The following is a 268683-nucleotide window of genomic DNA, read 5'->3' as shown; positions in this document are numbered from 1 at the left end:
TATGTGGCCACAGGAATGGATGCACAGATAAAAACATGGAAAGCTGCTGAGTCAAATCACTGAAGTGGGAGAGGGTTTCTTCTAGCCTATTACAGTATTGTCAATTGTGACGGGTAGCAGCTCTCCAAACATTAAAGGTAAGATCCTTTCTTAATCCCACCTGGGGTTGTGGAATCCTATCCATGTTCTCATCTAATCAGTTGAGACCCTGCTTATTAGCTTTCAAAATTAGGAGAGACTGGGTGCAATCAGGGTGGTGCAGCACATGGGTGTTCTAGCTAGCCATCCTCCATGCTAGTCAGTTATGGGCTCACAAGAGTCATCCCCATGGATAGGAAGACAAAGAGAACACAATCAAGTAGTACAACCAAAGCATTAAATGATTAAAAGCAGCACAAGCACAATGACTGACAACGTTTTGAACAATGTTTTGGAAATAAAAGTGATAGCCTCATCCCCCCCCAACTTTTACAAGGTGCAGAAATATACTGATCCAGTCATCTGACAACCTGAAATGCAGCAGGGAGCGAGAAGATAGGAGCTGGAAACTGACCAGGCAACTCAACAGTAGAAGTAAACAAAAGCAGAGTTTTAATTTCTGTAGAAACCTGGAAACTGCTTCCAGATATTCAAGCTTTAAATTTTGCACCCTAGCCAGGAGACAGAGGCAGGGGACTGAATTGTCTCAGCTAGAGTAGACCCTCTGAATCCACGAGACTTACTTGACTCAGTGAGTCTACTGAGGCTGGGACTAACAGTGACATTCAGGCCACAGGAAGGAAAACCCATCTAGGAGGCCCACTTGATTCCTGGAGGTTATTGTCTGGCATAGATTATGCCAAGTGTCCACAGTTGCAGCAACATACCCTGTTCCCCCCAAAATAAGACCTAACCTGAAAATAAGCCCTAGTATGATTTTTCAGGATGTTCGTAATATAAGCCCTACCCCGAAAATAAGCCCATGTTCAGTGAAACCCCGGCCTCCACCATTGGGCAGCAACCAGAATAAGATGAGATGACTATTTGAATAACATAGATTGTTGTATATGAAAAAAACAAAACCTCCCCTGAAAATAAGCCCTAATATGTTTTTTGGAGGAAAAATTAATATAAGACCCTTTTTCAGGGAAACAGGGTATTCTACCAGTGCAGTGCAAACATTTTACATGTCAGTTGGAGGCCTTCTGCAACTCAGGAGTATTCCGGCGTCCATGAGAACAGCATGGATTGGGAAGGGCGTCACAAAATGACAATGCAACAGCCTCTCCTCTTGTTTCAGTGACTTTTGTTTCAGTGGTGGTGTATTACACCAGATATTCTGAAGATACTTTTACGAGGATGGCTCATAATGCTGCAGCAGCAGCCCAGTGAGACAGGCAAAACCAAGGGCCTCTTTTGGTGTTACGAAGAAGAGCCAGAAGTACCGAGGAGAGAGAATGCACGGCTGAGCGATGGGTTGCAGAAATGAACCCGGGCCAGGTGGTGGAGGGCCATGTCAGAGCTCTATTGTAACCACATTCCTTTAACCTTTGCAATCTCGAGAGAGCAAACACACCAGACAAAAAAAAAGGAGACGTCCTGGCCTCTCATTCAGGTTTAAAGCAGAGAAGTTGTTGGAACAGGCAAGAAAATGAACACAGTGGAGGAGTTCGTTTGAACAAAATTCATTAGCGCCTTCAGTTCATAACTTCCTCAACTCCAGAGCAATCCCTGTTGCTTCTATTTGGTCCTTCTATACATTTTTGGCATGACACAGGTATTTAACACAAGAACGCATAAGGAGGTGAAAAAGATCAGTCTTTCCTGAGCAAATAATTTCCAGAGTTTGGGGAACTAGAGGACAAAGAAAAGGAAGGCAAAGGTCTCTGGTGCTTACATTATGCTTTTCTCTACAGCTAGCAGGCTAGTGGTGTCTTTGGCTCTGGATTCACACCATGGTGTTGGTTCACTCAGTTTCTATGGTTTCAGGCCAAAGGTTTAAAAGGCATTCAACTTGAGGAAGTGGAGCGGCTGCAGCAGTGTTTCCCAGATGGGTTTAAAACAACGGAAGACTTTCCTTCACTTAAACAGTCAAACTTATGAAAGAAAGAAACTCTGTTGTTTTTAAACTAAATACTCAAGCTAAAGAAAAGTAGCAGGGCACTTGGCTGATGATTAAGTGGGTGGGAAGAAAAGGAAAATCTCGTTAAAGAAAAAATGTCATCGGCCCATAATCCCAGAGATGTGTCATTTTTTAAAGGGTGTGTGTGTGTGTTTAAATTTGGCATGGTAAGTGTATGGATACAGGAAGATGAAATCACCATTCCTCATTGTAATGCTAAAACGGAAGGGGATATTAAGCATGGTCATGATAAAAAGTCTGTTGACTCTGGAAAAGGATACAGTAGAGGTCATACATGGCTTAGAACTCAAATGCTGAATCCCAGGTCAGATTATTTGTAAGCACTTGCTCTAAACCTGAGTAAGGGCCTTGTGGCACAGAGGTTAAACTGTAGTATGGTAGCCAAAACTCTGCTCAAGCTCCCTGTTTGATCCCAGCGGATTCTGGCAGCTGGCTCAAGGTTGACTCAACCTTCCATCCTTCCAAGGTCAGAAAAATGAGTACCCAGCTCACGGGTTGGTGATGAGGTGTAGCCTGTATAATTAAAAAACTGTAAACTGCCCAGAGAGTGCTTGAAGCACTATGGGGTGGCATTTAAGCAGCACACTTTTGCTTTGCTGTTAAAAAGTAGTTATTTGCTTAAACATTTGAGCAAGGGTGTTGTTCACTGGGGGGTGTGGGTCTATTCTTTCGGCTTGCATTCCATCACTGTGCGTAGGCTGGAAGGAAATGGTTGTGGCATTCCATCAGTAGGAAAGACTTCAGATTTCATTTCCAGCTCCCAATGGATCCCAATTTAAATTGTGATCTCAAAAACTGCCATCTAATATGTTCTAATATAGCTAGCTAGACAGTTCAGTGGTTCAGGTATCTGGCTGCAGAGCCAGAGGGTGGGAGTTTGATTCCCCACTGTGCCTCCAAGAAGAAGAGCCAGCTTGTGTTGCCTTGGGTAAACTGCACAGTCCCCAGGGCAACCCTGGAAGCAGGGAATGGCATGCTACTTCTGAGTATTCTCTAACTTAGGAGACCCTGGAAAAGGATTGCTGCAAGTCAGAATTGACTTGATAGCATATGATGATGATGATGATTGCTGTTGTTGTTGTTGTTATGTTCTGATATGTTTAGACCCAATTAGTACGATCTGATTAAAACAATACTCTTAGAAAGCTTGTCCAGGACAGAAAGTAAATTTAGCTGGAAACTCCCCTGAACATGTCATGAAAATCTCAGTTAAAGATACTGGTATTATAAATGTAAATCGGGCAGAGATAAAATGTCTATAAAACAGTGTAAATTTGCAGTAATTTTTTTGCCAGATTAAAAAAATATAAAGTTAGAATAAAAATCTTACATACGTCAACTTCAAATGTAATGGAGGAATTTTATAGGTAAGCAATTAGAAAGGTTTCAAGAATTAAGGAAACCTGGTTGTATCTTTCCAAGTTATTAGTCAACAGGCACAGAGAGAGAGAATGAGTGAGAGAGAGAAAGAGAGAGAGAGAGAGAGACTATTTCCAACTATTTTGGTTTATCTGATAATTTGCTATTCCTAGATATTAGATTACCAGCAAAATGCTGAGCAAGCAGCCTGTTTCAAGTTTGAATGAAATATGAAGAGAAGTACAGCACATGGCCACACTTACTCTATTTTAAACATCTGAGGGATGGGAAAATAAGTTCAGCTGTTGTATTCAACAGTTCCAGACTCTGCAGAAACTTTAAAACAAAACTGGAGGAAAAGACTACCCTATTTCTTCGATGCACGCCAAGAGATGTCCATGGAAAAGCTGGCCATGTGGACCAGTGGACACAGCAAAAATTGAGGGAGGCTCGTATCAAATGTTGCTCTATGTCCTAATCCCTGTCTTCTGCAGGTCTTGTGCTGGGGAGGAAAAAGACTACCAATTTCCAGCCTCCCCCCTTTTCCACACAAACAAAAACGCTTCTTAAAAAGAGGCAATCTCTCCTCCTTATGCCCCCCCCCCACCTCATCTCCATGATCAAGGAGCCCTTTTCTACAATCAGTCCACACTCTCCTCAGCTCATTCTGCAACTGCATACATATACTTATGGGAGCAAGCAGCAAGAGACAAGGCCTGACGTCTTCAAAATGCACAGTTGAACACAGAAGAAAGAAAGAAGCGAGGTGGTAAATTTGGTGTGGCAAGTGTATAGACACAGGAAGCAGAGATCACAATTGGCCACCATTCAAAAGAGGTAGCACAGAGTGGGGGAAGAATGAAAGCATCGCTCCTCAGAAAGGGCGAGTTAGGTAGAAGCCCTTTCTCTGTAAATTATACTCTTTAAGAAGCAGAATATTTCTGCCACTTCCAGATTAATGATGAATCCTTGAACCGCATTAAAGGTAATCTACATTTAAAAAAAATTAATTAATTCTGTGTTATCAGGATTGACAACTTCCAGTTACAGACACTGCTCTGCCTCCAGAAGCTGTGGCCCCATGGATAGCAGGTATGAACTTTCAGCCCCAAAGTAGGGGATACTACCGACTTGGCAATCTCAAGCCACTGTCTGGGTTCTAGACTACAGACAGTATAAACCTTGGTTTTCTGTGATGTGACTACACAGATGACTGAAAGAAAGAAAAACTTAGCAAAGTGATGACAGACTGTTAAAAATATATAGGCCAGAGAGTCCACAGGCAGGTTGGGATGCTGCAGCCACTGTGCATAGACAACAGCTGATCTAAGGAACAGCGGCAGGTAAAAGCAGAACGCCACGCTGACTCGTGGGTCTATTGAATGAGTATGAACTCAGAGCAGCCATTATACACCAACATGTATGTTAATCCCTTCCCATGCACTCTTCAGAGCTTTCTAAACAGAATCTCCCCCATCCTCTTTCCTGGTAAAGTGCAGATGGTAGAATTATCCGAGGTCCATTGCCTGTGTTTTTCGAACTAAATAAAGAGAAAGAAAATGGAGGGGGAAAATACCTGAAACCCCCCTCCCCCCCCAAAAGCAACGGTATGCATGAAGTCAGAACTTACTCTCTTTTCACTCCGGCACAAATCAATCTAGACTGATGTTTCAGACTGTAAGCGAAAGGCAAACTTGTGTAATTTCGGATCCAAGAACTCCTCCGAGAGTTTGATGAAAGGGATTTTCTTCACATTAATGACCAGGCTGAAGTCCAAGCACTTGAGAACAAAAACAACACCGTCCCTTAATCCTTTTGTAACAGCCTCCTCACTAATGAGCGTCCAATGTTTGGAGAACCAACGATCCCTGTCGTACTGCAGAGTTGGGCCAGGAGTGAGGTAACGTTCCAGGAAAGCCTAGAGAAAAGCGGGCAGAGAAAGAAGAGTGAGGTCTCGTGCTGGCTTGGAAACGTCTCAGCTAAAGAGGAAGGCTTGATACGGCCAATTTTAATTGGATGACTACAATATCCCTAGTAATTGGCAGTTTCATCCAGCTATCTCTCTCCAGGCCTTTGTGCGATTGACCATAAATCATTTTGCAAGAATGACAAAAAGCATGCCTCGGGCCCAATGAAAGGAACTGTGCGAGCGCAGAACAAAAGGTCATTTTCTGCACCCCATGCCCAGCACAGTTTGTCCTCTCATTCCTCAATTCGAGCATGTTCTTTGCCCAAAGACCCCATCCTGAAGAGGTGGATCTCTGCTAAGTGATAGTAGCCAAAAAGCTGGATGTGAAGCAAAGATCTTTATTTTAAACACCTGGAAGAACAAGTTTCACTTTCAGATGTTTACTCGATACCATTTATATTTTATTCAATGGAAACTCTAGGGTGGGGCAGGGAAATTCTGCCAGAATGCTTACGCCATGCTTGCTTAGCACTCTCACACAGCTAAAAAGAGCAGGAGCGCTAATGATCTGTTCAGAGGCACGCTCAAGCCCCTAGAGAAAACCATGGCATAGCAGTCAGTTTGCTGGACTGCAACAAACAACTGACAAGGAGAGGAAGGGTGCCGATTCCACTGTGTGAACAAAAACAAGCAACACGTATAACACACACAGAGAGATTAATTGCCTGCCCATACCAGATAACTCTGGGAATGAGGAGGTGTTTCCTCACACCCATTTCCAGTAGTACAAGGCAGGGCAGGGGGTCAGCACATGGGATCAGGAGGTTTGTAAAGAAGACAAATGAAATGCATAGTTAAATTGCACAGCTGCACCTTCAATTTCTATACCTTTATGATTTGTTTGCTCATCATTGCATCCCTGACTTGTAGCAAATGGGAAATGTCTCCAGACAGATTGCTATACTTCTTCTTACAAAGTGAGAAAGGAACAACCTTTGGGGTTGTGATCTATATTCCACCTTTTGGACTGTGGTCTGGATTCTGGCTGTGAGACATCTCTCCCTTTGGCTCTCAAAAAGAATATGGCCCAGCCATGACTGTCTCCTGGGACATAACTCCCACAATGTCTGTGTGAAGGAGACCTGAGAGCCAAGCATTTCGTCTTGCCCGGCTCTCTGAAGAGCCACAATGGCTGCTTTCTCCAGCTGACATGGTTCTTCACAGAGCCTCCCCTCCCACCAGGTCAGTCTTTAGAGGATCCAGAGGGTTGACAGCTCCTTGTAAGCAGCTGCCTATCCTCTGGGTTTATTCTAAGGACTACCTCACTGCAAGACAGGCTGGGTAGCAACTACTCTGGAGGATCCCTCCTCAGCCGTTGTATTTTATTTACTCTCTGATGCATTGCCTTGGCTGAAGTGGTGGGTTCTCCAAGATGGGGCGGGGTCAAGATGTGAAATTCTGAATGTACAGAGTGCTAAAATAATTAAGGAGAATAATGTAGAAAATGCAAACCTGAAAAATATACATTGCACTTTAAAAATGAGGCTTGAACAGCAGTTTACTAAAAGTCACCATGAAATAATCAGCCAGCTCTTCAGCTGAGCCTGGAAGCAAGGCCAATAATGTCCAATAACATCACAAAAGAATCTGTTTTATGGCCAATTAAGAAATACAAAACAACTGAGGAGAAAAAACTCCTGGAGTTCCAAGTGTGGATAGCGCAAATCAATACCTGACCAAATTAGTCCACTAACACAACACCCATAGTATTTTGCCTACCCAGTAAATTTTCCCAAGCAACTTAACATTCCTGCAAGTGCAGGGATCCAGTTAGTAAAAGCAATGGTTCTGTCACCCTTGTAAAAGCAATAGTGCTTTCCTCTGAAAACATTCCGATTGCTTATAGGTATCAGTAACTTACTGCACCAGCAAAATTCAGTTGTTTATTGTTGAAAGAATGTAAACAACTGAGGGAAAAATAAACAGAGAGAGGCAAGACACCATGCCACATACAATGGATACCAACAACACTGATACTGGACACAAGGTATCAAAGGGAAGCAACACGTAACAAGCACAGCTTGCAGCAGCACCTTGGAACAGATGAGAACAACATTAATTTTCCTCCATAGATTCAAACTGGCTTGGCTGAATGAGCCCTTAGAATATTTTCCATGTGTGCATAGTAATATATTTAAAGACTAAAATTGCTCAAAACTGTTATGCTTTTTACTTATGCTTTTAGACCTGCATTCTCTGCTTCTTCAATGTGCCATTTTTGGCTCCAATATCTTGCATTTTTAGAATGCATATTCCTGCAATTTTGAAACATGATTATAACATAGTTTCAGTTCTGTCTACAACTCACATTTTGTTTTGAATCTACTTTTGTTTCCAACTTCTCATAGTTGTAAGAACTTTGGATGGCAATCATACCTGTGGGTTTTCACAAGATAAGTTGATGTTGCCTGGAATTATTGCAACAGTGAAAAAACTTATAACTTGATATCAGGATGAATTCTGCTATGATTGGAAAGGGTTGTGTGGTTTCATTCTGGAATTAACTCTTTTTTCCAGGGATTCACAAAAGCCAGATGTGACAGGCAGGCTTCTTATTTTCTCCTAGAAGTTTTTAAAGTTTTGAAGGGCTCTTGGGGAGACGTTCAGGCATCAGACTCTCTATCCTGACAGTGGTGCATGCAAGCTCAAGCTCATCCAACTTTTTACAGGATGATGCTTTGACTCCATTACCTTGAGAGTGGGGTGGGGGCAAGGGCAGACAATGTGACTTGATGTGATAGACAATCCCATTGGTTCTGTACCTTTGGTGTCATGTTGTTGGCGATACAGAAGGCCAGATGTTGCAAGATGCTCTCCATAGTATGGTAGTGTTGTTGCCGTGTTGTCCGTAGGTACTTCTGTAGCACCCTGGCCATAGATGGGAAGATGGCTTGAGCTGCCTCTCGGGGGTCCATGACTTCCCCTGGGGCTTTCTGCTGCTCTTCTGCATGTAGACGCTTAATGTGGGTGAAAGCTTCTTCAACAGCTACCACAAGCCTAGACAACAAGAAACCAAGAGGCATCATGTTTAGCATAATCATGTGTGCTTCTTCACTGTCACAACAGTACTTTGTCTTTTTCAGTACAAATAGCCAAGCCCATTCCAAATATCTATGTTGCCTGGTTGAACATCCCATTAACACCCAGTGCTCCTTATGAGTACGGTGCTACAGCAAGAGACTGATTCAGAGAGATACTGATTTCCCTAGGAGGTTAGCCAAGCTTACAATGCAGATTTCTCAAATCCTGGCCAAATCCTCTTGCCACAGGGCAACACTGGTGGGACACAGTGGACTTAGCTCACTTTCCAGAGGCGCCAGCATTGCCAGAGAGGATGTGGTTTCCCTCTCTACCATGTTGTGCAGATACAATGGTGCCTCGCAAGACGAATGCCTCACGGGATGAAAAACCTGCAAGACGATTGTTTTTTGTGATCGCTATGGTGCTTCGCAAGACGGTTTCTTCTATGACCATGCTTCACATGACTTTTTTTTTTGAGACCGATGCCTCGCAAGATGAATAAATTTCATTCGTCTTGCGAGGTTCCCATAGAGAACCTCGCAAGACCATTTTTTCGCAAGACAGCGCTTCTTGCGGAACGAATTACATTCGACTTGCGAGGCACCACTGTGTCTCGCTCTCCATGTGTTAGAGAGTTCTGAAAGCAGAAACAAAGGAGGGTGGGGCGGCATGCTCCTCTCCACCTGTGGTAAGCATAGTCAGTTTAGTAATGACTGAACAGGGCTGCGATGAGAATATGAAAGTGTCTGGCTGATGGCAGGTTATAGCAGATCATCACGAGACTTGAGGCATCCTCCTCCAATGGAGAGGGATGTAAGTAGGAAGGGCCCCTTCCCTGCGTATGCTAGACAGGTCTTCTCAAGTAGCTACATTCAGCTCTCCTAATCCACAGATCAGGAGCCTTTGCTAATCAACCTTGATTCTGTACAGCTGAGCAAACAAACGCAGGACATTCCTTGCAAATGCCAAAGAAAGACTGCAAACTATCATCGTTGGGTGCAGCCAAGTAAACGGTGGGGAAGGAACAGGAGAGCAGGTTTGAAAGGAAGGCTGTCGAGCCCCTCGCTGCAGTGACCGGCTTTCCCATTCTTTACAGGGGTTCGATGTGCATCAGCAACGCTAAATAAGCAACCTCAGAAAATACGTTTTCACATAGCAGTCCAGTTGGAGCCACAGAAATTGATTTCCAAGCTCTCTTAATTTATTTTCAAACCAGCTACGACACACAAGAAGATTGGATCAGGGGAGGGACACCTGATTGCCCAAATTATTTACCGTCAAACCACCCACAGTAGTGCCGCCATCCTGATCCTACAAGATTGCAGATCTCTGCCTCACCTAGTCTGTGCTTCTCCCAGGTCATTATCAAACCGCATGTTAGGCATTAGGCATTTCTTATTTTGAACAAAATGCAGCTGTTCAGGCTTCCTATACTCAACCCTAGAGCCCTCTCAAAAAGTCTACCCAGCAGCTTTTTCTTACCTTCTAAGTGTTGTTTTAAGCAATGGGAACCTCTGGGGCAAAATAGTAACTAGGGACGAGAAATCTGGATGGGAAATGATTTGAGAGGGAAGTAAAATTCATTTGGTTTTATGCTTTAGCTATACTTCTGCCTTTTCTCTTATATTTTACAGTTGAGCACTGGAGAGGAAGGGCACAAGTTGAATTAAATGAATCCCATTACTAAATTCCTCCCAAAGGAATTAAGTCAGAAATAACTATTTTGCCAGCTTGACAGCATGTAAGTACAGGAATATCAAAGACAACAGAAAGTTCCAGGCACAGAGACAAATACAAATTCTCTCCAGTTCAGCCCTGGATTTCCCATTATTTGGCTGCTGCTCAAAACTGCTCCACCTAGACACATCATCAAGTGTTGTTTACTGCTTGAATTCAGGCTCTTTTGCAATAAAGACTTTTTATTTGAAGTCAGGACAACACAGACACAGAAGCTGGGCATGTTGCTAGGCAGAAGGAATCTGTGGCTTTCTAAGGGGGGGGGGGAGAGCTACATCACAGATCTGAGAAGGCCTGTCTGCTCCCTGGATATCAACTTGAGCAGACTGCGGTGGGCTGGGGCCACAATCTTACAGCTAGTAAGCAGGAATAACTGTTTTACTGTTTTATGATATCCACCGGGGGGAGAGGAAAGGAGAAAACAAAGAAATGTAATTCCGGTTACTGAAGCCCCTAAATCTGTTTTCTATGTGTGGGAGGGCATAGGCGGACAGCTATCACGGTTACAAGATGCCATGTCTGATCACCCCTCTTTAACAAAGGGAGACTACCTCCCAGAATGAAAGAGGGCACAGAACAAACAGTAGCAATCTACATTTCCAGTGCATGGTTATCTCATGATTCAGGTCGAGATGTCTAAAGCCCATCCGGCTACTCCTCTGTCTCCATGTCATTCCTCGACCAAATGTTTACTCGTTACTTGCTACAGCACTGCTGCCTTAATTTCCAACCACAGCAGAGCCGCTATGGTGTGTCACTGAAGTAGTATGGTGAAGGTATGGTGTGAGCTCTTAGATCCAGAGCCTCCAGTGTAGACCAGGGCCTCTGCACAAATACATATTCACTCAGAGGCTCCGTGTTCATAAAAGCCCTGACATCCAGTGCTCTTTTATTTCTCCCTCTCTCTGTCTGCATGGAAATTCCTATCATCTACAATACTTCTGTACTTTCTGTCGATCTGGCAGCGGTGTTGGTTCCGGTTTTGCTCCTCTACTGGGAATTTCAGGACCACCCTGGTGACATACGTCAACCAGAAGTGTTAACACTCTGGCTGAAAATAACTTAAACCTGCCAGTTGCAATGAAGCTCCTTTCCAAAAGACACACAATTCAGCTCTTGGAGTATCAGGTAGTAGGCAGCTTTACTAGATTGTGGGTTACAAAAGTAGAGTCCACCCAACTGTGCTACGTCTGGGTCTTAATGCCAAAGCTTAGCAGCTTGGCACTGAAATGAAGCACTGAAATCTCAAAATAACACCCTCCTCTACTGAAGGCCTCTTACTCCAGGAGCTCTGATCTCTCCTTTTCTTTCTTTTTGTTTAGTTTTTACAAGTTTTTACAAAAAATGATCTTCCAATCATGCCTCTGGACAGCATGAATCTCTAGACTAATCCAGTCTAAATAAGAAATCTGGGCCCAGCACATTCCAGGGCAGTATTTGATGACAAGCATCTACAGATAAGACCCTTATATCAGGGTGCTGTGGCTACTTGACTGTGTTCTGCGGGAGAGACCAGAAGTTTCTTTCTGTAGCTTTCTGTTCTCTGAGGTGCCTGAAAGGTATTCACCACTTCAAGGTCGCACCTTCTCCTGGAGTTTGTACGCACGGCCCATGCTGCCAACAGCTCCTACAAGGGGAAGAGTTGTACTGTTTCCAGACTGGAATGGAAATGGATAATCATCCCTCAACCTCATCATTTCTAATAGAAGGACAGGGAAAAAAAACACAACTTTGTCCCAATTGGTACCTCAATAATTGTAACTTGGAAAATAACCAGAAAACATTTACAGAAAATGTAATTATCAAGGACATAGATATCCCCAAGAAATCCCAGCTGACCCCTTCACCCTAAGGCACATTTGTGTGCTAAGGCAGATGCCCTTTAAGGTAAGATGCTGTTTCTGGAAACAGAGGTGGACTGAATGTTCTGAGATGGATCAAAGCCCTCCAAATTCGTGCTATGACAAAATTTGTGCATTTGTATTTTCCCAAGTCTCACATATTTCAGAAACAGTGTGTAGACTATGGAGGAGTCTGCCAGGACTGACATGCTAGGGGGCCCTTAGGATCAGAACCAACGAAGACTTGACTATTTTGTAATGTTTGGAAAAGGTATGCAATGAGGCTGAAATGCCTGTCCTACAAATCTCTTCTACTGAAGAATTTCTCCAAAGTGCTGATAATGTGGTTGGTTGCCTTTCTGAGAGAGGGGACTATAATTCCTCCCATGATTGCCCTTCTTGGGTCTCACGGACCTCAGCAATCAACTCACTTGACTGAGGGGAAAGGATGTTTCTGACACTTTAGCCTCCTCATAGAAATAAAGGGGAGCCGTGTGGTCCGAACAAATTAAAATACAAATGCAAGAACAGGCAATAGCTTTACAGACCACTAAAAAATCATCATGCCATATGCCAGCTTTCATGGGTAAAAATACCACTTCATTAAGGCTTGTACCAGTGTAAAGAAATAAAAGTCCAAAAGTTCATGGCAAGATGGATTTTGCCAGGAAAGTTCCTCCTAGATATAAAGTTCGATAGTTCTTGGCAAGATTGTATTTGTAGCATCTCACAATTTGCCATGGAAGGAAAGCAGGGGCACTTCCAATTTCCTAAATTCTGGATTGCTACCCAAATAAAAATATGCACTCTTGTACGTACATACTGGATCTGTGCCAAACCTGTTCCTGGGATAGGATCGGCTTGCACCGAGGGGGAAGGTAATGAAATTTCTGGCATCCTGCTACAAGTAGAATTCATCTTTGGAGTACACGAGATCTAATGTCCACCTCCTCTTTGTAGAAAATACATTTCCATGGATTGGAAAACAGGTCTCTGAAACACCTTTCCAGTTCATGTGAAGTAGAGGTGATAGTCACAAAAACTCTGATATGAATCAGAGCACTTATGAGGAAACACATGGTCATAGGTTCAAAAAACCCCCCATGTCAACTGTTGGTAGCCAATTCAAATTCTATGCAAGAACTGAGAGGCTGGTTGGGGGGGGGACACTAGGATCATCTTGGATCCTATGAGCCTCATCTTTCTGAGCATGCGTGGGATAGCTGGCATGGAAGGAATGCATACAATAGTTCTTCTTGCCACTTTGTTACTGTGGCATTTATCTGAATGGAACATCTTGCCAAATGAGCCATGACACTTGTACGCTGTCCCGTGGTTGCAGGGAGGTCCAGAGTTGGTGGTCTAAAGAAGTGAGTTACCCTGCTGGAGGACACATGGTTGTACTATTACCCCTACAGGAAAGCCACCCTCTGTAGACACCCTCAGCATAGGATCTTAGTATTCTAGATAAATTAAAATTATTATCATTTGTTACTTTAATTTATATACCGCCCCATTAGTGCCAAAGCACTATTCTGGGCGGTTTACAGGCAGTTAAAACCAAACCCAACACACTAAATTACAACACAAAGAGCAATAAAAGCATATGGAGGCATCTGCCCTGCATGAATACACAAGCCTCTACAATCAGAGCTTCATTTCTTGTTCCATCAGACCAACAGAGGTGATGGCAAAGAGAGTTGTACAGCTGTGGGAGGGATGTCTGGCAGGTCAAAGCACTTGCTGTACAACAGACATGCCAAAGCGTATAAGCCATCAGGTCAAACACAGCCCAAGATCTACATGTCAAGCTCCCAGTGGGCCACCCTAAACTACCCGTCAAACACACGGCAATCTGCAAGAATCCTTCTGTAGCTGTGGTTTGTCTAGCAGTTCTCCTAGAGAGAAACTGAAACACTCTTGAAGGTCAGATGGGGTGGAGAAGGACTACGCCCACTTTTCTAGAAACTGGCTCCCTGAGCACACCTCATCCTCACTCGGTCTTCTACCTCCACTCTGGCTCTTCACCACTTCCCTCAGGGCCTCAATGGACACATACTGGTGATCTGTTGGAGCTGCTACCTTGCCTTTTTGCCCAAGACCAGGGGAGCGCAGGTGGGAACGTTGCCATTTGCTAGGTTGGCCAGCTGAGCAGCACGTGGTTAAGCCGTCCGCTCCAGTCCCAGCTGCCTCTCTGAATATGCAGCAGTTTTCGCTATATCAGAGGCTTCACCCAGGCCTCTTTCCTCTCCCTTCCCCAATTAAAGGTACACACCACACATCTAGTGAGGTGGGTACTTTGAGGAGCTGGGCATGACTGTTGGATCTCTTGTGGGTGGGAGAATCCCCACTCCTCTTTCAGGAAGAACAGTGTCCTCCTGAGGCTGAACTAGAGAGAGAGAGAGTTATGGGGAATCCTCACCTTGCTCGGCGTTTTCTAACCCTTCGCTCGTAGTCTGCTTCTTCATAATAGAGCTCATTGTGACTGGAGTCCCTGCGATGGGCTGCAGCAGCAATCATAGCCCTGGACTGCCCCGCAGCATTGTTATCTGGTCCTTCAAGGAGAAATACAGCAGGAAGAGAGATGATTAAGAAAGGAAAGAATGGAGGACAAGAATCCACCAGTGCTAGCCAACTAGCTAAGAAGCTGTGGTACTTCATGCCACAAGTTCCCAAACCCAAAACAAAATGGAGCCCACTGCCAATGTAAACATTCCCTGAGGTGCAGCTATGAGGTAACAGGTCAGGTTTTTTTGGACATATTCAGATCAGCAGAGGGGAACTGTTAACTAGGGAATGAAGGCTAGATGAAGGCCTCCTACAGCCCCAAAGGAGCACCAATAACAATCTACAAAAATATTAAGCACAACATTGAACAACGAAACACAGACAGTGGACACACATCAAGGAAAGTGCTACTTACCATCAGCTAAATACATTTTCAGTTTGGCCACAAGGGCAGCTGGAACACATGGTAATTCAGCAACAAGAAAAAGGGAATGTGAAAGGAGATAGGAAAGACAGGAGGGTGGGGTAGGAAGATTCAAAGGAAACAAAGAAAACACAAAGACAGAAAATAAGAACATCAAGTGACATGAGACAATAGACAAAAAAACACCAAGCACTGCCAGACATCGTAACATAAAGTTCTAAAAGCAAAACAAGCGAAGTTTTACACAAAGCAAGCTGGCTCCTAGTAGAAAAGCGGAACACACGAATTGATTTTATCCCAGATCTGGCCATTGTCCAATGGGGTAGTGCTAAGAAAAACGGATACAATGAGATAAAAGCACACATTTTTACATGGCTTATTGTATAATACTACCCCGAGTCCTTCTCTGTGTGAACTGTGTTGGCCTGAAAGGGTCTACTTTGCATGCAGGGTTCCCTTTGGCAGTCAAGGATCCTGCCTTTGTAGAGGAAACTCTACTCACAAAGGCAGAAGCAATGCTGGTCAGGTTGATTTTACTTATGCATCACCTAGGGAAGGCAATGAGCATACTGGAAGTGCTGGGGCAAGAAGAGGGGGGAACCTCCTAAGTTTCCAGTGCCAGGCAAAGCTAAAGGAAACTGTCAGAGCCATGCTGTCAGAGCAGTGACCACTTAATCAAAGGCTCTTGATGTGTGGATAAGGCAGCTACTGAGATTGCTAAGGAGAGCAGAGAAGCAGAGATGCTTCTACTCCATCCAGCATCTACAATGAATCTGCCTGTGAAAATAAGGGTCCTAGAAACATCAGTCCTGGTGAATGGATCCTAACGGGAAGCACCCTCCAAGCAAGGGATGGCAAGGCTGTGGCATGGTTTTCTTGCAGCTGAAATCCAAGGCAGAATAGGGAAAGGAAACAAGGACAAAAGACATTTGACAAACATTCCCACCTATTTTCTTTCCCTTAACCTACCATCAACATTATACACCTTCAGGCCTGCCATGTGCTTCGCTGCTCGTGCTTTAGAAGCTGTTAACAACATGGGGTTGTAGACAGCAAAGTCTCTGTAGTAATTTTCCAAAACAACTACAGCAGCACGCTGGATGCTGGAAAGAGAAATGGGAAGAAATGCATTTTTAAAAGGAAGAGTAAATTAGGTATCTGGCGATAGAGTTGGAGTTTGGGAGCGTGATTCCTCAGTATGTCTCCTGGAAAAAGGTCCGTCCTGGGTGGCCTTCGGCAAGCTACACAGTACTGAAGATCCCCAAGATGCCCAACACATACCCAGAACATACAAACACAACACCTCCCTCCCTCCCAATCCATAACCTTCCCTAACCAGCCCTTCCATCTCCCCACTCCCTGCACAGTTTATCAGTCAAACAGAATGAGACAAAAGCAGTACAATTAGAAGCTGACAGCACATTTTTCCTCTCGTCACAAAACTCCTTTGAAGCAATGAGATTTGCAAGTGAAGTCTTTGTTCATTTTCTGATGACCATGACTAAGCAAAAGTAAACAAATTCCCCATATGCAGAAGAAAGTGTGTCCTAATATTAACAAAACAAAAGGAACTGGTACATCCACGGAAGTCCATGTTATAAATGAGAGATGAAGTCTCAGGATGCAGAAAGTAGAAACAAGCTCTTTATTTTGTATTTCTTTAAATGAGTTGTTAAAAAGCTCTGAGCTCAACACATTTTGGCAAAACCTTCTTCAGGAGCTGAGCATAACACAAAGCCACACATTAGATACCGAATCATTCACATTTTTTAAAAAATTATTATATATATACACCTGGCTTGGGACTTTCAACTTTATATAAATACATCATTTATACTAAACACATTAGGCATGATAAAATATATTAGACAGAATATGAAACACTTACTGAGGTTCTTTATATTCTCTGCACCTTTCTTTGGTCTATATCAGCTCCAAAACTAATTGAAAGTGTTCGAAAGTGCCGGCACTAGGAGAGGAGGCATTTATACACTGCTGTGCAGGGTGGCAAGATAATCAGCCCACCAGTGTTATCATAATAAAGGGAGAAAGTCTATTTCTTTGTTTAACCCATGAGGTACTAGGGTGTTCAATTTCAGGATCCAGTCAAGTACTCACTTTTGTTGCCAGAGGTTTTAGACATCAATGGCTGTGTATTGTGTTATTTTGAGGGGAAAGCACATTTACACTGTTATACAAGCTGTATACTCACTGCTTTACATTGTAGCCAAGTGTCATTTCTTCAGTGTTGTCACATGAAAAGAATTTATGAAATGTGAGGGGGTGAACTCACTTCTGTGATATATTGCATGTATTAGCCGCCTAGAGTGGTCGCAAGATATAAATAAATAAATAAATAAATAAATAAATAAATAAATAAATAAATAAATAAATAAATAAATAAATAAATAAATAAATAAATAAATAAATAAATAAATAAATAAATAAATAAATAAATATTAGCTTCCTAAGAGAGTCTCTGGGTCCACATAGGTACTAGAGCATTCTAGAAACAAAGATGGCAAGGGGCTGGCATTCAGTTCTGCATTCTGATGTGCTCCCAGCCCCTTGATTATTTCAACACTTTAAAGCTTCAGAATTTCAGGAGAAGATGTCTGCAGAGTTCTACCCATTTGGATCAATGAAGATGCATACCCCATAGCACCAAAACAAGCAAAAAGTGAGCTCTGTGCTGCTTATAGTTTCTTATTCAGTCTGCTTCTTATTCAGCCACCCTGCAATTTCTGATGAGCAAATTGAGTTAAAGAAACATTTGGAGTCTTGTTGTCAAAATAAATTTAATTTTCCCTCAGTAACCAGGTACCTGTTTATGATTTTTAGATACACTGCTGTGCATTACTGCATTGGCTGGATTTTAGTACTACTTATGGTTTCCATTTTTCAGAGTGGCTTTTTAAAATGTTTTGTATACTTATTGATCTTTGCCATAGTATTGCCTGTTAATGATGTAAGTTGCCTCCTTATTCGTTGTTCACAGTTTTAAATATTGCCTTTTAATGATGTTAACCACCGTTGTGTACTCATTGTTTTCCACTTTAAATATTGTCCTTCATTGTTGTAAGTCGCCTTGGGTTCTTTTTAAGGATAAAGGTGGGGTAAAAATATTTGGAATAACAAAATAATGAATAAATAGTGTAATGTACGCAGTGCTGGATGCTGGCGTGACCCATTAATACGCTTCCCCTGAGCCTCCTCAAACATTTCACCTGCTTTCCAACCCATCCCCCAAATGTAGCTGCGGAGGCTGTGAGCCAGGCCTGGGTAGGGCAGCACCACTACCAAGTCACATTTTTAACTCCCTAACCTTCAATTGCTCTGGTTTAAACTACCATATTTTCCATGTATAAGACTATTGTCTAAAAATTTTAGACTAAAAATCGAGGGTCATCCTATACACGGAAGTAAGCTGAGGAGAGTACAAAAACAAGTGGAAGGGAAAACAGGGATCAAATTGTTCCTGCAGGGCTCTGATCCTTGCTTTCCCCTCCACTTGCTAATCCTTAGCAAAGGGAAAGCAGGGATCAAAGCGCTGCAGGATCGCTTTGATCCCTGCTTTCCCCTCTGCTTGCTAAGTCCCATGGGGCTTAACAAAAGGAGGGGAGAAAGAATCAAAGCAATCCCATGGCTGTATAAGGGGGAAAGGGATCAAAACGATCATGCAGTTGTGGGATTGCTTTGATCCCTTCCCCCCCTCCACATACACACACTTGCTAAGCCCCACTTAGATTTCTTAATTTTGGGTAAGAAAAATGGGGGGTGTCTTATACATGGGGGTGTCTTATACATGGTATGTCCTACTCAAAGCTGTTATTTAACCCTGGCTGTGTGTGAAATTTAGTGCAAGGGAAAAGGGCCCGCTCTTCCTTTTCCCAGCTTTTCTATATCAGCCTGACTGGGGTGAGTAGTGGGTAGAGAGGTTTCTTCACAGCTGCTTTTAAGATTTTGAAAAAATGTGAGAGCAAACACAGCTCTCCTGCTATTTCATCTAGTCTTTACTGCCCCTTATCTGTTTGTTTCTTTGCTAATTTAAAGAGAAAACAGCTGAAATCACAAAGGAGCAGCAAGCTATAATTACATGGATGGCACCAAGAAAAATAAGCAGAAAGGTCGCTATAATTTGCAGAGTGAGCACATGCTCGAAATAGACCCTTAGGGCTGCATTGCTAAATGTTTCTGCCCACATCAAAGAGAAGCACCACCCTTTACAACTCAGCTTCACTGGCTCTATGTTATGAGCCATAAAGTCATGAGAACCACCCCCAACTCAAGACTAGCATGAAGTACACACCCTTCCTTCACATAGGATGGCATTTATTCAAGCAGAACAATATTACCAGTTGGCAGTGAAGAACTGATATTCATGTCAGCAGGGGGAGAAAATTTCAAAGGAATTCAGTGTATGAACAAAATGTGAAGAAGAGGCGACTCAGAGTTCCTCCTCAAATTGTTTGGGCAGGTTACTGGATATGCTTGGGAATGTGTTACTGCTGTGCCGTTGGTGCCTGAGAAATACCAGCCAAACTCCTATTTCTACGTATAAAGTTGACAGCTTAAAACAGCACCACGCTGCATTTCATGTACTGAACACATTGCTTTTGAAAAGTACCTGCAGGTGATAGAACAGTAGACAAGCAGTTTTGATCCAGCCAACTTGAAAATGTCAGAGTGAGGCAGGCAGCCACTACTGATTTTTAGTGCTATCAAAGGGAAGTGTCAATCCTAAACTTCTTCTTTTTCTGGGAGGAAAAGGGCAGACCCTGAGTCACACCTTAGGCTTCAAGATACCCTGAGGCAGCATTATCTTCATAAAGAATTTTGCTGACACTGCTGCTGCTATTCAAATCAGAAACAGGTTTTGATGTAGGCAAGGAGATTTCTACCCATGGAATGGCTCTCGGAGGACACCCACAACTAGATCTGAACCTGGTGCAATGGGTGCTAGTGGCTGCCAGTACAGGGAAGGAATGTTCCATTCCAAGCTCCTGCCTTAGTTATTTGAACACAGAAAATGTGTTGGGTTACTTGCATGGCAGATCTGTAGCAAAAAAAGGATATAGAAGGCCTGCACAGAAGCAGACAAGCAAAAAGGGATCCACCCCAGGCAAGGGGCCCTGATAAAAGATTGCTGAGGGCTGAACATTACTTAAATCCAAGTGAAATCAAAGGAACCCAATATCCTACTGATTTCACATCAGCTACACCGTTGCCTAACTTTGTGACAAGCTTCCTAGGGAGCTGCAAAGTTGAAGGAACTATTTATCAACACTCAACAAGGAGCCCCATGGCACTGTCAAGACAGCTCTCACTGTTTTTAAGGCACTTATGGAACTCTGCTGTTTTTGGTCCAACAGATGATACCTCTTTGGAAATCAGAAGTGAAGATTTCTGAAAATGTGGACCCTGATGGGACGTCCCGTAAGCCACTGTTCGAGCCTGCAAGGCTTTACCCCAGCTAAAGCCAAGCACTCCACTGGTTTCTGAGTCAAAATTAAAACTCTTGAACTGGATCTAAAGTATTGCTCTTGTTTTCTTATAACTGTAAAACGCTCCAGGAAGCAAAACATTTCTAATTCATACTTATGGGTGCGAAGGCTGCAATTTTATATCCACCCATCTATGATTAAGCCCCAATGAACTCGGTAGGATGTATTTTTGAGTAGACATATGGAGGACTTCACTTCAAAATTCCAATTAAAATATTGCTGGCCACTCATCTGCCATTCTTTTAAAAACTGATATAGAACAGCTGGTATAAAAATATTTTGATCAATTATTCTGAAAGGAGCTTCAGATGTAGGCCTGCCATTTTACTTTTACATCGCAGCAGCATGCTCCACAACCTAGCTCAGATTACTGTACTAGCAGAGCTGTCGAGAAACATTCGCTCACCTTCTGTGGATGAACACTCTGTCTTCACAGTGGTGATATCAGAAGAAAAAGCATGTCAGAGCATGATGTGGCAAGTAAGGTGGCAGCTATAGTAGCACATACTATGTTGTACCACAAAGGAGTTAAGCACCTGGAGTGCTTGAAATAGTCTGTTGCACACAGACTATTCTCTTTTCAACTGTATTTATGTTGCTTTTTCTCTTTTCCTAAGAAACACAGAAGCTGAGTATTCTTGGAAGCCAATTATTAAGAACAATTCCAGTAATTCTGCCAAACCATATGGAAGCAATCCAAGACACTGGGGTATTCAAAAGATCAAGGCACACGGTGAATTATTTGTACAGAATACTGTATTTCCAGTTGTACAGAAAGTTACATGACTACACATTGGCTGAAATCCTTTTGCTTACTGTATTAAGCTGCACTAGAGTAGGCCTACTAAATCAGTGGGAATTTGGTGAGTCAAGTTCTCTGATGTTCCATTTGATTGTTCCTACTCTTGTTGTGATTTCAGTGTGGTAAGTTGAAACTATACTAGGCCCATTAAGCAAATTGGCCTAGTCTATTTGCAACGTACCGCACTGAAATCACAACGGAGGAGCTGATTCACCAAATCTCCAGTGACTCAGCGGTCCAAACTGCTACACTAAGCAACAGGATTTCAACCAACATGAATTTAGAAAGCAAGGAGTTTTACAGAATAGCTCTTTGGACAAGAGAGGAAGTCATTACTTCACTTAAGAAGCAGCATGACAATCCAGAAAGCAGGGACAGAGAAGTGTGGCTAGTGCTGCTTTCTGCCTTTATTTATATAAAGTATTTATTTACCACTTTCCTGCCCACTAGTACATGCCCAATAACACATAGCAAAATTATGACTGACTATGGCTGTAAGATATTTTCAGGCTTCATTATGCTTTTTACGCTGTAAGCTGTGTTGATTGGTTTACAAAAGAAGTACCGCAAATAAAATAAATTATTTTAATGGGAAGGGCAGAATTTCCCAAATTTCTCTTGACACATCCACTGGACCAGGAATGAATAGCAGCTATTAAGATTTCAAAGGATCTTTGCCAGATTCAACAGGTCTCCCTTTAAACTATGAACAAACTAAGAGAAGAGTATCAGTTCTGGTGGTGATGAAGGTATACTGTTTAGAAATTTTTAAAAATTACCTTACTTATTTACATATTATGGGGAGCTCAAATAACACCAAGGAAAAATGCTTTGCTTTGTTTGTTAGAAATGAATACAGAAAGTCCTGATTGCATTCACTTCGGTTCTGAGAATACCGAAGGGAATCTAAATAAACTTAAATATCTGAGTAACACAAAGATCTGTGAACTATTAAGATTACACTGAAGTTTCCATTTTCCTCAGTAACTGTCACCAGCTTACTCTGGTTATTAGTGGAGTCTCTGGCCTGGATCTGATAGTCAACAACATATCACGTTGTGCAAATGAATAATATTCTTGGGCCAGTATTCCTTTTAAGAAAATTCGTTCAAGATAGGCCTTGAAATCAAGGCCAAAGAAAACCACAACGAAAGCCCCACTCCAAAATCTTGGTACTTTCAGAAATGACAAAAGCTCTAGTTAGTCATTCAGAAAAGGGTGCCGCTGAATGAACGTGTGGCTAGAGTGTTCTAGCCAGATCCTTGTTTCCTGTCACTGCATTCATGTATAGAAGGGCACTTTGAGGAGCAGCGCCTCTGCTACACATAGAAAAGATACATGTGAGTGGGAACCCTGAGTTTTCAGGACTCCCAATTTCTGAAAATATGTGGATAGGTTCCACATGTAGCAGGCTATATCGTTGAGTGTGAGGCTCTCGAGATGCTGGAGACCCAGCAGGAGTCATGGGTCATATCGGTTTGGCATCGGAATGGCATGTGTCTGGCGCATGATGGGTCTTTCTTAACTGCTTGTGCGGAGGTGATATGTCGGGTATGGGATACACCGACTCGGAGTCGCCAATAGAGATGGAGCAACCCGTGGATTTGGGGCTCAAATGTGCCGATCGAGGAAGGATGGTAACGTCTACCGAAGTTAGCACAGAAGATGGAGACTATGCCAGTAGTGGAAATGGTGGATGACCAGAAAGAGGAAGAAGGGTCTCTTATGGAGAATCAAGGCAGACCGTAGGCTGGTCCTGTAATTGTGTTAAGTCCGGTATCGGCCTGTGTCTGGATTGTCGAGAATCGGTGGAAGACTTCTTTGGGTTTTTTGATCTGGAGTGCTCCGATACCAAAGGGGGGATTCGGTACTGGGGTGGACTTTGTTGAACTGGAAGATTTAGGCTTCAACTTTGGTTTGGTCTTGGGAACCTATTTAAATGTTGGAGAAGTGGAAGTTGCACCCGGAGATTCTTTAGGGGGCTGACATGTTTGGGACGGTTCCATAGTCCGAGCTGGTAGCAAGGAATATTCCCAGAGGAATGACATGAGATGCTGTTGTCTGAGTTTAAGGGCTTGTTTAGCGAAGTTCTGGCAGAACAAAAGGCTGGTGAGATTCCCCCAGGCAAAAAAAGACAGAGATCGTGATCGTCTGTGAGGGGACCTTATTGGAGCACGAGGTACAGCTTTTAAACGGGGGAAGAGGGGCCATAAATGGTGGAGTGGGGAAAAATTGAGAGGGGGGAGGGAAAAATTACTCGAAAAGTCTTTTACAATTTTCCTTTGATTGCATAGAAGCTGGAAAGAATCACTCGAAAATATTTTTCAATTTTCCTCAAATAAAGAAGTAATGGCAAACAGAGATCGATGAGAGGAAAGACCTCAGTGGCGGCAAAAAACAAAAACACCTGAGGTAATTGCCAGGACGGGCAGACCATGTGCACTAGGGGGCGGTCCTTGACCAACGTATCATAAAACTCTAGAATATTCCAGAGACCTCTGTGCAAGCACAGATTAAACCCATTAGTGTGTATTCACAGAGACCACCAAGAAGAAACAGTGTTCAGTGTAAGGCACTCAACTAGCAGCTTTCATTCTGTGAAAGGGAAGAGGTAAAAATCACAGAGAAATGGACAGAGACTTAGAACACATCTTCCAAGAAAAGTTTAGCTTATGGTTGCTGCACAAAGGATCCCAGAAGGAAAGTCCTATTGGATTCAAATGGGAAAGACATGGTGGTCCTATTCATGCTTGCTTAGTGGTAAGTAAGGGAGTAATCATATGGACAGATGCAAATCACGACCCCAGTGTGAGTCTTAGGAGGAAGCAAGGCAACACACTGTACAAGTAAGTTTGGCCCATGCCGGAATTTCAAGATTGCATGTGGCATAGCACTGAATAGGAGTAAAAGAAAGAGTATCCTGCTACCCATGCACAGCAACCCCATGAAAAGGACTTGCAAAGTTCATTGGTCACAGAGATCCTCCTTTTCTCTTTTACTGTACTTGATAAGTCAAATCATTAAGCCACTGACATAAATTATGTGCAGTGGTTTCAGGATACAGTACAGTGTTGTAGTGCGGTGGATAGTCTGGACTTTGGATTTACATCTACTTCATAGTCCACTTGGTTACCCATTAGTCGCTAGGTGACCTTTCACAAATCTCTCAGAGCCAAATGTCCCCCACAAACTTGTTATTAGGTAAAGACAGAACAGTCCCTTCTATGCTACTTTGAAATTCCTGGCCGCAAAGAAGAACACAGTTAAAATTAATTTGAAAATAAAATTTGAAAATTAATGGGCAAGAATAATCAGTTCCATGCTAGCAAAATAATCCTGAGATGCTAAGATGCTAAAATAATAGTATTCACACTACAACACAAACACTTTTTGGATGGCTCCTTAGATTCATGTCATGAATCATTCTAAATACAGAGAAGGATGAATGAAAATCTGGCCACCAAGGATTTAAATGTCATAACCTTGGAAGCTGATGGTTCTGAATGGTTTCTTTAGCCAGTGGCAGAACTGTTTATGCTAAGACTAAAGGCAAATCGACTTGGAAAGATGGCTCAAGTATCTCCAAAGACTTGATTTGGATGGAGGTTACACTTGACAGCCTGGAATGTGATAAACATTCAGAGGCAGAACCTCATTTGGAAGACTTTTTTCAAAATGCAGCTTTTGTATGTACCTGCAATTCTCAAGCAAGTTCTTGTAGTGTAGTGCTTATTAAGTCTCTACTGCAAGCTTATGCCCAAGAACAAGATGTAAGTATTCCTCAGAGACAGAAACCGCTTTGAAGAATGAGCCAAAGTAAAACACTACTTACAGGGTTCTCTAGTCAGGAACATCCTTCCCTCCTATTCCCCTTTGCAAGATCTCGGAGGAAGGGAACAGAAAGATGCTGAGGTTCTGCTGCGTTGCTAAACTGTTATAGGTGTATATGAAGTGTGTATTTGGTAAGTGTGGAGAGCAGCAGTGCATCCCTTCTACCTGGTCTATCATTCCCTTTTTTGCTTAGCTCATTTATTCTAGTATTATTTTTTGTGTTCTCCCATCTGTCTGTATTCAAGATAGTTTGTTTTCAGTGTGCTTTGACAATATCAGACACTTAGGACTTCAGAAACATGGTTAACAAATGCTTTAACACAGCGGTTCTTAACCTTTTCATTACCATGGACCCCCTTTAAATATCTTTTTTTTTTTGCTGAGGACCACCAAGACTTAATACCCTAAAATACATCAAAGATTATTTAAAGTTTCTCATGAAGGATCTCATTGACAGATATTCCTTGCTTATAATGGAGACAGTTTTGAAGAAGAATGAAAGAAGCTTCATTTTCCTTTGAACAGGATGCACCCTCATCAACAACATCAGTTCTTTTACGTTTCAAATTCAGCCAGCTCAGCCAAAATGTATTCTTACAAAATACACTGTGATGATATTGAAATCACTTTACCCAACAATAGCCAAACAGTTTTATTAGCAGAAATCAAAGAAGAAACACAATCAAGAAGTCTGTCCAAACATTCACTCACACTGACGCTGACTGAACCTTACTCTCTTTTCCTGTGGTTACTGACTGTCTGCACAGTAGCAAGAAATGTCATGTGCTGTCTCTCAAGTCACTCAGCGTCATTCACTTGCATGCTCAAGGGAAATTAAGATAGATTCCTTCCTTCCTTCCTTCCTTCCTTCCTTCCTTCCTTCCTTCCTTCCTTCCTTCCTTCCTTCCTTCCTTCCTTCCTTCCTTCCTTCCTTCCTTACTTACTTACTTACTTACTTACTTACTTACTTACTTACTTACTTACTTCCCTTTCCTTTTTCCTCTCCTTTCTCCTTTCTTTTCCTTCCTTTCTCCTTTCTTTTCCTTCCTTCCTTCCTTCCTTCCTTCCTTCCTTCCTTCCTTCCTTCCTTCCTTCCTCCCTCCCTCCCTTAATTACTTACTTACTTACTTACTTCCCTTTCCTTTTTCCTCTCCTTTCTCCTTTCTTTTCCTTCCTTTCTCCTTTCTTTTCCTTCCTTCCTTCCTTCCTTCCTTCCTTCCTTCCTTCCTTCCTCCCTCCCTCCCTTAATTACTTACTTACTTACTTACTTCTCTTTCCTTTTTCCTCTCCTTTCTCCTTTCTTTTCCTCCCTCCCTCCCTCCCTTCCTTTTCAACTGCAAAATATCCTAACATTTGTTCAAGCCTTTGAGGACCCCCTGTGAGGAAATTGTGACCCCCTTGGGGGTTGATGGACCACAAGTTAAGAACCTATACTTTAATAAATTAGTTAGATTTACTAGAATGGTTTGGGATAAATGGTTGCTTTCATTGTGATTACAAGGCATTAGGCTTTTTTACCATGGATTTTATACTCCATTGGCAATCAAACTCATTCAAATTAAGGCTAACAATCTAGCTGCTCCATTTGTTTCACTTCTCCAAGGATTATTTCAGTCACAGAACCCCACAAGGATGACAAACTTTTTGTACTCTAGATGTTTTGGATTACACCTTCCAGAATCCTCAGCCTATATTACTAACTATAAACGACTGTGGTAGTTGTAGTCTAAAACATCTGGAGGGCCAAACATGTATCATCCCCGCACCTAGTGCAACTAATACATGTGTATGTGCATGCACGCGCATGCACACACACACACACACATGTATTGAGTACCTTGTGTATGCATGGAATGTCCAATAAAGAGGTTATTGGATATTCTATATACAGGGGGAAAAAAGACCAAAGAAGCGATGAGAAAACATGGACAGTTTACACATGGAAGATGTCAATGGAAGATGATCCCGTAGAATCTCATTAATGAGGTGGGTCCTGTACACAATTAACTCTCAAGTAAAAGCACCCAAAGTCAATTGGCTACAGACTTGTGATGGGCATGAATTAATTTGTGTCCCTTTGTATGAAGTAAACTGCACGGCACTCTCCCCTCATCCCCCAAGCTGGCTGGCCCATTCACTATATATCACACTTTGCTGAGCGCTTCCTTCTCCAGCAGCACTCCAGTCGGGCTCCCCTTTCCCGCCTCCTCCAGCAGCTGACCACACTGAGGGGAAGGTGGGATGGGGATTCTCCCCAGGCAGCCAATGGGTGGTCAGCTGCCAGAGGAGGTTGGGAAGGGCAGCCCTGGAGCACAGCCAGAGGAGGAGGACCCTGGTGGGGGTGCAACGTATGGTATGTGGACCAGCTGGCCCAGGGGAGGGGGAGGTGTTACATGGTTTACTTTGTATGAAGGGGCACAAATTCATTCGTCCCCATTTCTACTTGGGACCCAATCTTCTTCTAGTGGGCTGAAGCGATTTCAGATTCAAAAGCACACACCTTCTGCTTCAGAAGGCAGAATCTGTCCATTTTAAAGGAGAAACTGTGCAGAAAGCACACCAAGGCTAAGGGTGAATACTACTTTCACACACTTTCTGTCTCACGTATTTCTAAGGTCCAGCTCTGACTTTATGTTTCTATTTTGCTCGCTATCTTGGGGTGAATGTGACCTTTCAATTGCTATAACATCATCATAACTGTCAACAAGCAGCATTTATAGAGTAATGTAATCAAAAGGAAACTCCTCCTCTAAGTGTCATATATGTATTATCTCCTTATAATTTTCTGAAACATTTGCATTAATAGATATACCAACAGTTTTGTGTACAGTAGTATATTTACAAACTGGTATTCCTTCTGGAAATAAAAGCATTTTTATAAATAGATATCATGATCACCACCACTACTTATTTAGTGATTTTTTAAGTTTTTAAAACACACTAAATTCATCATCACAGGAACCCTTATGGCTAGCCTAGAAGGCAACTTCCTGTTTCATGGCTCATGTTTTTATCCCAGCTTTCAGTTCAAAATGTAAAACAGATGAGTACAATTATCTGTATATGAATAGTCTTAACATAGAAAAATCAGCAAGAGGCTGCAGTTTCACTGGTGACCAAGCACAAGAAAAAAAAATCTATGGAAATGAAAGGCAGTCAGCTACTAATCTTGTAACCTTTTTAACAGAATGAAAAATGACGTTTTAACATCTCAATTCTTGTTCATGACTGAATACATTCATACAGCAGTAAGATATATTTCCTCCCACAAAGCTTTAGCACAGCTGTGCTCTGCACGGGCTAGTTAAATACATTTTTGCAAGCTCTACAGGCAAACTTAATTCCCTATATTAATAGTTTTTATAGTAAAAGAATGAAATTATATGTGAACGAAATCCTATGTTGATCTAGCCTGAGCTCCAGGGAAGACAAGTGTAATGAACCAGGGCTTTATTACAGTAACACTACAAAGCAGCAGAACCGCACTGTGCAGAAAACATTTGCAAAACCTGTTTTCTTTTGCTGTCTGATGCACATACAGGGCTAAAGTGGGGACACGCCAAGCGCACATGCCTCACTCTCAAGCATCCTTAGCTACTTTATAGAACTTTATGCTAAGAATGAAGCTTTGTACTGTGCCAGAATGTTGGGTGGGAGAGCTCTGAATGGGCTTATAGAGCTCCTATGGGCAGGCACCTTGAGTGTTTAAAGCAGAAGTCTCGGGGATGGCAAGCCATGACAATGACAATTCTGTAACAAACCGGACTGCTCTAAATGTCCCCCACCCTGATCGTTTCTTACAGCCAGAGAGTGCTGACACTAATAGCAGAAGAGCACAAGTTAAAAAGTTAGCTATTTCAAAGAGGCAACTGACATCCAGGTTTGCTACCATTCAAGTCAAGTCTTATAATTCACTTTCTGGGTCCCCTGTGTGGTCCCCCATTTCACACTATTCACACCTTTCATAGAAAGAGTGTTTAACAGAAAATGGGATGGAGGCAATATGCTTCATTGCCTGTCATAAAAAATCCTGTCTCCATGTTTGTTTTTACTAGCAGAAGTAACAGCTCAGCTTAAGTTAGAATGCTGGCCAAAAACAAACAAACAAACAAACAAACGAATGAATAGAGGCACATATTGTAACACATTAAAGACTTACACTTTTATTTCAGTGAGCTTTCATGGATTCACAAATGGATCCGTGAAAGCTCACACCAAAATAAATCTGTTATTCCAATATTTTACCTCCCACTTTTCTTTTGCCAACATGCTGAGACAGACTAATGTGGCTACTTCTATGGAACTGGGTTAGAATGTTGTCTATCCCCTCAACTCCTGCCCAGAGGTCTTTCTCCCGCAGTGCAGAGATTCACATAGGCTGGAAATCCATTATTCCCCATTTAGTCCAGAGCATCTGTTCCTCTCTCTCTCTCTCTCCCTTTCTTTCTTAGTAGATCCAGGAATTACAACACAACCAAACCAAAAGAAAAAGCAACAGAACACTCCTTTGTCACCTAAAGTTACCAGCTAGAACCAATCATATTTACCACCAGAGAGCAACAGCTCATTCTAGACAAATGATACTTCCCACATATGGCTTGCATGGCAGACCAGCATTTGCTTATAGACAGTTCTCAGCCAAAAAGATTACTTGCCAGCAAGATGAAGTCTCAGAGTGAGGAGCACTTTGGCCTTCTATGACATGCAAGATGGTCATTCTTGAACAAAGAGATTTCAGAGACAGAATGCAATATGAGACTGCTAAATCATTATTGCTCAAGAGTGTCAATGCTATCTCCTGTGGTTTGAATGTGAATAATGGGTTTTTATCACACTTACATTCAGCAATTCCAGTGTTGATGTTAACACTCAATAACTGTCTTGTAAATTGCCACTTTTAATTAGGTAATTATAATTTTACATTCTGCATTTGAATTATCTTTGAGCTTCGTGTTTACAATGTTCCCCAGCCATATAAATATACATTTGTAATTGTTAATTGTGGATAAACTTCATGCAAGTGAACTGTGAAAGTTTATGCCAGAATACAATTTCCAGTCTTTAAAGGTACTACAAGACCGTTCATTGTGAAATCCAAATCCAGTAACCCAGTCTGAACAGAGAAGCATGGTGAAACAAAAATGTAACTAAATCTTTATGGGACCATAAGCCTAGCTAGAAATAAAGGTGTAGGCTAGCACCTAAAGGATAATAAGACAAGGCTTGAGGTGCCTGTCTGATGGAGCGAGTTCCACCTCTCAGCTGCATGGCGGCTGGCAGACTCTGAAGAACCATTTACAAAAACAATCCCAGTTACCATGCAGGATCATACAGAGGTCCCAGTCTCTTAAGGCTCTAAAGGTCAAAGTCAGCACTCTGAATTAAGTTTGCTGTGCTCTGTATTTGATCTTACCAAAGATTTTTTTTCAAAGGCAGCCCCATGGAACACATTATGGGAACGTAGCCTGCAATTATAAAGTAACACATTGGCCGAAATCAGGATGGATAAAAATCAATGATTTTCCTAAAAATCAAATTGATTTAAACCACAATGGGAGCCTCATGGCCTTTGTGAGGGAGGAATCGGAATCCTTTTATTTGTGAAAAATTGCCACAAACTTACATACTGTATGTTAAAGCAACCACCCAGTCCTACTTTATCCAACTGATGAGGTATGCTTACCTCACCTTCATGGGAGAGACAAGTGCTGCTTCTGGGCTATAACATTATCTATCTCTACTTTGTGCAGGTCAAGATCTTACTAATATCAATGTGCACTGTGACATGCTCTAAACCTGCTTTTCTAAACTGCCAACAGGGCTCAACAGAGAATACAGGAATATGAAAATCCTTTTATTTAAAAAGATAAAAGGGAATGATTATCCAAAGCAGCACTTAATATACACCAACACCCATTTCTATATGGGGATCTCTCAGCAGTTGCCATTGTGCTACTACTATACCCTGGAGTAATAAGAGTGTATGTACTACACTGTTGCCTAGCAACCTCCTGCTCTGTTGTTTGGCAGGCAGAAGGGAGAGAGCGAGAGGGCAGTACAGAAACATGTACATATGGAAAGAGTAATGTGGTGCCTTGTGTGGGTGGCAGACCACCTGCCATCTTGCTTTTCCCATGACGTAACAGAGGAAACATCTTGGCCTTCAGTACTTCTCACAGCTCCTCCTGGTCCACCAAGAACGCTGGCTAATGAGGGAACAAAATGTCTTCTAAGGACATGTAGCCCTACAACCACCAGTTTCAAATACTTGAATCTGACGGAACCTAAATTTGCTTTGACCAACAACAGACCGTCCCCACCTTTGGCAGTCTTGTGCCTCTTGCTCACAGAGTGCTGTCCTCTGAAGATGCCGGCCACAGAGACTGGCAAAACGTTAGGAAGAACAACCTTCAGAACACGACCAAAGAGCCCGAAAAAAACCACAACAACCATTAGATCCCGGCCGTGAAAGCCTTCGCGAATACATTGCCTAGTTTATATTTGTTAACATCAATTGCAAGGCTATAGTCCAGTCATGCTGACTGGTGAAATTTTTGACTCACTGGTGAGACATTCTAAAATTTTTCAAGCCCTGCTGATTGTTAATCCGAAATCTTGGCAGGCCTTACTAAAACAATTCATAAGTTGTTGCAGCTTTTCAGCAGAATGGGCGACACCAGCTGCATCGTCGGCAAAGAGGAAGTCTGCATGCATTTCAGTTGGACTTTGGTTTTTGCTCTCAGTCTAGAGATTAAAGAGCTTTCCGTCTGATCTAGTCCGGAGATAGACACCTTCTGTTGCAGTTCCAAAAGCATGACAGCAAAAAAGATCTCAAAAAGGGTTGGTGCGAGGACACAGCCCTGTTTCACTCCGCTTCGGATGTCAAAGGGATCTGATGTTGAGCCATCAAAAACTACAGTGCCTTTCATTCCCTCATTGAAGGATCTGATGATGTTAAGGAGACGAGGTGGATATCCAATCTTGGGAAGTATTTTAAAAAGGCCATCCCTGCTAACCAAGTCAAATGCTTTTGTGAGGTCTATGAAGGCCACTAAGAGTGGCTGTTGTTGTTCCCTGCATTTCTCCTGCAACTGTCTGAGGGGGAATACCATGTCAGTGGTGGGTCTATTAGCTCGAAATCCACACTGTGATTCTGGATAGACTCTGTATGCAAGCACCTGGAGCCTCTTCAGCACAACATGGGCAAGCAGCTTCCACACAATGTTGAGAAGAGAGATGCCATGGTAGTTATTGCAGTCGCCCGTGTCACCTTTGTTCTTGTACAATGTCACAATGTTTGCATCCTTCATGTCCTGTGGTAGTCCACCTTCCCTCCAGCAAAGACAGCAGATTTTATACAGCTCAGTGGTGATGATCTCTTTACAGCACTTCAACATGGATGTTATCCTTCCCAGGTGCCTTGCCAGAGGCGAGGGAATCCAAGACTGCTTTTATTTCTGCTAAAGTTGGTTCGCTGTCCAACTCTTCCATGACAGACAGGCACTCAATGTTATTTAATGCCACTTCAGTTACTACATTCTCTCTAGAATATACGTAGCACAGAGTAGTGCTGAGCCCAGTGTTCCATTTGCTGTGCTCGGTCCTGAATGATCACACCAGTAGCAGACTTCAAAGGAGCAGATTTCTTCTGTATTGGACCTAAAGGGTGCTTGATACTGTTATACATTCCCTTGATGTTACCTGTGTCTGCTGCTGGTATCTGAGAGCAGAGCTAAAGCCAATAATTGTTAGAACATCTCCTGGCAGCCCGTTGGATTTTGCTATGAGCAAGTCAAAAAACCTGCAAATTGTACTCACTAGGATAGGCTTTATATGCTGCTAGAGCTCTCCTCTTTTCCTCGATGGCTGGCATCAACTCCTCCGAATGGGCTTCAAACCAGTCTGCCATCTTTCTGGTCTTCTTGCCGAATGTGGACATGGCGGTGTTATAAACAGCATTCTTGAAATGCTTCCATCGTTCAGATGCATTTGCATCAGCCAGGCCTGGAAGAGTTTCCTCAAGCGCTTGGGCAAATTCCTCCACTTTTCTTTGATGGCAAGTCTTGCTGATGTCAATAAGTGGTCTTCTTTCCTTTTTCGTGTGATACAATCTCTTTATTCACACTTTGACTCTGCTACACATCAGTGAGTGATTAGAATCACAATCAGCACCCTGATAACTGCATGTGATCATAATACTAGGAAGGCTAGAGTGTCTAGTGAGAATCAAATTGAGCTGATGCCAATGCTTCAATCTTGGATGTCTCCAAGAGATGCTGTGTTGAAGCTTCGTATTAAAGAATGTGTTGCTGACACAGAGACCATAACAACAGCAAAACTCTAGCAAGTGTTGGCCATTTTTGTTCATCTTCCCAATGCCAAAACAGCCTAGACAAGTGGGCCAAAAATTGTGAACAGCACCAACCCTAGCATTAAAGTCTCTGAGAATGAATAGTGGCTCTCTTGTGTGGATTTTTTAAATAATAGCTGCCAGATGGTTGTAGACTTTGTCTTTGACTTCTGTTGTAGACGATAGTGCTGGTGCATATGCACTAATGAGGGTGACTGGTCCTGCTGATGAGTGCAGCTGTGATAGGATTCTTGCAGTAGGTGGAACAGCAGAGTATTTATAATCGCAAAGCCAACACCATATTTCCTGGTTTCATTCATTGGTTTTCCCTGCCAGGAGAATGAGAATTTTTTTCCTTGACAGATTCTGAGTCTGGCAATCTCGTCTCTTGCAGGGCAACAATGTCCATCTGCAGTCTACTCAGTTCCATGGCGATGACAGCTGTCTTGCATGCATCACCTATTTCCTGCAGGCCATCAGAAAAGCCAGGTGTCATTGTCCAAACATTCCAGGTGCCCAACCTTAGGGCAGAAGTTTTCTTAAGATTATTGCATGGTTCAGGGTTATCGATCTGCTTGTCGGCTTTCACCCTAAACCCCATGCACCCTGTGAGATTAACAGACCATGGCGAGGCAGCACCTTACTGGCTGGGGGCTGCCCAGAGAGTGCGACTACATTGGAGAATTTGCTGCAATTTGATTTGCAGCCTGTATTACATCTGAAATAGCAGTCAGTGCTTACACAAGGGCTGCGAATTGACTTGGGAGTTCTCAGTTCATGCTGGTTGAGACGCCAAGTATTTGTATCAGGAGAGGAACATGCAAGCACTGAAATTACAGACTTCATCACAAGCACTCTGAAAGAGGCTTTGCTTCATCTGTTTTGACTGCTGAACTTAAACAAAAGAACATGGAACAGTTGCGCCTAACCAACTACTGCTCTGTCCACGCAGCACTTGGAGCATACTGAGGTCCACCACGCTACTGCCATATTCTCCTTATTACTTATAAATCAGACAGACATAGCAGTCTTAGAACATCACATAATCCTTCGACACATTCCTTGACCTCAGACAAATGCCCCTGAATTAGAGATGGGCACAAATGTTTGGTTCTTGATTTTTTCTTACTTTTCCTTTTTATTTTTACTGCTGTTCTTGTTTGATTATTATGCATTTGTCTATGTTTTATTATTTGATTTTATATTTGGAAGCTACCTAGAGTGGTCCGGTGGGCCAGATAGGCGAAGTATTAATTAATTAATTAATTAATTAATTAATTAATTAATTAATTAATTAATTAATTAATTAATTAATTAATTAATTAATTAATTAATTAAATAAATAAATAAATAAATAAATAAATAAATAAATAAATAAATCCTTTTGATGAACAGGTTTTTGAAAGTTACCAGCCCCACCTTCTCCAGCACTCGGGGGAGGTGGGTCAGGGAAGCTGTTTTGCTGGTTTGCACCCATCTCTACATAGAATGTAAGAAAATAACTTGCAATCACATTTTAGAAGAGCCTCCAGCCTTCATCTGATGATGTCTCCAACAGAAGTAAGCAAATCTGAGTGAAGGAAACAATCTTCACTCTTATTCTACACTGGCTAAACATAATGTTTAATCAGAGTAGATCCCAACTGAAATCAACTGGTGGTGAGTAACAGATTTGATTTATTCCAATAGGTCTACTCTAGTGGGGACTAATATTGGATTTATCATGGGAGAGGAAGAGAGGGGTTGAGAGAGAATAGAGTTGCACAGAAGTTAGATCACTACAAAACAGCCACGAGGAAACAAAAACAAAAACAACAAAGCAAAAGTCTGATGCCCAAGAACATAAACAATTTTTGCCCCACTACTCTTGCCCGCCCTTGATCTCTTTACTCTCAGCTTGGTGTTTCCTATGCTGTTGAAATTTAGCTAAGAAACTTTCCAGGGCAAGAATCCGGCTTATATGCTGCTGCTTTGGATGGTTCCAGACTATTAGCAATCCAAATCAAAAGACAATATGCAGTCATTTTATATTTTATTTCTTAAATTCTCTCTCCCCCTCTTTTCAGGAGTTATGGTAGTAAAAAACACAACACAGGAAGGCTCCAAGTGGATGACAATAGATCTGTGACCCATAGCAACTGCACAAAGTCTCCTCTGGAAACACCTTTGTTGTTCATAAATAGGTAGGCAGGCAGGTAGGCAGGCAGGCAGGCAGGAAGGGAGGCAGGAAGGAAGGAATTTGGGACTGAATATATCTCATATACAAAGCAAGCAAAAATTAAACCTAAAGCTGCAGTTAATAGCTTAGCTACAAAATGAAGTCATGACCCTGAAATCGCTCACAAGGACATTTCCAAAGCATATGGCTTAATTACTGTTCTGCAAAGGCCTGGGGGTTTCCAGCCATTGTATAAGGATTTCAGGAAAAAACCCTCAAGTGACCTGGGCTCAAGGCACAGGAGGTAGAATGAAGCACATCTCACATGCTCCCCAAGATGCAGAATGTATCAGAGGATGGTGAATTAGGGATGGGTAGGACTGCTCTAACAAGAATGTCATATAGTTGACATTTTTAAGAGTGATTCCAAACATTCCATCAGAGGGCTACAAAGCTGTATAAACTCCCTCTAAAAACCATTGGCTGCCAAAGAACAGGTAATAGATTCTGAAATGTTTTGAGACAAGGTTCCAGAGAAGGCAAGTAAGACAACTTATTACCATCATTAATACCTCTTTCTTGAACCAGTATCTTTTTTCAAAAGGGCATTGAATGCAGCCATGATGAAACAGGTGCAAAACTCTTCTGGACATTTTAGATTACAGAAAACAAAGCCAGGAGGCGAAACTACATGTTCACAATTGTAAGCCACCATACAGCACATTTGTGCCAAAATCTTATGTCTGTGGAGCCCACCATAGGGCTTTGTTTCTAGTCCCCTGATCATCCTTGTCGCCTCCTCTGAATTTGCTCTTTCTTGGCATCCTTCTTAAAGTGTGATGTTGAGAACTGGACACAATACTCTAGATGAGACCTAACTAGTGTTGAATGGAGGGAGATTAGTAACTCACTGGATCTGGAGACTATACTTCTGCTAATGAAGCCTAAAATAGCATTATTTCTGTTCTTTTCACCCCAGTGCTGAAGCCTATCAAAATATTTTTGAATTTTGTTTCTGTCTTAGGTATTAGCTGTTCCACCCAACTTTGTGTCATCCGCAATTTACTGACTGGTCTGTAGTTTCCCTGTTCCTCTTTTTTTGCTTTTTTTGAAGAAAGGGACAACATACCTCAACTGGCCCAAGCTGTAATAGCGCGATTCTCCATCTGTCGATCGAACAACCTTGAGCGTAAACATTGGTTGCAGCTGTCTCAGTTCCAGCACCACAATAGCAAGATAGTGAATGAAAAGCAGAGCGTCCACCAGGGACACCGCAAACTGAACAATCCCTTGGTAATTGAGGTCCTTGGACTCCAGAATGCGGACACCATAGAAGAGCCAATAAGAAAACATCAGCAGAAATATGAGGACCAAAATGAAGGCACGGAACACGAAGACTCTTGGGATATCAGCCTTGGGCTGACGAAAGAAAAGAGCCCAGGTACCAATCAAGAGGATCAGGAGTTTGAAAGCCACAGAAATGAAGAGTCCTTCGCAAGCTGTGCCACATGGCTCCAACTCACTTCTCCGCAGGATCTGCGGAAGCAGAATAAAGGCAATGGGAGTCAGGAAGACCAGGAGTCCCAGGACAGCAGCCACAGTTAAAACAAGGTAGCGCTTGCAGTCTAAGCCAACACCATCCTCCAAGTCCTTGGTGAGCCTGGGAATGTCCTCCTGGGAGATGCTGTGTTCTGATGTACCTGTGATGGCTGTTGTGGTCTCACCCCAGTTGTCATCCTGAAAGGAAAAGAAGAGGATTCATTCAGTCATGCCAACTCTTTGATGTTCAGTGGGTCTTTCGGATGCCAGTCATTTTTATACCTGGAAATGCTAGCCTAGTGTTGTCAAGCTCCAGATGTGTGGCATCTGAGTCTACGTGCCTGATTAAGTGCAAGCTGTGAGCTCTGGCTTTGGGATTCTATATCATGCAGAAAGCCTACATAAGGAGGAAAGGATTCTCACAACAGAAGTCTTCCTTTTAGTTTGCAGGAGGCAACAGGAAGGACAATGGAGTGGCCTTGTTCTTCCCCTTTACATGAGTATTAAAAACATTTAAATTCAAGTTTTATGGCCTAAATCCAAATCTCCCTGATTCAGTGGGTCTATTCTCGCTGGGATTAGCAACTGAATTCTGAACAAATTGAATTGATTTTAGCAACTAAATTCAGCAAACTAAGCAGAAAAATGCACGCAGGGACTGCCTTAACCCTTTTATTTCATTCACCATCTGTCACATGATAGTTTCATTTGCCAAACAATACTTTCTTGGACCATATTTTATTTATGCTTGCCAGCTGACAGAGGCTGCTGTCAAAAGATCACCACTGTCATCCATCACCAAGTCCAAGGATCTGTTGTCAGAAAAGAAAACTCACAGCAAATGGGGAAAAGAGCAAACAGCAGTGTGGCCCAATCACCTACCAGATGAAATAGCAAACATACACCATCAAGAATATAAAACCACAAGCACTATTATTGTTTAGTCGTTAAGTCGTGTCTGACTCTTCGTGACCCCATGGACCAGAGCACCCCAGGCCCTCCTGTCTTCCACTGCCTCCCGGAGTTGGGTCAAATTCATGTTGGTAGTTTCGATGACACTATCCAGCCATCTCGTCCTCTGTCGTCCCCTTCTCTTCTTGCCCTCACACTTTTCCAACATCAGGGTCTTTTCCAGGGAATCTTCTCTTCTCATGAGATGGCCAAAGTATTGAAGCCTCAGCTTCGAGGATCTGTCCTTCCAGTGAGCATTCAGGGTTGATTTCCTTCAGAATGGATAAGTTTGTTCTCCTTGCAGTCCAGGGGACTCTCAAGAGTCTCCTCCAGCACCACAAGCATAATGTCTTACTTTTTAAAAAAAGCTGTTGCTGTTGCTATGTATCCTTGTGCTAATAACGTAAGGCACTTAATAACTATGGCCTTTCTATAGTTCTTTGAAAACCAATATTTAGCAACCAGAGGTTATTTTAGATCAGTTACCTTTTGCTCATCAACAAATCCTTCAGGTGTGTAAGAGTATTCAACTTATATTTTGCACCCATAATACATGACTATTTCTCACACACCTCTTGTTGTTTTTGGAACAAAACAAGTTTGAGAAAAAAAACAGGACAAATATAGTATTCTTGTTATGCATCCATATCAGTTGAGAAGCCATTGCATTCTTCAAGAAAAATCAAGTTATATTCATGCTTCTTTGAGAAACGGACTCTCACAGTAACCATTACAGTGGACATGTACAGTCAATAAAGTACATTGCAAAACTCTACTGCAAGAGAAATGTAGCTCTCCAGATTGCTGGAATTAACATCCCCATCAACTTTTACCACTAACTATGCTGGCTAGGATTAGTTGAAGTTCCAGTCCCACAACAACTGGCAGGCCATGCTTTGTCCCATCCCTGCTCTTGAGGTTTCTGCATCTGCACTTGATTATGTCCATAAAAATGAAAGGCACAATAACACTCACAAAGAATTCAGCACAATCCAAGGGTAGACTGTTACCTATCTTAGCCAATGTGAGTGTTCATGCCCGTGAAAGCTACAGCTAGTTATCATATCCTAGTGTGTCTACCTTCGGCAGCAGACATACATAATGGCCAGAGGACAGAAATGAACAATTATGATACACAATTAGCCTGGGTGTTACTTTAACAGATGCTAAGACAGTTAGCCGCTGTCAAGAATGGAACTGAAATGGAACTACCATTTTAAGAATTAGACTGCTAAAGGATATTAGATATTTCCAATAAACTCCAGTTAGTACATATAACTGGTAGATTCCTCATTCCACGTTATCTTACTGAGAAGCTACACCGCTTAACTTTGAACTATCAGAAAGATGGCAACAAATCAACTGCTTCTCCTTCACCATTTTGAAAAGTTTGGATTAGAGCAGTGGTTCTTAACCTTTGTTACTCAGGTGTTTTTGAACTGCAACTCCCAGAAACCCCAGCCAGCAGAGCTGATGGTGTAGGCTTCTGGGAGTTGCAGTCCAAAAACATCTGAGTAACAAAGGTTAAGAACCAGTGGATTAGAGGACCTTTTTGCAGTATCCTCACAGTTGAGGGCCATACATTAAAAAAACCCTACTAAATATTTCTACAGTCCTTTGAAAATCAGTTCTCTTTAAGGAGATCACCATTAATCTCATCTTGCAGATGGCAAACTGAAGATGTAAAATAGCTATTTGCTCAAAGCTAAATTGGCCAAAATCCAGTTGTTTAGCACAGTAAATTGCACTAGAGTAGGCCCAGTGAACTCCCCCATAAGTTTCATTGATTCAAATGGGCTTACTCTAGCTGCAACTTACTATGCTAAAACCATTACATAGTTGAATCAATGAAATTACAGAGGAGTTGACTTAATTTCAAATCGCCGTTGATTCACTGGGCCTATTCTAGTGTGATTTACTACATTAAGCAGCAAGATTTTGACCACTGAGTCCAAAGAAGGGAAAAAAATGTAGACAGTTTCCCCCAAACAACCCTAATCCTCTATCATTTAAATTAAAATTGATTGCATGGATCTTCCACCATTTGCAGTATGAAGCTGGCCTGGCAAAAAAACTAAGCATCTATCTGACAACGGCAGTTGATGAACTGAGCTGGTGGGGGGGATTTCCTCCAAAACTGCTCCCCTCTTCTAGGTACAAGCTGCCTATGTTATTTGATCCAGTCATGATAAACATGCAGAGGGACTTCACCAGGAATTATAAGTAGAAAAATCACCTCTAGACAGGTGGTACAGAGGAAATGAGTTATTCTTAGTTGAGCTGACAGAAGACCTCAGCTTTTATGGAAGCAGCAAGCAGGCAGCCCACTCAGATGACAGCCTCAAGGTAACTTTCACATACTGCCGTTTATTGTGCGATGTCCTGCGTCAAGAATGACTCAGATTACCAACAGGCATTGGCGCACTGGAGAAAACCCATTTGAGCTCGTACAAACATTCTGTGGCCTTTCAGGGACAAAAGAATTGCTAAAAGATTTCAAGGGAATTACGACAGCTAGATTTGAAGAATTTTCCAAATCATTTTGTTGCCATATCCCAAACGGTATTAGCACAGTGGAGGAGAGGGCAGTGAGTCACATGGAGCAACCGTACCTGGAGCTGTAAGCCAAGATATGCATCCCAAGAAAACTCTGCCCACCTTCCTTCCTCCTCACCTGAGCTTCTTCTGCCCGAGAAGAATCATTCCCCAACAACGGTTCTGCAGGAGGTGCCTGAATGGTGACAGACTTCTCTGAGCGGCAGCCATCTTTACTCCGTGGGGATCTGTGCCTGTCTCGGCTCCTTTTCCATGAAAAGAGAAAGAGAGTGGTTCCATAAGCTGATCTTCGACCAAGGGTAGCCCTCTAAGCCTCAGCAAGTTGATGAAAAAGTGAGACAGCTTTGCAGGTCTTTTGGGGGTGGGGGGCGAAGCCAATCCAGTCTGGCATTTTGGCACGCAAAACCATTTCAAGCATTCCCAGAGTGAGAAGGCAAGAGAGGCCACGCAGCAACCCAATTCCTCTGGCGGATGTTTAAGAGGATTACTGAGGAAGTGCACTAGGGCATGGCTTCACAGCTCTGCTGGACCCCTTCACTGGGGAGGAACAGATGGCATCCTAGTTCATTAACCTCCTCCGACCCTGCTGGCAGCGGTCCATAATCTGCAACCAAAACATCTGGCCAGTTCTTCAAATATTTTGGAATTCAGTTGACAGATTCCCACATCTTTGGTTACTCCAACATGCGCGGCGATAAAAACACAGCAGTGCAAAAGAAATAGTAGCCGTTTGCATTGGAGTTGGCTTATATCCCAGTCTCAATAAAATCTAGAATCTCACACCAACGCATACTTATGCTAGCTTTCCCTGAACTTGTGCAACCTACTGCCAAGCTCCATAACTTCAGAGCTGGGGGCTGGGAGGGGGGCTAACAGGTCCTCTTGCCCCAGGTCAAGAAAATTATATGAATTTCTAGTTGCTGCAGGACAGAAAGGAAGCAATACCAAAGAGACAGTCACACTGAAAGAGCTTTCAGTGGTAAATATTCCTGGAGTGGGTAGTAGAAATTGTGACAAAGGAACAGACTGTATCTAAGCTGGCGACTCCTATCCGTCCCTCATGTTTCGAAACTCCTTGAAATCTTATGCTATAGAAGAGCTGCTGTATCTCTTGTCTGTGCTTAGTGCTTCTGCCCAGGTGCTGGGAAGTGCTGTTCAACTACTTAACCTTCCTCCCTTCAAGCTTTCACAAAAGGATCCCATGATTAGGAGATAACCCTGCTGAGCGAGCTCAGTACACAGGCTTGGACTGCTTTTGAGCAGCCCACAGATAGAGAGTCTCAAGACTTTGATTCTATGAGAAAGCAGGAAATCTCCTGTCTTACACAAAAATGATGCCAGAAATCTGGCCACATCTGTTCCAGGCAGGTACATCATGGCCAAGAGAAAAGTAAAAGCTTTCTAAGGATAGTGCCCCTACCCATGTAAGTTTATACCAAAATAAAACCTTGGAACTTTTTTTTACATAATATAATATGCCACAAGATAGCTCATTATTTATGCTGCAACACACTAACTTCAGTGACAGGCTACATGAGTGTGACTTTTAGATGGATTGTTATAAAAATTACTGCTCTGACTGGGTCTTTAGTACTACTTCTGTTTACCATCTCTTGGAGTGATATTTGTGTTCCTTTTTGATATCTGTATACTTATTGTTTTAGCTTTATTGTCTTTCATGATGGAAGCTGCCTCTTCATACTCATTGTTCTAAACTTTAAATATTGTCGTTTAAGGATGTAAGGATCCTTTTTAAGAAGAAAGGTGGGATAAAAATATTTTAAGCAAATAAATAAATAAATACCCACCCACCCCAAGTCCCTGAAAATTCTAGTAAAAATTGTCAAAAATAGTGCTTTGCAAACTCTGGATGCCCAGGATTCAGGAGCTGAATGGATAATGGCAAAGCACTGTTATGCTCTAGAAGAGATACGTATGTCTTCCTTGACTGTGTCTCTTAAAGACAGGGAAGCATCCTTCTCACGACTTGGTGAATACTCTTGCCAGAGCTGGATGCCTCCAAGCAGGTGGATTAATTTTCGAAGACACACTCCAACTTCTCTGGAAGAACCCTGTCATCCCCAGGTACTCTTGGGAATCCATGCAGCTTTCCTCAGGTGGATAGGAGCCATTTCAAAGCAAACCACACAAAAGTAAGAAGCAATTAAAATGTCAACCTGACATGTAGGAACGCGCAAAGCTTTTCACTCTTTGCATTTCTTTAGTTTGCCTTTTTGATAAGACACACAGTATGAAGTTTACTATTTGTTTAAAACTAGCACATCATTTTCAGATCACAAGCTTTGACCTGGTTTGCATTACAGAGACTTGGTTGGATGAGGCTGGGGGTGTTACTCTCACTCAGCTTTGTCCACCAGGGTTTTTCTGTGTAGCAGCAGGCAAGACCTGGGAAGAGGGGAGGTGGTGTTGCAGTGGTTTATCACGATTACATCCCCCCAACCAGGGCAGTATTCCAACATGATCATGACCCCAAACACACCTCCAAAACGACCACTGCCTTGCTAAAGAAGCTGAGAGTAAAGGTGATGCACTTGCCAAGCATGTCTCCAGACCTAAACCCAATTGAGCATCTGTGGGGCATCCTGAAATGGAGGTGGAGGTGCACAAGGTCTCTAGCATCCACCACCTCTGTGATGTTGTCATGGAGGAGTGGAAGAGAACTCCAGTGGCAACCTGTGAAGCTCTGGTGAACTCTATGCCCAAGAGGGTTAAGGCAGTGCTGGAAAATAATGGTGGCCACACAAAATACTGACCCTTTGTGCCCAATTTGGACATTGCCACTTAGGGGTGTACTCACTTTTGTTGCCAGCGGTTTAGACATTAATGGCTGTATGTCACGTTATTTTGAGGGGACAGCACATTTCCACTGTTATAAAAGCTGTATACTCATTGCTTTACATTGTAGCCAAGTGTCATTTCCTCAGTGTTATCACACGAAAAGATATACTAAAATATTCATGCAATGGGAGGGGGTGTTCTCACTTCTGTGATACATTGTAAATTAAGTTTTTAAAAAGTCAATACTGGTTTTTTTAATTACGTAAGCCATGTTGGGTCCCTTTTAAGGAGAAAGAGTGGGGGGGAGAGTTTTAAATAAATAAAAGGTGAGCGAGCATTTTGTCTCCCATTGCAGGAAAGTTCTCCAAATTTCCCTGGGTGAATTCTTCCCACTTTAGTTACCCACACAGTTAAGTGGCTTCAGTTTCATGGAACAAACAGGCTGATATATAAGTAACATGAAACAAGCACTCTCAACTGGTCTTGCCCACGTCTAGCATCAACAAAGGATGGCCTTCCTTTGGAAATCCAGTCCCACTTTTATCTTGTTTTATCAGTTAAGCATGGCCCCTGGGTTCAATTATACTAGGAAAAGAGAAGAAGAAGAAACAATAAACTGAAGGACAAGAGTCAGCTAAAAAAGAGACAGAAGGGAAATTTAGAAAGGGCCCTAGGGCAGGCATCACCCATCCACAGGCATCGCCCATCTTTAAACAGAAAACTCTTTCTAAATGCTACGGTGAAAGAAAGAAAACCAAAAAAAGGAATATGAACGACAGCTGCAGAGACTGGGCAAGTTAATTTTTTGAATTAGAACTCCTATACACAATCCAGCATCCATGCTTGGCAGGTGTACGGTGGGATCCCTAACTTTTCTCATCTCTTGGCAGCTTTAAGGAAATGGCTCAATTTAGACATCATTTCCAACCACTATCAAAGAAAGAACTACCCTTTGGTAGAATCTGGCTTCTCAACTGCTAAATTATGGATCATAAAAGAAGATCTGTAGCCAAAACACAGACTGTGATCTGAAGTGGGATTGTATAAATTGTACTCTGAAATGGACAACTCAAAGCTCATGGCAAACATTCTGTCTTTGGGGACTGCTGCATCTCAGAAAGAGAGATTAATGTATGAAGAAGAGAGGGCTGAAGACAATACCTAGCAGCTCCCTCCTAAACTATAGGAGGGAAATGCAGCAGGGCATGGCACCTGAAGTAAGCCTCTTCCAGGACACTAGAACAGGGCTCTTGAGTTCTCTTTTGCCATTCCAAATTGAACAATGTCTTTTGGAATTTCCAGAAGGGGATGTCTAACCTCTCTGATGCTCTGGTGGAAACTGCAGGAGGTTCGTTCTCTCTGTTATCTAACCACAATAAGGTCCGGAAGACATGACGAGGAGAGATAAAACCAATACAAAAGAGCAAATGGAAGAGGGCAAAGGAAAGGAGTGGCCCTGAGTAGGGGTGTGTGTGTGTATTCTGTGCAGTCAAGTTGGAACCAACTTATAGCAACCCTAATCGGGCTTTCAAGGTGAGACATTTAAGGAGTGGTTTCACCAGTTCCACTCCTCCGGTGAGTTCTCATGGTCAAGTGGGGATTCAAACTCTGTTCTCCAGAGTCCTAGTCCATCATTCTATCCACACTGGGTACCTAGTACAGAGTATTACTGAGTATTAAAACAACAACTCCTTATTTTCACTATACCACACCTGACTAGGTAGGCACAGAGTATTAGTTGTCAGGTCAGAACTGACTTACAGCAATCCTAACAAGCTTTTAAGGTAAGTGAAATATTTAAGGAGTTTTACCAGATCGACTCCCTCAGTGAGTAGGGATTTGAACCCTGGTCTCCAGAAACGTAGTCTGTCATTCTATCCACTACACCACACTGGATACCCAGTATGAAGTATTACTGATTCATAAAACAACAACAACTCATTATTTACAGGGAACAGAGCGCAAGAGGCAACACCCACCAAAGTAAACATCAGAGGGCCCCTTCCCACAGATAGTCCTCTCTCTGAGCATTTAGTGAGGCAAGCCCTGGGCACTATTTTCACTATATATACAGTGATAGAATCAGAAAGCAGCTTTAAAGGGGCATCTTCCAGATTAGCCACGCAATAGAAATTGTCCATACCCTTGTCTCTGGGCTTTTTTGGAGTGTCCTGAATAGTGGGAATATTCAGAGTAGGTTGACTCAGTATCCATGGCAGAAGAGGAGCCAGTTGACCACAGGGAGCGGCCCCCTCAGCCTTGCCCTGAAGAGAGCCACCAAGTCCAGCGAAAGAGGTTTGTTGAGGGTGCTTAGATTCTTGATCATCCACGAGTCCAAGGGGAGAGTAATGTCAGCTTTCACTTCAACGGAAGCAAGAGCAGGTCCCTTAAGCTCAGCATAAACCTAAGAAAAGGGGGAAAAAAGGAAAAGAAATATGAGAATCTTCAGAACGCAAGCAAATCTGTGGCAACTCGAGTCATGTCTTGGTTGTCTCTCTCTCTACCCAGGGGCAGAGAGCTGAGCTTCCATGACTCAAACGTCAGGTGGAAGAGGGAGTTTCACCAGGCTGACTATGACATCTCAGGAGCAGAAAAGCCAGCACATGAATCTGGATAGAATTCTCATCTTGCTGCAACAAGGTAAAGGGAGAATTTGTGGCCTTCCTTGTCTTGCTGAACCTCTACTTCCATCACCTTTCACTACTGTACAGTATATGGTTTATGGGAGCTGTTGTCAAACAACACCCAGATGGCCACTGGTTGCCTATGCCATTCCATGTCCTGATCAATGTAGGACTATATTGTACAGTATTTAAAGTTACGAAGTTTTAAACTTCCATTTTGCATCTGGACTGATACAATACCTTTAATTCTGGACTGATTATTTTATTTTATTTTTTAAACCAACGGCATAGACATAAGGTGACTGAAACATCTTTACAAGTTTGGGTCTGAACATGTTGAACTCTCAAGACAAGGCTCATAAAAACAGTATGAAGACAGCAGGTCTTTGGCACTTGGGTCAGCACCAAGGTAGGGAGGATTTCTATGACACGTCATATTTTTCATGCAGCCTATGTTTGAACTTATAAGTGGGTTCGGTCATGTTTATGAGTCATCTGGTGAGAAAGACCAGATAACTCATAAACATGCTTAAACTCACACCGTAAATTCAAACACAGGTTGCAGAAAAAAATATGACATGCTACAGAAATCCTCCTCTTAGAATCAGCATCTTATATTTAGGACTCAGGAGCTGCCATTCACAACACATACCTGCAAAACCAATCAAAAGCAAGCCTGGCAACATGGTATATAGCACAGCTTCTCCGCTTGACTGCCAGCTACAATTGTGGAAATCTCCCCAAACAGTCATCTGTGGCTAAAGGTAGTGCTTCAACACCACCCATGCCAAACAGAACTGTTTTGCAAATACAGTAGTTTGCATTTATAGTAAACTTACCCAACACTTAAAAGTTAATACAACTTGTTACCATTTTTATTAACATAAATGGCTCTGTTTAGCAAAAAAAAAAAAAAATTGAGTGCCTTTGGCATATGCAGTAAAGCTGTTGAGTATCAGTCTTTGTTGTTGCTGTTGTCACGAAGCTCATGCTTTGAAGCAGTTGATAGACTGAACAAACCTCTTCTGACCAGTCAAATGCCCAACCCTAACTGAGCCAAAAAAGATGAAAGCGAAGGAATGTTAAGAGAGATACCTGCAGAGAGGACTTAAGGGCCATATAAGGAGAAAAAAGCACTCAGGCAAAACACCAAAATGGTAGGGACGGGGAGGGAGGGAGGGAGGGAGGGAGAGAGAAAGAAAGAAAGGGCAGCATGTTCCATCTGAAAGAGTTTATGAACACAGAGCAGCGTATTTAAGACATCAGTGAAGATACCTTCTACTGGCTATAGTATAAGAGAAGCATCCAGATCAGAGAGAGAAAAAGTTTAAAAAAGAAAAGAAAAAGTAAATTCCCAGAATATCCTAACCACCATGGCCATGTGAGCTGAAGGTCAAAAGCTTTTTCCAGCTCTTATATTTCTCGCTTATTCTGAACCTACCAACCATAGCTTCCATGTTCAGATTTAGCAGGAAAATGATGCTTACTTCTGGACCTTCTGGTTTGCTTGCTTGTACAGTGGAGGGGAAACAGGAGGCCCTGTGTGTGTGTGTGTGTGGGCGAAAAGCTGATTCAAACAGTTTTTTATAAAACTAATATGCAACCATCCAAGCATGGCCAATCCTAAGGAAAGCTAAAAATATTTCACGCCCCAGCTTTAATTGTAGGGATGAACAAAAGTTCAATTAAGATGTACAGTATTCTTAAACTAATTAGAAAGTACCATATGTATTTATTAAAACAACAAAAATCTGTATAGCACTTGAAGGCTGCAGCACTAGCAAGCCTTTCCTCAAAGCAAGTTCCCACAAAAAACAAGGGAAATTATTTCACCATAAGCACCTGTAGAGTGACTCTATTATTTGGGCATTCATTTTCAAATATTAGAGCAAACTCCATCAACTACAGTAACATTAAGTACATGAGTAATTTTCCAGCAGCTAATTGCTAACTACCCCTTCCTCTCCATGTACTGAAGCAACCTAATTGAAACAATATTGCTGCACCACCACCATTAATCATTAATATTCACACACCCCTTCTGAATGTGTGAGGAACAACAACCAAATAACTGCTGCCCTCTCCTGAAAAGTTGTAAAACTGCTCAAGTTGAGCCTCTCAACCATAAATGTTTTTTTTTAAATTCTGTTGCAATGGTGGAGAGAACTGTAACCCATCTATCTATCCCTCTGAGACCGATTATTTTATCAGAAGCTTTTGCAAAAGAAGTATCTAGATCCTTCTTTCATACTGGTCTAAAAGATTTGAATAGCTTTGTCCTCCACCCACTTTCCATAGAACATTCCCACTCCCCGAATATACAGCATTGCCATCATGTAAGGGGTGGAGGACATGGGCAGAAGAGGGGCAAGGCAGGGCAGGGCCTTCTTTCTCTCCATTAATTCTCAAATACCACTCGCGTCCCTGTGCCTTTTATCTCGGCACATAAGGGACGAGGATAATCAGATCTCTCCTTCTGGCACACTGACCTCCCACTGTGCCTCTACGCCTTATGTCTGCCAAGCTAAATGGCACTGGAAACAGTTGATGTGTACCTACACTTGCCAACTGCTTAATGGTTCCCAGGGTGGCGGTGACAGGTGAGGAGCACGACAGCCTCCCAAGCAATTGCACTGCACACCTTTCTATGCTCCTCTGCTGTTTCAAGCGTCAATCAATTGAAGACAGGGGAGGGAGGGGGGAATCAGCTGGCTCATGGGCCGAAAGGCTTGCCCATATCTGCTTCAGAAGGTAAGGAACACCACGTTTCTGCCCAAATATGCAAGCCACCTCCAGGTTAGGGTTGTTGCTCATTGCTTTGGTTTGGAATTAGCCCACTATAGGAAATGACTCCCCAAGCACTTGCTTGCATTGGCAGTAACTGCATGCCTGTATGCAGAGGAAAACGTGGGAAGAACCGTCTCCACATTACACTAAATCCACGTGCCACATGGCAACTGCAGTGGTGCCAGCTGGCAACAGAAGCAACCAGACTTTCCCTGTACTTAACGCTAGAGATGCTATTTCCTCGGCTCCCAAGTTGGGAGGTTGGCTGGGATACTTGCTGTCTGTTGTATAACCAAGGCACCTGTTGATCCTTGGCCACAGGGGGCTAAACCAGCAAAATGTCTCTGCTGGCCCCTTCTGGTCTAGAGGAATGTAAGCAGGCAGGGATCAGCTAGCCTTGAAGATATGCCAGGCAACTTTCAACAGTGACGTCCCATCCGCCCAGCTGCTCTCCAGGACGCTCCTTCCCCACGTGCTTGAGAGTGTGCACCTTCAAGCAGAGCTATCCAACCTAGCACCTTCACCACCCGCTCTTTCCTTCAGAAAAGGCTGATGAAGTAGATGCTGCTGGTGGGTCCACTCCATGCCAGTGACTTTCCTTGGAAACCCTGTTTTACACACACATACCGCTTCTTTGCTCATTCGCAGTGTGCCTCCACTCAGTTTTAAAGGGATCCTGACACGCTGTGCTCACACTCACAACTCCTGCTACATGTTTGGCGTGAGAAAAGCCTGTGGCGCAGAGTGACTACAAGACTCCACAACGAAAGAGGAGAAATTGCTGTCTCTCAGTCCTGCAGAGAGCAGCGCCCGAACATCCAATTCCGCCGAGGACAACTTGCTCAATTTCCAGCCGTACAGACCATGCAGCCCAAATGATAGTTCAGGGAGTTAGCAAAGGGCAGCTTTGTAAACCAAAAAAACCCACAGCGCCGTTCATCCTTTGAGAACATACAGGGGCGAGCTTTCAACGCAATTGTCAGTTTTTGAAGAGGCGGCCGTGCCAGTCTGTCACAGCGGACCCACAAAAACAAGAACAGAAAGTGTTCTGGGAGCACCTTGGAGACTCAACAGACACATTCTACCACCCGCTTTTGTGAATTATGATCCACAAACATACTTGCAACGCCCAAAGGACTGTGTTCAAGCCACAGGTTTATATGGTCCAGCCCTTCAAAGTTTCCATAGAATGTCATCAATGTGCCCCATGTCACCTTCATCCCATAATCACGATCATGTGTATAAAAACTTAGGAGCTCAACTTCTGTACTTGGTGGTATCTGAAGAAACGGGAATTTAATCACAAAATAAACCCTTTAGTTTTACAAGGGCTGCAAAACTCTTCTTTTTCACCACATTCAAAACACGGTGGTGTCCGTCCTCCCTCTGGCCATTACTTCCCCCCCTACCCCCCCCCCCCCGACAGCCCTGCCCCATCCACCCTATCCCGGCTACAAGCATCTTTTTTCAAAGGCAGCTTCGTGGGAACCAGTCCCCCCCCCCCCCGGCCACGCACCCCACACCAACCATGCACCCCCACAGCCCAAACCTTCGCTGTTTTTCAGCCTTCCTTTTGCAAAAAAGGGGTGAATGACGGAAGCATCCCGTCCCCAGCCTATCAGCCCAGCCCAGCCCAGCGCGACTTCTCCTGCCCTGGAAGGCCAGCCGGCCAGCTCATGCCTGCCGAGTGGCACCGAAGCCCCGCTGCCGTCGGGAAGCGGTTAGCCTCCCGCCCCGCGCCCCGGTGCTCTCGGAGCACGTCTAAGGGAGGCGAAGGAGAAGCCGCGCCCTTAGGGACGCAGGAGGTGGAGGAAGAGAAAGAGGAGGAGGAGGAGGAAGGGGCTTCCGCGGGAGCAGGGCAGGGGGAAGGAAGGCAGAGGTCCGCTCACCTCTCGCTGGCTCGCCGCCGCCGCTGCCGCTCCATTGGAGGGGGGGGGAACGAGAGACGAAGCACGGAAGGCGCGGGACCTTCGCCACCTTTCCCAGAACAACTTCAGGAGTCCACTCGGCGGCGGCAGCAGCAGCTTCGGCGGCGGCGGCGCTGCTTTCCGCTTCCTGTACCCAGGGCGACGACGGCCTCACGGCGAGGCACGGCACCGCCCCGCCCGCCGTCGAAGCCGGCCTAGCCCTGCCCTGCCCTGCCCTGCCCTCCCCGGCCGCCTGGTGAAAGCCGAGGGGCGCCAGACCTAGAGCGCGGTTTGAGGCGACGCCTCTCCATGTAACCGGGGTTCTAAGGTGGCGTTCAGGGCGGCAGCTCTGAGGTCGAGGAGAGTGAAAAAAGGCGGCCAGGCCCTATGCGTACTATATACTGTATATATCCGAAAGCCCTGAGGGAGCCTTATTGCCAAACTGCCCTTGCTTGTTGGAATTCCAAGCCCTCCCGTCCCCTACGGTCTGGATTCATATCCACGGACCTGACTGCACACTGTGGGAGTTGAAGAAAGCCGCGTCGCTTCCGAGCGCCACCTCGAAAATAAAATAGGGACCGCAGACACAAACGTCTGATCCAGTAAAGTCTGATTTAATGTCCCCCCACCCACAATCTTCCAAATTAATTTCAGTTAATCCTTTATGTCTCTTCCGCCTTAAGTAATCAAAATCAAGCTTCCGGCACGTTCTGATGCACTCACAGCACAAAAAACGTGGACTGGAAGCATATACAGTATTATCAGGATGTTTTATACAGCATACCACCATATCACATTTCTGCCTAAGGACTAAAATCACAAGGAATGCAGATCTTCTGCTCTACGGCATAAAAGTATCAATCTGATGTGTAACTTCCAAAATACCATGATCACCACAACACGCTTGGATCCATCGCTTCCTGGTGCCACCATGATGCAAGAAGTTCTCTGATTTTTATAGTGTTTCCCATACCCCTTTATAAGTGTATCAAATATATTTTATCTACTGATGTGTCATAAAAATGTCTGATGTAGCATTTTTATTACTACCCTGAGGTAAACTATAATGAAAGATACGGTACCAAGACACATTGAGTAAAAATCTCTAGATTTTTATTGTTGGACCTGATCCATGACTTTGATGAAGATGTTTGTGACTGGAAGTAAGAGAATCCTATTGCTAACAGAGCATTTTTACGACCAATTTGATGTGCTATGGTTTGGTGATGGATTTTAACATAGGGGAAGGGGCATTCCATCTGAAACTCATGAAGATTTCTGCCTCCAAAACAGCTCATCATCCAGGTGGGGTCAGGGTGCTCCCCTCGCCCTACAGAGGCACAGTCCAAGCACTTTTGCCTTCCATACGTTTGACCCGTAATATCCATAAACCATTAAGGTCAAGTAATGACACTTGGGCTAAGGAAATGTTTGCAAAAATGACAAGGGAAGAGCCTGCTTGGCCCTGTGCCAGGGATATGGAGGGGCACCTACTTTTTGGGACCCTAATCTAGTCTGCCATGGAGAAATAAAAAAATATCTGGTATAGGGAAGCTTTGAAATGGCTCTTATGTGGGTTGAATACCATCATGGATACTGAGACAGGAGATCCAATATTGTTTGTATCCTCCAATGGTTGCATGCTGATAACTCTGCATGTTAGTGATACGAGCAGTGTGGCCAACAAGAAGTAATAGAGGGTAGTCTTCAAAATATCTTGACAATCACCTGCACGTAAGGCAACATTCAGAGGTGTCTCTGAGCCATAAAAAAAGAGCATTGTTCCTATCATTAGGCATTGGCATCTGGAGAAGAACCTTCATAACACTGTTCTCTGGGGCTAAATGAAATGCACCAGTGCTCTCTACTCCATACGGGTCTGCTTTAACATCATCTGTTGAGCCTAGCTTGGCAAAAGTGCTAAGAAAGTATTGAATGCACTGGTGACTGAGACTAAACTTGTGCCTATGATCATGCCAAGGAGATACAGTGTTGTGCAGTGCTTGGGACTGCCTCCTTTTTTATGCTGGCTTTGGTTAGCGTTGTGTTTGTCTTAAGACAAGGAAACACTTGGCCTAAGAAGGGAATGAATGCAAACTAGGCAGGTCTTTATTTAAGCTAAAGAAAGCTGAGTCTGTGGTCAAGAGGTTCACTACCATCAGTTCCTGGCAGTGAATCCCTTTCTCAAGTTGTATCTATCATTGCCTGGAGAGGCCAGGCCACGTACTGTTAATATTCTTGTTCATCACTACAGACTCCGATTGATCACTAATGGTACTGACACATGGGGCAGTGATATCTGTCGTGGTACAATTGCTGAAAGAGAGAGGAATGAAAACACACCTATATGTGTAACAATGGATTCCTAAAGATTACTTCGGGACATGGGATCAGTTACACCAGTCACCAGAACCAGCATGGTCTGTGAGATCTTCCCTCTCTCCCGGAACCTGCTTTTAAATGCTCCGAACATTAGCAGCATCTGATACATGGGATGATGCCTATCTGGCAGAGTCTACATCCACAACCTGAAGAGCAAAACAATTAAGAGCAAAACAAAGGAGAGCCAGTTGCCCATGCATTACTGAATTAGTTGCTTTAAGTTCCCAAGACTACATCCTTTCTATCCTTGGGAAAATAATGGTGCTAAAGGTTAAAAAGCAATAGCAGATGCTTCCCTGTTGTGGGTAGCTAGATCTGGCCTGTGAGGGTACTCTGGAAAACCATAGATGAAAACACCCCAAACCCAAACAGTGTATTCCAAAATGGATGTGCTCCATTAAATCAACCCGTTTATATATAACTTATAGCTTAATGAGTTAGGTATGTCTGGCTGTGGAGCCAGGGAGTGGGAGTCTGATTCCCCACTGTGCCTTCAGGGGAAAGCCAGCCTGTGTAGCCATGGGCAATCTGCATAGTCTCCAGATATCCCCAGAAGAAGGGAATGGTAAACTCTAGTTACAGTACTTTCTACCTAGAAAACCCAAAATTCACTTGATGGCACATGATTATTATTCATTGCCATATTTAAAATGATACATGTGTGGACCTACAGTTGAGGATCAAGTAGCCAATGAGACTATAAACGAGTACAAAGTTCTGAGCTCTTTATTGAACACCTTGATGTTTTCACAACTACAGAATCAGGCCTTTAATGGTGACAAGCCACCAGTACACAGACTTTTGTTATTGCATGAGTAACCTCCAAATCCTGCTGGTCCTTGGAACTGAAATTCTTCACACAACTGGGAAAATTTAACTGGCAAGTAGCTTGGAAATAATGCAATGTCTGTAGATATTACAGCATTTTAACTAACTATCAGAAGAATGCTTTCAGCTAGGTCACACTATGCCCCATCAGTTCCAACTGGTAACCTGCTGAGAGCTTTACTTTTTCCAAGGGGTGGAATCTCATTCCGCATGCTCTGCTACTAGCAGTCATCTTTTACAGAAAGAATACTCTCAATCTAAGAGGTCAAGTGCATACAAAGAACAGAAAGTTCTTTATACACTTTTATAATTATGCAGTCGAGTTTCCCGCATTTGGGGAACAGAAACTCAAAAGTTCTGAAGAGATAAAATTGAAAGATGGGAGTTTTGAATGACAGGTCTATCATTAGTTTGCTCTTTTTTTGTGTGTGGCATAGGTCAATTTGTGCTAGAAGCCTAAGCTAGCACTTAAAAAGCAAGCACGGAACATGTGTGGGTTGTGGGAAACTGACAAATTCTATCTTAAAGAATGCTTGGTCAAATTTTGGACAGATTATTGATCTATGAAGTGCAGTTTAGGGCTGCGTCTTCACCTGTGGTCCACCATCTCCACGTTCAAGAAACCCAAACCGGTGCTAAGACATTATAGATGCAGTAGGAAGGAGCTTTGCCCATTGACTGGTTCTTTTAAGTCTGGGAAGTTGATACTGACGTTGTGGATGCCTGCGAGGACGACGATGCTTTAGTCCTAGGAAAATAGTATCTGAAGAGGTAAGTTAGGGATTTCTTCCATTCTTGGTTGCTAGAAAATATCTATAACTACCAACAGCTTAAGTCAACAAGTAAGATGATCTGGTACTCATTATGGAGCTGCTTACACAGGACACAGGTTTTACCTGGTATGTCCATAGAATAGTGATTGAAAGGAACACCATTTAACTTAGCGCTACTCCTGAGTAAATATGAGAGCACAATGCTGTCCACTTCCCCATCTTTGCTAGTGCTCTGAACTTTAATAAAGATGGGAGAAAGGGACTTTGGTAGAACTTTAGGGTAATTTTTTGGGTTAAGATGGCCTAAAGGGCAAAAAAGGGGCATTTCTTCTTGTCCAAGTAACGTCCCTTGGAATGATAAGTCATCACATAGCATGCTTCTTGGGGTGCTAGTAACTCTTTGTTTTCAAAGTGAGTAGCAGGTCAGCCTGTCCAGCAACGAATGCAGACATGGCTTCTCTTAAAAAGATGTAAAAGAAAAAAAGAAAAGAAAAAAGGGCTGGTGAAGGGGAATCTTTTAGTTCAGTCTGAAATTCTTAAACATGCCCATGTGTACTTTTCTAACTCTGTTACCTCTACAGCCATATTTCTTTCTTTCTTTCTTTCTTTCTTTCTTTCTTTCTTTCTTTCTTTCTTTCTTTCTTTCTTTCTTTTTTTCTTTCTTTCTTTCTCTATCTATCTATCTATCTATCTATCTATCTATCTATCTATCTATCTATCTATCTATCTATCTATCTATCTATCTATCTATCTATCTATCTATCTATCTATCTATCTATCTATCTATCTATCTATCTATCTATCTATCTATCTATCTATCTATCTATCTATATCCTGCCCATCTGGTCTATACAACCACTCTGCGCAGCTTCCAATATAACATGTACAATAAAATAACACAGCAACTCAATATACAGCAAAAATAACTGCTGCAAATACATTGTTTCAGCTCTAGCATATACTGTACGCATAGGATTGGGCTGGAAGAATTTTTTCCAAACAAGAAATGTTTCTGGATCTGCAAGATGATCTGTGCTGAACAGCTCTTACCCCCACCCCCAATATGCCAGCTAAGGGAATGTGATGGATCATTTATATTTCTGACTCATGTAAAAAATTGCTGCCAAGACGTTCTACTGTAGCATATGCAACCTCTGCACTGCACTGCCTCCCAAACTGTTGGGGAATTTACACAAAAAGATTAAACTAATTGCTCATCAAGCCAGCAAGGAGCTAATATTTTCAAGCTGAAATGTGATAATTCATTTGCCAGAACGCACAATCATTTCCCAGTGTCTACTTTCTGGCTTTTACAAATACGGCAACACTATTCTGAGCGCTGTAAAATGGCGGCTTTGACAAGGATACACAAATGTAGGGATTCCTCGTGTTGCCAAGTATTTGCGGATCAGACGCTCTGTTCCATACCAGTTAAAGCCTTTGGTGGAATAACCAATGCGAGGAAGATGGACGCTTGCTGAAAGAAAGAGGGAGAGGAAAGGAAGAGAGTTGCATTTAAGGTGGAAAAATCTTCGTTAAAAACTCTTCAATTATATGTTGATAGCAGCTAGTGTGGTAATGGGGAAAAAGTGGAAAATGGAGACATGGGCAACAAAAGAAGATTGGAGAGATAAAATGCTTGAATTTGCTGCAGTGGCAAAACTCATGAATTATGTAAACAGAAGACCAGCTAGAAAATTTGGGAAAAAATGGGAAAAGTATTTTGTCTCTTAAAAATAATTAGAAGGTGTAGAGAACCAACTTTTCAAAAAGTATTAGGTAAAATGAGTAGACTTCACATTCTAAAATGTTAACAAAAACTAAAGTATGCCACTGCTTAGAAAAATATGGGTAGCACAGATTTTAAAATAAGAAGGCGATTAGATTAGATTAGGCATCCTTCAGTCTCAAGAGACTATGGTAATGTGCTCTGAATAGAGGACTTGGAATAGCATCTAGTGTGGCTGAGAAGGCTACATAAGCTATATAAAATGGACTATCAGTTGTCCTTGATATATATGAAATGTATGATTTTTCCCCTGTAGCTTTCCTTCTGCACTTCCAATATACTGTATTTCAAACAGCAGCAAAAGAAACACTAAGATATAATGTCTGGCTTGTGCAAAATAAATAAAACTATACCCTAGACCAGGGAGGGAAGGGTGAAGAAGGTCAGCATGACCCCCAACATGAGCCACCAGTCCTGAGGACTAGCTCCCACTCTGGATGCTTCTTCCACTGTGCAATCTGAAGCACAGACCAATATTTCCTTAACAAGCCCCTCCCCCCAATATTTTGCCTCAGTTAAACAGTAACAGATGCTTTCTTTAGTGTACTTCTCCCTGGAAGACGCGTCAATTGCATGTGAACCAAGACAGCAGAAAAACGAGGTATCAATTAAATGGAAGTAGGGCACAGCCAAGCTTTCTATGTCCATTGTGGAGGAAGGGGCTCAGAGAACTTTGTCCAACCACTGCAGGAGTGGTTCTGTGGCAGAGCCAATCTTATTGGTGCTTCCAACTTTAATTATTTTTTTTTAAGACCAGGGAATTTGGACAGATCTTTATTACAAACGGTTATCAGGTTTTTCTGAAACTCAAGATGATCTCAGTGGTACAAAACATCTTTTACCATCACCATCTGGTTCCTCACCGACACCCCAGTAATCTCTTCATTGGATTATGAGAATGTCTTAGAAGTGAGGCTTTCCTTGAAAATTGCGTTGAGAGCTTTAGCTGAATTCGCAGTTCAGCTGCTAACCCTCTGGTCGGCTTGTCTCACTGGTGCTGTACTACGTCGGTTCTCGAGCAGCAACCCCCGCTGCCACTTTGGAAGCAAGCTCCATTCAAGATGTCATACTTTAAAGCTCTAAATGGGCTAGGTTCCAAATATTTGAAGAAGTGCCTCTTCCTATTTCAAGCTGTGCATATCCTGAGATTATCAGGGAAGGCCATTCTCTGTGTGCCTCCCAGAGAAGTGTGCATCATCTACAAAAGAGAGGGTCTTCCTATATGATGATGTGTTCATGATTGTGGGATGTCCTCCTTTGAGACATAAGCCTGGAACTAATGCCATATTCTAGAAATAGGCACAAACCACTGGTCCAACAGTTTCGGAGTCCCACCTCCTCCAGCAGGCACCCACTCAAAGGCAATGGCCCAGCTTCCCTGCCTTACCTCTTCTGGGTGCTGCCTCCGACTGGGCACCCGCCAGAGGTGGGGCTCGGAAGTGCCAAACCAGCAGCTCCTGTCCATCTCTACTGTATTCTTTTGACTTCGGGTGAAAAGCCTCTTATACATCCTTATATTTTTAGATTCAAGTCGGTAAGAGTTTAGAAATGGTTGCATGCTTCACTGTTATTTTGATGGTTAGATTTTCAGTTATTACTGGAATATTATGTTGTGTATTTTATTGTTTCCAGGTTCTTTTCTGGACACTGTCCTGACATTTCTTTTGAGATGAAAGCACAGTCCATAACACTGTAACACTTAAAAAAAAATCAACTCAAGTCTAAGCAACATGTCAAAATGTACTTATTGTGGAGCTAGGAGTTTGTCTGAGATGAGAATTTTGAAGTGCCCAAGGGAGATCAAGAGGTCTTCTGCAGGTGCAACTAACTCCAGAAGGCACAGGAGATCTCTGATGTAAAAAAAACAAAAAACAACCCTGTTATATCCGTCAAAGTTGCGGCTGTTGGAATTCTTGAGTATCCCAGACCGGAATGTCTTAGATGTGCTTTCCCACTTGTTTGAGCAGGACCTGCAGGAATCTACATGTCAAGGGAGGGTCATTATGTTCCTTCCCTTTCAACACCCTCAGACAGCCACACTTACCATCTCTTTTCTTGGCTGCTAGATAAATTTTCTTTAACCCCCTTTCCAAATCAGGGAGCTTGATTCCAGACAAATTGTTGGAGCGGTCACGGTGCTGGGCTACAACGAGGGCCAGCTGGGAAGACATTAAAAGAGATATGTAAGAAATTATATATGCTGAAAATCACTCAGAAAACTAACGGCTTAATTTATTGTCCAGAAACAGACTCCTCCTTTTTAAACACATGTTATAGTGCCTCTGGATTATGTCTGAGAGAATTCCAATATCTGATTTTTTTAAAAAATCATTGTTACAGTTGTTCAAAATTGCAAATAACTAAAGGATTCTAAGGGACGTGGTGGCGCTGCGGGCTAAACCGCAGAAGCCTGTGCTGCAGGGTCAGAAGACCAAGCAGTCGTAAGATCGAATCCACGCGACGGAGTGAGCTCCCGTCGCTTGTCCCAGCTCCCGCCAACCTAGCAGTTTGAAAGCATGCAAATGCAAGTAAATAAATAGGGACCACCTCGGTGGGAAGGTAACAGCGTTCTGTGTCTAAGTCGCACTGGCCATGTGACCACGGAAGATTGTCTTCGGACAAACGCTGGCTCTATGGCTTGGAAACGGGGATGAGCACTGCCCCCTAGAGTTGAACACGACTGGACAAAAATTGTCAAGGGGAACCTTTACCTTTAAAGGATTCTAAAAGCAGAGACTATTTTGGCAGAATTCCTGGAAGTGAAAAACAGAGTTGCTTCTAAGGGTGTTTGATAACATTCAAACTGTACTACTAATAGGATTATTGTATGCTCGTTCTATGTCCAGTGCCATTTTTTATTTGGCCCCTCTTTTAAAACAGTGGTTCTCAAACTGGGGTTCCCAGATGTTCTTGGACAGCAATTCCCAGAAGCCTTCACCTCTTGCTGTGCTGGCCAGGATTTCTGGGAGTTGCAGGCCAAGAACATCTGGGTCAACCAAGGTTGGAAACCACTGTTTTAGAAGATGTTATTTCAAATGGCTCAAATATAAGGAAAAAGAAAAGCATCTCTCTGTACAATTACCAAGTCCTGTCCTTTGTTTCGAGACTCCTTATCATCAATAGGGAATAAAATTGTTCCTCCTAATGCAAGATCTGTAAAAACAATTAATAGAAGGGGAAAAATTACTACCATGAGGAATAAAGGTGAAGAAATTAATGTTAATGATTCTTTCTCCCTTTTACATTGTATTCTTTAGATGGGGAACAGAGCTGACAGAGGCTTCTATCTAACATGCAGATTAATCTGTATTTAAAAGTATGCAATGGGGAAGGAAGGATGATTCTAGATAAGACAATTATGGGTTCACACCATTTACTTTTCAATGGACTGGATCTTATTAGCTGTCTAGAGATGTTTCTGTGATGTCACACTGTAGATTAACAGAAAATCTTAAATTTAATACTGATACATCACTTCCCCAAATCAAGGCAAACACAAGATAAAAACAACATCTCAATCTTAGCACAGTTTTCTTGTGTGTTTTCCCTCTTTGGGAGGGATAAAACCCCTCCCTCATAGACAAATAAACCAGTTAAGGAGTTCTAGTTTGTTCTTAATGTAAGAGAAACCAAGTTGGCATTATGTCCTTTTAGAATACCTTAATAACTGCTAATTCTAGAAATGGGAGAGTCTGATTAAAAACAGAACATTATAAATGGAAACTGAAGCTAAGACTAAGACAGTGTTACTCTGGCTCACCTTTCATCTTTCCTGCCAACTCATATATTTTCTTTGGTTGGTCGGATCGATTCCTGAGTGCAGTGAACAAGCCTCCTCTTCCCCAATAGCCAGAGTCATCTTTAAAAAAAGAGTTACGTGAAAGAGGTTTCTACTGAAAATGGAGGAAAAAGGCCAGTAAGGGAAGGGTTCGTCGATATGGACTGACAGAAGATCCACTCTCAGAATTCATGGCGTTTGTTGAACCGGAAGACTATTCTGCAGATGCAAAAACCATTAACCCTGCAGATATTTACTGCCTTACAAACCCTGAACACTTGATGCTCCGGTGTTAGACTGTAGAGGGAGCCAAACCCCACAGGAAGCAAATAGCCACTCCCTCCAAACAAGTCCTAGTTTAAGCCACTTGTGTAAACACATTTTGGAGCCATGGATTTGACCTCTTTGGACTGTAGTTGTCAGAAAGATAGGTAGCTCTACCTCACTAAACTGTGCCACTCAAACTATTTCTGGTGTTTACCTGTGTGCCATGTAGTAGAGAAGGAGTCTGAAGAAAAGGAGAAAGCCTGAGTTCAGTGTACTCCAAACTTCCAGAACATCAGGTTTTAAAAGAACTTACTTCCAAGTGGCAGAATGACATATCCAAATTATAAAATGGCCATTAGAGTCCATAAATATTCTTTTCCAACCATTTAAGTCATTGTCTACAGGGCATCAACAGGGAGTTGGATTACAATTTGTTGGCCAAGACTAAAACTATGTTAGCCACTACTGGAAGGGTCCTTATAAACAGATTAATGATGTGGAAGGGTCTTTGGGGCATAACTGCTGGTCCTGGCTTAATTATTTACTTGGTCAGAAAAAAGTGACAGGGAATTCTGGCTAGCAAGGGAGCAAACTGTCTGGCAGTCCAGCTTAGAAACCAGGTGAGCTGCCAGAGGAAGGGCAGAACCACAAGGACTAGGGACAAGAGTACTGCAGAAATCACCCCTCTGGCCCACACTGAACGGAACAGGAGTGAGGATGGAGGGCATGCACGCTTCAGTCCCCATCACCGCTTTTCTCATCAGCTAATGTTGCAAGAGATGAGTTCCAACCAAACAGGGCATCTCAGGAGGCCATGGTCTCTCAGAAATCCAGTTAACCCAATGCTTAAAAACTAGCCTGCCCAATAACGTGTATTCCACCTACCTACACAGTGCACAATGATGGCATCCTCTTCTCCTGCTGCAGGATGGGTAACATCACCCATAATGTACCTGATGGAGGTCAGGTCTGGGTCCGTATATTTCAGAGTCACATCCAGCCTGCCTTCCTCTTCCTCCTCCTCCTCACTGCTCTCTTCTGATTCAATGCAGTAAGATCTGTAATGATTAGCTTCCCACCAAGCCATTCTGAATTACAGAAAGATGAAGAAAACAGACAGATCATTAAGCAATACTTTCCTTATCTTAAATAACCAATGCACAATTTACTGAAACTGTAACAGTATGAGTGCCAAGTGAGGTGAAGCTTGAAAGGCACCACCAGATCAGTTTTTTTCTTAACGATGATACCTGGGATCGTCCTGAAAGATGTATGTAGTTCATGCACCTCTTTTCATTTGTGTACCAGACACAATGGCTAAATATTTTTATGCAGAAGGAAGGTAGATGGCGCAACATTCAATCGCTTCCAGTCGACAATTAAAGAATCCTAATTGGGATTCTCAGGCATGCAGGGAGATTTTTGGAAATTAAAGACATCCCTCATCCTGTTGCCCCCAGTCCTGGAACGTTCCGAATGTTTCAGAAATGCTTTAATTTCTGAAAATTGTTGCAGCTGATGATGCCATCAGCCTTATGCAACATAAATTTATGCTTCTAGATAACAGAATCATGAAGTTGAAAGGAGCCTATAAGGCCCTCAAGTCTACCCTCCCTGCTCAATGCAGGAATCCAAGTCAAAACAGATCAGACAAATGGTTGTCCAATTTTCTTTTGAATTCCTCCAGTGTTGGAGTGCTCCTGATGTAATTGTTTTCATTGTTGTACTGCTCTAACAGTTAGGAATTTTTTCCTGGTCTTCAGCCAAAATCTAGATGGTCTTAAATCCATTACTGGGTTGAACTCTGAAGGACCCCAATGGCTTAGACTTCTTTCAAAAGAACCATGCGTGCAAAGCACCTACTTTTTCTGGTGCTCCGCTTCTGCTTTCTTCTGCTTCCTTTCTTCCCTGAGCTTGGCCCTCTTTGCTGCTGCCTCCTGTAGTTTTCGTCGCCGAATCTCCAACTCTTCTGGACTTAATTTACGTCTTTTCTTTTCAGGGCCCATCTGAATACCTGTTATCAGAGCCTAGAGAAGGAAAGGCATGTCTATGGTTATTTTGTTGCACTCTGAATGGTTGATCTGTTTTAATGAGAGGGCTACACAAAAATGTGATGTCTCTTTTTGTTTTCTCTGTGTCATTTAACCTTCACCAGGATTTGGGAGCAGGAAAATTTGAAGCTGTAGAAAGGCCTGGATTAGTTGGAGCCCAATGAGAGTGCTCTCCTTTTCATTCCTATTTTTTGTGGGTTTTAGAAGCTCCTGAGCACCTTCCACATTGTGCTGCTTAGTTGTGCCTCTATGTATCTTTAAAAAAATGTGGAGGGATATTTGTTCCATTTATTCCACACACAAAAGAAAAAGAGAAGGCAGAGGAGAGATCTCTTCCCATATCCAAGCTGTTGTGGTTTTTCTGTAGATGGGCTTTGATTATATCTTTTACCTTTACTTGCTATCTTGCTTTTCATAGTTTTTGGGAAAGAAGGCTGTGTGTCTCTTTTATTTTGCTATTTTTCTCCCCTCTGTGTGTGTGTTGGGAAAGGGATGCTGTCCCCATTTGACAGATTTTCTTACATTTTATTTGGTTCATTTACTTCTACTAAACGTTTTGGTGATTTTTTTTTTTGATTTTGTTTGGCTGTTGTTGTACCGTTGCCAGCTTTTTAAGTAGATTGTTTCTCTGTTGACTTGCCCCTCTTGATTTTTAGAGGAGTTGTTTCTTAAGGGTTCTTTTAGAATTTGAAGACCAGAAAGATGAAGGGAGAAAACAAAACAAAATGACCTGAAACAGGCAGCCGCTTTCATGTCAAACAAAAAAATCAGTGCACAAAATAATCAAAAGGAATCTTCTAGGAAACCCCTCTGGCCATCGCCACTCTTGAGTGGGAGTGGCAGTGGTGACTCTCACACAGAAAAAGACCCAAAATGAATCAAAAATAAATATATTAACTGTACACATCCTTGATGCCAACTGCTGCTACTACAGCAGGTCTACATATTCACCATGATTTCCAAATAGTTTTCCCATGATAATTTACCATTAATCAAAACAGATGTTGAAACCGAGTTCTAGCAAGCTAAGGCTCAAGTTAAATCTAAAGATTTATTTTAAGCTGGTTTTGGAACTTGATAAGTGTTTGTACTTCAGGTGAGAAGAGGGGAGCACACTCACCTCTGCCCCTCTATCCTCACTTCTTCCTGCATAAATCAGAGCATCTGAAGAGAGAGGATGGGGGGCATTCTACATCTGAGGGCTCTCCATGTGAATCAGCTTCTGATTCCATGGAAAGCCTCTACAAGGGTTTTCCTCCTTCAGAAACACAGTGACACTTGAGAAAAGAACAATGGAGGGGGCAGGCCTAGCGTTAACTCCCACCACCACCACCTTGCATGTAACCATACACAAATGCTTATGAATAACTGAACAGGGCTTCAGTGTATGCTGCTTCTTTCTACCCCAAAACTGAGAGAATACTGTGAGTGGTGACAGTTTTCACTTTCCAGTGATTCCCTGGGATACACTGGGATTCAGGTGCCATTAGTTGAGAAAGCATGGCGTATACATCTCTTCCCTTATGTGGCTCCACGTTTCTAAGTTCCTCCCAACTACGACAGCAAAATGGCTTCAGCTTCCACAGACAATTCTTTCTTTTCCTACACAAAATATTCTGGCTAAAAAATAAGCCAACAACTATGAATATTTTTAAAGGCGCAGATTTAAATGACATGCTAACAAACCAGCCCATGAAACCAATTACTCAAATGTAAAAAAAGGTCCCATTTTATCATCCATGCTTACATTTGCTTTATTTCTGAGAGCTCTTCCTTCTTGACTGATATCTTCAAGGAGTGCTTTCTGAAGATTGAGCAACTGATCAAAAGCTTTCTGGTCCTCCCTGCTAGGTTCCGTGGAGTAGTCCTTCCCTTCGTATAGGTACATGTGGCCTTAAAAAAAATACATACACACACCAACAACTCCAGTTGATCCACTGACACCACAAGGGACTTGATTCAGCATTGGCTTCAACATCATAATCTTTCTTGATGATGATCTCTTTACTTTTAGAAACTGGCCCCTAATGATGTTCCATTTAAGCAATTCTAACTGAGCCTTCGGTCGGAAGACCCAAGCATTTTGTAACCTTAATATGGTATAGATCACCATGAAGATGGAGAAACTGTCGCTAAAAGCTCCCATGAAAGGAAAATACAGCCAAGATTTTTGGATGCTATTAGATGTCAAGTTAATGTTTACCCTTCCCTATGACTTAAAAACACATTAACAAATAGAACTGCCCCATCACATCTATTTTTTGCCCTAACACTCCAGTAAGAACTTCAGAAAAACAGAATACAGAGATAAAAATGGACAGAAGAGCCACTGTTGGATTAGACAAGGGTTCATCAAGTCCACTGATGGATATCAAAGTGCTTCGGGGTGGGTGGGGAGGGACTCACAGGCAGGGCCTGAAGGCAGCAGCTACTGCTCGCCCTCTTATTTATTTATTTATTTATTTATTTTATTTATATCCCGCCTATCTAGTCGATAGACCACTCTATCTAGACCTCTCCCTAGACCGTTATGAAGATCTACTGCCTTTGGAATGCCTTCAGCGACCACGGTCAAATAACTGCCAAAAGTTCCATCGTTCTAAAAAATCTTGCCATTTAAGCAAGACACAACACCAGCCTTGTCTGCCGGCCTTGGAGAGTTTTGAGCCAGTAAATCTTCCAAGTGGTGGGATCTGGAACTCGGGGTGACTAGTGAGACTGACTGGAGTTACGGAAAAGAAGGCTTGTCAATAGAAGCAGCAGCATTAAATTCTGAAGGCAGAGGATGAAGGCAAGGAGACTGGAAAAGCAGAGGAAAGGAGAATGGGCTAGATCAGGATTTTAAAACAAGCCTTAATTCCCAACAGCATGAAATTCTGATCTCTATGTGTTTTTTTTTTTCCCAAAGTCTAGGTCAGAGTTGTCCACATACTTTCTAGATGTTGCTCTTCATCTCCCTCTCCAGTAGACAACACAGGGTCCATTAGCCACATCCCTCCTCTTGTATCACCAAGGATGCTTCCCAGGTCCATGTCAGAGATCGTACTTCCCTCTGATGACAACAGTCTGTCCAAACCAAACTTCAGGATTTCGCTCAGCTTTCAAGGAATTGAAAACAACAAAGCATAGAAAGTCACCCTTGTTAGCTCTTCCAACGCTTCTGCAATTCCATTCCTATACATAGGGAAGCAGCGGCAGCAGCCTGGACATGGGAGAACAAGACCCAATGAACGGAGTCATAATGGCCATGTACTTGTCTCTGTACTACTTGCTTGTGAGACGACACAGTCGCCTAGTGGAACCCAGCTTGACAACGATAAAGCCACCACAGTATTCATGATCAAAGGGGATGCCGATGCAGAAAACCCGATGCATTGAGCTACCTTCATCATGTTTGCCTGTCTATTTTGCTCTGAATTGAAGATCAAACCAATAAAGCAACAAACCTTTACAGGAGGGTTTTTCCTCCCCAAACTATCTCCTGAGTGCAATTTTTAAAGCAAAAGTCATTGAAGAGGCAACAACACTGGGAGCAAACAAAATGGCTCTACCAGTTCCTGGAGGCTCTTTCTCTATAAATGTTAAAGTTTCCTTGTGGTTTGTTGACCAAGCCGAACATCTTCATAGAATAATGACTTTTCCTTGTATCTTCAAATTCCCATGTTATCTTTACAAACAAGAGACTGAGCACGTTATGTGTTATTAACATTGCAAGGGGTTTTGTTTTAGTTTTTAAAATCCTTCTGGAAGGACTCCTCTAGGCTGCTTTGGCCTCTTGCTTTCCCGTACGATGTACATGAACAAGAAAGGGCAAAAAGGAGAAACCAGAGAACTACAGACTGGTCAACTTGACATTAATCCCAGGGGAAATTCTGGAGCAGATTATAAAGCAGTCACTCTGCAAGCACCTTGAAAACAATGCTGTAATAACTAGAAGCCAACATGGATTTGTTAAGAATAAATCTTGCCAAACTTATCTGATCTCATTTTTTGATCAGGTAGCGTCCCTGGTAGACTGTGGGAATGCTATAGATATATCTTGACTTCAGCAAAGCCTTTAAGAAAGTGCCTCATGAAATTCTGATTAACAAACTAACTAGAGGTGGGCTAGGTAGAACAACTGCCAGATGGATACATAGTTGGTTACAGAATCATATTCAGAGAGTGCTTATCAATGGCTCCTTCTCAAACTGGGAGGAGGAAACAAGTGAAGTAGCACAAGGCTCAGATTTGGGCCTGCTACTCTTCAACATTTTTATTAATAACTTGGATGGGGGGTGCAAGGAATACTGCAAATTTGCAGATGACATAAAACTGAACAGAATAGCTAATACCTCAGAATCATAGAATAATTGAGTTTGAAAGGACCTATAATTTGAACCAAATTCAAACCAGGAACAAAATTCAAAAAGATCTTTATAAGCTTGGGCACTGGACTGAAAACAACAGAATGAAAAGTAACAGAATAAGTGCAAAGTTCTACACCAAGGGGAGAAAAAAAACCAAATGCACATTTACAAGGTGGAGAATACTTGGCTCAGTAATACCAGAAGTGAGAAGGATCTTGGAATTGTTTTAGATCACAAGCTGAATATGAGCTGACAGTGTTATGCAGCTGCAAAAATGGCAAATGCTGTTTTAGGATGCATTAACACAGCTACAGTCTCCAAATTCTGGGAGGTACTAGTCCCCCTCTATTCAGCATTGGTTAGGCCTCATCTTGAGCACTGTGTCCAGTTTGGGACTCTGTCCTTTACAAAGCGACTGGAAACCCTGTCCTATGAGGAAAAACTGAAAGCACTGGGCATGTTTAGCCTTGAGAAAAGACGAATGTGGAGACAAATGACAGCATTTTTCAAACACTTGATAGCTAGTCATACAGGATCTGTTCTCAGTCATCCTAGATGGCAGGACATGTAATAATGGACTCAAGCTACAGGAAGCCAGATTCAGGCTGAATATCACGAAAAACCTGGTAACGGTTAAAACAGAATGACAGTGGAGCCAATTAACTCTGGAGGTGGTGAGTGCTCCAACACTGGAGGCATTCAAAACTGGAAACCATTTGTCAGACCTGCTTTGATTTGGATTCCTGCCTTGACCAGGGGGTTGGACCTGAAGGCCTTATAGGCCCCCTCCAACTCCATTAGTCCATGATTCTATGCAATCTGTTTGCTGCCGCCACAGATTTTTAATGAAAGTGGCCCTGATATTGCACAAAAGTTTCAATGGCTGGGCAAAGCCACTTTTGATCTCTCTTTTACCTCATGATCTGTGTCACCAGAGGACTTCTGTGCTCCAAGAGCAAATTGGCCACCTTCAATAACAGCATTTGTTAGCTGGAGCTTTGATGCTGCTCGGCGGTGGATGAGCTCTTCCACTGTGTCTCTCCCAATCAAGCGAATCACTTTTACAGGCCTGAAAGGGAAAAAGTGAACATTTTATATATAAGGTGTACACACACACACACACAATTAGGTGTATGCATTTGATCACAAGAGGCTAAGGCCTGTGGAATCCTTATTGCTGATTTATGTAAGACAAAAAAAGTCCTGGTGACGAATTCCCCTTCAACCTGAGCCAGTACTCAGCAAGACAACCAGCACATCATTAATGAGTAGCCATCTGTGTCCTAATCATGCCATTTCTTTTAAGCAAGTGTAAGCTGGAAATAGGATTCTGGCTACTGAGAACAAAATAAAGGAAGAACACTTCATGAAACTTATGCGAATGAAACTAGTTCATTACTTCTTTCAAATGCCATCAGTTCCCCAGATTAACCTGTCATTCATTCCTGGTTCACAAATGCTTTTTTGCCAGCTGCAAGCATGTCTGTTCTCTCCTTAGGTCTCATTTCCTTAGGATCCATAGCTGTGCAAGCCTCCTGCTTCAGATCTAGCCAGGACAGTCACTGCTATGGACTGAAGAGAACAACTGGGATGGCTACAGGATCTCCACCCTCATTCCCAGCAGCAGACTGCAAGTATCCTCCTAGCAGTGCCAGAACTTTTACCCTGCACTTCCATGCTACTTTTACCACACCTTGCCACAGACCAGATCAGTTTTTGTCTACAGGAGCCTCCCTCAAACTGAGCCGCTGAAGATGTTCTGGACTACAACTCCCATCAACTCAGAACCATTAGCCATGTCGATGAGATCCGATGGAAATTATAGTACAAGCACCTGATATGGGACTAATGCAGCTGGAAAGAAGCATATTCAAGCGCCATCACTTGTAATGTAACCTAGGCTTAGAACTACAGAGCTAGAAGGGACCATACGGTTCATTAGGTTCAGCGTCTGTCAAGAAGGCACAGTGGGGAATCCAACTCCCAGTCTCTGGATCTGCAGACTGATACCTAAACTACTTACTTCAGTACATGAAGCAATGCTAAAGAAAATTTTGTTATATCTCACTTTCTAGCCACTGGCACCTGAGCAGGTGAACAATTAAATAAAAATACAATTACAGTGGTGCCTCACTAGAGGATGACTTTTTGCTTCGGGCAATTTTCGCTGGACAATGTTTGGGTCCTTGCCTCGCAAGATGGTTCCCCCCTCCCATATAAACACATTAATTACATAAGACCTACTTTTTTATCCCAAGAAAGTGGGGGAGAAAGTGTATGTTGCTGGCTTTCCAGGGTCTGCCTCCTGGAAAAACAGGAGGGATAAAAAAGTAGGTCTTGTGTAACTAATGTGTTTCAATGGGGGGGAAAATCCATCTTGCAAAGCATCACCAATGGGGCTATGGCTGCAAGTTTAAATGATAAAGGATGGTGAAAACAGACAGGAACCAAAGGGTAGAGAGATTGTTAAAAAACAACAGGGAAATCACAAATGTAATCTCCCATTAACACAAATTATGCAGCTGTGTTCCCCACATTTGGGGAAATCACAGGAATCAACAACACACCCAAAGTACAATGGATGAGCCTCCCCTTGGGAAAAACATTTTTATGACATGGTATTTCCCCTGCAAGGTATGAATTGGAATGGACCTTGCACCTCATATCCCCTTCTGTTCCCTGACCACCCAAGGCATGGTGACCCCCTGGCTGCACCTCCCACTCAGTACAGTGCCCTGCGGGACCCCCATCAGGGGCTAGGTGTTCCTCCCACAATCCTCTAGTGCACAGGTATTAGCATGTGCACTGACTAGAGGATTGTGGGAGAAACACCTAGCTAATGCTAGGTGTTCCTCCCACAATTAGCATAAGGTGTTAGCATATGCTAATTCTTATGCACTAGAACAGTGGTTCTTAACGTGGGCGATAATGCCCCCCAGGGGGCGATTTCATTTTTCAGGGGGGCAGTAAAACGAAAAGGGGCGGCATGGGGGCGCTGGAGCAGAAGGGGGGCGGTAGGGGGGCGCTGGAGCAAGCCAAACCTGTGAAGATGGCTGCAGCCTTTTTACAGTGTGCATGAATATATATTTTCTTCCAATCTTAATTTAGTTTCAGAGTTTTCGTCTTGAAATTTTTAGTTCCTGCATTGCAGTTTGTTTTTATGCCCTTTTTATATTTCTTTTTGTGTCTTAAAATTCACTTGCAACTAAATCATTAAATGTTACTTTTTGGGGGCATTTCATTTTCTTGGAATTGAATTTTGTTTTCAGGGGTCATTGGATTTAAGTATCTTAAATAAATAAATAAATAAATAAATAAATAAATAAATAAATAAATAAATAAATAAATAAATAAATAAATAAATATCAGTGCGGGGAGGGGGGCGATGATAACTTCCTCAATAGCTCAAGGGGGCGTTTCTTTCAAAAAGGTTAAGAACCACTGCACTAGAACAGTGGTTCTTAACCTTTTTGAAAGAAATGCCCCCTGGAGCCTTTGAGGAAGTTATCATCGCCCCCCCTCCCCGCGGTGATGATATCTTTATTTATTTATTTATTTATTTATTTATTTATTTATTTATTTATTTATTTATTTATTTATTTATTTATTTATTTATTTATTTATTTATTTAAGACACTTAAATCCAATGACCCCTGAAAACAAAATTCAATTCCAAGAAAATGAAATGCCCCCCAAAAGTAACATTTAATGATTTAGTTGCAAGTGAATTTTAAGACGCAAAAAGAAATATAAAAAGGCATAAAAACAAACTGCAATGCAGGAACTAAAAATTTCAAGACGAAAACTCTGAAACTAAATTAAGACTGGAAGAAAATATATATTCATGCACATTGTAAAAAGGCTGCAGCCATCTTCACAGGTTTGGCTTGCTCCAGCGCCCCCCCACCGCCCCCTTCTGCTCCAGCGCCCCCATGCCGCCCCTTTTCGTTCTACCGCCCCCCTGAAAAATGAAATCGCCCCCTGGGGGGCATTATCGCCCACGTTAAGAACCACTGCACTAGAAGATTGTGGGAGGAACACCCAGCCCCTGATGTGGGTCCCGCAGGGCACGCCGAAACACTGAGGAGCTCTCTTGGCCTTTGGTAGGACTGGGGCTATGCAGCCCTGTACTGAATGGCAGGTGCAGCCAGGGGGTCACCATGCCTTTGGGGGGGTCAGGGAGGCCATTTTGCCATGTTTTCAGGGACTCCTAGCACCGTGGGAGCCCCAAAATTCCTCCCCACTTAAAAAATAATAATTGGGTGCAAGGTGACTTTTTTTGGTAAAAAACCCACATCTTGCCAAGAAAAAAAAAAAACAGTTTGATGTGGGTCATGTTAAAAGCCCTCCAAGCTCCAGCGACCAGACAGGTAAAGGCTCTGGGAACTCTGCTGACTTGTCAGGGAAAGCCTGGTTTGAAATGCTCCATGGCACCTTCCTGGTGCTCCCACTGCTGGAGTGCTCACAGCAGCTCCTGGCAAAGAGCTGAAAACCTGCTGCATCTTGATCTTATCATAGTTGCACAACTCTTGAGTGCTAGGATATCTTGGATCCCAAATATGTCTGGGAGGAGCCCAGATGGAGTTTTGGCTGTGTTTTGGACGGCTGTAGCCATGCCTCGTGCTATGGGGGACATGTCCCCTAGGAGAGAAGAGGCACAGGCTCACACCCACCCACTCACCCATCTACATAAGATTTTTTCCTCACTTATTCTGGCCAATCCTATGGGCTCTTGCTGTTGCTTGCAAGTCGTTTTGTGGATTAAAGTCGCTGTCCACAAAAACAACAGTATCTGCGGCTGTGAGATTCATGCCAACTCCACCTTGGGAAAAATAAAGGAGAATGCCATTAAAAGACAATTAAAAGGGCAGTGTACCAAGCAAAGACTTTTCAGCTCCTTTACAACTCAAAAACAAAGGAAAAGAAGAAACATTTAGGCAAGTGAATTAATCAAGCTGCATGGGACTGTGCTTTGCACTTCATAAAGTTTTGAGGAATAGACCGTCCCATCCCAAACATCTGAGGGCAGATAAAAATTCAGAAACCTAAAAAAAAATCATTACATAAAGGAATGTTAAAAGTATCATTTTAAAATGCTTCTGCTTTTTAAAATGCTCATCCTCCAGTTTTACACTGGCAGACCCATGTTGGAAAGTGTGAGCCTTCCTTCAGCCTCTGTCACTTCAGTCCATCCCTGGCATCCTCTCCCGAAAGTTGTGTAGAAATTGCCAGTGAGTACATCTTCAGCTTTTAGCTACAGATTTCCATCTTTCACCAAAGCTCATGCGCTGTAAATATTGAGGTATTCTTGATTGCTGCTCCCAAAGGTAGAGGGCTCTTTCCATGACACTCTTCAGAAGAACTAAAAGCTCTTTCTTGTTTTACTTCACAGTAACCCCCTGAGGTCGTGTCTGGACAAAGAATGCATGTACCACCATCCCATGAGTTGAAACTGGATCTGTTCCAAAGCACCTTCCCTCTACTTCATTCTACTGCCTTTCTCCATGTTCAGATTGCATCTATACAACTGCATCTCATCTTGCTAGTTTCGTTGAGGTGTGTTACAGAACCTGGAAGCCTTACTTAGAAACTGACAGGGATAATTATGCACCTGTGAAAGGAAACATCCTTCCTTGGAAGATAAGATTCTGGGAATGGCATTGCTAGGTGGAAACAAACCAGAAGACAGAAAAGATGGAAGGTGTCTCTGAATCAAGGCTATGGATAGAATACTGTATGTGAAAGCCATCAATATGGGCAACAGGACTGGGGGTCCTTGGTGAGTGGTTGTGGAACAAGGCCAATTATGAATCTGCAAAGACTAGCACAGCTTAGTGAGTTACGTCTCTGGCTGCGGAGCAAGAGTTTGGGAGTTCAGTTCCCCACGGTGCCTCCCTGGAGAAGAGCCAGCCTAAACTCCATCCCAAAAAAGTCACTACATCTCGGAGACATGCTGAACCTTTGTACAGCAAGTACAAAGGTCCACAGAGGGCTCAGTCAGCTGGCAGCTGAAAGGGCTTACACAACTCCCAGGGTAACAGCCTCTGATGAAGCCGAGTCCTCGATCACAGAAACACAGTAACTGTGTTCCAAGTGAGGCTGGCTGTACAGCTCTGGGCAAACCTTCTAGCATGATCTCACGACACGACAATGTCCGGGGAAAGGGCAACATAGGAATGCCAGGACAGGGTGTGCGTGAACACATAAACCCATGTACACATGTGCTGCAAGCATCTCTCATCTCCGAACTGGTATAAAAGCACCCTTACAATGCCTCACCTGCCCTGGTGCTCAGGAGGAAGACAAAAATGGGCTCTTGGCCAAAGTTTTTAATAGCAAGGTGCCTTTCTTCACCTCGTACAGATCCGTCCAAGCGCTCATAACTGTAACCTTTTCAGGGGGATAAAAAATAAGGGTAAGTGCAATATCAGAGACATTCAAAAGGCTTCTTTCTGCTCTTGGAAAATTATGCTACCTTCAGGGACTTTTCTCCTGTACTGTCACAATCTCTCTCTTTCCTAAAAAAAAATAATGGCTCAATATCTGTAGAAATTAATTTAGCGGTGGCTGTTTTTTAATACTTTACCCAGGGCATGGCAAAGAAGAGTCCTTACAATCTTGTCCCACAGGGACATTCTTGGTGCATCATGTTCCCCTGATTCTCCGAAGGAAACAATGTCAGGCCTTTCTTTATGGAAAAAGGTGTAACAACCTTCCTTTCTAAGCACTCAGTTTACTAGCTTCATGCGTGTGTCTTAGTTTTAATGTTCTTAGGTTTTACCATTCCCAAAGTCACCAAGCCTACTTTTTATGCTCCAGGTATTACTATGCATATGCTAGAACTTCTCTTTTTAAAAAAGGCCTAAAACTTTTGATGAATGAACCCGAACTCATATACCTTGTCTCATTCCCCCTAATGCACTGCTCCTCCACCAGTTCTTTCAGTATTTCCTCATAGGGCTTGGTTTCCAGTTCTCTTGATCATGCTTGTAGCCCTCCTGAGCTTGTTCTAGTTCATCTACATCCTTCTTAAAGAACGGGATATAGTACTCTAACCTGTGCTGAATAGAGGGGAGGTAGTACTTCATAGGATTTGGAGACTATAGTTCTGTTAATGCAGCCTAAACTAGGATTTGGATTTGCTTCTTTTGCAGCTGCAACATACTGTTGGCTCATAGTCAGCTTGCAGTCTGTAACAATTCTAGATCCTTGACACATGTGGTATTGCTGAGCCAAGTATCCCACATCTTGTGCATGTGGACTTCTCCTGCTTAAATGTCACTCTGTTGTTTCTAGACCACTTCTTGAGCCTATCAATATCTCTTTGGATTTTCTTTCTGCCTTCCAGGCGTTAGCTCTCTCTGGCTCTCTCACTGTGCCTGATGCAGCCTAATAGCAATACAGTGGTGCCCCGCTCGACGCTTACCCCTCATGACATTTTTGCGGTCGCTATTGCGATCGCAAAACGATGGCTCCTATGGGGGAAATCCACATTATGTTGATTAGGAGCCTGCTTCACAAACTGTTTGTTCGCTATACGATGATTTTTCCGGTTCCACAAAATGGCTTCCCTCCAAAAAATGGCTTCCCTCCCTTCGCAAAATGGCTGCTTTCCAGACCCCTGCTTCGGAAGACAGCGATTTTTAACAGCTGATCGGCAGTTTTCTATGGGCAATCTTCGCTGGACGATGAGGTATTTCCCCATTGGAATGCACTGACCGGTTTTCAATGCATTCCAATGGTTTTTTCCCTGCTTGATGACAATTTTGCTTAACAGCGATTTTCCTGGAACAGATTATCATCATCAAGTGGGGCACCACTGTATATTATACTATTATTCTCCCATCATGGGTGCAGTTTAGTGTCAATATTTACTCTTGGAGTTGTACTCTGTACCCCTTCTTAAGAAACTGGAATAGAGATGACAAAGAAAGAAGCCCAGTTTCCATGACTACAGATAACCACACTTGGATGACTGAGAATCTTCACAAAAATTCCAGCAACAGGTTGGTTTACACCAATTTAAATGTAAAGAGACAAAAGGGATCCTCAGTCTAAATGTATACTGGTGGATGTGGCCTCCACAATATGCTTTGATTTAATTCTATTTTAGTCACAGGCAACTATTAAAACAAGCCTTCATACTGAAGCCACAGAAAGCAGAGAGATTATAGATATGTTCCATATCAGAAAGTGCCAAATGAATGCTTTGTCCTTGTAGTCATCGTACCAAAGTGGGAGCACTTACAATGCAACAGCAACAGGTTAAGCTTTGGAAAACTCATGGAATTCAGCACCCTGACTCATATTTACACAATTCTGCAATCCGAGTCAGGGACAAGCCTGGACCTTGGACTGTGAAGCACAGCTCTTTCAAGGCAGCATACCACAGTGAGAGGATAATCCACGATTTACTGTACCAGAGGGACTCGGTGTGAGGTATGTATGAGCACATGATGCTTTAAAACTACATTTGTGGCCAAATGAGAGACATGCTGTATGGCTTGGCTCTTGTTTCAGTGGCCACACCTGTGGGGGCTCTGCCGCTTCAGACTATAGTCATAAGATCAGCATGACCAAACATTCCTTTACACCAATTTCACTGCACAGCATGCTCTCTCCTCTTCTGCTTAAGAGATTTAGAAATCAAAATCAAAGACATGGGAACATTCAATAATCCTTCTTCGCCTTGAAGTCTCATATAATATTCACCAGAGACGGGTTTTTATCTAATGAGAACTAAAGTTATGTCTCACTATTTTTTACATGCGCAGCCTGCCTTTCCCCCCAAGGGGCTCAAAATGGTGCACTTGATTTCCCCATAACAAATTACATTGAGAGTCAGTGACTGGGGTCCAAGGGCCAGGTGTAGCTCTGAATCTTACATCTGTTCTGAATCCCTTATCTGACATTTCAATCAAGACACCACACTCTCTCTGAATCAACCACTACTTTTAAAGCTGCATCTCCTGTGTGCAAAATAATTTTTTAAAAAAGGCAGCCAAATCTATTACTTAATTTTTTTATGCGTTCATCTGCCCAATCCACTCAGATCTAGATTTCTGCACAATAAAGAATTTGGCAAGGCCTTGAAGGAGACAACGCCTAGCATGGATACAAAAGGTTAAAAAAAGTTCATAGGCCTATTGGGGAGACACTATGGAAGATGAAGGTGAAATTGTGTGTACAACACGGTTCTCCCTGACTGTTACAGAATGTTATCAGTACAGCTTACAATGCCACTCTTTTTAAATGTTTTCAGTACTTAGATTGGAGCTAAAAACTCTGTTTTCAAAGGACCCAGGACTCCAAATTTAGAGGACAACACCTGATGGCAGTGGCTGATATATTCTGGCTATTCAGAGAAGATGCTCTCAATGACCAAAAGGGCAGATACTACCATCCAGAAGGCTTACTTGGAGAGATACATGTGAATCTGCCAAGACCTAGGGCATAACGGCCCTGTATCCTGAATGCCACAACCTGGCCAGATCCGTTGATGCTCTCCTGCTTGGAGCTGCCACAGCCCCCTTGTGGAAAGATATTTTTTGAGGGGGGATCTCTGGGAACAGATGCAGCACCCAAATCAAGCAAATGCAAGGATCTCCTTGTCTCCAAGACCTCCCAGTAGCCTACGATGCTTCTTGACAAGCTATCAGGAAGACTACATTCTAGGTTTTTTTTGTTCCTGACCAATAGTTTGGTTTCAGGAGGGATGTGGGGAATGGTTGCTCAGCTCCACAAAAGCTTATGCTATAATACTCCCAATACTTTTAAAAATATGAAACAAGTGAGAAAGACCTCTTCACCTGGAGCGCTACATCATCAAAACATGAGTGAAATGTAGCTGTGTATTTCCTTTACCTCCAGGGCACAGACTTGCAAATAAGACTCTCAATCTGATGGTGATGTCAGAGAGTGGTCATTCCATCCTGGATGATGCTGTTCTGGACAGGGCTGATGTCCCCTTGGAAGAGGAGGCTTGCAGTCTGAGAATGCTAATTGATACAGGCTTGGCACATGCAGCACTGGCCACCCTCTGTGGCATGAAGCAGAGATCAGAGGCCAGGGCCCTCCTGATGCTTTCTATTTACAACTACCAACAGCCTTTTAACGTGGGCTGCAAGAGATGCAGGCAAGAAAGGGGCAGAGCTGCCCATCTCTGCTACACAAAGGACCAGCTGACGGGCCCTTCTGCACCCATGATAGGGGTCTCGGACAATAAAAGCAGCTACATCAAGAACGTGGGACATTTACCTCTGTAATCCATGTAATCCTGCAGAATATCCAGCATTTGGGTCATCTGGGAAAACAGCAACACACGATGGCCACTGGAATAAGAAAGACAGAGAGGTCTCGGTCTCCAGCTCAGTTTTCTACATAGCACAATCAAAGTGACATTAGAATCAGGTCACTTGCTGACATGAACATCAGAGAAAGCTGCACTGAACTCTGCAGATGTGAGCACAGGTTGCCGTAGTGCACACCTATCAAGAGTCCAACCTCACCCACATTTTAAACTTGATTAGCAGCTGCAGAAATATATACAAGGGTGTCACCAGCTGTGCTTTGGATATTGTATTCTGAATAAATAAGCAAATCTTCATATGCAGTTCTAGTTTGCTCCATATTAAAAAAAGAGAGTTGCAAAAAATCTACAGAAGTGGTGCACCTTCATTTCAGGAAATGCCAACAAGTTCTCCCTTGCCCTTCCTGCAAGAGAAACAGCAAGGGCATGCACCTGAGATACACCTCTCTCTGCAGATGGACTGACCTCTAGTAATGAGATAAATAAAAACTGTTCCCCCAAAAGATGACAGGAACAGCATTCTACTTTTGCTACTATCTGCCAGACGCTGTGACCTCATGAATAGACCACCACAACCTCACAGCATTCTAGGATATTTGTTTCCAAGACTTTCGATACCAATTTTAATTTTTGCTGGAACGCCATTTAATTACTGTATTCCTGTTATTCATTCAATTGCTTTAAGATGACGATGATGATGAAAAAACACCAGGCACAATCAAAATTATAAAAACATTGACGGGTATTATATAACAGATACAAGTTGTCTATGATGATGATGAAAACTCCCACGAAAACTCCTTTCTTCCCAGGCCATTCATTGAAGCAAAAGCTTTCAAAAGTTTTTTTCCCCTGCAGGCAGAAAGAAAAGGAGGCTGGTGGGGGGAAGCCAACCTAACCTTTTTTTGGAAGGGAGTTCTATAACTTTCTCTTTTGTGCCCTCAGGACACAAGCCTATGAAAGTGGTGGGACTAAGAGAAGAAAGACCCTTTTGATGCCTGACTATAGTTAAATGCATTGTTTATATGGTTAGGGAGTAAATCATGTGACAGGAGAGGGTGAGTGAGGAGCACGGAATGTTGGAAAGACTGGTCGACTAGGAGAGAAACTAGAAACACTGGTTCTTAACCTTGGGTTACTCAGGAATTTTGGACTGCAACTCCCAGAAGCCTTCACCACCAACTGTGCTGGCTGGGGTTTCTGGGAGTTGCAGTTCAAAAACATCCGAGTAACAAAGGTTAAGAACCACTGTAGGGAAAGATCAGTCTGGATTCTGCGTAAAAGAAGGTTTGAGGATGACAGAATTGATTGAGAGAGTGAAGAACTCACTAAATAAACTTAAAAGCCTAGGAAGAAACATTGTTTTGACACAGTTATTTAAATAAAACCCAATTAGTTCTAATCAGGTTGAGTGGCACTGAGTTTTAATATTTGAGGGCTGGCGATGTAGAGGAACAGTGCAAGGGTGTAAGTGAAAAAGGGGGACAGATATACAGTATAAACAGATAAGGGCAACTAAAGGTTGGTGACACCGAAAGAGAAGAAATAAGTGAAGAGTTTTAAAGAAAACATATTTTATTCTTGTGGTTTTTAAAAGAGACTGTGACCTGAATAGTCCAGTCACAAGACAAAGCAAATTTTGACAGCGGTATATGAAAGGGATGTGCTTCAACTCAGCCTGGAAACAAACTGCTAACAAGGGACTTACACAATCCCTGTAACTGCTCCCAAGTCAACAGTCTGGTTGCAATGTTTTCGAACAGCTGAAATTTCCAGACATTTTTTCAAAGGCAGCCTCGCACAGAGTACGTTAAGTAATCCAAGCAGAACATGACTCAGTCAGGTGCCACTGTAGCCACCTCAGACACTAGCACAAAGAGGCACAGCTGGCATACCAGCTTTAAATGTGCAAACACATTCCTGTCCAGACATGAGCATCCACTCTCTCGTGTGAACCCAGGGTACAGCCAAGGCACAAACCTGAGCTTTTGGGGAAGTACCACCCCAACACAGGCTGACTCGGTGCTGTCTTCTGACTGGTCAGGAATGCCTCCGCCTTGCCTAGATTAAGCTTCAATTTGTTCACTCACTTCTAGTCCAATACTAGCACCTGGCACTGGTTTAGAAGTGAGACAGCTCTCTTTAGAATTAGATGGAGAGACAGAGCTGGGCATCATCAGTCTACTGCTGTCCCTGAACATCTCCCAGCAGTTTCATGTATATATTGAACAGCATGGGGTGGGACGGGAGGGGGCTTGCATGGAACCCTGAGGGACTCCCAAGCCCAAAGTGTTGAACAGGACTCCTCCAGCAGCACCTTCTGAGTTCAACCATTTAGGAAGGACTGGAGACATGGCAAAACTATATTACCACGTTCTGCCCCAGAAGGGCAACCCAATGGTACCGAAAACCACGGAGAGGTCCAGCAGAATGAACTGGAACACACTCCTATCTCGTCCCTGGTCTAGATCATTCACCAAGGTGACTGATGATTGCCAGTCCAGTACCCAGGCCAAAAACCAAAGTACAGTGGATCTAGATAATCCATTTCATCAGGGAAACCCTTAGAACCAAGAAGCCACCAGATGCTCCAGGATGTGTCCCACTGGAGACTGGCTAACAGGTCTCTAATAATACAGTATGGTTCAGAGAGGTTTTATAAATAAGCATCTTACAACCATCTCTTTCAGGGTGAAATCCTGCCTTGATCTATCTAGACCATTCATCACTCCCTTTGTCCACTCAGCAGGTTTTTTGAACTAGGAAGGGCAAGGATCCAGTATGAACATAGTGGCTCTCCAATAATCTTGCCCACATCCTTGACCTCCACAAACTGTAGCTATTAACACAGGTCAAGCACTGGCCAATTTATTTATTTATTTGTTTATTTATTTATTTGATTTATATCCCGCCCATCTGGTCTGGTCGACCACTCTGGGTGGCTTCCAATAAGGTGTATATGAAAACATAAGAATTTTACAAACAGTCCATAACACATACAATAATAAAACAAATAATAAATGAAAGAAAAAATAAAGAAAGAATTAAATATTGACAGGAGAGAAGGCCTGAACATACAACCATGTTTTTAGTTGACTCTTAAAAGTGCCCAGCGTAGGGCCCAAAGTTTCATCCAGAAGGAACAGTGTCAACTACAGCATCCAAGTTACAATTGATCCAAGGAATTGTACCTGCAAACCGTGTTTCAAATTGTTCTCAACAGGCAGGCAGTCTGAATTTTCCTCTTGTGGGCTACAGCTGACCACTGGGGACAGTCCTGATGGGCTATTTTGCAAATGCCATGGTGGCAAAAGGCTCCTAGGCTCCCGTCTGCACCATAGAGTAGGCCTTCTGATGGACTCTAGCTCACGCTCAATCAGACCTGCTTCAAATTTTCCACACATTCACTGTAGTCTGAATTCCACTTGTTTCGTCACCTCCAGTTCTTTAGTAAACCAGGAGGGGTGCTAGGTTGGCTGCACACCATTGGAGGGAACAGTTAGTGGCAACTGTGTCTACTGACCGGGTCATTCCCCACTCCTGCCCATGAGGTCAACCAAGGCTTCAACAGGATTGACTGCCAAGGATCTTTGCCTTCAGATACACAGATTCAAACCCAAGAAACTATGGGATAGGATTGGGGGCACAGAATCGAGACACATCCCTCCATCTCTGCCTCCCCATTGCCCAAGTCTGGCCTGTTGTTGCAGGCCCTTCAACTGGCCCTGCAGGTACTTTCCCCACCTCTGGTCAGGGAATCAATATGTATCCAGACAAGGAGGCTTTCTTCCAGAGAAATGGGCAGTAGCTAAGATTGAGAACAGGAAAGCAGCTTGAAGAGAAAGAGTACAGTGGTGCCTCGCTTAGCGATTGCCTCGTTTAACGATGTATTCGCTTAGCGATGAGGTTTTAGGAGTGATCTTGCGCTCCATTTAGCGATGTTTCCAATGGGGGAATTTCGCATAGCGATGTTCGGGACCTTGCTTCGCTTAGCGATGACAGTTTAGGTCCCCGTTTTGCTTAGCGATGTTTTTGACAGCTCCGTTTTCGCTATTTTTAAAAGGTGTTAAATTGTTTAAAAAGGGTTTAGAGTGCATGAAATCGTTAGTGCACTTAATAAACCCTTTGTTAACCAAATTTGGCTTCGTTCTGACTCTTTTTGAATTTTTGAAAAGGTTTCAATGAATTCCAATGGGGGAACCGCGTTTCACTTAGCGATGTTTCCTATGGCGATTTTCGCTTAAGGACGGCAATCCATTCCCATTGGAACAGATTATCTGGTTTTCAATGCATCTCTATGGGAAAACGCGTTTCGCTTAGCGATGTTTTCCCATAGCGATGCATTTTTTGGAACCAATTAAAATCGTTAAGCGAGGCACCACTGTATAACCCTCTTCCAGTATCAGAGTACTATACCAGTTCTGTAGCTACTTCCTTTATTTACTTTTTAAAAGGGCAGCTCCAGTCACTTATCCCTGATGGCCCAGTTATCTCCCAGTTTGGTGTTTAAATTCTGTCAGCTTGAAATCTTTGGAAACAGCTGGAAGGTAAGTAGGAATGTATTGACTTAATTTACGTTTGTATGCCCATAGAAAATACAAAGCTCTGTAAGGAAAAACATACCCAGCATACAAGAAAGAAAGAAGCTTATCCAATAAACTCAACTTTCCACTGGCTTCAATGAGATGATCTCCAATGATAAACGGCTCTGGTTCAACACCTGGAACAGATAAAGGGTTTTCGCAAGTAGCATATCTACCAGTCTGAAGTACAAAGGCCTGCACTGGAATATGTCTTCTAAAATGAAACATAGTGACATCTAACTGCTCCCAAGCGCTCTCAAATAAATTCTGGAAAGGACCTGAAAATCTTTGGGATAGCTCTAAAAGCAGCCCAGTGTGTGACAAGAGAGCAGAAGGCAAGGAAGCACATGGATTGTTAGAAGAATTCTCAAGCAGCAATGATGAGCACCCGCTCGAGACTTGACCCACAGGCAAGCTTTGCAATGGATCATATGGTGCAGCCTAGGCAATGTGCATCATTCACCAGATAATACACTTTCTTTTTACAGTGGTAACTCGATTTGAGAATGTCCCCGCATAAGAACGATTCGAATTAAGAACGGCTGTTAGCAAAAAGTTGCTTCGACTTAAGAACAGAGCCTCGACTTAAGAAGAAAAAAAAAGGAAGAAAAAAAACCATTTCTTGCCCTTTTTTTGACCTAAGTTCACCTTAGGTCAAATGAAGAAAAAAAAAGTCACCCCCTAGTGGTAGATACAGATTAACTGGCTTTGCATTAGTTACTATGGGAACTAATGCTTCGACTTAAGAACAGCGCCTCAATTTAAGAATGAAAAACAGCAGATACGGATTAAATGGTTTTCAATGCATTCCTATGGGAAATGGTGCTTTGACTTAAGAACGTTTCGACTTAAGAACGCAGTCCCAATACGGATTAAGTTCTTAAATCGAGGTACCACTGTACATGTAAATCTCAATGAGACCCATTTTGATTAAAAAGCTGTTAAACCCAAAACTGAAAAGCAATAAATATATGGTTTGTTTCACATACACATTAAAAAAGAATTGGAAAGAAGTGCATGCTTTATAGTTCTCAGTACTCTTCAAACATTTGATTAACAGTTCTGAGCAGCTTCGTAGAAGTCAAAGAAGATTGAGCTAGGAATTGCAGTCCCGAAGTGAAGCAGGAATGGCCACCACAGGAAAGGTCCAAGAGCTGCATCTTTCCCTTCTTTAAAAAAAGGAAATGCTTCTTTCACAAGCCCACAGTACCGGGGGAAACATAGAAGACAAGTGCCCTTTTAGATCATCTGAGCCCTAAAGTCCATTTAAGGTGTCTCAAGGCCAGCACTACACTTTTGAGGCACAGTACTTTGGAGCATGCCAGGCTGCATAATGTGATTCTAACATAGGGAGGTCTGACTCCTAATTGAACTATGCTAATCAACACTACCTTTTAACTGGATTGTGTTTTATTTTGTTATCTATCAATCACCTCATCACCACTAACAACCAGCTTTTCACCTATTCTGCTGCTTTAGTGGAGATGGAACAGAAGAAGAGACGTAAGAGAGACCAGTTTCAGATATGACGATCTAGCAGAAATTATGGAACCCTTTAAGCCATTACTGTACAATCCCAAACTCCTCTTACATGCTGTGAGGGAGTTTATTTATGGGAAGTTGTAGCCAATCCCATATTACATCATATCTGTAATAAAGAGGAGTGGAAAGCCATGCACAAATTATAAGTTGCATATATAAAGGCTAGAGATGGTTTGTGGGCCAAATTTATCTCACGTTATTTCCCCACTAAAGTGGCAAATGCCTCTACTTAGGGCTTTGCCCAACATCATGATTCATTGGCGAGCCAGTGCTTCAAGGCAAAGCAAGACTGTTGAAGAAATACCTCCCCAGGCAATGTTCCCTCTAATTTTCATTCCTGCTACATAGAAGCCTCACCCTGTGTGCACAAGGAGGGCAGGGGCTTAATCTGAAACAGGAAGTAAACAAACCAGCTGCCTGCGAGCAGCTGTGATAAGAGCTCAGCTCACAGGGACCTTAGAGGGAACACTGTCTCCAGGACTTTGCTCACTCCTTGCCTTTCACAACGGATCTGCTCAACAGACCAAGACAACGGCCATGTGGCTTTACAGCAGCAGATTCTAGTCACATATGTCATTCTTACCACTGAACAGGTAGGGATGTGCTACGCATTTCCGGAGTTGGATTAACACATTCAGGAGCTTAGCTTTCTTCCCCGTTTCACTTTCAAATGCATCTGAAATGTGAAAGATTCTTTAAAGGAGACACTTAGCTATATGCTAAGTTTTATCAGAAAGGTTTAATGATCAAGCAAAACAGCTGTTTTTGTTTAAAAACGGACACCAGCAGTGCGCGTTTTTAGCTTCAAACTCAAATTTAATATTTAAATTAAGGCAAGATAAGCCAACTAAATGAGAACACATAGATGGCATACTGGAAACCTGACAGAAGATAAAAGAGCAGTAAAGTGATGTTATCTCTGGTTACAAACCCTATAGAAGGGACAGGAAAAAAAATACAGAGGGGTGCTTTGTGTTTCAATAATTATGTAGTACAGAGCTAACAGCAGATGGAATCAACAAGCCTGAAAAGTAATTTAGCACTGGTGAAATTACTATCTCCTTTCTTACCAAAATGTTCCAGGTGATCTACCAGTCCCCAACCTTTTTGACACCACAAACTGGTTTAGCATGGGGGGGGGCAGTGTCTACGCGTTCGTGTCTGCGTATAGGAGTACATATGCGCATGCATTGGGGTGGCAGGTGGGGTGGCATTAGTGGGGGGGTCAATGAGTGCATGCATGGGGGGGCGTCCGTCCATGCATGCAGGTGCGTATGAGTGCTTCCGTGGGAGGGTTTGTGTGTGTCTGTGTTTGTGTGGGGAGTGTCCATGGGGGGCAGGCAGGCATCCATGCATGCGGGGGGATGGGAGATCTGTCTCCACGGACCAGTCATGCCAAGGCCACAGACTGGGAGTGGTCTGTGGCCTGGGGACCCCCGATCTAGACAATGAAGAAAGGTAGCAAAATCATGTCAGAAGTCAGAATCTCCTGCCCTCATACTGGCTGTGTAAATACATTTAAACTGTGCAAATACATTTAAACTGCCTAGAGTGGTCGCAAGACCAGATAGGCGGGATATAAATAGAATAAATAAAATAAATAATAAATACAAAGACAAAAATCTCTAAATATGATGAATGGTTGTGCTTTGAAATAGTAGATCAGGGCACGGCTGGAAGGGAGAGCATTTCGGCTTCCATCTATAATTGGATCTAGGAGCTGGTGGGAGACGTAAATCATTGCTGAATCACACTGCTCCCAACCGCAACTCCTATATACATTAAAAATATATGTAATAGACGTGTAAAAACTGGTCACATTTAACTCCAGATTTCAACTGTATCAAAATGTCCATCATCTTTGTATAGTATGTTTCTCAGTGCTGTTCGCCTCTGTGCGCTAGCAGTGATAAGATGCTGTACTCAAGAGATAGATGTTCTTTGTCATCAATATGTTGAATAGTAACTGGTCTGATTTAAGGGCAGGAAATAAAAAATTTGAGGAAAATATTGCTTAGGCAAGACTGTCTGATTTTAAAGTTTCTTGTTTTAAAATGAAAAAAAAAAAAACAACACACACACACACACACCAAAGCTAACATTAAACAAAATGACCAACTCAAAATTCTTCCACTTTTCCATTTACCTAGGTCTTTCATCAAAATAGCCTTATAAAATTTTCTCTGCAGTGCTGACATTCCATGGTAGAGAATCACTTCTGACTTCTTTGGGATTTCTGCAGCAACCTCTGTCTTCACTCTTCTGAGCAAGAAGGGCTTCAACAGACTGTGCAGTTCTTTGGCTGAGCAAGGGAGACAGAAATGCTGTTAAGAATCCTGTATTTGACTAGCTGGTACAGGAAGGTCCAACACTCACTCAGTTGTGTCTTCTGAAAGCGCACTACACTTGCCAAGCTATGTTGTTGTTTTTTTAAAATGTGAAGGAAATGTCCAGGATCCAAGAGAAAACACTATGGAGAGCCAGCATGCCTTTTCTTCAAAGGGCACACTAAAAAAAAAAGACAATGACATGAGCAAGAAAGAGCTGTTTTTGGCCTCAAACTTCTACAGGTATTTTCATAAGCACCTTCCTATTTGGCGGGCTAATGAAAAAAATGTCATGGCAGGAAGAAAACAGAACTCCTTTGCCCTTCTCTGCATTCCAAGACGGACCCATAATTAGAATATTTTCAAGTACTCTTGGCAAAATTATTTCTGCCCTGAGGAGAGAGGTGCTTCTCTTTCGTGTCCAAAAGCAAAAACTATACATCTTACTGCAAGGAAAGCATTCAAGCTTTTAAACTCTGAGAACTCCCATTAGCAGAGGCAAGCTGGCTAAAATCACATCCATGAGAGTCACAATAACTTTGGAATATTCTGTCTTAGTTCTATAGACTGAAACATCGTCCCAAGCTGAAGTGGAACATCAGAACGTATAACAGACAACAATTTATCAATTATTTATCGATCTATGCAACGTTGGCATCTGCGTGCGACTGAGACAAAAGAAAGGCAGAAAAACACGTAATTCTGAAGCCACAACAAACAATTACCCCAATTGTTAGCATACTGCATGCAACAGCTGACATCCAGTCACAACATTTTTACTTGCCTTTTTGGCTTTCTTTTTCAATCCCATGGTAATAGTGAACAAATTCTTCAACTAGCTCCTTAGGGAATATGTCTTGTTCAATAAAAGCAAGCATGGCATATAACTCTTGGAGACTGTTCTGAATAGGAGTACCTGTCAGCAAGAGGCTGAAATCTGTTGAAAACTGAAAGGAATCCAGAACACATAGTTTAGGTATTGCAGGAATAAGTCACGTATTATCATTAGAGACGAGCACAAACATTCATGCTGGTTCGTCTGCTGGTCCAACAAGTGTTTGGTGGTTCTGAACTCTGCCTCCTCCTGTGGCCACCCCGTCAGAGGCAGCGCGTTGGCTTCCCCTCCCTGCCTCCTCTGGGCGCTACCTCTCAGTGGGCACCTGCTTGAGGAGGCGGGGCTGGGAACCGTGAAACACCTGTTGGACCGATGCACAAACTGCTGGGTGGTACCTGTAGCATTCAGCCCTGCCCTCACCTGTCCGTCACAGCTGGGCAGTGGAACATCAGCCAATGAGGGGACGGAAGGTGGTGCCGAAGGGGGAGGAGCTGGTATATATAAAGGGGTGTATGAGATTAGAGTGGGATTTTGTGAGAAATAGTGATGAGAGTGTCTATGGGCCTATGAGCCAAACAGTCAGTGAGGGAAATGTCTGTGTGTGTGTGTCAGTGAGAGACCTTGATTAACATATTGTGATTTACTTATTTTGTTTTTATTAATCAAATAAACTAGTTTAAGTTTTGAAGAAACACATGATTCAGTGATTTATTGGTATTGAAACAACAATACCTGGTGGCAGCTACCTGAGAAGAAGAGTGAGCACTCCTGGAGGCCTGAGTTGGTAGAGGCTTCAGCGTGCCCGCTACAGTACCCATTTCTAATTATTATCTGAACTGTTTCTACCACAAAGGTGGTCTAAGAATAGGGGGAAGTAAGGAGGGACTGTGGCTTGGTTCCAAGGCTTTAAAAAAAGAGTTCTTTATATTACAGAGCCTCGTGGCGCAGTGGTTAAACCGCTGTACTGCAGCTAAAACTGTGCTCATGACCTGGGGTTCAAATCCCAGGTAGCTGGCTCAAGGTTGACTCAGCCTTCTATCCTTCCGAGGTCGGTAAAATGAGTACCCAGATCGCTGGGGGGGGGCAATTGTAAACCGCCCAGAGAGTGCTTGAAGCGCTATGGGGCGGTATATAAGCAACACACTTTATATTAGTTAAGCAGAGCAGATTTAGTTTTGAATTATCTTAGCTAAACCCTTTCTTTCCTTTCCAAGTACTGTGGTATCCAGACTGAATCCCAAGGACAAGATAAAATCCCCAAACAACAAAACAAAGCCCAAACAAAATATCCACACACATTCAAGAATGGTAAAAGTGCCTTCACCTAACAGTGTTCCAATGAGACAACATGCTATTTATGCTTGAGAAGAAGAAAACTATACCACTATTTTACCTCAGAGAGTGTTTTATGAAGCAATGAATCCTGATTCTTCAGTCTGTGAGCTTCATCCACAACAAGACATGCCCAATTAAAACTGAACACAAAACAGGGATATTAGATACCTCACATATATCATGGACATCCAGACATGAAATGCTTGCTCAGTTCTACCACTCAAGCGTTCTAGGGTTCCCTTCACCTTGGTCCCAGCTGAATAGATATCATCTCTCATCTTGGATACCACCATCTTTCCTTTTTATTAGGTTGTTGTTCTCTCCAAGGCTCTGCTTAAAGTCTAAGGCAACTTACTAAGGCCATCAGTTTTTCCATTTACCTCCTCTAACTCTACTGTACAGGTAAAAACCCAAATGTGACATCCTTGGAAGGTGCTCACCTGAGGAGCCTTTTTTAAAAATATAAGATTAAAATGATTTTACCACTGCCATAATACAGACCCACACATTTTTCAATATATTGTTCCAAGACTGTAGGTTTGGAGAGAGTGGAGAATGGAGCCAGAATGACTACAGATGTTTGCTAATTCCCACATGCATGTTTACATGAAGCTGTAGTGATTCTCAGGTGGCTGGTGAAGGAACAATCCAACCATACTAGAACGGATTCAACAGGGGGACTCTACAGGTAAGATGAAAGCTGACTTGAGGAGAGTTCCAAATCTGTGAATTCAAAAGCTTGTTTGGGCAAAAATTATGGAGGGTAGGCCAAAAATATCCCAGCAAGGACTGAGCATGTGCAGTAGAAATTCATCATCTGTGTCATCCTGTTTAGCAGCAACTCCCCCTTCTCAAACAAACAAAAGGAGTAGAAGGCAATATTTTCTTAATGCTCCAGATACCAAAGAAGAGGTGGGTGGATGAGAAGCGGAGCCTTCCTTGATATGTCAAGGCAGCCCCCGGCCCCCCAATCAGACAGAAGCACACCCTGGCTGAAAAAGAAAGTGAAGAGGCTGTTCCTCATAGAGTTTTGGGAGGTTGAAGCCATATAAAATGGCCTTGGAAAAAAAACAGGAAAAAAGCAGTTTTTTCCTCCAATTTTTCAGTTTTTTTACCCCCGACTCCCAATCTCTACTGACAACATAACACACTTGTGACTCTGGAGGAACCATGAGTAGAGATGGGAAAGCTTTGGGGGGGGGGGGGGAAGAAAAACTGGGGAAAGACAGTTTTTCCCCAAAGCCTTTTTATATGGCTTCAAAATTTCTGGAAAGTTTACATCTTTGCTCAGAGGCAGGGTAGGGTTAATGTTCCCAAACAGTGATAAGATGAGAAGACAATGGAACAGATCATTAAAAGAGAGATGATTCCCAACAATCCAAGAAAGCCTTCAAAGCAAAGAGGTGCCAGATAATTCATTCAGTTCAGCAGCCTGCTTCTGGGGGTAGAGTTTGCCAAACTGAGTACAAATTAAACAGCTCAAGCCAGTGGCTGCAATTTAAGCAGACTTGATGTCAACAACCTTTGACCTTTTCCTACCCTTCTGCTGCTACTGGAGAAACGCTGCACAAAGTCTTAGAAAACCAAGCTGCAAGAGGAGCAGCTCTTTTCTCTAGGCATCCATCCTATGAGGCACCCATGTGAGTCCACCTTGCTTCTCTCTGATGAGAGGTTTGGTTGGTCAGTTCCAGCCTAGATGAAATCTTACAAAACTTTAAAAGATGGGATTACGTATACCCCTTCACAAATCATGTGCACATAGAATCTGTGTCACAGCACATTAAGAAGATCAACAATCAGTTAACACGTCTCACATTACTTTAAAAAGCTCAAGAGAAAGATTGCTTATTCTGTTCTACAAGGGATTCCAGGAAACACATACAACATTTTGCTCACAGCCCGTTTAATCTGTCAGTGAATAAAACTATGTGACTTAAACCCCTAACTGCTCAAAGCTGGCTTCAAGACAAAAATGTACTTCCTCTGAAGAAGACAGATAGCCAAATCTGAAAAACTTGTGGTTAACAAGCTGACTTCTGTAAATGCAATGTTCTCACCATTTTAAAAATGCTGCATCTCTGAGACATATCTGCAATTAAAGTGGGAAAAAAGTGTTATTCATAGTCTTCTGTGATATCGTGACAGCAAGAACACTCAAGCTGGCTATAGCTTCAAAGGAAAGCTACTTTATGTGTCAAGACACAATGCGCTTCCCCCTTCCTATACACTCAGGAGGAAGTCTTCACGAACGATTCCAGTGTGGTGTAATATATGAACTAGAAATGGTGGAAAACACACCTTGCTTAAACACAGGATTAGGTGTCACCTTTTATTGGACCATTAAAATTTTAAAGCAATAGCTGTCGTGGATGGAATCCACCTCCTCAGGCTCTAAGCACACTCCCTTCATGGACGGTGCAAAAAAAAATGCCCAGAAATTGATGAACAGAACTGATATTGTATATACCTTAGTTAAACAACGTATATAAATCATTGTCAATATTTTGCTTATTTAGAAACTGACTGGAGCTTGTTTAACCTATGGCCCCTGCTTCCTGCTTAACTTTTGACAGTAAAACTAAACACTACACAGGCCCGTTTCACAGTCATTCAGGAGGATAAGAAAGGAAGAGGGAGCGCATGAACTTGATACTTTGTTCTGACTCAATTAGAGGCCCCTTCCAGCTCCTTTATTCTGTTAGTCTATGATTTAGCTTGAAGCAATTAAGCCAGAGAGTAATTTGCACCGATTCAGTTCTGAGATGAGCCAAATGCCAAGGTTTTGCTCCCTCTCAAGGACAGAGTGAGGTTGAGCCCATAGGAACCACCTCTCTTCATTTTGTCTGTGTGCGTGTGCGTGTGTGTGTGTGAGAGAGAGAGAGAGAGAGACTCAGCAACAATTATCCTCCTTTACTTACGCTGGCTCCCTCCACAATACTGATGCCTACACATTTACTATTCTAAGTCATACAGAGAGCATATTCAAACAGAGAAAGGGTTCCCGATAAAATTCCACCTTTGACTCTGTGTGGGAGCCAGCAAAGATAGGCAAGGATGTTACAGTGGAAGTGAGGCCAACGGGCTCCTTCCCACAATCCCCTTCCCACAGTTCTAGCCCAGAGAATGCCTGTCTAAGGACATGTTTCTGTTCAAAGCTATTAACAGGAGTTACTCCCAAAATCCATATTTATTCACAGACTTGGGAATGAACAGAGTACTGTAATGTAAAGCAGGGAACAGATACAAAGCAGATATCACACCTTAAGTGACAGGGCAACAACTCTATATGTTCACTATCGCAATGTCAAGTACCTCATAGGTAGTCAGCAGAACATGGAACTCATTATTTGATTTTACATCCTGTTGTAGCTCTGCCCGCTTTTCCTTGTCGCCTGAATATGTCACGAAGGAAAGCCTTGGAGAAAATCTGTTTAATTTTTTAAAAAATGACACTGAGTATGACAGATGGCACGCTGCTCTAGTCACAACTGTAGAACTGTCTTGTACTAAGACAGACCACACATTCCTATAACCCGGGCCTATCTATGCTGATTGCAAATCATTTCCACTGAAACCTCCTGCATACAGGGTATGTACAGTACTTGAATCTGTGACCCTTCCCTCTACATTAAAGAATGTCTGGAAATGTTAAGAAACAAACAGCATTTAGAGTTGGTCAATTATACTTGTCTGATCCTCAGAAAGAAATATTCTGGGATGGAAAGCTGTTGTTTTTTCATACCAAAATAATACCCAGTATTCACTTAACAGCTAATTGCGAAGGCAATGACATCCTCCTTCTTCTTCTTCTTCTAGCCCTGTGCACTGTCTTTCCATCATTTCCCTCAATGCAGATAAGATGCATTTATTTTACTTTTTCTCAGTTGTTGCATGGTGTCATTTATTTTGACTACAGCAAGTTACCTAGGGCACTGTCAAATTCTTTAACAACTCTCTTTCTCAAAAGGCAACCTCTTTGCTACATGGCTGGTATGCACTACAATTCCACCGCATGAGATAGATTGTTTTATTTAAAGAGAATACAGTGGTGCCCAGCTTGACGACGACAATCCGTTCCAGCAAAATCGCTGTAGAATGAAATCGTTGTCAAGTGAAAGTAAAAAGCTCATTGAAATGCATTGAAAACCACTCAATGCGTTCTAATGGGCGAAGTAGCTCATCGTGAAGCGAAGATCCTCCATAGGGCGGCCATTTTCCGGTGCCTGTAAAGCGAGGAAACACAGCGGGGAGCCATTTTGAAACAGCGGGCGGCCATTTTGAAACCCAACGATCAGCTGTTTTGATCTTCGTAAAGCAAAAAAATCGGTTCCCGAAGCAGGGAACCGATTGTCGTCAAGCGGATTTTCCGCATCTAAACACTGTTTAGATGGGAAAAATCATTGTGAAGAGATTTCGTTGTCTACCAGGGCAAGCGTCTAGCGGGGCACTACTGTATGTTAATCACAGCAATAATGCAGCACAGAAAAAAAATACAAACAGAAAATAATAGCACTACCTGATTCATTAAAGGGCTCCTAATAACTAGAAATGTCTACAGCTATAAGACTTTTTAATGTTAGCCATCAATCAATGACTGATATTTTGCATCTTTAAAAGTGAACATATTTTAACATTTGTACATTTCATTCAAGAAGTTCATAAACAAAGTTTACCTTTCAAGTTCCTCCTTCCAGTTGCTTAACACAGAGAGGGGGCAAAGGACCAAAAAGGGCCTTTTATTAAGCTTCCCACTTAAGACAACAAGCAGAGAAATAGTCTGGAATACATGGGAAAATACATAGGTTGGGTGTCATTAACCGCAGTGTAATCCTATATTAATCTACAATGATGAAATACCAGTAAGTTTTCTACATGAAATAAAGATGCACCTGACAAGTCTTCCCAAGACCCATTTCATCACCTAGGATACATCCATGCCAGGTTGTGTAACAGTTGGCCAACCAGTTTACACCATCTATCTGATAAGGACGCAGACGAATGCCTAGATAAAGAACAAAAAACAATATCCATCCATAAGGTTGTACAGGGATAACAGGTTAAGGCTGGAAGTTCCAGGTTTTCTTAATCTTCCTGCCTAAAAAAGACAGTTGTACAGTACATCTGAAAGAAACCAATCAACAGTAGATAGAATACCAACAGAATGTATAAAAATCTTCACCACAAACAAGGAAGTTAATACATAAAATCAACCTATTAGAAAGACAAGATAAAAAGTGGTGACAAACAAATAATGAGAGAAATCAAGAAGTTTAAAGTTTAACTGGATCTTTTACAAACTGAAAAAATGCAAAAGAAACTCATTTCTTAAGCAGAAATATTTTGAACATGGTCAATTTTGGCACAACATTTAAGAAAGGAAGTGGAGAAAAAAATGATAACAGGTATGAGGACAGCAAAGGGGATTACATATACAGTGGTGCCTTGGTTAACGATTGTCCTGCATTATGACGAAATCGCTGTACGACGATCTTTTTGCGATCGCAAAACGATGGTCTAAATAGGGTTTTTTCACTTTGCGATGATCGGTTCCTGCTTCGGGAACTGATACTTCGCAAAACGATGTTTTTTTAACAGCTGATTGGCGGTTTCAAAATGGCCACCGGGTGCTTAAAATGGCTCCCCGCTGTGTTTAGGGACGGATTCCTCGCTATACAGGCAGTGAAAATGGCCGCCGTATGGAGGATCTTCGCTGGACAGTGAGTTTTTACCCCATTGGAACGCATTGAATGGGTTTCAATGCGTTTCAATGGGGTTTTAAATTTTGTTTTACGATGTTCTCACGTAACGGCGATTTTCTTGGAACGGATTATCGTCGGTAAGCAAGTCACCAGTGTACGGAGAAAGAAATTCAAGAACAATTCATCTCCTTATATTACACAGTTATGTAAGAAAGAAAAGCTGCCAGAAGACAGAACATAAGAATATATGAAGAATATAAATATTCCAAATTGAAAACAGACATTTTAAATCAAAAGATAAGAATCCAAGAGATATCCCAGGCAGTAAGAAATTTGAAAATGGACAAAGCACCAGGACTAGATAGATTGACAGCAATCTAGTACAAAAGGCTTGAGGAAGAACTTATAACACCTCTACAAAAATAAATGAACCAAATAAGTAGAACAAAAGATCTCCCACCATCTTGGCAGGGAGCATATATAATGTTAATCTACAAAGAAGGTAACGATGCACTACAACCACAGTCATACGTACATACCAATTTCCATACTTAATGTGGATTACAAAATCTTTGCCTCAATAATGGCAAACAGACTCAAAAAATGTATTACCAAAATAATACATTCTGATCAGATGGAATTTGTTCCTAACACACTTAGGACTGGGTTCCACTTATGTATGTGGGTTTGATTTAAATCAAGTCCATTTAAATTATTATTTACATCATGATTTAAATCACCAGTCAGTAAGACTTGATTTGAATCATGATTTTTAAATGTAACTACTCATTTTTGCTGGTAGTTATAATCTTTAGAATTTGCAACCAGATGAAGATTTCATATTTTGAATAATAAACTGTTAAGATTATTAAAACAGAGTTTAATTTAACAGGTTAATCACTCATATTTGAAGAACTACTTAAATTGATTATTTAACTAAAACAGTAACATTATATAGCATACATATTCTTGTATTTGCTTAAATATCTATGTGTTCATTGCTTGTACATAGATTTACAGAAGAACAAGATTAAGGTTTGTTCCTGTTTTGTTCATTTTATACCATTTTTACCGTGAAAAAAGTGCATAATTAATTGAACTAGCTTACAAAAAATGAAAATATTGCATGAATATATAGCTTCATGCTAAATAATTAATTTCTATTTCATGCCGAATAACCTTTGAACTATAATTTATCTTAGCAGTTCAAAGCATGCAGATGCGAGTAGATAAATAGGTACCACCTTGGTGGGAAGGTAACGGCGTTTCATGTCTAGTCGCGCTTGCCAGGTGGCCACGGAAACTGTCTACAGACAAAATGCTGGCTCTATGGCTTGGAGATGGGGATGAGAACTGCCCCCTAGTCGGACATGACTGGACTAAATGTCAAGGGGAACCTTTACCTATAATGTATCTTGAATAGAAAACTATCTTTAGATAGATTTTTCCTGCAAAAGCATTTCATTAATATAAAATTTATTTAACTTTTTAAAAAATCCAATTTAATTTTTTTTTAAAATCATTGATTTTAATCCATCCTCCTTTTTTATTAGGGACTTCTCCAAACTGCAGACCCACAAAAAAGGAGACTTTGGTTTTAACAACAGCTTTATTTACTAGAACTGGTGTTTGCTCCACCATCATTTCATAGGGTTCATTCTCATTTGTCAACTGACAAGATTTCAACAAACTGTAACAGAATCTCTCCTAAGGTGTGTTTCCACCAAATCTCTGTGTTGGTGGGAGTACAAAGAATTTGATGTCAGACAGCACACAGACTGCTACAGTGGGGGGTGAGAGGCCCACTCTCCGTCCATTATCCTACCCTTCTTCAGCTCCAGACCTTGGGCTTCCTCAGCCTTCAAGGAACACAAAAGGTAAGAAAGGCTGCAATGCTTCTGTACACTAAACTCAATGGAACTTACTTTTGACTAAACATAAATAGGAATGCACTGCAAGGTATTTATTTATTCCAGCCCTTCTCATGATAGTTTAACAAATGGAAGAAATACATAACAATGCTCTGCTCCCTTTACCTCACAAGAACAAAAACTAGTTATTCCAAATTACATAAAACTAGACTTTCCATAGGAGTCAAACAATAAAAAGGAAATTTAAATCAAGAGTTGAAATGCTAAATGGTCAACAAGGAAATATATTACCTGATCAGAATAAAATAAAGAGAAAATGGAAATAATATGCTGAAGACCTATACAAAAGAGGTGTAGGGGTGACAGAATCCTGTAACGAAAAACCTGCAGATGTATAAAGTAAAGGGAAAATCATTCTCAAAACAATTGGAAGTACATGGGATACCAACAAAAATATTTCTAACTACCAAGACAAACTTTATCAAAAGTCTAAGAATAGGCCAACAAATAAGGAAAATGAAACAACAGCCCACAGATTGGAAATAATACACCCAGTCCCAAAGAAAGGAGATGCTGAAGACTGCAATTTGAATTTCCCATGCAAACAAAGTGATGCCCAAGAGTCTACAACAGAGAGTTTTGTCATTTATACAGCAAGAAATGCCCAATATTCAAGCTGGATGCAGAAAAGAGAGAGGTACTACAGATGATGCTGCAGTTTTATTTTGCTTATTGGAATATACCAAAGAATTTACAAAGAAAATCAGTCCATACTTTTTAGATTATAGTACTGTAAAGCCTTTAATTGTGTAGATCAGTGGTTCTTAACCTTTGTTACTCAGGTGTTTTTGAACTGCAACTCCCAGAAACCCCAGCCAGCAGAACTGATGGTGAAGGCTTCTGGGAGTTGCAGTCCAAAAACATCTGAGTAGCAAAGGTTAAGAACCAGTGGTGTAGATGATGCAAAGGTATGGATTGTTCTGAAAGAAATAGGTTTGCTGCACATTACTTGTCCTGATGCATAATCTATACTCTGGAAAAGAAGTTGCTATAAGGACAGGACATGGACAAACACTATGGTTTTGCACTAGCAAGTGAGTCAAGCAAAGGTATTTCTCATCTGTTCACTCCCTATACAGAACACATCATACAGAAAACTGGATTATGCATTATATGCTTGTATATATTAGATTCAGAGGAGGGAATAGTGAAAATTAGTGGAACAAACATTTGTAAGATATGCATTTCACACCATATTACTGGCAGAACTTAGAAGGACTACTGAGGAATGTTAGAGAAGTACAGTACAAAAGCAGGATTACAGAGGGACATTAAGGAGGGTTAAGTCATGACTACGGGATAATGATATATCTCCAACGCTGACAATAAAGAAATCAAAATTGTTAAATATTTTGAGTAGTTCAATCCAAACTGGAACTGTAGCCGAGATTTGATGGGGAAAGAGTTCTTTAAGAGCAGATGTAGCTAGAGACAGGCACAAACTGCAGGATCAGCAGTTTGTACCAGTTCAGCCAACAGGCGGTTTGCCATTCAGGACCCCACTACATCTGGTGGGCACCCACTCAGAGGGTGTGACCAGAGGAGGCGGGGCAGGAAAGCCAGAGTGCTGCCTCCAAGTGGACACCCACCAGAGGAGAGGGGCGCCAAATGGCACAACATCTGATGGGTTTGTGCCCATCTCTAGATGTCACCCGATGATATACCGGTTCAGCCTAAAGGGGTAGGACTCAGAAAGAGCAGGGCTGTAACAGATTTTTGAATCAGAAAGAGCAGGAGAACTGAAGAGGTCAGAGCTGCTGTTGCCTCTTGGCTGCTGATACCCTTCCAACTTGGTTACAGTAGAATTAAGTTTTTATTTTTATTTATTTATTTATTTGATTTATATCCCGCCCATCTGGTCGGGTCGACCACTCTTTTTTGTTGGAGGGGTGAATCTATATAGTAAATTCATGAATTATATGGCATTATATTTATACTTTACTTTAGGGATTTGAAGATTCTCCTGTGTTTTGAAGACTCAACTGAGGAAGGTACTGTATCTTGGATTTTGTCTAACTTTGAAATCAAAGGGACATTGGAACTTTGCAAATTCTACAAGCAATTCCTGTACTGGTGCTGTTGAAAAGGTCTTCCATGCACAAATGCATTTTGGTTGTTACAATTGCTCATGTTCTCTGTTATATAAATGCAAATAAAAAGAGATCCTTTCTGTGAAAGTCTCTTTGCAAGATTCAACAGTAAGCAAACAGACCCACAAAAAATAATACACAACAGGTTAATAAAAACCAAGATAGTTCCTACTATGATATTTCTGATTATTATGCATAGGTGTGAATGCTGGCCAGTGGAGAAAGCTCAAAGGAAAAATCAAATTAATTCCAAATGTGCAGAAGGCCAGCAAATAAAGGTGTAGGAAGAGAATTTTGTGGACACCTCAGGCTCCCAGAAAGACAAACAAGAGGATCCCAGATCAAATTAGGACCGATCTCTCTCTAGAAGCAAAAATGACTCAAGTGAGGAGGCTATTACACTTCGGGCACATAGTGAGAAGACTAGAACCACTGGGAAAAATGATAGTAAGAAAAGCTGAAAATAGGAAGGGGCAGGTAGAATATGCTCTCCAGATTGACTTGAGTGCAAGACTTGAACAGGATTCTTAACGACAAGGCACGTAACAAAACCAGTTTAAGCATATAGCTTTTTTAAAAATCTGATTATTCCTGACACTATTTCTGCTGCCCAAGTCCTGGCGAAGGGAGAAAATAACTAAGGAGGCACTACATTTTTCGGCCCTTTTTTGTATTTCAGGGCACCCTGCCCCAAATTGCTTATTTGGGGAACTTCTTGCTCTGAAACGGCGAAGCCCAGCCTCACGTACCGCGGAGCCCCCATTGGCTTAACTGCTCCTCTTCCACCCTTGCTCCTTCCTCCTCTGCTACGGGCCGCCTAGAAACGCTCTGGAAGAAGCGGGACATCGAGACCCGCCGCCCGGAAGGTCACGCGCTCTCCTCGCGCGAACCCGCTACCGGAAGTAGCGTTTATGGGGGGGGACTCGCGCTCCTTAGCGGGAGGGAAAGGCCAGTGCTTCGTGATTGGCCAACCCTGCTAGCAGGGCGTGGCTTCGAGACGGCGTCTTCCCCCTGGCCGTATCGCCGCGCGCGGGCCTTTGAAAGGAGCAGCGCGTGGATTCCAATATTGCGCCTGTGTTGCTGCTGCCTGTGCGCTGAAGCGGGAAGCCAGGGCGTGTAATCCCTGCGTCGGAAAATTAATGACTGGTTTAGCTGTTTCTTAACTGCAAGAGTGACCGAGATATTACTCCATTTTATACTTCTTTAGGGACTCTCCGTGGTTAAGCTTACAATTAAATGGCTCCTGTGTAGTTAGTTACTCCTATAGTTACAACAGTTAAAAGTAATTTAAAAACCTTGTTTGTCAAATCTCACTGAATGCTACAAGCTGCTGGTCTGGGGAGGGGGGCAAAACACATTCTCCTCCCTCGACTTTGTTGTCGCTTTATCATCCCTAACCACAAGCCAGATATAGAACTATCCTCTTCCACACTATTAGAAGAGGTTGCCCCGTTAGTCTGACTGAGCATAGCAGGGAAAAAAAGTGTGGCACCTTAAAGATTATATTTTAATATAAGCTTTTGTAGAGCTTCTTATGAAAGTGGGTTAAGAAGGTGCACAAAAGCTCACACTAAAATATCTTAAGTAGTATTTCAGATACCACAATGCTTTCTTTTGTTTTTTCCTGCTACGCTCCCACATACAGTAATACAGCATTAAGTGTGTGCAATCTTAAAAGTAATTCGAACAGTTCGAGGAAAAATCAGGAAAAGGCCCCAGGGTCATGAAAACGATACAGTTGCAGGAGCCAATGATACCTTTAATCGACTATTAAGAATATTAAACAAAATGCAAACGGCGAACTTTCGATGACAAACCATCCTTTTCAAGGCTGTACACCAACTTCTTGTGGGTAGTTCCAAACTTATGTCCCAAATTCACATGGCTGACGGTGTAGAGGGGCCTTCTTGGATGGAAATACTGTAGCTGCAGTAGGCACTTTGATTTCAAGCTCCTTTCTCCGTTAGCAGTTTGGAACTGATGGCCCATCCCTTAACCCAGAGAGAGGCCAGTCGTAGGCGATCTCTGCAAGAAGAGGCATCAGCCACGCCTGCCTTAGGAAAAAAACAAACAAACAGAAAGGAACCGGAGTATCTCGTGATAGGAAAGGAACCGTTCCTCTCCAGCTCCATCCAAACCCATTTTCGATCGAAAGCGGGGAAGGGCTTCTGGCGCAGCCAACGAAAAAGCAAAACAAAAACCACACCGCCGGCCACAGGAGCGCAGCTGGACAGCGAGAGCAAAAGCAGCCCTGCGGGCGCCGCCGGTCCCTCAAAAATGCTCGGAGGAGATTAGTCTCGGCGGCAACGAAAGCCTCCCGACTCACACCAAGGCCTTTGGCGCCCTTTCGCTTTCCGCGGCGGAGGCCCCTCGGCGAGCTTTAACGGGAGGGAGAGGCACCGGCGGACGGGGCTTCTGGCTGGGCAACTGGGCCGACCTCTCCAGGGGCCATGAAGGAGACCGGCTGGCTGGTGGCGGCGGTGGCGTCCGCCGCGGTGCCCGCCGTCCTTTTCTACCTCGGCTTCGTGAGGCGCGTCACGGGGGCTTCGCGCACCGTCTTCTGTCGCCGAGAGGCCGGGCGGGCCGAAGGGACGGGAAGGCCGCCGGCCGACGGGGTGAGGAGCCCGCGCTGAAGGCTGAGCGGGAGCCCGAGAACCGTAAACCGCGGCCGCCTCGGGCGACGTGGCGGCTTGTGTGGGGCGAGCGTGGGGGGGGGGGGGAAGAGAGAGGCTGAAGCCGCCTTTCTCCGCCTCCTTGCTTGCTTCAAGAAGGGGGCTGCCCCTCGGCTGGTTTGGGGCCGCTCACCCCAAAGCGCGTGTGGTGTGGGGCACAATTCGGGTGTCTGGTGACCCGACAGGTGCAGCTAGACAGGTGCGCACCTTCTAAGCAGCCTTAGGGAGCTGGGCGGGGAGACACACAAACGAGCTGTCTCTCTTGCAAGACTGCTCTTGGGACGTGTGTGTGTTTACCCTGTCAATTTTTTTTGCCATCCTTCTGCAAAGTTGTATCCATTTGGTTTGAGACAGAGCCACTGGGGACTGAGAATGGTGAAGGGTGTCTCTTACCGCCCCAAGCAAATGAATGCAAAATACAACCTGCTCCAGCTCCTTTTAAACTGCTCCCCGGCTGGTGGATTTTGCTGCTTGTTTTGTTCTGGACTTCTTTGGTCTAAAGATGGTGCTCAAAGGAAGGACTAAGGGTTAAAAACAGAAAAGAGCCCTGGGCTCGAGCTCCGTGGCTTTTGAACCCAGATGGGCAACATCTGGACTGTAAACACCCACCAGCCCTCTCAGCAAAGGATACTGGCAGTTGTGGTCCGATCACATCAGGAGGAGCAACAGGTTGCTCATCCCTAACCTAAAAGACAAGTATGGCATTGTGTCACTTGGCCATGCATTGTGCAGTTGGGAGGGCCAGAATTGAGTGGACAAAGATCTCATTGTAAATTCAACAGTGTTGATTCCTGTTCATCAAATTTGATCAAATAGTCACTCTTAGGATTAGCAGTTTACAGAAAAGTTGTAAACCACTACAGTAACCCTAAGGAGTCACTGTGCTCCTGGTGTCCCCTGACCCTATCACATGCTGTCCTGGACAGTTGCTGCAATGGAAGGTGCTAAGCCAGAGACTGAGCCCCCCCCCCCCCCGGTTGCTTTTTCTAGGGCACCCCTATGTGCTCTTGCAATAGAGAGGCTCAGAGGTTTGACCAATGGGTGTTGTTGAACTGCCTTCTCATGAGTGCTTTGTAGGCCAGCTTAGAAACCCACCGGTTGTTTGGTTAACAGGTGCCTAGAAGTAAAAAGAATCCACTTCACTTTTGCCACTTCTGGTGGGAGAGAAATCTCTCTTTTGAAGAGGTAAGGGTTTCTGGTAAAACATCAGCTCAGCAGTTTTGTGATGGAGTCTCCTTTTGACTTTTGCTCTTGAAGGAGAATGCCTATCCCCTTTCCCCAAGTTAGTGGCAGTGTGGTAGCTGAAATGTTCTTGCATGGACTGTTGCCATTTTGATACTACATGTCACACTATGTTTTAATACGCCCAATCATAAACTCTTCTGTTTGTTTTCTTTCTTTATCTTCAGTGGGTCCCCAGACTCTCTGGCTTCCTTCTGCGGCTTGTTGTACATTTGGCCAACACTGTAAGTATTTAGCTTGTCCACTCTGTTTAAATTGTATTTTTAGAAGCATATTACTGTGTTTCTATGGTGTATAGTTTTATTTTGTGAGTGAGAATGTGAAGCATGTATTCCATTGGATAATCAGGTCATCACACCTTCTACAAGCGCTGAATAAAGCTGTAATTACAGAGGGTCAGGGTATACTTTCATTTTTAGGCAATTACAATGCAGGAGTTTCTCTTTTCGAAACTGCTCAAATCAGCAAAAGCAACATTTCTTATTTTGGATTAGAAAGTGAAAGAAGTGGCTAGCTGAAGAAGAATCTCTTTCACTTCCCATTCTAATTTTTGAACAAGCAAACAAGCAGGCTCACCCACCCCACATTGTACCAGCTGTTGCGTTAAGATCATGTGAAACTGCCTCTGAGGTAGAACAGTGGATAATCCAGTTTAGTAGTAGATTAACTGAAGATCTTCTCCACCAGGGCGAGCAGTCCAGCAAAAATGTCCTTGAAGGCAACAGAATGAGCAGTTAATAATCAACATCTATTTTTGCTAGTCAGAATAGTTTATATTAACATTGAAAAAATATTGAAAAAGGAATTAGTACAAGCTGATTTAGGTCATATGATCTAAGTTTAGGATGTGATTAGGGATATGAACTAGCCACAACATTTGGATTTGGAATTACAGCCCTTTGGTTTTGGAATTTTAAAGATAGCGAAGAAAGCACTTTTCTCCGAAAGAGACGATGTACCAGAGAGGAACAAGGATGGCATCCGTCCTCGCACTGACACTGTCAGCTTGGGTAGCAGCAGGGCTGCTGCTTTTGTAATTGATGTGAGATTTATGAAGAGCATCAGGCATTGCCTTCCACATCCATTTCATGCAGTTCCGTCATATTCAAGGTAGGGTTTCTCGCTAGCCTCCATTCCCAGCAAATTGTTTGGAGAGAGGCTGGTGAGTGTGCCTGAGAGAGCTCTTCTGATTTTTGGAAGAAAAGATGAATTTAAAAACAATACCTACATGTTTAGCAAATTTACATTACAGTGGATGGTAATCTAAACAAGTTTAATGGGAAATTAAATATACTTGTTTTTTTAAAAAGTCATGGACATCTTTGGTCCGGATGATTGGCTAGTTACTTCCTTTTAGTAGAGCTTTTATGTTACCTGTCTGTTTACAAAACAGTGTGTCTGTGAGACTGCTGAAAACCACCTGGGAAGCTCTTATGAGAGTCGTGGTTGCCTGAATTCTGCAGTGAAAGCTGCCTACCCATGTAATTACTAATTCAGGCTGTAGCAAAAGTTGAATGCTACAGAATTGTTTATCTCTGGATTGCCCAACATTGTAGGAGGTGATCATGAAGATATCCTTCTACTGATACTATATTCTTATCCACCTTATATATATTAACATGTTGACTGCTTACATGCTGTGGCAGATTAACAGGGTCTTTCTAAATTGGGGGAAAGGATTTTTTTTAAAAAATATGGTCTTGTGTATAAATTATCCTCCAATTATCCTGCTTGATTTCATTACTTTCACTGATGGATCAAATAAGATAATAATGACTATGATAATGGATTGAGCAAATTTTTGATGGATTGTTCTTCTACTGAAGTTAATATACTAAATCATTCTCTTTCAGTTTCTTTATTATTTATTAGATTTGTCTAAATGATGGTCATCTGGTGGTTGTATAGTTGGTTCAGATAACTACTGTATTGTATTGGAGGTTTGAGTTAAATGTCCTAAAATTATTCCAGTGTGAAAGTTACAACATTTTTAATGGCCAGAGGGAATGCAGAGTACTAGGCTGGACAGGCACAATTGTGGAAATTTGGCAGCTGCTGAAAAGCAGAACAGATCTGGGAGAGGAGAAGCTATACGGTGGGGCAGGGGGAGTTTGGATAGATGCTTCTTCAGGCCATTTTCCTCTAAAATCTTGTGCCTCATCCAGCCCACAGAAAAGCCAACAAGAACTCTACTGGAATCACACATTCTCTTTGTTATTGTTTTTTTTTCCTTATAGGCTCTTGGACAACTTTTTTTAGTGCCTCTTTTAATGCAGTAAGTATTTACTTTAGATTTTGAATTGTGCAACCTGTTTGGAGTATTTACTACGGTGTTGTTTGAAGAGGTGTTTCCATGTGTGGGAAGATTGCAGTGTTGAAGAGGAACTTCAGCTTGGTTTTTCTCTCCCTCCCCACCCTTCCATTCCTCATTTTGAAATGTATTACACAAGATGTGATACATTATCATTCAAACCACACAACTAATGATGCAAGGAAGGGAACCTCTGCAAGTACTGTATAGCATTTGTTGTGGTTTAGTCTTTAAATCGTGTCCGATTCTTTGTAACCCCATGGACCAGAGCATGCCAGGCCCTCCTGCCTTCCACTTACTCCCGGAGTTTGGTCAAATTCATGTTGGTAGCTTCGATGACACTGTCCAGCCATCTCATCCTCTGTCACCCCTTTCTCCTCTTGCCCTCACTCTCCTAACATCAGGGTCTTTTCCAGGGAGTCTTCTCTTCTCATGAGATGGCCAAAGTGTTGGAGCCTCAGCTTCAGGATCTGTCCTTCCAGTGAGCATTCAGGGTTGATTTCCTTCAAAATGGATAGGTTTGATCTCCTTGCAGTCCAGGGGACTCTCAAGAGTCTCTTCCAACACCACAGTTCAAAAGCATCAGTTCTTTGGCGGTCAGCCTTCTTTATGGTCCAGCTCTCACTTCCATACATCGCTACTGGAAAAACCATAGCTTTGACTATGTGTACCTTTGTCAGCAAGGTGATGTCTCTGCTTTTTCAGATACTGTCTAGGTTTGTCATTGCTTTCCTCCTAAGAAGCAGGTGTCTTTGAATTTCATGGCTGCTGTCACCATCTGCAGTAATCATGGAGCCCAAGAAAGTAATATCTGTCACCGCCTCCATATCTTCCCCTTCTATTTCCCAGGAGGTGATGGGACCAGTGGCCATGATCTTAGTTTTTTTGATGTTGAGCGTCAGACCATTTTTGGTGCTCCCCTCTTTCACCATCATTAAGAGGTTCTTTAATTCCTCTTCATTTTCTGCCCTCGGAGTAGTATCATCTGCATATCTGAGGTTGTTGATATTTCTTTCGGCAATCTTAATTCTGGTTTGGGATTCATCCAGTCCTGCCTTTCACAAGATGCCTTCTGCATATAAATTAAATAAGCAGGGAGACAATATACAGCCTTGTCGTACTCCTTTTCCAATTTTGAACCATTCAGTTGTTCCATATCCAGTTCTAACTGTTGTTTCCTGTCCCACATAGAGATTTCTCAGGAGGCAGATAAGGTGGTCAGGCACTCCCATTTCTTTAAGGACTTGCCATAGTTTGCTGTGGTCCACACAGTCAAAGGCTTTTGTGTAGTCAATGAAGCAGAAGTAGATGGTTTTCTGGAACTCTCCGGCTTTCTCCATAATTTAGCACATGTTAGCAATTTGGTCTCTTGTTGGAGTGCCCTCCCCAAGGTTGCTAAGCCACATTGTTGTTGAGGAAGAAATATATATGTTCTTCTCAGGGGAAGATTTTTCTATCCTAGTGAGACTCAGGTTCTTGCACAATGTGCTGGATGGGATCTCAAGAAAAGGAAGACTGAGAACAAGTGCTTTCAACAGTAAGAGCCCAGGATTTCACCATTGTTAATACAACATTAACAGGCTGCAAAGGTGGAAAGCCACAGTATTTGCTTGAGACCATATCTGGCCTTCTCTTGCTGCTAGATCTCACACAGTTTGCTAAGACTCACAGCTCTCTGTCCTGCTTCTCCTCCTCGTCCACCCCCCCAGTTGGGAGTTACATACTTCCCCTAGCACATGCAGCCTGTCCCAAGTATCTGATGCTAGCATAGCTATAATTCCGGATGAGCTCCCACTTTATGGGACACCTGCTGCCAGAGCTCAAATGGGTGATGTCAACAGCTTAGGAGCAAGAGTTAAAACACCATTGTTTGCGTTGTGGTGCTCACGCAGAAGAATAACTGCACATTGTGTCAGGTTGTTTGTTTTACTATTGTTCTCAAAATCCTCCAGACAGCGATGCCGCTCCCCGTTCTCATAGTCAATGTCCAAAAAATAACTTTTCCAGGTTCTGATTTAATATTGGCAAAGACTGAAGTGGGGATCACTTCAAGTTTGCATCTGGTTACCCAGATTGTGCCATTTGAAGGACATAAAAAAGTAAACTGTATAATTAGAGAGCTGCAATTAGTTGGAACATGATACTGGAAAACAAAGACTTGAATTGCCTGCTAACGGCACAATCTTATTAATGTCTAGCCAGAAGTTAATCTGACTCACTTCAGTGGGAATTCTTCCCAGATGAGTTTGCTCAGGTTTATGTTTTAAATCTTTTAAACGTGGATCTTTCTTCAACAGGGAAATATGTCCCGTTTCTTACTGTAGTGAAACAGAAGATAGTAAAGCATAACCAAACTCCTGCTTATATAGTTCTCATATGTCCCTGTAGTGGTCAATGTAACATCAGTGGAGCTAGGTTAGAAACATTTCAAAGGTGTTCCGGTTTTTAAGGCAGGCATGCATCTAAGATGTTCTCTGAGTGTTCACCTAAAAACGCTCTCCAGGCAATGAAATGTGTGCAGAGGTAGGACAGTCCTGGCTCTTTGAAAAGCTGCAAGACTTGCTTGATCGCAAAGGTAGAATGAGAAACATTGAATACTGAATAGGTGATTGGCAGGATTGCATTTATTGCAAGTCTGTGTGCTTGCACACATGTGCGCGCGCGCACACACACACACACAGAGTTGTTGGACTGGACAAAGGAACATCGTAGGAAACCTCCTTTGCCTGTGATTTTCCATTCTCTGGCAAGGATATGAATGGGAAAGGGGAAGTCAGCTTCTATGAGTGTGCACCAGGATCAAGTGTGTGGTTTGTGTGTGTGTGTGTTACATTTATAACCCACCTTTCATCCAAAGAGTGCAAGCCATCACACATGACTCTTCACTTTTCCACAAGAACATCCTATGGGGTACGTCAGACTACAAGAGCATGAGTGGTCCCAAGGTCACCAAGTGATAAACAAATGAAAATATTTCGTTAAATCTTCCATAATTTCATGTTATGAAAATCTTGCATCCTGTGAAGATTATCTTGACACCCCACCAGTGGTAGGTGTGAAGCATTACCCTTGACGAGACACAACTCTTTACCCATTTCTTCCTGGCTGGAAGGAAGCATGTGGACTGAGAACTCCCAGAAGTACAAGCTGGATTTCGCAGGGGCAGAGAAATTAGAGACTGTAGGGTCACGAAATGAGAAGGCTGATAGTTTATGTGATCACAAGTAATTAGGATAGCAAATAGTCTTAGAGAAGTTAAAGAAGTCAGCCACACACAGAGGGATGTCTGCCAGCAGCGTCCTCCATACACCCTCTGGATCCAACTCTGGGGCAACACCCCCAGGAGGACTCTCTTTTATTACCCTTACAAGCTCACAGATAGTTGACAGTATACAGATAGTTGATAGAGTTCAGATAGGACAATGGTTACATAATGGCATTAGGATTGGCCCAAATAAAGACTTTGAGGTTACTCTCTACCACTATGAGAAAGAGGAAGAATGGGTAGCCACGCCTCTCAGAAGCAGCCGCATCTTGCTAGGAGGGTATGCCTCTTCTCCTGATTCTTTTGGGATATGGACTGATACTCTTGAAAGTGATTTTCTTCCTCAAGCTATCCTCTGTAGCTTAACTTGATGTCCTAAAAGAGTATCTTAAGATGGAGTTCCTCTTAAAAAAGCCATATTTCTTCTGCTTCTTAGTTGTTCTTTTTGACCCTCACACAGATCCTGCTGTCATTGTCTAATAAATTAACAGTGTCTGGTGCCAGCCAGAAGCTTCTCATCTGCTCCCCAAATAACTGGGAAAGAGTACGTAGGGAGAATAGAACATATACCTGTAATTCCAAGCCTCAGATCTGCTCATGTATAGTCCACTGTCTGCAGGCCTTTCTGGTCTGGAAGCTGGGGGTTTGGGAGAGAAACTTGAAAATTGCAATCCACATGGTCAGAGGAGGCTCTCAGGCTTTAGTGTTCTCTTGATCTTGCTGAAATTTTGACAAAGTTTTTACGGGGAAAACATGTGGTTTTGATCTTGTGTCAAATGAGTCTGTGGAAATGCTTACTTCCCTACTTGTAACATCATGCAATCAAATTGCTTCTTTGCAGAACCAACAACTTTACCCTTCTGCGCTACCTTGATATTGCTGAAGACCCCACTTTTGTGCCAGTAGTTGCTGATAAAGAAAAAAGTGAGCATTCAAAAGCCAGCAATGTATCAGAGATTCTGCATAAGCTGATGGAGACAAGGTAAGTAGATGGTATGGGGAGCTAGGGCAGGAGTGGCAGATAGATCTGGCTTGGAGATCTGGAATGATATGGAAAGAAGCAATCCTGTTCATACAACACATTATTGGAGGATATCACTGTAAAAGAGAGGAAATGGCTCTTCAGGCTTTACAAAATTGTTCGTAGGGGTCTGATCATAGTGGACCTATGCTTTGTCAGCTGGGCTGGCTTCTGATTTCTTTGCAGGATCAGATCAATTTAAAAGACTGGTTTTAACATTTAAAACTCTTAAGTGTCTTGGGAGCAGGCTAGCTGAGATGCTGCCATGTCCCACTGATACCTACCTGTATCTTAAGCTCTTTTTAAGAAACCATGTTCCAAGTGCCCCAGCAATGGAGTGAGGCAAGTGATTGCCCGGAAGAAGGCCTTTTAACGGGGCAACTCCATTACAGAACAGCCTTCTGTAACAGAATACATCAGCCTTCTGACAGGGGTTCCCTGGTGCCATTCCTGTAACATCTCCTGTCCATTCAGGCCTTTTCATGTAGTCAGTCAGCCTTCATAGTTTTAAAATAGCTGTGTTCAAGTATGATGATGTGAGCATTGTTTTCTCCCATTTTATGAATATGAATAAAATACTGGGAAATGATTAAAGCATTAAATTAATATGTCAAGGAACAGAACCATACAGAAGACCTTATCAAATGCATGTAAAGATAGATATAAGATCTCTTAACACACTCTCCCCTCCAGGACAAGTGCTTTTCAGAGCTAAAAGCAAGTTTCATATTTTCGCCAAACTTATGTTAATATTTTGTGCTCTTCTGGGCTGCATATGTGGCATTTGGAAATACCGTAGACTGAACATTGCAGTGAACTGTGTGGTTTTTAAAAAATGTATGGCAATGATCAGAAATCGTTTGCCTTACTCCAAGTATGTAATTTTTATTGTTGGGAAAAAGATGAGATACTAGGGGTTCAGCTAGTGTGAATCTTTGGCATAGGTACAGAAGGCGGGAGATCTGACAGCGTTGGGGGATTATGAATGCCAAACCTGCGCGTATTTAATATAAATCCAATCTGCTGCCTCCCCCAGTCTCCTATTTAAAATGTTCTCATTAAATCTTACATCAAAATGTTGTACCAGTGTTGTGCTGTTTTATGCTATCAACCACAGGTTTTGTGTAGTTGCATTAATTTCTACTAAGATACGTTTTAGTACATATTTAGCAGACCAGAAACCCCAGGATCTTCTGTGCTGCTACATTGGCTGTGTATGCAAAGGAGCCCTGAAATTTAGTTGACCTTTAGATCAGGATAATTCCAATAGAACAAGCTTTCTCAATATTTCATTTTTAGATTACCTGCACAATTTTCTCAGTCCTTATTTTTCTCCCTTTTTAAATTCTCTTGTGACAGCTCTCATTCTGCTAGCCCGACCTTCAGGTTCAAAGGGATCCAGGATTATTTGAATTGCTATCGGTAAGTGAATTTGAAGGGGTCCCTTCCTGCTGAAATTTCTGTACTTGAGGTCATGGTCCTTTTTCGTGTGATGAAAGTGAGACTTTGTTTTCTATACAGGATAAACATTATGAACCTATCTTTTTTCTTCTATCAAGAGAAAAACAAACTACTCTTAAGAATATTTTTGTTTCATATGAAACATTGGCAAAAATACTGTTGCTTAGTATAGTAAATCACATTAGAGTAGGCCTATGGAATCAGTGGGGATTTAGGGAATCACCTGCTCCATACGTTCCATTGATTTGAACGGCATACTTCAATTATGACTTACTATGCTAAAGTAAATCATTGTCAGAGGAGGCCCATTTGAATCAATGACATGGAACAGTTGACTCACTAAGTTCCCATTGATTCAGTGGAATTTATTATGCTAAGCAACAGGATTTTGGCCACTATCTTATTTATAGCATTTAGAGTCTAATAATAGCAGATTTTGTAACCATTTTTATTTTACTTTATTTTGTTTTATTTTTTGGAGAAGAAACTCTCTGCAACAAAAATAGCACTTCTGTGCTGTTTTGAATTCTGCTTTGCTACAACACACAGATGTCTAAAATCAGGCTTATAACCTTCCAGAAACAGAAATAGAAGTTTGGGCCAAACTCAAATCTTGGAACACAAAGAGCTAATAATGTTTTGTAATTACTTTGGATTGGAGGGGTGATAATACATTCACAGTCGCACAGTGGAACACCAAGATAAAGCACTGAGATCTCGTGGAAAAGTCACAAACAAAACTCATGTTTTAAGAAATGCTAGTAGCAAAAATGATTTTTTTAAAAAAATCTCTTTTTCTTTTATTGATTATATAAGTTGAAGCAAATGTAACAAAGGTTGTGCCTGTTACAAAATCTGATAGAAATAAATAAGTGTTGAACAGATTAGAAAGCTTCTGATTAATATTGGTTTTACTCATTTATGGAATGCAATAGAATTGTTGCTATTTTATCAAGTGTCCTATATTGGAATATTTACACTGCATTTTTAAAACCTTTTATTAAAAAAGGAGAAGAAATGTGAGGCTCAGTTTAGGAAAAGCTCATCCGTGACTGCCTGGAGATCCTGAAATGGAGATCACTGCCAGGTGTCCTATTGCCTCTTTGACTATTGCTTGTTTGCTAGATCCGGAGAATTAACTCCCACTCAAGTAGCCAAGAACATTCTTGCTGTACTGGAAGATGCTGAGACAAGTTCCCAGCTCCAAGCAATTGTTCAGTGGGACCGGAGAGAGATACTCAAGGTGTGTTGACTACATCAGCTTCCATATTTGGGTTGGGGGGGAAGGGACTTTTCTTAAAATAACTTTTAAGGGAAGAATTAAATATAAATAAATCTTAGAACTACAGACCTGGAAGGGACCCCATGGATCATTGAGTCCAGCCCTTGTCAAGGAGGCACAGTAGAGAATCAAACCCCCAACTACCGGCTCTGCAGCCAGATATCTAAACTACTGAGCTGTCCAGCAGTTTGTAACATGTTGGGGTGAAATGTGATCTCTACCGCTGAATAGCTCTGACCCAGATGTCAGGCTGAGAATACATCAGCTTAACTGTTCAAATGTTCCCCAAGTATGCTTCTTTTCAGCAGTTATAGCGTTGAATGTTGTAAGGAATTAGAAGGAAACTGGGATTTGTAGTCATACAAAGATGGAGTCTGTTAGGTGTATTGTGCAGTTGGATTTAAACTACTGCTATGTTCTCGTGGGATTGTTGTCGTAAGCTTGCTCTGCCTGGCGCCGAGATAAGGAGCAAGGTTGAGAAGATCAAGGGAAGATGAAGCATCACATACCTCCTAATTGAGACGAGATAAACCACCTGCAAGATCTCATGTGAAATGTGGGCGGTGGACTGTGTACGCCCACTGGATCCTAATTGGTTGAGAGCTTGGGAGTGTCAGAGAGAGAAGGCGGTCTAGAGTCATGTAGAAAAATGGTTGTTCATGTATGTGACAGATTGATGGTGCGATGTTGTGGAATGTTGAGGAGAGAGTCTTTTTGAAAGAGGAGGGGTGGGGGAGAGATCGCCCAGCTTCTCTAGATGCCATCATGTAGATGCTAGTCAAAATGATTACTTCGTTTAGCTTTTTATTATTTTATCTAAGAATAGTAAGCTTATTTTAATCATAGTAATTGATTGGATATGACATGCTTTATGCTTTTTAATGCTACAGCTGTATTCGAATGAAACTACTTAATTTTCTTAATAAAAACAAATCTAATTCTTCAACGGAGGACTGGTCTCTTGAACAGCAAGACTGCACCTAAATCCAGTGAAGATTGGAAAGGTCACTAATTGCTACTGAATAGAGAGGTCCTACCTAGCCAGTCTGTTGTGCTGTCTAAGGAAGCACACAGTCCATGGTTGACTGCCTTATAAGCAGGCAAGAGTTCTTTTTTAGGTTGAGCCTTGTCCGTAGGTCAAAGGCTATGCGCTTCTGGGGTTAAAAGGACCTACCTCAGGTACTAAAAGTGGTAGTCTTGTGCCTACAGTGACTCCTTGCCCGAGAGCACATACTCTTTAGGGAGAAGTGTTTCTGACAAATGTTATAGGGCTGATGCTGTAAATCTCTCTGTTCAGATGGCGGAGGACTCTACCATTCGTTATAGAAACAAGGAGCCTCTCTCTCTCTTGGACGGCATCCCAGTGTGCTTGAAGGAGGAGCTCAAAGTGGTAAGCCTACTGAAATTTTTTTGCCTTTGTTAAATAAGATGGCTCTCAAATAAGAGACAACAGTGTTGAACCTGGATGGTTGCTGTTGCACTTTGCTGGGCTTGGGAAAACCTTCTGAGAACTAACATAGCTGAAGGAAAGAGATTGCTGGAGCTCTGTGTGTGTGTGTGTATGTGTGTGTGTCTCCACCAAGAGTCCTCACATGAAGTCTTGTGCCAATGTGTGTGTTTTAAAAGGTACCCTACCACCACCGAAGTGGTACACAGTACTTGGGCCTGGAGCCAGAGACTGAGGATGCTACTGTGACCAAGAAACTGCGGGAGGCTGGCGCCATTATTATTGGCGTCTCAAACATGCATGAGTTGGGTATTGGGACCTCTGGCTGTAACCCCAACAGGTAAAGCAGTGTGCATTAATTGGATCCATTTGTTTTATGATATGCACTGGGGATCCCTGGATTCAGTAATTAGGGCAGGTGATGGTGAATGAAAAAAACAACAAAGTCTAACAGTGTTTTAGAGATCAAAAGATAAAATGAAAATAGGGCCACACACTACCTATTGCTTCATCGTGGACCATCCCTCTCCTTCCTTCCTTCCTTCCTTCCTTCCTTCCTTCCTTCCTTCCTTCCTTCCTTCCTTCCTTCCTTTCTGCCACTCCCCTTGGAATATTTCACTTGATGAAATGGAGACTGCGTAAGATTTTCCATATTTTTGTGTTCTTTGGATAAACTAATCAATTGACCTAAAACAGGTTGATCTAAAAGTAGAGTGACAACAAATGAATGAATGTTACTCTCAAACTAATACAGCTTTTAAAATAAATTTATCAGTGTGACTGGTAGTTTATTACAGCAAAATGTAAGCAATGGGCTGCCCCTGTGGATTAATTAGCTTCTTTTCCCACTGCAATGAGGAGAAAGATTATGTTCTGTGTTCACTTAGATCTCAGTTGGCTTAATGAAACGGGGGAAGCCGTTGCTATAGCTGCCTGAAGGATTTGTCTCTTGGGTCAGGGTTTTGATAAATTTTATAGCAGTGGATCTGGATCCAATGCGAGTCCTGTGGAACAAATATAATGGTACAATGCAGACATATAGTAAAGATAAGGATAGTTGAAAGCAAAGTGTGGGTGCTACATGGAGTATGACACACACACACACGCCATATGTCCCTATCACTTCTGTTTTCAGAGCTTGGGAGAAAGTGGCATAGGTAGGTCTGGAAAAGGATTAAGGCTCCTCCCAGCTGCTTGCCCATTCTGCACTTTCAGGGGTTTCTGTCTCCCCCACCTCTTACAAAAATATGAACTGGAAGAGAGCACCAGTTTCAACACAGAGATAAAATATCACATCTAGTTTGGCTACTGTTGGTGGGGGTCACCTATTTGCTTGTGCAACAGTCTTGCTGGAATGCTGAGATTCTTCCTTCCCCATCAGCCTTGCTGAGAACGTCCTTGAAAACATTTTTCTGTGTCCTTCCAGGTATCACGGTACAGCTAGAAACCCCTACAACCCCCAGCATTTTCCAGGCGGCAGTTCTAGTGGGTCGGCTGCAGCGGTAGCTTCAGGTAATGTGATGCAAGGGAGTGGATGAATATTATACTGTATATGGAGAGAGAAATTGTGGAAATGGCAAGAAGGATAGTGGGCTTCCAACATTTGTGTCTAGATTAAGAGGTGGGATGGGTGTGGGGCAGCAGGTGCCCTTCAGAACTGGTAGGGTGGGGTGGCCAATGGAAAGGGATGCCCCCCCAATTCCTGGTTTGGTTCCATCCTTTGTCCCTTGTAGTGACAGTGCACTGCAACCCCTGAATATTTAGTATTTATGGGAATTAAAAAATAGCCTTTTATGTAGGTAAAATAAAGCCCATTGTGCATGAATTTCATCTTGGGAGAGTTGCGGCCTATACTATGCTTTTTCTTCACCCCATCCTCTTGTTAAGCTGTAGTTACATGGTAGGACATGGCAGACTGGTAAGGAGGCATGCAGAAGTTGGCTGGCTAGGAGTAGCTTGAGCCTCTAGGGGGTGACAGGAATTAATGGCACACTTCTCTTAGTAGACCATCCTTTGCAAAGGTGGGGAGGGAATGCAGGAGACAGTTTCCTTCAAGCTTCTAATGACACCCCTTCTCTCCAGGCCTTTGCCCATTGGCTGTTGGCACAGATGGGGGTGGTTCTGTAAGGATCCCTGCTTCTTTCTGTGGTGTTGTTGGACTGAAAGGTAAAACTCATTTACTTTACTATAGATGCTGAATGTTCTTCAGTTGTGTTGGGGCAGACTGGGGGGGGGGGGAAAGGTAGCAGGGAAATACCAGCTGTGACTTGCATCAGGAATCATTTACTAGGAAATAACCAAAGTCGCACCATCTTACTATTGACTTAATTAATGAGATGAAGATTCTCTCCTTCCCTTGATTGCATCATCATGAGAGCATGTCACAGCAATTCAAGACACTTATAGAGTCCTGTGGTTCAGCAGGCCCACTGAAGCAGCTGAAACCCAGGAAGCAGTCCAGCATATGAGACAGTATCCTTGGTCTGATTGGTGCATTGGGGTGGGGGATATCCTGAATATGCTTCTGGCACTCTCATTTTGGCAATTAGTAACTTTTATGTCAAGAATGGGTCATCTTGGTGGACTTGGAGGCCAAATATTTGCCCCCAGACCACACTGCATGGTGGATGGGCCTCAAAAATAGTCATTGTGATGAGATGAGATATATGATTAAGATCTTGTAAGGAACATGGGTTTTGTAATTAAGAAATGTGCAAGAGAGGTTCCATCTTGTTTCTCTGTATAAAGGATCCTTGTAATGCTAACAGGTTGTTTGCTAGTGAGAGCTGAGAGAATGCTTTTCTGAGAGCATGAGAAAGAACTTTGTGATAAGATAGATGGGTATTGTTGTGACTCTTCGCAAAACCACAGAAACCCAAATAACATCTGTTACCCATGAGAGAGAAGGTCAGGTGGTACAACAGGACTGTTTGCCTAACAACGGACTGTGATTGAATGACATCGTGGGAAGGAGCAGATAAGGACTTACCAGTTACTCTTAAAAAAGGAACTTTTACCTATGGACAATGTCATTCGTGACTTACTCGTGGCCTACACATATGGATTACTCATACACGCACTCAGGGAATTTTCTTGACTCTTTTCATGGACTATTCTTATGGACTACCCTTATGGACTATTCTTCTGGATTATTCTCAGGACAATGGGATATTTTCTTTTACAGGATTTTCCCTTTTGTACAGTATTTCCATTTACAGGATTAATGAGGACTATAGACTTTTTCTTTTAAAAAGAGGGAGTGTGTGAGTGGACATGTCTAATTTCTATTTTTGTGGGGGGTTTTTTTTGGGGGGGGGAAGGAGTAGCATGAGAGATTCCTTTTGGGTCCATAGCTGTTCTTGCCAAAATAAAATAAAACAAGATTTGGGGGAAGCTGTTTTATGAGAGGCTCTGGGATGGCCTGGGACCACATTGCTCTGTTTTATGTTGTTAATCAACCTGCTTTGTCTTCTCTAAAGGTACCTTTGGACGTATCAGTGCATCTGGCTGTCTTCCTCTTTCATATTCTACTGTAAGCCTCGGTAAGAAGGAAGAGAAGTGTAGGGTAAAACCTTTGCTGCTGTGCTCATTTTATTAAATTTCCAAGATGTGCTTTTTGCATGAGATCCATAAAAGGAATTTACCCCTTCCAGAACATAATGTTTGACATGGCGGAGCCCATTTGGCCTCCTCAGCATTCTGGTTTCATTCTGCTTAATGTCTGAAGTCAAAGAGGCAAGAAAATTGCCTTGCTAAACACAAAAGCCGAAACTGTTGCACGTACAGGGCCTCGGGACTACTTACTACACATGCCACAATGAGTTTGTTTTCTCTTTTGCTTCTTGGCCAGGCCCGCTCTGTGCTTCAGTGGCAGACGCAGCTGTTGCATATATTGTTCTGGCTGGACCAGATCCCTTATATCCCTACGGTGAGTCTCAATTGCTCGTTTAGTTGCAACTCTGAATAACATGTCTTATTACCTGTTGTTGTGGGAAACTCTATGCCTGTTCCCTATTCTTCTTCTTTTACTACAGGATTATGCCAGCCTAAGCCATCCCTCTCTGAAGTCCTCAGCCCTGATCTGAAGGGCTTGAAGTTGGGGATTGACTGGACTTTCTTTAAGGTACCTTTTGTTGTGACCGCCCCCCTGCCCCAATTTCTGTTGCGCTGTCAGATCTGTTGCATTGTGCTTGTGTTGGGTATGCAGTCCTGCTGTCCCAACAAAGAAGATAAACAGAATCATGACTCTATTGGTGCCACAGAGGGAGTGGGGAAGAAAATGCCTTATGGTGGTTCTGGACAGGTGAGCACTGGGAGATAACTCCCATTTTTGTTTTGCTTCTTTGCTAGGCTTGCGATGATGAAATTCTAGCTGTCTGCCAAAAAGGTACAGTGAAAGATCTTTGGTTGTTGTTGAATACTGCAGGAATCTGGCCTGCTGAGTCATCCACCTTGCTGCCATAGCATGGTCACCATGGGCTGAAAATTAAGCTTTTCTGAGAGTCTCCAAATAGCTTCATGGACTTGTTGACTGGAAGAGGAAAAGGGTTTTGGGAGAACCAGTCTTGTGGACAAATGCTATGCCGATTGGCCTAGTGCTAAGCACTTGTAACGATAGTGGAATTGCACTAACTGCCCTACTCATCATATAGAAATACTTCATGTTCAGCTTTTGAACATTCCAAGTATTTGACATATTTTGAAGTCCCAGTGTAAGGAAAGTGTCCGTACTGCAGATGGGTGGTTGGGTGGCAGCAGGGAGAAGACTGCACTCAAGGCCACTTAGTTAGGATCAGAGCAGTTTTATCTGTGACCGGGTCTCCTTGACTCTTAAAAACAACAACACAGGAAGTAAGATGCAGCTGCTGCAAACTTTGAATAAGAGGAAGCGTGGGCCAATTACAGCCAGATCAGAATCAATCCTTTCCATATCAGTTTCTCTTGCAGAGAAAAAGAGATACCCATGGTGCGGGGGAGGGGCAGTTTTGATCAAGCAAGTATTGCTGGAGAGGATTTAAATGTCTCCTTACAATGCCATTGATCCCTCATTACCATTTTTGTTACAACATATGGCTCAGCTCTGCAAAACAGGTTTTAATTCAAGGGCAAGACCTGCACTGGAGAGTTTCTGATTCTTCATCATTACGCCAAATCAATGGACTATACCAGGGGTCCTCAACCCCTGGTCTGCAGCCTAGGCAGGATCGGGCCACAGACACACATGTCCTGCCCCCCCACGAGCCTGTGCTCCCCACAAGTGCGCTCGGCCTCTGTGAGCACGCTGCACGCAAGTGGCCCCCCGCAAGCGTTGCCGCGAGCCTGCGCACACAAGTCCTCTGCCTCCTGCGAGCGCAGTTTGCATGCGCACGAGCGCCCCCACAACTGCCACCATGTGCATGTGTGCTAGCGCGCTCCACCCCCCCACGAGTGTGCCACACACCCCCAACCAGTCCGCAGTTGGGAAAAGGTTGGGGACCACTGGACTATGCCATATATGCACCTTGTTCTTTGTAGGTCAAATTTAATCTTCCTGTTCCAATGAAATCTTCACTGTATGTTAATATACAAAATTCTATGTTGAAATATGTAGAAAGTCAGATCATGAGTTTCTTTCATTTTCGTTTTGCTAGGATTTGATTCCCAGAATTATCTGGGCAAGCCTTAGTGAACTGGTGAAGATGATGAACAGAGGCTCCTGTAGTTAACCTGCAGAATGTTTTTACATAATCATGATTATTTAACTGGATGTTCAATTGGGCAAATACTTTTCCAAAACAGGCTTCCATGACTTCACCCTAGAATTGTAGCAGATGAATTCCTCGGCTGAAATAATACAGAAGACTGTTTGGACTGTGCCATCTCTTTCTTGCTTTTTGTCTCCTGTCTGCTGCCACTGAATGTTCAGCGGTGGAATTCCTAGAGCGCCTTGGTGCCTCTGTGGTTGATGTGTCCCTGCCAGAGATTGAGGAGATACGGGTGGCTCACGTCATCTGCATCCTTAGTGAGATGAGAGATTTCCTGCAGCCAGACTTCAACAATCACTTTGGACAAATGGTAAATGGTGGATTGGGCTGAATAGATAAATTATGAGCCACCTCACTTGGCATCAGTTAGAACTCTGCATCGTTCTTTAAGACATGTGAGATAAGAAATCATTTTCACAGTTTGAAGTGCAGATTTTGGTTAGCTCTTCTGTGTTTAAACCACTATTTTCAAGGGTTAAATTATGTTTGCAGACAACCCTTCATTAGAAGCTGAAATCCTGTTAGTATTCCAAAGATACAATTCCAGCAAACCTTGATCATTGATCAAACATACTTTCCTGCATTTACTACTATATGACCAGTCACAAAACAAAGCAAGTTATATTTGCAAATTCTTATCCTGTGGCAATCAGATTTTTTTCAGCACTTAAAGAATACTTTCTTTAGTGACTGGCTCTCTGTAATGGCTACTTTGATCCTAGATTTGGGTCAAATGAGAAGCTGGCAAATATCTTTATCCTGCAAACATCTCATACAGATTGCATCTTTATTCATCTGCTATGCTTGTTTTGTGACTCATGGTGCAAGTGCAACAGATTTTCTTTTCTAAATATGTATTGTAATTATTAATGTCTTTTTTTAAAAAAAATCTGTACACTGCAAAATTCTGATCACATATCTGGCTTTTTGCTTGTAATGTAATTATTTTATATTATACTGTTATTTTCTACAGCTTTAAGATATTTTCTAGATGGTCATCTTGACATTGGTTCTGTTTAGCTTTTGATTCCATAACTGGACTTTATCCAAGTATCTTTGTTTTTCAGAATTTGGAGACTCGTTTGAATCTTGCAATTGCTACTCAGTTCACATCCCTGGATTATATTAAGGTGAAAAGCAGAGTCAATGATACCTGGGGTAAAAAGTACTGTGGATCAGTAAATTCCTTACAAGTCATGTGAAAGAGATTCAGTACTTGAACCTCTTATAGGAAATGATTAGATAAGGCAGTGGTCCGCAACCTTGGGCCTCCATATGTTCTTGGACTACAACTCCCAGAAGCCTTCGCCACCACCTCTGCTGGCAAGGATTTCTGGGAGTTGAAGTCCAAGAACATGTGTAGGCCCAAGGTTGGGGACCACTGAGATAAGGGATGGAGAATCTCAGAACATGTGGCTGAATCTAAGCCCTGCTGGGATCCTCAGATGGGCATACTCAATTCCCCATGACTTAATGTTTTCCCAGTTTTTATATGCTCTTTGAGAGCTTTAAGTTAAAATATGCTCACATTTGTTCATCCTTTGCCTTTGGGCCTGCTCACAACTGGAATGAAGTCTCCTGAGAACTTATTGGAAATTAAACTTGGCCTTGGGTTTAGAAGGGTTTCCTCGCTCTTAACCAAAGAATGAGAAAAGACTCCGGAATGCTGCTGACTTGCTGTTACCTCCAAACAGTTTCATAGAATGCCAGTTTAAATTAAATTAAGGGAATAATTTTCAGGCATATCTACTTTGCATTAGAAGACTTTGGCATTATTTTCCCCTATGATTAATAGACTTCTCTAGTGGGGGGGACGTGGTGGCGCTGCGGGCTAAACCGCAGAAGCCTGTGCTGCAGGGTCAGAAGACCAAGCAGTCGTAAGATCGAATCCACGCGATGGAGTGAGCTCCCGTCGCTTGTCCCAGCTCCCGCCAACCTAGCGGTTCGAAAGCATGCAAATGCGAGTAGATCAATAGGGACCACCTCGGTGGGAAGGAAACAGCATTCCGTGTCTAAGTCGCACTGGCCATGTGACCACGGAAGATTGTCTTCGGACAAAACGCTGGCTCTATGGCTTGGAAACGGGGATGAGCACCGCCCCCTAGAGTCGAACACGACTGGACAAAAATTGTCAAGGGGAACCTTTACCTTTACCTTTTACTAGTGGGGGGGGGGGAACCTCACACAGGCTTAAGGCTTTGTTTTTCCAGTGCTTCAACATTGCTCTTTCCTTTTTCTGCTTTATTAAAGGACTATGTAATGTCCAGATTTGCAGTCAGTTTCAAAATGCAAGTTTTTATATAGACTGAACCTTTCATTGGTCTGATTGAGCTGTAAAAGTAAACCTCAGATTGGTTTGTTCTTACCCCTCTAGTGTGGCTGTCAGGAAGAAGTTTAAACATCAGGGTGGTTTTTGTATAAAACAACAAACATTTCTCTTTGTGTCTGAAAAGGAGAAGCTGATTAATTGAAACGGTATTTTTTTTGAAACAGGCTGGAATCAATCTATGAGTTATAACTTTGGCTTGTATCAAAAACCTATAATTTAATTAGCTTTCCCAGTTCAGATGTAGTTTTTTTTAAAAAAGCTGACAGTTAATCAAGGAGGGCGATTCTCTGAGCTTCCTCCTTTCGATAACCTTTAGCAGAGCAAGCGGCACCAAGCTGTAGCTAAGTCAGCTAGTGGTTCAGCCCCTGAAAATCAGAATGGTGAGGAGAGCACACTTGCACTTATGGAAACAAACCAGATTCACACTAATTAGCCTAGGACAATAAGAAAGCTGGTGTTTTATTAGAGAAGTACATTGAAATAGGAAAGACAAGTGAAATTCTAGTTCTAGTTAACTACAGTGGATTTGCAGGGAGACAGGACTTCCCCTGCATTTCTTTGGAACACAGGCAAGATGTCTTTCCTGTCTCTCTCAAAGAGGGCCGAGAAGGAAACGTGAGAAGGAAATAACTTACATCAGGAACACTAAGAATATTAGTCTAGGAGAAGAAAGGTCAGGCTAAGTCAGAGCAGGTAAATGACAGTCCAGGAAACCTGTGGAGGGCCTTCTTTATCTACTCCTTCTGATGCACAGATGCAAGCCGAGTAACCTCCTACCCTAACTTGCTCCATTGGAGTGGGCTAAATAGAATTGCTAAAAGTTGTATAGAAGTGTGTGGTGCTATATGCAAGGATGGGATGGTTTCAGGTCAAAACCACATTGTACCTCAAACAACCGTGTTAAGCATAGTCAAAATTTTCCTTTTTAAAGGAAATATTGTTTCACTTTAAAGAGAGAGATTTTTCAAGATCATTAAGAGGCTGACTGGCCGTCCCTTTGGAGAAACCAATTAATCTTGAGAAATGTAAAGCTTCCATTCAGGCAGGGGGAGAGAGAGGAAGTTTTGCATTTCTTGTTAAGTATTGTAATGTATCTGCAACACTTTGAAAAAATCGCTGATATGTTGTATCAGTTAGCAACCATCAAAAAGAAATGTAGAAATTCTCCCTTCTCCTCTAAAGGTGAGTGGCAAGGATGATTTAAAGGGAAAGCTTCCAATTTCTTGAGATGATTAAATAAGTTTTCTGAAGAGACAGACAGCTAATTAACAGTCTTGAGAAATCATTTTTATTTAAAGGGAAACATCTTTCCTTTTAAAGGGAGAGGGGGGCAATCACGTTGGTTTGATGCCAGGGACCACACATGCTTGAATCAAACCAAAATGGAGTGATCCTGCCCACACCTAAAAAAACAGTAGGAATGTTCTGGGGGTGGGCTAGTTCAACTTTGGCAATTTCTTCATCTGACCACTGGCCAAAGAAGCAAACCAGCCTGTTTCCAGAGCAGACCAAACAGTGGGACGAATACCCATGTAGTCACCCCAGTGTCATTTTTGGACTATTGGCCCGTGTTTATAGCTTTCTGAAATCAATTTCAAAAACTTATTTTAAATCTGTCAATACTAGAATTGAGACGGCATCCAAACAGTACCTAACCTGCATTTACAGTTTCCTAACTTGTTTCCATTAAGCTTTCCTGGTAATTCACAGACATGTCCTCTTTTCCCCCACAAATATCATAGCAATCCTTATTTTTTTAGATTTTGTCCTCTTCTGAGTGGGTGGAGATATAGTTATTTATGTTTGGCTATGTTAAGCTGCATCCCTTCAGCTAAACAAATTTCCATCGGATTCCTCTTCTCTAGTGTTAGCATACCACCCTTGTTTACTGGCTGATGCTTCTCTTCTCATTGCAGGCCAATCGGCAACGGAGCCGCACCATGGCCTTTCTGCGGGAGGCTTTTGCGAAGGTGAATTGTCTCATTACTCCAGGTATCAAACCTTAATGGAATTGTAACAACATTTGTGATACTTTGTGGGATTCTGTTGGTCTGTTGCTTAGAGATATATTTAGCGGCATATATTCTGGCTCCAACACCCTATTCCTTGATAACGTGCCTAGCCAAATAGTTTGAATTCACATTTGGCCACTTTTGAGGTAAATTAGTCTTCATCTCTTGAGCGTTGTGTTTGAGCTTTGCTTCACAAAGAGGAAAGACCCTACTTTTGTGTGGAGAAGGCACTGGAAGAAGTGTCAGCATGTCTCCATACGATAGGTGGATGAAATGTAGCACATGTCTAATTCCTTTCTGAAATAAATATATTAGTTGGCCCGCTTCCTTCGGATTATTTGCAGGACTGGTGTGGGGAAATCCCCAGGGAACCCTGCTTGGAAGCCAGCCAAGCAGCAGTTGCATGAAAACCAGGGAGAGATCTCTGATAAATGAAGACACTGCAGACTTTATCTTGTTAGTATTCAGGTACCGGTAGAGAAGAAGAAGAAGAAGATTAAGATTAAGATGGCTACCTTCTTCCCCCCAGACGTTTTTATTAAGCACGCAAAACAAGCAAAATTAGCATAAGATAAGAATTTGGCCATAGAGGCGTTGTGTGGTTATCAGTCTTAAGGCATTCCACGCCTGCGCAGAGAGAATCATAGAACAATGCATCTTTATACTACAATAACTTGATTATGCTAAATACCAGTGATGTATCCCTTAATAGCCACAAGATGGAACTTTAAACTACAAAATCCCCACATTCCCTCCGTTTATATTTCATTTTGAATGAGCAAGGTGCTGCCAGTAAGACTCCAGATGGTTTCTGAGTCCATGGAAGCTCTTCATTGATGGAGGGCAACAGCCATGTCATCTCAACCTGTATATCGTGCATCAGCCTCACCATAAAAATCACCTACTCTAGAAAGGAACACATGATATTAGAATTGATACAATTGCGTAGCAGATAAAGACATTGATTGTACAGATGTTTGATATCACTTAGTGAAAACAGTAACCAATGAAGGAATATATCATATAAAATGGAATATAAGACATTACAAATTATTAGTAAAATAATACCATGCATTAGTAGTATGCGAAGCCATCCCATAGGGAAGTGTTAATATTATTGGTAATAATGGTATCACTCAAATCAGCTAATATATGCTCAATTGAAAGCTGCAAATTATGGAAGCAAATAATACTTTGAGTATCTATTACAATAAAACATAGTATAAGTATGTGCAAGCAATTAGCAATGCTTTAACTGAAAGCTGCTTTAACTGATCTACAGTATTTCACTCTGCAGAGCTACCATGATTCTTGTAGTAGCATTAACTGCTTTTCTTCCAGGCGACAAGTCAGACCCAAAATGTTTCTAGGCCATTGGGATTAAGGGAGGCATTCTTTTAAAACATTGTCCAGATCAAGTGGAACCTTGGCATTCCAGTTCCCTGCATGAATACAACAGAAACACAAAGCTCAGATGTGGTGCGTAAATTGAACCTTTGAAATATTAAAAGTAGGAGGAACAGCATGGAAAAGAAGTTCAGATTGACCATGTTCTGAAATACTTTGCAAAGAGGCAAGAATTAAGGTTGGATCATCAATAAGACCAGGCAGTGAGCTCATGATTCATATAAAAGAGAAACATTCTGTCCATGAACATCAAATATATACTGAGCATGTTGCACCCAAGAATTGCCTTGATTGTCCGGAGCAGAAATACGTGGAACCAAGAACAGTTCAAGCAGTCCTAGGAGTCGGATGGCAGAGATACACACCATCTTGCCAGGATCCAAACAGCGCCTTTGTCCAGTGCGACTGCAGCATCCTTGTCCTCAGGTGACCAATAGAATTGATCCCTTACACTCAGGTGGTCGAGGAAGTTGCTCTTCTGCCCTGAAATGAACTTTAACTTGGGTTGTGAACCCTGTTAATGAGGAAAAAGCAGAAAATTTAAAGTATACAGAACTTTTGCAACAACCATAGGAACAATCTGACCCAGAAACCCCTCTGCCTGAGGTTTGCTTCTGCAAAAGAAATTTAAGGGTTAAGTGTGCTCTTTCCACAATTGCTTGCCCTGTGGAATTAAAAGGAATCTCATGCTTCAGTGAGAGTCCCCATTGAACATAAGATTCTTGAAAGGCAGATGATATATAGACAGGTCCATTGTCCAGTCTTCAGGCCTAGGATGGCCCATTACAGCAATTGTTCCAAATGTAATGTTGAATAACTTGTCTTGCAGTCTCTCCATGAAGAGGAGATGCCAAATAAACCCAGAAAATGTATCCACAGTCAAATGTAATTTAGGCAAAAACCTGCACTTGTGTGACATCCACGTGTCAACTACAATGTCTCTTGCCTGTGTCATTGGGATAGAAAACATTCTGTGAAACATATTTACAGAGTAATGAAACATGTCATGAGAAGCAAATAGGATCAGAAAAAAGACTAAAGCACATGAATTCTGCTTGAAAGCTGAATCAGCAACAGCATTCCCTTTAGTAAAAAATCCCAGAAGTTGAGGGTGGGAACATATATGGGCAATGGAACAGAATGCTGTTCTGCTTTAAAGTAACAAAGTCAGGAAAACAGTGAAAACAATCCTTATCTATGGAAGGAGACAGATATTAAAAAAGCAAATGCCTAAAAAGCTTATAAACGTGTGTCTATAACAAAGTTAAACTCATCATTAGAAAAAAGTTCAAACGCTGCCACGTGACAACACCTTGGAAAGGCAAACCATCTGAAAAAAGCGTCTGTGGAAAAACAAGTGGTTAATTGATAAAAAATACAGGAAAGCAGGCGCTTGTCTTTTGGAGAGTTCAACATCACCCTGCAGAAAAGAAAAATAGAGTTAATACGTCCCTGACAATTGTGGCAACATCTGGAACGATGCCTTGGCAAAACAAATCTGCAACTGCTTTAACACAGGAGTACAAGTTCAAGCGAGTACATGGCCCATCTTGTCAGTAGAGAATTGCAGTTGATAGCCATGGCGTAGCTAAGATAGCACATGAAAGAGGAATGCTCTCAGTAGGCAAGCGAGCTTGCAGTCGAAGTTGCTGAGAGATCAGCTGTAAGAAGCTTTCATCGATGCAGTGATAAGGATGATGTCAGCTGGAGTTACCACAATAACAATAACAGGTGAAGAACGACCAGGGAGTGCAGAGAACAACCATGAGAGATCATTTGTAGACAATACCAAAACTGACGTGCCCAATTGATATCTCAATGGTATAGATGCAAAAGTTTATGCCCAGTCTGTTGATTTTTCTGTGGGCTGCAAAAAAACCCTTCTGCAAGAAGACTGTAGGTTGCCAAATGATTCTCCATTTAGACTGTCCGAACACAATGGCATTCTCTTGGCAGAACACCCAGAAATCGCTGATAAGAGGAGAGAACTAAGTCTGGGCATTGCGCCAGGTGTGGACCTTGAATTTGCTACTTCACAGAGACACAGAAAACAATACAGACTTTATGTCCTAGCAGGCTGCACTGAATCCGTGGATGAGATTAGAGATCCCATCACGCTGAGATATTCAGGAAACTGCTAAGCAATGCAAGGTGTGATAGAATTTGTAGTTCTAGGAAGAACATGGAACATAGTGTCCAGGATGTTACAAGTGGCTTGAGAGTAACAATGCTTTCTCCAGATTGGAAGGTGATGGGGGAAGCGCTTTAAGGAGTTGGCTCACCTCCTCCCACCCCATATGCATTTTTCTCTCTTACTGGCCAGGTGGGGGGGCAATCTTTCTCAGCTATGACTGTCCAGCTGAGTAGGATTTTTCCCCAAACCTGAATGTTTGCCATGCGAGTTATCAATCCTGGCACAACATTCAAGCTGAGACAAACAAAAGCAGCGCATGTAAAAACCAGAACAGTGTAGCCTTGAGGAATAGCAGCACATTTAGCTTTAGAAACATAGACCCATTGTGGCAGTTCAAAACAGGCCTCCTGTTGGGCTGTCCCCCTTACATTTTCTTCCTCCTCCCCTTCTGATTTCTCACAAGACACATGGCATGCTTGTAAAGCTTCTTTTGTATACCAGCCCATGACATCACATGAATCCTGCAGATCCCCTATTATTCTCTCTTGGCCTGGGGGCGGCCCTGGGTCCCATTTCCCTGGGTCCCATTTCCCATGTGCCCTTGGCTGACTGAGAACTGCGTCCATGAGACGGACTTGAACAGCAGAAGCGAATATACCTGCTCCCATAATAATTGGCTGACGTACAGAATCAACAGCATTAATTTCTGCTTGCTTAGTTGCTAAATCTTGCCATCCTTGAAGGCAAATAAGTCCTTCTGCTGGTGGAAGGAGACCCCTACTCCAGTCACTAGGGGCCGGCCATTGGGCGGATGAGGATTCCGGGAGAGTCTGTGTCTGTTTGTCCTTGAGACTGAGTTGCAGTTCGCGGATGCCTTGATATGGGAGCAGTTCAGAACTATGAGAAACTGCCGCGGCATCTCTCTGTGCCTGTGCTTGTGTTCCCTGAACGCCAGGATAAGCAGTTTCTAAAGCAGCACCCATTGTATCCATTAAAGGACAGTTAGAAATTTTGTTCTCAGTTGCCTGATGAACGGCAGGACTGGGAGACAATGCTGAGGTGTTCCCAGGCTGAGGCTCAGTTGGCTGGGCAGAATGAGACAGAGAGTCCAGCAGTGGAACCGAGGGGGCTGGTGTGAGAGGAAGGGGAGGCAAAATTTGAGGGAGTTGTTTGAACAGATTATTTTCAAATTCTTGGTCGAAAAGAATGTTCCGTGGTGGTGCCAAGCCTTGAAGGCTGGTACGCACTTTGCAGCATGTAGAAAGCACTTTTGTTGTAACTCTTGGATGTCCCTGTAAACAGCTGCCTATTTTAGACCATTCCTGGAGGTCCAGTGTCCCTTCTTCGGGGATCCAAGGGCATACATCCCGAATAGTATGAACTAAATCTTCCACTTCTGTGCGTGTGGTCGTGTGACCATTCCTTTTTAATAAGAAGTGGAGGTCCTGTACTTCCTGAAGATTAGATACAAAGCTTCCCATGTTGCCAGGAGGCTAGGTGTCTAACTTGACAAATTCAACACTCACCCGGGATCCTTGCGGATGTGTGACGTCTGGAACCCTTGCAGGGCGAGGGCAGTGTGAATTGTCGTGCTGTTGCGTTGCTCAGCTTGTCCCGTGCTTCGTGCCTCACACGGGGCACCAAAATGTGGGGAAATCCCCAGGGAACCCTGCTTGGAAGCCAGCCAAGCAGCAGTTGCATGAAAACCAGGGAGAGATCTCTGATAAATGAAGACACTGCAGACTTTATCTTGTTAGTATTCAGGTACCGGTAGAGAAGAAGAAGAAGAAGATTAAGATTAAGATGGCTACCTTCTTCCCCCCAGACGTTTTTATTAAGCACGCAAAACAAGCAAAATTAGCATAAGATAAGAATTTGGCCATAGAGGCGTTGTGTGGTTATCAGTCTTAAGGCATTCCACGCCTGCGCAGAGAGAATCATAGAACAATGCATCTTTATACTACAATAACTTGATTATGCTAAATACCAGTGATGTATCCCTTAATAGCCACAAGATGGAACTTTAAACTACAAAATCCCCACAGACTGGGAACATAAAATATTCCTTAATATTCCCAAATGTCAACTTTAATTTATCCTTGTTTGTCTGTTCAAAATAATATATTATAACTTAACTGCAGTTTTAAAAAGAACTTGAATAGTACTTTTGTGAAGGTACATACAATTGTCTTTATAATAAAATATATATTGTTATGCAAAAGTGAGGTTTTATTAACTTGCTCAGCTCTCAGGCTGTGGTGATGCCAGAGCAGAGGTTGTGTATCCTAAATGTTGGTGCCCCAGCTGTGCCGGTTCCTTGAGATGTCAGAACTAGCCATGGTTGCACATGCGTTAGTACATCCTGTGTAGATTACCGCAACACAGTGTACATGGAGTTGCCTTTGAAGAGTGTTCAGAAACTTAAGTTGGTTTAAAATGCTGCAGCCCGGTTGCTGAATGGTGTGGTATACAGCAAACATATACAGTAGTACCTCAGTTTATGAATGCCTTGATTAACGTAATTTTTGGTTTACGAACGGAAATCCGTAGAAAATAATGTCTCAGTTTACCTGTTGTTGTTTTTTTCGGAGTACGAAGACAGTTTCCCCAGGACACATTGTGCCTGGAGGTTTATAGCACTGCCCCCATTCCTATGGCAATCCATGTTTTGGTTTGCAAATTTTTCGCTTTACGTAACGTCCCGTAGAATGCATTAATTTCATAAACATAGGTGCTACTGTAATTCCCTTATTACAACAGCTGCACTGGCTAGCACTCTCTTTCTGGGCCCAATTCAGAGTGCTGGTTATTATCTATAAAGTTCTATACAGCTTGGGTCCAGGTTATTTGAGTGGTTGTATAACCTCAAAAGAGCCTTCTCAGCTTTTAAGGTCTTCTGGGGAGTCCCTTCTCTTGGTTTTTTCCAGCTTCTGAAGCTTGTTTGGCGAGGACAAAAGAGCCTTCTCAGTGGTTACTGTGCTGTCCTGGCCCCCTCCCTCCCCTGCCTGAAAAGGAAGGCAAAGACCTTCCTTTCCGGGCAGGCTTTTAAGCAATATGCGGGGGACTCAGGAATGCGATGTTTATTAAACTTAGAGAGTTTTAAATGTTTTAAAAAATTCTTTTCATCTTGGTTTTAATACTGACAAGTGTTTTTCATAGTTTTTATGGTATTTTAAAAAACTGTAATTGTATAGTTTTAATTGGTGTGAGATGCCTTGAATCTCCTATATGTGGGGGGAAAGGCAGCATATGAATAATATACCGTGTTTTTCTGTGTACAAGATGATACTTTTTCCTAAAATCTTTAAACTAAAAATTGAGGGTCGTCTTATACATGAAAGTAAACTGAGGAGAAAACAAAACGGCATATACCTTGCCTCTGCAAACAGGTTGCCTCCAATCATGAGGCTTAGCTTCCTACAGTCAGGAGACTTAGCTTCCTCCAAACATGAACCTTATGTAACTGACGTCAGCTGATGCTGTACAAACCAATTGGAACATACCTCATTGGAGGTGGAGCCTGTAGGCAGTGCTCAGATGCAACAGTGACTCCTAATGTCAGAGCGTTCTGAGCCTAGAGGTTGAATACTCAAAGTTTTCTTAATTTGGGGTTAGAAAAGTGTGTGTGGGATCTTATACATAGGGGCGTCTTATAGAAAGAAAAATAAGGTAAACACACATATCCAGAGTTAGAAGAGGAAGTTTACCTAGAGCTTGATTCCTATAACATATACTGTTCCAATGGGAAGTTCTACATTGACAACCCTCTTTGAGCCAGATAGCAACTTTGAAGTTAGGTATGCAGTACTTTATAAGATGAAGGCTCATCTTTTGTAGTAAGGTTTATGCATAATGTAGATCTAACAAGTGTACTTGCCCGAAGAGTGATTTCCTTATGGACTGCTTCTCAATAATTAGTTGACAAGGATTCTCTGAAATTTAGCTCATAAAACCTTCTATATCTTGTTTTCTTTTGAACTCTGAATTCTTTTTTTGGTTTTGAGCCAGCTCAGCTAAAACTATGTTCTGTGGGAAACAGTTAATTGTTCTTATTTAGAAACCATTTTCCAAGCTTTTCTAATTTACTATAAAGTTCTGTATTTTGCGAGAGGTAAGAATCAAGACAAACTCAAGAAAAAAGATCAGTACAGTATTTTTAAAATTACTGTTTTTTGTGTGTGCAAGGTACTGCATGTTGTGCCCCAAGAATCCAGAGCTCTGATCTCCAGACTGGTTGTAGTGATGTTCCTACAACTCTCAGGACTATGAGGTAACAACAAGATGTGTATCTTTCAAAGTGACAGCTGTGAGAAAGAGAGAATGCAGATGAGTCTCTAGGGTAGAATTCACTTGCCAGAGCTGAGCTTACTAAAATTTGCCTGTGACTGTCTGATGTGTGGAAATTGTGACTGATTTTAATTTGGCCTAGTTGTGTTGGCAATGGTTGGCTGCATAAGAGTCCTTGGTGCCTTGCCAGGTCACTTTCTGGAATGATCAAGTAAAAATGGGTGCGTCACCTAAAGGAAAGTGATCCAGCCTCACAGTCTGCAGCGAGAAGCCATGTTTCTTCAGGAACTCTCCCTAGCAGTTAGCAACACCAGTAACTCATGTTTCTGCTTCTTTGATCCTCGTAGATATATGCAGCTGGCCAACTTGACAGGTATTCCATCACTGGTCGTACCAGTTGGATACACTGCCTCAAGGCTCCCCATCAGCCTTCAGGTAAATATTACTTTCTCTTTTGCTCATGTGGCCACGTGTTCTTTCCTCATTGGTCTATCCTATGTTGTGAGGACATTCCTTGCTAAACAAACAAAAGTAGACTCGGTTCCTTTTCGGATGAATTTGTACAACAAATCAGGAATCCTCCCTGTGTTCATTTGCATGTCTCAGATCTCATGGCTAATATGGGGAAAAATCAGAAAAGGGCAGTGTGGTATCCAAAACAATACAACAATCCTCCCACAAGCCTTCTGCAGACTGCATCTGTATCAATCTCAAGAAGTTACCCTGGGCCAACAACAGCCATGAAACTTTGGGACTCTAATAAATATTTTCTGAACTGCCCAAAGAACTTGGTGCAGAACCTGAGGAAGCTGAATGATAATCAAAAGCCAGCTGTTTGTTGTTTACTTCATTTTTAACATGATCTAATAAAGTTATCACCTGCTCCTGCATTTGTACGATATAGGAAAGGTATGTCCATTTTATTGGCCAGTAACCACATGTGGCACTCCAGGAGGTAGCTTTTTCTTTGTGATTATATTTTATTTTGCTGGAAGAGCTTTGTGCAGACATCTTCCCCCATCCTTGTCAAGGATGTTGGCTGCAGTTCAAAGATGGAAGTGGGTATAAATTAGTAAGCCAAATACCAAATATTGATGTCACTAACACAAGGAATGGCACTGGTCCTTTTAAGTCCATAACTCTTGCATTTCTTTACTGGGTATTTTTATATTGTACTGAGCACAATGATTTTGCTGATACTAGGGTACCTCATGGAAAGTAATACTGAGTCATATTTGCTGCAGTTAATGTGAAAGGCTTTCCAATGTATTGTATTAGGAAGGCTATCCTTGAAAGCGTATAGATTTTAATAGGAGGAAAGTGGGAAAATGCCCATATTCTGCAGAGAATTTACATATTGTCCAAAATTATGTCTATGTAAGGGCAGTGTGACTTGCAGGGAGATTTGGGTGCTTGCCTGCAATCTAATTCTAGGAAATTGAACTCTGCTACTGGCTCACCCAACTCAGGCACAATGAGTTTGTAGGCAAGTAATGTGTGTGTGTTTAGTCGTTTAGTCGTGTCCGACTCTTCGTGACTCCATGGACCAGAGCACGCCAGGCCCTCCTGTCTTCCACTGCCTCCCGGAGTTGTGTCAGGTTCATGTTGGTTGCTTCGCAGACACTGTCCAGCCATCTCATCCTCGGTCGTCCCCTTCTCCTCTTGCCATCACACTTTCCCAACATCAGGGTCTTTTCCAGGGAGTCTTTTCTTCTCATTAGATGGCCAAAGTACTGGAGCCTCAGCTTCAGGATCTGTCCTTCCAGTGAGCACTCAGGGTTGATTTCCTTTAGAACTGATAGGTTTGTTCTCCTTGCAGTCCAGGGGATTCTCAAGAGCCTCCTCCAGCACCACAATTCAAAGGCATCAATTCTTCGGCGGTCTGCTTTCTTTATGGTCCAGCTCTCACTTCCATACATCACGACAGGAAAAACCATAGCTTTGACTATTCGGACTTTTGTTGGCAAGGTGATGTCTCTGCTTTTCAAGATGCTGTCCAGATTTGTCATCGCTTTCCTCCCAAGAAGAAGGCGCCTTTTAATTTCAGGGCTGCTGTCTCCATCTGCAGTGATCATGGAGCCCAGGAAGATAAAATTTGACACTGCCTCCATATCTTCCCCTTCTATTTCCCAGGAGGTGATGGGACCAGTGGCCATGATCTTAGTTTTTTTGATGTTGAGTTTCAGACCGTTTTTTGCACTCTCCTCTTTCACTCTCATTACAAGGTTCTTTAATTCCTCCTCACTTTCTGCCATCAGAGTGGTATCATCTGCATATCGGAGGTTGTTGATATTTCTTCCGGCAATCTTAATTCCGGCTTGGGTTTCTTCCAGTCCAGCCTTCCGCATGATGTATTCTGCATATAAGTTAAATAAGCTGGGGGACAATATACAGCCTTGCCGTACTCCTTTCCCAATTTTGAACCACTCAGTTGTTCCATGACCAGTTCTAACTGTTGCTTCCTGTCCCACATATAGGTTTCTCAGGAGACAGATAAAGTGGTCAGGCACTCCCATTTCTTTAAGAACTTGCCATAGTTTGCTGTGGTCCACACAGTCAAAGGCTTTCGCATAGTCAATGAAGCAGAAGTAGATATTTTTCTGGAACTCTCTGGCTTTCTCCATAATCCAGCGCAAGTTAGCAATTTGGTCTCGAGTTCCTCTGCCTCTTCGGAATCCAGCTTGTACTTCTGGGAGTTCTCGGTCCACATACTGCTGAAGCCTACCTTGTAGGATTTTGAGCATAACCTTGCTAGCGTGCGAAATGAGTGCAATTGTACGGTAGTTGGAGCATTCTTTGGCACTGCCTTTCTTTGGGATTGGGATGTAGACTGATCTTTTCCAATCCTCTGGCCACTGTTGAGTTTTCCAAACTTGCTGGCATATTGAATGTAGCACCTTAACAGCATCATCTTTCAAGATTTTAAATAGTTCAACTGGAATGCCATCACCTCCACTGGCCTTGTTGTTAGCCAGGCTTTCTAAGGCCCACTTGACTTCGCTCTCCAGGATGTCTGGCTCAAGGTCAGCAACTACATTGTCTGGGTTGTCCGGGATATCCACATCTTTCTGATATAATTCCTCTGTGTATTCTTGCCACCTCTTCTTGACGTCTTCTGCTTCTGTTAGGTCCCTCCCATTTTTGTCTTTTATCATGTTCATCTTTGTGCAAAATGTTCCTCTAATATGTCCAATTTTCCTGAACAGATCTCTGGTCTTTCCTTTTCTGTTATCTTCCTCTATTTCTTTGCATTGTTCATTTAAGAAGGCCCTCTTGTCTCTCCTTGCTATTCTTTGGAAGTCTGCATTCAAGTTTCTGTAACTTTCCCTATCTCCCTTGCATTTTGCTTCCCTTCTCCTCTCTGCTATTTATTTCTAAGGCCTCGTTGGACAGCCACTTTGCTTTCTTGCATTTCCTTTTCTTTGGGATGGTTTTCGTTGCTGCCTCCTGGACAATGTTACGAGCCTCTATCCAAAGTTCTTCAGGCACTCTGTCCACCAAATCTAGTTCCTTAAATCTGTTCTTTACTTCCACTGTGTATTCATAAGGGATTTGGTTTAGATTATACCTGAGTGGCCCAGTGGTTTTTCCTAATCTCTTCAGTCTAAGCTTGAATTTTGCTATGAGAAGCTGATGATCAGAACCGCAGTCAGCTCCAGGTCTTGTTTTTGCTGACTGTATAGAGCTTCTCCATCTTTGGCTGCAGAGAATATAATCAATCTGATTTCGATATTGCCCATCTGGTGATTTCCATGTATAGAGTCACCTCTTGTGTTGTTGGAAAAGAGTGTTTGTGATGACCAGCTTATTCTCTTGACAAAACTCTATTAGCCTTTGTCCTGCTTCGTTCTGAACTCCAAGGCCAAACTTCCCTGTTGTTCCTTTTATCTCTTGGCTCCCTACTTTAGCATTCCAGTCCCCTAGAATGAGAAGAACATCTTTCTTTGGTGTCAGTTCTAGGTGTTGTAAATCTTCATAGAATTGTTCAATTTCAGTCTCCTCAGCAATGCTGGTTGGTGCATAAACTTGGATTATTGTGATGTTGAATGGTCTGCCTTGGATTCGTATTGACATCATTCTATCATTTTTGAGATTGTATCCCATTACAGCTTTTCCCACTCTTTTGTTGATTATGAGGGCTACTCCATTCCTTCTACGGGATTCTTGTCCACAATAGTAGATATGATAATCATCTGAGCTGAATTCGCCCATTCCTGTCCATTTTAGTTCACTGATGCCAAGGATGTCAATGTTTATTCTTGCCATCTCCTGTTTGACCACCTCCAGCTTCCCAATGTTCATAGATCTTACATTCCAGGTTCCTATGCAGTATTTTTCTTTGCAGCATTGGATTTTCCTTTCACTTCCAGGCACGTCCACAGCTGAGCGTCCTTTCGGCTTTGGCCCAACCACTTCATTAGCTCTGGAGCTACTTGTACTTGTCCTCCGCTCTTCCTCAGTAGCATGTTGGACGCCTTCCGACCTGAGGGGCCCATCTTCCAGCGTCATATCTTTTAGCCTTTTGTTTCTGATCATGGGGCGTTCTTGGCAAAGATACTGGAGTGGCTTGCCATTTCCTACTCCAGGTGGATTGCGTTTAGTCGGAACTCTCCACTATGTCCTGTCCGTCTTGGGTGTCCCTGCACGGCATAGCCCATAGTTTCTCTGAGTTACTCAAGCCCCTTCGCCACGACAAGGCAGCAATCCATGAAGAAGTAGGCAAGTAATGCAAGCCCTGAAATTGAAGATTCTAATTGTTGACAATCTCCCTCTTTTGGTGACATCATTAATCTTACATGGGAGTAATTTATAGTACAACAGTGGTTACCAGCCTTGGGTACCCAGATATTCTTGGACTACAACTCCCAGAAATCCTGTTGAGCCCAGTTAGTGATGAAGGCTTCTGAAAGTTTCAAGTCCAAAACTATCTGGAGATCCGAAGTTGGGAACCACTGTACAGAATTTTGGCCATTATAGTTCATGTGGCTTTCACAATGTCTAGGAAAAGGGCCGGTTTCAAAAATAGTCCTGTTATGCAAACCCCTACAGAACTTTCAGCCAATTTTTTTTTCCTGAATGACTGCAGGTAGACTTGATTCCACAGTTGCCTATTTCTCCAATATTCCCTTTTCCTTTAACTTGAGTGTCCTTTCTGGTGGTTGGTTTAGCCAGAACAGCAGTGACTGTCCATATCCTCTGTCTGTTTCACCAAATATTCCTTCTCTCATTATCTTGTACTTCTTTTTTTTCTTACAGATTATGGCAAAATGGTGGGATGAAGCTTTGTTGTTTCGTATTGGACTTCACTTGGAGAAATTTCGTGACACAACAGTAAAACCTGTCATTTATTATGACATCATTGGATAATAGGGCCAGCTCCAAAATTCTAGCTTCAGTCAAACCTGAAAACAAATAGTTCTTACAGTTTGAATTAACACATCTTCCCCTATTTACATATTAATCTAAATTGCTTCGTTCAGCATAAATCAAAAGAATAATGCACAAAGTGTTGTGGATATTGTAGCAACATTCAATCAGCTCCTGTTTTCCCCACAGAAATTTGAGTTCCCTTCTGTTTGCTGTCAGAAGTGTATTACTCAGAAGGGAGATATACTATAGGGGGGCTGAGGCCAGTTGAAGATGCAGCCTTCCAAGCCTAATGGATGTAGCCAAGAGCTCAATAAACACATCTACATATGGCTACAGAAATGTCTGTTTTAAGGCCCTTGGAACTCAACACAGTTTATTTTTGGGTTAAGTTCTCACTTAGGTTACAGAATGGAGTGTCACGGGTTTGTATCCTAAGATGTATTGAAAAGGCAATATAGGTACACTTAACAGAAACCACTGGAGAGATGAAATGGGGAAAACAGCCTGCCTTAAGGCTGAAACAGGAAGATATTCAGCTCTAATATGTTTTTCAAGACAGAATCTCTTTGCAGAATCAGTTCTTTGTTAGGTTGCTATCTTAAGCATTTTATTTGATTATATTTTGTATTTTTACTTTGGCATGTTTGGGAAGTGAACTACATTTTAGTTATTTACCATTCTGCTGCACTCAAGCACATATAACAAATATAATCCAGCATTTTGTGATTTATAGGCTATCCCTAAAACAGTCATTCTCAATGGGAGGGGGTCATATGCCCCCACACACATTTGAAGGGGGCTACAGAGTGGAAGCAGTTCTTCACACACCATTATATGCAATTTATACAATCTTAATTCAGAAACCTGTATTTCAGATTGTGTTTATGGTCGTGGCCAAGTAAAGATTGAGAATAGCTGCTCTAAAGAACGAGACCACTGCCAATAATGTTCTTTTCCCCTGCCTATCTTGCTCTGTGGGACAATATAAAAAGAATACAGCCTGGCCCTGGGAGAATTGGGTAGAACTAAGCTTAATCCCCATCCTCTTCTTGAGTGTCACTGTACTCTTGTTTTTCATGTACGGCTGCCATTCATTCACATGTGGAGAGGGAGGTGATTATCTCTTAAGTCCTTTCAGTTGAGAGCAGAAGCTGTTGCCTTGCCATTGGGGCCCTTTAAAAATCCCCTGCATCTTACAGGGAATTGCATTTGTACACTGCAGTTCACAGCACACTATCATTAGAGATGGGAGTATGTGTATACGACTATCCCCCCACAGGTGCAGATAATGAGGGTCCGGCCCCCCTGCGGTCAGACCATCCACTCATAATTCTGTCGCTGCCGCATGCTCTGTGCGCTGTTCCTGTCACTCCAGAGCTCGTGATGGATTAGCCACTCCTGGCAAAAAGCGGGATGACAAGCCTCTCTGCAAGGTTGCAGAGTGGCTCACCGATCGCGAACTCTGGAGTGATAGGAATGGCGTGTGGAGTTTGCCACAGCGGCTGAATTGTGAGTGAATGGTCTGGTCCCAGGGAGTCGGACCCTCATTATCTGCACCTGGGGGGGGGGATTTTTGTATACGAATACCCCCATCTCTTAACTATCACCAATCCCTGAAATAACTACACACTGTCATGTTTCCAAAACAGTTCACATAACATTTAAGGGAAATTGCTATTTTAAGAGTTACAACTGGAAGCTTGTGCACACCATCTGTGCTACCATAATGGAATATCAGTGACTAACATTCTAATGTATCCAATGTTTTACTGCCATGTTCTTTTAGAAACCACTCATTCCCTTTTTCCCCTACTAAAATACAGAGCAGTCTTTTGGGCTGCAATGGCTAGTGGAAAGAACAAGGGCATGGTGGAGCTTGAAACAGTAGGTTTAAAAATTAATTTTTAGTGTAAAATTTTAGGAAGTTCAGAAAATTAATCCAGTGTTATCACTGTCTAAAACTGAAAATGGAAAACATTTGCAAAATGAGTATTATCAGTGTGCTAATTAAATAATTCATTCTGAGAACCCCACCATGGGATTTATAAGGTTGACTTTTAGCACATTTGTTACTGGATCCTTCTAAGACGTTAAGCTTGTTGCTATAAAATATCGCTTACCTTGAACTTTTTTTTTAGATGGGCCACAAATCACATACTGCAGTTGTTAGCTGGAGATGATGGAATACAACATGCCTGAAAAATATGTTTATTCTTAAACATAGGATCTCATTTCATTACCTTTAGGGAAAGTGACACCCATGCACCATACCACCAACACTAGCTCTATACAAGGGTGCTCATTTTGTACACCACTTTCAATTTCTTAGGATGACACTCAGAGGTTTTGACTGAAAGTGCAATCTTGTTTAGAACCTCTTCTTTTCCCTGGTCTCTTCCTCTTCAGGTCATAGTGACCATTTCCTGTTGCACCCACCACCAAGTTGACAGGACAGCCCCACTAATTCAAACAAAAACACACACAGACTGGCTTTAGTCTCTTCTTGGATAATTTTTGAAAAATGTTATTGTGAGGAAAACGAGCAGCCTCTACTGAAGTTATCTGGAGCAAAATGCACATAAGCATTCTATGATAAGCAGAGAAATAAAAACAAATTAAAACATGATTTAAAAGCATAAAAGAAAAAGAACTTCCAAGAAAAGAACCATCAAAAAGACACATAACTAGAACCCACTTCATTACATCAAGTAAAGAAAACCAAATTTGCAATATAATAAGCTTGCTAGTATTTAAAGTACCAAAGGTTAATATAGCTACAGCAAGGCTAACCAAAAAGCTCCCTCTTTGGAAATGTTTATAGAGAGATTTATGGAAACAGAATGTGAATCATTCCAGAGAAGTCTAGAGGCTGCTGGTTCTTGATAACAGTGTTCAAACATTACCCATGGGAGAGAGAAGCCAGTTCTTTTTTTTTTTTTTAGTTGTGGGAAAGTGCAATATAAACTGGTCCCTGTGAGCCAAAGACCTCGCTGTCTGCGTGGGAAATGGGAATGGAGTTGACAGCTCTCACTATGGCTATAGTTTTAGTCAGAAACGTCTTTAGTGGTTTGCTAAGAAAATGTCATCAGAAATGGTCAAATAGTTATGGACTCTCTATAGAGCAACAGTCCCCACCACTGGGGGATCCTGTTTTAAGCTACGACGTTCAGAAGCCCTGAAAAATACCACGGACTCTTGACTGCCATTGCTTCTGGGTGATATAATCCAAATACATACACAGGGCCAAAAGTAGTCTTCAGTGGGAGCAACAGGTGCCTTTTGAGAGGGGGAGTGCTCCCTGAAGACAGCGTATCAAAATATAATTGTCAATGACAACCCCCCCCCACACACACTATTGTTACTTTTAAAAAAGATGTAATCCTCATGAGATATATTTTGTTGGAGGCTTTTCTCCAACTAGTCTCCAAAATAATTAGTTTAGTATTTAACAAGCTGTTTCCAGGCTCTTAATGTCTGCCCTTCTCTTCCCCCATCCGGCCAGTCAGTTCACGGCATGTCCCCTTTGCTCCTTTCCAGGCCACAGCTGCAGCATGCATTTGAATACATTTCACTGTCTCCCTTTGAGGTATGGTCTTATGTGAAGGCACCTTAGCATAGAAAATGGTTCTCTGTACAAAGAGCTAGAACTTGCCAGGGATGCCGAACTGGTTAATTCGGAGCAGATGGAGTGACCACACATACAACTCTCTTGCTTCACATAGGTATATATTGATATACAGTATATACACAATGATTTCTTTATATAAAATAACACCTTGTTTATAAAGTGACATTTAATTGTCACTGGGCCCTTCCCTAACCCACACACAAAAAAACCCCAGTAGTATACAAAATATAAAATATTTTTTTAAATATTTATAAACAGTTGCAAGGAAAAAAATAGAACTGTATGAAAATATCCTTCCCTTCCTCAAGTGATTGATTAATGGGCTTTTAACCCATAACTGTTGAGAGGATACGAATATGCTCTGCCCAATACTATTCGGTCCCGCAGGAGTTTAAATAAGACATAGTAATTGCAGAAGAGTATTAGGGCCATGGAGAGGGTGTGGTTCCATTTCTCCGAGCGAAGGAGTGAGTAGAGCTGATAGCAAACCACACTTCCTTCGATGAGAATCAGCAGGTTGAGGAGCCGTAATGGACGGTGAAAGAGAAACTACAGAAAGAAGAAAAAGAGTTTACCATTTAAACAAGAAGATGGCTGACTCATAAAAATACCTTTAGCATAGGGAGAGGAGGAATTAAACAACTACAACGGAAGCTACAGAACAACTGGACAAACAAGATACAGTGGTGCCCCGCTTGATGACGATAATCTGTTCCAGGAAAATCGCTGTTAAGCAAAATCGTCGTCAAGCAAAAAAACCCATAGGAATGCATTGAAAACCGGTTAATGCGTTCCAATGGGGAAGATCACCCATAGAGAACCGCCGATCAGCTGCTTAAAATCGCTGTCTTCTGAAACAGGGTCCAGAAAACAGCCATTTTTGCGAAGGGAAGGAAGCCATTTTACGAAGGGAAGCCATTTTGCGGAGCCGGAAAAATCGTATTGCGAACAAACAGTTCACGAAGCAGGCACCTAATCGACGTCAAGGGAAAAAAACCATAGGAACCATCGTTTTGCGGTTGCAATAGTGATCGCAAAAAACTCATCGTAAAGCAATTTTGTCATCTAACGGGGTCGTCGCCAAGTGGGGCACCACTGTACTACCATATTTCACTTTATTATTTATTAAAAATATATCTGACCTTTTTCTTTCAAAAGGACCCAAAGTGGCTTACAATGTTAAATCTAAAAATATTTAAATTTTTTAAAACTATATTAGCCTCATTTTCACCACCCCCTCCTAGGCAGCCAGTTACAAAGAGAAAGCCTTCCTGAAGAGAAAGATGTTGCCTGCTTGTGGAAAGACTGCAATCAGAGGGGCCAGCTGGACCTCCCGAGGAAATCCCACAACCAGCAACAGAAAAAGCTCTCTTTCGTGTTCTTACACCTGTAAGGTAGGGATGCCAAAGGAAAGGCTTTCCTTTGATGATTTTAAAAGCCAGGCATGCTCATAAAGGGAGATGAGGTCTTTCAAGTAGCTTGGACCCGACTGTTTATGTACGTATCTTACGTTAACATCCTCAGATGTAGCACCATATATTTAAAATTTAAGTCTTGCCATTGATTTCTAGTTGGCTTTCATATTTCTAATGAAAATAAACAGTGAAAATTAGACCCAACTTGCAAATTTTGTCGCAAAGAGGAAAAACTTTACAGAGTCTAGTGACAATCCTATATGTTTATATGGAAGTAAGCCTCATTACATCTTATCCATGAGATTCCTGACAATGTAAAACATTATTTGATTTACCACTTCTGTACTTTTGCTATTAAATGAAAATTGAGAATATTCCCCATACTGGATTCCATGCATGTGTGGTGCCATAGCACAATACACACTGTCTATTCAAACACAACCTTTTCAGAGCCATTGATTCAACCCAGTCAGTCCATAGGTTATATCACAGATTTTTTGCAAAACTACCATGTTTTCCCGAAAATAAGACAGGGTCTTACATTAATTTTTGCTCAAAAACACATTAGGGATTACTTTCAGGGGATGTTTTATTTTTTTCATGTACAACAATCTACATTTATTCCAATACAGTCATGTCATCTTCTGGTTGCTACACAATGGTGGAGGGTGGGTTTTACTTAACTGGGGCTTACTTTTGGGGTAGGGCTTATATTACAAGCATCCTGAAAAATCGTATTAGGGCTTATTTTCAGGTTAGGTCTTATTTTCAGGGAACGGTATTTAACTATGAGAATAGAGGTCCACTATATTAATGGACAATCTAAGGATCTTTCTTTAAAATATTCAGCAAATAAATATGTGCGTGCACACATCTATGTACGCATTTGGAGATCCAGCCACACTGAACTGTATTTATATGGGGACTAAGAGTAGAGATGATGATTCTTGGCTAGCCCTGCTCTATTAAGGCATTTATCTGATTGTTTGTTTATAATGTTTTTATTCTGCCTTTCTCCTTAAAAAGAACCCAAGGTGACTGAGATCATTAAAATATACTATTTGAAGCGAAAAATAATAAATATACAAATACTAAAAAAGATCAAACAAAGGCCACTCTGAGAAATAGTAAACACAGTAAGGCATGACAATTCCCTTAAAAAGCCCACTCAGGCAGCCAACCACTTCAGGAAAGCTTGCTTGAAGAGAAAGGTCTTTGCATGTTCATGGAAGGGCAGCAAAGATGTGGTCTCTATAACTGGCCCCAGTCAACAATTGGGTTGCCACACTTTAGACCTTTCATTAAAAGCATGTGTAGAGCAAGCACAATCCTCTACATCTGAATTATTATTAGTTAAAGCATCTCTAAGCATCTGTATTTATTACAGGGACATGGTGGTGCTGCAGGCTAAACTGCAGAAGCCTCTGTGCTGCAAGGTCAGAAGATCAGGAGTCGTAAGATCAAATCCACGCGACACAGTGAGCTCCGGTCGCTTGTCCCAGCTCCTACCAACCTAGCAGTTCGAAAGCATGTTAAAATGCGAGTAAATAGGTACCACCTTGGTGGGAAGGTAATGGCTTTCCATGTCTAGTCGCGCTGGCCACGTGACCACGGAAACTTTTTGGACAAACGCCGGCTCTACAGCTTGGAAATGGGGATGAGCACCGCCCCCTAGAGTCGGACACGACTGGACTAAATGTCAATGGGAACCTTTACCTTTACTTAAACATCTGTAGCTTTGAGTATTTGAGAAAATACCAACATATCTCTCCTACTCTGGCCATGCTACACTGGCTGCCCATCCGTTTCCACACTGACTTCAAAGTGTTAATGCTTACATATAAAGCCCTAAACGGTTTAGGACCTCGATACTTGGCGGAACGCTTGCTCCCAACTAGCTCTACCCGTGTCACCCGCGAGAGCCAGGAGGTGAGGCTGAGGAGCCTGACGCCGAGGGAGGCCCAGAAGGAAAGAACTAAAAACCGGACCTTCTCGGCGGTGGCTCCTCGCCTCTGGAATAACCTACCTCCGGAGATTCACGCTGCACCCGCGCTGGGTACTTTTAAGAACCAACTAAAAACATGGATGTATAGGCAGGCCTTCCCTTCCAGTTAATTCCTGTCCTCTTTCCTTTTTTTTTCTCTCTTTATTTGATTTATTTTGTATTTTTCCCATCTTCAGAATCATTTAATTAATTAATTTGTTATAAATTTTTCTTGAACTTGTTATGCTTTATGTTGTAAGCCGCCTAGAGTGGTCGAAATGACTAGATAGGTGGGGTATAAATAAATAAATAAATAAATAAATAAATAAATAAATAAATAAATAAATAAATAAATAAATAAATAAATAAATAAATAAATAAATATGGAAACTACCAGAGGGAGAAGGCAATTGTGCAACTATGAAATGAACAGCAGGGGATGGGAAGTTAATTCTATTATTAGAACAAAAATAGTTTGAATCAAGGCAATGGGTAAATATGGTTTTTTTTAAACTAACAGACAATTTGTAAACTGTACTTACATAAAAGCGGGCATGGGAAACGTCTGAAGGCACCGCAACATTGTAAGGCCCAACTGCTTTGTAGAGGCATCGACTATGCCGCACTAACACCCCCTGCGGCCATATTGTGTTCTCAGACCAGCTGTGCATAAGAAAGACTTTTAATGAACATCAGAAAGCCAGCCAGGTAGTGTATTTCATTTTTTAAAATCACAATACAGCTGCTAATATTTAAGCACCATATATTCAGTTCTGGTTTCCTTAGAAATTAAATTTGCTTCCAAATAAAATGTTCAGACTTATGCAGATGGGGTTGGAGTTTAAGCAATCACATATTTTGTCTTGGATACCAAGGTCAGCCCACATTTGTGAATCATTTTATCACAGAATCATAGAGCCATTGACAAAGTGCCCCATGATATCCTGATTAGCAAGCTAACTAGGTGTGGGCTGCATTGATCAAGTGCCGGGTGGATACACAATTGACTACAAAATCGTACTCAGAGGGTGATGATTAATGGGTCCTTCTCTAACTGGGAGGAGGTAACAAGTGGGGTACCCCAAGGCTCAGTCCTGGGCCTGGTGCTCTTCAATATTTTTATTAATGACTTAGATGAGGGAATGCAGGGAATGCTTGTCTAATCTGCAGATGATACCAAATTGGGCGGAATAGCTAATACCCTAGAAGAGAGAAACAAAATTGATAGGATGGAGCACTGGGCTGAAAGCAACAGAATGAAATTCAACAGGGAGAATTGCAAAGTACTGCACGTCGGAAAAAGAAACCAATTGCAGTTACAAGATGGGGGATACTTGGCTCAGCAAAACTATGAGCGAGAAAGATCTTGGAGTTGTTGTAGATCATAAGCTAACTATGAGCCAACAGTGTGATGTGGCTACAAAAAAAGGCAAATGCTATTTTAGGCTGCATTAACAGAAGTATAGTTTCCAAATCCTGCGAGGTGCTAGTCCCCCTCTATTCAGCACTGGTTAGGCCTCACCTTGAATAATTGTGTCCAGTTCTGGACACCACACTTCAAGAAGGATGCTAAGAAATTGGAACAAGTTCAGAGGAGGGCGACAAGGATGATTAGGGGGCTGGAAACGAGGCCTTATGAGGAAAGGCTGAAAGGATTTGATATGTTTAGCTTTGAGAAAAGAAGACTGAGGGGGTGATATGATAGCACTTTTCAAATATCGGAAAGGCTGTCATACAGAAGAGGGGCAAGGTCTGTTCTCGATCATCCCAGAGTGCAGGACATGCAACAATGAGTTCAAGTTAAAGGAAGCAAGATTTCGGTTGAATATCAAGAAAAACTTCCTAACTGTTAGAACAGTACGACAGTGGAACCAGTTACCTCAGGAGCTGGTGACTGCTCCAACACTGGAGGCATTCAAGAGAAACTTGGATAATCGCCTGGCAGATATGCTTTGATTGTATTCCTGCATTGAGCAGGGGCTTGGACTTAAATGTCCTTGGAGGCCCCTTCCAACCTCACTTTTCTATGATTCTAAGTCCGTGGGCCACCACAGGAGCCTTTGCTGTTTCTGCTGGTAGAGATTAAGACAATCACTGCTCTAGAAGAAAAACTGAAGTACCCTCCAAGAACAAGAACAGAAGCACGCCTTGAACCATGAGTGGGCATAATGAACACCTCCTGGTGTTGTACTGCAACACCCAGCATTCCTTGCTATTGGCTATACTGGTTAAGCATGCTTGAAATTGCAGGCCAACAACTTTACCCACTGTTGTGCCTTTAACAGAAAGACACCAGAACACTAGGGCCTTCCACTTAAAAGTATGTAGTAAAGGGAGACTTTTCTGAGCTCCCTATAAAAAAATTAAAACGGTCCAGACTTAATGTATCCAATTATGGAAAGAAAAAAGTTGGTCCTTGGCAGAAATGGAAGCAAAGAAGAGGACAATATGCAAGCAAGACTGGATGTTTATATTTGTAGACAGTTATAATCACAAGACTCTGGAATGCAAAATATGGGACAAAGAAGGAGTTATGTATCTTGGGTAATTCTGTAAGATGTGTTGAGGATTTGCTATTTATAAACACTACTATCTAGTGGAGACATGCTAAATAGAAAGCATACGAAGTTCAGAGAAGTCATATCCTTTACAGTGCATTAGAAACTTCCTGAAAACTCCACTGGGTAGGGAAAGACATAGAACACAAGGCTGCTTAAGTAGGCAAGCATGCCTACAAGCAGAAAAACTATCACAACCCTCCACTGCTGGACAGAACACTTCTCTTCACCCAAGGAATGCTGCAGAGGTATTCTTTGTAGCAAGGAGAGTCTCAGCAGTCTTCTCACTATTCCGACTGCAGTTAGTAAGGCTATGATTGTGGGTAGAAATGGGCACAAATTAAAAAATGAATTGCCAAATTCATTCCAAAAATGCTAATTCGTTTATTTGCATTTGTATGAATCAATGCCCCCAATGAATACGAATCAACAAATGTTTAGCGATTTTAGATTTGTTTGGCTATAAAACAGATCCCCGACACCTAGAGACACTGACATTGTAGGGAAGCTTCCCCTGACTCTCCTCTACAATCGCTCTAAGTTTGGTGACGAGTGGGTTTCAAAAATTCATTATACACCCACAAAGAGAGCCCCCCCCCGGAACCTAGAGAACCAAAATCACAGAGAAGCTTCCCAAGACTCTCCACTACAATCTGTTCAAGTTTGGGGAATATTAGGTTTCCCCAAGCCAGCTGCAAAAAGGGCACTTTTCTGGAGGGACACACTTTGTGGATGTATAACTTGGATGTCTGAAACCCAATCTACCAAAACTTGGAGGGATTGCAGATGAGAGTTATTAGAACCTTCTCTGTGATTTTGGGGTCTCTAGGTGCCTAGAGAGAACTTTCCTGGGGGGTCCTCTTTGAACACCCACTTGGAAGTTCAAAATCCCCCAAATCCACCAAATGTGGAGCAGTTGTAGAGGAGAGTTAGAGGAAGCTTCCTAGCAAATTTGGTGCCTTTAGCTGCTTGGAGGGCCATTTAATAGGGTTTTAAAGATAAAAATGAACTGATGAATCAATTAGAAATTGTGATTCGTTGACCTTGGCAAATCACAACAAATCAGTTTTTCTGATTCACATCCATCTCTAAATGTGGGTATTATACTCAGATTGAAGACATTACTGGCCAAGTTGCAAATTTGTGCTAAACGTCAAAAAAATATAGTTTTGAAAATTAAAACAAAGAAAGCAAAGTCTGAGGAAGGCCTGTTTGGCACGAACTATTTGCACACAGTAGAAACATGGGAGTTCATTTTGCCAGACAAACTCTCTTTGGGGAAAAATGCACATGGAAGCCCTTCCAATGGTATGAGAAATAAAATCCTGAGTGCATAAAACTCTCATGCTCGTGTCAATGCATTTTGAGACCCAGAAGAATAACGTAAGAGATGGCATCCTTTTCCAACTGGGTATCAGAAGGAATGTACTGTCCTTTGCTGTATGAGCCATTCCAGGCAACACTTCAGGCCTGTCATTATAGAACCATCAGAGGAGGGAGAGGGGATGGGCAGAAACTGTTGCAGATGAAAAAGAGAAAGTACTGAATGAAAAATGGGAAGGAAAGGCTGATCCAGAGACCAGGCCCACCACCTGGCAAGGAACCATACCCCATTCAGAATAGGCACATTTCTGTTCCATTCACTTGAATCCATTTTGAATCTATTATGCTTCAATAAGATGAAAAATCTTGCTTATTATCTGCTTAATTAGGTTACCATATGTTCAACAGGGAGTATTGTTTTTAGACAATCAAATGTTAATTATGCTATTATCCATTAATTGCTTGAATCCCAAAACCTTTGCCATATGTTTGGTAAGACAGCTAAGGACGTAATACTATGTATGATTACTCAGAGGCAAGTGCCACTTATTTAAAAGGAACTTGCTTGCTGGTAAGAATGCTTCAGGTGGAAGCTTTCATCAGTCTGATGCCAACAGCTTTTGCCTAATATTTAAATCAAACAGCCAGTCCTGAGTTCTTCACATTACAGATTATTATGCTGTAACTGTAGGCTGCTGACTGGAATACATATTTTTGCCATGAGTCTTGCAAATCCATTAAACTGGCCAACCTTAAAGATGACTTAAATTCTCTATCACAGTGAAGAAGAGAAGCAACAACAATATGAAGGGACGTTCTACCTAGAATTCCTCCCAAAAATGGCCCTGTGGAAGAATCCTGACAACTTTTTACAGCCTACTTTGTTAGTCCATGTGAGCCAGTTTTATATGTTTGCTTCTCATAGAATTTAAATTTATTTGTATTATTGTTATAGCTAGATATATCTTCCCAGGATAGGTTACATATAACTTCAGTGTGTGTGTGTGTGTCCCTCACTACAACAAGTAATCATTGCCCTCTGGCACTAGGAATGAGCAAACCATACTCCAGCTTGGACCTAGGGATTGGTTGAAGGGATCCTACACATTGCATTCTGGAAGAATCTGATGCTCATGAAAACAAAACAATAGCTATCCATTAGAAGATGGGTGTCCACAGGTTGACAAACTCACCGTCTGCTGTTGCTGCAGGCTCCATGCTCCCTACTGCTGTGGAACTCGTGGCCCATTAGCTACTCCTGACAGGAGGCGGGACAACAAGCCTCCCTGCCAGGTTGAAGAGTGGCTCGCCGACTGCAAGTTGTGGAGCGATAGGAAGGGAGCACAGAGCCTGCGGCATGGATGGGTGATCTGGTCCCAGGGGGCTGGACCCCGTGCAGGGGTATATGTCCACCCGTGGGGCGGGTATTCGTATACGAACACCTCAATCTCTACTACCCATCCCTCCAAGCTGGAGATGGCTATTTGGAGCACCTTTGCTATCTAGTGCTCCAGTGAGCCAAGCCTCCCCACATGTGCTGTAAAAAGGAAGGTTGTAAATGGCCAGAGATGACAGAGGAACGCTGAGTACCTTGCCTGGCTAGTACTCTGAGGAACACTCATTTCCTCCCCCCAGCTTTCCCAAATGTGGTGCAGAGACAGGACAGTAGGTAGGATTGCTGCCATTGATATGAGTTTCCCAAGTCACTTCATGCTCAGTGCAGCTGAACAGACAATGCCCAGAGCTCAGGGAAAAGGGACTGGATTGTTTGCAAATGTATGCAGGTGAAGTCAGACACGAATAGTCCAGTCCTTCCCATGTCTACTCAGAAGCATGCGTGACTGGGTTCTGTTAGAATTTATTTCTGTATTTGCACCAGGATGATTGCCTTCCCTCGGGACTGAGCTCAACAGAACAGAGTGGGATTTATATGCCAGCAAGCACACCAAGGATTGCACCTAAGGAGAAAAGTGAAGTCTTCGCATCCAGCAATTCTGTTTCAATTACAAAAGGTTTGCCAAAACATAAAGACCCCTCTTTCTCTGCAAACCTGCTGAGTCCCTAGAATATAGGAACCACAACCTTATCTGGGCTGAACCTACTTTTCCGCCCAAAATGTAGGCACTAGACCACCCCAACTGGAATGGAAAGAAGGTTTACTTGGAAACATGTACAGAGGATCAGTTTGTTAAAGAGTTTAAGACTATTCTGTTATTGGTCTTTGCCCTCCTCCATCATGTGTAGATAACATCCCCTTACATTGATAAGAGAATTAGAAAAGGATATCTGTCAGTAACACAATAAATCATGCAAACAAAGTATCAGATAAGTCTGCACAAATTACATCTCATGACAATGTGTTCTCTAAAGGAAGATATATCATCCAACTAAGTCGCTGACTAATACTGACATGAACAAAACAGTCTTGCATCCAAGGAAAGCATTTAAATACTTCCAGTTCTTTTTTATCCCATGACCCCTGACAATAATGCTTTGAGATCACACTCACATGTGCTGGGGGGCATTGCTATATGAACCGTGTTCCAGCTTCTGCCATTTGCCCAAGTGGGCAGCTGATCGGTGTAGCAAGTCGCAATACTTGGGAGGAAGTAGCTGTGTGGTGAGCATGACAAAAGCATTGATCCACACCATGATGAGGTGTTCACAGGACCAGCGCATGTCGTAGTACTGGGTGCTCTGCAAAAAATCAGACAGCAAGTTAATAGCAGCCCATCAAAGATCTCAAAAGCAGAGGAAGGGTGTTCTACAGCCACATATTTAAGCAGCTGCCTATGCACTGCAATGCTAGAACCCCTTTAAGTCTTTCTCCTTGGCATGCCACAAATGTCTGCACATCCCCTCAAACAGCAACTACATGTGAGTCACTGCGTTCTCTGGAACATGTGCACTACAGTGGCACTACACCATACTGGCACTAAAGAACAAGCCCACAGAAGCTTTCTGCTCAGGTCAAGAGAGAAACAGAACTGATTATAGATGCACCAGCCTGGCACCACTTCAGTGATCTACACTGTATCTGAGATTTCTTGTAACTCCCCCCATTCTCTAAACAGATTAATTCAAAGGCTTAGTACTGGCATCCCAGACAGTGTCAAATCAGGGTTTAAATTTGGTATTAAATGCTATCTTAAAGCACAAAAATATAATGGTGTTATAGCTGGCTAGGAAAGAGGACAGGGTTAGTAGAAGGGATGGAGAAAAAGGAGTAGGGGAACCACAGGGGCACTACATGTATGGCAATACCTATCCGCCAACCAGGAGCAATACTAGTGCACTCCAGATGCAGTTACGCTCCGCCATCCAGGCTGCCAAAGGGGAGACAGAGAAAAGGGGAATTAACCAGAAATCCATTGTGCCAACAATCCACAGGCAAGATTTAGGAGCCGGCAGCAGTGGCAGCAGCAATAGCAGAGGAGTCAGACAACAGCTACCTTCACAAAGCACAGTGGCAGGAATGCCACATAGTAGGCACTGAAGAGGGAATTGAATAGAACCTCCTTGATTCGACGGTTGAAGTCTGCCTTCAGGCATTCCACCTCGTTGCGAATCAGGTCTGGGGACAAGGGGCAGCTGTGCGTGGGAATGGGCATAGGGTTGTTGAACTGTTCTTTCAGAGACTCTCTCAGGAGAGAGATGAAGTCTTTGGGCTTGACAAGGCTACCAGCTCCTGAGGAACCAGCATCCATCAGTTGATCCTGCACCAAATAGCTGCAGTCTGTGGAAAGAGGTTGTGTTCTGCTGTCTTGATGGAAGCAGCACAGTGGGACATAGACACCAAACCTGTAGAGATGGGAGAGGCATCAGGTAAGAGGACAGCCTGTGATGAATTCCAAATATGAACACCTGATTGGAGTGTCCCTGCTAAGAAGTATTGCATTCTCCATTCCAGGAGTCATCCATCTCTCTTTCCTCAAGATGGTTCTCACTTTGGCAAAGCCCTCTTAATGCCATATATTAAGCAGCAAGACCACAGATAGAAATTCGGTAGATTTGGAGGCTTCAAGGAGTTTCCCTGCTCCTCAGAAACCTCATGATCTTCTCTCTTCTCCTACCACCTTGATACCTACTCATTCATCCATATCTTATGCCAAGTTGACAAAATAGGGGTCCCCTAAGCTACATAATGAAAACACACATACAATGGGAAAAAGGTCCTGAAAAAGGCTTCTTTCTGCCCCTAGCCACATGCCCTCATAACATCTACTGAGGTGGTGCCTCCAAATGCAGTAGATTATCTGCCTAGCCTGTGTCAAACAACAGTTTCCTTTTTGTCATGTCTTGTTCTCCGGACCTGATATTCTGCCCTTCCTGTTCTAATTCAGGATTACAGCGGATACTCACGGGTAGCCAAGAAACAGGAGATTGAGGACAGAATGGCTGCGAAACAGATTAACCAAAGTCCAGCAGAGCCATCCACACAGGGTCAGCAGCACTAGCCATGCCAGAATCAGTGCCATGTAGTGGATCACTGACGTTGTGCCCACCTGAGAAGCCTGCAAATTCAAACCCAGAGAATCATCAGATCTGCATCCTTTCCTTGTGTAACCCATAAAATGTTCCAGAGATTCTCTGATTCCCAGCAAAAGTACAGCTGCACCTGCTGCTCAAAAAGGGAAGGAGGTTGTTTTTGTTTTTGTTTTTTTGAATTCCTTTTTAAATTTACTTTGTTGGACAATATTAAAAGTAATACTGGAGGATTACAACAGACTTTCTCACAACGTGGCCTGCTCCATCCTCAGTCAACCAAATGTCACGCTGGATGGCATTCTGGTAACTGCAGTACAACATATATATATATCTACTGAGATTCTACTCACTTAGCACTAATCTACTAAGACTAGTGCTAAATGAAACAACATGCACATTTTCTATGAAGTAGAGAGAAACCAATCTTTCCTCTAGTTCAAGTTTTACCTGTGTCGGAGGCCTGTCCTTTTGTATAATATAAAAAAGGTTCTCAACCTTTTGTATATTATACCTTACAAACTGGTCTTAACAAAGAACATGAGTCCCACCACGACAGAAAGAAAATGCCCCCTTTTTCCAAGATGGACATTATGCACTTAATCAATCACAGTAGATTAAAAATGGCAGGGTTGGTCAGAGATGTCCACCATCACCAGGTCATGTGGCATGAAGATGAAGTCACAGGAATATAAAAGAGGAAGAAAAAGAATGAAGACTGCTTTGTGGAACATCAGTGACACCCACTGGTGGACAAGAGGAACAGGTAATCAGGAGATACAGCCAGTTCCTGGTGGTACCATTAGCATGCCAATAGGTCACATGATACATGATAGGTGAGGTTGGGAGGAGAGGAGGATATGGGGATTGTGCGAGAGCAAATTTTTAGTGACTATTATGAAAATCCTATAAAGATGACTACTTCTGTGTCCCTTTGGTATTGTGCTGGTTAACTACTGCTCTGAGGTCTACTGACAGCAGACCCAGGAAGTCTGAAATGGACTTACCGTATTTTGTGGGTTCAGGGCATTAAAGCTCCTTTCTCCAAACATTTGTAAAATCACAAAAATAGTAAATATCTCAACCACAGAAAAAGCAGGTAACAAAAAATCCAAACTGTGTGATCTACCTTTTTCTTAAACTCCAGTGGGGCCTACAGCTAATGCACCAGCTCATACCGGCACCCAGGCTTAATAAAAATCCCTTCTGCCAAATAAGTTTAGAAAAAGGAAGCAGCAACTGTTAACCTGCTAAGAATCCAATCTATGCCAATCTAAATTCAGTGTCGTAATCATAAATTCAGACAGGACTGCAGATACAAACCCATGTGCTCATGCACCTGTGTGCTAACACACATTAACACGGGGGGGGGGGAAGGAGGTTTGCTTGTTTGGTTAAAATAAATGAAGACGAGCAATTGGGAATGGAAATATGGAAAACACTGTTAAGTTGAATAATTCGTTTTTTTAAACCCAGCATAGCGGAAAATCAGCATGCTTAATGTTTCAACTTCACAATTCATTAAAACACAAAACTGAGTAGTGCAATTGTGACCCCTGTTCTACCCCATTAGTAACAATGAAAGAATGGCTTAGATTAGGATTACTGGGCACATTTCAAAAAAGATCCTATTCACAATGGTATTTTGAGTATTTATTTACTTAATATATCTTTATGCCACCTTTCATCTGGTGAAGGTACCCAAGGGTACTCACTATTATGAAAAAGCAAGGCAAATGAAAACAGTGACTGAAATCCTGTTGCTTAGCATGGTCCTTTGCACAAGAGTTGACATACTAATCAGTGCAGATATTGCAAGTCAACTTCTTTATAAGTTGTACAGATTCAAATGGGTCTATTTTAGTTGTGACTTATTACACTGGAGTCAATTTCAGGTAAAAGAGGTCCACTTGAATTTATGTAATTTACAGTGGAACTGAGTATGAAATCTCTACTGATTCAATGGGGCTACTTTAATATCATTTACTATGCTAAGCAACTCGACTTCAGCCAGTACATTATTATGTTAAAAAGCAATTAAAGCATATAATATTAAAACAATTTAAAAGACATTCAAAGACAAATTAACAATTATGACTACTACTCCCACCCCCACCCCCATGTGCTGTATTCCAAAATCAAAAACTTTTTATTGCCCAACAGTTGAGGTCTTCACCAGTCTCCTGAAGGAGAGGAGGGTTAAGCTAACTGGGCTTCTTGAGGGAAGATATTCCACAATCTGTGAACAACCACTGACAAGGCTTTCTCTTGTGTCTTCACTGGATGCCTCTGTGGAGGTTGCAGGATCAAGTGAAAACCTCCTCTAAAGAGCCAGGGAGACTCATACAATCCTTCAGACAGCTTGGACCCAGCCTGTAATGGCTTTATAGTTAACAACCATCACTTTTAATTGGGCTTTGACATGGACTGGCAGCTTGTGAAGCTGTTCTAACAGGGGAGTTATAGGCATGCTCCCTATAAATGGAAACTTTTGTCAATGAATTCCACGCTACTCCCTGGGCTGCAAACAGGTTGATTTTTCTTTGTAAACACTACTAGAACACAATTTATTTTGAAACTGCCGATCGTGAATGAGTAATATTGTTCACTTGATCTCTGCCTGTTGTACTGCTATAAGCACCGGGAGCTCAAAGGCTCTCACCCAAGTGCAACAGCCCTGGGTCGATCGGCAGCTTGTCTATTGATCTGCTACAACTGCCTATCCCTATAAACCCACCTCCCTGGTACTGCTCTTCACAGTTGGCCTGACACCTGTAACCTTAACTTCCTCAACCCTGAGGGCACATTTGCCCAAGGGGAGTAGGGATAAAAACATGATTTTTTTTAATTTCCACATTTTGGAATGACATGCATTCACTCACAAAACCCATCTAAAATCTGAATAGTTAATTTGAATTAGTTCATTATGAAAATATTACCTCAGAGATAAGGGCCCACACCAGCCTCCGTGCCAACATCACTGTGATAAATGCTGCCAGATGGTAATCAATGAGGTGAAAGTTCTAAAGGGGGAAAAAAGAGGGAATTCGTCAGAAGGACCGGCGTGAAGGAGAAGCAAGAGAGCCAGAAGCTGCAGAGCTGATATAACAGAAGCATGGAAGTTCCTATAGGGCACAAAATGTCTACCATATATGTAGGGGAAGGAAGGGAACAGATTGTGAATTATGTTGATGGGGTGCAGTCCATGTGTAATTCACCCACAAGTATCAGTTGGAAAGGAAAACCTAAAATCAGGCATGCCGTATTTATCTATGAATTTCGATCTGTCAGGGGAAGGAGAGTAGCTGGTTTGTGAGGGAAGTCCCACCTTTGAGGGCCAAAAGTTAAGTGTTCACTGGATTGGAAGAAGGAACTTTGACTCAGTTTTTAAGCTAATTATGTTGAGTTATTCATTGGAAACAAACAAATCTAAAAACACAGAATGAACTAAACTGAAGTCATGAGAATAAAGCTGAAAACAAAATTCATGGCAAGAGATCAGGATAACAAGGATACAGAGGAGAACTGTTTTGGAGTTCAGTACCATTCCTCTTACAGTTACACTATCATTGTCTGTAGGCTATTACATTATCATCAAGCATCTAGGAGGGCAGTGTGAGCAGCCTTCTTTCCCATGAGAAAAACAAAAATCCATAGCAAGCCCATTTTTCCCTTAATGAGAGACGGACAGCTAGAGCAGTGAACAGTTAAGAACACCATATCCCAGGGGAGGAACCTCAAGACCAGCAATTTCCAGGAACGTCACCCATCAGCAATAATGATTCTCTGGGGAAAATAATGTACATACGTAGGACACTATCTCTCAGCAAATGAAGCCACAAGACCTGCTATTCACCACTAAGTTCCTGAAAAAAGGCAAAAATCAACCTGCACTGGTGGAAATGTTAAGATGTATATGGAATTCAAGAGTCCAGCTATATGGGAAGGTCAGTGAATAAACTCTTGTTTGTTGTGGAAAATGTAACAAATGTTGAATAGTCACACTACAATAGAGATGGAACACCTCACTGCTCTGGTGGAAAATATGTAGTTCCTTTTTCAAAAAGAGCACTCTAGAGTGGACTGGCAGTAAGTAGGAACTGTCTTCAGTACTATAAAAGAAGAGATCTTGAAGTTTTAAAAGGTAGATGCAGTCAGGTTTTTGGAGTTATGTTAATTTTCCTTGTAGGATTCCAATACTGTATACCATTAGCAGGCTGAGAAGAGAAAAATGTCACCCGTACTCTACTTTTTGCTATGGGCTTTTCCTCTGGAAAGTTAATTAGCAGATTTCTCCACAGAATCCTTTATCTCACCCAATGAGTTTCCTGGGCATATGTTTCAGTCAACATTCAGTGAAGAACCAGGACCTAGCTGTCTCACTTTTCCTTGCCCTCTTGATCTTCGGACAGCCATTAGTTGGATATTAGCTTCAAAAAGGGGTCTGAAAATATGTAATCCAACAATGTGGGAATAAACAGCAATCTTTGTACCCTTCAATATTGTGGCCTCATTGTATACTGGCTTGACTGTCTGCATGAGGCTACGGTGGGTTGTGTTCAGAGATGTGCACCTGCTACTCTTTTCTGGGAGTTTAGAATGTTGTCTAAGGACGCAGTATTCTAAGAAACGTGGTTTTTGTATTAATTGGTGCTGAAAATGTATGCTCAAAATAACACAGGCCAAACACCTGGTGAAACCTGATACTAATCACAGAATTTACCATTTTTGCTATGGAGTATCAAATGTCCAGGTGCAAAATACTGTTTTTTTTTTTGTCTAAAATGCATATAATATTCGACACAACAGAATCTGCTTAATTAAGACAATAAAGCACATCATAATCAGCAACAACAAAGACCATGTGGCTTTGAGAGGTAGCATGATGGTGCATGCAACTGTTTGGTGAACATTTGGAATGCTTCCAGTAATGTTCCCATGACTAAAATTCACATCTTCAACAAACCTACAGGCTCTATCCCCCACAACTGCAACAGCTGGCACAAAATTAAAGATTATCTTAAAACCCAAGTTTAGAAATCCTGTAATGCAAGTACGTGGAACCAGATGGACAATGAGAAGAGACTGGTGTAGAACTCAAAGATGTTTTGGAGTATCTGAATACAGAGTATAGAGTCTAGCTTTGTAGACATCATACATAGTCTGCAGAGTTTTAACGTCTATATAATGAGCAAGGTGGGTGAAGGCTTCAGGAGACATTTCTGTACTTGTGCTTTGCAGTTCTTTTTCATTTTTTGCTTATAAAACTATGGTCTTTATTTACTGATGCCTGGAAACATGTACATATCGATGAACTAAGTCATAAGGCTAGGTGGCTGGACAGTTCAATGCATTAGGTATCTGACTGCAGAATGAGAGGTTGGGAGGGAGTTCAATTCTCCACTGTGCTTCCCAGGAGAACCACCTACTTATATTGCCTTGGGCACGCTGTAAAATCCCAGGGAACTCCCAGAAGAAGGGGACAGTAATTCATTTTTGAGTACCAGAAAACCTTGGAAAGGGTTGTCATAAGTCAGAATCAGCTTGCTGGAGTGCAATTATTAAGTCACAAGGCTGATATTTTATTATGCCTGGACTAAATGAACTGTGAGCAGAGTGTTTAGTCTTCAAGCCAAACTCACCAGTGATGTGCAGGAAGCCGGGTGGTTGTATGGGTACCACCATACAGTCTTATAGATATTAATATACTGAATAAACAGGGCCACCAGCAAGTAAATAAAAAAGAGGAATTCAAACAGAAGGTTCCTGTCCACAGGCAGCTCTGGGATTCGGCAGTGTCGCACAGGCTCTGGAGTAATCAAAGCTGTGATAGGTGGAGCAGAGAGGCTCAGAGCACTACCATTCCTGAAACAAAACAAACAAAACAAAAAAACACATCAGCAATTCCTACTTGAGCTGTCTTAGGATAGCTCACGCTGTCATACATTGAATAAAATAATATTTAGTGTTCAGATCAGGCTTTAAAATTTTTAAATTGTTATCTCAACAGAGCCTTACAACAGCTCTATAAAAGTAATCAATGCAACCATCCTCTCCATAGATTCTGGGTTAAGAGAGAACAGGATACAAACTGCTATCTTTACAAAGGCAAGTATCTGAATATTTACAAATAACACTCAGGCAAAAAATAGCAATTGATGGAAATGAAAACACCTTCTGCTAAAATTTTACAGGCCTTCCAGGGCTACTACAGATCAAGTGACAACTACTTAGATTATACTACTTATCTAACTACTTAAATAATGTCATTATTACTGAATACTTTCAAGCACTCATAATACTTTTTGACAACTTCTGGAAAGGACGCACTGGTAACATAACTCTAAAAGAGGACTGACAATAGCTTAAATTGTTCTAAAGTAACTAAGATACAACATGAGTGGTACACACAACTACTGCCTGCCCTCAGCAGCAGAAGAAATATTAAAAGTCAAGGTTCTGTGAAGAGCTTACCAGGCAGGTAAAGGTAAAGGTAAAGGTTCCCCTTGACAATTTTTGTCCAGTCGTGTTCGACTCTAGGGGGCGGTGCTCATCCCCGTTTCCAAGCCATAGAGCCAGCGTTTGTCCGAAGACAATCTTCCGTGGTCACATGGCCAGTGCGACTTAGACACGGAACGCTGTTACCTTCCCACCGAGGTGGTCCCTATTTATCTACTTGCATTTGCATGCTTTCGAACTGCTAGGTTGGCGGGAGCTGGGACAAGCGACGGGTGCTCACTCCGTTGCATGGATTCGATCTTGCGACTGCTTGGTCTTCTGACCCTGCAGCACAGGCTTCTGCGGTTTAACCCGCAGCGCCACCACGTCCCTTTACCAGGCAGGTAGTGAAACCCAAATTTCCACTTCCCAAGCCCACCATGTTACATTTTGATTTCACCTGTTTCTCAGGCCAGTGCCGTTGCCACAGTTGCCACCGACTAAGGTCTGGAGAGAGGGCAAAGCTGAACGGCTTAGCTGCTGCCGGCTGGGTCCCCTCCTTCCACCGGGCATGACCAGGAACAAATCCACCTCTTCCACCTCTGGCAGTCTTTGCCTTGAGACCTAGGTAACAATCTAAGCTTCTCAGTTCTGCAAACAAGAAAGAAACAACTGAACTTAGTTGATCAAACTATGTGTCAGTCACCGGCTAAAACAAAGCAGAGTCCCTTGAAAACTTCTGAGGCCAAGAAAACCAAAGATGGATTTGTAGCTAACAACACAAAGAAAAGGGATTAGACATAGGCAGGTGCTATGATAGTTTAGTAGCATCTTCTATCACGGATCACTTTGCAAGAGGTATTTGTTTAGCTTTTAAACATTGTCTTTTTAATGCTGTTATCCACTTAAGGAAAAAGGTGGGGTAAAAATATTTGAGATAAATAAATGCTAGCTGAACGAAACAGGCTGTTGAGAAACCGCTTGATCTGAAGTGAAAGATTCCTCCTTTCAACTGAATCTTCACTGAAGCAACTCTAAGAAATAAGACTGGGCATTAGATTCCATTTGTTATAAAAACATACTAGGCAAACGGTGAAAAAGATTTCTGAACCTAGTGGTTGTCCATTTATTTATTCATTCAGAAACATTTATATTCTCTGTTTGCTAATGTGAGAGTGAATAAAGTGTTGCCCTCCAGGCTGTTGGTTTGTAACTCTCAGCAGTTGCTACTGCTGACTATCATTGTGTGTGCTCCTAAAAGCTGGGATCTCACAATATCCGGAGAGCTATTCTTTGCGTACCACTACTCTAAATTCTAAGTGGGTTATGACAAATACATAGTTAAAATTACATATTCTGTATAGCACAATACATCTAGAAGTAGCAAAAAAATGACACATACACTAACATCAGCACTGATCACAAGCATCAGGTTTTAACAAGGGCCATCAAATCCATCTCCTTTGGAGGACTTTCCAATCTTCTGCAGAAGATACTAAGAATAGGCATGGGTTACAGAGAAAGCAAACTGGCTCCTTTTCTATCTGCTGACAGGCTTCTTCCACTAACTAGATTCTAGCTACAAGGCTTATTAAAACTGCAAGGAAAATCAACTTCTGGAGGCTAAAAAAGGAAGCTCTTTGCTAGCTTCTAAAACATTAATGAAGATGTGGCTCATAACCTTTACTCAGAAATTTAAACTATGTAGCAGACTACTGTAGCAGATATTGTTGAGGAGAATAATATATCTGGTGTCAGTTGGAGGTGTTTAGTTTAGAAAACGGATATACCTGTGTACTGCCTGAATGAAGGACCTCCAATCTTCAAGCTTTGCAGATGAAGGCAAACTGTTATCATTCATTCATTCGACTTGTATACCGCCCATCTGGCAACCCAGGCCACTCTGGGCGGTTCAAATATTAGAAATTATAGTTATATCTGGAATTCCTCATCCCCAATCTTTTCAATTTTTATTTTAAAAAATATTTTGTTCTTTTTGATTCAGGCTTAGATATAGGTGCTAAATTTCTTGGAAATGTGTAAAACACATCAGTCTAGAAACAAGCAAACAAAGAAAAACAGCAGAGCTGTCTGTTTTCTCACCAGTTGTGCTGGTATGTTCCTAACCTAACTTCTTTGTTTGTTTATAACATATTAACAACACAAGCAAATGTTGTCTGCACAACAAGCAGGCTGAACAGATTGTCTGTTTTGTGCCAGTTTATTTATTTTAAAATAATTGTATATTGTTTTTCATTTTTTAAAAAAAGCCTGAATATGATTTACAATAAAAATGAATACTATGAAACCAAAAGCTATAAAAATGTCAATAAAAATAGAAAAATCAATTAAAAATAGCTTTTAGGGGGAAAACATGAAAACTGGTAAGACTTATCAAAGAAAACAGAATCTGCAATGGAATAAAGCCTGATTTTAAAGATCTATCATATAATTGTGCTGCACTGGGGCCTATGTCCTGTGTATATCATCACAGCTTACATACCAGAAGTTAGAGGCTGACAAGGAATTGCAAATGAAACCAAAGTGGAGTCTACTCTGGAGCCCTTTAACTTTTTGATGCCCTCCATCCTGATATTCCTTCTGCTAGTGCAGTTGCTGCTCTGTGGTTACATATGAATTAAGACAGCACAATACTAGTTGTGCAGTATTGTAATTGTAGGGAAAGTAAGTGGTGTTCGAAAGGTCACATCTGTTTTATCATTTCTATTTACAGTACAAGAGAACAACCCACCATAAAGCACTGCAACTTTGGGAATAGCGGGAGGTCATGCTGATGTTTCAGGTTTTTAAAAAGTTCAGTAAATACATAAACATTAGGTAGATTTTTAAAGGAAAAGACTGATTCATAGCAGTGAGGCTGTACAACTGCACAGTAACACTTAACTTTTTAAGAAACTCTTTTGAATTGGTCCCAGAAACAGACTGGTGCAGTTCTTGTAAGAGGTGTGTTATATGTTCCCTGTAGCTGGCCCCAGTCAGTAGTCTGGCCGAAGAGTTTTGCACCAGCTGAAGTTTCAGAGCTTTCTTGATGGTAAAACCCCAGTTATGTAATTTTTTCCCCTGGAAGACACACCAAGGCCAGCTGGTCAGCTCAGCTCTTCATGCCAGGTGAAAACAATCCATTGCCAACACACCTCCACTTAGATAATGTAGATGGATTTGTGTATTAAAGTACCGTATTTTTCGCACCATAAGACGCACTTTCCCCCCACAAAACAGGGGGGGGTGGAAAGTCTGTGCGTCTTATGGAGCGAAGAAAACAGATTATATTTTCCTGTTTTCTTCTCATAAAAAATTGGTGCGTCTTATGGAAAGGTGCATATTATGGAGCGAAAAATACGGTAAATTGAAAGGCAGTATCAATGTAGGCAATATGTTGATTCTGACTAGTTTGTGTAACATTGCGTATATCTCAACTAGCTGTGTGGTTATGCTAACCAAGTTTAAGAGGCAATATTGCAGGCAGGAAGAGCTCAGTCTCCTGATCACTTCCCACTTCACTGTTGTTTTTTCTGCATTCCTATTCACAGTAAGAAAGTTGTTCCCCAAGCCAACACAATGAAGTAGACAGATGTGGCCCTCTAAAAAGTATTGGGCTGAACACCTTCCATTACAGACAATATCTACAGTGAAGAATATCTGTAGGCTTTTTGGGGAGGGACAGTTGCATGCTAGTATGCATCTAGACATGCTAGTATGTTCTCCCCTTCTGAAGTGGGTGCAAGGAAAACTTTGTGCCAGTTTCTGAGGAGGGTCCTCTCTATGTGATGGTTTTGTTCCCACCCTGGCCACTGTGATGTCCTTCTGCCCCGTCCCATTTTTTAACTCCTTTGCCTTCTCTTCTCCCTATCTTTAACCTCCTCCAGCCTGTTCCTTCCCCAGTATGAAGTGGTGGTGGAGTCAGTCAATGACAGTGATGGCCTTTTTATGCAAATATGTTGGTGGGGGGTCACAGGTTACTTGGCTATTACAAAAGGGGGGGTCACAACTTGAAAAAGGTTGGGAATCACTGACTTACACACTGAAGAAATCATTAACCTCAAGAACATTCAGTTTTGTTACAAAAAACAGGCAAAGACTGAAGCACCACAAATAACTGGAATTTAGCCTCTTCTGCTTCTCACATACAGAGGAAATGCAACTACTCATCGTGGCAATTTAGGTTGGCACTGATAGACCAAGTTCACAATTTACATTTCATAACAGTGACAGAAACCTATCACTACGCAGTAGGTGACAAATAATTATACTAGCTAAAACTACTCATTACATGTAAAAATGTGCAGCAGTTTCTCCAACAGTCCATTTAAATCAGTAAGCGACACTGTTGGTGAGTGGCAATCAGATATTAAATATGTAGAAGAAAGAAGGGGTAGCTTTTTCCTTGTGCACTGTTTTGCTCACCTTAGTCATTTTTCCCATGGTGGATGCAATACAGAATTAAACAATGAAGAAGGAAAAAAAGAGAACCTTTTTTTCTCTTCTGCCCAGCAGAAACAGTCTTAGCAGATTAATGGGCTATCATGACATACATGTGTATATAACATGATGTTTGAGCCCAATGGATGGTAAATGTAAACACACAATTGTATCAGAAAGCTATTTTCTTTATAAAGCACTAAGCAAAGTAAAAGCACATTCTAATTCCCATTTCTTTCTTTTTCTTCAGTGTAGAAGGGGGGTCACAAGCCATTCTGTGTTGTATCAAAACAATTAGTTCGGCATCTTAATTTCAATATTTGCATTGTCACAGAGATTTATACAGCTATTAATGTGATCTGTGTAGTATTTTAAAACATAGTGCTTGGCCACAAGGTATATTTACAAGTTATTAAAAACAACAAATTCTAACTGCCCACTACATATACAACAGCTTCAGAACAAGATGTACATGCTAGTAAGATTGCAAAATATATATGAAATACTAGAAATAATTCCTTCCATTTATAATGCAGTCCAAAGAGAGAAAGATAGGAAAAAACAGACTCAGTACAGTCCATGCAAAATTGTTTTAGAAGGCATTTAAAGATGCTTGAAGAAAGAAACTATTATGCATCTGTCAAAGGAAAATAAACAAAACTCTCATGGCTTTTAAAAATAGGAATGAAACTAAATGCAATAAAGCTTTTGACTAAGATTTTAATGACAGAAAACTATTTGGAATCAGCAGGCGCTGAAGCAGATCATTTCTACAGATTATGATCCCCAGATTAAATCATGCTAACGATTGTAAGAGTAGATACAGTATCAAGCAAAACTGCACTTGGAATAGAAGAACTAACAATTACTATCTTAAAAAATGGACTGCATCATGAAGTGTCCCTTCACAACTCAGAATCCAGTGGAAGCTTTCCATTGGATAAATGGGGAAGGGTGATGATTTTGTTCAAATTCTCACCCCTATTCACATGCCCTAGCACTACTTCCTATACTGTTCTACAGGTCCCAAACTTTGCAAATAATGGAGGCACCACTTGATGCTACAAATCCAAGAATGAATTAGAGAAAGTCACAGCTCCACTCTTTTCCTGTAATGGTAGCAGAGCTCTGGCACATCTGAGCCAGCCTAAGGAAATTGAGGGTATCAGCTAGCACCAAACACACAAAGAATCCTCCATTCTGCCAATGAAATGTTGGCTATAATGAAAAATGGAAAAGATCAACATCTGCCAGTTTTGATATTGCCATAAATAAATCCAGTGAATTCTTGGTTTACCTTGCAGACAACTTCAGAAGCTGACAAAATTAAAGGAGAAAAATATCCTGGAGGACATGGATAAAGCACTCTCCCGTTTCCCTGCTGTACATCCATAAAACAGTATTGAGTACCATCTTCATCATCCTGCTTCTTTTGTTACATATATTCCTGTTAGTAAGTGTTGGATCAATATTCAGTCCTGGAGTTTTAGCACACCACTCTACAGCATTTAAAGCCTTCTTGAACAAGCTTTACAAGGCTCTTGCCAAAACATTCCTCCCAGTCCTTGTAAGGTACACCCATCTTCTGCCAAGAATACTGGAGCTGTAAGACGTGAACTAAGAAACTAAACCTTTCTCGATACTATTTGCCCGTCGAGCTGTTTGCTTCCAGTAGCTTACTTTCTTCACCAGAATTCTGGATACAGGTCCAGAATTCTGAAAGGAAGAATGGCTTGTACAAAGGAAAAAAATGAGGAAAACAGTGTTTCTTTCCCTATGTCTTTAACTTTCCTATTCAGAACATGATAGTCTGGCAATTCACAGAAGATGTCATTTGGATGTACCGCCCATTCTTGTACTAATCAGCAGGAATGGACAGTAGTCTGTGCAGATCTGATGGATCTGAATCATCACCTCTTCTCTATTACATCTTGAAAACACGATTATCAAGTCAATACACTGCCCAAAGGAACACCCACTTATATATACTGTACATATCTTCATTTGTTCCTGTCAGCAGGAAGTCTTCAACCATCACCATGCATTTCTTCTTCCTGAGACTGGTGACTAGCTTCCTCTCATTGTGGGGTCTGTATGTCCTCTTAAGTATTCTGTGGAGCATGTGGTTCTTCTCTAGATGGGTCAGCAGTATTCTCCAAGGAAGGAGATAGTATCCTTTACACAGTTCTAAGAGCACAGAATATCTCTTGCTTCTTCTGGTCACATGTATCTCATTCTGCCCATTGCCTGCCTCTTGTCCTTTCCTATTCTTTCTTACTCAGAACTCTTATGGATTGCAGAGTATTTCAGGAGTTTTAGAAGGTGTGATGTAAAACTCCTGCCATGCAGATGTGCCAATCTATTAACTGCATGGCAAAATACAGACATACATGGGAGTAGTTAGTATATTTGCCCAGATTCTGTACAAGCAAAGTTGTTCTTGCTGCTGCTAACTGCAATAATCATAACAGTTCCTAAATAGGAAACATGACCATTATCTTACAGATCCTTACCAATATTGTTGCAAATTCTGTTGTGAAACACAGCAATGTCACCATTTGTTGCTCAGCAACTGGGCCATGTCTATGACTGTGCACCAGACCAGTAATCCACAATGTAATTCTTTTGAAATCAAGGATCTAAATGCAGCACTCTACCTGCTACTCTGTCACAATGGTTATCCTTCTATGTATTGCGTACAAATGTACACACAGGTATCTATAAGGAACCTGAGGCACACATTCCTTTCAGGTGATCCATGAAATAATTCAAACTGTCACATTAAAAACAGAAAACATGTGAGAGACAGCTGCCCATTAAATTCAAAGTGCTTTCAAGCAAGTTGTGCACCATACATTCAAAAAACCAGTGACTTAATAGCTAAAGAAAAAAGACAGAAACTTTGTGGCACCTCTTCTCCAGGAGTTTATGAATTGATATGAAAGCGTGTCTCCTCGTGATACATGGGCTACTTTATAGAATTTCTCCATAAAGTGGGACAAGAGTTTCCCTCTTACTGTAACTGTTTCTTCATTTAGAAAATTTCTGATACTTAAAATATAATTAGTGGTGTATTACTTAAGAAAAATGTTATTTTAAATAACAGAAAATCTCTTCAAGAATTAGAATTCCTAATTATTCAATAATCACACATAAGCCCAATAACATGTGAGAAATAAAAAGTATATTCTAATCTAGCAGTCATGAGCAGTTTCCTGCATTATACTGACCACAAAATAGCTGACATACAGTTTCCTGTCACAGCAGACAGAACTGCAATTTCATAACTGAACATAACAAATTTTGCATCTCTGCCTGATAAATCAGAATTCCGAAATTAGATAACATTGAAGAACAGTCCTGTAAAACATACATATAAACCACAAGAAGATTTGCAATCAAAATTTGTAAAATGTTCATATTTTCATATTTCATAGTATTTTCATTGGACTTCCTCACAGGAAAGTTGTGTCCTAAATCAGTATTTTAAGACTCCAATCAGCATTTGCCTATTTAGTATGAATGAACAGATTCCTGATAATAGGGGACAATTCAGGACTCAATGATGTTATAGGAAATTTCCTCAGTTTTTTTCAAGTCTTGAGTGACAAGCAAAGAAAAATCTGCACATTTGGGGGCTAACAGATTACAGCAGAACCATTCTAGCCAGCACAAATAGTCACAAACATATATTTAAACTATTTTACTTATAGTTTTATGCTGCCTGTAAGGTTAAAGAGTGTTTTAAAATGTTTTGAGAAAGAAATATAGAATAGCCACAGTGACATGGTTCAGCCACATCAATTTCAGGGTCTGTACAGACTGAAATGGATACAGATTTGATCAGAAATGAGCAGCCATCACTTCGGGCCTCTTTGCTGAGTATGCTTTGCTAAGGGAGTCCACCAGTGGAAACTTCTACTTATTTAAGTCTCATTTACAAGTAGAAAGTGACGCTTCCTAGTTTTATGCAGTATGTTTACTCAGAAGCAAACCCTACTGAGGTTCACTTCCATATAACTGTGCACAGGAATGCAGCATAAACGAACATCACACAACTTTTAAGGGGGCAGCCAACCTTATCAGCTCTTGCCTCTGACTGCCTGCAGGTTTCTAACTGATAGCACCATCCATAGGCATCCTTCAGTCTGGGGAGACTATGGTAACATGCTCTGAATTGAGGAGTATCCTCTCCGGAGCATGAAGCCTGGGTAAAGTAATATGGAGGATAGGCTGTTACCCAAGCAGCAGATTCCCCCCTCTCCATGTTGCTGAAAGAATATGACATCTGAAGCCCAATGTGACAAACATGTTTCTGAAATTGGGGGGGGGGGGGGGGAGAGAGAATGAAATTTATATAAGCCTCATAAATGAGCAAGTACATCCTACTGATCATAGCCTTCATCAGCAGAAGCCATAAATCACTGCATGAAAATGTCACATACATCCAAGAGCCAATCAATATTTAGTATGACGCCGATGTTTCATTCAACTTTTCATTCTGCTTCCATATGTCTGATGAAGTGGAGGTGATCCAGGAAAGCTCACATTAAAATATAATAGTCTTTAAGGTGCCTCAGGTTAGTTTTTGTGGGTTTTTGTTCTGTTTTGCTGGATTTCGCCTGATATATCAAGAAGGTTACCTTCTTACGAGGGGAAGGAAAGCCCCTAATTCCTCCCACCAGACAACTCATTACTCTCAACAGAGGAAAAAGTTGAGGCAGCTTGTTTAAAGAAAAAGAAAAAGTGAGGGAAAAGCCTGAGAGGAGAGGCAGCCACGATGGGGCAGGCGGGGGGGGGGGGGGAGAAGAAGACACCGAGTTCTCTTTGGGGAGGGGAGGCACCTGGCGAGGTGGTGGAGGAGGAGGAGGAAGAGGAGGGGGACGTGTGGGCAGGCCGCATAACTGAGCCCCGCAACCCCGGCACAGCCCCTCGCAAGGGAGGAACGGATGAAGCCCACCAGAAAGGGAAAGGGCTGCCACACACACACACACACCCTGGGCTCAGCAACAAAGGCAGAGGAGCCCAAGGCGAAGGCGGCCTCCCCCGCCTCAGCCGAGGCGCCCGCCCGTCACTCCCCACCCCACGCCGTCAAGGGAGGAAGGCGAGGAGAGCCGGTGGAAGCGCTCCCTCCGACTCACCGCGTCCTCAGCCGCACCATGAGCGGAGGAGAGCGAAGGGAGTGGGGGTGCTCCCGTCGCCGCCGTCGTCCCACTCGCAGGGGCCCGCCAGGCTGGGGAAGGGGGCGCGGCCCGGCCCTCCCGACTGGCTTCTCCTTTCCCTTTCGGCGCCTCGTCGTCGTCGTCGTCGCGGCGGCGGCTGCTGCTTCGCCTGCCCTGAAGAGACGTGGCAAGGAGGGCTGATGCGCTCATCACGCCGCGACGACGACGAGGCGGAGGAGGCGGTGGCGGCAGCAGCCGCTCCTGCCGCGGCCGAGGGAAAGCCCAACCCGCGAAGGGAAACGTGGAGTGGCGCGGCGTGGCCTGGCGGCCATCTTGGGAGTGGCAGAAGCAGCGAAGTTCCACGCCACTCACTCACTCACTCTCTCTCTCACACACACGAGGTGAACAGGCACGCAGGAGCCGAGAGGCTTGCTTCATTGAGGGGAAAAAAAGAGAGCTGCTTTTTGGCCATCGGGTTTCGCCTGCAGCAGGACACTTCCACGACACACGTATCCGAGGCATGGGCTCTTCGTGCGTTGTCGCGTGTCCTGAAAAATAAAAGTGTGGCACCCCTGTGATCGTGGGGCGTAGGTATGTATGTATGTATGATTGTCTTTCAGTGGTGTTAACCGCCATTTAACGGGATGTACTAAACGGATGATCACTGAAAGGGATGATCGGGATGATTGCCTGCAGTTCACCTCCAAGCCCCTAGATGTCACTATCTTTTTTCACTTAAACTCAATTTAAACAAATAATAACCAACATAAAGCTTGTAAATATGTATGACTAATCTAAAAACGGGTTATTAGTGCATATATGTATACCTGGCACTGGTCTCTGTGCGTTTCCTGTGGGATGATGGCTGTATCTTTCTGATTTACGTGGGATGATGGGGTTATTAGTGCATATATGTATACCTGGCACTGGACTCTATGCGTTTCCAGTGGGATGATGGCTGTATCTTTCTGATTTACGTGGGATGATGGGGTTATTAGTGCATATATGTATACCTGGCACTGGCCTCTATGCGTTTCCAGTGGGATGATGGGTATATCTTTCTGATTTACGTGGGATGATGGGGTTATTAGTGCATATATGTATACCTGGGACTGGCCTCTATGCGTTTCCTGTGGGATGATGGCTGTATCTTTCTGATTTACGTGGGATGATGGGGTTATTAGTGCATATATGTATACCTGGGACTGGCCTCTATGCGTTTCCTGTGGGATGATGGCTGTATCTTTCTGATTTACGTGGGATGATGGGGTTATTAGTGCATATATGTATACCTGGGACTGGCCTCTATGCGTTTCCTGTGGGATGATGGCTGTATCTTTCTGATTTACGTGGGATGATGGGGTTATTAGTGCATATATGTATACCTGGCACTGGCCTCTATGCGTTTCCAGTGGGATGATGGCTGTATCTTTCTGATTTACGTGGGATGATGGGGTTATTAGTGCATATATGTATACCTGGCACTGGCCTCTATGCGTTTCCAGTGGGATGATGGCTGTATCTTTCTGATTTACGTGGGATGATGGGGTTATTAGTGCATATACGTATACCTGGCACTGGCCTCTATGCGTTTCCAGTGGGATGATGGCTGTATCTTTCTGATTTACGTGGGATGATGGGGTTATTAGTGCATATACGTATACCTGGGACTGGCCTCTATGCGTTTCCTGTGGGATGATGGCTGTATCTTTCTGATTTACGTGGGATGATGGGGTTATTAGTGCATATACGTATACCTGGGACTGGCCTCTATGCGTTTCCTGTGGGATGATGGCTGTATCTTTCTGATTTACGTGGGATGATGGGGTTATTAGTGCATATACGTATACCTGGCACTGGTCTATATGCGTTTCCTGTGGGATGATGGCTGTATCTTTCTGATTTACGTGGGATGATGGGGTTATTAGTGCATATACGTATACCTGGCACTGGCCTCTATGCGTTTCCTGTGGGATGATGGCTGTATCTTTCTGATTTACGTGGGATGATGGGGTTATTAGTGCATATATGTATACCTGGCACTGGCCTCTATGCGTTTCCTGTGGGATGATGGCTGTATCTTTCTGATTTACGTGGGATGATGGGGTTATTAGTGCATATATGTATACCTGGCACTGGCCTCTATGCGTTTCCTGTGGGATGATGGCTGTATCTTTCTGATTTACGTGGGATGATGGGGTTATTAGTGCATATATGTTTCCCTGGCACTGGCCTCTATGCGTTTCCTGTGGGATGATGGCTGTATCTTTCTGATTTACGTGGGATGATGGGGTTATTAGTGCATATATGTATACCTGGCACTGGCCTCTATGCGTTTCCAGTGGGATGATGGCTGTATCTTTCTGATTTACGTGGGATGATGGGGTTATTAGTGCATATATGTATACCTGGCACTGGCCTCTATGCGTTTCCTGTGGGATGATGGCTGTATCTTTCTGATTTACGTGGGATGATGGGGTTATTAGTGCATATATGTATACCTGGCACTGGCCTCTATGCGTTTCCTGTGGGATGATGGCTGTATCTTTCTGATTTACGTGGGATGATGGGGTTATTAGTGCATATATGTATACCTGGGACTGGCCTCTATGCGTTTCCTGTGGGATGATGGCTGTATCTTTCTGATTTACGTGGGATGATGGGGTTATTAGTGCATATATGTATACCTGGGACTGGCCTCTATGCGTTTCCAGTGGGATGATGGCTGTATCTTTCTGATTTACGTGGGATGATGGGGTTATTAGTGCATATATGTATACCTGGGACTGGTCTCTATGCGTTTCCTGTGGGATGATGGCTGTATCTTTCTGATTTACGTGGGATGATGGGGTTATTAGTGCATATATGTATACCTGGGACTGGTCTCTATGCGTTTCCTGTGGGATGATGGCTGTATCTTTCTGATTTACGTGGGATGATGGGGTTATTAGTGCATATATGTATACCTGGGACTGGTCTCTATGCGTTTCCTGTGGGATGATGGCTGTATCTTTCTGATTTACGTGGGATGATGGGGTTATTAGTGCATATATGTATACCTGGGACTGGTCTCTATGCGTTTCCTGTGGGATGATGGCTGTATCTTTCTGATTTACGTGGGATGATGGGGTTATTAGTGCATATATGTATACCTGGGACTGGTCTCTATGCGTTTCCTGTGGGATGATGGCTGTATCTTTCTGATTTACGTGGGATGATGGGGTTATTAGTGCATATACGTATACCTGGCACTGGTCTCTATGCGTTTCCTGTGGGATGATGGCTGTATCTTTCTGATTTACGTGGGATGATGGGGTTATTAGTGCATATACGTATACCTGGCACTGGCCTCTATGCGTTTCCTGTGGGATGATGGCTGTATCTTTCTGATTTACGTGGGATGATGGGGTTATTAGTGCATATACGTATACCTGGCACTGGTCTCTATGCGTTTCCTGTGGGATGATGGCTGTATCTTTCTGATTTACGTGGGATGATGGGGTTATTAGTGCATATACGTATACCTGGCACTGGCCTCTATGCGTTTCCAGTGGGATGATGGCTGTATCTTTCTGATTTACGTGGGATGATGGGGTTATTAGTGCATATACGTATACCTGGCACTGGCCTCTATGCGTTTCCTGTGGGATGATGGCTGTATCTTTCTGATTTACGTGGGATGATGGGGTTATTAGTGCATATATGTATACCTGGCACTGGCCTCTATGCGTTTCCTGTGGGATGATGGCTGTATCTTTCTGATTTACGTGGGATGATGGGGTTATTAGTGCATATATGTATACCTGGCACTGGCCTCTATGCGTTTCCAGTGGGATGATGGCTGTATCTTTCTGATTTACGTGGGATGATGGGGTTATTAGTGCATATATGTATACCTGGCACTGGCCTCTATGCGTTTCCTGTGGGATGATGGCTGTATCTTTCTGATTTACGTGGGATGATGGGGTTATTAGTGCATATATGTATACCTGGCACTGGCCTCTATGCGTTTCCAGTGGGATGATGGCTGTATCTTTCTGATTTACGTGGGATGATGGGGTTATTAGTGCATATATGTATACCTGGCACTGGCCTCTATGCGTTTCCAGTGGGATGATGGCTGTATCTTTCTGATTTACGTGGGATGATGGGGTTATTAGTGCATATATGTATACCTGGCACTGGCCTCTATGCGTTTCCAGTGGGATGATGGCTGTATCTTTCTGATTTACGTGGGATGATGGGGTTATTAGTGCATATATGTATACCTGGCACTGGCCTCTATGCGTTTCCAGTGGGATGATGGCTGTATCTTTCTGATTTACGTGGGATGATGGGGTTATTAGTGCATATATGTATACCTGGCACTGGCCTCTATGCGTTTCCTGTGGGATGATGGCTGTATCTTTCTGATTTACGTGGGATGATGGGGTTATTAGTGCATATATGTATACCTGGCACTGGCCTCTATGCGTTTCCTGTGGGATGATGGCTGTATCTTTCTGATTTACGTGGGATGATGGGGTTATTAGTGCATATATGTATACCTGGGACTGGTCTCTATGCGTTTCCTGTGGGATGATGGCTGTATCTTTCTGATTTACGTGGGATGATGGGGTTATTAGTGCATATATGTATACCTGGGACTGGTCTCTATGCGTTTCCTGTGGGATGATGGCTGTATCTTTCTGATTTACGTGGGATGATGGGGTTATTAGTGCATATATGTATACCTGGGACTGGTCTCTATGCGTTTCCTGTGGGATGATGGCTGTATCTTTCTGATTTACGTGGGATGATGGGGTTATTAGTGCATATATGTATACCTGGCACTGGTCTCTATGCGTTTCCTGTGGGATGATGGCTGTATCTTTCTGATTTACGTGGGATGATGGGGTTATTAGTGCATATATGTATACCTGGCACTGGTCTCTATGCGTTTCCTGTGGGATGATGGCTGTATCTTTCTGATTTACGTGGGATGATGGGGTTATTAGTGCATATACGTATACCTGGCACTGGCCTCTATGCGTTTCCAGTGGGATGATGGCTGTATCTTTCTGATTTACGTGGGATGATGGGGTTATTAGTGCATATACGTATACCTGGGACTGGCCTCTATGCGTTTCCAGTGGGATGATGGCTGTATCTTTCTGATTTACGTGGGATGATGGGGTTATTAGTGCATATACGTATACCTGGGACTGGTCTCTATGCGTTTCCTGTGGGATGATGGCTGTATCTTTCTGATTTACGTGGGATGATGGGGTTATTAGTGCATATACGTATACCTGGCACTGGCCTCTATGCGTTTCCTGTGGGATGATGGCTGTATCTTTCTGATTTACGTGGGATGATGGGGTTATTAGTGCATATACGTATACCTGGCACTGGCCTCTATGCGTTTCCAGTGGGATGATGGGTATATCTTTCTGATTTACGTGGGATGATGGGGTTATTAGTGCATATACGTATACCTGGGACTGGCCTCTATGCGTTTCCTGTGGGATGATGGCTGTATCTTTCTGATTTACGTGGGATGATGGGGTTATTAGTGCATATATGTATACCTGGGACTGGCCTCTATGCGTTTCCTGTGGGATGATGGCTGTATCTTTCTGATTTACGTGGGATGATGGGGTTATTAGTGCATATATGTATACCTGGGACTGGTCTCTATGCGTTTCCTGTGGGATGATGGCTGTATCTTTCTGATTTACGTGGGATGATGGGGTTATTAGTGCATATATGTATACCTGGCACTGGTCTCTATGCGTTTCCTGTGGGATGATGGCTGTATCTTTCTGATTTACGTGGGATGATGGGGTTATTAGTGCATATATGTATACCTGGCACTGGCCTCTATGCGTTTCCAGTGGGATGATGGCTGTATCTTTCTGATTTACGTGGGATGATGGGGTTATTAGTGCATATATGTATACCTGGCACTGGCCTCTATGCGTTTCCTGTGGGATGATGGCTGTATCTTTCTGATTTACGTGGGATGATGGGGTTATTAGTGCATATACGTATACCTGGCACTGGCCTCTATGCGTTTCCAGTGGGATGATGGCTGTATCTTTCTGATTTACGTGGGATGATGGGGTTATTAGTGCATATACGTATACCTGGCACTGGCCTCTATGCGTTTCCTGTGGGATGATGGCTGTATCTTTCTGATTTACGTGGGATGATGGGGTTATTAGTGCATATACGTATACCTGGCACTGGCCTCTATGCGTTTCCTGTGGGATGATGGCTGTATCTTTCTGATTTACGTGGGATGATGGGGTTATTAGTGCATATACGTATACCTGGCACTGGTCTATATGCGTTTCCTGTGGGATGATGGCTGTATCTTTCTGATTTACGTGGGATGATGGGGTTATTAGTGCATATACGTATACCTGGCACTGGCCTCTATGCGTTTCCTGTGGGATGATGGCTGTATCTTTCTGATTTACGTGGGATGATGGGGTTATTAGTGCATATACGTATACCTGGCACTGGCCTCTATGCGTTTCCTGTGGGATGATGGCTGTATCTTTCTGATTTACGTGGGATGATGGGGTTATTAGTGCATATACGTATACCTGGCACTGGCCTCTATGCGTTTCCTGTGGGATGATGGCTGTATCTTTCTGATTTACGTGGGATGATGGGGTTATTAGTGCATATATGTATACCTGGCACTGGCCTCTATGCGTTTCCTGTGGGATGATGGCTGTATCTTTCTGATTTACGTGGGATGATGGGGTTATTAGTGCATATATGTATACCTGGCACTGGCCTCTATGCGTTTCCTGTGGGATGATGGCTGTATCTTTCTGATTTACGTGGGATGATGGGGTTATTAGTGCATATATGTATACCTGGCACTGGCCTCTATGCGTTTCCTGTGGGATGATGGCTGTATCTTTCTGATTTACGTGGGATGATGGGGTTATTAGTGCATATATGTATACCTGGCACTGGCCTCTATGCGTTTCCTGTGGGATGATGGCTGTATCTTTCTGATTTACGTGGGATGATGGGGTTATTAGTGCATATATGTATACCTGGCACTGGCCTCTATGCGTTTCCTGTGGGATGATGGCTGTATCTTTCTGATTTACGTGGGATGATGGGGTTATTAGTGCATATATGTATACCTGGCACTGGCCTCTATGCGTTTCCAGTGGGATGATGGCTGTATCTTTCTGATTTACGTGGGATGATGGGGTTATTAGTGCATATATGTATACCTGGGACTGGTCTCTATGCGTTTCCTGTGGGATGATGGCTGTATCTTTCTGATTTACGTGGGATGATGGGGTTATTAGTGCATATATGTATACCTGGGACTGGTCTCTATGCGTTTCCTGTGGGATGATGGCTGTATCTTTCTGATTTACGTGGGATGATGGGGTTATTAGTGCATATATGTATACCTGGGACTGGTCTCTATGCGTTTCCTGTGGGATGATGGCTGTATCTTTCTGATTTACGTGGGATGATGGGGTTATTAGTGCATATACGTATACCTGGCACTGGCCTCTATGCGTTTCCAGTGGGATGATGGCTGTATCTTTCTGATTTACGTGGGATGATGGGGTTATTAGTGCATATACGTATACCTGGCACTGGCCTCTATGCGTTTCCAGTGGGATGATGGCTGTATCTTTCTGATTTACGTGGGATGATGGGGTTATTAGTGCATATACGTATACCTGGCACTGGCCTCTATGCGTTTCCTGTGGGATGATGGCTGTATCTTTCTGATTTACGTGGGATGATGGGGTTATTAGTGCATATACGTATACCTGGCACTGGCCTCTATGCGTTTCCTGTGGGATGATGGCTGTATCTTTCTGATTTACGTGGGATGATGGGGTTATTAGTGCATATACGTATACCTGGCACTGGCCTCTATGCGTTTCCAGTGGGATGATGGCTGTATCTTTCTGATTTACGTGGGATGATGGGGTTATTAGTGCATATATGTATACCTGGCACTGGCCTCTATGCGTTTCCAGTGGGATGATGGGTATATCTTTCTGATTTACGTGGGATGATGGGGTTATTAGTGCATATATGTATACCTGGGACTGGCCTCTATGCGTTTCCAGTGGGATGATGGCTGTATCTTTCTGATTTACGTGGGATGATGGGGTTATTAGTGCATATATGTATACCTGGCACTGGCCTCTATGCGTTTCCAGTGGGATGATGGCTGTATCTTTCTGATTTACGTGGGATGATGGGGTTATTAGTGCATATATGTATACCTGGCACTGGTCTCTATGCGTTTCCTGTGGGATGATGGCTGTATCTTTCTGATTTACGTGGGATGATGGGGTTATTAGTGCATATATGTATACCTGGCACTGGTCTCTATGCGTTTCCTGTGGGATGATGGCTGTATCTTTCTGATTTACGTGGGATGATGGGGTTATTAGTGCATATATGTATACCTGGCACTGGTCTCTATGCGTTTCCTGTGGGATGATGGCTGTATCTTTCTGATTTACGTGGGATGATGGGGTTATTAGTGCATATATGTATACCTGGCACTGGTCTCTATGCGTTTCCAGTGGGATGATGGCTTTATTTTTTTAGTGGTCCCTCAACATGGAATATTAATTCGTTCCAGAACAGCAAATATATGTTGAACCCATAAATATATGGAAAACTGGTAATCTGTTATGGACCCATCAAACATGTAATCCCAGTATAAAAGAAAATAAATAAATGAAGGAATGTAAGCACACAAATAGGTCATAGAAACAGCTACTTGCCAAAAAAGTAGCAATTGTGTTCAAAGCAATTCTTTTTTTTTTTTTTAGTATGGAGCTCATGACTTGCCTGTTACCATTCACAGCACAGCTGCTATGTTTATTTTATATAAGGAGTATTATTTGTTTGCAGCTTATCAGGTGCTTTCACCTGCCTTGGTGCTGGTTGTTCTGTGGCCGGCTCCAATGGCCAGGTGCTAGACATAGCAGGAAAGGATAAGACTACAGCTGAAGTCTGTATCTGATATCTCCCCATAGTGTACTCAGGTTACAGCGTAGCCAGCAGTGTACAGCAGCAGCACAGTTTAGCTTTAAAGGGTACCAGACACCTAGGACAGGCTTCCCCAATAACCCCAGTGGATTAAACTAGAGGTTATAAGATATAATTTATTATATTGATTATTTATATTGTTACTTTGTTGTATTTTTTGTGATTGCTTATTGATCACTATGCAATAAGGATTGTGTAATTTGCATATCAACCCAGCATTTGTCTGCATCCATTATCGGGTTTTTTATTCTTGTCTGTTTATTGTCTGTTTATTTAATATTTAATAAAATGTATCATTTTTAATAAAGGCTGTAGTTTATGTCTTTTTTTTAGTGCATATGATCTAGTTTGACATATTGGCCCATATATTTGACCGTATTGGTCAGTTGTTTATAGGTAGTATATTGTAATTAGTATATTGTAATGCAGTATTGCTATCAAGCGGTCGCATAGTCTAATCTAGTCCCATAATGGGGCTAAAAACAAAACAGAATTAAAACACAATATTTAAAAAATGAAATAACCCTAAACCCAAACCGTAGGCCCAAAACCTAACCCTAACAATAAACCCTATGTTTAACCCCTAATCTTAACTCCAACTACAACCCATAACCATAATTCAACCTTCCACATGAGTTGACCTCATGCCCGTCAAACTTTCACAGTTAACCTAACGGCCATCGATTAAACAGCTGGAACTGCTGTGTTGATAATCCAGGTATCAGTACAGCGCACCCTTACTTTAGGCACATACTGTGATAGAACCTGTAACCCTGCATCACCTGTCTGTGAAGGCAAGCTGAGACCTATTGTACCACAACCAGTTTTGTCTGTAATAGCTGATTTACTCTCAAGGGTGACAGGTTAGTTTATTGGGGATCTGGCCGTCTATGGCCAGTAGGTCAATTCTCCTTAGGTCAACTGTGGAAAGTCGACAAGCAGAACATCGGCTCTTGTGCAAGATTGACTATATAAAATGATCGACTTGCAGAAGATCGTCTGTTCTGCAAGGTCAACCTCCACAAGGGTAATATTCTGACTGTCGAGTGTCCTATCATCGATATTATGAAATTAACCTTTAAAGGTTTGTGGTTAGGGTTACCCTAACCATATACTGGGATGACTCGCTGCAGGACCAACTCCCATTTGACTCCTCCTATATTTACCAATGCACATTCTGGCACACTCAATGCGCACGTGATGTGCAAAGAAAATTGATGGATCTTATGGTCAAATAGAAGGAACATAAGATTCAACGAACGTCGAGCGGGAGTGCGCGTTTAAACAATATCTTACATAAAAATATACTGTGACCACACGATGCATGATGTCATCCTAGTGTATGGCCAGCATTAGAGTTCAAACTAACAGATCTAGTTTATTGTTTTATCTATTATGGACAGTTTGTGATGCTGGAAGTTGTGGTTCTGCTGGAATTATTCAGTATAGCCAGTCTTTGAGAAAAATTATTTATTGAAACCATGCAGAAGAAGTTCATACAGTGTTTTTGCAACTATTTCACTGTATCCATTAGGATACCACACTAAAAGGTGTCAGACAGTACCCTAACAGATGCTGTAAGAAAGCCACAGCAATCCCATGGGGGACAATAGAGCAGTGTGAATCCAGCCTACTCCGGTGATATCTCAAGTTGGACAGAAGGTCAGCAGGTTGGCTTGTCTGATGAAGAGTTGGTTAGATTTATGCCGCGCTGTTTTAGTTGGACAAACAGGTTTGATGGATGAAAGTTTGGAGGGTTGTGGTTAAGTGAGGCTAAGTCCACACTAGGTCCGTGCAGCCTCCGTTCGTGCTGCACGGACCTAGCACGGAATGTAGACAGAACACCGATGGAGCATTCTTCCGCCGATGTTCCGTTCAAGCCTATGGTTAGGCTTGTACGGAACATCGACGGAAGAATTGCTGCATTCTCCGTCTATGTTCCGGCTAGGTCCGTGCAGCCCGAACGGAGGCTGCACGGACCTAGTGTGGACTTGGCCTTAATCTGATGTATGGCCAACATTAGACATTGTATGCAACCATTTTTGAATCCCTTGTTAGGCTCTGTCCCCTTGCAGACACCCACTCCCCCCCACCCCCCTCATTCTGAAGGAAAAAAAAATATTGCATGACACATTTTTATTCCATTTAAAAATAACAAAATTTTATGGACTTACAGAACCCCCAAAGAAGTCTACAGAGGTCACGTTTGTTCAGTCTGTATACACATGCAGACGGAAGAAATATGCCCATTCAGTCCGCTGAGCTGTTCTGGATGGAAAAGCTCTGCAGACTTTGTAAACACCAGTGTGGACCCAGCCTAAGCATTATTAAAGTATATCAAGTTCTTTGTGGGGGATTCTCTCTTCTTATCTTTGTCTACCTCTTGATAATTTCTGTTAATTATTCTGACCTGTTTATGACCTCCATGTATCTTTACCAATATACAACAATCTGGTCACATGTCCTTTCTGTGAGATGCAAAGAAGATACATTTAATTGAAAGCATAAAACCCTGTGTGATGCAGAGGTAAGTCAGATCTGTTGGACCTCTGAGATCTTTGAAGGTGCTCATAACTCCAGCTACTTGAGTATTTGTTACTGCTGAAAACTGGTCTTTGGAATTTTTCATCATGGCCAATAGACCATTTTTACAACATCTTCAAGAAGAACTCACATATGAATACATTTCTGATCTTATTGAAAAAGTATTCAAAAATGATATATCTGGTGAATGTGTCATGCACCAACCACCAGTGGCTCCAAAAGGAGGAGAAGTCTACATTTTTGTGGCTCTGGAAAGCCTACACAAGAATGACTATTCAAGGGACCAGTACAGATGGATCTCACGTGGAAACAACAAGCAGCGAAAATGGTTTATTGAAATGCAACTATACAAAGCGTAAGTACACTTAGTGTAATCTTTTTATGTTAGTTACAATAGTATCCTTTTGTTAATTATATATATATATATAATTATAATTATATATATATAATCCCAGTGGTGTGTGTGTGTGTGTGTGGCTGTGGCCAAAACTACCTCTGACAGCCAGCAGGTGGCAGCATCAGAAAGGGCATGTTAAAAAAGGGCTCTTGCCTCGGGAAGTAACTCACTTCCCCTGAGGAGGCCTGGGCTAGGCCGAAGCGCATGACAAGAACCTTTTTAACATCTTAAGTAGCTTGATTTGACTAGAATGCACGAGTATCCTGCACGGGTTAACTTGTGTATATACACACACACACACACACACACACACACACACATATATACGGTCTCCATGGTGGTTTTGAACGCTCCTTCCATTGTGGCTGCTTTTGCATTAGTGCTGGAAAGGTACAGGTTTTTGTAGGACCCTTCCAAATGGGGACACCTTGGCGCTCGGTGAAAGGGTTCGACTTAAATGTAGGTGCCATGAGCCCCATTCATTCACTTTTGCCAGTTGGTGAGCTGGTGTTACATATTGCTGCAATACATGCTTATATCTTGGTACATTTAGCAGTGTGTCGCTATAAGCATATATTGCAGCAATATGTAAAACCAGCTTACTGACTGGCAAAAGTTCAATATAGGCGTCATGAGCTCCTCTTTTTAAGGCAAACCCTTCCACTGAGCTCTATGTTGTCCCTGTTAGGAAGGGTCCTACAAACACCTGTCCCTTTTGCAAACTAATGCAAGAACTGCAATAGCAGCTTGGTTAGTTTAATCCATTAGACTCTGCCTGTTCTCCAATGTATGCTGTGACGCCCAGAAACCGTGTGTTCTACAAAACAAAAGCACATGTAGCCCAAATCCCATCGGCTCCATCATGGGCCTTTTTTTGCGGTGTACCAGCACATATTGTGCAACAACAAGCAAAATTCCGTGTGAACACTGCCTCAGTGTACATTATTATTATTATTATTATTATTATTATTATTATTATTATTATTATTATTATTATTATTATTATTATTATTATTATTATTATTATTATTATTATTATTATTATTATTATTATTATTATTATTTTGTTTATTACATTTTTTTATGTTGATAATCATTAAAGACGTTTTGCTCAGTTTTAAACTGTATTTTACGCATTTGTTTTCTAGGTATTTTGCAATAAAGGATCCTAATGGCAGAGGAAAAAAATGTATTTTGTCGTTCAAGAAAAATGTATGGAAATATATCACGGGACCAAAGAAAAACATTGTAATAATTCATTATCTTGGCGATCATTCACTTTATCACCCTACTCAACATGGTAATGCGAAATCTTTCCGACCATTTATACCATCAACACCATCATTATTTGTGGAAGGAAGGTTAGAGTGTATTAAACATAATGCTCCTAAAAAAATATATTCTGAGATGCACAGTAAAGCGTCTGCAGAAGGAGATAATGCGAGAATTGCAGTAAACCGTCCCAGAGATTTGAAACAGATTCAAAATCTAAAATACTCTGAAGACCTTAAGAAGAGGAATAAAGATGATTTGTTTGCAACACTACAGCTTGCTTACCAAATAGAATTTATTCGAATTATTAATTTTTTTCCAGATCTTGTTGTATTAGCATGGAAAAAGGAAATAACAGATCTAGCAAAAGACCTTTTAACCATGGCACAAAATGATCCAACAACTAATCAGATGATTTCCTATGATACAACATTCAACCTTGGTGACTTCTATGTTTCTAGTTTTGTACTAAGAAATACTATTTTACAAAATGATCCAATTTTTCCTGTTGCGTTTATGATTCATGAACGGAAATTTCAAAAACACCATGAAAACTTTATAAGTGAACTTTCACCTAGTCTAGACCTGAGCAGCATTAAACATATTCCTGTGGTAACTGATCGTGAAAAAGGAATAATTAGTGCATTCAATAAAGTTTTACCCAACATTCCACTAGTTTTGTGTGGAAATCACATCCTAAAAGATGTTGAATTTTGGGTAAAACGTGCTGGTGGAAAAAAAGACGACATCAAAGTTTTAAAAGATCACATTGAACAGTTACGAAATGCAGAGAGCAAAGAAGAGTGGGTAATTAAATATGAGCAATTTAGAATACTGTGGTCTGAGTCTTTTAGCAATTATTTTGAAAAATACCTACATGAGCCAATGTTTCAATTTTCAAGCAGGTTTTATACCAAACAGTTTCATGCATTTAAGAACAAAACATCAACCAATAATGTCAGTGAAAGTATGAATCGCATTTTAAAGGATGCAACTGATTGGAAGGAACTACCGTTGGACAGCATTCTACTTTGTTTTGAACATCTACAGACATTTTATTTGTATGAGTTCGAAAGGGCTCAATATGGCCTTGGAAAATTTAGACTAAAAGCTACATTTCAAGATCTTTTGAAAAGGCCAACAGAACATACACAGTTTCCAGACTACTTACCCATAGAAAAAATTGTTTTTAAGGTAAAATCACAGAATCCGGATACAACACCAACTATAAATAAACAATCATGTCAAAGAATGACACAGACTTCCATAGCCAATTTATGTATAGAAAGAAATTTAGTTTCTCTGAATACACAGTTACAGGTGTTTATAGTTAAAAATCCTTTTAAAAAAGAAGTGCATTCTGTCTTTTTATCCCCAAAGCCAAGTTGCTCATGTAAAAGCTCTGGTCTCTGCTTTCATATAATCGCTGTGCAAAAAGCTACTGGAATTTTTATACAAGACACTTTTTCATACTGCCTATCAACATTAAGAAAACAAGCAAGAAAAAAGCGCTGTGAGGGAAAATCAGGTCGCAAAAAACCACGCAAAGAAGATTATGCATATATAACAGAACCAGCGCCTGATTCAATGCTTGCACGTAGTACACAATTTGCCACAAAAGAAGAAACATCCATTATAGAGTTGTCATCAGAAAGTAATTCTGTTGATTTAATTGTTGAGGATTTCCCATGTCCAAAAAACACAAGTACCCCAAAGAAGATAAACATTCAGAAAGAGAATTATCCCTGGCACAATATTGAAGGCGACTTTGACATCCGCACACCATGTCTAAAACCCCAGGCTTGGCTGGAAGGAGACATTTTAGACTCTGCATTAATAAACATTATAAAGTCATCTGCTCTTTCCAGCTGTTGTTTTGCTGTGCCAACCCATTATTTCCATGCTGTGGCCAATGGAGGGTACTTGCCTTTTTTAAAACTGGCAGATCATATGTCCCTTTTAAACTTTGATGCCTTACTTTTTCCTATAAATACAGACCTATCTTTGTATGGTGGAGGGGTACATTGGCTTTTAGCTGTTGCTGATCTTCGCCAGAAGAAAGTAATAATACTGGATTCATTGTCAAACAATGCATATGACAAGTATTGCCAAATAATACAAAAAATACTTTATGGCATTTATGCTTTATGTTCAAATGTACAGTATCTAGAGACTGAATGGACCTGGATAGTAAGTGCAGACTGCCCAAAACAAAACAATGCCTATGACTGTGGATTACACGTTTTAATCCACACATATAGCATATGTAATGGACTTCAATATATAAAAAATTTTGACAGTTTAAAAGTGCGAAAGTGGCTAGATGAAGTGGTGAAACTACTGGATTACCAGCACATGGAAAAAAAAGGAGAAAAAATACACCAAAGAATATCACAAAAAATGTTAATTTATAATCCACCCATGATACAACTAATGGAAAGAAATACAGAAGAGGACATAAGAAATTTTGCATCCCACTATGGCAGTGCAGAAGGTTGGACAATGTGCTCATCAAGCCATTGTTTTCTAGACTTAGAACACGAAGAGAAACAAATTTTTTGTGTCATATGTTGAAAGTGGTATCACCAAAAATGTGAAGCATCAAAAGGAAGAATACCAACATATTATATATGCTTACAATGCAAAAGAGATAAAATACCTTCTTAAAAATTGGTTTACATAAAATGTTTATACAGGAAAAGCTTACCTCCCACCACTTGATAGAGATTGTACTACATCTCACTAATTACTTGCTTTGTTATTTTATTCTTAAACAGTATTAAAAAAAAAAAGTTTGTACCAATTTTTTCCTTGTGGATTACTCAGTTGCATTTGGGGGTGTATACAGTATATCGGAGCATATTTGTGTGGTTACATGTGTGTATGTATACATCTATGTAGATGACAGATGATCATGAGCAGTGGGGACACTTTAACCCCTTCCTGATACATTTGTTTTTTTCTGAGCGTTCGTTTTTTCATCCTCGCCTTTCAAGAACATAATATTTATTTATTTTTTTGGTCTACGACCAAAAGGGGCTTAAGGGTTTGTTTTTTGTGCTTGTACTTTGTGTTCACATTGTTTATTTTAGCCTGTAATGTACTAAGAAATCAGTAAAAAATTACTATGTGGGGTAAAATGTGGAAAAAAAATGCAATTATGCAATTTTTGAGAGTGGTTACTTTTTTTGGAGTTCATAGTTCGTATAAATGACAAGTTGTCTTTTATTGTGCAGGTTGATACTATTCAAGTGAAACCAAATATGTGTAGTTTTTGGTACACTATGGTTTTAATACCTAAAAAAAAACCTTATTTTTATTTTTTTATGCTCAAAATTAACAGAATTTTACAGACATTTATGGAATCCTCATAGAAGTCTATGGGTGTCCCTTCTGTTGTGTGTGCATAAGGATGAAAACAAAAAAAATAGGTCCATAAAGTGCCACTCAGCTGTTTCAGACGGAACAGCTAAGCAGAACTTGGAAACTCCAGTGTGGACCCAGCCTTAAACATGTTATACTATATTAAAGACCTCCATACACTATGGCGATCTCTTGGACCACCAATGAGACTACCCCCCCCCCCACTTTTCACAAATATGAAGCCTATAGTAGACCACATTACACACACTAGCCAACAATGTTTATGGCCTGGACTACTTTACCCACTATAAATGCATTTCAGTCACACAAATGACTATTTCATTTTCTCAAGAAATATATACTATTCTAAATAGTCCAATGTGTTAGCAGAAGAAATTGAAGTTCCATATAGTGTTGAAATTATTTACCCCATCATCCCACGTAAATCAGAAAGATACAGCCATCATCCCACTGGAAACGCATAGAGACCAGTGCCAGGTATACATATATGCACTAATAACCCCATCATCCCACGTAAATCAGAAAGATACAGCCATCATCCCACTGGAAACGCATAGAGGCCAGTCCCAGGTATACATATATGCACTAATAACCCCATCATCCCACGTAAATCAGAAAGATACAGCCATCATCCCACAGGAAACGCATAGAGGCCAGTCCCAGGTATACGTATATGCACTAATAACCCCATCATCCCACGTAAATCAGAAAGATACAGCCATCATCCCACAGGAAACGCATAGAGGCCAGTCCCAGGTATACATATATGCACTAATAACCCCATCATCCCACGTAAATCAGAAAGATACAGCCATCATCCCACAGGAAACGCATAGAGGCCAGTGCCAGGTATACGTATATGCACTAATAACCCCATCATCCCACGTAAATCAGAAAGATACAGCCATCATCCCACTGGAAACGCATAGAGGCCAGTGCCAGGTATACGTATATGCACTAATAACCCCATCATCCCACGTAAATCAGAAAGATACAGCCATCATCCCACTGGAAACGCATAGAGGCCAGTGCCAGGTATACGTATATGCACTAATAACCCCATCATCCCACGTAAATCAGAAAGATACAGCCATCATCCCACTGGAAACGCATAGAGGCCAGTGCCAGGTATACGTATATGCACTAATAACCCCATCATCCCACGTAAATCAGAAAGATACAGCCATCATCCCACTGGAAACGCATAGAGGCCAGTGCCAGGTATACGTATATGCACTAATAACCCCATCATCCCACGTAAATCAGAAAGATACAGCCATCATCCCACAGGAAACGCATAGAGGCCAGTCCCAGGTGTACGTATATGCACTAATAACCCCATCATCCCACGTAAATCAGAAAGATACAGCCATCATCCCACTGGAAACGCATAGAGGCCAGTGCCAGGTATACATATATGCACTAATAACCCCATCATCCCACGTAAATCAGAAAGATACAGCCATCATCCCACTGGAAACGCATAGAGACCAGTGCCAGGTATACATATATGCACTAATAACCCCATCATCCCACGTAAATCAGAAAGATACAGCCATCATCCCACAGGAAACGCATAGAGGCCAGTGCCAGGTATACATATATGCACTAATAACCCCATCATCCCACGTAAATCAGAAAGATACAGCCATCATCCCACAGGAAACGCATAGAGGCCAGTGCCAGGTATACATATATGCACTAATAACCCCATCATCCCACGTAAATCAGAAAGATACAGCCATCATCCCACAGGAAACGCATAGAGGCCAGTGCCAGGTATACATATATGCACTAATAACCCCATCATCCCACGTAAATCAGAAAGATACAGCCATCATCCCACAGGAAACGCATAGAGACCAGTGCCAGGTATACATATATGCACTAATAACCCCATCATCCCACGTAAATCAGAAAGATACAGCCATCATCCCACTGGAAACGCATAGAGGCCAGTGCCAGGTATACATATATGCACTAATAACCCCATCATCCCACGTAAATCAGAAAGATACAGCCATCATCCCACTGGAAACGCATAGAGGCCAGTGCCAGGTATACATATATGCACTAATAACCCCATCATCCCACGTAAATCAGAAAGATACAGCCATCATCCCACTGGAAACGCATAGAGGCCAGTGCCAGGTATACATATATGCACTAATAACCCCATCATCCCACGTAAATCAGAAAGATACAGCCATCATCCCACTGGAAACGCATAGAGGCCAGTGCCAGGTATACATGTATGCACTAATAACCCCATCATCCCACGTAAATCAGAAAGATACAGCCATCATCCCACTGGAAACGCATAGAGGCCAGTGCCAGGTATACATATATGCACTAATAACCCCATCATCCCACGTAAATCAGAAAGATACAGCCATCATCCCACTGGAAACGCATAGAGGCCAGTGCCAGGTATACGTATATGCATTAATAACCCCATCATCCCACGTAAATCAGAAAGATACAGCCATCATCCCACTGGAAACGCATAGAGGCCAGTGCCAGGTATACATATATGCACTAATAACCCCATCATCCCACGTAAATCAGAAAGATACAGCCATCATCCCACAGGAAACGCATAGAGGCCAGTGCCAGGGAAACATATATGCACTAATAACCCCATCATCCCACGTAAATCAGAAAGATACAGCCATCATCCCACAGGAAACGCATAGAGGCCAGTGCCAGGTATACATATATGCACTAATAACCCCATCATCCCACGTAAATCAGAAAGATACAGCCATCATCCCACAGGAAACGCATAGAGGCCAGACCATCAATTAGAGAAATACAAGTGTGGCCAGTGGATGCATCTGAGCAACTTCAAGATTGCTTTAGGAGCACTGATTGGGCACTGTTTGAGGAGGACAATGTTGATACTTATGCCTCAACAGTACTGTTTTATATCAAAAGCTGCATCAATGTTGTTACTACTACCAGACAAGTACGAGTGTTTTCTAATAACAAGCCTTGGCTAAATAGAGAAGTGCGCCTTTTATTAAAAGCCAGAAATGCTGCTTTTCATTCTGGTGATGAACTACAGTACAGAGAGGCTAGAGCTAAACTGAAAAGGGGCATTAAGGATGCCAAAGCTATGTACAGCCAGAGAATTGAACAACACCTTGAAAGTTCTGACACTCGCCGAGTGTGGCACGGCCTAAGACAAATCACTGGTCAGAGTAACAAAAACAGTCTGTGTAGCAGCAGTGATTTTTTGGCTGAGCAGTTAAATCAATTTTTCAGCCGTTTTGAGGTGGAAACAGGAACAACCATTATTCCAACACCTACTGTCTATAATACATCACTAGAATCTACCATCAACAGACAACCACTAGTACTGCAGATTTCAGATGTGAGACGCGCTTTCCAGAATATTAATGTTCGAAAGGCAGCTGGACCAGATGGAATCATGGGACGAGTTATTAGGGGCTGTGCTGCAGAATTAGCTGGAGTTTTTACGGATATTTTCAATCTATCCTTGTTGCAGTGTTCAGTCCCCACTTGCCTGAAGACATCTATTATAGTGCCAGTCCCCAAGCAGTCAGCTGTGGTATCTCTCAATGATTACAGACCAGTAGCTTTAACATCTGTTGTTATGAAATGTTTTGAGAGATTGGTGCTGGATTACATTAAGGCTAGTCTTCCACCTTCTTTGGACCCATGGCAATTTGCATACAGGAAAAATAGATCTACTGATGATGCTGTGTCCATTGTACTCCATACTGTATTGAGCCACTTAGAACATCAGGGAACTTATGCGAGGCTGTTGTTTGTGGATTATAGCTCTGCTTTTAATACCATTCTACCAAATAGGTTGTTTTTTAAAATGATCAACCTGGGATTACCTCAGGAGATATGCATGTGGATAAAGGATTTTCTGACAGATAGGCCACAGTCAGTAAGGATGGGATCTCACCATTCTTCTACCCTGGTACTAAGTACAGGAGCTCCCCAGGGCTGCGTGCTAAGTCCCTTCCTCTATTCCCTGTACACACATGATTGCACCCCACTGTATAACACCAATGCAATTATTAAATTTGCGGATGATACGACAGTGGTGGGGCTCATAAATAAGAACAATGAGTCTGCTTATAGAAAGGAAGTACAAAGGTTGATACTTTGGTGTAAAGAAAATCATCTCACACTTAACATCAAAAAAACTAAAGAACTCATAATTGATTTTAGGAGGAAGAGATATGTACATTTACCACTGTACATAAACGGTGAGGAAGTGGAGAGAGTTGGTAGTTTTAAATTTCTGGGTACTTACATCTCAGAGGACCTCTCATGGACTACAAATGCCAACATGCTAATGAAGAAGGCACAGAAGAGGCTGTATTTCCTGAGAATGCTCGGCAAGTTAAATTTATCTCAGCATTTGCTTCTGTCATACTATCGTAGCACCATTGAGAGTGTCCTAACCTATGGCATTCTGGCATGGTTTGGGAGTAGCTCTGTAGCGGACAAAAAAGCTCTACAGAGAACCATTAAAATTGCCCAGAATATCATCGGGCTCCAGCTACCAACCCTGGATGACATCTTCACATCCCGCTGTCTAAGGAAATCACATAGCATCCTGAGAGACTCTTCCCATCCTGCTTATAACTTTTTTGAACTGTTACCATCTGGCAGAAGATATAGAACAATTAAGACTCGGACCACACGTTTTCTCAATAGTTTTTATCCCAGAGCTATAATTGCAATTAATAATGAGCTTAAAGACCACCAGTAGTGAATAATTAGTTGGACTGTGTAACTTGGCCTGCGGTGTAGATGTTTGTATTTTTAGTGGGGGACTTTTAGTGGGTGGGGAGTGTTTGGGAATTTTATGTGTGTGCATGTGTCTGGTCTCTGGGTGTCTGTGAATTTCGTTGTATGTGTATATACTTACAATGACAATAAATTATTATTATTATTATTATTATTATTATCATCCCACAGGAAACGCATAGAGACCAGTGCCAGGTATACGTATATGCACTAATAACCCCATCATCCCACGTAAATCAGAAAGATACAGCCATCATCCCACAGGAAACGCATAGAGACCAGTGCCAGGTATACGTATATGCACTAATAACCCCATCATCCCACGTAAATCAGAAAGATACAGCCATCATCCCACTGGAAACGCATAGAGGCCAGTGCCAGGTATACGTATATGCACTAATAACCCCATCATCCTACGTAAATCAGAAAGATACAGCCATCATCCCACTGGAAACGCATAGAGACCAGTCCCAGGTATACATATATGCACTAATAACCCCATCATCCCACGTAAATCAGAAAGATACAGCCATCATCCCACTGGAAACGCACAGAGACCAGTCCCAGGTATACATATATGCACTAATAACCCCATCATCCCACGTAAATCAGAAAGATACAGCCATCATCCCACAGGAAACGCATAGAGACCAGTCCCAGGTATACATATATGCACTAATAACCCCATCATCCCACGTAAATCAGAAAGATACAGCCATCATCCCACTGGAAACGCACAGAGACCAGTCCCAGGTATACATATATGCACTAATAACCCCATCATCCCACGTAAATCAGAAAGATACAGCCATCATCCCACAGGAAACGCATAGAGACCAGTCCCAGGTATACATATATGCACTAATAACCCCATCATCCCACGTAAATCAGAAAGATACAGCCATCATCCCACTGGAAACGCATAGAGACCAGTCCCAGGTATACATATATGCACTAATAACCCCATCATCCCACGTAAATCAGAAAGATACAGCCATCATCCCACAGGAAACGCATAGAGGCCAGTCCCAGGTATACATATATGCACTAATAACCCCATCATCCCACGTAAATCAGAAAGATATACCCATCATCCCACTGGAAACGCATAGAGGCCAGTGCCAGGTATACATATATGCACTAATAACCCCATCATCCCACGTAAATCAGAAAGATACAGCCATCATCCCACTGGAAACGCATAGAGGCCAGTGCCAGGTATACATATATGCACTAATAACCCCATCATCCCACGTAAATCAGAAAGATACAGCCATCATCCCACAGGAAACGCATAGAGACCAGTGCCAGGTATACATATATGCACTAATAACCCGTTTTTAGATTAGTCATACATATTTACAAGCTTTATGTTCGTTATTATTTGTTTAAATTGAGCTTAAGTGAAAAAAGATAGTGACATCTAGGGGCTTGGAGGTGAACTGCAGGCAATCATCCCGATCATCCCTTTCAGTGATCATCCGTTTAGTACATCCCCCATTTAACTACTCATCGTTTTAGACTTTAAATACAGTATTGTGTTTCCTTGTTGTAAGCCGCCTTGGGTCCTGTTCAAGAAGAAAGGTGGGGTAAAAAAATATTTAAAATAAATAATATGTATATGGAGGGAGAGCAGTCTAGCCCCAAGTTAGGGAGATGTCTAGTACAAAGAGTACACACACGGTGACAATTTTAGTTAGAAGACCTCCCTACCTCACTTATCCGCGAGTAAAATTGTAAATTAAGTTGCTAGTTCTAAATACTGCTCCAAGCCCTCTGTCTGAAGCATCTGTTTGCAAAAGGAATGACAATTTAAAATCTGGCGCATAACGTACAGAGTAAGAACACAACTGATCCTTCAATGTAGAGAAGACTTTTTCTTCTTGCATACCCCAATGTATCTGATTACTATTCTTCTTCCATGTCAGATCCGTTAAGGGTGCCGCTATATCAGAAAACCCAGGGATAAATTGTCTAAGTATCTGGCTAAGCCCAAAAATCTTTGAACCTCCTTCATTGTACAGTACTGGGACTTGGCCACAAAGAGATCTTGTCTACTTTTTCTTCTTGAGGTGCCATTTTTCCTTGTCCCACCACAAATCCCAAATAATTTACTTTAGACTGGGCAACTCTGCACTTCTTTGGGCTTACAGTTAATGATGCCCTCTTTAGCTCTTGTAATACTGCTCTAAGATGGGTTATATGTTCCTTCAACATGGAACTGAACACGTCATGTATACATGTATATATGCTGCGGCATATCCCTTTACCGGCTCCAGTATGGTGTTCATCAACCTCTGGAATGTTGCAGCTGCCCCGTGTAATTCAAATGGCATGTGTGTGAATTGGAATAAATCTCTGGGTGTGGTGAAGGCTGTCTTTTATCTTCTTCTCTCAAAGGAATCTGCCAATAGCCTTTCGTTAAATCTAATTACAGTATGTCAAAATATTGGCCCCCACCCATCTTTTCTAGCAATCTTCCACTTTAGGCATAGGGTATGCATTGATGAGGGTACAGTATACGTCATCTAAAAGTGAGATTACAGTTAGATGAGGAACAACAAAAAGAGTTGAGAGACTTAGGGTTAGAATTTAAAGGAGTGTTTTCTGCTATCCCGGGACATACAAAGAGTTGAACACCAAATCTGTACTCCTCCAGGAGTAGTGGTAAGATCTTCCAGCAGGACATGGCCCCATCACTTCAGAAAGGTGATTAACGAGGAGGTAAAAGAAATGCTAAAATTAGGAGTGATTGAACCGTCCTCCACCCCTGGCAGAGTCACCCAGTGTTAGTGCCCAAACCGGATGGGAGTACTAACACGCGTGCCAGAGCTGGCATGCAGATCCATTTATGCGGGCTTGCAAGCCATAAGTCGCTAGATTGCTACTCCGCCCCCCCCCCACACAGCCAAACCTGAGAAGGTGGCTGCAGCCGTGATGCTGGGGCTTCAACAGGCAGCTCTGGAGCAGCTGGCGTTAGATCCGGAGTGGGGTCTCAAGGCACCTCCGTGCCCGGGATTCCCCCTTCCACTGCCATGTCCCGTGCCACCACGGCACATCGCCCACTGAGGTGTTTTTTTTTTTCCGTTTGGGCACTCAGGCCTCAAAAGGTTAGCTGCCACTGAGCTAGGGGTTTCATTAACCATTACAGAGCTTCACTGTAAGATTGGCTGGGGAAAGCGTTTAGCATGTTAAGCAAGTAACTTCAGAGGCTGAAACTGACAGAGAAAATGGTATATTGAAGTGTTGGCCACAAAAGGCACACTTGGCTCTTGGCTCTTTTGAGTTTTAAAGTTGCCTTTCCCAAATTGACACTTTCCAGATGAGTACAAATCCCAGAATCCAACTACTTGCAGCAGATAGTGGAATATATCTTTCAACACTTGTAGAAAATGCCAAGTACATCTCTTTACACCCCTCACCTAGGACCTTGGTGGAAAAGCATTGCTATATATGCAACGGCGCTGTAGTTCCTCTGTTCCATTTGCTGCCCCATCCAGTAACCTGGACCTTTTTCCTTGACAATGATACTACTATATTTTTGTGACTCAAGTGAGCCCTTAATGGAGAGGTTCAGAGAAGATTTCTAACAGCTAATAAACATATCTAGATACCATTTTTAATGCTGCTGCTGTTTATGTTGGTAGCCAAAACAGAATGAAAGAGAGCAGCGTTTGAGATGTAACGAATAGCAGGTCCCCATGAGCCAGTGTGGCATAGTGGTTGCTGCAATTCCTGGTATTGGTGTAGTGGATAGAATGAGGGACTAGGACTCTGAAGAACAGGGTTGAAATCCCCACTTGGCCATGGAAATTCACTGGGGAAGTGGAACTAATAAAACCACTCCTTAAATATCTGAGCTGCTCAATAACTCAGTGGTTTACGTCTCTGGCTGTGGAGCCAGAGGTTGGAAGTTCAGTTCCTCACTGTGCTTCCTTGATACAGACTGGACTTGATGATCCATAGGGTCCCTTCCAGCACTGCAGTTCAAAGGTTATTAGAAAAAGTGAAGGACTATAACTCAGAGGGCTTGTGTTCAAATCCCTACTTTAGACCAGTCGTGCTATCTTATCTAAAATTAACAGGCTTCTTGAGAGGATAAAATGGGCAGAGGAGAGCCTTGAGTTCACTAGAAGAAATGTGGGATATAAATGCAAGTAAAAAAAATCAAGAAAGGATCATTTGAGATAACTGCCAGATGTTTTAGAACTTGCAATACAGTGGTTTCAGGTAACTTTTTCTAAAATTCCATTTAGTTTCACTACTGTGGAATTGGATGAAACCTCTGATCAAACCTAAATAGACTCAACACTAAGGCTGCCATGCTATCCAGTAGGATTTATTTCATTATGAACATACATAGGATTATCCATTGGTAGGTTACTTATTGTTACCTTGAAGCAGCCAACTTTGATAGAGATGTTCACAAAACAAAGATACTGATGGCAGATTTTCTCACAGAAGCTTAAGGGAATTTTAATGGAAATAGTGCTATGGAAACAATATGTCATAAGAAAGGGAAGAACAGACTCCAAAACAAAAAAATCATATAGGCATAGAATACCCTGGTTCTTTGTTCACTTCGAATTCATCTGTGGCTGCGGTAGTAGTCTAATCAAATTGGCTTAAAAGACTGAAGTAGCTTTCTGATTGTTTGACAGTACTGTTTGAAGTATATTCATCCACGGTAAATGAAAATAACCCAGAAGCTTTGCTGAAAATACACTTGCAGTCCCATTACATTCAGAGCTCAATCTACAACCACAATTAATGTAAACAAAGGTTGTACTTTGTTGTCTGAATAACACTTTCTAAGTGTTTGGGGAATATTCTTGTCTAAACATTTTTTTTGTTCTGGAATGCACAGGGTTCTGTACAGCTTAAATTAGTCCCCCTGTTCCTTTCCATGGCAGAAATGACTGTGTGCACAACACACATTTATAGATAACTACAGCATCCATGATACTTCTAGAAAACTGAAATGTTAGTCTTTTAGAAGTTGGGAGAGCTCTTCATACTCATAGACAAATATTCAAATCCAGTGATTTCTTGTATGCGTAGTACCTCACAACACAGGGCATTCCTCTTTCTGTTCAACTAAGGAGATCCCCAGTCTATTCAAAAAGCTGTTCCCCCTATACATAAATACAGCAACGCTTAAGTTAAATGCAATGTCTGTTCTTTACAGAAAACAAAAGCCCATGAGGTTTTTTAAAGCATGTATTCATTGCTGTTGTACAGTTTCTTGGTTCCCGAGAGCATTTTGTGCAGATGAAAACTGATTTCCAAATGTTTACAAAAATAAAAAGACTGAAATGCACTTGCAAGATGAAGATTTCTTTTTAAAGGCTTATTTATATAGGACATATGTAGTTTTGGCCATTTTAAAAACAGGTTCACAAATGCAATACAGAACAACTGTAATGAAAAGTAATTTTGGCCTTTTTCTTACTTCATACTGTTGAAAAAACTGCAATAATTTTTATATCAAAACAATCCATTTGATAAGTATAAATAACCTAGTTAATTTTTCTTGATCCAAGTTGCCAAGCTCCAGTCAAATAGCGTAGTCTTATAAAGAGAAGGTCCCGGCCCATCTGCAACCAGCTCCAGAAAGGAACCAATTTAGAACCTGTGTTTATTTAAGAAGAACAAGGAAAAAACAAAGTTATGTATAGTACACCTAGTAGTATGGATTTGTCCATGCACATTCAGGGGCCAGATCTGTCATATTGTTGGAACCTTTCACAGATGGGGCCATGGTTTATGTGCCTCAAATTTATAAGAGGGACTTATTCTACAAATGTGGATATACTTTACTGTTTGAAATAAAACTGATTTTATTATTGTGTGAATGTGTATACCTGCCTTTCCATACATAATGCTGGAGGGGACAAGAATTTGCAATATTGATGCTCGGTAACTTACTGAGATAATTTAGGGTTTACAATCACCTTCCAGCAATCACAGAGAGGAAAGCTTACTGCCATGCTAAAGAGAGAAGAGATCACACTTCCCTCTTCTTGCTAATAAGAGCAGAAACTGAGGGAACACCTGCCTCCTTGAAGCGCACCTTTTCTGAGCAATAAAGGGAGGCAGGAATGCTTTTCATCTTCCACAGCAGCCAAATCCCTACGTAGGTCTAGGAAACAGATTTGTGAGGAAAATGAAGTCTAGTGATTATGAGTGTGACAACACAGTGAGGGATGAATTCACTTGCATTCATTCGCTGTGAGATCGTACTGAGGAATTCAGGTTTCTGGGGTCTCTCTGCATTGACTGGCCACACAGGGAGAAAAAGTTTTGTTTTCAATAGCCCAGCTGGTGGCACTGTTAAAAAGGAACTGCTAACAAGCTGTTATCAAGGTTTCCTCATCTTGTTAAGCTGTTAAAAAAAGATTTGAGGGGGAAGGTATGCGTGGGCACATGGCTCATCCTCACAAGGGAAGAGGTGACGAGGAAGGGGTGCCCGTGCAAGCAGCTCATCTTCATTCACAAGGCAAGAGATGAGGGGAAAGGTGTGTGGCTTGTCCTCCCTCACAAGGTAAGAGATGAGGAGGAATGTGTGTGAGAGAGTGTGTGCACGTACACAGCTTGTCCTCCCTTTTGTGCATCAGTTCAGTAGTCACATGCCTGACCTGATGCAAATGGATGATTTTTTTTTTTTAGTAGAAGCCCCAGCAGTGGAGGGAAAAAATTACAGACTGGGGGAAGAACTCTGGTCTGATTCGCATTTCTCTTTGCATCATGTGATCAATGGGGAAATACAATTCAGCCCATTCCAAACCTATAGCTGTATGTGGTATGTATTGGCAAGGAAGGATAACTCTTGCTAGGAGGAGACAGCCTGTAAAAGGAGCACTAGATTGACAGGCTAGTTTCACTTTTTAATTATACAAAATGGTTTTGTGGAGAGAATATTTAACTTGACATTAGTGAGGAAATGGAAGAAGAATTTGAGATACCTAGTCAATAGTTCTCCAAAATGATCCTTGTTGATGAAAATGTGTTAAGATGAACAACTGACCTTCTATTTCTGTCCAGTTGACAGCAACCTCCGCTATTGGTATTTTAAAGCACTGAGCTATATAAAGTAGTTCCACATCAAATGCCCTGCAATAAAACATAGATAATCATTATTTTGCTGAAGTTACATCATCTTTTTTGCTTATACTTTTAATACTAAAGTTCTTTTGATCACACCAATGTTTGGCATAAACATGGTGAAAGTATATATGTTACAGATCACTACTTTCTTACTGGGCAAATGGTATAAAATTAATATATCAGTCTTTATTGTTCTTTCTGCACTGAAAGGAACAATGTTCATATATATTCTCTCTGCCTCTCCCTCCATCTCTCTTAATTTTAAGATTCATTTCTTTCTGCTTGCCCACCCTCAATTAATTCAATATGATATAATCTTTTCTTTGTTAAAAACAACCCTCCAAAATGCATTTTCTATGAAGTTTAAGGTTAACTCATTACTTTTCATCCTATCGTAAACAAAGCCTGAATCATTGTTACCCTTTGCCTCTAGCGTTCTCTCTCTCTGCTGCCCTTTGTCATCTCTTTTGCTCTAATTGAAGATTAGATGGTAAGCTCCTTTGGGCAGGAACTTTTTCTTTTGTTACTCTACTGGACACCATAGCATTATATAAACATTATCGGAATGAACAGCATTGGATACTGCCTGAAAAACTTTTTTTAAGAATAAGAAAACAAGAAGCACCAGAGTATCCTAAAATCTTTCCACAAGCCTGCAAAGAATGTCTGGATCCCAGGCATGATGTTTGTTTGTTTGTTTGTATGCACAACTGCATAGCTGTTTGAACCTGTAGATGTTACTGGTTCCAATGCTATTTCCAACAAATCAAAATAACTTAAAATTGAGGAAGATCAGAGCTTGAAAATAATATGTTAATAATTGATTTATGACCCTACTTAATTAAATTTTTGAGCTACAAATTTACAATTAATTACTTTGCTGTTTAAATATTAATACTACTACTTAAACATTCCTTACTGTATTGTCAAAGGCTTTCATGGCTGGGATCCCATAGTTGTTGTGAGTTTTCCAAGCTCTTTGGCTGTGTTCTGAAGGTTGTTCTTCCTAACGTTTTGCCACTCTCTGTGGCTGGCATCTTCAGAGGACAGGAGTCCGAATTCTGTCTGTGCTCTGATGCAGTTTTGTGAGATAGTTGAGTATTCATAATTGTGGGATCAGTTTTTGTCCTTTTCAGGAGATTGAGTGATTACAGTGATCAGTGTGTTTTTTGTTGTGGGTGTATTGTTGTGATAAGGGGGAGAGATGATCTGTCACTGTGATTGATGGGTGTCATTAGCTGGTCTTTTGTGTGCAGTCCTTGTGGCTGGGTAGTGTTCATTGACCTTTTGCAGGCTTTGTTTTTCAGTGCTGGGAGCAAGGATTTGTTGAGTTTTAGACTTCTTTTTTGTTGAAGCTCCAAACTAACCTATACATTATATGTCCTAAATGCTTGTAGCAACAAATTAGGCTTCCCTGGCAAATTAAAGTTAGGATCCTAGTACTATTGCTAATATTCCCAGATTCTGAATACAGTATTATACTTACCAGCGTTCTATATGAAGAGCTGAAAAAGTTCGAGAAGCAGCCTCTCTGGTTAATAATTTGAAACCACACTGGGTGTCTCTGATCTCCTTAACACAAAGGAACCACACTAGAAAGTGGAATCCATACATGAGAAATGTTCGGAAGTATGACCGCTGCAGATAAGAAGCATAATATTAATTGCTTCTATTAAAGGATAGATGTGTCCACACTGATGATCTTTACCCACACTGTCTGGATTTAACTGTATTTTTCATAAGTTTTAAAAGAAATGAAAACAAGAAATTCAAGGTATTACTACAGTTTCTCTCAACAAGACAAAGCAGCTGGTTTCCCACAGAAAACATAATTCCTGTCTAAATTTGCAAAACAGTACTGGGATGCAATATAGGTACAATGATGCAATAGAAATTCAATTATTTATTTATTTTAGAAGTTATTTCCTTTAGATAAATAAAACCAAATATTTAATAGGATTGTGATTTTTTTAATGGTAGGAAAGAACAATATACAATTATCCAAATCAGTGAAATTTGAAGGACAGATAATATAACCTAGGAGACTAATACTGTATTGTCATTTACTTGTCCCTGTTTGAACAGAACTGTTGCAGCAGGAGATTTGGGCAAAATAAGATAATTTCTGCCTTTTCGGCACCACCTCTTAAAATGCACCACCATCCCTATGCATCACACCTACACCTTCATTAATCATCATCTTCCTTCTAACAAGACCAAAGAAGCCCTTTTTATTGTGTTAAAAATCTGTCACAAGCCTCAGCTTATTCTGGGCTTCACTTTCTCCAATGTACCATCTTCTTTCATTCTTCCTTCTTCTGTAGACCCTTCCCTCTTCTAGTGGTCCTCCTTCCCATCAGCTAAGACTTTTTCCTCCTCCCTGATTAATGAAGAGTACAGAAGTTTGTCTGGAGGCCCTGTCACCTTTTCTTCTGGCACAGCATTTCTGGAAGAGTTGCAAGTGTAGTTACTCTTTCCTCAGCCAATAGAAAAACACAGCACACCCTTTCCAGGTCGTTGAAACATTACCTTCAGTGTTCCTTTTCTCTAAACCTTTTGAGAACAGTAGGATTCTTACATCTGCTGGGGAGAGGTTTAAAGCCCCCATGCAGATACAAAAAACTGTGAATAATAGTAAATTTTCAGACCACAGATAAGTGAATCAATCTATACTGATCACATGGATAAGGGGGTCCTACTATACAAAGAATTAGAAGTTTGACAGGTTATGCAAAAGAAAAATTCAGAAATCTTACCTGTGCTATTGAATCTTTCTCCAGGTGAGCTCGAGAGCCACAAGCAATGGCCATCTGCTCCTTAAAGGTGAAAGCATATTGATATCATTCCATCTTGTGTACTCTTCCCTAACCCCAAAATTATACACTTAAATCAGACTGATTTCAGTGGGAATAAATATGTTCAGTATTCTCCAGATTATGCCCTACATTTTTAAAAGACATAGCAACATCTGCTTGTCATTCAAAATTATCTTACTAAACAGGCATAAAAACATAATGTTTTTTTTTAAAAACACCCACCACCACCACCAAAGAGTATCTATTTTAGACAATAATGCAGCTAAAAATAAAATAAAAGAAATGACCCAGGAGAACTCACAGGCCAAGGCTGAAGACTCTCAAGACCTTTTTCTACTTTTTCAATATCTTCAAATTTTGTGGCTCCATCTGCATCTGCCATGAGTATTTTTTTGCCTCGTGAACTGAAAACACCCTGTCAGCAGGAATAATTTAAAACCTTGTATGAGTATACATTGCACAAACTTTGTTTCAAGACTACAAGTCATCTTACTTTTAACAGAGCCAGCTTCTAAAATATTAGTATAATTCACTGAACTTGGGCAATATAGGCTGCAGTGTTCCTGTCCACCTCCACTTCTGCAAAATAACCTGTGCCTTTGAGACAGTGTTGAAAAGTATCCAACCAGCTTATAAAGAGGTCAAAATGAGGATCACAATGAAGAGATGCACAGAAGCCCGAGGGCTGTATTTTATATTGTAATGTTTATATTCCTGTACTATGTTGCTCTACTTCCATAAGTCAAAAGACCAACACTGCTCTTTAACTTAAGCAGAAGTCAAGAAAAAAAATGGTGTGGGGCAAAATAGATTCCAAATTCTGTAGTATTCTTACAAGCTACACTCCTAAGACAATATTATGACAATATTAATTTTCATCATAACCGTACAACTCACTGTGGAAAAGACATGAAATGCAAAATTGTTCAAATCGTGCCAAGGAAATAAAACCACTGGTTGTTGTGGGTTTTTCGGACTCTGTGGCCAATTTCCTGAAAAGGACAAAAGCTGATCCCACAGCTATAAATACTCAGCTTTCCAACAAACTGCAACAGAGCACAGAGTTCTGACTCCTGTCCCCTGAAGATGCTGGCCACAGACACTGGTGAAATGTTAGGAAGAACAACCTTCAGAACACAGCCAAAGAGCCCAGAAAACCCACAACAACCATCGGATCCTGGCCGTGAAAGCCTTCGAGAATACAAATAAAACCACCATTATGTGTATTTATTTCGGTTTCGGTTACTTTCCTGCTTCTTCTCAATGCTCAAGATAGTTGGCAACAACTTAAAAAAATAGCATACCAGACTACATTTACAAAATTCAGAACCTTGAAGTCATCCTGTATCTGCTTAAAACTACCAGTTAAGATTGCTCTGTCTTATAAAAATGAATGCTATAAGGTCTTTTTTCATTTGAAAATACATGGCTATCTATCAATAGACCAGTGTTCTTGGACCTTTTCATTTACTAATGTAAAATTAATTTAAATGCCCATACCACAACTCAGATAGAAAAACAATTTTTCTTTGATAAGAAAAAATAGTGATAGTTATAGAAAGGAAAACTGAGTAAATTTATTACCATCCTGACTGCTCCCCCCTTTCCACGATTCTTCACCAGAGTAAGGACTCTCACTTTGTCACTACCATATTTTTTAGTATATTTCAGTGCAACCTACAGGGCACACGTAAACCAGAATGAAACAGCAATCACATAAGGGAAATGAATACTATTTTCTTGTGTATGTTCAGGATGTGAGATAAAACTATTAAACATGAATATGCTGCAATATACTGCCACCCAGAGATCTTTGGGTAGAGTGGGCCGCATATAAGTTAAATAAATAAATAAATAATACTGTAATACATAAAATCGGCTTAGAAAACAAAGTACAATAGATACCATTTTTCTTTCCTCCCTGTCACAAACTGCTCCCTTTCAGTCCAATATTTATTTATAGATTTTAAAACTACACTTTAATTTTCAAGATACCAGTTAATTTGTAATTATGATGGAAACTAAAACACCAAAACACACCATTGCAGTAAAACAAAACAGCAGCAAACACAATAAAACACATAGACATTGACAATTAAAGTGCCAGGGCAAATTTAAGTTTTTGATCTGGAGCCAAAACAACTGCACCAGGGACAGTATTTCATAATTGGGCTCTCAACTGAAAAAAATGATCATATAACATATTATAGTAACCCACTTGGGAAGCTATCAGTGTTATTAATGCTATGGCCAAACGAAGAAGCACATATGAGCAATCAAAGCTGGCAAACTAGACTAATATGGTAGAAGGCACTCATAACTACCAAATATCAAATGAGAGTGGTCGGGCAAGAAGTATCCTTCAAGCCCTGTGCCTGTTTCTCTGAGGGAAAATAACCTCATCCAAAACAAGCTGTACATCTACTTTGTAGAGAGGAAAACCACTTATTCACAGGACCTTTAGCTTCACTGGCTCTCATCTAGTCCATATATGAGCCCTCCTCACGCTCCTGGATTGTAAGTGCCGATGAAAATGAAGGATGACAGCTGCATCCTGATCACACCCAAATGGCTGCAAGTTATCCATACCCAAGACAAGGATAAAATAGATCCTAGTGGGATCTTCAGCTCAAATGCTATGGGGTCGATCAAAATTCCTTCAAGACTGAAAACTCCTCTGTAGGTAAAACTTTTAATGTACTTCTACATTAAGAAGTTAATGTATTTTTCTTTTCAAAGCTATGTGTTTCTTGGTGGGTTGTGAGCAAACACAAATGTGGTATGTCAATGCTGCAACTGCCGTATAAACAAGCACACAGAATATGTATGAAAACTGTTCTCACACATGTAAGCTAATCACAACCTTAATTACAGGTTGTAATAAAGGTCTTCAACTGACACCTGAAGGCCTGTAGGAATGTCAGTCTGTAAGGATTTCCACAGTTTGGACATCATTACAGAGAAAGCCCCTTTTCTGACACAAGTCACCTGGTAATAAAGGCAGGCGTTCAAGAACGTCTTGAGTCAGGCTCCCAAAAGAATAGCACTGGGATCTTAAAAACAGCAGTGAAAATGTGAGGAGCTCCTCTGCACCCACATTTTAAGCCTTCATTATCTTTATGGCATCATGCTTCAAAATCATGCTTTAGAACAAACCTAAGGAGCTTCCCCTTGAAAGACACAGACATTGCCTGTGGAACATTGGACGTCTCCTACCTTTGTGGTTTGATCTTTGCTGCCATCATCAACTACTATGACTTCATAGGTGAACGTAGGATCTTGCTTCTATTAAAAAAACAAACCACAGAACCTGTGTGAAAACCAGTGTGGTAAATTAGTTAGGGCAGCCATTCTCATTTTTTTTTCTTTTTGCCATGGCCATAAATACAGTATGAAAGTAATACAGGCCAAATCAGGTTTGAGTAAGTCTCACCACAAACATGTGTTATGTGAAAAATTGTTTGTGGCCCCTTCAAATATACAATAAATACAGTTATTTGATACAATATCGCATTATTTTATTCTAAGGACCAAAAGAGCAAAAAAGTGTTTAAGATAGTTTCATCAATTCTTCTCCAACACTGACATGAGACATATTTTACCTGTCTCTTCTCTAGATAGTCTAAAGCTTCATTCATCATTGATGGCACTGTAAGATGAGGGAGGGAAGTAAAACCAGAAATTGAGTAAAACCACATTAGTGACATAAAATACAAAAATTTAGCAGCGTTAAAATAAGACTAAGAAAACAAGGACTTATTCTTACACCGTTCTTCCTCGTTGTATGAAGGCACAACAACAGAAAGCTCACGTGTTGGGTGATCGTGAAGACTGGGTAGAGATTCTTTCTTATCTTCAGCATTCAGAAAGAACTTTTCGTCCTCATGTCTATGAAGGCCATGCAACTTTGATGCAGTTATATGTGCAATAACAACAGTCTAGAAGAGAAGACGAAAACAATTGCCAGTGATGTTTTCTTAAGATTCTTTCTGTGTAACAGCATTCTGAATGGAGGAGAACATTCCGTTTAAAACTAGAAAAGAGAAGCAGAAATAGCCAAATGCAATTCAATTGGCTAGGGAATTCAGCTGCTTAGCTACAGCCCTCCAGTTGTGCATGAATAAGAAAATCACTACCAAACAAAACATAGATGTGATGTGGCATATCTTGCAAGCTTTACAATGTTGTCAGTGTCTGACAGTATCACACAAAAAGACTTAGTGCAGACATGTTAGCAGAATTTAGGTTAGGCTCTTGCAGCCTGTGACCCACAAAAGAACTCAATGAACTTTCTATTTTGTGGTCTGCCTGGAACAATCAGACCAGGGACTTGGTCAAACACCTGGTAGGACTAAGATGGTAGGACTAAAGAGGAAGCACATGTGTCATTTGCGTACTAAGCATTTGCAAACTTGACAGGAGAAAAGAGGAGCCTCTTACCTGTAGAGGTTCTCCCATCCAGCTTGCTGAGTGCCCTGGGGAAGTTTCTCCCATTTTCAGCATCCTCCCCAGGGCTACACAGAGAGATTTTTGAGGGAAGTGGGGAGTCTGCAATGTAATCTGATAAGTGGTCAGGGATGACAATGGGGATGTGTTTTGCCCAGCCATCTCCTCTGAAATAGTGGAAGGCATTAGGGAGGCGAAGTAATTTTAAACCAGAGGCACTGGATATATGAATGCCTCTGCAGCAGGGCTCTGGGTTGGGAGCCTAGTTTCATTGTGCAAGCCTGGGCACAGTAAAGTTTATTGGTGACATAAACACACCTAAGCCAACCCATGGAAGGCTCACTAAGAGGTGTCCTTTTTCCCCTGCTACGGGTCAATGCAGATTTAGGCAAGCTCATGAAAAATGGGCTCATCTTCAGATTTCCAGAGCTCTGTTCGTCTATTACAATAAACAACAAAAAGAATCTTGGAGCACCTAAATAGGATAACATCTTGTGGGTGCAATGTGTATTAGCTAACTGACAATAACATGTCATACACTTGGTGAAGTGGATTATGCCAGTAAAAATGGATATCACAGTCAATTTGTTAAGCCTTTAATGCACCATAAGACTCTGCTTGATTTCCTTTTTAGTCACATATCAATTGATCTCAGCCCTTGATATACTGAAAAACCCTCTGAAATTGAGTTCTACTTTACACGACACAGAGATGACTGGCAGGTGAAGGAATGGCAGGTAAACTGGTAAGAAAGAAATCTAACCCATAATGGCGCTTGCCATTCTAAAAACCCAAAAGCCTTGTGGCAATCTGGAAGTACAAACAATCACCACAACTCCCCAAAACTAGGTCCCCAAATGCATGCTGCTGGATTGGTCTCTAAATGAACAGAGGAGCCGTTCTGTACAGCTAGTGGCTCTTTCTTGCCCCTTCAGACCAAACTAGCCCCAAACAGGTTGCATGACAAAAGAGAGAGAGAGAGCTGTTCCATTTCCCTCCCAGCTCTCTTTCTAAGTTCAGGGGCCATCCTGAGGAGGATGGCAGGCACTGTCATGGTCCTCGCTCGTCAGAGAGGCCCAAAGGTTCACTCCTGGGGGGCTTGGCCCCACCCTCGCACTGCTGCATGCCCCCCTTTGCAGCTGGGAAACGAGCGCTCTGGCCGCCCCGCTCTCACCAGGACCAGCCCGGCGACTGCCAGCGACGCCAGTCCTTCGAACAGCCACAACAGGTCCATAGCCCGCCGAATGAGCCCTTCAGCCGCCCCGAACTGGTCCCCGGTAAAGAAACCCACGAGACAGAGAAAAGACACGGAGGCGGAAGAGCCACGAGACGGGAGCAGAAACACTTCCGCCTCAAGTTCCGGTTACATTAAATGTCGCTATTGGCCGGCGAGGGCCATTGCCTCATGAACTCATCAAAGTGAGACTAACGGGTGAAGCCGAGGGATATTGAGGGCGGAAGTGGCGGGAGGGAGGCGTCTCGCGCCTTCTCTAACTTAGATTTCATTGGCATGAGACCTTTTCCGCGGCTTGCCGCTGCCAGCATTGGGACGCGGCCGTTTTATGTAGTTTCGGCTTTGCTGCCAACTGAGGGGAAAGTAGGATGTCGGTCGGCAATCCAAGGGAGCCTCAGCGTCCCCTCTTCCGGGCAGTATGAACGGCGGGCAGCTTTGCAGGGCTGCCCTGCGAGCCAGGCCCCGTCGACGACAGCTGGCCAGCTGCAATCGCAGCAGAATAAGGCTTTGCTTGGATTTGAGTGCGCAGGGCAGGAAAAGCGTTGAAAAACCAGAATCAAACTTACTTTTTCCTTTTTAAAGGGAAGCAGGGTTGTAGTATAAATAATGGTATCGTTTGCTATACTTTTGTAACGGGGAGGAGAGATGTTCCTCCAATCGCAGCCATATTTGTATCCCGCATTTAACGAGGGATAGTCCTCCTTCCCCTCTTCAGCACTCAACGTGGTGTGGTGTAGTGTGGAGAGGCAGGCGAGCGAGGACACGGGAGACCTGGGCTCCGGTTTCCATTCGGCCGTGGAAACTGACTGGGCGGTGGAGGGCACTGGTAAAACCTTAACATATCTCACCTACCCTGTGTGGACGGTCACTATAGCTCGGTTCCGACGAGAGGGCAAACAACTGAGTCCTGTCTTCTACTCCGGGGAGGAAAACATGCACGGCAAGGAAAGCCCTGCTAGTTGAGATGTTGTGTGTCGTCAAGTCGCTTCCAACTTGTAGCGACCCTCGCGAGGGTTTTTCAGGTAAGGGAGACATTCCAGGCATGCAGTTTTGGAAGAGGTAGCCGGGTTAAGTCTGTGCAAACACATTGTGGAAAATGCAAACAAAACAAGACAAAAACCGGTTAGTACCTTAAGCTTTTGTGGATCACCTCCACTTCGTCAGACGTACGGGAACAGTGAAAGATCAATGGCATGCTATGCAAATGGTATTTCATTCTGTTTCCATATGTCTGATGTGGACGTACCCACGAAAGCTCACAATAAAACATAAGTTAGTTTTTAAGGTACCACCGGTTTTTGTCTTTTGTTTCTTTGGATTTTGCCTGATATTGAAGAAATGGTTGACCGTCGCAAACCCATCCGTCGCCCCGTGCATTTCCCCCGGCGGAGCGGTGATTTGACCTCCTTCCAGGACACGACCCTGGTTTACAGACCACGAGGCAGGGCACGCTACCAATCTCCTCTCTCTCTCTCTCGGTCGAGCTGTTCCCTTGAAAAAACGAGAGGAAGAAGAAGAAAAAAACCCACCACAAGTGGCGACTCCCCATTTTTTTGTCCCAAGGGCCGTGCTCTTATATTCCTAACTCTACTTTCACGCCCCGGCGCCGCCCCCCCTTCCAGGTTCGGCTCAGCAGCGCCCTCTCCGCCTGGGCGGACTAACTACCAGAGGCCAGCCGGAGGCGGTGATGGCGGCGATGGGAGCTGCTGGTGGATTCAGGTTAGTGGCGTTTCCTATGAAGGTCTGTAGCGGACTGGACATCTCCCCTCTCCCTGCCCATCCCCACCTATCACTCGTCCCCCCTCCGTTCTGGTCATTCGGCCGGACCTTATCTCCCCCCCCCCAAAAAAAAAGACTCGCAATTCCTCGCTTCTCCCGGGAGCTATGCTTGGCCATGTGGGCGCTGCTGGCTCGGGGCGGCGCGCGTGCCCTACCCGGCCCCGCTGTTGGATTCTCACGATCGGGGCGGGATGGCCGACTTGAGCGTCCCCTTTAAAAAAAACCCGACCTGCCTAGTTAGGACTCCGCCAAGTTTGAACGAAAAGGAGTTTAAAAAAAAAAGAGAACAATCATCCGGTAGTGGGGAAAAATCTCGGTAGTTTTTCTGAAAGCACGTGCCTACGAAACGCGCTTAAGGCAACATTTCCTCCCCCCCTTCACGGTGTAATTTCAGGATCAAACACGTGTCAGGATGCCCAGATAATGAGGGGCTGCTGCCTTAAGGATTTCTAATAACGGTGAATAGAGCGACAGAATATGATTCTGGACAACAGAGTCTGAATTGCTCAGCCATGGAAATTGACCGGAGGAGTCGATAATTTGAGTATCTGAAAACTCCACTGAAGTAAAGGGGAGGGGTAACCCTGTGGTCTAAAAAAATCCAAATGCAACCACTAAAAAAATCATCACACAATAAATGAGCTTTTGTGGATTAGAACACCACTTTCATCAAGTTTGTACCAATGTGAAGAACTTACAAAACTTAAAGTCCAAACATCCACAGCAAGATGGATTTTGCCAAGAACATTGCTCTTAGATGTTAAATGCAGCAGATCTTAGCAAGATGGGTTTTGCCAGGCTTGTCCCTAGGATGGAAGCCAGGAGTCTGCTGTTTTATGGTTACAGTTTAGGCAGCTGTGGAATGAGTATAACAACTCAATTCTCCAAACAAAGAAGCATTGATCATGTGCATACTCACATACAGTACATAGTCTGCAAATCCCGTGAGGTACTAGTTCCCCTCTATTCAGCACTGGTTAGGCCTCATGTGTCCATTTGTGCTTCAAGAAGGATGCCAACAAACTGGAGCAAATTCAGAGAAAGGCAACAGGGGACTGGAAACCAAGCTCAGTAAGGAAAGAGTGAAAGAACTAGGCAGGTTTAGCCTTGAGAAAAGGAGACCACCAGGAGGTATGACAGCACATTTCAAATACTGTTCACATGTATTTACTATCATCCTTTCATTGCCTTAATTTGCTTCCTTTTCTGGAAGTATCAGGACCCAGTGATATATGGGCAGTTTATGGACTTGGGAGGTGCTTTCTTGTAGCATTTCAGGAAATTACTCCCATCCTCCTAGTTAGTTATGAGCTACCTGTGGAGTTGGGGTAATGTTATGGAAGTTGCCCCTGCAACCATAATATTGAAAGCACAGAGTACCTGAAGTTGACCACAGATTTTTGTGAGCGAAGCTTTTTCTCAGCTTTGTCTTTACTAAAACAGTGCTACTTCTTTCAGGACTGTGGAGCCGTTGGAGTATTACAGAAGATTTTTAGTGAGTATGAGTTGTGTGTACATTTATATGCCTGATAACTCATATCTTCACAGCTAGGTCCCAATCACCTGTTATTTCCCATGAAAAGATATGTAGGATAATCAGACTTGACAATGCAGTTGCACTGCTGCTCTGTACTAAAGAAGAAAGTCTGTTGCCTGTTGTGGTGGGAATTTGTTTCCAAAATCCCTTGGGAATGGAATGGATTGGCCCAAAATCTGCTTCCGTGTGTGGATTAATCAATGTTATTGTTCCTTTACTTTATACCAGGGAAGCACTGTGATTAGGGCCATGTGTTAACATAGTAGAAGAGATCATTACTGCACAAGTTGCAAGCAACAATTTTATTGTTTATGACCACAGGCCTTCATGATATACAATTAAGACAATATTTCCAGTTTAAAAACAGGTAATTATAATAGCTCATTGAGATGCTTATCAACAGTCCAATCATAATGTCCTTGTGAGGGTACAATGGGTTACAGAGCTAACATCAAATCTGTAAAATAGTAAGAGGATTAACACCAGGTCTTGAAAAGCTGCAAAACGTTCAAGCTAAGCTTGCATGGTTTGAGAACTGTGTAATGCCGGGACCCCTCTTTGGAGAGAAGAGGGTTGGTGAGGGCAGGATGGCCTTGAAGATGAGAGCGTTTAGAGCAGTGATGGTGAACCTATGGCACGTGTGCCACAGCTGGCACACAGAGCTCTCTCTGTGGGCACATGAGCCATAAGTCGTCATAGAGAAATACTTACCCGTCCTCCAATCCCGGATTTCAGCACTCCAGATGGAGTGGTCCAGCAGAGGGGTGCAATGGCGACCATGACCAGTCTAGCCCAATGGAGGATTGGAGGACCACTAAGTACAGTGGTGCGCCGCATAGCGACGATAATCCGTTCCAAAAAAATCATTGCTATACGGATTCGTCGCTATGCGGGGCAAAAAGTCCCATAGGAACGCATTAAAACACGTTTAATGCGTTCCTATGAGCACAAAACTCACAGTTCTGCGAAAATCCTCCATGCAGCCGCCATTTTCGCTGCCCGGTAAGCGACGAAAGGCGCGAAAACACTACGGGCGGCCATTTTTTTTACCCAGTGGCCATTTTGGAACTGCTGATCAGCTGTTTAAAAAACCATCGTTATGCGATAATCAGTAAGTGAAACGCTTACCAATCATTGCAAAGCAATGTTTTCCCATTTAAAACATTATGTGATTGCTTTTGCGATCGCAAAAAAAAATCGCTATGTAGATTTGTCGTTAAACGAATCGCTCGTTATGCGGGGCACCACTGTATTTATTTGTTAATACCGCCCATAGCAAACAAACAAACAAGCATTTAACCCTTGCAGTACAGGAGCAGTTGTTTTTTTTTTCTAAACTAAAACATCAGCATTCGGGTTTTAATTGCAGTACTGGCACTCTGAAATAAACAAGTTGATTTTGCATTGCCGTTTCGGCACTTGGGCTCAAAAAGGTTCACCGTCACTGCACTAGAAGCAGACACTGCCCTCAAGCAGCAGATTTTGCAGTACCAGTATATTTTTGCCATCTATTCATGGCATGGATCCTCATGAATTTTTATGTATGCTCATCTCCAAATCATTGCCCATCTCCATTTCCTCGGTAGTGGCACTTTCGTGAGAGGTTGGACTTTAAGCTTCTTTGAAGTGGCAAATTTTCTCCCACTTGTACTCTGCAAGGAGCTGTCCGTGGAGTGCTTATGATGTTGATGATGAAGATGAGGCTTGCCTGGTCTCAGAAAATGAGCTTCTGTGCCAGGAAATGGCTGGGCTCCCCTGAATATCCTGGCCAGGCAAACAAACAAACGTGAGGAGCCGTGGGTGGAAGGGAAGGAACGAGTCTTTTATTGTTATGGGGTGGCCATAGTGTTTGGGTACCCAACTCCAACCCTCTCTGAATGGCACCAGGGCTCACTGGCTTCCTGTGTCTGTCCAACACGACGCATAATATACTTGCTTAGGAGCTCACACAGGAAACCCACAATGCCCAGCTCACTCCCTCACACATGCATGGAGAAATATTATGTTCCCAATTCCTGTGACATCACAGGGCCCCACACCATGACTTCACAAAAACTTCCCCCAGGCATTGGGCCCCAAATATAACGAGGGGATTGTGACAAACCCAGACCTACTGGGATCTGCCACACGTTACACTAAGCTGCCACCAACCATTCCCTTTAAGAAGTCACACAGACCAGGGATGGATTTTCAACAAATAAAAGAATAAGGTTTATTTAAAACACACACAGGGAAAATAAAATGATCAGGTGAATAAGATATAGTAACGTGGCTTAATCTCATTCATACATGCACACAGTTTGGTTCACACAGAACACTTAACTTGAAGCACAGACCCTGAACCTATCAGTTCTGGCTAACCATTCAGACACCTGAACCTATCAGGTTGGTACTGACACACAGTAGTACCCTGTCTGACACACAGACTCCCACACCAGCTTCTTCTTCCCAGCTGCTGCTTCTTCACATCCCAGCGTCTAAACTTCTCCACACACGCATCACATATATATATACAGTACAGCCCCTCCTCCTGATGTCCCGCCTTCCACTCCCCATAGGATGGAACTTTCCCTCCAAACCCATGACAGACAGGTAACATCAGTGCTGTATGTAACACCTCCCCTCTTTATAAGTTGTTTTGTAGGGGGAAAGCTAAGGTGCTTTTTCCCAAAAAACAACCTGGATAAAACACACAACAACAGTTATACATACCATATCATACTTACTTATACTTACATTCTAAGTTAACCATAGCAGTTAGGCATTTAAACATTTACCATATACATTACATCAATTTACCTTTATTCATACAAACCAAGTTCAAAAAACAGGTACATTTAACTTTTTGTCATCAATATATATCCATAGTCCATGTTTCTTTCGCCGTCTTCATTCTTCAGGTCTTCTTGACAAGGCGTCAGCAACACAGTTCACTGACCCTCTGACCACCTTCACTTCAAAGTCATAGTCCTGTAGGTTTAAAGCCCACCTCATAAGTTTGCTATTGTGGGTTTTCATTGTCTTTAACCATTGCAGTGGTGAATGGTCAGTGCACAGAACAAAATGTCTTCCCCAGATGTAAGGCTTGGCCTTCTGGATCGCGTAGACTATGGCCAAACACTCCTTCTCCACGGTTGCCAAATGTCTCTCACCTTTTTGAAGTTTCCTACTCAGGTAGGACACTGGATGCTGGTCACCATTCTCATCCTCCTGGCACAGAACTGCTCCTACCCCGCTGTTAGACGCATCAGTGTAGATGATGAACTCCCGGTCGAAGTCTGGAGCACGCAGCACCGGATAGTTGATGAGCGCCTGCTTCAACCTCTGGAACGCCTCCTCACAGTCGCTGGTCCACGGAATGCGGTCATCAGCCTTCTTCCTCGTCAGATCGGTCAGCGGAGCCGCAATCTCGCTAAACCTCGGGATGAACTTTCTGTAGTAGCCCACCAACCCAAGAAATGATTTGACTTTTTTCTTGGTGTTGGGTCTAGGCCAATCAAGAACTGCTTCTAACTTAGCCTCTAGGGGTTTTATCACTCCTCCCCCTACTATGTGACCCAAGTATTTTCTTTCTGGGCTACCCAGCTGCAGTTTGTTTTCTTTGCAGGGCCTGGGCCAAAGCACTCCCTCCCCTGGGTTTAAGTGCCTCTCCCTGGCGTTCTGGTCATCCCAAGCTTTCTTTCTGACCTTTTGAGCTTGCAGGGTCTCTGCTGCTAGCTCTAGGTTTCTCTTTAGGTCCTTCCTTAAAGAGTCTATATATGTCACAACGTCCTGTGGGTCATCCTGGGTGATGTGCTCCCAATTTTGTTTGATCAAATCAAGGGGCCCTTTCACCCTTCTCCCAAATAAAAGTTCAAATGGACTGAACCCGGTACTGGCTTGTGGCACTGATCGATAAGCAAACAAAAGGGATTGCAGCTTCTGGTCCCAATTGTTTGGATTCTCTGCCAAGTAAGCCCTAATCATGCGCATTAGAGTCCCATTGAACTTCTCAGTTAACCCATTACTTTCAGGATGATAGGCAGTAGTTTCCTTGTGCTTAATTCCACAGATTTGCCATAAGCGTTTCATGAGCTTTGATGTGAACGATGCGCCCAAATCTGTGATTATTTCTGAGGCAAATCCCATCCTGGACATATACCCCACCAAGGCATCTGCCACTGTGTTAGTTTCAATGTTAGTCAAGGGTATGGCTTCAGGGTACCTCGTGGCATGGTCCACAATGGTGAGAATGAACCTGTTCCCCCTCTTTGTGGCCCTGGGCAAAGGTCCCACAATACCCACCCCTATGCATCCGAACGGAGTGTCAATCACAGGCAAAGGGCACAACTTTGCTTTGGTCCTGTCGCGGCTATTCCCCTGCCTTTGACACACATCACATTGTTCACAGAACTCCCTGATCTGCTTCCCTATGTCAGGCCAGTAAAAATTCTGTGTGATTCTCTGCTGTGTTTTGTTCACCCCTAAGTGTGCAGCAAACATGTCAGAGTGCCCCCTTTGTAAGATCATGGGGCGATACTTTTCAGGTACCACTAGCTGACTTCTGATCCCATCTCCCCCTTTTGAGATATTCCTCAGGGTCTCTCTATATAAAATCCCCTTTTTCTCCAGAAATCTCACTGGGGTTTCAGGTGTTAGCTGGGCGTCAGTCACCTGTTCAAAACACTTTTGGAGAGTGGCGTCTGCCTTTTGCTCTTGTCCAAATCTGCTGTCTGTGGTTAAGGTTTCCACCACAGCTTCTGAACTCCCCTCTGCTTCCGTCTCTGGCTCATCATTACCCCCTTGAACTGTCCCCGTGGTGGCTTGTGAGCGTGTAATCACTAGCACCCGTTTCACATGTTCAGCCAGGTCATTTCCCACGAGCACGGCTGCTGGCAGAGTCGATGAAATCGCTAGCCGCCAAACTCCCCTCCAGCCTTGAAAGTTCACAGGTACCTCCGCTACTGGCAGTGAGATCGCCTGCCCCTCAATCCCTGCCACCTTCATGCTCTCATTTGGGATTACATACTCCCTAGGAATAATATCTGGATGGCACAGGGTCACCTGAGAACAAGTGTCCCGCAGCCCCCGATACTGATGGCCAAGTATTCCTACGTCCACCCCTGCTGTCTCAAACAACTGAGAATCTGTTCTCACCAACAGGCAGCGCCTGACCTCTACAAGAGGACCATTTTCCTCAGCCTGATCAGCAGATGTAGCTGTTCCAGATGGAGTAGCCATGGCAACAGGCTCCCTCAGTGACAATGAGCCTTGCTCTTTCTGGACACAGAACACAGCTTTTGGCTTGGTCCCACTCGAATCCTGAGGCACAATTCCTTTTAGCTGCTTTAATTTCTCACACTCTGAGATTAGATGGCCCTTTCCCTGACAGAAATAACATTTTCTGGTGTATTTTGAGTCTTTCTCATCTTGTTTTGGTTTTCCCTCCAAAATCTGAGGTCTTGGTTTCATGTCTGAGGGCTTCCCTTCACCATGGGCCCCTCCCCCTTGCTGGCTTTTCCCTGGTCCCTGAGAGTACTTGCTGTAGGTTTCTTTGGGTTTTCCTACAGATTTCCCCTCACCCAAGGGCTTTCTTATTTGGGAAATAAAATCTGCGATCTCGGCTGCTTCTGCCACAGATTTTGGTTTCCTTTCCCTCACCTGGAATTTCAGTTCCCCATGCAGGACTGAATAGAACTGTTCCAGCGCTATCAAGTCTTTGAGCTGCTGAAAGGTCTCTGTCCCCTCCTGAGATAGCCATTTCTCTAGCAGCCTCACCAATTGAGCCCCCACTTGGGTAAAAGTCTGCTCTGGTTTCTTTGTGAGGGACCTGAATCTTTGCCTCAGCTGTTCCGCATTTATCCCATGTCTTGCAAACACCAGTTTTTTAAACTCTGCAAAATCTCTCATCAGTTCCTGTGGCATCTCTGAATAAACCTCAGCCAGGCTACCACTGATTAAAGATCGCATGATGGTCATCTTCTCAGTTTCCCTCACTGAGAAGTCCACAAACGCTCTTTCCACTAGGGAAAAGAACACCTCAGGACAATCTCCCTTGTGGTACACAGGGAATTTCTTCAGGTCAGCTTTAGACAATTGGCCTCCCTCAGAATCCCTATTGTTATTATTGTTCTGGTTCATCAGTTCCAATCTTCTTAATTCAAACGCCATTTTCTCTCTCTGCAATTCCAATTCAAATTGCCTTTGTTTCTCTCTTTCCCTTTCCTCCATTTCCCTCACCCTCAGTTCATGCTGTTGGGCTAGGAGTATCTTTCTGAGTTCTGGGTTCTGCTCTCCTGTGCTGTCACCCTGCACTGAGCCAAATTCATCCTCAGAACCTTGGTCAACCTGGGGGTCTTTCACTTCACCCATTTCTGCCATTTGGCTTCGAGTCAAAGGCATACTCCCCCCCAGAACAGGCTGCTTTAAAAAGTCAAGCCTCAAAATAAAACGACCACTTTTTTTTTTCTTTTTGCCTCAGACCCAGCTTTCCCTATAGATTGCTGCTGTCCTTCAGCACTACTTGCAACTGTTGCGAGCTAGAGTCTACCCCCCTCTGCTGGGCCTCTCAGCAGACAAGCTAGCTCACTGCTATTTCACAGTTTTGCCTCAGCTTTTTCCCGCCAAAACCAGGTTACCTCAGAGCTCCCTAATCTAGCCCCCAATCTGAGGTTACACGTTCTTCTACTAGTGCACCCCCCCGTGAGGCACACCTAGAAGATTACCTACGCGCTCTCAGATTGTCCCTGACTAGACCCCCCTTGCTCTGGGCACACTTGCCAAGGCTTTGCTGGACCACTGGACAACTGGACCAGTCGTATCCCACACGCTGGACACCAATCAATGTGACAAACCCAGACCTACTGGGATCTGCCACACGTTACACTAAGCTGCCACCAACCATTCCCTTTAAGAAGTCACACAGACCAGGGATGGATTTTCAACAAATAAAAGAATAAGGTTTATTTAAAACACACACAGGGAAAATAAAATGATCAGGTGAATAAGATATAGTAACGTGGCTTAATCTCATTCATACATGCACACAGTTTGGTTCACACAGAACACTTAACTTGAAGCACAGACCCTGAACCTATCAGTTCTGGCTAACCATTCAGACACCTGAACCTATCAGGTTGGTACTGACACACAGTAGTACCCTGTCTGACACACAGACTCCCACACCAGCTTCTTCTTCCCAGCTGCTGCTTCTTCACATCCCAGCGTCTAAACTTCTCCACACACGCATCACATATATATATACAGTACAGCCCCTCCTCCTGATGTCCCGCCTTCCACTCCCCATAGGATGGAACTTTCCCTCCAAACCCATGACAGACAGGTAACATCAGTGCTGTATGTAACAGGGATGGGGAAGATAATCCTGTGACAGCCCCTGACAAACAAGACAACACTTCAAAACCATTCCAGAAAAATTCTTTTATTGGTTTTGGAAAAGAGGCTAAACAGGTATCCTTAGCAGAGATGAAGGCCTGGTTCAGCTCCAGCAGGACGCCTGCCTTCTGGTCCCTTGCTTCCCCCGGGGAAAGAGGAAGCTTTGGGCCCTGCAAGACAAAGAGAGAGAGAAAAACCAGCTAAGGGGCAAGCATGTCCACTGCCGTCAACCGGTTTCAACCCAGGTGTGTCCACCAACCAATCTTCTGGCAACTTCATCCCGAAGTTCCGCCTGCCAACATCCACTGCCTTCCACCAGAAATATCCACCCGTTCATCTCTTCCACTCCGCTTCTGAAGCCAGCCCCCGCCAGCTCCCGAATGCTTGGGTCACACACAAACCCTGGTGACATCCCCATGGAATGCCAGCCAGCCCATTCACACACACATTGATACACAGACAGGCACAAACCAGCCGCTCCCCCCAACACACACACACACCTTCACTCCACCAGCCATTCACACACACGCCTGTGCTTCCATCCACCTATATCCACCAAGCTTCCCCAAGCTGGTTTGAGGACGCTAACATCCACCAACGGCTTCATCCGCCAAACTCTGCCGGCCTCCACCTTGTAGCCTCAGCCAGCTTCCTCAGGGAGATGCCACCAGCTTCTGTCTGCCAGCATCCACAGACTTCCCCCTCGGTCCGTTGCTGACATCAGCCAGCTTCATGCCACGGATCTCCACCTGTCTTGAGCTGTTAACTTGCAAACCCACTTAGAAAGTTCCTGTGCTTTTGGGAGAGAACTTGCCTTGGGCAGAAGGGCTGGGTCCCCTTCAGCCGTTCCCACTCCCTCTGCCAGACTGGCCACTGGCCTCCCTTCTGGTCTCCTGCCCTGCCCAGCAAGCCCCTTTTATCTGCCAGCAGAGAGGTGGGGCCCCTGTGAGGTGACAAAGACCCAGGAGAAAAGGGGTTGGGTTCCCATGGCAGCAGCAGCAGCACTCTCGGGATTGGCTGAGTCCTGAAGATGATGTCAGCAGCCCCTCTGGTCATGTGATTCAACCACAAAAGCTTGCATTTTGCATGATTTTTTAAAAAATTTTAAATTAGTGGCCTATAAATGTATCCCCTGTCACCAAAATCTCCCTGTGTTAGCCTTCTGACAGGATTCTAGGCTGGTGCTCCAAAAAGTTATCTTCCAGCATTTGCACCAAAATGAACTTTTGTGAGACTGGAGAACCAGTAATTATTTATTTTTAAATACCGCTCATGGGGGGGGGGGGGAACAAACAAGGATTTAACCCTTTCAGTGGAGGAACAGTTGTTTTTTCTAAACGAAAACCTCAGCATTCGGGTTTTAATTGCAGTATTGGCACTCTGAAATAAATAAGTTGATTTTGTAGTTTGGGCACTCGGGCTCAAAAAGGTTCACCATCACTGGTTTAGAGCCTTGTTGATAAATAGTGGTTGCACCTGGTGTGGAGCTAATTAAAACAACTTAACTGGAACAGCTTCCCTGCGATCATCACAAAGCGAAATACCCCATAGGGACCATCGCTTCCCTGCGATCATCGCAAATCGAAATACCCCATAGGGATGGCAAAAAATCCATCGCAAAGCAATTTCATCGCTATGTGGAGCAATCGCTATGCGAGGCACCACTGTACTGTATTCTTTGCTTCTGACAGAAAAGAAGAAAGTTTGGTCATTCAACCTGTGCTCATATTTGATCTCAGTTAATTTTAGTTTTAAGCTGAGAAGATGTATTATGTGTTTCTGGTTTCTGTTAATGTGCGGTATTTTAAGAAAGAAAATTGTCGACCTGATGGAAGAGACCTTGGTGAATTCAGAACCACAACCGTCAACATAGGTGAGTGTTTTCATTTTTTAATACCTGTGCTTCGTCAAAGTTCTGAGTTAGCTGGGGGAGATATTCTGTACTTCATTACATCGCTGTAGGATCCACTTACTCTTAAGACCATTGAGAAGAACACGTCATAACTTAAATCTCATTGATTTCGGTGGATCTACTCAAAGTATGACTTATGTGTGGATCCAATCCACCCCCAAGTGTTAATTGATAGGAAATGTAAAACACAAGCCAGATTCTGGTTTAATTAAGGAGGAGAAATCTATATCATTGTAATCATTTCATTTGGGCATAAGACTGCATTCAACTTGTTCAGTTTTATTGTAGTATATCATCAGAGTGTTAAGAAAAATGGCAGTTCTAAACTAATTAGATTGTAGTGGGATTAGAGACAATAGCAGGCAGGATTTTAGCTACTATTTTTCTTTTGATACGTCTGTATTAGCTGACTGAATTTCAGTTTGAACCTCCGCAATTGCTTCTGTATTTCTTGTTTATTCTTTTTGTCCTACCTTCCCTTTCCTAGTTATCTAATTTTTTCTTTCTCTTTTAAAATCAGAATCTTTCAAATTGACTTCCAGTCATCTGGGTGAAAATTCCATCTTTGTCTCCAACACATTAAGGAGGCATGTGACTGACACTCTTCTTATAGCAATGAAGACTATGTTTATGTTTTTTATTATCAAAGAAAATCATGAGCATTTTCTGATTTCTTGGCAGAATATTAAAAAAGTCACAGTGAGAAGAACATGAATCTGATTTTTTTAACATTTGTTTCATTAAAAAGAAGCCAGCCCTTTGAATCGTTCATTGAAATCTGAAAAGCGATAGCGTGTATGTAGCCCACACAATCATGGGGCTACCAAAATGGTCTCAGCAGTTGAAAGCTTCGATTTTCTAAGGCATGCACTCTCTCTTCAGGTTCAATTACCACTGCAGATGGCTCTGCTCTTGTGAAGCTAGGAAACACTACGGTTGTATGTGGTATAAAAGCGGTATGTTCATTAAGAGATATTATTTTAACAGTTTAATAGAATTAATTTTAAAAGGTAATGTCTCAGGTTGTTGTGAAGCAAATTGAACCTCAAAAGTTTGTAGCATTTTCCTCCTTACGTGTTGTCTTGACAGCTTCTTTTAGACTAATAGATGCCACTAATACAGTTCCCTGCTTAAGGGGAAGCCATAGTTTCTCATTATGAGAATGTTCATAATAGTTCTTGGCCACATGCTCTAGTCCAGTGGTCATGGAACAGGGGTAAATTACCCCAAATGGGGTAAAAATGAAAATCCTGGGGGTAATGGGGATGGTCGCTGCAGGCATTTTACCCCCAGGCATTTTTATTTCCGACGATGCTGTGTGTAGGTGGGCATTCCGTCGCGGGGAGAGCGAGCCCGGGTGAGGAACTGCACAGGGCACCTGCCTGTCCTCCTCACCTCCAAAGTGGGGGGGGGGCAGTGGACCAGGTCAGCTGGAGTCTTTGCCCGGCGGAGCCCTGGCTGGGGCTCTCCTTCCTGCCTGCGCCCACCTGCCCGGTGCACTGGCAAGGAGGCCCCCTTCCCACCCCGCTTCCCCTGAGCTCATGGCCAGTGGACCTGCCAGCCCTGTGGTGCCCACCTCCCCTCTCCAAGGACACGCTTTCCCAGCGGTGTGGCAGCTCCAGACTGGCTGCCTGGACGGTGGCCACAGGTCCCGGGCGAGCGCAGGAGGGGCGTGGGTCAGCCGTGGATGGCAAGAGCCAAGGGGGGGTAATGTCAACGTAAATAATTTTTTTGGGAGGTAAAAGGTAAAAACGTTCCCTGACCCCTGCTCTAGTCCCCATCCACCCCCTCATCACATGCAGAGGAAGTTTAAAGTTTCTTGGTTGGTTTACTGGAAATCAGTTTTCAATTATGTCCAAATATGGGGAAATGTTTCTCACAATTGGCTGATAAGTTATGGTATGAGGGCTTAGGGTGCTTGAAGAAATCACAGTTTCCCTTAGTCAGACTTAATTGGAAACAGATTTATTGTAAACCCTAGAAAGCTTTAAGCTTCCTTCTCACAAGAAAGAAGGAGGAAGAGGGAAAGGGAAGCACCTTGGGGCTGAGGTGGACAATCCTACTGAGTCTCACATGGCTTTCACATGTCATCTTCTCCTGTTTCTCTGAAGATCTGAAACAGTGGTTCCCAACCGTTTTTGAGTTGTGACCCAATCTTTTTATGATAGCCAGCTGGCTTGCGACACCCACCCACCCCGGGCCACATTTGTATAAAAAGGCCTCTTTAATGGGGTAAATCCATCCTTCCTCAGAAAATCGAAGCTTCTTTCTCCCCCAAAGGGCCTGTTTCCCCTACATGCATGCTAACCTTACAAAACATATAAGGTGGCCTGCAACCCCTCAGAAAACAATTTAAGACCCCTCCCCTAGTTGGGAAACAATGATCTAAAATGATGGTGGGAAGATGAATAAATATTCCTGTCTTTGCCTACCCAGATATGGAATCCTGTGTGGGTTGAACTCAGCATGACCATCATCATTTTAAGTGTTTGTATTTTGCTATTGTAAGCTTCCCTGAGTCTCTTAGGGGTGAGTGGGATCTAAACTTGAAGAAAAACCTTCTGCACCAAGAGAATTTTCAGTGGTTGGCACTGAAAGTTAAGCTTCAAAATAGTTCATAGTACAGCAAAGAATTTTCAATTGTAATGTTTTTCTGAGGAAAAATCAGCCTTCTGTTGTTTATTTCTCAGTTGGGTTTCTGTTATGCATTCACAAAAATGAATATATTGTAGCGCTCATGGATTTGTCAGCTTTGGTGCTATCAAGATGTTGAGATGCCATGGTCGTGCCTCACTTCCCCTGCCCAGTATTCTTATTGAGAACAGCTGAAGAGTACTACGTACTTTGTTGCTGCTTTCATCACTAATCACCTGAGTAGGAATGGGGAGCAGTACCATGTTAATATGTCAGGACAGGTATTCTATTTTTGCCCATCTGAAAATATGAGCTAGAATTGTATGTATCTATGAATGTCAGAGCGGGCTGCATGCTAGCAAGGTGGGAACAAGGGGTGGAGCCCACGCCATGTCACCCATAAGCATAGAAGCATTGACTCTTGGGAAGAAAATTTTGGCCTACCGATATAGTATCGAAACTGTGTTTAGTGTTACTGAATGATAGTTGCCATGGTTGTCATTCAGAAACTGATAAGCATTATTTATATTGATCCTAAGATTTCTGAGAAGATATTTCTAAATGTTTTCCAATTCTTATGTCCTTCCCTCTCTGCAACATGAACATACTGCATACAGGAATTTGCAACACCCCCTGCTGATGCCAGTAACAGGGGATATATTGGTAAGGTTCCTTTACTTACTTGCTTTTGAAATTACAGTGGTGCCTCGCTTAACGGGCGCCTCGTTTAACGACGAATCCGCATAGTGACAATTTTTTGCAGTTGTTTTTGCGATCGCATAACGATGTTTCTAATGGGAAAATATCACTTTGCGATGAACGGTAAGCTGTTTCGCTTACTGATTTTCGCATAACGATGTTTTCCCAACAGCTGATCGGTGGTTCCAAAATGGCCAACGGGTAAAAAAAATGGCCGCCCACTGTGTTTTCACGCCCATTCCTCGCTTACCGGGCAGCGAAAATGGCGGCCGTATGGAGGATTTTCGCATAAAGTTAAGTTTTTTTGCCCATAGGAACGCATTAAACGGGTTTTAATGCATTCCTATGGGCTTTTTTATTTCACATAGCGACAATTCCGTGTAGCGACGATTTTGGCTGCACGGATTATCGTCGCTGTGCGGGGCTCCACTGTACTGTATTGGTTGCTTGTATTTTACAAGATGTATCTTGCATGTATTAGCAGGAAAATGCTAAGAATGTCTGTTCAGAACTAAGTCTCATTATATATATGTCCTTGTATACTGTAGGGATGCTACCTATAGTAATTGTTATTTTATTTACTATTTATTTCTAAACTTTACTTCTTTCATAACATATAAAGCCTTGTCTCTATTCTGCACTTTCCAACCAACAGATGAATGCCTTTGGGACAATTAATTGAAGCTTATAGGGTGTGCCTATTGCAACACTTAACAAAAGGATAAAAGTAGTATAGCTGAATAAATAATAAGATTAAGAGAAAATTCTCACATGTGTTTATTCATATACACCACGTTTCTCTGTTTATAAGTATACAGATTAGAGATGGGGGTATTCATATTTGTATACAAGTGCCCCCACATAGATTGACATAACGAGGTGGACTAGCCACTCGTCAGCCTGGCAGAAAGGCTTGTTTTCCCTCCTTCTGCCAGGAGTGGTTAGTCGACAACGAGCTCTGGAGCGATTGGAAGGGAGCATGGAGACGGCTGCGGCAGCGGACAGATGAGTGGGATGGTTTGGCCCCAGTGGCCCGGACCCTTGTTATGTACTCCTGTGAGGAAGTATCATATACGAATACCCCCATCTCTAATATTGATAATCATAACTTCTTGAAATTTTGTTCATTTTTTTCACTGCAGAATGATTTTCAGTGTTGTGGCTCTAGTCTTACTACATGTTTTGCTTATTGCACTTTTTTAAAGGTACCGAATGGTGGCTTTGGGCTACCTCCTTTCTAAGCACGTTTCAAATTTTATCATCCTGTTATCCTATCAGCTTTTTAAATCTTCCTAGTTGGCACCCTTTCCAAGTATAAGCCAATGGTTCAAATGGACGTATTCTGCCTAAATTCTCTAAATTGAAGAGTCATGGAAATGTAGAATACATCAATTTCTTTTCTTCCCTAAATACAGTGTCCTCCTGTATTCTGGAAGGTTTCCCAGCTGTCCAAAGCAGATTTTGGCTGAAATCCTGTTGCTATAAATTACACCGTGAATTTCTAGATATTAAACACTTCTGATTTCTCTCCCAAGGCTCCTGTGCAATCCCTTTCATTTTCCAAAATCTTGTTGCTAAGCATAGAAAGTTGTCCTAGAGTAGATCCCTTAAATCAGTGGGGGTTTGGTGTGTCAACCTCTCCATAAGTTCTATTGATTCCAGTGGGCCTACTGTAGTTTAGACTTCCTTTAGGGTATCAAGTTATCACCAGAGTAAGCCTATTTGAATCAATGGAACTTATAGAGGAAGTGACTCATTAAATCCCCACTGATGCAGTGGACCTACCCTAGTGCAAGATGCTACACTAAGCAGTAAGATTTTGGCCATTTTGGGGAAGCCAAGGGCGCCATGGGACAGAAGGAGGATGTTTTTTAATTACTGCAAATTGCCATTGCCAGTAAGATCATCTCTGACAGTTTTGGCTAATTAAAAACTTGCCCCTCCCATTCTGCAGTCCCAGGGTTGCTGATAATGAGAGGGATTTCACAGTCTTGGGAGTTTTGGGAGAAAAGTCAGAAATGTTTATTTTTAAAAAAATTACCAGTGATGACATTGTCAGCCTTATGCAGCATAGGTTTACAGTGACAGGATTTTGGACTCTGGGGAAAAGAGAGCGAAAACCTGAAAATGTCCATTCTGTGTTTGGGATTTTTACCTCTAGAACTTTAGATCAAATACTCTTGTGCTTGAATTTATTTTAAGTTTCCTGGGGATTCAAGGTTATTTTATTCATTATTCTTAAGATATATGTGGAATTCAGGAAGAAGTCATGCTAATGTAAATTAGGTGAATATTTAATCACCTTTTTCTTTTTCCTAACAAGAGTAGGTCTAGAATGTAAAATATTGAGGAAGGAGTATGTCACCAGATGCCTCCTATGATATCTTTTGCTTCATCATGATTTTTCCCTCCGTAGTTCCTAATGTGGATCTTCCTCCACTCTGTTCATCAAGGTTTCGACCTGGACCGCCAGGGGAAGAGGCTCAGGCAGCTAGTCAGTTTATTGCAGATGTAATTGAAAAGTAAGATACTGTATATGATCTATTAATTTTTCAGTATAGAATTGTCAAGAAGAGCTGGTTTTCCCCTTCAAAATTTCACTGTTTCAGTTCACAGATAGTACTGAAAGAAGATCTGTGCATTGTTGATGGGAAGGTAAGTATATGCTTAATCTTTACAATTAATACTAAGTGTATAGTGTTTAAAAACTCTGGAATGCATCTGTTCCCTTCGAGTTCACATAAAAAAGTTGAAATGACATTTTGCTTTGTGATATGTGCTTTGTATATATGGATAAAGTGACCTAAGTCATTTGGTGTGGAAGTCTTTTGCCTGCTGCTTCTGAGATGGTCAGAATAGACCTCATAGGGTCACAGTTCCTGCCAAACATTTAACTGTTTCAAAGTTTCAAAGTGGGGTTCTTATGGGTGAAGACCTCACCGGTGTAATGCATTTTTCAGTGCACTGCAAAAAAAGAAACCTTAAGTGTAGCTTAGTTTTCAAAGTGATCTATAATGATTCAAAGGTAGGTATAACATTATACTGGCAATTTTTAAATAAAATACACTGTAGAAAAGGGTATGTACAGTGGTGCATCGACTTACAAACTTAATATCTTCTAGAAGAACAATCATAACTCAAAATGGTCATAAGTCGAAGCACCATTTCCATTGAAATGCACTGAAACCCCATTAATTTGTTCCAGTTGAAAAAAATAATCAAAAAACACCACACAGCAAGCCCCATCGAAACGCGATGGGGTTGAAAAATAATAATAAAAAAACACGCCTACACACCAAGCCCCATTGGAATGCGATGGGGCTGGAAAAAACAAAAAACCCGTTCCACACACAGCCAGCCCCATCGGAACGCAGTGGAGCTGAAAAGAAAATCAACCCCCCACATACACAACCAGCCCCATCAGAACACGATGGGGCTGAAAAAAAATCAAATTTCCCCCCCCCCCCACACACACACACACAGCCAGTCCCATCGGAACACAGTGGGGCTGGAAAAAACACACACACACACATACTCCACACACACAGAGCCAGCCCCATTGGAACGCAGTGAGGCTGGAAAAAAGAAGCTTCTGTAAAGAAGCTCTTCGCCGACCAACGGTTAGTCCTGTAATTTGAATTCCCCGCTTTTTTTCCCTGCCTCTTTTGATCGCAACTTGAAGCTCCGGACGCAAGTCAAAGCAAAATTTTGCGGCTGGAGCTGGTTGCAACTCAAAATGGTCATATGTTGGGATGGTCGTAAGTCAAGGCACCACTGTAGTAGTTCACACGCATATCATGCTAAATGGAGCAGAGACCTTTCTGTTTTTTTTTTTAATGTAATAATCACCACTTTTGTCACATATAATATATTTGCATAAGCAATATTAACATGCACATTGTGAATAGCAAGACCCACAAAGAGCATTTTAGTGTGCAGACCACTAGGTTATTTAATGCATATAGTCATGCTGTTTCTCAGCTGTGTGGTCATTAATTTATGCAATGTAACTATCTTCACATTTATTAAATCTGCATTTGTGGCCCTGCATTTTTTTAAAAAAATGAATATATCTGGTTTTGTTAGTTTTATCCTTCCTGTTCTATTTAACTGGGTTTAAGGTTCTGTCCCTGTATGTAAACCAAGGGTGGCCAAAGTGTAGCCCCCAGGATCCTCAACACCGGCCACACGGAAAACTTTTGTTCAATATTAAAGTGGCCGGTTTCACTCCCAGAAGCCTCCAGAGGTGCAAATAGCCAGTTTGAAGTTTCCCTTCCCTGTTTAGGCTCAAAATGTGGGAGACTTCATCCCAGTGAGGTCCAGAAGGGGGCCTGCCATCCCCGAGGGGGTCCCCCTGTGTGAGATATGGGGTTTAGAGCAGCAAATGGGCTAATCTGGCATTCCCAAACACTTGTAGCCTTATCTGTTGCTGATAACGTTTTAGTCATTTGGGCAGTACTAAGAGCAAGGTGGCTCTGAAATACTCTGCTGCTAGAGTTATTTTAGTGTGCACATTTAGAGATCGGCACACCAAGATTAAGCTGCTGGTGCCCCCCATCCACCTCTTCATCTGGTCATCTGAAAATTGGGTAAGGGATGATGTGTCACCTTAAGTCGCTCTAGCTGATTTCAGACTTAAGCCTCTTGAAAAGTGACATGAAGGAACGTTTTTGACTTACAGGTTAGTTGCAAAATGTGTCTGTGGTTCCATTTAAGTGTTTTCGGTATTTACATTTGTGTGTGTGTTTTTTTTTTTTTTTTAAGATTGCTTGGGTTCTGTACTGTGACATTATATGCTTAGACTATGATGGAAACCTCCTGGATGCATCTCTTTGTGCTTTCTTGGCCGCTTTAAAAAATGGTAAGGAGTCCTTCTGTATTTTCATATTTAAATTGACAGTGGCAGGTTTACATCGCAGAGAAAACAGACACCGATATCTTATAAATTCTGAAAAGAATAAGCCAAGAGTTTGGGAGAGTAGTTTGGGAAGACATGAAGTGGGCCTGTTGCAGGCCGTGGCATTCTTAGGTAGCTGCTTTGTCCATTATTATGGCACCTTGCTCTTTTGAGTATTAGGTGTGAGAGTCCTCAGTGAATCAAAGCAATGTTATATTCATTACAGAATGTCATTTTCCACAAGTCTGCTCCCCCTAGGAAAACCCACCCACTCATCCAGCAGAAATAACTAGAGAGTCATGGTCAATATAGTGGGGTGGAGGGTTTATCCAGAAATCCCCATGTCAGTATTTGCAATTGACAGGGACCTCTTTTGGTCATTCATGCATATATTCACACGCACACTGCACAGAACACTCGGAGATGAAACAGTATAAGTACCACAAAGGAAAGAAGAAACATCTTAAATCTTTATTTTAAAAAGGATTACTTATAGTCTAATCTTGAACTTGATTTCTATTGCAGTTTCAAAACTTACATTAAATATCTTGCCTCGATAAATATTTTTGCATTTGAGAATTGTGTAGTTTTAGAGTAGAAAACTGTATAAGGCCTTTAGTGCAGTATACATATTTATACAGTGGGGTCTCTACTTAAGAACTTAATCCGTATTGGAAGGTGGTTCTCAAGTGGAAAAGTTCTTATGTAGAATTTGCATTTCCCATAGGAATGCATTGAAAACCATTTAATCCGTATCTGCTCTTTTCCGTCCATAGAAACTAATGGGAAGCTGCTATTCCGCCTTCTACCACTAGAGGGGGATTTTTTCTTTTTTTAGGTCAGGGAACAGTGTTAAAAGCACTTCTGAGGAAGCTAATTTTGAAGCAATGGACTGAAAACCAATTAATCCGCTCTGGCTGTTTTTGTTATGTAGAGGTGCGTTCGTACATTGAAGCATTAGTTCCCATAGGAACTAATGCAAAGCTGGTTAATACGTACTCTACCACTAGGGGGAGAATTTTTTTTTAACCTAAGATGGCCTAAGATTAAAAAAAGAGCAGGAAAGGTTTTTTTTTCCTGTTCTTATCTGGATTTTTGTTCTCAAGTAGAAGCAAAATTTAGCAAATGGAGCTGTTCTTAAGTGGAATTGTTCTTAAGTAGGGACGTTCTTAAGTAGAGACCCCACTGTATTTCAAGTTGGTATTGTATTTGTATGGTGGTCTGGGAAATGGAGAAAAGTTGGTCAAGGATAGTTGGGGGAAATAGAAGGTCATGTTCTAGGGGCAACTCTAAAGCTCTGCAGGGTCAGAAACACCCAGTAGTCATGGATTTCCATTTTTTTACTTAAATTTATAAGCAGAACATAATCTTAGACCCTTCCTCTCACTATCTCATTTTCCTTCCAAAACGCCTTTCTTTTTTCCTCACCAAATTCTCATTTGTTCTTTTAGTGCAGTTGCCCGTCGTTACGCTAAATGAGGAAACTGGTTTGGCAGAAGTCAACTTGAAAGAGAAGCTTCCTTTGACCATTAGAAAGCAACCAGTAGCCACATCCTTTGTGCTGTTTGAGTAAGTGAATCGCCATGGAGCCGCCTTCTGTGTGCAAGTGGTGAGGTTGGCGCTCGTACCTTAAAAGCACTCTTGAGAAGAGAAGGAATAAAATCTGTGGGGAACCATAAAGAATAATGGCCCTCCTCCAACTGGTTTAATCCTCCCCCACTCTTGGAGAGGGACAGCGTGACAATCCTTCTCACCCAGACTGAAGGGGTCTTCCCTGTGGAAATAATGTAGTGGGTTCTTGCTTCATTCTGTCACCCTTTCTTAGGAATTCTTACACCTTCCCATTGTTGTGTGAAGCAGTGTTTCCTAACTTTCTTTGGGTTGTGACCCCCTTTTATCACAGCACAGTAAGCTGTGGCTCTTCCACCACATTTGCATTAAAGGCATATTTAACAGGGTGAAGGAAACACATTAAAATAGCTTTTTTCCCCCAGAATAGAATTCTAATCTAATATGTGAATATTAATGTAACAGTACATAATTATTGGGGGCGGGCTGTAAATCTGCCTCTACCAGACAACATTTTAGAAGGAAAAAAATGTCAATATGCTTTGAATTTAATTTCATTTTTTGGATGTGGAAATGACCCTCCTGTCAGGTCTCCTTGAAACCCCCCCCTCAGTGAAGGGACCCTCCCCCCTGAAGCCCAAATCAACACACACCCCATGCCCCCTCCCTGGTTCTCCTCCCTTTTGTCCATGACTCAGGAGGGGCCCAGAGGGATCTTCCCTTCCCAGGTCCCCTCTCTCTTCACCGCACTGCTATCATCACACCCACAAGAGCAGGAGACTCAGGTGGAGTGACAGGTGCCACTGCTCTGGCAGCAACAACTTTTCAATCTCGGTGCCATCTTGGGACACCCGCATTCCCAGCATGCACCATGCTCTGTCCTCATCCAGACCTCTTTGAGCTAGGCTAATGCTTGGGCCCAGATGGACGACCTCAGTCCTCCAGAGGTGGGTGTGGCGATGGAGCGGAGAGAAATGAGAGAAAGCTGTTCTTTTGGGGGAGCTGGCAGTGGTGTCCAGGCATAAAAGGAACAAAGGGGTACAGAAATACCCAAGAACTCTAGGTTGCCTGCAATTCTGGTTCAGATCAAATTTATCCATCTGTAGGCCAGGAGGATTAAAATAATACCATGTTGTGTGTACCATATTTAATATAGTAAGTATAACAATAATTGCAACTAAAAATAACCATGGCAAATGCCCCCCAAAAGAAAAACCACTTTGTAACTCACTTGGGAGTCATGACCCCCATATTGGGGACCCATGGTGTAGACTGTGTGGACATACAAAAGAATAGCTTCAACATTCTCCTTGTTCTAGCCACAGGCTATATGTCTGACAGTGCATCTTGGGGGTTGTATTGTTACTGGATTGTGTAAATGTAAGCTACTGTCTATGCATTTAACATATGTTAAAATATTATGCCTTTGTTGCCATATAAAATCACTTCACCTCTGGATTTCTGTGTGTCTTCTCGTTAAAAAGCACGTTAGTGATTGTTGACCCAACTGCAGAAGAAGAAGACTTGTCATCTGGGATGCTGACTATTGTAACTGATGAAGAAGGCAAACTGTGTTCTGTTTATAAACCAGGTACTGTGCCCCGTTATTTTGAGTGAATTAAAGGACTAACAGCCAGAATCCCATTGGTGTTCATGTAAGGTTTGCATAATATGCTGCAGCTAATTGCTGAGCCACCATCACATACTGCTTCAGCAACCAAGAGGTGCCCTGGAGTTTTATTATTGAGCTGTGGGAGGTTAAGCAAAAGTTCTGTGAACACCGAGAAGAATCTAGCCAAGAAATATTTTTTGACAAGTTGCATGCAGATATGCAAGGATAACATAAGACTGGTTAAGCTATGCCCTATGGCAGTGGTCTCCAACCTTGGGCCTCCAGATGTTCTTGGATTTCAACTCCCAGAAATCCTGGCCAGCAGAGGTGGTAGTAAAGGCTTCTGGGAGTTGTAGTCCAAGAACATCTGGAGGCCCAAGGTTGGAGACCGCTGCCCTATGGTGTAGTTGGGAGTGTTTAACTAAAATGTGATGCCACCATTTTAAAAAAAAGGATTATGAAGTTGTGTTATGCAAGAATCGTCAAATGGGAACATGTAGCTCTTGCATGCCTTTTAATATGTGATAGAAATGTTTTATTATTTGCAAAAGGCTAGTCTTCATGTCCTTCCTCAGGCAGGAGATTGCAAAACTTAGAGGGAGCTTGTTTTTCTTCCTCAAGTGGCCCAATAAAAGTATCCAACTTAGTTTTATGGTCAATAAGTAACGTTAACAAAAAAATAAAGCTGCTTCTTTTTTACTTAATAAACTCAGTACCGTGTAATACTATTTGACGGAAATTTGAAAAGGAAGGTGAATGCTAAATCCAATATTTCCTTTTCTTTTCTTTTTCCTTTTGTCAGGAGGAAGTGCCCTCGCGGAAGCAAAACTTCAAGACTGTATCAGCCGAGCAAGAGCCCGACAAAAAGAAGTGAACAAACTAATGGACAAAGTGACCACAAGCCTAAAACCAATATAATTGGGGGGGGGGGCTTTAAACATTGTTAGAATATTATCAGTCACTGTGCTCAAACATCATCTTAAATCCTACAGTTGTGAAATTCTGTAACTTCAAACTGTCATTCCACTTTGAGAGATACAGAGTGCTGCCAGATTGGTAAAGTGCATTTTAAAGTAGGACTTGCTTAGGAATGTTAATTTCTATAGAATTTTTTTAAAAAAGGAAACTGTATAAATAAAATAAATATAATAAACATATAACACATATAAATATATAACAAATATATTATATATATTTGTTATGGAGATGGAAAGCAAACAATGTAACATCACTTATCCCCCAGGAAAAGTGTCAGTTAGGAGTAAAAGCAGAAGACATTCTTCACCAGAGAAACTGTATATTTGCATTCAGATTCTTGAAGAGAAGTCTGGCAGACAGCGTGCAGAGGAAAACATACAGGAGACCCTACAGGAGGACATGAGATGTTGCTGACATCTCGCCTTACCAAAAAGAAGATGAAGAGCAGAGTAGTTGTAATAGACATCTCTGTTCTTCGTGGGACGGATACTGAAATATACTTGGAAAATCTGTGGACCCACCAGGTGTAGCTTGGTTTTAACTGTTGAGGCCCTCTCAAGAATGTTGGTCTATTAGAATCAAGATAAAGGAGCATATTTAAAGGACACATTTTTAAAAGCATATGAAAGAGAATCTCTATAAAATTTCATTTAAAAATAAAAATCAGTATAACTCCAAAAGCTTTAAAAACATTCTTACAAATACATGAACATCAGAGTTCTTATCAAATGAAAAGCATTATGGAGCCTCTAAGCATATCCGTGTGTGTTTTGTGCTGTCAGATCAGAACCAACTTACAGCTACCCAGAGAGGGGTTTCAAGGTAAGTGAGGTATCCGTGCCATTCCCGCAGTGACTTTCCAGGGCCAACTGGGAATTCGAACCCTGTTCTTCAGAGTCCTAGTCTGTCACTCCATCCACTACACCACACTGGGGGAAAGTGTATGTCATGCTTAGGCTTATTTAAAAATTATTGTACTTACTAGCTTGGGCGACTTTCAAAACTGAACAATAATTCAACAGTAAGCTCTTTTTAAATTGTTTCTTCGAAAACAAATTGCTGTGTCCACAGGATCTTCTAATAGAAGTGCTTGTATTGTTCTCTCATCTCTTACATATGATGTTCCTTTTCCCACTGGACTGTGAGTGAAATAGGATTGAAAGAGTGTGTCTGATTCCCCACTGTATAGCAAAGGCACAATAACCCCAGTGCTGAGTGAAGATCTGATATTGTAGTAGACAACAATTGGCTTCTGCAACTACCCTTTTTATTTTTATTTTTGAGGAAAAGCAGTCATCTCTTATAGTAACATTTATGACAACCAACAAATACTGTAGTCCATACGAATTGATATACAATGTTCTTAAAGTCTTTGGTTTATTAAAAGTCCAGTTGTAATGTTCATTCTCCCTTGACTGAATTAATACATATGTTGACTGAAGTTTCCAAGCATGTCAATCAATACTCAATCTATTTTTCTCCTTAGAAAAAGTTATACCCAGGCATTTTCCTTCCTTTCTCAAAAAGAAGAGTCCCACGCCACATGTCTGAATTGATTGCTTGAGGTCTGGCTGCTTAATTGTTGCAGTACAATTGGTGTAATTATGAACCTGTTCTTCACCACCATTTACATACATAACAATGTCCTTTCAGCTTTTTCTGTAGCTGCTGCGTTGAGAAGTTCTGCTCTCTCAACATTTTTTATCCTTTTTACAACAGAGTAAGATGCATATACATCCCTCTTGCTTCTCTTAGAGGGCTTAATCAATTCCTTCCATGCCATCAGATCAGGAATTACTGTATGTATGTTTCCAGTGTCAAGTCCATAGCTTCTTTTCTTCCCCAGAATTTTCTGTATCTAGTTAATTACATAAGCAGACCTCCTCCTTTTCAATGTGCACATTTTTCTCCTCTCAGTGAGAGTTAACACAGGGAAGTTAATCCTATTTCTGAGTTGATCAGGTTTAGAAAAATATTTTAAGTCCAGAAACTAAGGACATCCGCCTTCTAGATCTCTTTATCTTACCTGATTACCTGAATTAGTATTACTATAGGGAATTCTAAAAGCTATCACGTCATTTTGTTATCCTCTCCTAGCAGAGTTTTTTTCTCAATGAAAACAGGGCACATGTCTCTCATAACACTGAACACATTTTTTTCTGGATTTATAGCCTGGCAAACAAAAAAACACAAGCCTTATCAGCAAGGTTAGGATATTCTTAACAGGACACTAAAGTGAAGTGCACCCCGGGGTGGGGTGGGGTGAGCTGCTAGAACGTGCAGCTTACTGTTAATATACTGTGGTGCCATGTATTGATATTATTTCAGACTCTCTTAACAACTGTTCCCTGTTTTAAAACTGTCATTTTCACCCTTTTATTAAAATCAATAGTTAATACTCCAGGAGGCTATATCCCCCTATCCCAATGAGAATGGATGATCTATAATCCTGTGTCCAGTTCTGGACACCACACTTTAAGGAGGATGCCGACAAACTGCATCGTGGTCAGAGGAGAGCAACAAGGATGATCAGGGGACTGGAAACCAAGCCCTGTGAGGAAAGACTGAAACAAATGGGCTGGTTTAACCTAGAGAGAAGAGGAGGGAGATGGGAGATACTTGTAGTACCCTTCAAATACTTTAAAGGCAGTCATATAGAGGAGGGGCAGGAACTTTTTCTCAATCATCCCAGAATGCAAGACCCATAAAAGGCTCAAGCTAGAGGAAGCCAGATTTAGGCTGAATATCGCGAAAAAGTTCTTAACCAATTCAGAAGCTGCCTCAAAACACTGGAGGTACTGGAGAAAATTGGACAGCCATCTGTCAGATCTGCATTGATTTGGATTCCTGCCTTGAGCAGGGGGTTGGAATCAACAGCTTTCCAAGTCACTTCTATGAATTTAAGGTGGGACACAGAAAAATCACAATGCTTCTTTTTTGAAAAAAAATAAGAGGTACATGGTTCATACTATGTTAAGTTGTGATGTTTGTATTGTGTACAGAGGAGTTAAATCATTGTGTAGAGGCAAGATTTTTTTAAGGGCATGTTAGTGCAGTTTACTGGGTTATTTGTGTCTAGTGCTGTGGCTGTTGACTTAGAGCTCTGCCAAAAATGGTTGTGAACAAGTTTGTCCATGATTCAGACTAGGTGTGATAGCACAACAAAAACAAGTGTGGGAAAGCAGACGAGAGTTGTGGATGGAAATTGTAAGAGTCAAGAGAACATGCAGGGAAAAGGAACAGGATAAAAAATGGTTTCAGGAAATTTTAAATTCCACAAAATAGAAATGCAAAGAAATACAAATACTGTATATCTTAGCAACCATCTTATGAAGTACTTGAAAGCTATGGCTTTGAAGTGTCACTTCATAATGAAATTATGGAAGGTGTGTAAACTTTTTTTAAGAAGAAAGTTACTTAAGTGAGCGCACCGGATCAATGTTTGCTATTTCCCATTTGCAGTGTAACCCTAGGTAAAGGTAAAGGTTCCCCTTGACAATTTGTCCAGTCGTCTCCGACTTTAGGCAGCGGTGCTCATCTCTGTTTCCAATCCATAGAGCTAGCATTTGTCCACAGATAATACTTTGTGGTCACGTGGCCAGCGTGACTAGAGACGGAACGCCGTTTACCTTCCCACCAAGGTGGTACCTATTTATCTACTTGCATTTTTGCATTTTGCATGCTTTTGAACCGCTAGGTTGGCGGGAGCTGGGACAAGCAATGGGGGCTCACTCCATGACGTGGGTTCGATCTTACGACTGCAGGTCTTCTGACCTTGCAGCACAGAGGTTTCAGCAGTTTAACCCACAGTGCCACCACGTCCCCTAATACCCCACCAATTTGTACTAACAGAATAATTAATCTGATTAATTTTAAAGGAGCTGAAAAGATCAAATATATTTATACAGTATATCACAGATGTGAGTACATTCCCTCATATTTCATAAATATTTTAGTACTGTATTTTTCCATGTATAAAATGACTTTTTCCTAAAATAATTAAAGGAAAAATTGAGGGTCGTTTTATACTCGGAAAGACGGGGAGGGATCAAAGTGCTTTGATCCCTGTTTCCCCCTCCACATTTTGCAACAAAAATGTAAGGGGAAAGCATAAATTGTTTCCTCCCTACATTTTCTTTGCAAAACCTGCTTTTTGCAACGAAAATGTGGGGGGAAAGTAGGAACTTGCCCCCTCTACTTTCTTGCAAAGAAAGAAATTTTGATTTAGAAAGGGGGGGGGATTTTATACACAGAAAAATATGGTATATCTTTTCATGTCACAACACTGAAGAAATGACACTTGGCTACAATGTAAAGCAGCGAGTATACAGTTTGTACAACAATGTAAATGTGCTGTCACCTCAAAGTAATGCAACAAACAACCATTACTGTAATGTCTAAAACTGCTGGCAACAAAAGTCACTTCATTTTTGTAGGAAGTCTCTAAAACAGCGCTGTACAATCCCTTCTCATTTGGGAACTGAACATTGACTATGGCAGTTTAAACTGATTAGCAAGAGTGGGAGCGTACGTTGTTTAAAATATATGAAAACACCATGCTAACTTAATGAATTAAATTCAAATTTTAATTGCTCATTAATTAATTCACTTGTTCTGTTCCTGCTCGGTCAGTGTATTGCATCTATTATTTATAATATAAATTTAAAAACATTAAAAAAAACTAATAAACTTTGTCCCAATGCCGCAATTAACTAAGCTCATTAATAATTACATAACTATTTTACTATTTTCATGTTCCATCAAGTCGTTTTCAAGTGCGCTTTTCCACCTCTTTCTGTTTGATGGGAGGGTGCTTCGCTATTCCTCCGACAGCAAGCGCGGGGCTGAGAAGAAAAAACACACACACAAAGTGGTTGCAGAGTCTTGCAAAGGTGTTGCTTGGAAGACAGACACCTGGTGTCCAGCACTTAGGGACAGACTCTTTTGAGACTGGATATCAGATTGCCTCCTAGAAGAGATTTGTGCTTCACAAAGCATTCACAGAGTAGGCTTTCCCAGAAGCAGCTGGGAAAAGCAAAACTGGTATCTGACACAGAGAACAATACGGAACAAAGTTCCAGCACCAATGCCAACATTGGCAATTGTATTCGCGCCGAAATGAAAGCTGCATGAAGGTGATGGGGTTCACACAATTTATTTATGAATTGCTTAAAGGAAAACTAAGCAACAGACAAACAAAATCACAAGTCAGAAGAAATGTGTTGCAACTAAGAAGTTTTCAACAAGGTCCTCAAATCCTAGAATTCCCACCTCCTGATTTGTGCTGGCAAAGCAGTTTGAGGAATGAAGAGTTGCTATGATGTTGAAGGCCCTATTGCTGGCTGCCATGAATCAGACCCCAAGGCACCCCCAGAAGGGGATATCTTGTTGACTCCAGTGTCTGAAGGAGCAAGTGGACATTCTGCTAATCTAATGTCAGGGTTACCAATGCATGAACTAGAGTGGTCAAACTACCCCTTATCCAGAAATGGCCATAGCGGCTTGCTGTCACAGCTGGTAAAATGCATTCCTAACCACCAAAGGTTCCCGCATCTCCCGTGCAAGTGCTGGTACAAGCCACACCCTCCCTTTCCAAGACTACACATCTGCTCCTTCAGGAAAGTGCAGCTGGAAGTGTCCCGCTTATTAGATTCAAGAAATAACTCACCCACAGAGCCTCCTTCTTGACAGACAGTTTATTAGCTCTCGTCCTGCCCACTCAGAAACCAAACATCAGTTCAAAACATGTACTGTACCACATTTCCTGACAGTGCCTGGGAGCGCACCCCACTCGAAGCCCACAGAGAACTGCTCCTGAAGTTGTCACACAAATGTTAAATAGCAGTGGGGACAAAATAACCCCCATGACATCTCACAGTCTTAAATGCCTTGGAAATAATGATCGTACACAACCTGGCTGGCATCCTTAAAAAACGATGCTTCTCAGTACCTATGGTACAAAGTCAGTCCAGGACATCACTGTCTCAGACGATATCCAAAGCCACTTAGAATCAGTAGGAGCAAGAGGACTACACTCCCCTCTCAGTTTTCTGGTGAGGGTAATCCACCAGGGCAAACTAATCAATCTCAAAACTGACAACCCCCATTAACATGACTTTGTTGTGATGTTAAGGGGTTTTTTTTGGGTGACCAAATGATTGCAATTGCCAATGGCCTAAGGCGGACTTCTTAAGGAACAGGGGCACCATCTTCTCAAAAGGATGCCTTTACTCACCCAGGATTCACTGCCGTGGACTGGGCACCCTGGCTCTCAAATTAAAAGTGGGACTTCACAAAAACTCTCAAAATAAGATTACTTGGATATTTTTAATGGTTGTTGATACCACCAAGCAGTGACTATGAAGACCACATGAATCCAGGCACAGAACTGCCATAATAGCAATGTGGGTACAACAGCTACTGCCTGAAAGTAAGAAAAACGGTTCTTCTAACTTTCACAGTGCTTATTTTTTAAATAGCAGCATGTCTTTGATAGAAAGTGTCAAATCAAGCCTGTACTCTCTCTCAAGCAAAAATATTACACTGAGGCTGCCCTAGCAAGATTTTCTCGAATAGACAATAATGCTGGAAAAGGTGGAAAGCCGCAGGAGAAAAGGAAGAGCAAATATGAGAAGGACGGCTTCCCTAAAGGAAGTCACCGGCATGGGTCTACAGAAGCCGAGCAGGGCTGTTCACGACAGGGCATTTTGGAAATTGCTCATTCACAGGATCATCGTAAGTCAGAGGCAGTCTGATGGCACATAACAACATTTCATGTTGAAAGTCATTCATTCATTGAGGTGACACGGTGGGATGTAACAACATGTTTTGTACACCTTGGCTCTGCTTCTCGTCTTTTTCATTTTATGTATTACATTTCATTAAGATGTACAACTAATACGACTGTCTAACAGGAAAAAAATACGAAGAATTGTGTCATCAAGTTATAATCCAATTTTTAAAATACTGTTCTTTTCCTGAATAAAGCATTTTAGACTATCACAACCAGCTGTCTCCCCATGAGCAGAAAGAAAACTGTTACCTATAAACCCTTTCTCTTTCAGAGTTGGTACTGATGCCTCTCACTGGGCAGGGCTATTTTCATGTCAGATTAATTTGTCCAATTTCATAGGGAGCAGGACTTTTATGGGGCAATCTTTTCTTTGATACATATTAAGCTAGCATTTCTACATCTCTTCAGGTCAAATGACTGCCCCCCCCTCGCAAATTACTGGGATAATTTGTCATATTCACGCTTGACAGAACTATGTGGGAACAGGCATGTTAGTCTTTTTCCTACATGCTATATTCACTATCTCCTCTTCTAAATAGCTTTCTATCACATTCTAAGCCAGTATTATATTGACCGCAAGTGAAGAACAGTCTTCAAAATGAAGGCACAGACTAAAGCCAGTGACTATTTTGTGTAGACTGAAGATCAACGGTTGAATAGAATTGTATGAGTATGCTTTAAATGAATGCTGGAAATTATCTTTCTAAGTTAACAATTATTTTAATTACACAAGGCACGTTACACAGGCATGGATAACTATAGATTTTGGTTTAACATTCCTTCCAACTGCTGTTGAACTTTCACATTCCTGCACTTATGAGAGTGACAAGATTCCAAACAGTCTCTCTTTTTAGACCACTGCATCCACATGCATAAGGGAATCAAAGCATGCATTCCCTTGAGCAGGACCAAAGAAGGCACAAATCTCCACCCATGTGAGATACATCCAACTCCAGCAACTGTGAATGAACATAATATTGTGAGGGATTTAGAGAACATCATCCAGTAGCACTAGGCTAGAAGCAATTTCAACTTCAAATATGAGAGCATTTTCTCACCACCACCCCTACAGTCCTCTAGACTATCCAAAACCCTGGCTCTCTAGATGCTTGTCCAGGCCTCTCAAGAAGGTTGCAGGAGTGTATGAGGTGCTGCCATAAGGAAAAGGGAATTGCCTCTGTCAGAAGACTTGTCACAGGAACCACTCTTTTACATTCTGGTCATTGTTTGCCAAAACAGTCACTCTATTATTATGTCAATAAAACAGACATTTTCCATAAATGCATTTGGAATTGGTGCCTAATCAATTTCAGGCTACATTCTTCCCATAATTTTGCAAAACATCCGTTGAGTTTGTGGGGAGAACTCAAGAAAGTGGCCAAACCCATACCCACGATGATGCATGACACTTTTATCTTGTTCTTCATAATAACAGAATGAATTATCTTTTCATTTAGAAACCCACGTAAAATGGGAAGAACTCTGGCGCATTAAGTCACTCATGAAGGATAAATGCAGTCACAAGGCTTGGGCTGCAGTTGTGAAAGTGTCTGCTGGACAGGAGGGAAGCAAGTCAAGCCAAGCCAATGGGGTTCAACTGATAAGCTCAACGGCAGTGCTTTGCTCGAAGAGACTCCCAGGTTCAATATATGGCATCTGCTCTTCAGGAAGGTTCTAAGAAGTGGGGAAAACCTCTTTCTGAGAACTACTGCTGGTTAGAACAACTTAACATTGAATCAATAGTCTGATGAAATAAAAGGCAGCTATGTGTGTGTTCTTCCACATGGCTCCCAATTAGTGTCAATTCCTGGAGACCTGAGTGGCGATTATTCCAAGTCCTTTCCATGTGCAGCACCACAAACAAGTAAACAATCCACTCTGTACTGCAGGATGCTGCAAGGAGGACCACACGAGGACATGCATGGTCCCACAGCTCCTATGTTTTTACTGAGTGATTTTCAACAGGTATGCCTACTTGATCTCCCTGTTGCTGAGGACTAGTCGTTGCAGGCTGCTGAGATGAGAACTGTGAGAGCTGCTGCTGCTGCTGCAGAGAGTTGAAAATCAGTGACCCGCCTGGAAGCTATTCAAGGGTAAAGACAAGAGACATAGATCAGGTTATAAGACTATCTTGTATTGAACACAACCGAAAACACACGACTTGCATATTGTATTCTGATTTCATTTATGATTTCATTGAAATCAGTTTTGCTATTTTTTTAAAAGTAGACCAGTTATTTTTTTTAAAAAAAAATATTTATTAAATGCCTTTGCATTTAGTGGGTTGTAACCCACTAGACCCTACCCCCCTATAGGATCCTTCCCCTCCTTTCAAGAAAAATTGTGTGGTTCTGATACAGGGCCTCAAGGTTCTATATGACAAAAGAAGCCCAAACATCTGGTTACAGCAAATTACACTTCATGCAGTCACAAACAAAGGCCTAACCTACCTAATCTGTAACCGGCTGAAATCCTGTTGTTTAGCATAATAAGACACACTTAAGTGGGACCAGTAAATCGGTGGGGATTGGGTGTGTCAACTCCTCTGTAAATTCCATTGACTCAAAGTGGCCTACTAGAGTTGTGACTTACCTAAACACAGAAAGTCACAAGGACAGGCCTGTCTGCATGTTAGTTGCACTAGAATTAATTGCACCACTTAATCAGTGCAAATTTGGGGATTCAACGGGTCTACTCTAGTGTAGTTTCATTAGGCAGCGGGACTTCAGCCACTGTCTGCCAGACATCAACTCATTCCGTCCGCCAACAGATCAGAACTGCCAGACTAGGGCTTGTGGAAACAGCTGCAAAGTGCAAGCTGGAGGAATCAAATTTCCTTTTTATCAATAACACCAATGTGTGCTGAACTCCGCCTGCTGCAGCAAAGAGACTGCAAGAAAATGATGGCAGTCACTGAGAATATTAATAATTCTATACCAAGGTTTTGCTGCCAATCCCCAACCACACTCTGTTCTGATTTACAGCAGAGAATGGTTCTGTTCTCCGGTCAAATACATTTTTCCAGTCTCAACAACCTCCTCTATGTATTTGTTGATATAACTTTCCTATTCTTTATTTTAATGCCACTTTTCCTTTTCTTTGTCAAAGGAGACATATAACGTAGAATCATGAAGTTAGACAGGGCCTGTAAGGCCATCAAGTCCAAACCGCTGCTCAATGTGGGAATCCAAACCAAAGTATATCTACTAGGTGGTTGTCTGAATTTCTCTTGAATGCCTCCAGTGTTGGAGCACTCAACACCTCTCGAAGTAATTGATTCCTATGTTGTACTGCTCTAACAATTAGGATCTTTTTCCTAATATTCAATTGAAATCTCTCTTCCTGTAACTTGAGCCCATTGTTGCATATCTGGCAATCTGGGATGATCATGAAACGATCCTGCCCCTCCCCTGCATGACAGCCTTTCAGGTTTTTGAAAAGTGCTCTCATATCTCCCCTCCGTCTTCTTCTCTCAAGGTGAAACATGCCGAGTTCTTTCAGTCTTTCCTCATAGGGCTTGGTTTCCCAGCCCCTTAAATCATCCTTGTTGCCCTTCTCTGAACTTCTTCCAATTTGTTAGCATCTTTCTTGGAATGCAAAACTTAAATATGTGAAATTTAAAGAATAAAAACATATTTTCAATAGGATGCATGTTTTTAAATAATTGGTCAAAGCAGATTATCCCCTCTACATTTACATCATCTTTATCCTTGCTCACACATCTATAAACATCAATATAAGAATAGTTGTTGTGGGTTTTTTGGGCTCTTTGGCCGTGTTCTGAAGGTTGTTCTTCCTAACTGCTGTCCTCTGAAGATGCCGGCCACAGAGACTGGCGAAACGTTAGGAAGAACAACCTTCAGAACATGGCCAAAAAGCCCGAAAAACCCACAACAACCATTAGATCCTGGCCATGAAAGCCTTCACGAATACAATATAAGAATAGGTTGAAGTACAAAACTGTACAATTTACCTGGAGCAGATTCAAAGAGCGAAGGCCTGGAGCATTTTTCAACCCAAAAGGGCCACCTGCTGAGATTAATTTATATAAGACAATGTTGTGAGCAGTGGGGACAAAGTATAAATCAAAAATATTATTTCACTCATTTCAAGAGAAACTACAAAGTTTCTTTGAAAATATCTTACTGTGCCAGCTTAAACCGAGCAATGCAGCAGCCAGACTACGGACTGGGGCCAGTTATAGGGAGCCTATAACACCACTGCTACAACAACTGCACTGGCGACCAGTCAATTTCTGGGCCCAATTCAAAGTTTTGGTCATTGCCCATAAAGCCCTATATGGCTCTGGTCCAGGCTGCCTTCCTGTATGAGCCTTCTCAGTTTTTAAGAGCACCAGACAAAGCCCTCCTCTTGGTCCTATTGCCAATGCAGGCATGGTTGATGGGGACATGAGGGAGGGTTTGTGTCTCTGGCTACTCCCAGGTTATGGAATGCTCTCCCCTCGAGAGGCCAGGTTGCCCCCCCTCCCTTTTATCCTAACACCTTCAGCTAAACACCTACCATTTCAGGCAGGCCTCAAACAAATATAACAAAGTCCCTAGACACTGTTTTTTTTTAAAAAAAACTTAATTTGTTTTTAAAGTGTTCAATGTTTTCAACCATTCAATATATTTTAATCAGTATTACAGTTTAATTATTTTTAATGTATAATTTATTCTGTTTTAGATTCCATTCTTTTTAATACCGCGAGGCACCTTGGGTCCCCTCACGGGGGGAAAAAGGTGACCTGTAAATAAGACAAACAAACAAACACAAAAGAATTCTAAACATTCAACATAAAATACTGAAATATGAAATATTCAGATTGCTACTCAAAAGCTGCCCCCCCCGGTCTCTCTCCCTTATATACCTTTGCTGTTCAAGAAGGGCTGATTTTCACACTGACCTGGTTGAGAGGAGGAGGAGGGCTGCGTTGGAGCGGGCAAAGCACTTGGCACCAGACCTCCAGAAGGTAAAAGGGTGCTTAGATTTAAGCCTGCAGGGGTCATTGCACCAGTACTGCATCCCAGCATAGGGTTTGAGCCACTCATCAACGTCTGTGCTCCACTGTACAAAAGGCATGAGTAAACATTAGACTAACATCCCATGGAACCGCCTAAAGCAGCCGTTGTGCTACCCAACCCCACAGCAAAGACATGGATGCCATTAATCTTAGGGTTGTGCAGTTCGAAGAATTCGGTTTATTTCACCCAGAAAAGCATTCAACAGCAAAAATCAAATTTACTAGTCTAAAAGAAGCAAGCAGGAAATAGATTCACTTCTCTGTGTATGAGACATTACTTAGCATTTTAGATACAGAGGTCCCCACAGTCACACAGAACTGTTCAAACCACCTCTCTCAAAGAAACGGAAGAATGTCCGAAGGTCATGTCAGAAAGCGTACGACTGCCCCTAGGTCTACCCCAGGGTGATTGGAGGACTACAGAAACACAGCCCCATCCAGAGTCCTTATTTCTCACCCTGCACTTCAGTGACAGTAAGAATACAATAAGGAGACCACTTCAGCTCCCAGATCTGAACATTCTTCATAAACCATACAGCAAATTCCTACTTTTTTTGCACCAAAGGAGTCCACATAAGGATGGGTACCAATGAGTGCTTATGGAGTATTTTGCAAAGTGCTCACTCCCAGCAATAGGAAACAAATAGCAGCGGTGGGCCCTTCCCTTCCAGACAGAAGGTAGGTAACTCATCTGAATCATGAGACCCTTCTCAAGTCCACCACACCCTCCACTTGTCTCGAGAGAACAAAAAAAAGAAACAGAAAAAAAAGAAGGAGAGAAGTTCGTATAGAAAGCAAAAGGGAGAAAACATGAAGAGTCCAAGCCACTCACCACACAGAGCCCACTACATTGATGAAGTTAAGTCCTGAAGTACTGGTCATGACCTGGGTGGAAGAGGCTCCTGTAGTAACGGAGGTTACCATGGTGGAAAGAGGAACGGTCATTACAGGCAGTGCCTGGCTCAGAGATGCTTGCTGCTGAGCAAACGGGGTTAGCAAAGTGGGCTGAGGGGTGAAGCCTGAATCTTGGGGAGTAGGGGTAGCAGAATGGGCAATCAGAGTTGAGCTCTGAGCATCAGGAGGGTGTGGGGTCGATGAAAGGGTGTTGGTTGGAGTAGGAGTAGATGGCTTAGGAGTTCCAGACCCTGCTCATTGAGAAAAATAAAAAGCACTAGTTTGTTACAATAGGCCAGTCCTTTCATAAAAGAAGGTTAATGGAATGTTTAACTCTGAGAGCTTGCTGCAGCTTGAAAGGAAGAAACAGCAACCTGCAAGTGTTAGTGACTGCTGCCCCTGGCAGATGCAGCACATGGCATGGCATCCTCATTATGCTTAAGCTTCAAAACCAACCAACCAACCAATTGTATATATTCCATTGGATCATTCTAACACCGATGGCACACTTGCACCACATTCCTCTCACAAACAACTTTGTCAAAGTGAATGAGATCTTTCAATACAGCAGGGCAAAATGAATGCAACCAACATGTACAGACTAACAGTACCATATTACTAGAACAGAAAGGGAAACAACTTTAAGAAAAGACAAGACTATTGCCAAATTGGGAAAAGCAGTGCAACTAGTTATCTGTAACTTTGTTTGCTCAACTTAAGACTAATCACAAAAGGAAGATATTAACAATGCTTGTGGCAGAAAAGAAATACGATGTGTTTTTAATATAAAGCATAAATTTGGCAGGAAGACAGCATATTAAAAAAATGGAAACAAAAAAAAACCCCAAAAGCTCTCAAGGTGTTTTCGTTTTATGTTTGTTTTTTTAGCTTTCATGTCCTGCAGAAAGAAAGGAAAAAAACGTGAATGTCTAGAAGCTGTGGGCAAAGCCTTACGTACAGCAACAACTGTGCACAACATACTTATACAATACATACTATGAACATAAAAAGATGTTGTGGAAGTGAGGCTTGTGTTACTCAAACTGTTGGAAAATTCACTGACCCTTCCTTACGTATTTTCTTTATGCAAAACAAGAAGGCTTAAAAGCAACACCTTTTGAGCCAGCCAGCCAGTTGTTAGACTGTGCCAAACTCAAGCCATAAAGCTACAGTAAACGGAAGACAGAAGAACGGAGCAAGTAGTTGTCTGTGAGTGATTCTTAACAGATCCCACACCCGGGCTCCAGTATCAAATCGCTGAGCAAACCGTTTGGAGGCTGGCAAAAATTCCAGAGCTTAGTTTTTATTTAAGAAATTTATGATAGCGATACTGCCCTGAAATCCAAACTCAACTCAGGAAATACTTAATACATTTCATTGTTAGCTTGAAATGACTGTCATTTCCATTATCAGCAATGATTTGTAAAACAATATAGGAGTGTTTTATAAAATCAGTTTATAGTTTATTGTATTGCCACCGTGAGACTGATCATGTTATATACACATACACAGTTACAACTGCACCCATATTTGATAACATTTAAAATTTTTAGCTGCTTCAAATATTGCAAACGAAAGTTGGTTCTTAATGAGCTACTGTTGATACACTGGTGGAAAAACCTGCACATTGGGAATGCCTATGGTCACATTAGTTATCCGGCCGTGTTAAAGAGACCAAAGCTGATTGCATAAAATGAGATTAAACGTATACACAAAGGGTGCATACATATATATTTATACAGAAAAACAAATACATTTACAGCAAACAAGTACATACAGTCAACAAGAGGCCTGCCTTAAATGTTGCACAATTCATATACAATAGGGGACATGATGGCCACTGAGGTTCTTCAAACAACTAGTTAGAAAGTTTACCACGAGAGGCCTATGAAGACTTAATGGAGAATTTAGGGCGTGACTCACTTTGTGAAGAGCTGGCAGGAGACATGGCGGCGGGAGAGAGCATGCTCAGCTGGTTCAGATCCAAAGACTGCTTCCGAGACCCCGTGGGAGGCTTGAGGGGAGGGGGAGGAGGGGTTGGGGATTTGAGGTGGCCACTTGGCTGCTGAGGACTAAACATATTACCTGAAAAGCACAATTAACCTATATTACATTCTGTGAAACAACCTCAGGGAGACTATTGTATCTTCCGAAGTTACACCGCACACTGGCCCTCTACGATGACAAAGCACAAAGCCTAAGCAGCAGGACTTGCTCTCTACAGCAAGGGACAACGTGGATTCGTCTACAGAAGGAACCGGTGCCTTTTCTTTACTTCTTCCCATCCCGGTCTGAAGCAGGAGGGACCCTCTGTGACGATCTCTCTTTTACCATTGGAAGGAACAACTGCCAGTCTATGGGATCGGGAAGGGGTGGTGGTGGAGCCTATCTAATCAAACTGCTGAGAAGGAGACGGCTTTAGCCCCTCAGCAGATTGAGGCAGGAAAGTCGCATCGTGCACGCTGGTTAGGGTAGCATACAGAGAGAGAGAGAGTTGAGCAGACTAGAAAGGCAGATGTGCCTTCCAAATTAACAAGCTATCTCATCAACAAGGCTAGGAGGTACAGGGGTTTCTCTTTCCATGATTAAGCAAAGCAAAAAAAGTGGTCGAAAAGCACTTACCTGAAGAGCTACTTCCTGAACCTGAAGGTAATTTGATGGGAGGTGGCCGGTGTTTCACTCCTTTCCCCAGTACGGAAGACTGTATATAACCTGCTACGCTCTCAGGCTGCTAAAATATACATATACACAAAAATACCAATAATATAAATTAGGGTGAACATTCATAAAGAAATTCTATTGGCAGATCTACTGGCAGATAAGGTTCCCGCTAATTTTCAGCCTCCCTGGGCGGGGCTCTGCCCCTCGTCTGTGTGACTCTGCCCCCCCCCCGCGCGCGCAAGGATCCACTGCGACCAGAATCAAAGGGGCTGGAAACGATGGAGTCACATGCACTTTAGAGGGAATCTTGCTGGCAGAGTGTACTGACATATCGAGATCAACATATTGGCACCTATTCCCTTCCTTCAATGCCAGGATTCAGGAAACTCGAGATTCCTCAGATCTTCACATTATTTCTATAGAAAACTGATCATCAGAATGTTGACATTTTTATCTGAACCACTGGAAGAAGGAAATGTGTGCCTACGAAAAGGGTCAGGACTCCCATCCTACATGATTCGAGTACTTCTGAGTAATGTGGAGTCCTAATTCTCAACACAGGGTGCACATTAATCGCCCAACAGGTTGATTTATCAGAATGTTCTTACGAAATTCAACTTTAAATAAACTAATTCTAATCTGGTGTAATTAATATTTATACGTGCTGATGACATTAATACTCCAGTAGAGGATTACTGTATTAGCCATCTTCTTGCAAAATTCTGTCACTGTTTTGAGTTGCTATAGTGGGGAAAAAACTGTACCATCTTCAGAAAATTTGGACAGAAAACCACCTTGGTGCTGTCCTGTCCTCTTGCATCCATCCTTGTGGATTTTCAAGGACAAAGTAAAAGGAGGCATGTTCGATTGCGCAAGCTTGGATAATACAAGGCACTGCTTACACTACAGATAGCATTTTTGTGCAAAATGCCATCAGTTTTTAAGATTTGGTTTGGCAACTGTGCTTACAATTGGATTTCAAGAGCTCTCCTTCACAAAGCTAGTCTGGTTTTGTAGTCAGGGTTGTCTCCATCCATCTCATCTAGCTTAATTCTACACCCACACACCCACACAAAATGTATATGTCAAGTCATATAATATATAATCAAATATGCTTTTCTTGTGTATATGAAATATTTCTTGTTCTATTTATAAATCACAGCTATTTTAACAGGAAATATTCTGCATGAAATCTTTAAGTAATACATGCTGACTGTCATTCTTTTCTAAATTTTGCATTAGTAAAACAAACTTCATTTGACACCTGATATATACATTTTCAAGCTCTTCATTCCCAGGTATAAATGAAATATGGTGATAAAAATCATCATTTGGTGAATGAAATAAGAAAAGCTAGAAAAACAACTGTACAGGCAACACCTTTGTTTTCCATTAAATACCAATTTTTTTCTTTCTATGTCCTCTCATCCTTCATTCCTTTTTGCTCATTCCCAATTTGAAGGGAGAATGATCTCTGAGGTCCTATTTATTTATTTCCTATATGTCCCTCCCTAATGGTAATGGTATCCAAATCCCTGAGTCCCTGAGCTGCCAATATTCTAACATATTCCTGTGTGACCAGAAACAGAAGTGGAGATGGGGCCATACTGGTAGGAGCCATATTGACCGGAGTGGAGCACTACAATGCTAGAACGTAGTTAAAAAATGGTGCCTGGCAAGTTTAGCCCATGAATGGCACCAGTGAGTGTTCTTTGCTTTTTTCTATGGAGGTCATATAGTTTCCATTCCTCAGATGACAAACAGCAAAGTTATGCACTTGAGGACAAAATTCTACCCATGAGTCTGTGTTTCCTGAGCCATTTAAATACTCTGCAACTTCTGCAGGACTGTCCTGCAGAACGGCACCTCTGCTGAGACACAGCTGGCAATTTTGAAGAGCCTGAACAAGGCGCTTGTTGTGACACTTGTGGGTGCTCTATAGATTCTGCTAAGTAGCTCTTAAGTACTAAATCCAGCATTGCTGCGGGATAGTACAATGGCACCTGGGTTAACTTATCAACATGCATTTTTTTTAAAATGAGAGATTAAATAGAATTTTCAATGGGTACTAAATAGCCTCTTATATCCAGTAACAACTTACTTCAATTTCTTTCCCAGGAGAAAGCTGACTCAGATGGATGGATCCACCTGCGTTATGAAGCATCTTCACAGGACATTTCGCTTCGTTTTGAACTAGATCCTGGTATTGGCTGACCACTCTGCAGCATGACATTAAACAAAGGGAATCCATGAGATCACAAGTATTGCCCAGATGCAAAATAAATATCTGAGTCTTTTTGTGTGTTTGCTATGATGTATGCAAAGAACAGCTATTGTTCCTTTATTAAAATCTTCATGTCTCACAGATTTTTTTTTATTTGTAGTGCTCTCTGCAATTTCTATAAACAGTATCTCAGCTGTTGTTGTGGCAAAGGAACAGCATAATGACAAAAACACATGTGGGAAATGAAAAAAAAGCAACCAAAGGACAGACAGGAACATGATAATGGCACCACGATGTGCCCGTTGTTTTGCCAAACTGTGTACAGAACATTCCCCACCGATCCATGCAGAAAATGTTCTACCTTGACCAGAGTAATAGTAAACAAAGGAGTCAGAAACAACTGTTCCTTCATGTTTAATAAAAGCTGAAAGTGAGACACCTTAAGAAAAGATTAACTCCCTCCCTGCTGCAGAGGGACCATGGGTTTTAGGAGAAGAGTCAGTTCCCAAACAAGGCACCAAAGGAAACTGGGGGACAAATCAAGAGAGGCACTGTGGCAAGAGGAATAGTTCAGCCACTTCTAAGAGTCATGAAAAAAATTGATTGACTACCTACCGTTCTGCTTCTGATTTTGAGCCAATAAGAAAACTGCAAACAACAAAATACAGCAATTACAGGCAGGATTAGGGGAGCAAAAACAAACAGCATATGTATGACAATCTGGGCAACCCCTGGCTAGAATGCCAATGTTCTGTAAGTTTTAGTGTTGAATTAGGACTGGGGAGACTTAGATTCAAATCCCATTCAGCTCACTGGGTGACTCTGACCCATCACCATCTATTAGTCTTACTGAAGATGAACGGGTGGAAAACTGCAGCCTTGGAGGAAGAAAAGGATATTAACATAAAATATAAATAGCTACTAGCTAACCTCCATATTTAGACACAACTTACTTATCAATACAAGACAAAGGGAACAAACAGGAAAGCTAATACCCGCAGGTTCTAGAGATATTTAAATAATTGACTATTTTGCTGTATTTATCTTCACAGTCATTCTGACAGCGTTCAAATGTACCAATCAAGTATGCTCTTACGTCTCAATAAGAATAAGCCCAGTTAAGCCTTGAGGTTGCAAACAATCTTCACCATCTCCTTTACTGGACCCGTAAGGATACTGAAGTTTTTACTTCCAGTTTTATTAACTGTAGCTTGTTGTTTCACTTAAACCAAGACAAACTGCAGTTAGCCTTAATTATGCTTTATTAAAACCTTTCAGCTTCAAGTCACTGTTTAGAGAAGTAGCTTGTTTCAATAAACTATAACTGGAATTAATCAAGTTTATGGTGTGGATGTAAGGTTAAACTGTGGGTAACCGAAAATGGGAAGCAAACTTCCCATCTTCTCGCAGTGACAGTCCAGTAAGAGGACCTGCCTTGGTGAAAGGGGATAGGAAGGGCGTGACTAAGCCTTGCCAAGACTCATTCATCTAACACCAGGAGATCATAATTTATCACTATGGCTAAATACAAACACTGACAATAATGATCAAATGCGGATTTATGTTCTTTAGAAACATTTCCCATATTTATAAAATGCAAATGAATCATACAATTTCACCTTCCCTAAATCAGCAGAAATTTGTCCCCAAAGTATTTTTTTTTAATTATGATAGATGGCACTGTCACTTTTCTCCAGGATCGAAGACAAATGCTACTTACTGTGATGCAGTGACGGGGCTCTCACTATCTTCATCACTTTTTATCATCTGTATTTTACCATAGTATAATGGATTTCCCATGGACTGAAAAATGGTCAGTTTTGTTTTCTGAGGATGATTTCCATTTTCAGACTCAAAGATATAATCATCTTTTATTTCCTATGGAAGAAACAGCTATTTATGCAAGCAGCTAATCTCCCAAAAGTTCCTGTAAACACATACACTAAAATGAGGTTAACCACTGGAGAGCACTTCAGAGAATATAAACCACTTTTTAAAGACGTTGAATGTTATGATTACCAGGTTATTTGGAATTACATAGATACATTATTATTACAAAGAACTCTGTCTTCCGAACCATCTCCTTAAACATTGCCTTAATCTCCCAAACTCTTCATTTTCTCTTGTAAGGCCAGACTAAGCTGAGATTTAAGCTACAATAGCAAGAAACCAAAAACCATGGTGTACAATTGGAAATCATCTTAATACAGTGGTGCCTCGCTTAGCAACGTTAATCCGTTCCAGGAAAAACGTTGCTAAGTGATTTCATCACTTAACGGAATAAAAAAGCTCATAGAAACGCATTAAAACGTGTTTAATGCGTTGCTATGGGCTTCAAAACAGACCTTATGTGAAGATCCTCCATAGGGGCAGCCATTTTCGGTGCCTCTAAAGCGAGGCAAAACAGCGGGCAGCCATTTTGTTTTTCCGGCGGCCAATTTGGAACCGCCGATCAGCTGGCCGAAAATAGGGGCTTTGCGATGATTGCTTCCCCGCGATCATCGCAAAGCGATTTTCCCCATAGGGGCCATCGCTAAGCGATGGCTCTGGCAATGGGCAAAACCCCATTGCTAAGTGATTTCATCGCTCAACGGAGCGATCTCTAAGCGAGGCACCACTGTACTTATGGGAGGGGTTCTCGCTGTAATCTGTAAAGGACATAGTATCTCCTTACTATGTTACTGCCTTAAGCTCTACCACGTTCTTAATGCTTTTGAGGCATCTAAACATATTTTATTCACTTCTCTAGAAGCCTAAACAAGGGCACTTCTGTACATGAAACACTATAACCACAAACATATTCAAATACATTAGTTTCCATTAAAATCAGAAATCACATCCACCCAATTTTGCCAAATATATAACCAAACAATAGACTAAACCTTTCTGATTGTTCAAATACTTCAGTAAAATTCCAATACACTCTACCTATCAAGAATAGAAATGCAAATTGGTTCTATTCACAAAACCACCAGCAACATAAAATTATTGCCAAAGAAGATAAAATTAGCCTGGAGAGTCACTCCAGGAGATCAGGTGGCGATGTTCTGCAAAACACTAACCTCTTTTGAGTTCCCAGACTATCCTTACCTTCTTCCAGAATAATGTGAAATGAGAATCTCAGTTTAGTCATTTTAATCCACTTAAATTCTGATTGTTCATTATGCCCTCATTTTTATTTATTTATTCATTTTATTTTTTAATCTTATATGCCATCCACACTACCCAAAGGTCTCTGGGCGGATTACAACCATTTAGAACACAAAGTCTCCCAACTGTAGAGAAAGTTACTCACATGAGCTGGCCAGACCCTTGGCTGTGAGTCATCAGGTTTGATGGATTTTTCTACTTTAGCATATTTTTCCACCTTAATATATATAAGAGAACGATGTGTTAAAATGTCAGTATGTAACAGCAACAGCAACAATTGCTTCAGTGTTCATAAACAGCAAACAAGCATAGAATTGGATTAAAAGGATATCAACATTACAAAGCTATTTAAAAAAATCAGACCTATTAATGATTCAAACTGTTAGCAAGAAGACCAGAACCCCAGGAAGGCCTTCTCAGATTATGATACTTGGAACTGCACAAATGCATTAGCAATACACAGAGAGAACACAAAATATTTCCAGGAGAAGCATGAATATTAGCCGAAATACAAAAAGGTCCAGTTTGTATGTGTGCATGCATCTTGATGGATTTCTCCCTGTGTATATACAGCAAATATTTGTAAATAGGCCAAACTTTTTTTTTACAACCAAGGGAAACATCACAAAAACGTGGGGGTTCTGCAGAATTCCTCAGCAGTCAGGATGCGAGAGAATGCACAGTGTAAGGGAGGCAAGGAAATGGCCTCGGCTTCCTCTCTACTGTATGATCTTTTGGTTCATTTTAACAAAAATATTATCAATGTATTCTCAAAGGCTTTAATAGCCAGGATCTGATGGTTGTTGTAGGTTTTTTGGGCTCTTTGGCTGTGTTCTGGAGGTTTTTCTTCTTAATGTTTCGCCAGTCTCTGTGAACGGCATCTTCAGAAGACAGGAGTTAGAATCCAGTACATATGTGTTTTGAAATAGGATTTCATGTCCAACTTGTTTCAGGGCATGTTCAGCTAATGCCAATTTTTCCAGTTGTTTTAATCTGCAGTGCCTTTATTATATTAATATTATCCAACAATAGTTTATAAAACATTTTCTTAGGGGTCAACACAGCTACCAACAGACAATTCCAACATTAGTTCCGATTAGACTAGAACCGTCAAAATCAATTGGGTGTATCCAATTCAATTAGTCTACTTTAATAATTATGTGCCATCAAGTTAATTCTGATTTATGATGACTTGAGATGGGTATGAATCACTTTATGCCAGGTTGTTGTGAGTTATTGGAACATTCCCTTTCCCCACTCCTCTGCTGGCATGTGCTGTTCTCTCCCTCCTCTTTGTGCAATCTTCCAGTACTGGCAGGAGCATAGGCTTCCCTTCTCCACCTCCTCCAGCAGCCGCCCACTCAGACGAGGAGGCAGGGCAGGAATTCCTGCAGCACTGCCTTTGAGTGGGCAACTGCAGAAGGAGGCAGAGAAAGGAAGTCCGTGTTCCTGCTAGGACTGGAAGGTCGCACAAAGAGAAGGGAAAGAACAGTGCACAGTAGCTGGTGAGTGGGGGAGCTGGGAGGAGGAGTAGGGGAAGCGAATGTGCGGCACCATAGGTGCTGCACCAACAACTCACAACAATCCTGCACAAAGTGATTTATGCCCATATTTAATGGCAACCCTTTTCGGGGTCTTCTAGGCAGAAATTAGTTGGCTGGATAGGCCAGTAGTTTAGGTATCTGGCTACGGAGCCACAGATTTGATTCCCCACTGTGCCTCCTGGGTGAAGAACCAGTCTGTGTAAGATCTTACCAATAGATCTTTCCAACCCTCAGTTCAGCGGCCAATATCCTACTCAATATTTATGTGTGTGGAGCTCCAACTGCGGAAACTGCCACAGCCATCTAATCAGGTGCCACTAGGTCACGCAACCAGGCAGAAAGTGGGCATCTCATAGGTAGCTGCAGCAACTTCTGTCATTGGAACTCTGAACATATTACCGAACAGAACATTGGCCAGAGCATTTCATTTTAAAAATGACATCCTTCTTAAACTATTTATTCACATGCTCACAGTATACAATTTACCTTCCTTTCAGAAGTGAAAGACAAATAGTGTTTCATTTCCAAATCCCATACATTCCTTGTATACTCACATCTACATCAGAAGGTGCAGTCAAATAGCAAGGATTCCGTTTCCACATATCTACACACTAAGAAAAGACAGAAAAAATACAGCCACATGAAAATAATCATTAGAGTGAAGTTTCCTTATTTAATTTCCTCCCCCCCCCCCTTTTACAGTTATACATACATTTCCAGCTTTGGAAATTTTGAGGTCATACTGCTGGGATCCTTTCCTTTCCCTTCTTTTTTGCAAATAATCAAACAACCTGAGCTGCGGTGGAGGTGGGCAATGAGACATTTCCTGCTGGCGACTGAAACATGGCCTGGAAGATCTCTTGAAGCACCTGCAAGACATTGAGAACATTAAAAGGAAAAACAGACATAGTGGATCAAATTTAAATACGCTTGCGCTCACACAAACAACTAGCCAACAATTCAATCCTAAAACCTGCTATACAAGTTCTTTATAACATTCCTTGTTATCAATGAATACCTGTTTGTTACATGTTAGTTGACTACAGCCAAACTTCTATGTGTTCAGTTCTTAAGACTTCTGTTCTGGGATAAATTTGTAGCAAACAACTAGTTCACTGGATACTGTTAAAAAATTATACGAAATGTTTGATGAATTAAGTGAACTTTAAATGCATTTCCACTCTAAAGTGACCTATTTGCCACTCCAAACAGATTTTTGCAGGGACAGATACGCTTTATATTACCGTTTCAATGGGCGAGTATTCATCTTCTGCTTGTTATAAAGAAGTCTGTTTGCTGTGCAGGTTACAGCAATTGATGGATCGAGACACAGAGGTTCAGCGGTAGCTAGTATAAGCTGGCTTTCTAGCAGGAGTTTGTCTTCCTAAAACAAAAACAGAGAAGATTTTAAATCACAACAAAATACCATTGTAATTTAGTACATGGCTACAATCCTGTGGACACTGTCTTGAGGGTAAGTTCAACTTATTCAGGAAGAATACTTAAAACAGTATTTTTGTCACTCTTCAACATGATACTATATAGCAAAAATACAATATAAAATACAAATACCAGGAAATGATCACTCAGTTTCTAGAATATGCCACTGCTTCTAAGTGGAAACAGAGAGAGATGGAGATTATGATTATTTCTGGTTGTAAGCAGTTTATTGTTCCAGCGGTGTGAAAGAAGACAGGGCCTCAAAAAAAGAACTGCCCAAACCCGACCCCTGGTTCTTAGAATCTGTTCCCCTAAGTACTGTTATGGTTTTTGGCAAAACCTTAACAAAATTATACTGAAACTGTTATTAAAATATAACGCATCATACTTGTTTTACAAAACTGGACATTTCGGTATAACAGAAGAATTGTAGCCTGTACATTAGTCATTGTTTTACTGTCCTCTTTTATCAGTTACAACTGACGTGTGAGACTGGACAGAAATCTTTGTGTGCAACAAGGTTGCTCTGCTTCTTCCTTCAGTAGGAAGCCACTTCTTGACTCTCCCCCTCCAAGTCACTTCTGAGGACCAAGGGGCCTTCCTGAGTGGTATGGGACACACTACGGAAGATAACCTAAGAAAGTATAACTAGAGGGCTGGAATTGGAGATCCCCACCGTACAAGCCTTCAATTCCTGAAAAAGACCTGATTAAAATCAACACGGGGTGGGATGAAGAAACACACAAAATAAAGTTTGGCCTTCTAAACCTAGGTAAAGGTTCCCCTTGACATTTAGTCCAGTCGTGTCCGACTCTAGGGCGTGGTGTTCATCCCCGTCTCCAAGCTGTAGAGCCAGCGTTTGTCCGTAGACAGTTTCCGTGGTCACGTGGCCAGCGCGACTAGACATGGAACGCCGTTACCTTCCCACCGTGGTGGTACCGATTTATCTACTCGCATTTACATGCTTTTGAACTGCTAGGTTGGCAGGAGCTGGGACAAGCGACAGGAGCTCACTCCGTCATGTGGATGCGATCTTACGACGGCTGGTTTTCTGACCTTGCAGCACGGCGGCTTCTGCGGTTTAACCTGCAGCGCCACCACATCCCTTCTAAACCTAAGAAAGATGTTAACCTAACCTTATCTCTGACATGTTAGTTTACATTCAGAAGATTAAATGAAGGCACATCCAATCACCTGGACCTGAGCTGTAGTTTGAACTGGGACAGCCCAGATGTAAGGACTGCCACTGCAGTAAGGGCTATGCAACTCCTGAATGGAGTATCATAGTGCAACATAAATTGTTACGGCACCTCCTTGGAATATGAAAACCTCTTAAAACCAAGGTTACAGCTGCTACACTAGTTACCTGGGTCCATTTGTGGTTGTCACTTGTAATGGAATGCACATCACAAACCAAAGTCTAGAAAAAGAAGCGAAACCTTTTGTTACTCACACAACAAAGAATATTTAAGTACATTAGTTCAGAACTAGGTTTTTAAAATTAAAATAATGCTGTTTCTAGAAATATGAGAAACTTGCCTGCATTGTTGGACGTAAAAGAATATGTTTGGTTTGGTAAGTTGAAGATTTCTGATTACCAGACTGTCTATAATCACGTATTTCTGTTATCACACATCCGCAGTGAAAAATGTTGATCTATGTAAGAGCAAAAATAGATTTATCATGCATTCTTTATACATTTTCTGCGCATGTGAAAGTTCTTCAACAACTTCAACAACAATACATTTCAAATTAGGTCATGAATTTTCAAAATTTATAATCAGAAATTAAGGCTGAATTCAGACTTTAGGGCAACTTATGGTTTTCATTAAACACAGTTTAGAATACAAAGTATGGTTTGACTTTATAGACATGTAAAACAGACAGGCCACCACGCAATCATTTATATTTTTTTACTGACATTTGAGTCTTACTGTGTTCAACAAAGTTTGCATTCAATATCCAGAGGTGTTCATCTGGTTGTTTATTTTTTGTTTGTTTGTTTGTTTTGCATTTTCAACAGTTTAGTTAGTTCAGTCCTGTCTCCATGGTGTAGTAGCCACTGAATTGGGAAGGGAAAGCCATCATAATGGACTGTCCATTCAGCTACCATATAAAAATAGCACAAACTATAGTTTCCATACTTCAAACAGCATATTTCTTCCCTCTGGTCTGCCAGTCAATTACAAAACACAGATTGACCAGTCAAATATTATGCCAAACCAGAGTTAAGCTTCACACGGTCATTTGTTTGGTGTGATGTCTAAGAAAACTATCACTGTAAGTCAACTGAGACCTAAGAATTAAAATATGCAGGTATTTTAAAGATTGCCTTAACATGATTTAATACTGATATAACTGAATTGCAATTATTCTATGAACCGGTTTGTGGAGTGACACAACATATGAGGGCAACAACGGGATTTGGCTTCAGAGTAAGTGAAATTAACATCAGTCATGGTAGCAATCTGCAGTTAATTAGCAAGGGTCTGGTCACATGAACAGCCCCTTGTTAATTAACTACTTCACTTACTTCAGAGGAATAAAATCTCAATAGGATTGTGGCTAATAATGACTACCATCAGGACACAAAAGAAATACAGCTTCAAAGCTGAGAACACCTCTGGGAAACATTTCAAACCTGAGATTTTTCTAGGAGATCAACTAAAATAGGAGGGAGCTCTTCTGCATCCAAAAATTCAAGCAATTCTCCTTCTTCATAGGGTAACCGCAAAGTTTCTGAATCTGCATTAAAATAAGAGAGTTTTAAAGAAAATACATTTTGTTTTTTAGATTGTGATTTTATTATGTTACATAACATGGAAAGCTAAAGAGAAATGTTTTAAGAAGGTATCAATTGAATGCATTATCTAAAGAGAGGCAGGCTTGATCATTCATGAACTTGCTACAAGAAATCTGTTTATGGTCATACCAAGTGTATAGGAGGCCAAAAGATCTTACGTTTTCTACATTCAGGCTTTTTCTAGTTCTATCCTTGGGAAAAGACAGCAAAAGCACGGACAATACATTTCTTTAAGGCACATCAGCGCTAACGTTACCTGAGCCATTTTTTCCTCGGAGCATCAGTGAATATCCTTCGTTTCCAGGATACAGGTTCACCACAAGGCATGATAATGTTTCTTGCATACTTAACTTCTCCAACAAGTTCACATTTCGTCTCAGCTTCTGCTTTAAAATGGACAGTGTTCATGAAAATAATGCATAACTAACAGGGTTAGTTAATGGTTTTTCAGTCATTCTCTTACCAAAGTCTAACTTTCCTTCATAATTTCGATTTTAATTGACGAGTGTGACAGAAACATTATTGATTTATTTGTTATTAAATGTATGTTTCTCCCCCAAACAGGACAGTAACAATAATTGTTTTTTAAAAAACTTAAAATGCAAATTGTGTCTTCCAGGTAATCTTGATACTGAGATAACACCACAAGATTGAGAAGTTGGCATGAGAATAGCAAAGCGGCAAGAAACTGTCCAGTTAGCCAAGGTTCAGGAAGGGTTTTTTCAACCAAGTTTCATCAGTGCCTCTTTTAGGTACATTGTGAAGCTTCCCTCATTCACTCAGCCAGTCCCTTATGGCCACTCTTACAAGCCAAAATGATTGAAGCTCCAGCTTACATAAGTTGGCCCTCACTTTTCCCTCCCACACTTTCATCATGAACAAACTGAAAAGAAGGGTGGATGAAAATAAATGACTTTTTAAAAATAAAATTAAAAATGACTTTTTATTTAAATCAGATCTTTTTATTTAAATTGGATTTTCTTAATAAAATGCCTTTTGAGGAAAAATCTAAAGATATTCTATTTAAGATACATTATAGTCTAAAGGTTATTCATCTTGAAATAAGGATTAGTTTTCCATTGTGCAGCATGAGCCTGTATATTCATGCAATGTTTATATTCTTTTGGTAAATAAATTCCATTAATCCATTTACAATGTCATGCTCTCCCAGAGGTTCATTAGGCAATTTTTCTGTTTATAATATCTTATTTATGATGCCTGGTTTTATACTTCTCAAAACTGAATTTGTGTCTGCAGAGATCACAAGCCTCTTCTTCAAACCAAAACTGTGTAAAAGACACAGAATGGAGAACAAGACCTTAATACTAGTGTCCCTTTGCAAATCTAAGTACACAGAACCAACTCCTTGCGTTTTAAGAGCTAAGTTAAAAAAATGATCCAAAGGAAGATAATATTCTTTCTACACCAGCAGAAGAAGCTACTGCTGTTAAAAGTGAAATCATTACTTCAACAGTCTCTAAATCTAAGTGCTTAAATGACTTGTCCAGTTCATTGGTGGGATTTTCTTTAAAACATCATCAGTAAACATGTATTTCTTGAATGGTTCCCCTTAGCTCTGAAGTTTATTATAGTTGGCGCTGTAGATGGATGACTGCCCATATCATAGCTAACTCTGCTTCCTCAGCACTTAAGGTTTGATCCTGGGCCAGATATTAACAATATTTGTGAGAAAATGAGCTGGAGACAGTGCTTGTCCCATTTGGTTTTTTCATGCTTTTAATTTAATTCTGTCAGAAATGGTTTCAAGATAATCAATCAGTACATGTTCAACATTTCTCTTATGTTGAGAATTTTGGCTATGACAATGTCATCTGTTTTCTCTCCATTTTGTTCACAAACTGTCATCAGAAGAGGCCAATTCTTAATATAGTGCTCAAACAGTCCACTACCGAGTTCCATCTTACATTGTGTAGGTGGTGTTAGCTTTGTTCCACCCGTTCTTTTCAGGGCTGCTGCTGAAAAAAGATTGTTACGCAAGTATTTAGCAATGCCAATAACATCAGCCTTTACTTCTGGAACACTTAAATCTTTGACTAGGTGGTGCAGCAAATGAGCACTGCGAGCATATGCTATTAGCTTTCTATTCCCTTCCTGCTCTCCTGAATTTCTTCTCATCTTGGATACATTTGCAGCATGGTCTGTGACCAAACTGCATACTAGACACTTCTTGTACAAGTATTCTACTGTGTGTGCATTTCCTGGCATATCAACTGTTCCTGCAAGGGCATTCACTTCTTCTGTTATTATACAAGCACATACAACAGGATCACTGTGGATATTACTCTGCTCATCAAGACTTAGGTTAGCAATTTTACTCTCTACAGCTGTTCCACATCGCTCCATTTTTCTGTCATATCCAGCAGTTTCCCTGCAATATCTGCTCTCCTGGATGGATTGTTTCCTGGTCTCAGTGACTGAACTGTATTAATGATCTGTGGATTTTCAATCAGATAAAAAAAAGTGTTTATCACATAAACAAAATGGATCCCCCCCCCATCAATTAACTTTTTCTAATTAACTGTTTTATCATGGACTTATCTATGGTGGTTCCTGGCTGGAGCTGCGAGATGTGTTAACTCTCAGCTTTGCCCACCTGTGTTCTCAGTGCAGCAGTAAGCTACAGTAGACCTGGGAGGTGGCACTGTGATTTAGTTCTCTTCACCAGGTGCCCAAGTCCTACAGCCTTCTGGGATCATGTGTGCATATCTGAAACGGAGTGCCCAGGACAGAATCCCACCCACTTCACTGCTCAACGTTCTCCCTCCCTGGGCTTACCTAGTTAGCCTCAGGAACCATGCTGGAGTCCTTTCGGGTTCTTATTCATGTTGAGACCCACTTGTTAGGAAAGGCTCAAGACTTCATATATTCCATGACAACCACGGGTCTGCCCCAAGTGGCATCTGGTCTGACTCATGTAGCAGAGCACACTTTATGCAGGAGTCGGGGGCTAATTATAATGATCCATTGCAGGAGGCTGATGGATCCAACTGATTTCCTGGCAGCTCTCAGAAAGCTTCCTATCACCTTGGCATGCCATTCTACTTGATCTTTTCAATAAATCTTTACTGAAATATTTAACACAACCCTGTTTTATGCAAACAACTTAGATAACTGTTAAGGCAATTCATAAACATTCTGTCAAGACAGTACAGTACTTAATCTCACTTTGCCACTAAGTTGAACAACATTCACTAGTGAGTTTCACCAGCTGATTGCAAAATGCAGGCTGCTAATTCAACAGCACAGACCGATGGTTTGGCAAATAGGTTCCACATACCTTTATTTCAGGTTCCTTATCACATTCTTCTAGATACAGTTCATACAATTTTTGAAACAGAGACTTTCTAAAATTGAAAAACAACATGAAACCCTCTTGAGTATTAATGTTATAAAGGTTTATGCTATATTATATTTGTTGAACCTTGGCATACCCAAGGACATTGTCGTTTCAGAATTTCTAAACACTTCTCACCTTCCACCAGATAAATATTTCCGTTTGGGAGGCCTCTGGCGTGCACTTTCAATAATATACTGAAAGAAAAGGAAAAAAACCACACATAGAGAAAAAACGTAAGAGGTGCATAGATGGTGCAAGCAGTTTTAAGAGTCATACCATAATAACAGTGATATACCTCTGTCTGCAATAAACTAAGCCTGGCTGATTTATAAAGCTAGCAAAAAGATGACTAATATACAATTTTTTAAAAAACAAATCCATCTGCTTTAAGCCCAGAATTAAAATTAGAAAATGTTTTCTCATCTCCGTAAAGCCATGAAAATGACAGCTAGGGATGAGGCCTTAAACATGTCACATGGAAAAAGATGATGTACAGCCTTGCCTTATAAGTCTTCAGGCCCAAATCCTTACGGGAAAGAGAGAATGCCCCCTCTGCTGACAGTATAGTCACTAACTACCCAGTTTCCCCGAAAATAAGCCCTAGTATGATTTTTCAGGATGCTCGTAAAATAAGCCCTACCCAAAAAATAAGCCTCAGTTAAGTGAAACTCGCTCTCCACCATTGTGCAGCAACCAGAAGAAGATGAGAGGAGTGTATTTGAATAAATGTAGATTGTTGCACATGAAAAAAAAATCCCCTGAAAATAAGCCCTAATGCAGTTTTTGGACCAAAAATTAATATAAGACCATGTTTTATTTTCAGGGAAACACGGTATTCCACTGTCAGTGTCATACATCATGTAATTCTATGGAAAATTCTATAGGTGAGAATCATCTTCCTACCACTACTCTTCAGATGGAATCGGCTCCCCCAGCTCCTTTTATTTACTTAGAATAGTTCTACCCTGCCTTTCTTTCCCAAAAGCGACCCAAGGTGGTCAATCTGACGGCCAGTCTCTTCAACCAGAGTTCTGTGAAAGAATTAAACAGATTCTCCTCAAGGAGTGAACCTGGCTAAGCTTTACATCAAGCGTAAAGTAGCCTTAAAAGGACAACAGCCCTCTTTCTCCATTCTGACAGCAAGTTGGAATCTTCTGATTGCTGTTCCATGCACGAGGGGCCAAATCTACCAGTACTAGTGCCATCTGTCTTATAGTCAGAAACCCTATTGATAGCATCTTCAGGCGAGACTGTTTTCTTCACCTCACTAACCCATGTTCGGTAAGGACACAAAATATTCTTTCTGTTGAGTGTCTCCTGGTGGACCTCTGCTCCACAGGAGGATTTTTTTTCCATTTCTTCTAATGTGCTTTTAGAGAATATTTGAAGTGTTTTAATTCAATGGTTGTTTAAATATGATTTGCTTAATTGTGCTTAAATATTATTTAATTGTCTTTTTAGCTGTATGTTTTTTTTTAATTCATAAGGTGACCCATACAAAGTCCCAATGTTGTAAACTATTAATAAATGAATAAACATATATGCAGGAGACATGGCCTGAGGCCAGTCAGCCATAGCACAACTGGGTAGTCAGTCATCATAACAGGTGCCATTTGGGGATGAAACAGCAAGGAGTGCATAAGGGATGGCTATGCTATACCTCCTTGCCTTTGAGTCTTACAACAATGATATCAAGAGTGCTTCCAAAGGTTTAAGTGGAGACAGCACGTGTAATCGTACCAATTTTGAACATATCAGAGAAGGCCTGATACTTGTATGTAACATTAACACCAGAAGATGCTCAGCTCTACCCAACATTAAGGCGCTGCCTCATCCAAACAGCAACTTGTACATTTAAGGTCCAGACTGGTTTCAGCTCCACATCTCATTAATGATGAATGAAGCTGCCATCTAGGGTACATGCAGGAAGGTATTATCCAGGTTTCTTACAAGGCTCCCAGTAACAAAATATTTGGAGACTTCTGGCTGTTTTTTTTTCCCTCCAGGTAGTGCTGAAGACAAATAAACAATACACTTCAGCCAAAGTCATTCTTGTCTTCTCACAGGCTGTAGTGGAATAGGTATGCTACTGAATACTAGGAAACAAGAGAAACATCAGCTTTCCTACTGACTTTCCAGGAGCCCTAAATGCTATATGCAGAGGCCTCTCTTATTTTCCCTGTAAAGGACAGCTCTTTTGAAACAATCTGTACTTCACAGTGATTTGAGTTCCAAATGAACTAAGTGATTTCAAATGGGTTATTCCTAAGAGTCTCATTCAGCCTTATCTTGAGATGCTGCAGAACGTTTTTTTTCCTTTGTTCAGGTCCTGAAAATGCTCTTCCTAGTGGTCATTAATAGAATTTGCTGGGTATCATGCAACTATATAACTTTCATCCATATATAACAGAGAAACAAACAAACAAAAAGCATTGATTCATATTAAAGACCAAGAGATTTACATTTAATGTGATTTTTTGTGGATTACTATCTATTACGCAGACACAAAGAGTGAAGTATTTATTCATAGGCTTATATGCTTAGTGCCCAGTAACAGCACCGTGGCAAGGACTATCAGTATTACTGTGAATTCTCATTGAAAATATATCTTTTGTTTTGTAAACGATGCAATGCCAAACACCAAGTGTTCCATTTTCGTGGCTTGGGATATTTTTACAGATAGGTCTTTTTCTGCCAACAGAAGGTTAGGAGTTTCAGGTCTAAATGTAACTAACATTGAGTTACTGAAAACAGAAACCGGAGTTTCTGAATTCCTCCCAGCTCTGATGGAAGAGAAGAAAAATGAAGCAAATGAGTTACACAAGGAAGAGCTTTACCGCTTCACGATACGTTTCAGTGCAATTTATGTATTTGGCAATAAACATTTTCTTCATGTACCAAAAGACAAATTAACGTATATATTGACTGACAACACCCTCTACAATATTTTAAACGTAGAACACACGTGCAATTCAGATAACTTATGACTCACCTCCGCACGATCCAGTGCAAGTTCTAAAGCTTGCTGCTGCAAAATGATAAAAAGTTTTCTCAGAAAGCAAAGTAACTGATTAAATAATTTGAAATATTCCTCTACTCTTGTGGTTCCCAACCTTGGGTCTCCAGATGTCAGCAGAGCTAATAGTGAAGGCTTCTGGGAGTTTTAGTCCAAAAACATCTGAACACCCAATGTTGGGAACTGCAGCTCTATTTTATTATACAACCAGAACTATTATTCATTAAGCACACAAAATGTTCTAATGAATAAAAACAAATACTTTGTCTAGTATTCTAAGGCTGTAATTCTTAGCGCTTCTTCCTGGAAAAAATATCACTGAAATTGTTCTGGGTACACAGGCCTGCATAAACCATACATTGTTAATAATAACCCCATGATTTTAGATAATTCAGAAAATTCTGATGCAAATACAAGGTGATCCACATTGTGGTTGAGAACAGCAGCTGCTATGAAGTGACAAAGACCCCAAATGTTTAATTGGCAGTAACTATATTTTTCACATTCTGACAAAGAAACAAATGGTCATGGAATCATGAGCAGATTGAAGACCATATGCTCCTTCCCCACCCTGGGTGCAAATTCTCTTGCTGTTGTCTTAAGCAGTTAAACACTCTGTCAGCATTGGTATTAGTTTAATATTCACCAAAGATCCCATTTAACTACCATTTAAAACCAACAACCATGTTTCAAAGTACGGGTAAAGCTGATTTCCAATTATAATAGAACAAGGTGCCAAATAATTAACAGTGATGCTGGCATGCTTAACCACAGTCAAAGCAGTCATGTGTAATTCACTGCCTATAGGAGAAAGGCAGGAAGGACTAAATTATCTTTTAAGTATAGCAAAACATACAACTGCATAGACTTTGTAGAAGTCATTACTACAAAATGAAGATGTCTAAGCTACGTTCAGAAAACTAGGTCTATTAATTATCTCAGATGATGTTAAAAAGACATGGTGGGCATTATCTTGGTGTTCCATCTTCTCCCATTGTCTCATCCACCTGGACTATATACTTCAGTGAACACACTGACAGATATATTTTGTTGTATAACCTATAAGCAATAAACAAATGATCTTTCAACATTTCACTTTGAAGTATTCACTAGGAGAGGAAGCAGGTTTTATATCCTAGTTTGCAATTTGACTTTACCATTTAAATACAATAAAAAGCATTCTCTCTGCCAATGTAACCAAAACAAGCCATTGTAATATGCAAACTAGTGTGGGATAGTGAAAAATTATGATTCAGGGGATCTGGCTTCAAATAGTCACTCAGCTATAGAAATTCACTAGATGGTGGCACTGGTAAACCCATTCCTTAGATATCCCACATACCTTGAAATCCTCCTGGGGAGGCTCTCTGAGCTGGGAATCGGTGGCCTGGCGCTTGCCTGGCTCTGATCCTTCTTGGAGGACCGTCCCCAGAGAGTACAGCTTGGCGAGAATTTTTCGGCCCCATGGAGCCTCAATTGTGGGGTTCTGCAGGGGTCGATAATCTTTTCAATGCTGTTTAACATCTACATGAGTCCAGTGGGGGGGTCATCAGGGGGTGTGGGGCATTGTGTCATCAGTATGCTAATGACACACAGTTCTACATCTCCTTTTCACCTAATTCAGTGGATACTGTTCTGTCCCCCCAGTGCTGCCTGGAGACTATACTGGAATGGATGCAGTTGAATGGGTTGAGGCTGAACCCAGACAAGACTGAGGTCTTGAGGGTGGGTGGTCCTTCCATCAGCGGTTTTGGTGACTCCCTTTCTTTTGGGGGGTCAACCCTCACCGTAAAGAGCGAGGTTCGCAGCTTGGGGATACATCTGGACCTAACACTTACCATGGAAATCCAGGTAGCGTCCATGGCCCGTTCCACCTATTTTCACCTATGACGGATTGCACAGCTGCAATCATATCTTGATGGGGGGGCCTCACTACTCTTGTCCACGCATTCATAATCTCGAGATTAGACCATGGTAACACACTCTACGTGGGGCTGCCTTTGGGATTGATGCAGAAACTTCAAATGGTGCAAAATGCAGCAGCCAGGCTCCTTAGTGGGGTGAGGAAATATCAGCATATCTCTCCCACCCTGGCTGCTTTGCCCTGGTTGCCCATTCGTTTCCGCATTGATTTCAAAGTATTAATGATGTATAAAGCCCTAAACGGTTTGGAACCTCGATACCTGGCAGATCGCCTTCTCCCACGCAGGTCTACCCGAATCACTCGACAAAGCCAGCAGGGATGGCTGAGGGGCCTTACGCCAAGAGAGGTCCGGAAGGAAAGAACAAGAAACCGGGCCTTTTCGGCAGTGGCCCCTCGGCTGTGGAAGACTCTCCCAACGGAAATCTGCCTGGCTCCCTCGCTGGGTGTTTTTAAAAGCCATTCCCTCCAGTCAATTAATTGATCTTTTTTCTCAATTATCCCATCTTGATAATGTACATATGCATCAGTTAGTGGGTTTTATCATTATGTATGTTATGTTACAGTCGTGCTCCGCTGGACGATTACCCCGCTCTACGACGAATCCGCTTTACGTTGACGTTTTGTGATCACTTTTGCGATTGCAAAACGATGTTTTAAATGGGGTTTTTTGCTGTACGATGATCAGTTCCCTGCTTTGGGAACCGATTTTTGCTTTACGATGATCAGCAAACAGCTGATTGTCGGGTTTCAAAATGGCCACTGGCTGAAGAAAATGGCCCCCCGCTGTTTTCTAGGACAGATTCCTCACTTTACAGGCACCGAAAATGGCTGCCATATGGAGGATCTTCGCTGAACGAGCAGGTATTCAGCCCACTGGAATGCACTGAACGTTTTTCAATGCGTTTCAATGGGTTTTTTAATTTAGTTTGACAACGTTTTCGCTCTACAGCGATTTTGCTGGAACAAATTAACGTCGTCAAGCAAGGCACCACTGTATTTTATCACTTATGTAAGCCGCCCCGAGTAGACTTTGTCTAGAGGGGTGGGGCATAAGTCCAAATAAAGTAAAGTAAAAGTAAAGTATGATCACCGTAAGTCAGATGTGACTTGATTACATGTAACACAAGGTCAGTCTGCTCCAAGTTTGGAGAAAAATGTCATAAACGGTGCATTTGTGAAGTACAGCATTTGTGCTTGTGCTATTAAATAATAATTATGTGCCATTTAGTTGATTCTGATTTAGGGTGACTCTTTGCAAGGCTTTCTAAGTACAGAATACTCGGAAGTGGCCTACCATTTGGTTCTTCTGGATGCACTTTGGGACTGTGCAACATGTCCAAGGCTACACAGGCTGTCTCTTCTCCTAGTCTGAGCCAAACTCTCAACCATTGATTCTGAAGTCAGCGATCTAATTCACTGAACTATTCAGCCAGCAGCTCAGCCTAATAACCATATTTTATTAGAGAAAGATAATTATGTCTGAATTTACCCTATGGCTCTAAGTTCCAAATTTAACAATGAAAAGAACAAGCTAATGCTTCCTACTCCTTTACTCTCCTCTATTCAAAACTAAGAAATTTACAGCAAAATATAAAATAAGTTACCATCATCACTGAAGCTCAGCAACAAGTAAAGCCAAAGAAAATTTTAGATTGTGGCACTGACAGCAGAGTCCATTTTCAAGGCATACTAAAGCTAGTGGGAGAAAGAAAAATGTTTATTAGATAAGGGAAACAAAACATTTGACTACAATGTATTCTCGAAGGCTTTCACGGTCGGGATCCGATGGTTGTTGCAGGTTTTTCAGGCATGGCCAAACAGCCTGAAAAACCTACAACAACCATTTGAGTAAAACTTTATTTTCACTTATAAATAGAAGCACATTTAGTACATCCATCTACTAGAACGAGGCACAGCAAATTCTTCTTTCACAGAGATATGCATTAAAAATTTGCTACGCTGGGTCAAAATCTTGCTTCACATTTAATATAAATGCAGCTCTAACACCTGGTTCATTAACAGAAATGATGGTTGAAATTTATTCAGTTCACCCATATTAAGATTCAACTCAGAGAACTAGGGTTGGAAACAGGCATTACCTTGTCCAACCATACAGATACCACAAAAGTGATTAACAGAATCTCTATATCCCACAATACCTTGGGTATGTGGTTTGGCACATTTGACTGAATAAACTTCAACAGTGCTCTTCCTCATTTCTGTGATTAAAACTTTTATTTGCTTGTGACAGATTCTTCAGGTTTATCTTTGAGAAAAATGGTGCCTCAGAGGCCTATCATTCTGGGTTTGGGCCATCTCGAAAACCAAACCTTTGAAGCTTTTTAATCTGTCCAGACAAAACAGGTACGCTCAACTTGCTAGCCACATAATGTTAAGGTTACAAGAACAGATAAGCTAATTGCGATGTAAATAAGGTAATTGCTAGTCCTTATCCAACATGAATTTGACACAACTCCAGGAGGCAGTGGAAGACAGGAGGGCCTGGCGTGCTCTGGTCCATGGGGTCACAAAGAGTCGGACATGACTTAACAACTAAGCAACAACATGCATCATTATCCAAGTAGACATAATGACCAAAGGTAGGCAACCTGGGGCCCTCTGGATGTTTTGGACAAACATGATCAGTGATGAGAGTTGGGTATTATGCCCACAGTACAAAAAGGGGGCATGTTTTCTGCCCTAATTGATTTGTTGATTTCACTTTGCAACAATTAAAACAGAAATGGAGCACAACATGCACAAGGCTGTTCTCTTTCAAGGGAAGTACTCTAATATTATTCCACAATGATGTACCTTTGCTATATTTCTATTGTTCCCACCCTCCCCTGATGAAATCTTACATTCAGAATTCAATGAGAGAGAGGGATTAATTTTGCTTTTCAAAAAAATTATATTTGAAAAACTCCCCCCACCACCATAATACACTTGCTAACAAGTTGGGTTTGGCCGGGGTGGGGGTAGAGGCGGTGGCCTGGGTTCAAATCCCTTCCCTGGCGCCAGAGAACAAGAATATTTGGGAAACTTTAGGTTAAGATAACAGCCGCATCTCGACGCGTTTGTTGCAAGCCTGAAAAGGGGAGGACAAAAGGAGAGAGTATTCCTTTAGAAAAAGGGAGGGAACATGTAGATGATTAAAAAGAAACAGAAAAAATAAGGAGCCACTTACTTGGGAAACGCTACCCTCGCCCACAATCCTGCGAGTATAACCAAGCATCCTTCTCCTCCTCTTCCTAGGACTGCAAAGCCAGAAGCGAAAAGGGCACAAAAGTCACACTAGGAGGCCAGAACCTAACCCTTCCTTCTGGCGGGGGACACACGACCCGCCCCAGCTCCCTCCCTTCCGCTGCTGAAAGGCGGAACAGCGGCAGCCCGGAGCGAAAAGCCTCCAGAAACCCGGGACGCAGCCCACAACCCGAGCCGCCCCTTCAGCACAACACCTCCGCTTCCTGGACCCGCCCCTCCCAGGTCACCACTTCCGTCGCAAACGTTTCCGTGTCCTTCCGGTGGCGCAGGCAGGGCGTGTGGGCTCGGGGGTTGCTGTGGCAACACGGCAGAGGCGGGAAAGGAGCCCGTTGCTAGGACACCGCGTGCGCAGAGATGTTGCTGCACTCTTCTGTGGGAACGTGGCGGCGGCGGCGGCTCCGTGCGGTCCAGTCGCCTCCGGCTGATGGCGGGTGACCCACCCCTAGGGATGCGCGGTTTCCGAAATGCCCTGGCCTCCACAGCCCTCTCTCCCCGCTCGCCTCCTGTAAATGCTAGCCTGTGGTTTCCTTTCTGTGAATTTCGTTGTATGTGTATATACTTCCAATGACAAATTATTATTATTGTTGTTGTTGTTGTTGTTGTTGTTGTTGTTGTTGTTGTTGTTGTTGTTGTTATTGTTATTGTTATTATTATTATTATTTCGGGAGTCCATTCATGTCACATTGGGTTGTAGTTGCAGGAGAGGTAACCGTGTTAGTCCGTGCAAAGCGTATCAAGCAAAATCCAAATAGAAATAAGTCGCAAAAGGGGGGGGGGGGAACCACGTGGCGCCTTAAAGACTTAAAATATAATAGCGTTTAAGGTGCCACATGGTTTTTGTCTTTTTCCTCTTTGGATTTTGCCGGGTACTCTTACTTTGGTTTTCCTTTTTTTTTTCTCCCCCTGCTGCTTTCAACATTTCCCAGTATTACTGATTTTTCCAGATAATCCAGCAAATCCGGAGAATCATGGTGTCTCAAAAACAGGACAGCCTCAGTTTCAACATTTCTTCTTCCAGAGATAGTTCAGGCTTGATTTGCTCTTGGACCCACTGACGTTTTCTTCGTGGCCCCTTGCCCGCTTCACCACACAAGGAGCTCACGCTATGCCTTCTGACCACTTGAGACGTTTCGTCTTTTCCTCGCTGCCACCAGTGGATTTTCATTTATCCACAATACCAAGAACTGTAAACACTTGTCTGATTACTGCCAACAAATGTTATTTATTTATTAAGGTGTATTAAAGTTGTTCAGATGTTCTTTTATTTAATGCTTATAATCAAATCATTCAAGTGTCATAATTTGCTACATAAACAATCACCACCTAGTATATTTATTGATCTTGACCAGCTTATCACTATTATATCTTATCTCAATCTCCCTGACTATCTCTCTCTCTGCAATTTCTTTCTACCACTCTCAACAACCACCCTCAACAACCAACAATCTACACAATTTTGAAACAAATCATGTTTTTCATTGTCCA

At 42.0% G+C, this 268683-nt stretch overlaps 7 protein-coding genes and 1 non-coding gene across 25 annotated transcripts; 2 read left to right on the top strand and 6 right to left on the bottom strand.

Moving 5' to 3' along the window:
* Positions 1-2769: 2769 nt before the first annotated feature.
* Positions 2770-50929, bottom strand: VANGL1 (VANGL planar cell polarity protein 1). Of its 2 annotated transcripts, XM_072991681.2 has the most exons (8): positions 50772-50929; positions 45615-45875; positions 40791-40917; positions 36756-37363; positions 15951-16084; positions 14472-14604; positions 8213-8447; positions 2770-5399 (listed from the first exon to the last, which is right to left on the bottom strand). In XM_072991681.2, exons 2-8 carry the CDS (start codon positions 45683-45685, stop codon positions 5139-5141), a joined length of 1569 nt encoding a protein of 522 aa, XP_072847782.2. In that variant the 5' UTR covers positions 45686-45875; positions 50772-50929; the 3' UTR covers positions 2770-5138. The 2 variants fall into 2 exon arrangements, with proteins under 2 accessions (XP_072847782.2, XP_020670761.3); XM_020815102.3 differs by lacking the exon at positions 50772-50929 and having other exon boundaries at positions 45615-46995.
* A 2950-nt stretch (positions 50930-53879) lies between these two features.
* Positions 53880-99860, bottom strand: CHD1L (chromodomain helicase DNA binding protein 1 like). 6 transcript variants are annotated; one of them, XM_072991675.2, is made up of 23 exons: positions 99415-99860; positions 92827-92939; positions 92611-92714; positions 91250-91364; positions 89995-90026; positions 87996-88077; positions 86552-86714; positions 85587-85742; positions 84024-84116; positions 81939-82035; positions 77264-77337; positions 73286-73396; positions 71714-71828; positions 67922-68075; positions 65590-65755; positions 64405-64550; positions 62470-62633; positions 61492-61694; positions 60322-60420; positions 59644-59714; positions 58606-58720; positions 56141-56249; positions 53880-54762 (listed from the first exon to the last, which is right to left on the bottom strand). In XM_072991675.2, exons 2-23 carry the CDS (start codon positions 92848-92850, stop codon positions 54687-54689), a joined length of 2469 nt encoding a protein of 822 aa, XP_072847776.2. In that variant the 5' UTR covers positions 92851-92939; positions 99415-99860; the 3' UTR covers positions 53880-54686. The 6 variants fall into 6 exon arrangements, with proteins under 6 accessions (XP_072847776.2, XP_020670757.3, XP_078242834.1 ...); XM_020815098.3 differs by lacking the exon at positions 99415-99860 and adding an exon at positions 98407-98565; XM_078386708.1 differs by lacking the exon at positions 91250-91364 and having other exon boundaries at positions 99415-99732.
* On the bottom strand, positions 69485-69648 carry LOC140705094 (U1 spliceosomal RNA). The gene has a single exon (XR_012084634.1). It is a non-coding gene; the product is annotated as a U1 spliceosomal RNA (small nuclear RNA).
* Positions 99861-99971: 111 nt separating the features above from the next.
* On the top strand, positions 99972-137674 carry LOC110070722 (uncharacterized). 2 transcript variants are annotated; one of them, XM_072991679.2, is made up of 20 exons: positions 99972-100272; positions 101739-101795; positions 103809-103846; positions 107989-108129; positions 109528-109590; positions 110755-110872; positions 112209-112301; positions 112538-112698; positions 113785-113870; positions 114441-114524; positions 115838-115900; positions 116209-116286; positions 116393-116481; positions 116709-116745; positions 118264-118412; positions 119170-119232; positions 122348-122423; positions 130170-130254; positions 130619-130706; positions 135528-137674. In XM_072991679.2, the coding sequence occupies exons 1-20, from the start codon at positions 100108-100110 to the stop codon at positions 135636-135638; spliced, it is 1845 nt and encodes a 614-aa protein (XP_072847780.2). In that variant the 5' UTR covers positions 99972-100107; the 3' UTR covers positions 135639-137674. The 2 variants fall into 2 exon arrangements, with proteins under 2 accessions (XP_072847780.2, XP_072847781.2); XM_072991680.2 differs by lacking the exons at positions 99972-100272; positions 101739-101795 and adding an exon at positions 102155-102681.
* An 890-nt stretch (positions 137675-138564) lies between these two features.
* TMEM39A (transmembrane protein 39A) lies at positions 138565-167193 on the bottom strand. Its single transcript, XM_020778434.3, has 9 exons — positions 167054-167193; positions 157933-158123; positions 156677-156899; positions 153974-154057; positions 150912-151063; positions 150002-150350; positions 149059-149246; positions 143211-143331; positions 138565-139818 (listed from the first exon to the last, which is right to left on the bottom strand). Exons 2-9 carry the CDS (start codon positions 158043-158045, stop codon positions 139585-139587), a joined length of 1464 nt encoding a protein of 487 aa, XP_020634093.3. The 5' UTR covers positions 158046-158123; positions 167054-167193; the 3' UTR covers positions 138565-139584.
* A 26519-nt stretch (positions 167194-193712) lies between these two features.
* ALG5 (ALG5 dolichyl-phosphate beta-glucosyltransferase) lies at positions 193713-204218 on the bottom strand. The gene is made up of 10 exons (XM_072991682.2): positions 204054-204218; positions 202200-202371; positions 202036-202082; positions 201650-201718; positions 200018-200110; positions 198735-198848; positions 198374-198433; positions 197104-197255; positions 195538-195623; positions 193713-194142 (listed from the first exon to the last, which is right to left on the bottom strand). Exons 1-10 carry the CDS (start codon positions 204111-204113, stop codon positions 194030-194032), a joined length of 966 nt encoding a protein of 321 aa, XP_072847783.2. The 5' UTR covers positions 204114-204218; the 3' UTR covers positions 193713-194029.
* A 1503-nt stretch (positions 204219-205721) lies between these two features.
* EXOSC8 (exosome component 8) lies at positions 205722-230506 on the top strand. The gene is made up of 11 exons (XM_072991683.2): positions 205722-205832; positions 207351-207387; positions 216613-216676; positions 217598-217671; positions 219967-220012; positions 222465-222570; positions 222658-222703; positions 224813-224909; positions 226397-226514; positions 227999-228105; positions 228929-230506. The coding sequence occupies exons 1-11, from the start codon at positions 205801-205803 to the stop codon at positions 229042-229044; spliced, it is 843 nt and encodes a 280-aa protein (XP_072847784.2). The 5' UTR covers positions 205722-205800; the 3' UTR covers positions 229045-230506.
* A 3737-nt stretch (positions 230507-234243) lies between these two features.
* SUPT20H (SPT20 homolog, SAGA complex component) lies at positions 234244-267419 on the bottom strand. Of its 11 annotated transcripts, none has more exons than XM_078386712.1 (22): positions 267122-267419; positions 265539-265629; positions 261987-262022; positions 259130-259188; positions 258935-259001; positions 255893-256019; positions 255475-255578; positions 254373-254489; positions 254200-254253; positions 252638-252777; positions 252106-252262; positions 251948-252004; positions 249995-250066; positions 248420-248577; positions 247315-247347; positions 246577-246694; positions 244437-244545; positions 243738-243899; positions 241753-242065; positions 240804-240964; positions 239871-239929; positions 234244-237980 (listed from the first exon to the last, which is right to left on the bottom strand). In XM_078386712.1, the coding sequence occupies exons 2-22, from the start codon at positions 265542-265544 to the stop codon at positions 237834-237836; spliced, it is 2256 nt and encodes a 751-aa protein (XP_078242838.1). In that variant the 5' UTR covers positions 265545-265629; positions 267122-267419; the 3' UTR covers positions 234244-237833. The 11 variants fall into 11 exon arrangements, with proteins under 11 accessions (XP_078242838.1, XP_078242841.1, XP_078242845.1 ...); XM_078386715.1 differs by having other exon boundaries at positions 239871-239926; XM_078386719.1 differs by having other exon boundaries at positions 239871-239926; positions 241753-241822.
* Positions 267420-268683: the final 1264 nt, after the last annotated feature.

Source organism: Pogona vitticeps, chromosome 2 (assembly GCF_051106095.1).
Source record: "Pogona vitticeps strain Pit_001003342236 chromosome 2, PviZW2.1, whole genome shotgun sequence".
NCBI lineage: Eukaryota > Metazoa > Chordata > Lepidosauria > Squamata > Agamidae > Pogona > Pogona vitticeps.
This window is presented reverse-complemented; position numbering and strand designations above follow the sequence as displayed.

Excerpts from the sequence above, each read along its gene's own strand:
- VANGL1 (XM_072991681.2), bottom strand. The coding sequence starts at position 45,685 with ATGGATACTGAGTCAACCTACTCTGAATATTCCCACTATTCAGGACAC. Across the intron at positions 14,605-15,950 it reads GAAGGTGTATAATGTTGATG|GACCAGATAACAATGCTGCG; the intron begins GTAGGTTAAGGG and ends TTCTCCTTGAAG. Across the intron at positions 8,448-14,471 it reads GTTAGAAAACGCCGAGCAAG|GCTTGTGGTAGCTGTTGAAG; the intron begins GTGAGGATTCCC and ends CTTGTTGTCTAG.
- CHD1L (XM_020815098.3), bottom strand. The coding sequence starts at position 98,503 with ATGTCCCGCTTCTTCCAGAGCGTTTCTAGGCGGCCCGTAGCAGAGGAG. Across the intron at positions 88,078-89,994 it reads GATGCAGCATTTTTAAAATG|TTTTAATTGGGCATGTCTTG; the intron begins GTGAGAACATTG and ends TTTTGTGTTCAG. Across the intron at positions 82,036-84,023 it reads ACATCCCTACCTGTTCAGTG|GTGTTGAACCAGAGCCGTTT; the intron begins GTAAGAATGACA and ends TATCTGTTCCAG.
- LOC110070722 (XM_072991679.2), top strand. The coding sequence starts at position 100,108 with ATGAAGGAGACCGGCTGGCTGGTGGCGGCGGTGGCGTCCGCCGCGGTG. Across the intron at positions 108,130-109,527 it reads CATAAGCTGATGGAGACAAG|CTCTCATTCTGCTAGCCCGA; the intron begins GTAAGTAGATGG and ends CTCTTGTGACAG. Across the intron at positions 112,302-112,537 it reads TGAAGGAGGAGCTCAAAGTG|GTACCCTACCACCACCGAAG; the intron begins GTAAGCCTACTG and ends GTGTTTTAAAAG.
- TMEM39A (XM_020778434.3), bottom strand. The coding sequence starts at position 158,045 with ATGCCCGGTGGAAGGAGGGGACCCAGCCGGCAGCAGCTAAGCCGTTCA. Across the intron at positions 151,064-153,973 it reads TGTGGGCCCTTATCTCTGAG|GCTTCTCAGGTGGGCACAAC; the intron begins GTAATATTTTCA and ends TTGAATTTGCAG. Across the intron at positions 139,819-143,210 it reads TTTCCCATGCCCGCTTTTAT|TTTCTCTTTCACCGTCCATT; the intron begins GTAAGTACAGTT and ends TTCTTTCTGTAG.
- ALG5 (XM_072991682.2), bottom strand. The coding sequence starts at position 204,113 with ATGGACCTGTTGTGGCTGTTCGAAGGACTGGCGTCGCTGGCAGTCGCC. Across the intron at positions 197,256-198,373 it reads AGAAAGATTCAATAGCACAG|CGGTCATACTTCCGAACATT; the intron begins GTAAGATTTCTG and ends TCTTATCTGCAG. Across the intron at positions 194,143-195,537 it reads CAACTGGACAGAAATAGAAG|GTTCTAAATTGGTTCCTTTC; the intron begins GTCAGTTGTTCA and ends AAATAAACACAG.
- EXOSC8 (XM_072991683.2), top strand. The coding sequence starts at position 205,801 with ATGGCGGCGATGGGAGCTGCTGGTGGATTCAG. Across the intron at positions 226,515-227,998 it reads ACATCCTTTGTGCTGTTTGA|CACGTTAGTGATTGTTGACC; the intron begins GTAAGTGAATCG and ends CTCGTTAAAAAG. Across the intron at positions 228,106-228,928 it reads GTGTTCTGTTTATAAACCAG|GAGGAAGTGCCCTCGCGGAA; the intron begins GTACTGTGCCCC and ends TCCTTTTGTCAG.
- SUPT20H (XM_078386711.1), bottom strand. Across the intron at positions 252,778-254,199 it reads ACAACCACAAATGGACCCAG|GAAGACAAACTCCTGCTAGA; the intron begins GTAACTAGTGTA and ends TTTTTGTTTTAG. Across the intron at positions 248,578-249,994 it reads CAAGGGTCTGGCCAGCTCAT|GAAATAAAAGATGATTATAT; the intron begins GTGAGTAACTTT and ends TTTCTTCCATAG.